General features: G+C 33.8%; 1 protein-coding gene across 1 annotated transcript; it reads right to left on the bottom strand.

Moving 5' to 3' along the window:
- Positions 1–74,379: 74,379 nt before the first annotated feature.
- LOC306664557 (cadherin-10) lies at positions 74,380–245,720 on the bottom strand. Its single transcript, XM_079145500.1, has 12 exons — positions 245,400–245,720; positions 188,185–188,538; positions 125,783–126,077; positions 123,332–123,451; positions 122,784–122,951; positions 99,842–100,029; positions 97,951–98,204; positions 94,061–94,197; positions 87,797–87,918; positions 82,945–83,053; positions 79,240–79,491; positions 74,380–75,426 (listed from the first exon to the last, which is right to left on the bottom strand). The coding sequence occupies exons 2-12, from the start codon at positions 188,413–188,415 to the stop codon at positions 74,936–74,938; spliced, it is 2,367 nt and encodes a 788-aa protein (XP_079001626.1). The 5' UTR covers positions 188,416–188,538; positions 245,400–245,720; the 3' UTR covers positions 74,380–74,935.
- Between the last annotated feature and the right edge of the window lie 42,638 nt (positions 245,721–288,358).

Raw genomic sequence — 288,358 nt, 5'->3', positions numbered from 1 at the left:
CATTTCAGCTTCTTGCATTGTCTCACACATGGGCTTTCAGCAACACCTTGTATCTAAACTATAACGTTTCTGTGGTCATGTTTTATGTTTCCTCTGTAGAAATTCAACTTATTTATATATATTGGATACCAGTCTAGGCTGAGATCTGTGTTATGCACATGCCTTATTTAAATACTGCCAGATGACTTTCTGATTCATTAACAAATTATACCCCCACCAGAGAAATAGGATGCTTTCTGCTTTCCAAAATTCTCATCACAGTTTGGTGTTACTTAACTTTTAATTTTTAACCAATTTGTTCAGCATGAAGTTTTTTTTTTTTATTGAATTATGCTGATTAATTACAAGTTTAAGCAATTTTTGTATTTTCTTTGTAAATGATGTGATCACATCTAGTGATCCAACTTACCAGTGATGATGTACAAATTAAAAATCTGTCAATTAAATAATGTTACACAAGAAATATAAACTATATCCAATTTCAAATATTAAAAATTTGAAAATAATTTTAGATTTTTTGTTTTTTTGTTTTGTTTTGTGTGTGTGTGTGTGTGTGTGTGTGTGGTGCTAGGGACTAAACCCAGGGCCTTTTGCTTGACAGGCAAGCACTCTATGAACTGAGCTATATCGCAGTCCTAATTTTAGTTTTTTAATGGATGATATGTAGTACTAATAAATTATATGTTTTGACACCTATGAATTCTAATTATATCGCATATATGCATATAATATATATGGATATATATTATATGCACTCATATGTCTACTAGTTCAGTTTACATTCTTGAATTTTAATTTACATTTGAGAATCTAAATTGCATGACTTTGACAGGAAAATAACAATTATAAAATTAATTATAGTTATTAATTATAAAATAATAAAAACTAAAACTAATGGCTTATATTTAGTTTACTATATTCTAGATATTGTTCAAACTTACTTTCTGTTAGTAACGTAATAAATCTTCATAAAAATGTTATGATCAAAGTAGCTCTAGAAAAAAAATAGTGATGCATGACATTCAAGAAATACTCCAAGAACATAAAAATAACAGACTGTGAGCCAAAGTTTGAATGTTGGCAATCTGATGCAAGTCTGTGCCCTCAGGTCCTGTATTAGTTATTCTAAAGCATCATATTGATGATGTCTGTTATGTTTTAGATATGAGGCATCCCCCAAAAGCACCAGTGTGAGACAGTGCAAGAAATTTTAGAGATGAATGATTGATTTATCAGAGACTTAACCTAATTAGTGCATTAATCCACCCAATCCACCCGGTGGTAACTGTGGACAGGTAAGATATGACTGAAAGAGGCAGGCCACTGTGGGCATTCCTTTGGATATATATTTTGCCCCTGGTGAGCAAATCTCCCTCTAATTCCTGATTGCCATCTTCTGAGTAGCTGTCCACTCTGAACACCACTCTGCCAAGAAGTTCTGCCTCACCTTAGGCCCAGAACAATAGGTCAGTAATCTATGGACTAAGACCTCTAAAATTATGAACACCAAATAAACTCATCCTCTTCTAAAATTGTTAGGTCCTTTGGTCACAGCAACAAAAAAGCTTACTAAAACACTAACAATATTATATATGTATATATATAATATATAAAAATATATATAAGACATATAATATATATAATTATAGCTCAGTTAACAATAGCACAAATCATTCTGGATGGCATCAAGTTGAGATACTTTTGCACAGCAAAGGAAGCAACAATATAAAGAGAGAGACCATAAAATTGGAGAAAATCTTTGCCAGCTACTCCTCCAACAGATGATTAATACCCAAAATCTATAGAGACCTCAACACACACACACAAAAAGAATAAGTAATCCAAGCAATAAATGGGAAAATGAAATACTCTGAAAAGAAGTAAAAATGAACAAAAATTATGTGAAAAAATGTTCAGATTTTTTTGTCATCAGTGAAAAGCAAATGAAAACTATATTGAGATTCCATCTCATTCTAGTAAGAATAATAGTCATTAATCACAAAAATGCTAGCGAGAACATGGGGAAAAGGGGCCCTGCTTATACTTTATTGGTAAGAATGTAAATTAGTACAGTCACTATGGAAATCAGAATGAAGGTTCTTCAAAAAACTAAAATTGGAAAAACCATCTGATCCAGCTATATCATTCCTTGTTACTTATTCAAAAGAATTAAGGACAGTATACTTTAGAGATACATGAATACCTTTATAGTGACATAACTGACAATAGCCAAGTTATGGAACCATTCTAGCTGTCCATCAACAGATGAATGGATAAAGAAAATGTAGTAAATATACATAATCAAGTGTTTATTCAACCACAAAGAAAAATGAAACTATTTCATTTGCAGGAAAATGGGTGGAAATGAAAAACCTCATGTTAGCAAAATAAGCCAGAGTCAGAAAGACGAGAGTCTCTCAGATGTGGAATCTGGAGAGGAAAAGAATGAAAAAGTGCTCGAATGAAAATAGAACATGAACCATTAGGATAGAGGAATTGGGTGGGGGTGGAGGAAGGGAAGCATAATGAGAGGGATTGGGACTGAAATTAATCAAATTATTTTATGTGCACTTGTGACTATGCCACAAGAAGAAATACTATACTGTATAATATGGTTTGAAGAAAAGATTTTTAAATTATACATACATATCTTCATTTGTAATATATTATAATACATATATAATTATATATATAATGTATATAACATATATAATTTAATTTTTAATTTGCTCTTCATAAGTTAGTGATCGGTTTTTCAAAAACTTATAAATGTGCATATTTAATATTTTCTCTTGAAGTTATTTTCTCTTGGAATAATTTTTTTCTATTACTAAGTGGGTAGAGGAATAAGAAACTTTACAATAGTAAGGTATTTATCCCATGAATTGGTTTATATCATTTATTGGCATAGTTTTTTTTACTCAATGTTTTGTGCTTTCTTTATATAGTAATCCTTAGATAAGTTGGGATTTATTTCCAGTAATATTGCTCTTGTTTTTACTTTTGAGTGTTATTCTATATGACAATTCTTAAATTTATGAGTTCATATTACATTTGGCATTTATATTTGATGTCACAATTTTTAACATTAGGTTTTTTTTTAAAATGTGGGCATTGAACATTTTGGATCATGCCCTCTAAGGTCAGCCAAGACCCAGAGAATGATAGAACTCCTTTCTGGGCTCTGCAGCTCTGGTGAGTCCCCCATTTTGGTGATCTGGGAGATAGAGAGGACCAAAGAGAACAGGAAGCTAAACAGTGCATTCTGCAAGAAGGAGGATCATTGGAGAGAGAAATTTCCCTGATTCTACCAAGACAGGTTACATATAGTCGGCAACACTGGCCCATCCTGGCAGGTGGCACCACTGGTAGAAGAAAGCTAATGGAGCCAGGAGGCTTTGTGTACATCCCCAAGGGTGTTTGCTGAGGAATCTCAGTTGACTCTTATGAGTAGATAGGAAAAAGTTCGGTTTTGACCACCTTCTTCTTAAACACCTGCTAGAAGAGTACAGTCAAAACATAGTCCTACAGAGCTAAAACATAGTCCTACATGAGAGAGTATAGTCAAAACATAGTCCTACATGAACATTTAAAAAGAAAAATCAATAGTTTTTGGAAATGTAACTTAAAATGTATTCTTGGTGCAGCCCTACCAAAAGTAAGTAAAGCTGGAGGCTCTAAAGGAAGAGTTCTTATGTGGGAGTGCCTAGTAATGATCACAAAGAACTCTAGAGCTGCAAGTTTGCCCTGAGTTAATTTGAACCTGATCTCTTAGACCTACAAATGTTCCTAACCTCCTATACTGTTAAACTTGATCTGTTTCACTGATATGATTATAAGTTACTGTCTTGTTGGTTTTCAGACACCGGTTGAAAAACTAATTGTTTTTTGTGCTAATCGTTTACAAAAAAAGTAATGCTTTGCTATCTTTATTGTTGTCTTAGCATGATCCCTGCCCTATGTATGCCTTGTCCAGTCACATTCCATCTACCACTGTGGACCTCTGGACTGCTCTGATGCTGAATACCCTTAACTGTCCATGCTCCATTTAATACAGAACAAGGACTTTGGGTTATTAAAAGCACTCAGAAAATCACCCCAGACACAGGAACTCACATGAGAGATTTTAATAAGCAGAAAAACAGAGGGTTTGCCTTTGGGGTGAACAAGAGAGAAAGAGAGCAAATGGCAGGGGAACTACCCTTAAGTAGTGGAAGCCACGGGCTAATTGGACCAACGACTGATGAGGGAGTTACAATCTAGATTGTAAAATGGTGTGTGTCAGGGGGGAGGGCAGAATCAGGGGAGAAATGGCTGCAGCCTTGGTCCTTTCATTCCCCCATTTTTGTTTTTATAAAAAGATATGAGTGAAAATCCATCTTCAATGACTGCTTCCTGCTAGACATGGGCATCGAACTCTTTCAGGGGAGTAGTAGGTGGGGGTTGGAGACTAGATAATTCCCCTGGGGAGTGCATCTGTAGCCAGGCTCCAATTCATCCCTTATGAGGTTCTGATAATCCTGTAATACAAGCTGATTAATAGAAGGAAATGGAGGTGGTTAGGATATCTCTTCCCAGGAGGGAAATGGGACACATAAGAATTATCAAAAAGGAATGGGTAAAGCAGATTTGTCTAATATGGCAACTTTTTGGAGGGGTTTGTAGGGGGTGGTATGGTTTTCCCTCTACCCCAACAACAGAGTATTTGGCAGGGGAAGTGGGTCCCCAAAACTCCTGCAGCACTGAAAATGTAACTCCCATATCTATAAGGAAAGGGAGCTGCCTGCCTGCCACCATAAGGGTCACCCAGGGCTCTATGTGATGATGGTCATCAGGTATAGAAGACCTGGGCCCATTCAGTCATCCATTGTAAATCCCAGTAAGTCACTGGGGAAATGGAGTCAGGGTGATTTCGCACTTCTCTGAGCACCAGGGCAATCCACTGCCCAATGTCCTGGATGGTGGCATTTTGGACAAGGACCTGGGGACTGCTGGGGGTTGGGGCAGGCTCATGTCTAGTGGTCCTCTTTTGAAGCATGGACCTGGAGGTTTCTGGGGAGCTAGGGTGTCCCTAGTAGTGGCTGACTGGGCAGGTCTAGCTGGCTGAAAGTCTTTGGCCAGCATTAGGTATTTTAGTTTTTTATTTTTTCTTCCCTTCTGTTATATACCCTGAATGCCACCACTAGAACCTCTGGCTGTGAGGTAAGGGATTCCCTGACCAACTGCCTCAATTTAGCCTTTATGTTTATGTACCTTTGGGAAAAAAAATAACTCAAGAGTAGCTGTTGTCCCTCAGGAGTTTCAGGGTCCTTGTTAGTATATTTGAGCATGGCCTCTGAGAGGTGACTCAGAAAGGTGGATGGGTTTTCAGTTTTGTCCTGTATTACTTCCTGAAGTTTATCATAATTGATGGGTTTAATGGCAGCCTCTTAGAGACCTGCAAGGATGCAGGTTTGGAACTCATCCCACCGCAGATGCCTGATCCCCATGTTATAGTCCCATTGGGGCTCCCTATCTGGTACTGCTACAGACCCAATGGGATATGTTGGGGTTTGGTGAACCTCATCTGCATAATTGCACACCTGTTCCCAGATTCTCCTGTCTTCTTCAGGGGTCAAGATATTGAACATGATCATATAAATATCATGCCAGGCAAGATCATAAGACTGAATAAGATATTGAAATTTCTTAATGAAGTTTGCAGAGTTGGAGGTGAAGAAGCCTAGCCACTTCTCAATCTGTGAAAGACTGAAGAGCGAGAAAGGAACATGGACTCTGATCACTTCCTCCACGCTGGCCACCTCCCGTAAGGAGACTAGAACATGTATGTGCACAGGACAATGTGATGAGAGGACTGGGTAGCCTGGGTAGGGGGGGTGGTAGAGGCAGAAACAGAGCAGGGCAAAGGAGATGGTAGAGTAGGGGCTGAAGGGGTCTCTACCACAGGAGACCAGTATGGGGGTGGTTCGTTAGCAGGGTCAAAATCAGAGGAGGAGGAAGGATTAGGAGTGGGAGAAGAAGCCAAAAGGAGGTGTTTGGGTTTGCAGGAAGATCAAAGATCAGGTTTAGTGCACAAGAAAGAGAAAGCTTGAAGGTAGAGAAATCTCTTTCCACTTGTCTTGCTCACAGAAGTTGTGTAAGTCCCGTAAAACATTGGAGTCCAGGGTGCCATTAATTGGCCATTTTGAATTGATTATCTAAAGGATACTATGGCCAATTATCATTATACTAGTGAATAAGTTTTGGTGACTTTAGGCCAGGGATCAGGTGAAAGGGTTTAAGATTTTTCTAATAGACATCCCAAGGGTGAATCTGCCAAAATGGAGGACCTGGATCCCATGGTGGAGACATACAGCTGAGTCAGCACAACGCCCAGGCAAAAGCCAAGATAGTTGAGGACCTGACATCAGGATTTTCAAGAGAAAAAGTGAAGATGAGCTTCAACCCAGAGAGGGCATCTCCACCATAAAGACTGGGTACCCACCCATTAGATAAAGTCAGCTCGGGCATCAAATGGGATTCCATTCACCTTAGTGGTGGTAGAAGAGTCCATCCAAGTCATGGCACCAATGAAAGCACCCAGAAAATCACTCCAGATGTTGGAACTCACACAAGAGATTTTAATAGGCAGACAACAGATCGTCTACACTTGAGGGCGAAAGAGAGAGAAAGAGAGCAAATGGCAGAGGAACCACCCTTAAGTAATGGAAGCCCACGGGTTAATCAGACCAATGACTAATGAGGAAGTTAAGAATCTGGTGTGTGTGGGGAGGAAGCAGAATTGGGGAGAAATGGCTACAGCCTTGTTCCCCTCAGTTACTTCCCCCTACTTCTTCTTTCAGCAAGAAGCAGCTTGGAAATGTCGTCACTCACTTTTCCATAGAAACGGAAGGTAGAAATTGACAGTTGGAAAATGTAGCAGTGGTCTACTTTATGCCTTTGCTGCTTTGCCACTGCAACTTATTTTTTAAATGGATGTGTTTCTTTCTTTTCTTTCCCTGCTCCTCCCTAATCTCTCCCCACTAAGCTTTCCCCCTCCCTAATCTCAGGGGAAACAGGATTACCTCTCTTCCCCATTTTAGTCAGATTTATCTGTCCTTGAGTCCACACCCTCCATAGGAACAAAGTAATCCAGACTTTGGGGATGGGACCAGAAATGACTATGTCCCAAATTACAACTCCAACAGAGAACACTGGGAATACATCCTTTGAATTCCAAATAGTTCTCTTTTTTCCTCCAAAAGTGGAAATCTGCTATAACTTAGACATTTCAAATCTTTAGGGTAAATATTAGATTTCCAATAATTGATATTAATGGAATTGAAACAATATGAAAAATTAAACTTATATTAACTTTTATGATAGAAGCTCACAGAAATCAAAAAGTTGATCATGAAAAGCAAAAAAAAGTATTAGAAGAAATTAGCAAAAAAAAAGTATTAGAAGAAATTAGTGTTGCTATAGATGAGAAAGATTTTACAAACAATGCCCCCAAATATTGTCAATATTAAAAATAGCATTCCAGAACAAAGAATATGTACAATGGTTAAAAATAGATATTGGGAGAAATTATTTGTTTTAAATTTAATAATAGCAAAGGATTACTATTTAGAACAAAGGGAAAAAAATGTGCAATGAGTGATTATTAGTAAATATATAACCAGTATTAAAGTCCCTCAAATGATAGATTATTAAAATATTGGATAAACTAAGTTACTTAGAAAAATTAAAAAATGCTTTAAACATATAAAAAAGAGCCAAATTATAAGAAACCAAAGAAGAAAAATAGCATTTAAAATTATTTAAATGTGATCCCTATGTAGTATTTGTAAGGTTCCATATGCAGTCCGATCCACACCAAAGATGGCCCCTGAGCGGCTTCTTCTTCCCATAAGTCTCGGCTTCCCGCCACCTATTTTCCCGCCGGCGGCAAGCTGGACCAATCAGAAACCCACACGTCACTTTCTCCCTTAACCCGGAAGCCCCAAGAGTATATATGTAAGCCTCATCTTGTAATAAAGCGGACTTCTCTGGTGACTTGCCAACCGTCTCCATCTTTTATTGGTGCCGAAACCCGGGACGGAGTTAGCCTTCAACGGCACTCCGTTCCTCTGTTGGCAGGCCACCCTCGTCCTCTTGCTCCGGCGCTGGCTCTCGACACTCAACACCGGCTTCGAAAATTCGTAAGTTTCCCCTTGGAGGAGCACACCTTACCTCAGCTATATGCGGGAGTACTAGCCGTGACCGTCCCGTAGCCTCCCGACGCTGAGTTAAGGGGGGACAACCTCCCACCACGACCTTCATGGTCACAGTGGACCCCTGTGCACTTCCGTCAGAACACAAAAGAGGCCAATAGAAGACACTTTATGAGGAGTGAGGAGCTTAATCTACCCCTGGGGAACCCCAGTCACCTTTCCTCTCCAACTGCCTAAATCCAGTACTGGTAACCTTGTGGCCATCCGGGTTCCTTACCCCTTTGGGAATAGCGATCGAGGTGACGATCTCCATCGCGCTTTCCCTTCTGTTCCGTTTCCGGAACCTCCGGATCCTTCTCAAGGCATTGGGGACGCCCTTTACCTTGTAGATTGATCCCCCTCCGGGTCTCTCTCGAGGCATTGGGGACGCCCTTTACCTCGCAGACTGCTCCCTCCTCGCCCAAGGTCTTCCGCTCCCTACACCCTTCTTCCCTCTAACCATGGGGACCTCCCCATCTTCCCCGGTGGCAGACACGCCCCTCCAGTGTCTCCTCAAAAATCTAGGACCTCTTTCCCTTAAGCCTGACATCAAACCTAAATTATTGACAAAATTCTGCACTCAGGATTGGCCCCATTAACAAATGGCCCCCTGAAGGCTCTTTAGATCCAAATCTTTTAAGGGACCTTTTCAACTATTGCCAGCGCCTGAACAAGTGGAAGGAGATCCCTTATAGGGCCCCTCCTCTCAACCCTATACTCCCGGAGCCACCTTCCTCCCCTCCCTCCCCCCCCCCCGCCGCCTTGGCTCCCGCGCCCACAGCTCCTACACCCACCGCTCCACCTATTTCCTGCCTATTTCCTTCAGCCCGCCGCTCACGTGCTCCCATGGACCCCCTCCGGCCCCTCCCACTTTTATGGCCCCATTAAGGGAGGTAGCTGGAGCTGAAGGTATTGTCCGTGTCCACGTCCCCTTCTCCCTGGCTGATTTATCTCAGATGGAGCGCAAACTGGGCTCCTATTCCTCCGATCCTACCACTTACATAAAGGAACCTGACTTATCCTGACCAATCTAGTTAAAACCCTTTCAGCTGCAGGAAAAAAACCCACCAGGAAGTGACTCAACAATAAGAATTCCAATGGATTTTACAAGCCTACAGCTTAACTTTTAAAGATATATTTATGCTCCTTGCCAACACCCTCCTGACCGAGGAACGGCAATGAGTTTGGGATGCAGCTCAAACTCATGCGAATGAAACACATCGCATAGACCCTACTTTCCCTCTAGGGCCTGAAGCGGTCCGAGAAATCGATCCACAATGGGACTACAATACAAATCAAGGCATACAAGCCCGAGATAGGTTTGCCTCTTGTCTCATTGTGGGCCTAAAGAAGGTGGCCCGCAAAGTAGTTAATTTTCAGAAGGTCCAGGAAATTATCCAAAAAAAGGATGAAACCCCCACTGAGTTTCTAGAGAGGCTTACTCAGGCCCTCAGGCAATATACCACACTGGACCCGGACACAGATGAGGGCCGTTATATCCTTATGACCAGTTTCCTAGCTCAGTCCTACCCCGACATTAAGGCCAAATTAAAAAAATTGGAACATGGACCGGCAACTCCTCAAAGTGAGATTCTGTCGCTGGCCTTTAAGGTTTTCCATGGATGAGATGACGAAAAAGAACACCTAAGGCATAAGGCCAGGCAAACTGATTTACTAATGGTTGCTCAAATGATCAGGGGGACTCCTCATCCTGTTCCCCATTCACAGAAATTCCCGATCCCTACAAGGGCCCCTCCTGCAGCTTGCTTTAAATGTGGAAAAGAGGGTCATTGGTCATGCTCCTGTCCTCAGCCACGGCCCCCCAATAAAAACAAACAGGACATTGGGGCTCCGATTGCCCCTTCTCCCGAAGGGGTGAAGGGCCAATCGCTAGAATGCCCCCCTCTTGTCCTCCGATAGTGGGATTGGCTGAAGAGGACTGACGGAGCCCTGGGCCACACCCGACCCTCAATATCACCACTCGCGAGCCTGGGGTAACCCTTGTAGTGGATGGCCGGTCTGTCACCTTTTTATTAGATACAGGAGCAACCTTCTCACTTTTGACAGAGTTCCATGGCGCCACCACTTCTAGTTCCACTCCTATTGTCGGGGTAGGAGGGAAACGCATATATCCACTCAGAACTCCCCCACTTCTGTGTCGCCTTAAGAATTCCTCTTCACATTTTATCCACTCCTTTTTAGTCATGCCTCAATGCCCAATTCCCTTGTTGGGACGGGACATTCTTTCCCAATTCAAGGCGTCTATTTCCTTCCCACTTTTTGATGCCTCTACTTCCTTTTTTATGGCCCTATTGCAGGATCCTACCTCCTCACATCCACGTATCTCCCACCCTGTTAACTCCTCAGTTTGGGACACGGACAATCCCTCTATAGCTCAGTGCCCCCCAGTCTCCATCCAATTACGGGACCCTACCAAATTTATTCATCAGCCTCAGTATCCCTTAACCACCTCTACCCTTCTCGGACTTTCTCCCATTATTTCTGACCTTCTTCGCAAAGGATATCTACGTCCCACTCAGTCCCCCTATAACACCCCCATTCTGGGTATAAAAAATCCAATGGTTCCTACCGTTTGGTACAGGACCTCCGCTCCATAAATGCCGCTGTCATACCCATCCACCCTCTTGTTCCCAATCCCTACACTCTACTCTCTCTCATCCCAGCTTCTTCCACTCACTTCTCAGTTCTGGACTTGAAGGATGCCTTCTTTTCCGTACCTCTAGACCCTTCCTCACAGGACCTTTTTGCCTTCACATGGACTGACCCCCACACACGACACTCCGAACAGCTCACTTGGACGGTTCTTCCTCAGGGTTTTAGGGACAGCCCACATCTATTTGGACAGACCCTCTCCCATGACCTCAAAAATTTCTACCCCACTTGTCCTCTTTCCACACTTTTGCAGTATGTTGATGATCTCCTTCTCTGTAGCCCTTCTTGGGATATCTCTCAACGGGACACGGCTGCCTTGCTTAACTTTTTGGCCCAACATGGATACAAAGTGACACCTTTTAAAGCTCAAATCTCAGCCTCCCAAGTCACTTAATCCATTACAACTGACAGGAAACAAGCCCTTTCGTCCTGGCCCGTACCTAAAACCAAGGCTGAAATTCTCTCTTTTTTGGGCTTAGCAGGGTATTTCCGTGCTTAGATTCCTAACTTTTCTCTTTTAGCCCAACCCCTTTACGATCTCTCTAAAGGAGACCCAAATGAACCACTCCCCTCCTCCCCTAAAATGCCTTTTAATAACCTACATCTCAAACTCCTATCCGCCCCTGCATTACACTTACCAGATTTAACAAGGTCCTTTCTTCTCTATGTTCATGAAAATCAGGGACAGGCCCTAGGGGTACTGGGACAAATGCAGGGCCCCACATTTGCCCCAGTAGCCTATTTATCAAAACAACTTGACCCCACAGTAAGGGGATGGGCCCCTTGTCTCAGGGTCCTTGCAGCTGCCCAAAAACTACAGCAGGAAACTTTTAAACTTACTTTTGGCCCTTAACTATATGCTCTCCACACCATCTAAAGGATCTCCTAGCTTACAAGTCCCTGCATACTTTACCCCCCTCACGAGTTTTAGCCCTAATTACTTCCTTTTTAGAAAACCCTTCTATATCCTTTCAATCCTGTTCTCCTCTCAACCCAGCCACTCTTCTTCCTGTTCACCCTACCCCAGAGCCTCCACTTCACAACTGTCTAGAAACATTACAATCCTTACCCCATGCGGATCACAATTGGTTCACAGATGGATCCTCATATAGAAGTCCAACAGCCCCCAAAGCTGGTTATGCCATAGTCTCCCTAACAGCCACTATAGAAGCCCAACCTCTCCCTCCGGGTACCACCAATCAGCAAGCTGAACTTATCGCGGCAACTCGAGCATGCATTCTGGCCGAAGGGAAAACCCTAAACTTATACACCGACTCTAAATATGTGTTCCACACACTCCTCTCCCATTCGGCAATATGGAAAGAGAGAGGATTTATGACAACTCGTGGGAACACCATTACCAATTCTGACCTAATTCACAAGCTATTACAAGCGTCCCAACTACCCACGCGGCTCGGATGCCCAAGAACCAACCCTAACACCACTACAGTTCCTTACCCATATCCCTCACATCAAGCCCGCGGTTCCATTCCGGCGGCAGACTGGCAAGTTGATTTCACACACATGCCTCCTGTTCGCCGACACTGGTACCTCCTAGTTTTCCTAGATACCTTTAGTGGCTGTATTGAGGCATTTCCTACTACCAACAAAAGGGCCTCCACTGTCGCCAACCACCTCCTTACCTCCATCATCCCACGCTTTGGGATGCCTACCTCCCTTCAATCGGACAACGGACCGGAATTCACAGCTCAAGTAATCCAATCTCTCAATCTCTAGCCTTACCCTGGCATCTACACTGCCCATATCGTCCCCAGGCCTCAGGTAAGGTTGAAAGAGCAAATCGGTCCATAAAGGAGACTCTCACCAAACTTTCCCTAGAACTCCACTTAGACTGGATTCGCCTTCTCCTACTGGTTACTTCCCCGTCCTCTTGCAACCTCCCCTCCTCCCTCCTTGAACCCAGGGGATCTTGCCTATTATACTCCACCAACCACACCTGAACCTTTATCTCCTAAATGGCTGGGACCATACCCAGTAATCCTTAGTACCCCCACCGCAGCTAAACTCATCCTACCTAATATCAAGACCACTCCTTGGATCCATATTTCCAGGTTAAAACCCTGCCCGGCTGACCAAGGAGACTCACCCCCTACTCCTCTGGATCCTGACCCTATAAATATGGGCAAGCCGAACATCTACACCAGTTCCGTGGATCCCTCTAATCCTTTGAAACTCCGTCTCTCGCGCCTCTCACCCATTCAGGAGGAATGATAACTTCCTACCTTTCTGCTTTTTTCCCCTTCTTTTCCCTGACCCTAGTTGGATTTGGTCCACCTGTCAACAAACTGGAACCACCACAGGGAAAAATTATGTAGTTGCCTCCCTCTATTAGGTCCACTTATTGGAGTTCTTTGCATCATTTTCTTCCTCCCCTGTCTCATAAGGTTCGTTAGAGACCAAGTACAAAAAATTTCTAACCAAGCCTTTAACCAGCTTCTCCTCAGGAACTATCAACTGCTACCTACTGGGAACAACGCCTGGTGACATCCTGCTATGATGGACTTCCCCCAACTTCTTCCAAGGCTAATATCCTTTCTACAGACCTTGGACACTGATGCATGGCTCCTCCACCCGACTAATGACTACAATGAATTCCTAGACCAAATTGAGGACTTATGGCTCCAAGGGAGTTTTATGGACTTTATGGGGGACGAAGTAATCTGATATAATAGCCAACGCTTTGTTCTCCCCTCACAACCAACCCCCCCTGCCCTGGGCCCCTTGACGACGCCCCTGATCAGCAGGAAGCAGCCAGATTGAAAATCAACGTCCCGAATACCCATAAACCAAAGAGGGGGGAATGTAAGGTTCCATATGCAGTCCGATCCACACCAAAGATGGCCCCTGAGCGGCTTCTTCTTCCCATAAGTCTCGGCTTCCCGCCACCTATTTTCCCGCCAGCGGCAAGCTGGACCAATCAGAAACCCACACGTCACTTTCTCCCTTAACCCGGGAGCCCCAAGAGTATATATGTAAGCCTCATCTTGTAATAAAGCGGACTTCTCTGGTGACTTGCCAACCGTCTCCATCTTTTAGTATTAAATTTAAAATTTAGAAACTTATTGAATTTTAATCAACAAATTCAACATGTTGAAAAGTAGGAAGACCTGAAGCTATGATGCATATTATACTACAGAGAGAAGGAAAAAAATTAACAGCATATAATGAATCCATATGGTTAATTGGGCATTGGAATTAACAAGGAAGGGAATGAAAAGAATAAGGAGTAGTAGCACTAAACATAGTTTACCTGTTCACAGAGCATAATACCAGCCAATTGGGTATAATAAGTAAACTACATAATAAAACCAAAGAGCTATATGTAAGAAAAACCATTGTGTCCCTGTGTATTAGCAACACACAACTGAAATGTGTACTGAAAAAACCACTTAGATGAGTGGTTTTTCCTATGTTATCTCACCAACAAATGGTAGATTAGTTTGTTGGTGAGATAATATAGGAAGACCAGATAAAAATTTCTATAATTAGAAAAAGTTAAAGGCAGCCTGAAGCACTTTTCATGTAGTTATCAAGAAAAAATAATGTGTGATCAAGATGTATGCATACTGGAGAAATACAATTAGTTCAATAAAGGGTAAATTGTAGGGATGAGAAAATAGGAATATAGATGGGAGTCAGGTTTTGAGTAGTTTATTTTATCACATTATAGAAATACATTAGTCTCCTGTCAATGCTGAATTAATGAAATTTGGAAAACTGAAAAAATAACACAAGCAAAGTTATATTTCAGGAAGAAGCATATGCTAGTGGATGGACTGAATCAGATTCTAAAAACAGGGGACCCATTCAAGCATATCTTCAATGTATCATTTTATATTTAATAGATATTAAAGCTTTCCACTAAAATTACTTCTGTAATCCATAACCATTTAAGCAAGGCTGCTCTTAGAATATGCATCCTGACAGTGTTTTCCTTTAGCATATTTATTATTAGTGTAGCCTATAAAGTTCTTCATACATCTTAAAATGGCAATAACTACTACAAAAATTCTCTGCATATCTTATTAATATTGCAATAACCATTAAGACTGTGCAACATATATCTGAGTAATATGGCAATAACTGTTAACTTATTTTAATGCTAATAAAATATATAAACATGTCACTGTAATATACATTACCAAGTTCATGTACCTTCATTGGCTGATGACTTTAATAGTGTAATGGAGAAGGAGATAAGTGGTAGAGTGGAAAGACATAGTCAGAACTTAATTCCTGTCTCTTCAATTTTCTAATTGGAAACCTGAGTGAGATATTTCTCCTCCCTTGAATTTAGTTTTCTTCTCTTTATAAATATGGATGGTGGTCCCAACCATACAGTGTACTCAGGGATCATGTGCAATGACTTATGTGAGATTCCTAGCCCAGTGATCAGCCTATTATAGGTCTCAAATGATATGAGTTACCACCTAGTTTTCCTTAACACCACATAGTACAATGGAAAGAGAAGAACTTATGATAGATATGGCTCTGCTTCTGTCTATGTGTGGCAGGGGTAGTTCTGCAGGCTGAATAATGAAAAATATTAAAATGAGAAATGAAAAAATTAATTATTCATGTCTAATATATTTAAATAATTGAAAGCATACCAATGACTGACTAAAGCTTTTAGCAGTTATTATAAGTCATCCCTAATATCATGGCAAGTTAAATGAAATCCCTAAAAATAAAACCTATAAAATGGTACAAACATCAAGAGAAATTATAATTATTCATGTCTGTATTACTCACATAATATGTAATCAATAAAGTATAAACTCAGCTTCGTATAAAATTTGAATTTTACATTAATCCACTATTTATATTGGGAATTACCTTTGAATTTCATAGAAACTATAACAGCATATAATACAATGACTTTTAAAAGAAGACGTTTTGGGGTTTTTAAGTCAGGTTAGGCTTCTTCATTTACTGAAGGTACTGAATTGACTGGCATGTGTGTATATGTGTGTGTATGTGTGTGTGTGTGTACACATTTCCATTCTTAAGCTAAGAAGAATGCAATCAGAGAACAAGAAAACCACTACTACTAATGGTAGTCTGGAGTAGAAACAATAAAAATGATAATAATTGACACAGTACTGATTTGTGCTCTAAACACAGGCTCAGAATAAGGGGACCAATGTGAGATGAAATCCAGTCCTCTGCTCACCAAGTCCATGCTCTTAGAGTAACTGCTGCAGTCTGGAACAAGTTTATATTCTCACAGGCATTTACAGGCCAGGAAGTTCTCTAATACTCTTTTGAAAATTGCAGGCCAGACATTATTATTAAGGTAATTGTTACATTGCATTAGTTGGGCTTCTGAAGAGGTCTCCAAGAAAAGATGTGACATTCAGGAGATTTGTTGTAAGAGGGGTGCGAAAGGGAACAGGCAGTTGTGGAAGGTAACCCAGCTGGCCTACCATCCTCCTCTGCTTCTCTAAACTTTCATCTGACTTCTTTCTTGCTCTAGGCTGTTGGCCGTGACAGAATCCAGATATTCTACCACAGAGTTTTCTCTCATCCCTTTCCTTAGAGCATTTACTTCAGAAAATATAATAGGTTATGATGATTTTTTCTCCACCCCTTTGAGATGTAAATTGTTTAAATAATCTTTTGTCAGTTTTATCGCCCAGGACATTTTTCTAAAGGACCTGGAAGTCTATCACTTTGTCTGCTTGTCTAGGTGGCAGGGTAAGAATAAGAATTACAAAAGAAAAACACACATACAGTATATTTATGACCTTCAAAGCCACCAATAGAAAGCAAAAGTAATGGCCTTTTGAATATGACTATAAGGAGAAGTTTATTTTAAATATTTCAAGAATTCCCTTTCAACCCAAAATGCCCTTATTCATAATAGTTATTTGGGAAAAATAAGGTGATCGGAGCTAAGCACCTACTTTTGTGCCACAACATTTGTCAAAGACCAAAGAAGTGCAGACCTCTACTTTCGTAGTAAAGTGAGGGATGTCCTCTCTATTTAAGAAAAAAAGAAAGAAAGAAAGAAAAAAGAGGAAGAAACTTCAGATAAGATTAAGCCGTGTTCATTTTCTCAGATTGTTGCAAATCTTGTGTTATCACCTAACATCTTGAAATTAGTCTTCCTGTGTAGTAACTGGGGAAGCAATCTCAGTGTTGATCAAATCAAGTATTATATGTCAATTAAAAATGAAATTTAAAGCTGGGCATGGTGGTGCACACATGTATTCCCAGGGGATCAGGAGTATGAAGCAGGAGGATTGAGAGTTCAAAGCCAGCCTTAGCAAAGGTGAGGCGCTAAGCAACTCAGTCTCTAAATAAAATAAAAAATAGGGCTGGGGATGTAGCTCAGTGGACAAGTGCCCTGAGTTCAATCCCCAGTACCCACCAAATAAATAAATAAATAAATAAACAAATAAATAAATAAATAAATAAATAAGTAGATAAATAAATAAATAAATAAATAAATGAAATAAAATTGAAAGTATCTGTAGTTGAGTATTGGTCATTACCCTCTCCTTTGTCCCCAGCCACATTCATCAGGAGGAATGCCCTAATCAGGAAAGCATTCTTCCCTGAAGAAATTGGGAGTACAGTTGTTAGATGTTAGCTGTGATTTCTTATTTTGGCAACGTGCGCAATAAGAAACTCAACTGTCTGTGCTTTTTCAGAATGTGGGCTTTATTTATAACTCCTATTGCCATATTTTCAGGGCTAGGGGAAGTTCCTCATGTACCACATTCCTCATAAACTTTCCATGACCAAATGAAATTCTGCACTATTACTTCTGACTTTTTCTTTTGTCTTGCTGCCCTTCTTTGTTCTGCTTTAACTGTCAAAAGAAAGTGCAGATGCTTTAAACAAGGAGTCACATATGCAATGTAAAGACTAGTAAATCCCTTTCAACGCCGAAATGCTCTACAATTTACAATGAGCAGCAGTTTGCATCTTATACATAGTAGTCATAGAACTTAGTGCTTTTCTTTGTTTATATATCACATTGTTCTGTCTCCTCTGTGCATCTGCTCTGTCTTTAGTGTCATTCATATTTATGGACCTCATTGTATTATGAGTATATTTCTTTATGATCATGATCCTCTTTCTTAATTGTCTCATATAATTAAATAATCAAATTACTGCCCTGTAATTTATCTTCACACATTAATCTTACTTCAGTCCAAGATCCAAGTTTTCGATTTTCCTAAACATATTATATATATAGTAGTCATCAACTCATTTTTCTATAGTGAGCCTAAGTGAGAATTCTGTGAATTTCTAAATCTTTTAAAACTTATATTAAGTATTTAAATTTATTTCTCTTTCTTAGATATACTCGTTTCGTTTTAAACCAAAATAAAGTAAATGTCAGACTCTGGATTTGATTTAACTTTACACCAAGCTCTTTCATTTCAAATGCACACATCTCATATGTGACCGCTTACCACAGAGATGACTGAAGGCAATTGCTTTAAGTGCCTAATTCAATATATCTACATCCAACTGCAGAACTTTGGTGCCACCCTCATATATATCACCATGCTCCATGCTTCTGTGATTCTCTTGATGGAGAATATAAGTCTCATAAGACATGCACTTGGCATTGGTCTTGAATCACTTTATTAACCTAACCTTGCTGCCATTCCTGTATAAGATTGGATGAAGAAATTATAGTCCAGTGTCAAAAATTTAAAACATGGGATAATTACTGAAATACTCATATTTTGTTGTATGAATAAAAACTAATGTATACTTCTGAAGAAAAGATATTTGATAAGTTTATTCCCCATTGTATTAAAATGTTTTTCTCTTTCTATTAATTACCTTTTCCTCAACCACAACTGATCTAACACAACTTACACCATTAATTTCTGTCTATGAAAATATAAGGACAGAATGAGCAGAATAAACAATAATCAAAATTCTTTTAAAATAAAAAATCATTCTCAACACAAATGGGAATATCAGAAATGGTTCTCACCTTAATAATATTAAGAATCAATGTCATCACAGCAATCTGGCTGTACGTCTGTCTAAAGTAACTACAGAAAAGTTAAACTTTTCAAATACATCCCTACGTATGAAAATTTTCAATGAAATTTTGCTGTTCTTTTATAGGATTACAAATTCTTATTCAAACTAGCAATAAGCAAATCGATTTTTTTCCTTTAATTATACTTGTTTGTTTCCTCAATCGATTTCAGTACTATTCAATAAAAAACAATTGCTCAATTGTCTAAAAAGACAATTATGTTGGTAGAATATCACTATCATCTGTTAGGTTAATAGAATAGTCAAATGCTAATTAATTTCAAATTTAGAGTTTACTCTCATAAACTTCTTACCTTAAAGTTATTTCCATATGACTGAATTCATTTTAAACATGTATAAATCCCTTCCATGTAAGGTGCAATTTACTGCAGTATTCCATGTAGAGCTACTTCCAAACATGATCTATTACCTAACTATATTCAAACCATGTACAGGCACTTATGTTTTAGTTTAATATATCAATATTTAAGTAATATTTCAATTGTTATGAGACATAATAATACTTTTTGTGATTTGCTGCAGATCCATAGGATATAGGGTGTTGATGGGAATTGACATAAACCCAGTTATCAAAATAATTAAGTATCATTTAGACTTGGAACATATGTTAAGATGTGGAAAGTCAAATAGTGCTTTAATTAGTTGTTTAATAATAAAATATTCAAAGTTTATTTTATTTTCTATGTCCTTAAGTTTTATATCATATTGAACTTCTTTGCTGCATTTGTGTGTGTGTGTGTGTGTGTGCGTGTGTGTGTGTGTGTGTGTAGTGTTGGAATTGAACCCAGAACTCCACACATGTCAGACAAGTGCTTGGCAACTGAGCTATACTACTAGCACTTGCTCTGATTTTTAATATTATGAATTGCACTGATGATATACTGGATCTAAGACTAGGTGTATTAAATCTTTTAGGTTTTAAAACAATAGTATTGTCACCACATTTTAAATGAATAGTTTTCAGTCTGAACCAAATAGGCCTTCATTTTTTTTTCCACACAATCATAAAAAGGACAATTCAAGAGATATATTAATTTTAAATATATAATAACAGTACTTAGATTCAGTAATATGATAATATCAAATATCATGACCATATAAGTTATTAAGTGGCATAAAAAGGAAAATAACCTAATCTATAATAGTAGTAGGAGGCATTAATCCTCATTAACTCATAAAGTAAGCAGAGAAAAATAACCATTGTTTCGAATATTTGAACAATATTAGTAAATTTTAGCTACTTTTCTAATATAAAACACTGTGCAAAACAGGATATAATGCACATTACTTTCTTGTCAAAATGAAATATTTAACAAATGGTCATATGATAGATTAACTAACATTTTATGTAGTTCAAAATGTAAGTCACTTGGCAAACATTACCTAAACACTACAAATTTAATTATTACTTGATTTTTTTGTTTGAAAATAAAAGTGAATCAGTTCTAAATAATTGTCAGGTCAAAGAATAAATCATGAAAGAAATTTAAAAATAATTTCAATGATAGGATCATAACTGCATGGCATAACAGAATTTAAGGATGCAGTTAGAGCGGTGCTCATGTGAAAGATTATAGTTATAAAGGAATATATTAAAAAGGTGGAAAGATTAAAAATCAATGAACTAATATTCCTTTTCATAAAAGTAGAATAAGTAAATCTAATCTGAAACAGTATATATAAGAACTTAATAAAATTAGAAGAAAACAGATGTACAGTAGAGAAACATAAAAACCAAAAATTCATTTTTTGAGAATATCAATGAACAATGAACTTTATATATCCCATATACAGCTGTAGGCAGTATCTTCTAAAGTTGAGCATACCAATCCAGCAATTCCAGTTCAAAGTTTGGAAACATGCTGATCCACAGTGGTGGGGAGGGGATGGTAGGGAAGTATGAGGAACTTTGGATTGTGCAGAGGGGAGTGAATGGAAGTTGGGGTGGGAAGGACAGTAGAATGAGAGACATTATTACCCTATGTACCTGCATACATGACTGGTGTGACTCTGCACCCTGTATGTACAGCCAAAGGAATGAGAAGTTATGCTCCATTTGTGTACAATGTGTCAAAATGCATTCTACTGTCATGTATAACTAATTAGAACAAAATTTTTAAAAAATTCTAAATATGCCTGTTTTATCTTTTGAGTTAGAAGTGTTGATTTCATAGTCAAAACAAATTGAATATTTGACACATTACAAAGATTGTAGCATGCTTCCATGTGTACAGCACAATTCTTCCTTAAACATTAGTGAAATCCTTTAATAGAAAGCTTGTAACAGGGCAGGGCCAGGCATAGGGGCACTGAGTCAGGGGGATCAAGAGTTTAAAGGCAGCCTCAACAAAAGTGAGGTGCTAAGCAACTCAGTGAGACCCTGTCTCTAAATAAAATACAAAATAGGGCTGGAGATGTGGCTCAATGGTTGAGTTCCACTGAGTTCAATTGCTGGTACTCCCCCAAAAAAAGAAAGAAAGAAAGCATGTAACAGCTAATTTGGTTTAGATAGATTATTGAGGAAAAAATAAGTAAAAGATTATTATGTTAAAAATTTGTTTCAGGGCTGGGGCTATAACTCAGTGGTAGAGCACTTGCCTAGCACTTGTGAGGCACTGGGTTCAATCCTCAGCACCACATAAAATTAATAAATACAACAAAGTTATTGGTCCATCTATAACTAAAAATATTTTTAAAAATTTGTTTCAAAGAGAAAAACTTTTATTGTGAATTCTTTATTCATCTTGCTCTGTTGATATGGGCACCTCCCCTCAAGCAAACATTGGGCTAAATTTTTAGCACTGCTGAATTTATCATGCAAAATATTAATTCAATAGGGTTTATATTTGAGGATATATGTTTCAACAGTGTGAGATATAAAGAAAATTCAAACATGGAAATGATACCTTTTTAAAACAAGGGAGAACAACTCTGACTCTTTGAAATGGAACTGTTCCTTACAAGGATAGGTTTGCACATCCTTCCTACAGGACCTCAAGTGGCCACATTGCCTGGGGGCTAAGAAAATGCCTGATCTCCACTCAAGCAACTCCATGTATAGGAATCTGACTTGAGGAATCTCTTCCAAGCAAAGGAACTAAGGAGTAACCTCCACTGGTGAATGCAAACAATATAGGCAGCAGCCTTCCTCACAGGCAATTGAGCAGCCTTCTAAAGGCACAGCTGGAGTTCCAGACTATGAAAAGATGTGGCACCATCCTTTAAGATGTAGTCGAATTGTTAAATTGCAGAATTTCATATGTCACTGTGGCACCTTTAGGAAGAACACATGGTACCTAGAAACAAAAGATACATATAGCTACTGTTGGGGTCCTCTCTGCCACGTCCCACGTGGAGGAGGAAAGGGTTGATAACCTGAGGAGGATGTTGGCAGTTTTCCTGTCTATTACCCAAAAAACTTATCTACTCAATAAACACACAAGAGTCAATACTCTTTATGAGACACAGGGTGTGACGGGTGTAGTCATACAAGCTCCTGCCTCTTACAACAACAACTACCCCAACTCTCCTTCAATTAGGGGGCAAGGACAAGGAGGAGCTTCTCCTGTGATGGACAGGACAGGGTGGAGTTAGGGGAGCCATCCTTTTAGGAGGAAAATTCCAGAAGGAGACAGGGAACCACTCTCATGCAGTGCCACATACTTCTCAGCAGTTCCTAGAAGCCAGGCCTCTGTGTCACATAGCTCAACCTAGTCTGATTCTGCTAAATAAGGATGGCTTCCCACAAGCAGTGGTTTTGTTGACTATAAATCTAATCGATTCTTGGGGGTATTTTGTGTTTTTCACATCTGTACTTTGATCCTACAAAATTAGAGACCCAGGTCTTCAAAGGGGAAAATATTAACAAGGGGAACAGCAAGGATTCCATTAAATTACAAACAGTAGTTTCCTTTTTTTTTTTCTTCTTTTTTTTTATTGTAAACAAATGGGATACATGTTGTTTCTCTGTTTGTACATGGAGGAAAGGCATACCATTTGTGTAATCATAAATTTACATACAGTAATGTTGTTTGATTCATTCTGTTATATTTTCCCTTCCCCCCACCCCTCCCACCCCTCTTTACCCTCTATACAGTCCTTCCTTCCTCCATTCTTGCCCCCCTCCCTAACCCTAACGCTAACCCTAACACTAACCCTTCCCTCCCCCCATTATGTGTCATCATCCACTTATTAGCGATATCATTTGTCCTTTGGCTTTTTGAGATTGGCTTATCTCACTTAGCATGATATTCTCCAATTTCATCCATTTTCCTGCAAATGCCATAATTTTATCATTCTTTATGGCTGAGTTATATTCCATTGTATATATATACTACAGTTTCTTTATCCATTCATCAATTGAAGGACATCTAGGTTGGCTCCACAGTCTGGCTATTGTGAATTGAGCAGCTATGAACATTGATGTGGCTGTATCTCTGTAGTATACTGATTTTAAGTCCTTTGGGTATAGGCCAAGAAGTGGGATAGCTGGGTCAAATGGTGGTTCCATTCCAAGTTTTCTAAGGAATCTCCACACTGCTTTCCAGAGTGGCTGCACTAATTTGCAGCCCCACCAGCAATGTATGAGTGGACCTTTCTCCCCACATCCTCGCCAACACCTGTGTTGCTTGTATTCTTGATAATCGCCATTCTAATTGTGGTGAGATGGAATCTTAGGGTAGTTTTGATTTGCATTTCTCTTATTACTAGAGATGTTGAACATTTTTCCATATGTTTGTTGATTGCTTGTAGATCTTCTTCTGTGAAGTGTCTATTCATTTCCTTAGCCCATTTGTCGATTGGATTGTTTGTATTCTTGGTGTAGAGTTTTTTGAGTTCTTTATAGATTCTGGAGATTAGTGCTCTATCTGAAGTATGAGTGGCAAAGATTTTCTCCCACTCTGTAGGCTCTTTCTTCGCATTGCTGATAGTTTCCTTTGCTGAGAGAAAGCTTTTTAGTTTGAATCTATCCCAGTTATTGATTCTTGCTTTTATTTCTTGTGCTATGGGAGTCCTGTTAAGGAAGTCTGGTCCTAAGCCGACATGTTGAAGATCTGGACCTACTTTTTCTTCTATAATCTGCAGGGTCTCTGGTCTGATTCCGAGATCCTTAATCCATTTTGAGTTTAGTTTCGTGCATGGTGAGAGATATGGGTTTAGTTTCATTCTGTTGCATATGGATTTCCAATTCTCCCAGCACCATTTGTTGAAGAGGCTATCTTTTCTCCATTTCATATTTTTGGCCCCTTTGTCTAGTATGAGAAAAGTGTATTTATTTGGGTTTGTTTCTGTGTCCTCTATTCTGTACCATTGATCTACCTTTCTATTTTGGTACCAATACCATGCCATTTTTGTTACTATTGCTTTGTAATAGAGTTGAAGATCTGGTATTGCAATACGCCCTGTTTCACTCTTCCTGCTAAGGATTGCTTTAGCTATTCTGGGTTTCTTATTCTTCCAGATGAATTTCATAATTGCTTGCTCTATTTCTGTAAGGTACGTCATTGGGATTTTAATTGGAATTGTATTGGATTTGTATAACACTTTAGGTAGTATGGCCATTTTGACAATATTAATTCTTCCTATCCATGAACATGGGAGATCTTTCCATCTTCTAAGGTTTTCTTTAATTTCTTTCTCTAGTGTTCTGTAGTTCTCATTGTAGAGGTCTTTCACCTCTTTCGTGAGATTGATTCCCAAGTATTATATTTTTTTCAATGTTATTGTGAATGGGGTAGTTTTCCTAATTTCTCTTTCTGAAGATTCATCACTTACGTATAAAAATGCATTGGATTTATGAGCATTGATCTTGTAACATGCTACTTAACTGAATTCACTTATGAGTTCTAAGAGTTTTCTGGTGGAATTTCCAGGTTCCTCTAAATATATAATCATGTCAGCAGCAAACAGGGATAGTTTGAGTTCTTCTTTTCCAATTCGTATCCCTTTAATTTCTTTGGTTTGTCTAATTGCTCTGGCCAGAGTCTCAAGAACGATGTTGAATAGAAGTGGTGAAAGAGGGCATCCCTGCCTTGTTGCAGTTTTTAGGGGGAATGCTTTCAGTTTTTCACCATTTAGAATGATATTGGCCATGGGCTTAGCGTAGATGGCCTTCACAATGTTAAGGAATGTTCCCACTACCCCAATTTTTTCTAGTGTTTTGAGCATGAAGGGATGCTGTATTTTATCGAATGCTTTTTCTGCATCTATTGAAATAATCATGTGATTCTTAACTTTTAGTCTGTTGATATGGTGAATGACATGTATTGATTTCTGGATGTTGAACCACCCTTGCAACCCTGGGATAAAACCAACTTGATCGTGGTGCACTATCTTTTTAATATATTTTTGTATGCAATTTGCTAAAATTTGTTGAGAATTTTTGCGTCAATGTTCATTAAGGATATTGGTCTGAAATTTTCTTTCCTCCATGTGTCTCTGTCTGGTTTAGGTATCAGGGTGATATTGGCTTCATAGAATGAGTTTGAGAGGATTCTCTCCTCTTCTATTTTATGGAATACTTTGAAAAGTATTGCAATGAGCTCTTCTTTAAAGGTTTTGTAGAACTGGGCTGAGAACCCATCTGGTCCTGGACTTTTCTTTGTTGGTAGGCTTTTGATGACTTCTTCTATTTCATTCTTTGAAATTGATTTATTTAAGTTGTGTATGTCCTCCTCGTTCAGTGTAGGTAATTCATATGTCTCTAGAAACTTGTTGATGTCTTCAAGATTTTCTGTTTTGTTGGAGTAGAGATGTTCATAATAGCTTCTAATTATGTTTTATATTTCACTCGTGTCTGTTGTGATATTTCCTTGTTCATTCCGAATTTTAGTAATTTTTCTCCCTCTTTCTCTTTGTTAGTGTGGTTAAGGGTTTATCAATTTTGTTTATTTTTTCAAAGAACCAACTATTTATTTTGTTAATTTTTCCGATTATTTCTTTTGTTTCAATTTTGTTGATTTCAGCTCTGATTTTAACCTTTTCCTATCTTCTACTACTTTTGGTGTTGGTCTGCTCTTCTTTTTCTAGGGCTTTGAGCTGTAGTGTTAAGTCGTTTATTTATTGATTTCTACTTCTTTTGTTGAATGCGCCCCATGAAATAAATCTTCCTCTAAGTACTGCTTTCATAGTGTCCCAGAGATTTTGATATGATGTGTTTGTTCTCGTTTACTTCTAAGAATTTTTAAATTTCCCTCCTAATGTCTTCTGTTATCCATTCATCATATAATAGTGTATTATTTAATCTCCAAGTATTGGAGAAGTTTCTGTTTTTTATTCTGTCATTTATTTCTAATTTCAATCCATTATGATCTGATAGAGTACAAGGTAGTTTCTCTATCTTCTTGTATTTGCTAACAATAGATTGTGGCATAACACATGGTCTATTTTAGAGAAGGATCCATGTGCTGCTGAGAAGAAAGTGTATTCCTTCTTTGTTGGATGGTATATTCTATATAAGTCAGTTAGGTCTAAATTGTTGATTGTGTTATTGAGATCTACCTATGGTTTCTTTATTCAATTTTTGTTTGGATGATGTATCTAGCGGTGAGAGAGGTGTGTTAAAATCGCCTAGTATTATTGTGTTGTGGTCTATTTGATTTCTGGAATTGAGAAGGATTTGTTTGACGTATATGGATGAGCCAATGTTCGGGGCATAGATATTTATAATTGTTATGTCTTGTTGATTTATGCTTCCCTTAAGCAGTATGTAATGTCCTTCTTTATCCTTTCTGACTAGTTTTGGCTTGAAGTCCACATTATCTGAAATGAGGATGGATACTCCAGCTTTTTTGCTGTGTCTGTGTGCATGGTATGTTTTTTCCCATCCTTTCACCTTTAGTCTACGGGTATCTCTTTCTATGAGATGAGTCTCTTGCACGCAGCATATTGTTGGATTTTTCTTTTTAATCCAATCTGCCAGTCTATGTCTTTTGATTGATGAGTTCAGGCCATTAACAGTCAGGGTTATTATTGTGATATGATTTGTATTCCCAGTCATTTGACTCATTTTTGTTTTTTGACATGATTTGGTTTCTCCTTTATTTGGCTATTCCTTTAGGCTAGTTCCTCCCATTGCTGATTTGCATCGTTGTTTTTCATCTCTTCCTCATGGAATATTTTGCTGAGAATGTGCTGTAATGCCAGCTTTCTTTTTGTAAATTCCTTTAGCTTCTGTTTATCATGGAAGGATCTTATCTCATCGTCAATTCTGAAAGTAAGTTTTGCTGGGTATAAGATTCTTGGTTGGCATCTGTTTTCTTTCAGTGCTTGGTAAATGTTGTTCCAGGCCCTTCTAGCTTTTAGGGTCTGGATTGAAAAATCTGCTGATATTCTTATTGGTTTCCCCCTGAATGTAATCTGATTCTTTTCTCTTGTGGCCTTTCAAATTCTGTCTTTATTTTGTATGTTAGGTATTTTCATAATAATGTGCCTTGGTGTGGGTCTGTTGTCATTTTGTATATTTGGAGTACTATAAGCCTCTTGTACTTGGTTTTCCTTTTCATTTTTCAGATTTGGGGAATTTTCTGATATTATTTCATTGAATAGATTGTTCATTCCTTTGGTTTGTTTCTCTAAGCCTTCCTCAATCCCAATAATTCTTAAATTTGGTCTCTTCATGATATCCCATAATTCTTGTAGATTCTGTTCATGATTTCTTACCATCTTTTCTATTTGGTCAACCTTGTTTTCAAAATTAAATATTTTGTCTTCAATATCTGAGGTTTTGTCTTCCAGGTGGTCTATCCTATTGAGTATGCTTTCTATGGAGTTTTTAACTTGGTTTTTTGTTTCTTTCATTTCAAGGATTTCTGATTGTTTTTTTTTCAGTATCTCTAACTCATTATTGAAATGCTCTTTTGCTTCCCGTATTTGCTCTTTTAACTGTTGATTGGTGCGATCATTTAATGCTTGCATTTGCTCTTTCATCTCCTCGTTTGCTTCCCTGATTGTTTTAAGCATGTATATTCTGAACTCCCTTTCTGACATTTCTTCTGCTGTGCTGTCATTGGGTTTTATTGATATAGTATCTAGGTTTGTTTGGGACATTTTCTTCCCTTGTTTTCTCATATTGGTCAGATGTCAGTGTCTGTGATATTGCAGATTTCCTCTATTGGCTTATATTGTCCCTGTAGATTTCCAGTGTATCACCTCCCAGCCTTCAGTAGCCTGAAGTCTTTGAGTAGCTTGATAATGCAGTGCTTCCAAAGAACGCTGCCCCTAGCCCTCTACTGGTTCCAGGGAGAGAGATGTGGAGAGGTCTCTGGCTGCCCTACCCTGGTCATAGAGGTTGTTTGCGGGTCGGAGCTCTCTGCTGGCTTGGGGACTTGTAGCTGGCTCTGTGTAGAAAGGCTCTCACTGGGCAGTCTGCTCCGAGAAGCTAGCCTAGAAAGGCGCTTCCTGCCGGAGGGAGCCGGGCTGCTTGGGGATGTCCCTGGCTGCCCTGTGCTGGTCTCTGAAGCAACCTGCGGGTGGGCAGGAGTTGGCTGTGGGGTGGGCTGGAGCTGGCCGTGCGCTGGTTCTGTGCAGAAAGGCTCTCACTAGGGGGCCTGCTCCGCGAAGCTGGAGAATCTAGCCCTGTGGGAGGAGCTCACAGACAGAGTGCTCAGGGCTGCCTGGGGGAGACTCTATCTGCCCTATCCTACTCTAATAAGCCTCCCGAATCTGGGCCTGCTGCCCAGCTGAGCTTCACTGGGTGGGGGAGACTCACCCCGTGGTTCTATTTTAGTCCGAGTCTCTCAATGCCTCCCCTTCTTGAATCCTGGGTTCTGGAGTGACTGGAAATGCAGTCACCCTCTAGTCCGCCATCTTGGATCGCCCCGTGGAGAAAGCCTGCAGCTGGAGGGGGGGCAAGGCCGCCTGGAGAGGTCTCTGGCTGCCCAGCCCTGGTCCCAGAAGCTGCTTGCGGGTCAGAGGTCTCCACTGGCTTGGGGACTTGTGGCTGGCTCTGTGTAGAAAGGCTCTCACTGGGCGGTCTGCTCTGAGAAGCTAGCCTAGAAAGACGCTTCCCGCTGGAGGGAGCTGGGCTGCTTGGGGAAGTCCCTGGCTGCCCTGTGCTGGTCCTGTATTATTTTCTTATACCATCCAATTTTAATGTTGAAATGAACAAAGACAACCCATATGACAGAAGTAGAAGCTATTTATTCAAAATAAGTCAGCCCTCATCACTTATGCTTGGCAGAGGTTTAAAGGCAGGCAGGTGAGTAGGAAAGGTTTATAACAATAATAACGAATAATCGGGTAGGGCTTCAGGGGTGCTCTAGAAGAAGGCTGTTATTGAGAAGTTGAAGGAAGGTTAACCTGAGATGGCATCCTTTATGATTGGTTTGAAAAGCATATTTGATTTTCTCTGGTTGGTTGCATTAGAAACAGGAGGGAAAAAGGGGACAGCTACTGACCAAGTCCTGACCTTTCCTGGCCAGTTGCTTTAGATTTAGTTGGATTGGCGTCTGGTCTGATCGCTGCACTGTTTGTGGCTCAGAATTCTATTTTCATATAATGAAACTGCTCACTTTTAATTCAGTATTTCCTTAGATACTTAATAAGTTCACTCCTCTAATGGCAAAGATTCTCAAAAGGGAAGGAGGGAGGGAAAAGGAAGGGGCACAGGGAAGATGCACCCTTTCAGGGCACGCCACCCAGTGAGTACCTCTTTTAGCCATCCCTTACCTACCTACAGTTACCATCCAGTTAGTCCATTAAAACTAAGATGGACTAACTAGGTTATGGTTCTTCTAATCTAATCATTTCACCTGGAAATATTTCTTCATTAACACAGGAGCTTTTGGGGGAAACCTCAATCCAAAATACAACCCAATCTATTATTTTAACTTTTGTTATAGCTATATGGTGGATGACCACAGCAAGAAGAGATACACAAATACTTGAAGACTGTTCCCAGAGACTATAGCTAGTGCTACAACGACATGTGTTTGACAGAACACTTTGTGTTCAGGATCACGAAAAATACAGAAAGACCGAGATATGTCCCAAATCTGAGTTTTCTCAGGAAATATGAAAACACAGTACTATATGGCATATTGGATCACATACTAGAACTATAAAATAGGACATTAGGTCTGGAGAGGTGGTACACGCTTGTAATTCCAGCAGATCTGGAGGCTGAGGCAGGAGGTCATGAGTTCAAATGCAGCCTGCAGAAGTAAGGTGCTAAGCAACTCAGTGAGACCCTGTCGCTAAATAAAATACAAAATTAGGGCTAGGGATGTGGTTCAGTGACAGAGTGCCCCTGAGTTCATTCCCTGTACCCACAAAATGAATAAATAAAATTTAAAAGATAAATAAAATAAAATAAATTAGGACATTAGTTTAAAAACTGATGAAATGTGAATGAAGTTTATGATTTAGCTGATTCTATCATACTAAAATGAATTACATAGTTTTTTTTTTTTTGGTTTTTTATTTGCTCTAATTTGTTTCAAATGGTGCTGGGAGAAATGGAAAGCCACATGTAATGAAATGAAATTAAACCTTTATCTCTCATCCTTCAGAAAACTCAAGTCACAGTAGATCAAAGGCTTAGGCACTAAAACAGAGATCCTGCCACTACCAGAAGAAAAAGTAGACCCTAATCTTCACCATATCAGCCTAGGATCTGACTTCCTTAACAAGATCCCTAAATTGCAAGAAGTTAAATCAAGAATCAATAAATGGGATGGACTCAAACTAAAAAGCTTCTTCTCAGGAAAAGAAATAATAATGTGAAGAAAGAGCTTATAGATAGGGAGAAAATCAAACACGTGCACCTCAGATAAAGACATAATCTCTAGGATATATAAAGAACTTGAAAAACTTAACACCAAAAAAAAACAAAACCAAAAAAACACAAAAATAACCGAATCAATAAATGGGCTAAGGAACTGAACAGACACTTCACAGAAGAAGAGATACAATCTATCAACAAATATATGGAATTGCATAGTTTAGACCAATATGCCATTCTTAGGTAAGATGCTGCAATTTTACAAAACAGGGTGAGGCATTTACAGGAATTCTGCATACCCTTTATAACTTTCACATGAATATAATTCATTTCAAATTAAAAGCTTTAAAAGTAAAGAATCACATTCCACCACTTTATTGAATACTGAAAAATTCTGAGTAGGGGATTCTTTTTTTCCTAAATGAACCATTCTTCTTTAACTTCCCTCCTTGCTCTTTGGCCAATGCCAAGTTACAATTTGGAATTTTTTAATTTCTTTTTTAGTTGAAATAATGACTATCATGAAATATAAATGGAACTATCTGGAAAAAGCAAGAATGTCACAAATTTGTGATAAGCTGATACTTCCTGTCCGGCTTCCTGCAGTTGAAAGAGCAATTACCTCGGGATCTGAAGTCTTAAATCTGAACTCATCTAGAACACTAACAAGCATGAGATAAGGATGAAATTATTTAACATTTTCTGAACTTAAATTCCTTTCCTGAATATTCAGCTATGCTTATTTAAAGGACAGACTTTTTGCATTGATAATTTTAAAAATTAACTGAATAAGAAAGAGTCAATGATTTTTCAAGGTTTATGGGTATGAATAAGTATTGAAAAGAAATAAAAAACATTATTATGCAGCAGCATAAAATTATATAATGTTGTTTAAAATACCATTTATAATATCAACAAAAAGAATAAAAATATGAAATGTCTCCATAGTAACATTTACTATGAAGAATCAGTCAATCGGCATATTTTGTGATGAGATTATATAAAGCAAAGAATAAAAACTAATTTGCTCAATTTTCATAACAAGAAGTAGGTGAATGAATTTTCCCTGCTAGATCACCAGAATTATTATGTAACTATAGAACTCAAATATATGGGTAATAAAGCAAGAAAGGTAAATAGACCAAGCGTACAAAGAGAAGTTCAAGAAAAATATCAGTTTCTGAAAAACTTGATTTATAATTTGTTGCTTTCATACTAAATGTAAAATGGTGGGCTCTAAAGTAATAAAAAATAGGATAATTGATTATTCAAATGGACAAAGTATAATTAATCGCTACCATACATCACATACCAAAATTAATTGCAGAAAGATTAATGCCAAAAAATGAAAAGCAAAAAATCGAATTATTTAGAAGGAAATATAAGAGGACATTTTTATGTCTTTAATAAGAAAATATTTTAAAAATATAATATGAATGTATTCTCAAGCTAAGACTCTTTGACCAAACAATATAAGTAAAATGAAAATTCGAACGGTAAATAGAAGAATTAGTATGGCCATTTTGACAATATTAATTCTTCCTATCCATGAACATTGGAGATCTTTCCATCTTCTAAGGCATTTTTTAATTTCTTTCTATAGTGTTCTGTAGTTCTCATTGTAGAGGTCTTTCACCTCTTTCGTGAGATTGATTCCCAAGTATTATATTTTTTTCAATGTTATTGTGAATGGGGTAGTTTTCCTAATTTCTCTTTCTGAAGATTCATCACTTACGTATAAAAATGCATTGGATTTATGAGCATTGATCTTGTAACATGCTACTTAACTGAATTCACTTATGAGTTCTAAGAGTTTTCTGGTGGAATTTCCAGGTTCCTCTAAATATATAATCATGTCAGCAGCAAACAGGGATAGTTTGAGTTCTTCTTTTCCAATTCGTATCCCTTTAATTTCTTTGGTTTGTCTAATTGCTCTGGCCAGAGTCTCAAGAACGATGTTGAATAGAAGTGGTGAAAGAGGGCATCCCTGCCTTGTTGCAGTTTTTAGGGGGAATGCTTTCAGTTTTTCACCATTTATAATGATATTGGCCATGGGCTTAGCGTAGATGGCCTTCACAATGTTAAGGAATGTTCCCACTACCCCAATTTTTTCTAGTGTTTTGAGCATGAAGGGATGCTGTATTTTATCGAATGCTTTTTCTGCATCTATTGAAATAATCATGTGATTCTTAACTTTTAGTCTGTTGATATGGTGAATGACATGTATTGATTTCTGGATGTTGAACCACCCTTGCAACCCTGGGATAAAACCAACTTGATCGTGGTGCACTATCTTTTTAATATATTTTTGTATGCAATTTGCTAAAATTTGTTGAGAATTTTTGCGTCAATGTTCATTAAGGATATTGGTCTGAAATTTTCTTTCCTTGATGAGTCTCTGTCTGGTTTAGGTATCAGGGTGATATTGGCTTCATAGAATGAGTTTGGGAGGGTTCCCTCCTCTTCTATTTTATGGAATACTTTGAGAAGTATTGGAATGAGCTCTTCTTTAAAGGTTTTGTAGAACTCAGCTAAGAACCCATCTGGTCCTGGACTTTTCTTTGTTGGTAGGCTTTTGATGACTTCTTCTATTTCAGTACTTGAAATTGGTCTATTTAAATTGTGTATGTCCTCCTCGTTCAGTTTAGGCAATATGTCTCTAGAAACCTGTTGATGTCTTCAAAATTTTCTGTTTTGTTTGAGTATAGATTTTCAAAATAGCTCCTAATTATGTTTTGTATTTCAATCGAGTCTGTTGTGATATTTCCTTGTTCATTCTGAATTTTAGTGATTTGGGTTTTCTCTCGTCTTCTCTTTGTTAGTGTGGCTAAAGGTTTATCAATTTTGTTTATTTTTTCGAAGAACCAACTAATTATTTTGTCAATTTTTTTGTATTGTTTCTTTTGTTTCAATTTCATTGATTTCAGCTCTGAGTTTAACTATTTCCTGTCTTCTACTACTTTTGGTGCTGTTCTGTTCTTCTTTTTCTAGGGCTTTGAGCTGTAGTGTTAGGTCCTTTATTTGTTGAGTTTTACTTCCTTTATTAAATGTGCTCCATGAAATAAATTTCCCTCTAAGTACTGCTTTCATAGTGTCCCAGAGATTTTGATATGCTGTTTCTTTGTTCTCATTTATCTCTAAGAATTTTTTAATTTCCTTCCTAATATCTTCTGTTATCCATTCATCATATAATAGCATATTGTTTAATCTCCAGGTGTTGGAGTACCTTCTGTTTTTTACTCTTTCATTTATTTCTAACTTCAATCCATTATGATCTGATAGACAATCCATTATAATCTGATAGAATACAAGGTAGTGTCTCTATCCTCTTGTATTTGCTAACATTAGCTTTGTGGCATAATATATGGTCTATTTTAGAGAAGGATCCGTGTGCTGCTGAGAAGAAAGTGTATTTGCTCTTGATTGGATGGTATATTCTATAAATGTCCGTTAAGTCTAAATTATTGACTGTGTTATTGAGATCTATGGTTTCTTTGTTCAATTTTTGTTTGGAGGATCTGTCCAGTGGTGAGAGGTGTGTTAAAATCACCTAGTATTATTGTGTTATGGTCTATTTTGTTTCTGAAATTGAGAAGGATTTGTTTGACATACATGGATGAGCCACTGTTTGGGGCATAGATGTTTACGATTGTTATATCTTGATGATTTATGCTTCCCTTAAGCAGTACGAAATGTCCTTCTTTATCCCTTCTGACTAACTTTGGCTTGAAGTCCACATTATCTGAAATGAGGATGGATACTCCAGCTTTTTTGCTGAGTCCATGTGCATGGTATGTTTTTCCCCATCCTTTCACCTTTAGTCTATGGTATCTTTTTCTATGAGGTGACTCTCTTGTAGGCAACATATTGTTGGATCTTTCTTTTTAATCCAATCTGCCAGTCTATGCCTTTTGATTGATGAATTCAGGCCATTAATATTCAGGGTTATTATTGAGATATGATTTGGTTTCCCGGTCATTTGGTTCATTTTTTAAATTTTATTTATTTATTTATTTATTTATTTGACACGACTTGGTTCCTCCTTTATTTGACAATTCCTTTAGGATAATTCCTCCCTTTGCTGATTTGCTTCTTTGTTTTTCATCTCTTCCTCATGGAATATTTTGCTGAGAATGTTCTGTAGTGCTGGCTTTCTTTTTGTAAATTCTTTTAGCTTTTGTTTATCATGGAAGGATTTTATTTCATCATCAAATTTGAAGGTAAGTTTTGCTGGGTATAAGATTCTTGGTTGGCATCCATTTTCTTTCAGGGCTTGAAAAATGTTCTTCCAGGCCCTTCTAGCTTTTAGAGTCCGGATTGAAAAATCTGCTGATATCCGTATTGGTTTCCCCCTGAATGTAATTTGATTCTTTTCTCTTGCAGCCTTTAAAATTCTGTCTTTATTTTGTATGTTAGGTATTTTCATTATAATGTGCCTTGGTGTCGGTCTGTTGTAATTTTGTATATTTGGAGTCCTATAAGCCCCTTGTACTTGATCTTCCATTTCATTCTTCAGATTTGGGAAATTTTCTGATAGTATTTCATTGAATAGATTGTTCATTCCTTTGGTCTGTTTCTCTAAGCCTTCCTCAATTCCAATGATTCTTAAATTTGGCCTTTTCATGATATCCCACAGTTCTTGTAGATTCTGTTCATGATTTCTTACCATCTTCTCTGTTTGATCCACTTTGTTTTCAAGGTTAAATATTTTGTCTTCAATATCTGAGGTTCTGTCTTTGAGGTGTTCTATCCTATTGGTTATACTTTCTATGGAGTTCTTAATTTGGTTTATTGTTTCCTTCATGTCAAGGATTTCTGTTTGTTTTTTTTTCAATATCTCTAACTCTTTATTGAAATGATCTTTTGCTTCCTGTATTTGCTCTTTTAATTGTCGATTGGTGCGATCATTCAATGCCTGCATTTGCTCTTTCATCTCATCATTCAGTGCTTTACTCTTTCATCTCATCGTTTGCTTCCCTGATCATTTTAATTATGTACATTCTGAACTCCTTTTCTGTCATTTCTTCTGCCATGCTTCATTGGGTTTTATTGATGTAACATCTAGATTTGTTTGCAGCATTTTCTTTCCTTGTTTTCTCATATTGTTCAGGTATCAGTGGACAGCTGAGATATTGCAGATTTCCTCCACCGACTTACAGTGTCCCTGAAGATTTCTATATATATCCCCTCTTACCCTTCAGTAGGCTGAAGTCTTGGAGGAAGTTGATAATGCGGTGCTCCACAAGGAAGCTGCCTCTCTAGGAGTGGTAGCCTTCAGGTGTGGTATATTCCCTGCTAGTGAGCAGAGGTGTCTCCACTTGTTGACCAATGGTCATCCAAAGAGGAACTAGGCTGTGGGGTGAGGCAAGGCCTGTTTGGGCCTGTGTCTCTGGTTTTACTGTCCTTGTGGGGAAACCTCACCCAGCAGGGGAGACTCACACTGTGGGGAGGTCTCGCTGGTCAGTTCCCCTCCTAGAGGTTCCCCTCAATTTACAGCTACCACCTGGGCTGGGCTGCCTTCCTCTGCAAAGTTCCCAGGGGCCCGGCCCTACCTCCTGGGCCTGGGAGCCTCACCCTTCGCAGATAATCTCCTTAGGCTGCCCCTCCTCAGAGAATCTGCCCGCAGTCCTGGAACCTTCACTCCGCCCCTAAGCATGTCTCTGTGCGGTTCTTCCACCAAGAAGCCTCCTAGGTCCTGGGACCCTGCTCTGCACTTAATCGCCTGGCCATGGGGCCCCTCCTCTGAGCAGCTACCTGGAGCCCCGTACAATCGCTCTGAGTCCCAGAGACCCGCCACAGGCCTCTTCCTCCAGACATCTGCCCGGTGTTCCGGTGCGGTCACTAGGAGTCCAAGCAACCCACTGCGTGCCTCCTCCTCCCGCCAACCGCCAGTAGCCCTGGGCAGTCACTCAGAGTTGAAGTGACCCACCCCATTCCTCCTCCTCCTCCAGGTAACCCCCCGGGTGTTATGGAGCAGTCACTCTGAGTCACTCCGAATCCACGCGACCCGCTGCACGCCTCCCCCGGGCAGCCGCCCGGAGCCCTGGTGCGGCCACCCGAGACCAAGTAACCCACTGCGCCTCTCCTCCAGTTAGCCCCCCGGTGTTCAGGAGCGGTTGCCTTGAGTCCAAACAACTCACCAGTCGCCTCCTCCTCTGTGCAGCCACCTGGAGCTCCAATGCAGTCACTGCGAGTCAAATGACTCAACACGCTCCTCCTCCTTCTCCTCCTCCTCCTCTGAGCAGACCCCGGTGTTCAGAAGCGGTCGCTCTGAGTCCATACAGCTCACCACGCAGCTCGTCCTCTGGCAACCGCCTGTAGCTCTGGTGCAGTCACTCTGAATCCAAGGGGCTGTGCTCCTCCTCCTCCTCCTCCTCCTCAGGGCAGGCCCTGGTGTTCAGAAGCAGCTGCTCTGAGTACAAACAGCTCGCCGCGCCACCCCTCCTCTGGCAACCGCCTGCAGCTCTGGTATAGTCACTCCGAATCCAAGCGGCCACACTCCTCCTCCCCCTCCTCCGGGCAGGTCCCCGGTGTTCAGGAGTGGTCGCTCTGAGTCCAAACAGCTCTCCTCGCCGCTCCTCCTCTGGGCAGCCGCCCAGAGCCCCAGTGGTTGCTCCAAGTCCCAGCACTGTGCTGAGCGGCCTCCTCTACAACGCTCCCAGTTGTCCGAGTTCACTGCTCCAGCGGGGGGAGGGATGTCTCGCCAGGCAGCTCTACTTCACAAAGTTCCCTGCGTTCCGGGACTATCGCCCCGTCCGGGATGCCTCCCCAACGGGTGAGACTCACCTGGCTGCTTTGAGTTGGTCCCACGTCTCTCAATATCTCCTCTTTTGAATCCTGAGTCCTGGAGCAACATGAAATGCAGCCACCCTCTAGGCCGCCATCTTGAAACCTCCTTGAGATATTTTCTTTTTAATCACTACTTCCCTAATCGTAGATAGTAAATAGAAAATGGTCAACTCTTTTCCAGCCACATGGTGGGGAGAGATGCTGTGTCTTGAACTTGGTTGTGTCTCTCTTGCTTGGGGAGCTGTCCCTGAAGATGGCCTAGCCCAGTCCTTCTGGGGACACTTCCAAGAGCCGATGGCATCAGGTCTAAACAGTAGTTTCTGACAATGAACTTTGGAATCCTTATGATGAGGGACCAACAGGCAAAAACAGGAGTCATTATCATGTCATCAATACCTGATTTTGATAAAAAGAGAATGTGCAGCTAGCTGCATTTATCTAATGGGGCAAGAAGCAATACATGCACCACTCAGATGATCTACATGAATTCCTCATACTAATTCTGTCTTGTTATAGTGACAGATGGACATGTGTATTAATCCTGGTCTGCAAAGAGTGTGATTGTTAACCTTCAGAAGTGAAGCCTTTGGTTATACCCCCAGGTAATTCATCCAGACCTGGGGAGGTAAGAGCTTCAGTTTAGGAGGATCTGAAAGAATACAGGAAGGTCAGGATACTTACCAGTGATGAGTAAATGCCAATTGTACAATTGGGGAGAGAGTTCAGTGTAATTCCTCTTCCTCTGCTAAATTTCCTCTCCAGAAAATAAAAATTAAAAAAATACAGGCCCACAGGAACCACAAAGGAGGTGCTTCCTGAACTTGCATAGAGACGTGAATGGTATGAACTCTGGAGATCATGATAAATGCTCTGCACACCTCTCCCAGTCTGGGATTTTTCATAATTGCTGACCCTCCATTAGGTATCTGTTTGGGCCATGGTCCATGATCATATTGTAGACTGTCTATAACTGAGAATGCCAAGAGAAATTAGGAAAGCTCATTACCAAGAGAGAAGCAGGGTTTCTCTTAGGGACAACAAAGGCAGAAGATCATGGTCATCTATGTTTGTTAATTGATCTATGGAAAGGTAAAGTAAGGAGTAGGAGGTAGTTTTGGATCAAGCACTCACTAGAAGTTAGGTTGCAAGAACTTATCATTAAACATGGGAGACCTGTGAAGTGAGTCTTCTACAGTTTCACAGATTCTGATAGAGAACATAAGACTCTGGGTCACAGAGAAAGGATTTTATTACTTATAGAACAGTAGGTAGCATGATTTTATATCCACAATCCCACTGGGGTGATGGGGAAACAGGCTTAGTGGATGTGCACATACTGCGTTTGCAAAACTGCTGAGGGGCTCTAAGCTAAGGAGACAACTGTGTTGCGAAGAGTTGCAGCAAAGCTGCCCACGTTTTGTACTGGCCAGGGGGGAGGGGGGCGAGGATTGTCTTTGTTATACTCTTTGGGAAACCTGTCTACTCGCTGTCTCCCCAAAAATGACACTCTTTTTAGCAAGGCTTTTTGCTATACAGAGAATGTCACAAGACAGGTAAAAATACATTTCAAAAACAAACATATGTCAACATTTTGAGAATCAACTAAGATAAAAAAAAAGCAGAAATAAAATTGATATGCTAAATAAAAATATGAAATCAAATCGTGTAGGGAAGGACGACACATGGTAGTTAATGTCTTCTGCATAGCAGATTTCTTCCTATAATGTGCTTGTTTCTTACAAAAGTACTCTTGCTTCTGTGGCAGGGTGTCTGAGGATGTTTTTCTGCACTATTGACTTTATTTATCAATCACGTGTTCCATAGGTAGCACTTATTACCACTGGAATACTTCATGACAACTATATGCAAACTAATGGTGCATATATTATAATCTAAGGAAACACTATCCATTGCTTTTCAATGGTCTTTTATTTTCCTTAAAGAAACAGAACACAGCTGCAGTAAGATACACATACCCATTAAAGGATACACAGAATAAAATGGATGGCAAATACAAGAAATGCTACGGAAAGTAAGGTTTCATTGAATCACACATTTCATCACTTTTCCGAAAGACTTTACCTTTTACAAAAATCCCAAACAAGCTTCTGTTTGTTTGTTTTACAATCACAGACATTACCTATTTTTATTGGCTTGAGCTGACTACAAATTTGCAGCCTCAAACAAAATATATGTTCTGTTTAACCTTCATCAGTCTTATAGTAACTTTTCCCATGGTGCCCCAAAATAGATTTTCTGAAATTTATAGCCACTATATTCTTGCTATATAGGAACTGAGGCAGTGTACAATATCTCAAACAGTATTTCCCGGTCACCTAAAAGTGCAAATCTAAAGTGAAATGAATCTGTTGTCCCAATCATGCAAGACCTCTAAGGCAGTTCATGACTAATTGAAAGTTCCTCGTGCTAAATGTTTCTCCCCTCCATAGCCAGTATTTTACAATCATAGTCTGCTCACTTTTAAAAAAAATGGACTCCATAGTCAGGAAAAAGCTAAGGTGTCCTTTATATTCTTTAATAGGTTCTGATGGAGAACAGAGGACATTACATTCATTTTAACATTTGTACTTTTGGCCTTAAGTAAAAATTTATCACAGTCAATAGATTCTACTATTCACTAATATTACTATAAGCATTCTTAGTTATTTCTTTCTGTTAGTAATTAATTGGTCCTTACTTTTTCTTCTTTGCTCTCTTGACTCTCATGAAGATAGTTGAAGACAAAGTATTTTGTTTCAATTCTGAAAATAAACATTGGTATAATTAATTTTCACTTGATTGACTTCTTTATCAGTAAAATAGCTAATTATACCATCCACATGGTATACATTTGTAAGATATTAGATCATTGAATTTCTGCAGTCTCAATTTGATTTTGAGTATTTCTCAAAAAACTTTATCAATAACCTTTAAGAACTAATTAGAGATCACTAAATATCTAATTTATGCAGAACAAACAAAATAACACAAAGCACTGTTCTAGATGAGTCAAAGACAAAAAAGAAAAGAAAATATACCAGCTCATTAGTTCAATAATTCTTTTATAAAATAACATCACCAATCTTGATATTTTCTTTCTCGTCTTTTCATTCAATTTTGGTTGTTTGTTTTCCAAAAAAAATTAATTTAAAAATATTTTTAACTACCCCAATGTATTAGAAAATTAGTATCATAAGGAGGATTCAGTCTGGTAAAGAGAAAAAAGATCATTTGCTCCTTTAAATTTGCACCCAAGAAGACAAAACAGATAATGTCTTAAGAATAATCTAAGAAAATGGGGTAAAATGTGCTAACTTTTGTTCAATAAGAAACTGATGTTTCTTTGACACATCAGGATGGAACCTGAAGACTGAAGAGTAAATGCCCAGGCTCATCCCCTTTTTATCTTTGTCTTCATGTAATCTTCCGATTTTACTGTTCATCACTGTCAACATAATAACACATATTTGTCTTTATGATGCAATCAGGAGTTTACCATCACTTTAATTTCATCTAAATCTATGTGCGTGTTACCCATGCTTCATTCCACAATTCAACTTCTGAAACTTTCAGCAACAGAATCAGATATGTGATTCTTACTGTGATTGCTTTAAAAATAGTATTTCTATTAAAAACAGAAAAATACTAACAGAAAAAAATAGTAATACAAATATTATATTGAACTTTCACCTTGTTTTTTATGGTAGCATTGGTTGATAAGGACATCACAAACATTCAGTGTTATGTACCTAAGTGGAAGTAGCTACACACACAAGCAATGCCCAGTGGTCCCTAATTTATGGCCCACAGGAATGCTTTAATACCAACATCAGCTGAAACTGGCTTTGCTTTTGATAAATGTCACACAGAAGTAATGCCTTTCTCTACATATTTTATTTTTCCAAATGACTTTTTCCTTATTATACAAGTATTAGATGCACATTGTAAAGACTTTGAATGAAGAGAGAATTTAAAATAAAACCTAAGCATACAAAAATATACTTCCCAGAAAGAATTTTGACATTTGAAACTACATGTACTTTATATTGCACTATGTGTATGTATATACATGTGTATGTGTGTGTGTGTGCGTGTGTATAATATATATATGTAATTTTATATGTATTCATGTACCCCTTTTCATGAAGTTTTTCCATGATTTGATTTAATAGTTACATAGTATTCCACTTATAGAGTTTTCCACAAAATTCTTTGACTCTTCAAATACTATTATTTCTAATTTTTCTATTAAAATATTTCCAAAATAAATATTTTGTTGATTAAATACATAAAACCATGCAAATAATTCATATTAATGGGTAACATTTAATGTTTCAGGACATACATATATTGCATAATATTTAAGTGAGATTAAACACATTTCTCTTCAAACGTTTATCATTTCTTTATGGTGAAAACTTACAAAACCTTTCTGCTAGCTTTTTCAAATGCAGAATTCATTGTTCTTATCGATAACATCCTTACTGTGAAATAACATAGCAAAAAGTTCTTACATTTATCTAAATGTAATTTAGTATCCACTTATCAACCTTTCTCTGTTTCTCCCTTCCCCTTAAACTCCTGGCCTGTGCTAAACACTACTGTATTCTTTTATGAGATTATTGTTTTCAATATCACAAAGGTGATAGTATGTAGTACTTGTCTTTCTTTGGTTAATTTCACTTAATGTGATGGTCTCTATTTCCATACATGCTGTCCCAAGTGACTGGATTGCAATATTTTTCAGGGCTGAATAGTATCCCATTGTGTGTACATACCACATTTAAAAAAATATTTTTAATTGGACATGTACACAATACCTTTATTTTATGTATTTACTTTTATGCAGTGCTGAAGGTAGAACCCAATGCCTCATACAGCCTAGGTAGGCACTCTACCACTGACCCACAATCCCTACTCAGACATTTTCTTTACCCATATATAAGTTGATAAACACTTAGGCTGTTTCCATTTCTTGTTTGTTGTATGTTGTGGAAAGTGCTGCCATGAACATAGGAATACATATGTGTCTTTGTTATACTCCATGTATATATAAAATGTCAAAATACACTCTATTGCCATGTATATCTAAAAGGAACAAATTAAAACAGATGTGGAAGCAGATGTCTCTTTCACACACTGATTTTTTGTTTCTTCGGATATATAACTAGTAGTGGAATTGCTGGATCATATTGATTTTTGAAGACCATATAATTTTCCATAAAGACTGCACTAACTTAAATTTGCACAAATATACCAGTCCTTTCCAGCTCTTGTTAACTTTCTTTTTTTCCCCTTTTTTGTTTTTAGTAGCCATTCTTACTAGAGTAAATATAAGCAGTAAATGTAAGCAGTAAATATATTTTTAACTTTAATCTTTCTTTAAATTTGTTATCACTAAATGAAACAGTAGAAAACAACTTAAGACTCTTAAATCTTTCAGCAAAAGTTTTAAAGGTTCCTCTTTGCCCAGCATAGTGGTGCATACCTGTAAACCCAGCAACTCAGGAGGCTGAGGCAGGCAGATTGCGAGGTCAAAGGAAGCCTCAGCAATTTAGTGAGCCCTATGCAACTTAGCAGAGTCCCTGTCTCTAAATAAAATATAAAAAAGGGCTGGGGATGTGTCTCAGGGTTAAGTACCATGGGTTCAATCTCTAGTACAAAAATTTTTAAAAATCCACTTTTATGCTCATTTTATTAGTTTGCTTTACTTAGGTATTTAAATGAACACAAATAATCTTTTTGCTGGTGAGGTAGAATAGTAAGGTAGAATGGTGAATAAGCCCAGTTAAGAGGAACAACATTAACTGTTATACAATAACCCTGGGTAAAGATCCTAGGAAGTATAAAAGATTCTCAGAGTGCTTTTTTGTTTGTTGATTTATGCTGCAGTGTTGAGGATAGAACCCAGAGTCTCTGCATGCTAGGAAAGGTCTTTACCACTGAACTATGCCCTCAACACAGAACCCTCAGTTTTGATGTCAGAAATGGAATAAAGATTCTGAATCCTAGATTCCTGCTTCTTCAAATCACCCAGCTGAAAACAGCCCTTCACCTCCAGGATGTGCTTGTGGTTACACAGTGATAATCACACCGAGGTTCTGCAGTCCTCACTCCCAACACACCCTTCACCAGCTGCAGGCATCCCAAGAAAGATGGTTGCACTCTTTCTAAGAAAAACTTTCCTAAAGAGCAGGTCTAGGGAAAAGGCCAATTACTTGAAGGTACTACTTGTTTTCTTCTCTCATATTCATAAAACAGGTCTTCTGTTAAACAGGGTCATAAAAATCTGATTGAAAAGATCTGGATAAATCTTTCTCCACATCTTTGTTCTTCATCTGTATTCAAGAATCATATTGGACGTCAAACTTATTGCCATCTTTTGTCTCTGAAGTTGGAAAGAAAGCTCAATTCAGACCTTGCTTTCCCTAAGAAAAAGGGCTTGCATTCACTATTTTGAGTAGTGATACCTTATCAGAAATACTGGAAAATTTCCTGGTTCAGCCTCTACTTCCTGCAGAATCTTTTAATGATGTTTCATTAAGACAACACATCTAAGAAATTTATATTTTTTTCCTTTTCCAACAAAAATATTCTCTCCTCCAAACCTAGTCTTGATACTTTCCTGAAAATCTAGCAGGTTATGTTCTTCCAAGCCCAAGTTAAGGGAGTCATTTCCTGGGAATATTCACCAAATGCTATATATTCCTGAATTTTCATCATTAGTGTTTCACTTTATACTCTGGAATAATATGATTTTGTAAGACCTATAAATATTAATGTTGATAACATTAACCACACTAATGTGTTTTCAAAGTACTTTCATAGGATTGATAGAGTTGATACTCATGTAAGCTCTGAGAGTTTGAAAATCTCATTCTCATTTTACAGATAGAAAATAGAGATACAGAAACCAGATGTCCTCTGTTATAGAAATTCTAAAGAAAAGAAACTGGAAGCTGGACTCTTTATTAACACTTAGGGAAAAAAGAACATTTTCCTGCCAGTACTCCATAGAGCTTCCTTTATCAATCAGTCCTCAAATTTATATTTTGACTAATTAGTGCTTAAAAATATTAGCAGTTTATTTGCCTTCAACCCTCAAACTGTTACATACATTCATGCAAAAAAATCTTGTTTTTCATATATAAAAGCTTCTAATTTGTACCACATGGATAAATAAGCAAGGTTATGAGATTCCGCATGCTGATAGTCTGCTTATTAATGACCTGTATTTCATACTTTCTTCTATAATTATTACAGAGTTCCTGCTTTTGCACAAATCCATTTTCATTCTTTGAAATAATGAAGAATACATACAGCAGTTCATTAGTATCAAAATTTCATGCTTATGTAATATCATTGAGCCACGGTAATTAATGGGATACTTGTTTTTGCCTGAAGTGAGAAATTTTCATTTTTCTTCCTTTTTTGACTCTAGGTTAGAGATATAAAACTAAGGGGAAATTTGTATAATTATGCAGTGAATTTTAAGGGTTTCAAAATGTCTATTGAATTTAAGGTGTAAAAGAGTGTTTTCTTTTTCTTTTATTTTTATGAAAATATAAAGCCCTTAGGGGCTGTAATCAATCTGATCAAGATATTACATTTTATATCTTTTTGCTTAACCTACAATTTGTTATCAACAGTGTTAGCTTATATACTATAAAATAATTAAGTATTTATTTTAAAAAATAAAAAAATATTGATACCATCATCTCTCATTTTGTTCATGTATTCTTCAATCAACTAATTATTTTTGTGTCAGATATTCAGCTAGATAACTGAGTGAAAGGGTAAATAGGATATGTCCTTGTTTTGACTTTGTTTAATACAGATTTGGATAAAGAGGCAAAAATATTCATACTTCGGTAATGCAGAAGAGAACCATTCTCTCTTCAGGTGGACTGCCTGTCGGGAGGTTGCTTTTCAGCAGGATCCTACAGTGTTTCAAACTGTTTGCCAGATTACTAGGTAGAAGAAATAAGGACAGGAAGGATCAGACACACACAAACAGATATGAAAAGATGTAAATTATTCAAGAAAAAAGATACATATACACTGTGAGAAAAAGGAAAGTGTGCAGGTCAGACAGCACAGGTGAGGAACAATTTTTAAATGCTGTGTTTGAAAGCAGCATTGAAGAGTAAGTGAATGAAGGAAGTAAGCCACAATTTGGCTGAAATTCGGCTTCTGCTCTGTGATAACTCTTTGGCTTTGCACAAAATATCGGAAAGGCTTTGGTTCTTGTTTTGAAATATTAAGATAAATAAATATATATCCCGCGTTCATTTCACAGGCTTAAATAAAAGAGCTAAATTTATGTGATGGTCAGCCTGCCTCATTCCACTCAAATTTCAGTAGTCCCTGGCAGGATTGTTACTATTGTTCTTACTATTTGAGGGCTTTATTTCATAGGAAGGTCATTTATGTAAAGATTTATTGGAAAGATGCTGCAGTTCAGAGACTTTCTTAATGGGAAATTATACCCATTCATTCTGTATATCAAAGGTAGTGGAATAATATTAATAATAAATCAAAAACATCATATCAATATATTTTGTGTCCTTTACCATAGTTAATAGAATGCTTTTTATATATATTCTATTTATTTTCTCTCTCTCTCCCTCAGACATATCCAGGCAACACCATCATGGCAAAATCTAAGGTTTAACACAACAACTAGGTTAGCCAAGTTGACCAATATTATGATGAAAGAGATTGGGTATGATTAACTGATAATATGTGAAATGCTAGAGAGGCAGTGGAAAAGAGAGCCTGTATCCAAGCACCTGGGTGTGTGACTCCATACTCAATGGTCACCCATGTGCTGGTCCACCTTCCGCCAGAAGCAGATGTAGAGAGGAAAGAACCCATGGGAGAGTTATGTCTGTGTGTGAAAAATGGGAAAGAAGTGGGCCGTGAAGTTGCTTGCCGTGGTGTTTTCTGAGTGGGTAGACGGCAGAAAGTTTTGAATTTGTTTAGTTTTAGTACCACAGGACATGAAGCAAAGATCAACATGTTGCTTCCTGAAGTAAAAATCTTTGATGAAAAAAAAAAAAATCTTCACTGCTTCTTGCTTACTTGCTTTGCAAGTGTCATCCCTGGTGCCTGAAATATCTTTCCACATTTATCCACTTGCAAAGCCCAACTCTTTCTGCAAGTTTCAGATAGACAAGTGACTTCTTTTGAAAGGCAGATTCTCTGACTTTTGTTGGTCACTCAGCTGTATTTTCCTGTGATTTTATAGGACACGCTCTGTTAATTGTGTTCCACCACACAGTGAACCATGTCTTAGTTGGGCTCTTGTGCTCAAGGTAACGGAGTTCCTACTCCCCAGCACTCGGCAAGAAGTTATTACTGTAAATAAAAATGAGTCCTCTCATTTTATTAGTAAGAATAATGTGCATATGACTGGCTAGGAGTATAAAATATTATAGTAGATTTATGAATCCTCTTAAATATCAAGATTGAGGATGAAATAATGAGGTGAACCTCTTTCAGTTTCTGTCCTGTTCAATACAATTGTCTTTATAAAATGTTCCTGTCCCTGGGGTCAGTCCTATCTCTTTCTAACTGCCTTGACTCAATGTTGACTCTGAATGCATATGTATTCACGTGGTTAGATAGACTAAAGAAATATGGCAACGATACATGATAGTGATTATAGGGTAACCTGAACCAAAGTAAACAACTAAAAGAAGGGAAAATGGTACGTAGTACATTGCTAAATAAAAGACTCTTTTGTAACAACAACAACAACAACAACAAACTAACTTTATTTTCTCTCATATTGAAATAAGCAAAGCAATTAGCCTTTTAAATTTCCCTTTCTTTGGCATCTGATCCAGGTGTCCTTTCAGTTTATTTCTTTATTCCAGGAAAAGCACATGACTTCCTAGTATCATTTTGACATGGTTATATTTTGTTATAATATAATGTGTTATAAAAGAAAAATGATACTAATTACAATCATTAAAATGGAATGATGATTCTAATTAATCTAAAACATACAAGAATTTACATATTATTTTGAAAGAAAATCAATTCCTCATAGAAGTTGATTTATATATTCACTTTCGAGGTTCAGAAATTTCATCTGCCTTTGTAACTCCAGGTCACATCCCAACCAGATCATATTCTTTCAGGGTTACATAGGCATCCTGTAAAATTGTGGAGGCAGTTTGCATACCTGGTACACACCTGTGTGACAGGACACAAAGTCTCGCCTTAGAGCTGCTTTTGTAATTGTGTTTGTGTCTGCATGAGATTTCTTTAGTTCAAAAATCAACATCTGAATGGGGAGCCAGAGTAATGAAAACACATTGGTTTCATATATAGGATTATCTTCTACAAAGAACTTTAATCTGAAAACTGTCATCATGCATAATCCAAGAAAGAAAAAGTTCTCACTAAATTTATTTAAAAAATTATTCTGCTGTAAATCAAAAAACACACAGATAAATTTGCAATGCTCACCTTAAAAGAAGCATATAATACAAGCGTGCTTCATTTAGATGAAAAGGGGTTTTACATTTAAAATAGTGTGGAACTAATTCTAATGTTGAAACCATTATTGATCTAGTTAAATTTGACCTAATCTAATCCAGGAGAAATGTATATTTCTTTATTTATCTTTCCCTTTAACTATCCTCTGTGCCCTATGAGTATTCTTGATTTTGTCTCTAAAAACAAACAAGTTGTTAACTCTGTAACAATATATGAAATCTAAAATACATTTATCCACATCAAAACCTCACATTTTGTTTTATATTTTTCATAAATTTTGTGAATATATTACAAATTACAATTGTATTATTTTCTAATTTAATGCTATTGGTAACTTTTATTAAGTTATTCTTTTCTTAAAATGTATGGTGCATATACCAAATCTCCTCTTAGTTTTAAACATTCGGGAAGGTTGTATAAGCCTCTACGGGAATGTTTTTAAAGTGTGTCCTGGAAGATTTTAAGATGCCAGCCTTTCTTGCCGACTTAGCCATAATTTCAGGCAGTGTAAGATGCTTCATGTACTGTGATAACACTGACCTCCTTTTCTTCTCTTTCTTTGTATATAATTTAACAAGCATTTAGCGAGTGCCCACTAGGTGTCAGACAATCTCTTAACAATTTCAGAACAATCTGAAACTTTCATTCATGTGTTAGAAATTGAACAAAAAATAATACAGTATGAGAAACAGATTAATTTTTTTTCTATGAATCTTAAGAAGTTTGAAGTAGCCAGCACTCTGAAAACTTTCTGATTGGAGCTAATTTTACATTGTTTTGGTTATAACACTCTTTTAAAAAGTGCCTTCCAGGTTTTTTGATTGATTATTTGTTTTGTCCTGGGAATTGAACCCAGGACTACAAGCATTCTGGGTAAGCAAACTTCGAATGAGCCACACCTCCAGGCCCCATTAATTGCTGTCTTAAGACTCATTTCTAGAACATGTTGTATTTTGCTTACTGAAGGAAATATTTTACATAAGCTTTTAAGCAACCATTGTTTATTCATTTCTAAGACATTGCCTGAATATCTATTATATGGTAGTTATCATACACCTTTCTGTGAATAAAACAAAAATGAGATGTGGTGTGTGTTCTAGAGGAAATTTCATGAGCTTTTCAAGAGAGAAATTAATCTCAGGAATTCAAGCTGAATGTAAAGGCTACATACTCAATCTTTAAAGAAAAAATCTGAAGTGCTAATATAAAACTTAATATTCCTTTCTTATATCTTTGGGAATATTCACATAAAAATGAACTACAAGATTTTTCCTGTTTTTACAAAGTGTATATAGTCTTAAACATTCCTAAATTCAAGAAAATTCTGTTGAGAGTCTTGATATAGTAAGGATGACCATATTCATGACTTGCATCATTAAAATTATTTTGAAAACACATAGGCACACTCTTCTCAGAAAAAAAATCACTAAGAAGCTATGAAGTAAAAATAAGTACTTTATAATGCAATTTACTAATTTTCTCTGCTAAAAGATATTTCTTTTAAATTTAAGCAATATCATAGTCATAATGAAAATTTCCATAACATTGGAAATAAAATTTAATCTCCAAGTTTATTGGTTGACTCTTTATGCATTCAATATCCAAGGACAATGAAGATTTTTATTATTTATTCAAAAATCCACTATTTGATGTCTTGCTTCTATTTAATTCTGTTGGTTTGTTGGCTCACTCACATTGTAAACATTTTCAGTAATTTTGGTGATTTTTAAAATTTTCTATTATTATCATTTGGAATCCTATTCCAGTTCCAATTTGTCTTGTTATGGTCTATTCCCAAATATTGTAGAAAATGGTCAGTATGTACTGCTGAGAGTAGTTTCTTCTGGGGATGAGATGTTCCCTCCCTCCTTGGAACAACTAGCTCTAAAGAACATTTCTCTATCTCCTCATTCCCAAGGCTGCTACTTCTCCACCTAAGATTGAATGCTGCTACTGGTGGTTTGAGCATAAATGGGAAGAACTCAAGTGGTCTAGCTATTCCAATTTATTTCCTCCATTATTCAACTTGACAACAAATGTTTCCAAGTTCATCGCTCCATCTTGCATCCCTGGACTCACTCAATCTGACATTCTCTGGTGCTGTTACTTCTTTTGCAGTAATGATTTTCTCTATGTCTTCTCTGAACTGGTTTCTTCTGACTTGTGGTTTGAACTGTTTGCTATCCAAATTCTCAGGTTGCCCTTAATGTCTCTCACCAGAGACTTCACTTTCATTGCATGTGTGTACATGTGCATGTGTTTATGTGTGTGTGTGTGTGTGTGTGTGTGTGTGTGTGTGATGTGTTTGCGTGTATTATTGTCATTTTTTTAAAAAAAAATCTTTGTATTCCATTTGTTAGTGAGAAGTAGACCATATGCATTCACACTTTAGTAATTTTTTCCAATTTCCGTAGTCCATGCTGTGAACACATATTAATCTTTGAGTACCATGCACATCACATTCTTATTTTGCTTAAATTCCAATTAAATAAAATAAATTACTTTAATTTGAAAATTTTTTTTCTTGAATCTTTGTTTCATTTCCTCAAGGAATGGCAACACATATTCCTCAAATGTTTTCATGTAACACTTGGTAATCTTTATTATTCTTTTTCCTCTACTTCTCAAGGTAGGTTGAACTATCCATTAAAAATTTTATCTGTTTTGATATTTTTTTAAGTAAAGATAGCATAGTGTCCTCCATGCTACAAAAAGTCTTGGAGATTCCTCAGAAAACTAGGATTGGAGCTACCATGATCAGCTATCCCTTTCCTTGATATATATTCAAAAGATCTAAAATCAGCATATTATAGGAATGTTGTTCTGTCAATGTTTATTTCAGTGCAATTCACAATAGTCAAGCTATGGAACCAATCTACATACCCATCAACAGACAAACAGATAAAGAAAATGTGGTATATAAACACAGTGCAATTTTACTCAGCCATAAGGAAGAATGAAATTATGTCATTGCTAGTAAATGGATAGAACTAAAGAGCATCATGCTAAATGAAGTAAACCAGACCCAGAAAGAAAAAGGTCAACGTTTTCTCTCATATGCAGACGCTGGACCAAAATAAAGGGGGAACAAAGTTTTAAATATTTTTTTTAAATATGTGAAAAAGACCGAAAATGAGAACAAATTTAGGGAAAGAAGGTGAAGTGTCCTTCCAATGGTAGACTCACCTAGAAAAGGCTGTGAAACATTGGGTGTGGTGGTGCACACCTGCAATCCCAGTGGCTTAGGAGGCTGAGGCAGGAGAATAGCAAGTTTAAAACCAGCCTGAGCAACAGAGGGAGGCCCAAAGCAACTTAGCAAGACCCCATCTCAAAAAATAAAAATGTGCTTCTGGACTCAATCCTTGCTACAATTTATGGAAAAAAAAAAAAAAGAAAGAAAAAAGAAAAGAAAAGAAAAAGGATGTAGTATAAGACAGTGACTCAAATCAAATACTAGACCAGGGTTATTGAGGAAACATGTTACAGGGCCGAAAAAAGTGGATATTTCTGGTGTCTCTTGGTACTCTACCACACTAATCTATGACTGTATAGCAACGAACCAAAGTTACAGATTGTTTACAGCTTCCAGTGTGGGAGTCCTCCTCAACCTAGTCATGAAGCTCTTATCTGATTGCCATACCGGAAAGAGAGACTTCTTCCTCTCAACACTGAAATATTATTTGTCAGATAGAAACCTGAAGAGGACCCCAACACACAGTGCGTCCTGTTGTGCACAGGACTAAAACTATTGTAGAAATCAGCCAGGAGGCAGGTCTTCGACCAAAGGAAAAGGGTTGCTGGCTACACATTTATATTCTTTGAAACCATAACCTCTGAACAAAATTCTTAAGGAAATTGAAACCAGCACATATTAATGACCAGAAATCAGCTGATGGGGGTGTAGAATTATTCAAGAAGGGGAATTAGTAGAGGATTAAAACCCCAAATAAGCACAATGCCTGTGCATTGTGACCATGGTTAATAAAATAAGCATGGAAGAAGATATGCTAATTATTAGGATAATTGCTGTTTTATCTACTAAGACATCGTTTTAAACTTGAAGATCAAGTGAAATAATGTAGATTATTGTACCCTGAAATAACATGCTGTACAAAAGACTACATCATCATTCATCTTAGAATTCAGTATCTTCTAAATGTACTTTAAAAAATCAAAAGAAATGCATTTTAACTCAGTTAATGCTGCATGTTGGAAGATTTTGATATAAGGAAAAGCCCCAATAAAATTTTACTTACTATGTGAATTCAAATGTAGTCTTTCACTGTAATTTTACATTTCCTGCATCATTCAGATATTTTTGGACATTAATATTGTCAAAGGAATATTGTGTTCTCATACTGCTGTTGATAACTGGTCTGAGGGAATGGAGGATTCAATGAAAATCTTCAAGAGGGCTAACTTGTTTCAAGAGGGCTAACAATATTTCAAAGAATATTCAATAAATATTCTTTATTTTTTAACTTTCCACTCTGAAAAACAAATTATAATTAAATTTAAAAGTATATTTGCATGTTTAGGTGCTTGACAAGTTAACAGTAAGACTTCAATTATTATTGGTTTTTTTTTTTTTTTTTTTTTTTTCTTTTTTAACCCAATGAAATTGACAGGAAAAAGGTTCTTTATCAAGAAGATCCATTTTTCATTTCTGTTTTAGAAAGTAAGAGATTTTAGACACCTTGGTTTTCATAGATTCAAATTTATGAGAAAATTTGGAGTTTGGCCTTTATAATACTGTAATATTACTTTAGAATTTCAAAATATTTAGATAAGTTTATTTGAAATGTAAATCTGAATTATATTGATTTTATACCATTTAAATAATTATATATACACATGTGTAGCTTAATTCAAAAGATTATTGTTAAATATAGTAGGTAATAGCACAAATTCAGGTGTTAAACTTTCGGTAGCAAATCTTATTTTGACAAATTCTTATCTGTGTGACCTTGGGTAAATGAATCATACTTCTCTCCCTGAGATGTTGCGGGAATTGAATAAATTCACATTTGTAGATTACTTAAAACAGTGTATTTAACTTTCAAAAATAATAAGTACAATTCTCTGCTTTAACTAAATAATGGATACAATCCACATAATCATCTTTATAAATGTGGAAATAATGTTCTACAAAATTCAAAACCTACTTATGAAGTAGGTATTAAAAGAAATACCTTTGATATTATGAATGACATTCTCAAAAAAGCATAGCTTGCATTACAGTTAGTTAACCATGAATTCCCAAATATGTGCAATGAAATCTGCTCTCACTACTTCTTTTTAACATTGCAAAAGAGAAAAAAATGCATTCAGATAAGAATGAAAGACAATTATTCCTTTTGAATAAAGCATTAGTTCTTATGATCAAACAGAAGTTTCTAAGAGAGCAAACCTAAAGATACTAGCTAATGAATTTAACAAGATAATAGATTCAAACCAATATAAATATTAGTCACATTTTAGCATTCTACCAATCAATAATTTAATATAACCATTTTTAAAATAATACTCTATTATTTTACCATTTGTTTTAATAATCTTTTTTTGCTGTTGTGGTCAAGAGACAAGAACAAATTTAGAGGAGGAAAAAATTATTTGTGGTTCACCATTTCAGAGGTCACAGTCCATATAGTTGGCTCCATTCCTTGGCATCTGAGGTGAGGCAGAACATCATAGCAAAGTGTGTGGTGGATCAGGCACAGTAGTGTACACCTGGAAAACCAGCAGCTCGAGAGGCTGAGGCAGGAAGATTGTAAGTTCAAAGCCAGCCTCAGCAACAATGAGGCACTGAGCAACTGAGTAAGACCCTGTCTAAATAAAATACAACATAGGTTTGGAGATGTGGTTCAATGGCTGAGTATCCCTGAGTTCAATACCTGGTACCCACCAACCCCGGAAAAAAAATGTGTATGGTAAAGGAAAGCAGCTGAGAACATGGAACCCAGGAAGCACAGAGTTCTGCCAACCACGAACAAATTATGTACACCAAAGGCATGGTCCCCCAATGACTCAATTCCTCCAACCACACCCTACCTTTCTATAGTTACCACGCAGCTAATACCTATCATGGAATTAATGCACTGATTACGCTAAGGCTCTCATAACACTCATTTCACCTCTAAACTTTCTTGCATTGGCTCACACATGAGCTTTTGAGTTTAATCTCTAAACCATCACACCACTGGCATCAAACATAAATACATATTTATAATAAGAATGGTGTGTTCACTTTAATGAAAATCATAAAACAAAGTAAAGAATGAAAGAAGATATAAATAAATTGAGATCATGTCAGAGATTTAAGATTTTAGTACGATAAATATCTAAAATCTTCCCCCAATAAGATACGAATTCATGATTGTCATTGTTTCTTAAAGTGATCGACTAGTTGATCCTCAAATGCACATGCAAATGTAAAGAACCAAGACAGCAGACTTACACTACTTGATTTTAATATTTTAATACTATAGTTTTATAAATCAATGGTAAGAGGATAGGAGTACATGAGTAGACAAGGCAGAATGTGGGGTATGGAAACAGACATAAACATATGTGATCAAATAATTTTTGATACAAATATGAAGAAAATTGGGGAAAAGCCTTATTTGCCCAACAAATGTTGCTTGAACAGTTGACTATCTCTTTGGGGGAAAGCATATATATATCCTTATTTCAAGTGATTCACAAAAATTAAACTGATACAGATAAAAGAACTGAACATAAATTTTCTACTAAGAAGTATTTTTTAAATTAGAATATCTTAGGATTCCCAAATAGGTAAATATTTCCTAGGTAAGACATCAAAATCATCAAATATGAAAGAAGAATTAAAAAAATAGACTTCATAAGTATTGTGCATTTCTGCTTCTCAAAATATATCATAAAGAAAAAAAAAAAGAGCAAGTTACACATCAGCAGAAAACACTCACTGGATATACACCTGTCCAAGTACTTGTAGTCACAATGTGGGTGTGTATGTGGTATCTGTATTGTACTATACAGTAAGAAGGAGAGCACAATTTATAAAATGTGAAAAGACTTCTGAATCACATCAAAGAATGGTCATAATCATTCATCATCAGAAAAACACTAATTAAAACTACTGAGAAATGTTACTTTATATTCCCTTTAATAATTAAAATTAAATTGTTAGTATTAAATATTAGCCAGCATGTGGAACAACTGTAGCTCATATACATTCCTACTGAGAGTGTAAAATATTGCAATCACTTCAGAACACAGACTGTTAGTTTCTTATAAAATTTTAAGCAGGACCTATGTCATGACTCATCAATTCTAATCTGAAGAAAATATGACTCAGTGACTACGCCTAAAGAATATCCACAGATTTTTTTTACTTACTAAGCAAAAGAGAAAAATGGCATTATGTCATTATGACAAAATGTCCATTAACAAATAACAGATGAATTTTTCATATGTATAATTTATATTTGGGGTAAAAGGAACAAATAAATAACTTGTGCTTGCAATAATATGAATGGATTTCAAAGACTTTGTGGTACATGAAAGAAGCCAGCTACAAGATAGCATGTATTTCATGGTTCAATTTTTATTAATTGCTAGACAGGCAGAACTAATTGATGGTGATAGAAAAAAGAAATGTGTTTTGAACCAGGGACTGCAGAATATGAAATGAGATACTACGAATATTCTGCAGTGAAAGGGTAACTGAAGTTGGAGTTATATCTTGCACATATTTCTCAAAACCCAAATGATTCCATACTTAAATTATAGTTTAAAATATATTCTACTCCAAAGTAAAATAATGAATTCAATCTATGCACACTATAACAAAAAAAAACTGTAAATATTATCTGTAAAACCATGTAATAGTTTTACATGTACATAAAATGGCATTTTAAATGTATGTGTGTATATGTGTATATTTGTGTGAATATGCATATATAGTCACATAAATTTTTGTTGATATGTAAATTTATGAGATACCTTATCCTCTAAGGATATACAAATTACTGTTAAAAAATATAACATTATTTATATTTTAAGGCCTGGACATTCTTCCATTATTTAACCTCGTGTGAAAAGTTTATTTACATATTTAAATATTATACCTAGATCAGTTCTGTCTAATTATATAACTGTATATACATAATTTTGAGATTTATTATGCTTAAGAATGTTATTTTGTAGACATTTCCTTTTTGCTTTTAATTATAATAGTAGTAGACTTGAGAATATTTCCTTCCTTGTTTGATGATCCTAAAATGTTCTTAGTAATCATAGTTTAATCATAAGCCTATTTTAAAAATTTGTTCTATAGGTACATCTTTGCTTGTTTTTAATCTTTTTACAAAACAAATATTAACCCATTTTTCCTTTCATCATTTTCTTTTTCTATAATTTCAAATCCAGTTTTGTTAAATGAATGAGATGCTTGAGTCAAGACCTAAGATTATAGAACTCTAAAGACTTGAACATTCAAGCTTTTGATCAAATGACAAACACATATCAGTTCCCAGAGGCCACCATGAACCTAGAAGAGAAAGAGTGGGATTGAAGGAACACATTTTAGCAAATACTAATGAATAGTGAAATATATATTGGAATGTACTGCATGGGGGACTCTGCAGGGGGAAAAGGGGGAATGGGACTCAAAATTGCAGAATTAATGCTTACAGTGCAATAATGAGAAAGCACATATTAGCAATAAAAAACAGGTGGAAAAATTATATTATTTGTGCCATGTTCCTTTGCAGATTGACCAGATATGGCCTTTGCCTCCTTGTTGGCTCACTGAGGACCAGGTAGCATAGCTGATATTGTTGAGAACAGGGTGATATCTGTGCAGCTAACTGTCTTAATCACCAGGATGCAGGCAGTTGCGACTGCACCCTCAAAAGCCAATACAAAACAAACAGGACTTCTGGGCCCCCGTGCTTATCGAGGTTGTTAAGAAATATTTGTCTGAGGAATGTGCAGCTGCCTAGAAACCTTATCTATCAAGGACAGGGGGGCCTAATTCCCACTCATCTCCTGCATAGTTCACCCCTTCCCTCCTCTCTTCTTCCTCTAGGACCATTCAGTTCTAGTGGGACCCAATGAGAATCAAATAGATTGGCAGGACCCAACCAGAGGAGGACTAATGTTTAGCTGTTCAAATGTTAACCAATTAAAAAGAACACTGTAAAACTGTTTGCTTTTCATTATAAAAAGGCCTGTTGAACAAAGGCTCAGGGCCTCAGCGTCACCAGTTGAGTGTGCGGAGGACCAGGCTTGAGCTGCTAATAAATGACTCTTTGTTACTTGCATTGATTGTGGTCTCTGGTGGTCTTTGTGGGGTCTCGAGCCGCTGGGCACAACAATATCATTTAGTAAAGAAAACCAGAGAGGAATGGAGGTCATACGGGTAAGCAGGAATCCACAATGTGTAAAGGAAGGCACTTTACTGTGTTCCCTCTGATTACTGCTCATCTCTCTCCTAGCACCATGTACGGGACACTTGTCAATTATGATGGACAATAGCAGGCTGAAGACTTTGTAATGCCTTTGTAAAGACACCGAGAAGTCATTTTGAGTTATTGGAAAACCCGGGCAAGTAAAATCAGTGAAATCATGCTCTTCTTCCATACCAAATAAATAAATAATAAATAACATATAAAAGCGTTTTCAGTCTGCTGCACATAGCTCATTTAAAGGTCAAAAAACACTTTATGGGTCATGATGAGCACGTTTCAATGAAACGAAAGTAAATTGAAAACATCATGGCGTATGAGTGGTGGTGATGGCATGTATTTTTAAATGAAATCTTTGTAAGCTAAGCTTTTCAGATAGACATATAAGTACTTAATGTGAAACATTAACTCCTTGAGGATGTAGATGTTGGTAGGTTTTGCTCTCTGAGACTCAGAGAGTTATATGGCAGCTAGCATATTATGGGTGTCCAATAAACATTTTTAAAATTAATATACATACTTGCTACTTTATTAAAATACATATAGAAAATATATATTCCATAATTTTTCAATATGTTTTAAGAACTTTGAAAGCAATGCAGTAAATTTATCTAAAAGTGCAAAAGATGAAACTTCCACTTCCACCCCTCCTTGTGACCTAATTAGATATTATTAGCTAGAACAAGTAAAACCCATGAGCCTGGAAAATGAGCACATGGAATATGAGGAAGAAAATCACACTGAAAGACCTTAAGAAATCTAAACCACCTATGAAAGAGATTCAGAACTAATCTGTGAGTGAATATGTGTTTGTGTGTATTCATGTGTGTGTGCATATGTGTGTGGAATAATGGAAAGAAAAGGACATTTGGAACGTGAGCCAAGAATAAAAATTGGTTTTAGAAATAAAGTAATTGACAATATTAGGAACAAAGGGGCAATTGCTCAAATAGAGTTCATGTAGTTCAAAGTTATGCTACTTGAAGAGCAAATTGAGACTGGCAACTAAGAAAGAAATAATTATTTCATGTTTCTGCACGTTATTTTCTTTAATAAATGAAAACATGAATTTCTGTATAACATATTTTGCTTTGCCGTTTGACTGGTTCTGATATATTCTCAGAGAAATTTGGTTTAGTTCCAAAGACGTACATTTTTGTTTCTCTGAAGTCTATTTTAATTTTAGGTAGTCTTCGGTATTGACAAATACCTAAAAGTAGAAGAAATACACAGTTTCTGTAGTAGGCATTGTCACTTAGAAGACATTAGACACCCCATTTATTCATCTTTATTGTTGCATTGTATTATGAAGCAAAGAAACTAATGGCAAATAGACTTCATCAGAAAGATTGTCAGTTTTTTTAATTGTAAAGAATAATGCGTATGTGAGTTTAAAGGATAATATTTTATTTTCTTGAATGATTTGCTCTACATATATGCCTCCATATCATAAGGTCAAGGAGTATTACAAGACATGGGCACACACACATACACACACATACAAATTTTATATTTCATCTCTACTAGAAAACAAAATATCTTTAAGATGTTTTAATTATACATATAGATATAGACACCACCTTTTAATAGTGTTGATATGCTTCTGAAAACCTGTGGATTCAAACAGCAAAGGTAGATGTGTGGAGAAACAATACTTAAGAGAATCCTTAGGGCAGATGGTGGGGGATGGGGAAGCAGGAGTAAAGGAGAATTTTAAAAAGTTATAAACTAAATTTCCATTGTACTTTCAGCTATAGTAATTTCAGTGCAAAATTTCAAAATACTGAATACTTACCCAGAATTTGGTAGTTCACAGATGCAAACACAGGAAGGCAGCTTTAAAGAGAACAGGACCAGAATTGAGAGACATAAGGGAAACATTTCTCTGAAGAATGTGCTAGTCAGTTTGCAATTGCTGTGACCAAAATACTCCACAAGAGCAACTTAGAGGAGAAGAGAAAACAATTTATTTTGGCTCAGGTTTCAAAGTTTCGGCTCATGATTGGCCAACTTCATTGCTCTGAGTTAAAGATGAACAGAGCATCTCAACAAAAGGGCACTGTGGGGAAAAGCTATTCAGCTCATAGGAAGCAAGGGGAAGGGGATATAGGGAAGACAAGCCATTCCAGTGTATGCTTGCAGCGTCTCACCTTCTCCAGCCATACATCAGCTGCCTACATTACCAGTCAGTCCATTCAAACTAGGAAGGAATGATTAGATTGATTAGATTATGAAATCTAATCCTTTCATCTCAGAATATTCCTCCATTAACATAAGACTTTTGCAGGAGGGACATCTCATATCCAAAAACAGCAAAAAAATCTGAAAAGTAAACAAGGGAAAAAAGAAATAAAGAAGTAAAGGATTAAACATCCTGCAGAAAAAAGTAAAACAAGATTCACTAACCCCTCAGTTTCACCCACTGCAGCAAATATCAACAAAATCATCCATTAAATAATATAAAAATCACTCAAGTGATAAAAGTGGATGTGTTTGGACTTGGATACCTGAGAAGGCAGAATAATGGAACTGAAAGATATTAACATGCTACTTTCTGAAAATTATGCAGTTTCCTTATATGATTAAAAGAGAGTCAAGGATGCAAATGGATTAAGGGTTGCAAGTCAGCAGACCTAAATGTAGAGATTCTGCCAGTCTTTCACATAGGTCCATTGTGATCCTGAGGGTATTTTGAAATGTAAGAAGGAAGCAGAAGAGGAAGTATCAGGGATGATGTAAGGCAGACTCAATGCACCACAGATGGATTTGTAGATATAATAGGGAGAAATGACTAAAGAATGCAAATAGAGGGCAAAGTATGAGGTATGATGTAAGGCAGACTCAGTGCACCACAGATGGACTTGAAGGTATAGTACAGAGTAATTACTAAAGAATGCAAATGGAATACAGAAACAGAACAAGGCATGGCAACAGATTCTCCCCTGAAGCTGCCAAAAAGTAATTTAGCTGGAGTTCACCTTGATTTTACTCAGTGAGAGCTGTGTCAGACGTCTGAACTACTGAACTGTAAGAAAATATGCTTTTGCTATTTTAAGTTAAGGAATTTGTAGTAAATTTCAGCAATAGGCACAGAAAACTAATAAAATTCTTCACTTGTAATGCCTAAGGTTAGAAAATATACAACCAAACTCTACATAGACCTCTGACAAAAAAGAAATATTACTGCCAATAATTATATGGCAAAGCCACAAACACATACATAAAAAGTAAATTTTATTGATACTACTTGAAGTAAATATTGAAGATAAACAGTTGAAGATATTAAAAAGTAATGCTTTTTTTAATGTCAGATATCCAGAAAATAGGAATAAATATCTAAAATAGGAATAAATGCAAATAGATATGATTGGACTCAGGTAAATGAAGAAAAAAAAAGAAAATATCAGAAATAAACAATACAACATAAAATTGCTAAGTGAAAAAATTAGATTTAAATCTGATAAGAAAGATTCACTCAATAAAACTAAATGACAAAGGAAAACAAAATTATATAAATAAGGAGAATCAAAAAAACCAAAGAAAAAGAAAATATATAAAACTGTCAGGTAGAAATTTTTAGAAATAATTTTCAAATATTAAAAAAGTTATTTCCCACCATATACCTTGAGAAAAATCAGACTATATGAGACATATTTTAATTAAAGTTATAGAATTTGAGACAAAGAAAAAAAATTCTGGGAACTTTAAGCAAAAAATCAAATTATTTCAGTTTTTAAAAATAAGCCAGAATAAGATTTGTTAAATGTTATATACAAAACTGAGAAATGGGGCAATTTTTTTTTTTAAATTCAGGAAATAGTGGATGCCAAAGTTTTATATTTAACAGTATTTTCAATTAAGTCTGAAAGTTTCAAAAATACAATTTGAAAAGGGAAAAACAGATACTTCCTGTGATTGTGTCTTTATTATTATAGTAAAGTAGAAGATTCAATCAAACATGAGCTAAGAGGCAAAAGTTGAAAAAAATTTTAAGAAGAATTAGAATATTTAATAGTGTAACTGGGAATAGAACAAGGATGCACTGCCCAGAATTCTCTATCTCTGCTTGTCTCTCTCTCTCTGTCTCTCTGTCTGTGTCTCTCTGTGGAGAAACTAAAATACAAAAGAGGCAGAGATACTGAGATTTATTATGAAAACAGCCTCATATAATTACAGAGGCTGGGAATTCCCACCATGTACCTTCTGCAAAAGGGGACCCCAATACTATTGGTGCAATTTAGCTTGAATCTGAAGGTCTGAGAAATAAGAGAAACAATATCTGAGGACAAGAGAAAGATGGATATACCAACTCAAATAGGAAGAAATCATCCTTTCTCTGACTTTTTCTCTGAGGTCCCCAGTGAGTTTCATGATGCTCACCCACACTGGGGAGAGAGATTTTCTTCACTCATCCTACCCATCCAAATGCGTACTCCTTTAAAAACTACCTCAAAGAGGCACCCACACACAGCCTTTACCAGGCTCTGTGCATCCCTTCGCCCAGTCAGGTTGATACATAAAGTCAACAACCACAGCAAATGCACATTGTATTTTTATGACAAAATAGAAAACATGGAAGTAAGTTGTGGGAGAAGGGGAACAAAAGAGGAAGTGAATTAGTTTTCTATATGTAGTAGGTGAGGGTCCAAGGATAACTACTGAAGTCAATATCCCAAAAAGTAAAGTGCTTTATAAAATATACAAAGATATTCAGTATAACAAAATAATAAATGCTTCTAAATGCTAAATGTATTTTAAATAGAAAACAATGCACTGCATGTGAAGATTGAAACAGATGCTTTCTATAAACATGGTAACATCATACATGCAGCACACATCCATTTATACATATATTATACACACACTGTGATATTTATAGAAATACACATATATTTGTAAACATAATGTGAACAGAGACTAAAGAAATGCTTCTTATTAATAAATGTGAATGGGTCTATTTGGTTCAAAATAAATTCACAATTCTTTTGTTTCATTAATACAATGATAATTATTTTCATTGAGGGAAGAATTAATTACAAGACTCAAAAAGTTTATAGTCATAAAACAATTTCATTACAAGCAAAGTGTGCACCACAACACAGATCTCAAGTACAAGGTGTTTTAGTTCACAAATCTTTGAGAAGCTCATTACATTCATGCCCAAAACAACTGCTTCCATGATACAAAGTTCCTGAGCAGGGGGCAGGTCACTTTCTCATGAGGGAGGTTTCTAATGGTGAACTGTTCATGGGCACACTTTAATTCTGCAAATAGTTTTGATCACTACATCCACCCCCAAAATGACATAGCCTCTTGAACTTGGTACAAACCAAGAATCTAATTATTTTTCTTTAAAAAAGATTGATACATCCTTCTATGAAACAACTTCCTAGCCCCAACATTAGCAATTCTGCACATAAAAGACACACTAAACCAAGGTGAGAAGGGCTACCAACAAAGGCCTAGGAAAAATAGCCCTTCAAGTGAATATGGTAAGAAATAAGTTGCCAACTTGATAATAGGCAAACCTTAGCTAGAAATTAAGTGAAAAAAGAAGTAATATAATACTAAAAGGATTTACACTGAAAATATATCAGCTATGATTGTCTATATACAAAAGAAAAGAGTAATTGCTTAATGAAAAAAGTATAGGAAATGCCAAGAAAAAATAAGTAAATACACAATACTGATAGAAGACTCTTTTCAATTTTTATTTATTTTTAGTAAGTACACAATTTCATTTGGGGACAAGAAAAATGTGAACATTTCAGAGTAATCTTAGTAAATTAGTATGAGGTACTGAAAATTTTTTTAATTATCTTTTTTTGGACAGTGATAAACATTTAAATTTTTTTTTTCATACATGTATATAGGGTAATAATGTCTGTCTCATTCTACTGTCCTTCACATCCACCCCCCCCCACTCCACCTAGTCACTCACCCCTCTGCACAATCCAAAGTTCCTTCATTCCTCCCTACCCACGCCCCCACTATGGATCCACATCAGCCTATCAGAGTAAACATTCAGCCTTTGTTTTTTGAGGATTGGTTTATTTCACTTAGCATTATATTCCCTAGTTTCATCCATTTACCTGCAAATGCCATAATTTCATTCGTCTTTAAGACTGAATAATATTCCATTATGTATATGTACCACATTTTTCTTTATTCATTCATCTGTTGAAGGGCATCTAGGTTGGTTCCATAGTTTAGCTATTGTGAATTGAGCTGCTCCTAATATTGATGTGGTTAAGTCATGTTAGTATGCTGATTTTAAGTCCTTTGGCTATAAATTGAGGAGTGGGATAGCTGGGTCAAATGATGGTTCCATTCCAATTTTTCTTAGGAATCTCCATACTGCTTTCCAAAGTGATTGCACCAATATGCAGTCCCACCAACAATGTATGAGTGTATCTTTTTTTTCCATATCCTTGACAACACTTATTATTGCTTGTATTTTTGATAATTGCCATTCTGACTGGAGTGAGATGAAATCTTAGTTTTGATTTGCATTTCTTGAGTTGCAAGAAATGATGAAATCAATACTCATAAATCAAATGTATTTCTATACATAAGCAATGAAACCACTACAAGAGAAATTAGGAAAACTACCCTATTCACAATAGCCTCAAAAAAAGTAAAATACTTGGGAATCAATTCAACAAAAGAGGTGAAAGACCTTTACAATGAAAACTACAGAACTCTAAAGAAAGAAATTGAAGAAGAACTTAGAAGATGGAAAGATCTCCCATGCTCTTGGATAGGCAGAATTAATATTGTCAAAATGGTCATACTACCAAAAGCGTTATACAGATTCAATGTAATTCCTATTAAAATCCCAATGACTTTCATCATAGAAATAGAAAAATCAATCATGAAATTCATTTGGAAAAACAAGGCTCAGAATAGCTAAGGTAATCCTTAGCAAGAAGAGTAAAGCAGGAGGCATCACAGTATCAGACCTTAAGCTATACTACAGAGCAATAGGAAGAAAAACAGCATGGTATTGGAAAGAAAATGGACATGTAGACCAATGGTACAAAATAGAAGACACATAGACAAAACCCTCATAAATAAGGTTATCTCATACTAGACAAAGGTGCCAAAAATATACATTGGAGAAAAGATAGCCTATTCAACAAATGGTGCTGGGAAAACCAGAAAGCCATATGTAACAAAATGAAGTTAAACCTCTATCTGTCACCCTGCACAAAAATCAACTCAAAGTGGATCAAAGACTCAGACACTAAAACAGAGACCCTACACCTAATAGAAAAAGGAGGCCCAAATCTTCATCTTGTGGGCTTAGAACCTGACTTCTTTAGCAAGATTCCTAAAGTGCAAGAAGTAAAATGAAGAATCAATAAATGAGATGGATTCAAACTAAAAAGCTTCTTCTCAGCAAAGGAAACAATCAATAATGTGAAGAGAGAGCCTGCAGAATGGGAAAAAATCTTTACCACACGCACCTCAGATATAGCACTAATTTCCAGGATATATAAAGAATTCATAAAACTTAATACAAAAAAAAAAAAAAAAACCCAATCAATAAACGGGCTAAGGAACTGAACAGACACTTCACAGAAGAAGAAATACAATCGATCAACAAACATGAAAAAATGTTCATCATCTCTTGCGATTAGAGAAAGCAAATCAAAACTGCTCTAAGATAGAAGACTTTTATATACCAATAATATACAAGTTTTAATGATAACAGAGTTCAAATGCACTAAAATTAAAAATGTATATCATAGATGGAAAAAACAAAATTTGTAAAAATATTAAACTTCAGTGTCTATAAAAGATACACAGGAAACAAATATTATTCTAACAGTGTAATTTTGACATTTCAATGTAAGAACTATAAATCAAAAATTATAGATTAAAAGCAGAACTATAGATTCATAAGAGTAATTTTAATAGTTATATTATTGAAACATGGAATTCTTTCTTATGTAGCATTATTATTGGGAAATCATGACTAATACTGCCCCTAAAGTTTGATACACACTGTGAGAGGTAGCTTGAAAAGCTAAACATGAACAGAAAATCAATCACCATCTGGACAAAATATGAGCCCAGAGCAGTCCGAATACTGTTCCAAGTAATAAGATAAAACAGAAACTGCTCATCACATTTTTGGGCCTCAGGATCGAATTTGCTACTATGAAATTATTATATTATCGTGTATATTAAAATTCTAAGATACACTCTGGGAAGGGGATGCTTAATTGGTGATGTTAAAATGTTAACTGCTTAAATGAAACAAGTAATGGAAATAAAATATTGTCAGTATTTTTTCTCATTAGTACATAATTACTTCTACTTCATCCTGCAAAATGTTTCTAAATTTATCCATACTCATTATGACTTTTACTTTTTCCAACGTGATGCAATTTAAAACTATATTTGGAAAATCACATTTATTCTAATTATATTTATCAGTGTGTATTTATTGAAATTCTTTCAGAGTGAAAAGTGAAATTGTCTAATAGAATTCTTAAAGCCAGGTTATGTTTGCTAAATTATAAGGATATTGGCTCTAGGTATGATTGAAATTCTAACTTCTTTTAACCAAAAAGTTCATTTTCTGTATTAACACTGTTGATATAAATGTGTTCACTCTCTTTACTACCCTGAGATATCTAGATTATTTTTTTATTCTTCCAATAGAAATTGTGGGTATAAGAGTTTTAACCTTGGAACTAAGACTATTGTTTCCCAGCTTCATTTTAAACTAGGAGTAGAACTTTCGGCCATTTTATTTAACCTGAGTGCTCTTGGATTTTCCCCACATATAAAATGGAGAGAACAGTAGAGATTACCTCACAGAGTCATTTATGACAATTATATGCATTAGTATATGTACTACAATTAGTAATCCTGGCATATAACTGGCAAATAAAAGTTATTATCAATACCATCATTCTTATCTTCTTCTTCTTCTTTTTTTTTTGGTGCTGGGGATTGAACTCAGGGGCACCCAACCACTGAGCCACATCCCCAGCCCTATTTTGTATTTTCCTTAGAGACAGGGTTTCTCTGAGTTGCTTAGCATCTCACATTTGCTGAGGCTGGCTTTGAACTCATGATCCTCCTGACTCAGCCTCCTGAGCCACTGGGATTACAGGTGTGCACCACCATGCCTGGCCATATCTTCTTAATTTTTTCTATTGTCTTAAAAAAGGCAATCATAAAGTTCTATGCATTAGGGCTGAGATGTAGCTCAGTGGCAAAGCATCTGCCTTGCATTCACAAAGCCCTGGGTTTGACCCCCGGTTCCAAAAAAGACAAAAGTAAAAGAACCCACCAAGTTCTATCCATCAGTTTCCCAAGTACACACATAAACAACATTGCTTTTGATTGATGTTTTAAATATTTCATTCTACCACAACGAATATGCTTTGTTGTTTTTTAAGTGATTTGGAGAATATCCTTTGTGTTTGTCTGTATTTTTCTTGTGTTTTCAACAAAAATGAAGAATTTATGCTAAAGAATGTGTCAAAATTAGTTGTGCTAAATATTCTATATGTATAGGGACTTCAATTTCTTACAAGAGCGAAGACAAAAAAATATTTCTCTTAAAATAAGTTATCCAGTTTTCAACTAAAAATACTCCCAAATGAAATTTAACTTTTTCTATTCCCATCTCAAAAGTAAAGTATATTAAAGAGTACATCAAGTTTGTGTTTCCATCCATGCAATCCTCTCCATGCTGTCTGCTCAGGCTACCACTTTTGGGAAAATGATGTAAGAAAGTTTCAATCTATAGCTGGCATAATTGTGCATAGTTGCTGTCAAGAATTCCTAGTAGAGACTGTCATCCTAAAAGGTTACTGTGACATTTCTAGAATATGGTTTTTCAAATATGAATGAAACATGCTGCCTTTTTGGTTGAAGGTGGGGAAGGTATGGAACCTGACATTTTCCACACTGCCAAAATTAGAAAACAATGTATTGGAATGCCAACATTAATCAATCACTCAACAAGAATTTATGTAACATCTATTAGATGCCCAATGCACTGTTGGATCCAGCATTTTATCAAGTTTAAGCACTTAACCAAATGTAACCTAAAAATCAAAGAATTACCTAAATCTAAATTATATAGACCCATCAACAGAGTGTATCACTCATATATTGGAACTACTGACACTACTCACGTCACTGAAGCCTTTGAATGCTCACGGTAACTACATATGCAGCCAAGTTATGACTAAAAAAAACGTAAATGTAGCTCCTTGAGGTATTAGAAATATGAAATTAATTTTGTACTCAAATGATAATAATTTCTCACACATGAATTTACTGTGCTAAAAATTTACTCTTCTAAAAGAAATGTAGAGCATTCCAGAAATAGAAGCAATCATTGAATTTGGCTATTTTTTTTTTTTTTTAACAAAGATGCATTGATATTAACAAAAATCACTAAGGAGGAATTTCTGTAAGCTGAATCAGTGTTTATCAAAATAAAGACAAACTGTAACATCATGGCACAGATTGTACATATTGAGGAAAAAAACTCGTTTACAATCCTTTTGATTGTAAAAGAAGAGAAACAAAGATCATAGCAAGAGGCTTCGGCCTGCTTCTAATTATTTCACATTGTGTAGGAGGTTTACTCAGATAAATTTGGGAATGAAGTTGCTGTGCTATCCTTCCTGTGGAGTTGTAAATGTCAGGTTCCCAATTCAGGATAATTCCGCAGCTGGAAAAAAAAATTTTCACAAATGGTCTGTCACTTCTGTTATGCTCTTGTTAATCTTTAATCCTTTCCTATATAAATTCTTTAATTTAATAAAAAAAGAATTAATTTATGTATGTAGCCTTTAAAATATTTCCTTGTATAATGAGAGGAAAATAAGGTGGTGCAGATAATTTTTGTTTGTCCCTTTTAGGTTTCCATTGTTGTTGTTCTTATTTATCAGATTTGTGAAAAATGATTTTTTTTTCCATCTTCATTTGATCCATCATTAATGAAATATGAAAATAAAACAGACAATTTGGCATGGATGTAAGTACTATATACTTAGACTTGAAGAATTAATGAGATTTTTCAGGAGAACAAATTGTAATATGCATAACAAAATTTTGAGTACTATGTAATAAACAAATGCAATCTTGTCAGAATTTATATCATTCACATAAAATTTTCCTTACTCAACAGAAGCTTAGATTTAAAATATATTTTTTCATTTTATTTTTATTTTTAAACCAGCAGCATGTCTTCTGGCTCTCAGCATACTTGCTCATTCTTATCAATTGTCTCACTTCACTTCCTTGGTTTTGCTGAGCATTCATGAATCAAGTTAGTCTCCCAGGTTTGTGGCTCATGAGTTTGAGAGCTGTCTTTGGATATCAACACTTGGTACAACTTGGCAATATCAGAAAGTGAAACTTATTTTAAAAATTTAAAAGTGCAAATTTAACCCTTATGGCCTAAAAGAAATAAGCAAGAGAACTATACAAAAAGAAAATAATCTCAAATAGAAAAATTTTCTCTAGAGAACAGTTTTCCTTAGGACTCTGGTCTTTGTTCCACTTCAATGCTATCTGACATCATGATATCATGATCTTTTTCAAAACTTTCTCTAAATAAAAGTCCCTGTCTACACAGTCTTTCCACAGTATTGACAATTGAGTTCCCCCAAACTGTGACCCAGACTCCAACCTATCAGAACAGAATCTGAAAAGAATGACATTATCTAATTTATAGCACATATTTTAGCTTATTTGAATTCCTATTTCCATAGTCAGTGGCACTTCACAAATATTCCAAACATGTTTGTAATAAAATTTCATTGAAAACAGTATTTTGCCTTTCTCAGATTTTTATTCCCTTAAAGATTTATTTCTAACTTCCTAACTTAATTAATCAAAATTCTTATTTCCTGACAATTAATCATTCTTGAAATGGTGACCCAACACTGCTAGGTTTCCGGAAGAAAAATCTTTATCAAAAAATAAACCAAGAAATCCTTAAAGCACCTCCTACAACTTTTAGTAGTTCACTGAGTCAAAATATAATAAGCATATAATATGTATACACATACTTAAAAATAAATATAGCGAGTTAATGAGTAAAATTAAATATGAGTGATGAATCCCATAGTACATTTGTTTTAATTTGTCCAACAAATGTTTATTGAGCACCTAGTCAGAGATAAGTGTATGTGCTGGGACAATATAACGAAGAAACCAGAGATAGTCAGGCTATCAAGAATTTTACCATTTTGTTTAAGGGAGACAGAAAATATCAGAGCAAACAGTAAGTTATTAAAATGTTAAGAATGTTGAAGTATTAGGAAGAAAACAAATGCATGTTTACACAGACTGGGGAAACACTATAATTTTAATTTGAAATAAGGTGGATAAGGTGATCTCAAATAAAAGCAAACATTTGATCAAGAACTTAATCAAGGCAAGAAAATAAGAGGAAGAAAAAGGAGCTGTCAGTGTAAACACAGAGGTACCAAGAAATAATAGTGAGCTGCTGGATGGAGCAAATGGGAGAAGAGTAGAAACAGTTATAGGGAGGAATGGAGGCCATTGTTAGAATTCTATACTGATTCTGACTAAGAAGGCAACAACCACTGAGGAAATTCACTATGAACAAGTCTTCTGACCTCATTTCTGACAGCAGCGTGTACCTGGAGCAAAATAGGAAGAGAGCCTTCTTAGGGAAGGTGTTTGCTTTGAGAATCAGAGAACAGAGTTGTTGCCTTGGACCAGGGAATGGAAACTATGAGATGTTGCAAGATCCTGTGTATATTTTTTTGACTTTTTAAAATTTATTTATTTATTTTACCAATGTGACTAAAAGCCCTGACAAGAACAATGTAGAAGAGGAAAAGTTTATGTTGGGTCACAGTTTCAGTCCACACGCCCAAGGAAGTGAGGCAGAACTGCACAGCCAAAGGGCATGGCAGAGGAAAGCAGTTCACAACATGGTGACCTGGAAGCACAGAGAGTGTTGAATTCCCTTCACCAGGGACAAAATATGGCCTACAGTTACCATGCTGTTAATCCACCTCTGAAATCTAATCATTTAACATTGTTTCACACATGAGTTTTGGGCAACACCGCCTATCTATAAACTTTAACAGTGTATTTTAAAAATAAATCAAATCCAACTACTTGAATGTGAGATTTGTAAGAAAAGGTAGATCCAGGATTACACCAAGAACTAGGACTGAGCATTTTACTGGAGAAACAACATTGTCAATCAGAGGTGAAGCAGAAAGCATGTAGAGAAGGTTTGGTGTGTATTTGGGGGGAATTAGATGGCTCATCTCTAAATATTTTAAGTATTAGATTCACCTATTTGAAGTTCCCAGAAAACTTCAGACTTGTAAATTAGGTGATCATGAGAATTAAAATAATAATTATAATAAAAATAGTAATGGAAAAAAAAAACTGGTAATTTTGAGGTCCAAGTATTTCAGTTGGGTGAAGTTATTAATTATTAATAGGAATTCAGAATTAAACTTCTAGGTAAGAAGGCTTCAGTGAAGTCTTTGAGAGATAGAACAATACAACTTTTTTTCAGAATGATCACTGATTTCTTTTTTATGAGACTGATTGGATTGCTAGGCAAAACTGTATTTGAAGGAGGGCGAGAAATTTGGAGCATGTTACCTTGACAATTGTACAAGTGTATAATATAAAGGCTCAATGGCAAGAAGGGCACCTCCCCATATAGCAATATTTAGCCAATTTATTAATTTATTCCAAAGGAATACTATGGATATATTAACACTGGAGAATATTTTGTAATGATTAATCTCTTTTACGTGTACAGCAAAACCTGTCAAGAGTGCTGTTTAAGGATGGTAACCGGGAAAATTAAAAAAAAAAAATGATAACAGACAAGTGCATTTACATTTTAAGAGTCTACAATAAAAGAACTATGGACACAAGTAAGGACGATGATTGGATTAAATAAGCAAGGTCACAATTCTACCTTGAACAACTATAATGGATGAGATACTTTGTGCCTAGTTATTCACTAAATGAATAACTACCATGTACTACAGTACTCAGTGCCGTGTACTGAGAGAAGAGTGGAGGGAAAGACAGGCACCACGCTTACGCTGGAGGACCTTGCAATGTATTTATTCATTTTATTTCTTACTTATCATTCTGCATATTGTTTCTTATTAGGGAACATATGTAACATTGGTTATACTCTCTTGCCTAGGGGAAAGGTCCATAATTCAGTCATTTGTCCTATCAAAAATTTTTGAAAATTCATTAGCTTTATCTCATTTTATTCTTCAAATAAACTTATGAGGTAAGTATTGATCATGATTAATAAAAGAGTTCTGCATTACTGCAGGCATCACTCCATCTTACCATCCCTTTATGCATCTATTTGATCAAAAGACCTGTAGTAGATTAGAAGTGACTCATTTTCTTATAAATATATTTAGTGAAAATTATTTAATAGGGATCTGAGTTTACAAGTTTGGGTATTTGTAAACTTTACAATGGGAATGAATTTCTTGGATATTTTATGGAATTAATTTTATCACATTCATAGTCTGTATGTACATGCCTGTGAATACACTGTTGATTATACAGACACTTCAATACATACATTGATACCTAAACTGAGATATGAAGATATCTTTAATCCTCAATCCAAAATCTTAAGTTATTTTATTTTAGAAATACATACCAAATAGATTCTTGTATATAGAGAGAAATAGATATCTCAATCTAAGACTGTGAATATAAAATTATATAATTATTTGGTAATTTGTTGACAGTAGAAACAAAGAGAACTTAGTTAACATTAATAGTAACCAAAAGATTTATAAGTCTTTTTTCCCTTATCTGAATATTATATCATGAAAAAGAATAAAATGATTTATTATGTGCCTAGAAATTTTAATTGTAGTAAAATCTAGGTATCTTGTTATAAATTCAGTTTTTCAATAACTATATTACCATATTTTCATTTTCATTCATAGAAGAATTACACAATTATATACAAGAATTATATATGATTTATTTTTACATATCTAGGGGTTAAAACATTCTTTCATCTTGTAATAGATAGATGCTCAATAAATATTTGATGAATGAGAGTATAAATGGATGAATAAATGAGAATCACACATTGGTTCAGTGAAATCAATGTATGTGATACTGAAAGACAGTTGCCCTAATCCTCACACAAAACAAAATTTGGACACAGAATAAGTTATAACATGTGTGTTCCTTTGGGACCACATAATTCCAGGAGAATGTTTACGAGAAATTAAACAGAATTTGTACAGTTATAGGCATACAGTTTGAATTTCAGGGTTACCAAGAAATCACACCTTTAACATACCACCTTCAGTGCCAACAAATATTAGAATATCTGTTACTGAAAAAATTATATATGATATAGGCCTTATGTGCACAATCTCTTTGGGGAGTACTTTTGGAAACTTGGTTTGAATCATTGTCACAATCCTTGAATTCTTAAAAATAATGTGTAACAAAATAAATGACAGCAAGTTAATGTTGCTTTTAAATTATTTCAACATAATCAAAACCTTTAATTAAGAAACTAAGTTACCAATATCTAGTATTGATAAAAACAATTAATAATGGAAACATTAAAACTAACGTTTAACCAAAATTGTAATTTGAATCATAATATAAATTGCTCATGAGCTACACATCCTTTTATATTTTCATTTGTTAATCAATTTTATTTTTAATTAATTCCCTTTGCATGGGAGTTCGAGAATTTTTCCTCCTTTCAGTTCATCATTTAAAACATTTTTTTGTTTGTTTCTTAAACTTAATGTTTTTGATAGCCAACCTTCAGTATATCATTAATGGGCTCTTAAACTGGAGGCAGCCTGCCAAATTAGATCTTACTATACAGTCTGATGTTTATTTGGTCTTACATGTGACTGTAATTTTAATTAGACCCCCTGGGTTGTTTTCTTTCATAATCAGCCTACTATGCAAACCTGTATATGTGGTCAGAGGGATGTGGGGCAACCTGGAAGTTAGAAAAACATTACTGTTCAAGAAGAGTAAAATAACTAATTCTGCATTAAGTATGTGTCAATATGTTGTACACTGACTTACTCCAAAAGCATAGCATTTTCACTAATTAGCACACAAATCTTTGGTATTGTTTATAGTATACTCAACAGGGAACATGACTTTGCTTAGATCCAACAAAATATTGCACTTATAAATAAATCATGCTGTGGAGCTTGAGAAACAAAGAATTAGTTAGTTGCACCTAACCTCCATGATTCTCAGGAACTTTGGATAACTAACTGCCAGTATATTTATTTAAAAAGTTTTTAAACCCCCCCCCCTTCCCTTGCTATTGAATCATTCATTGACAGAAAAACAGACTTTGTTACACATAAATGGGTAATGCATTTTTGGAAAATTGACATAATTGCAACGATGTATCTTAATGGAACATTCAGCATTATTACTGTCATTACTAGCCATTTTCAAAGTCACCATGGGAGGTAAATATATTTTCCATTAAAACATTATTTCAGTCTGAGATCTGTCTGAACTATTATTGCCTATAAACCTCAATAGCACAAATGTCATATAAAAATGAGAAAAATGTTTTATTCCTTTCTATATTATTTTAGGGAATATGAACAAAATGAAATTTTTGCATTGCTTGGTGTCTTTAGCACAAGGATGACAATGTTTTAAAGTTGCTTGAATGGTACACTGAAATAATATATAAATTAAAATTTTAATATTAAGATTTTTTTCACATATTACAATACAAGACTCATTGGAAAAGCTAAGTCTTACCTAAGTTATATTAATTTGGTTAGCATTTTCAATATTAATTAAAATGACTGTCTTCTTACCTGTATTGAATGTAATTTTCAACCAATATATTTAGTTTATGGAGAACATTTTTTCTTCCTAGGAAAAAAAGAAACTGGAGACAAAGTAGTTGTAAAAACTGGTTTATTTTTTTAAAAATAAATACAAAAATATAAATATAAAACATTAGCAGATAGAATTTGATGAAATGAAATTGCACAAACGTTTGTATACCAGGTTGCATATCACACCTACTAACACCACATGTACATTTTTTTTTTAATTTAATGTACAGAACAGGATATATCTTAAAATCTTTCTGCACCTTTTTAAAAGCTTCATTTGCAAGGGCAGAACATGTATCTAACAGAAGCGGCTCGTTTGTGAGGTTGCTTAGGGGAGAACTATCCTGTTCATGTTTCTGAAATTATCTTTTATTTACTAAGATGGACAACACTGAATTTCCATAGCTTTGGCTCTTGGAAGTGATTAAATAAAATGTCGCATATATCCCATGAGACATCCTACAGGAAAGAATTAATGCAATTAATGAACAAATTAAGAAATAAATGGGAAAGAATTGTGCTGAGTGGCAGGAAACTTCTCCTGATTATCCAATACTGTGAAGTGGAGACAGTGTCCCTCAGGTCGCTTGCTCCTGTTGAACAGAACAGAAATGCAGGTTAGGAGTCTTTGTCACTGTCCCCACCGCCATACATCTCGGCCAGCTTGTTAAACCGCGGACCCCACTCCCGGAGGTAGTCGTAGTTCTGGTCCCCTTCGGTGGTGCCCGACTCCAGCGAGCTCAGCGACTCGGCCACCGAGTCGTTGCCCTCGTAGGCGTAGGTGGCCAGGGAGTCGTAGGGCGGCGCGGTGGGGTCCAGGTCGTGCTCCTTGAGCCTCTCGGCGATGAAATCCCGCACGTCCGTGTTGTCGGGCGCCGTGGGAGTCCTGCGGGGGATAAAGAGCGCTTCTGGCATGATGTCTCGTCGCAGCTTCTTCTCCTCCATGGCTGCAGGATTCCTCAGCGTGCCGATATCGAAGGCCTGGGTGTCCTCCTCGCCGCCCCCCTCGTCGTTGTAGCTCACGATGTTGTCTCTGATGTCCTCCTTGGATAAGATCAGGGGCTCCTTCTTCCGCTGTCTCTTCAGGGCTGCGAACAGTACTACTATAACTTGAAAAAAGACAAGGAGAGACGTTAGGGGCCCACTCAGAACGCCGTCGAGAACGTGGGCGCATGGAAAGGGTCTGCGACTTCGGTAGGTGTTTGATTGACAGTTTAGAATTGGAGACTGATTTAGTACTTTCCCATTTTTTTTTTTTTTTTTTTTTTTTTGGTTGAGGGGAAGCATAAGAGGGTTGAGCCAAGGTGGGTGGTGTCCAAGGGCGGAGTTTCAGATTTTATTGTTAAGACACTGGAATCTTTCTCAAGTTTGATGACTTATAGTTTATCTATTTTTCTAAGAACTGTTAAAGTTAGTTTTTGACTGTTCAGAATATATTGGTCTTGTGTAATAAATAGTGAGCTAGGCATTGCATAAAAATTTGACAAATTGCACTAAGCTTCAAATAAGATCCAAAGGGCTAAAATATGCCTGCATTTTTCACATCCTTATACAATATTGAAAAGCACCATTCTTAACAAGATAGAGTATTGATTTCTGTTAAATAACTATGTTGATGGATTTACATAACTTTTTTTCATGCTTTATTAAAAGAAGGCCTTCATTATTGGAAATAAGACCCAGATATTTAGACATGACTTGGGTTTAGAGATTTATGATATTTTCCTTGCAAACATATACCTTGTAAGAGAACTCCCCAAAATGGTTAGATGACAGCATAACAAGTATATTAAACAACTACATTGAATTAACTTCAAAAACACATACAAGCCTTGGCCAGTTGCACTTTAAACAAGTGTACATAAATAAGTTGAAATGTGTATTGCTCACAAAGGACAGTTCTCCACTTTCATGAGACAGTAAGTATAAAAACAATAATGTTGATAATCAAAATAATGTTAATAATATAAACTATAGGAGGAAGTTAATATCAAACTTTCTGATTGCATTGAAGTTTCCCACTCTTATCTGCTCTCCTGAAATATTTAGGTTCTGGTCCATTAAAATGATTTGGGGAAACAAATGAAAATTCAATTACATGAGAAAAGAGGGGGAGAAATCTTTCTATCTTATGTATCCGTAGTTAGCCTCTTTTAGAAGAAATGTCTAAAGGATAGGTGAATTACGATATTTTTATATGAAGACATACTAAGATCTGTTTCCTTTTTTATTACCATGGAATGCTCAGACTATTTGTCTTCAAATTTGATGACAGGGCAAAAAAGGAACTTTTTTGATTCTACCAAAATGAGTTTTAATTCACTGTTAAGTTACCTTGACCTCGAAATGATTAAAAAGTAAACAGGCCTTGATGAAGACAGAAAGCTGTTTATTATTCGGGTCTTTGAGAAAAATTAATTTTATTTTGCTTAAACTCATGTATTCATGCACCCATAAAATGTGTGAGGTAGTTCTAAAACTTGGACTGTTTATTATGAACCAAATGATTTTACTGAGTTAAAAAACTTATAAATATGAAAATAATGAAAACTTACTAAGATTGGCTCTAAGTCCAAGTTTATTTCCTTGCTTCTTGGAATGACCAATATAGCGTTTTTCAATTAGGGTCAGAGGGATACCCAAAACAATAGTTTAAAGCTAATGCATCTGGAGAGTAAATTTAATCTCATTCTTAACTCAAAAGCAGTTAAAAAGCAATTTACTCTAGGTTATAAAATCAAGAATCATTATTTCGGAGTCAAGTAAATCAAATAAAGGACGAGTTTGAACATTTTTTTTCAGTGAACACATAAGATAGGGAGGCCTTTACTGAGCCATTATGAGAAAAGACATGGAAGTAAACTCCAGATTTCACCGGGAAATTGCATATACAGTGACCAACAAGCGAGGTGCTTTGGTCAACCTCTCAGAAAGTTGTGCGGCCTTGGAGAATGCTTTAAATATTTCGTTCATCTTTATTATGTATAAAGTGAAGATTTTTGTTTCATCAAATGAAAAAAATCAAAGTTTAAAAAAATTAATTGCTAATTATACTTTTTGACACAATAAACTTAATAAAAGTTTTCTACTATTAATGCCATTTTTACTGGAGATTTTATATTTAATGCATTTTTCAGCAGATGACTGAATGTAATTTATATATAAATTATAAAATCTCCAAATAATTATATTATTCATATCTGAACTTTTTGATTCAATTACTATAAAGTTTGCATCTTAACTTTCCTTAATATGTTTATTTTAATAATGGGAAGTCAACTTATAAAAATAAATTATCAATTTTCACATTTTATTAAGTGAAATCAAGCTTATTATTTTTGTTATGATGAAATGCCTTGTTCTGCCTCATATTTCATAACTGAATATATAATACTTTTTTTGGCATTGCAGATTGAACCTAGGGGTGCTTTACCACTGAGTTACATCCCCAGTCCTTTTCATTTTCTATTTTGAGACAGGCTGCCATTAAGTTGCTAAGGGTCTCCCTAAATTGCTGACAATGACCTTAAATTTGTGATCCTCCTGCTTAGTTTCTGAATTGCTGGGATTACAGGTGTGCACTACCATGCCAGGCAGTCATATATATTTTTAAATGTGCACATTCTTATTTCCTGAACTACATGAAAAATCGAACATAAAGTGTGATGTGGTAGCACACACTTGTAATTCCTGCTACTTAGGAGGTTGAGGTAGGAGGGTCACAAGTTTGAGACCACTGTCAGCAATTGAGAAAAAGGTCCTCAGAGACTTAGAGAAAACCTTACTAGAAAAAAAAAAGAAAGAAAAAATGGGGATGTAGCTCACTGTTAGAGCACTCCTGGGTTCAATCACCAGTAGTACTGCAAAAAACTAAAATTAAAAAAAAAATCCAAGGTAGAATGGATCATTTCATCAATTTAATGATTTATTTCATATTTGTAATTTACCTTTCAGATATTTAATTACAGAACTAGAATGTATATATGCTGTGATAAAAATAGAAAAATTGAATCTCCTGTAGACGATTAACTATATCCAAGTTTATTGTAGAATGAACAAATATATTTAATATTTTTTATTGTTGCAATGTTTTTGTTGTGGTCCTAATTTTACATAAAATGTGTTGTCTTTTTATAATAGTAAATTTTTGTAAATATATATTTGTAAAGATTATTTTAGAATTTGAAATGAAAGCTAAATTATTAATTTAACTTCATTTTATAAGTATGAAAAATTGACATATGTATAGTTATGTTGGTGAGAAGTCCTATGTGGATCAAGTTTGTGAATTGCTTTTCTGACAAAATATATCCACTTTGTTGGTTTAATCTTCCTGAGATCTGCTGATGTCTAACTTTCACAGTTGGGGTTAAAAACTTATTATACTCCTCCAGCTCTTTCAGCTTCTACTGTGCTCCTGAATTAGTGTTTGGCAGATGATCCAAAAATAAATAATACCAACAGAGTCAGTTACTATGCTGCTCACGACAGCAGTGATGGGTCAGCTACAAAGTAATTGGGGGTACTAGTCATTGATTTTTTTTTTTTTCCCTTCATTTGCTCACTGGGCTTCAGAGAATGTTCAAGTCCATCACAACACTCAGCCTGGCTGGCAAGAAGGGCAACCGCCTATCTCTCAACTTTCCAAAGTCTAAGGAAAGCCATTCTGCACTCAACCCTCTTGATTTTCCACTATTTATTTCATACATTGTAATGACAGATAAAGGGCTTTTTTTTTTTCTTCTTCTTCTTCTTCTTTAATTGTGATTCACATCTGAATGATAAAAAGTCTTCTGAGGATATCCTAAAGCTTTGGTGTTAGTTTGGGGTCGAGGGACGATTTTGATAGCAATACTTCTTGTTTCAAAGCATACTACAGTACGCATCCTAGAAGATACTCAATGTCCTTAAAAGTTTCTTACCCAGCAGAATAACGATGCAGAGGAGAATGGCGATCAGAGCCCCCGTGCTGAGGCCAGCAGGGAGGAGCTGGGCTTCCGCGCTGCAGGACTGCATGTTGCCTTGGCTGTCACAGGCACACACTCGGATGGTCAGCGTGCCTGTGCTGCTCTGAATTGGGTAATCATTGTCTGATATCACCACAGGCAAGAGATAGGTACTTATTTCATGTCTATTGAAGCCATTTTTTCGAGTTAAAATTCTGGCAGTGTTATCTAAAATAAATTTTAAAGTATTACAAATGTTTGTTTCGGACAGTACATTTGTCTCATGCTGAAAAACAGGTTTGGACTTATAAATAAAATTCTGTGCATAAAAAATACAAAATCATTATAAAGTTTCCTGTTAAATATGTACAATGCAATTAAATAAGACAAGACAATTCAAAGAATCTAATTCTATGGATTGATTACTTACTAGGTTTTCAAAAATTATGCCATAATGTTTTCAAAATGGCGAATCTGTATAAGTAAACGGTAAGTTTACATAGATGAGATTTTTGTTTGTTTTCTGAAAATCTACTTCGTAGACTAAGAGAAAATCTTATTTTTTTATCATTTATTCATTAACATACATGCATCATACCTAAATTCAATATTCATGAAGAAAATGTGAGTGGGTACATTGTAAGCATTGTTGCATTGCCTTAAATCAATAAAATAGTCGAAATTCATGAAGAATCCCATATACCCAGTAGCAAGCAAATTATTTAACATTTCTGAGCATTGATTTCTATTAATTTGAGCACACACATAACTTAAAGTATGCATATAACTGAAAGTATTAATGGAAGACCTGACCTAATTCTTTGAAGTACCTAATAAAGTTCTAGATAGATGTAAATATTTAATAAAGACTAACATTCAAGTACCTAGTATAGACTTTTTCTTTACCTGGTAATTCACCTAGTATTCTTATATGGAACTTGTGGGGCTAAAAGAAAAAAAGTCTTCTATTCCAAAGCAAGTAGTATTTAAACAATAATTTATATGATAGTTTCTATCATTTGCCCAAAGAAGTGACTTTTGTTTAGTAGCCCTGCAGATTTGTTTAAAATGCCAATATAGGGAAGGGCACCAGTCAGCTGCTAAATCAAACAAACAGCACAGAAAAAAATAGTGATAATCGGTTGCAGGTATAGTGGTTGAATACAAAGCAATCTATTACTTATTATGATTGGGAAGTTAACAATATAAGTTAACTAACAAAAAAAACTGCATATAAAAATATCTGAAATTTCTTTCAAGACCTACTTTTTAAAGTTCTGAAATATACACTAAGGTATATACAAGCATACTTGTGGGTACTTTAAGAATTTTGCTTGCCTGAGTTTTAAAATTTCTCAAAAACATTTGCATCTTAATTTTGTAAGAGTTTTGACAGGTTGAAGGACAAAATGAAGTTTTACTCATTTGAAATTATTTTATGAAATATTTAGAAATTCATAATATAATTTTTGACTCATGAAAGAATAAATAAAATTAATTTTATAAAGGAACAAAAAAAGAAATTTAAGGCAAATATTGATAAATACAAGGCTAGAAAATTAACACCAAGGTGATATATATGTCATTGTAATTCTTTTAAAACTTCATGCAGCATCACTAATTTTGAAAGAGTAGGTCAAATATTATGGTTTATATTCATGTGGGTTTAGTCCTTGCTTTGAGTACTGTATATAGACTCAAGAACTCTTCCTAGTAAAACAAAATGGTTGTATTTGTCAAAAATTAATTAAGGTTGGTCTTGAGTGGTTTCCCCAGTAACTTTGAAATGCTGTGCTAAGACAATACTATTTCACATCTATATCACTTTTTAATAACCAGTGCTCGATTTCACAGGAGCATGGAGAAAATTAAAATACAACTAGAAGCAGGTACTGCCAATTCAATACTGTAAATTCAGTACTAAGGACAGCTCCAGTCTAAATTCAATGTTTGTTTACTGTCATGTACAACTTAAAAAAAACAAAACAAAAACAAACACACTTCAATGGGTTGCCACGCTCAGCAAATCAAAATGCAGGATGTTACTTATCTGTAATTCAGGTTTAATCTCTAATTCATATTTCATATGAATGTCTAATTCATATTTAGAGATCAAATATGAGCATTCTGCATTCTGACTGCCACCTTATGTTAATTGTTCCAGTCTTAATAACTTTAGGTGTCTGGAGTGATAGATAACATGGGCATTTCAAGAAATTCAAATTTAATAAAAACAGGTGTTGACCATAGATAGCTTCCTATCAACTTAATTGTGCTAAGATTCTACCAGATGAAATATCTTGAATAACAGTTGACATAAGGTAAAATGATCCATTATCTTAAACTATTTGCTGGTACTTTGAAAATCACCTAGATTCTGGCTCTGCCAACAGACATCATGCATTATGAAAAAAGCACTATATATATGCCAGTGTGGTTATTAGGCTTATTTAAAAATACACAAATCTGCAGTCACTCTAAACCTCATGCCTTTTAACAGACAAGCGAGTATAGTTAGTTTAACATAGCATACAATAAGTAGAGATCTGATAACATAATTTTGTTTACACTAGAATAATTCCAATAACACATACTTATCAAGGAACAGAGCCATTCAACTTTTAAACAATCACAACTATTCTCTAAAATGTGTTTGACTTTTATAAGACTATGAGAAAAATAATTTCCGAGAAATAAAATCTGTGTACTATCAGGACAACAGCATTTCTTGCAGTGCCTTGGCACTATATTCACTCAGAGGCTAGTGAGGCTACTTCACATTCCTCTCACTCTTTTTATGCCTTCCTAGCTTCAATGAAGGTGCTGCTATTCAATCTTTTCAGAATTTGCATAACAGTCTCACTGAGCCATTCATTTCTCTGTTCATATTTCCCATAAGTTTTGTTATGCAAAGTCATTATTTCCAGCCTTTCTGAAGCCAGAATTAAAGACAGGCAGTTAGTATAGGATAGGTAATAGGGTTGGATGGAGAAAATAGAGACCAGTTTGGATCCTGGAAGTTGGAATCTGCCCCTGGGAGATTGGAATGCTAATGTCTCCAGAGCCCTTTGATCACGGGAGGGCTCTACTACCCCTCCCAAAAGGATATAGGACAGAGAATTGCTAATTAATGCCTCCTGGGCGGCTACCTGCCTGGCTCACTCATTTGGCCCTTTGCCCTGTCCATGTGCTTCCCAATTTTTGGCCTCCCACCAGCATCTCCTGGGCCTAGTCACATAAGCCAGAAGGAGAAAGATAAGGGCGGGTGAGAGCAGAAGAAAAAGGAGACTTTAGTCTAATAAAAGGGGCAAAGTGTTGTCACTTCTTGGGATATCAGAATACCAGTCATTGCCCCCTCCTCCCTTAAAGCACGCTTCTCTAATGTTCAAACTTCAACATTTGAGGAAGCAGAATTTGTCACTGATAACCAGCTAATCGTTTCAATATCAATCTCTGTGTTAATCGCCTACCCAGAGACTTCTCTCATGTATATTATTAAGTGGAAGAGAGTCAACATTTTCAAAGGACATTATCATGATATACCATTAACTATCAGATGAAAACAAAAGTTCACAATGCAGATCACTATATTGAAAGATCATGGGTATTAAAATAGTTACTGTAGAAGAAATTTCCTGTCAATGTCTCCTTAAGTCATAATAAACAAGTTATCAAATTTACCTTCATTATCCTGTACTGTGAAGTTTGGATTGACAGCAGCTAAACTGAAGAAAAATTTCTGTCCACCTAAAGGGTCATCTTTGTCTACTGCACTTATGGTCTGTATTAGCTGTAGAAGAGAGAATATTGTATAGTTATCAAACTTTCACATCTGCTTTTGTAATATATAATTTAAAGAACTTAGCTTGTCTAAAACTTAAAAAAGACAATTGACTTTGTTCATGGTGAATAAATCATAATGATAATTTTCCTTTTAATGATATTTCTCTATCACTCAGTCCCTCTTATTTCTCTCTCATAAATATTGCTTATCCTTCAAAAAAGTAAATTACAAGGTATATTTCTGGGGGTTTGGTATAATTAAATGTAGCCCCTGATGAAAGTAGTTGTTTCACATAAATCTAAACATTGATTGGGAAGAGTTAATCTGATGTTGGAAAAATTCAGGAAATAAGACAGTATGGCTTTGCTCCTCCTCAAAGTTAGGTGAAAGATAATAAAAGAAAATAGATATGTTATACATAATGGTGAGTACAACTTTTACAAAGAAAGGTTTACACATTATTTTCTACTTTAACAGCAATAGTTTGCATCATTTGTACTTTCAATACAATTACATATTTTGAAATTCAAGATATGTACAATATGGAGGAACATTTATATGAACCAAATGATGAACTCAATTGGTTTTAGGAAAAGATACAACAAAAGATGCTCTCTGATAACAAAGTGGAAAATTCAACAGTTTATACTTAATCATTTCATTGCTTTGGACTTAGTATTGATTGATATTGTATAAATATATATTATATATGAAAGATATATTTTGGTGGGTATATAATTTCTTTATTCTTTAAGTTACATATATGATAAATTTTTTGGTTTTTTTAACTATTTAAATTTTATGAGGACTTCAAAAGTTGCTTCTTATGCATACTGATGTCTATTGATGCCTTAACTAAAAGGAATACGCTTTTTAAACCTTAATTTAACTTTGTGTGGATAATTGGTAGAAATATTTGTTGCTAAGGTTTTCTTGCTTTAATTAGGGCTTTCAAGTTTAAAACAGTAAATAAACTAAGAAATACGTGAAGAAATCATTATAACCATTCTTACTTTTCTTTCAATGTTTGCTATATCAACAGAAATGTGATAAACTACAGGTATTAGCTTCTTAAATTATAATTGTAATCATTATTAAAAATTATATAAGAAATTAAGACATGCAAAGATATGTTTATTTTCTAGAAATGATCAGCTAGAAAAATCACTTCAAACTGAATAATTTTAAAACAGTTTAAAAAAATATTTGACTAAATTGTAATTGTAATAAGATTAAATAGAAGCCAGATTTGTGAAATATAAAATATGACATAATATATAAATGAATTACAGATAAAAATGTAAAAATGTGTTAATACTACTGAAGTTATTAATTCATTTATCAAAGCATTTCTTAACTGATTTGTATCTATCAAATATACTTAAAAATTTATTTTTATATTTGATCTATGAGTATATTGAAGAGAAATAAATGAAATAACACATTTTGAAAGATAGTAGACTAGTTCAAATTTGTAGTCACAAAGATTTCTATATTAATACACACATACACACGAAAGAGCTAATGTCTTTAGAATAAAAATTATGTCTGAAATTAAATATACATTTGTAACTGTGACTACAAACTACAATTTCAATTCATTTTTATTCTCAAAAATAATACAATAATACATTTCTGAGGACATATGTCCACATCTTCCTATATAGGTAAACCATAAAACTTTACAGAATATGCTCAATGAAGTGTAATATTTTAATAAAAAAATTGTTGCATCATTGATTTAAAAGTCAGTGGTTAATTGATATACTTTGTTATAAAAGAAGTAATTCCAATTTCTATTAGAGTTACAAAAAACAAAATCACATTTTGCCGAATCCCTATCACTTTAAAATACAGTTTTATGATTCTAAAACTTCTCTCTTGCAAATAGAGGCACTGCCTTCATAAGATGATTTTTTTTGAGACATTCTTGACTTTTAGTGTCTAACCTCTTCATATTCAAAATTTACCTTTCAATTTAATCTCATTCTGTATTCTAATCATACATTCAAAATTACAAAACTTTTGTGTTGATAAGTGTGGCTGTAAAGAGTTGCAATGGATATCAGAATCTGACAATAAGTAGATAAAACCTTTTCTACTGACTCTCTATATGAATGCTTAGTATTTTATTTTACTGGAGACAAGTTTATTTTAATCCAGTTGCAATGAAACAATTTATCACACTTAGGAAAGAAACAAACACAAGCTGGTGCTATACAACATTCATTCTGAGCGTATGGAGAAGAGATATAGGTACCTTCCTTAGCTTTCCTTCTTGGAAATAATATAGTTGATTTATATTATTATTATATTTTTACATTTGATATAAACATTAGGAATGCTCAGTGATCATACTATTACTGAATGTGGATGATAAGTGAATGATAAGTGGACATTGATGTATTTAAAATTAGACAATGAATTAATATGTTTTAATGTTTTAACATAATTCGTAGAGAGACTAGGAGTTTTTGATGATGAAAAACTTCCCTTTATTCTGGTCAAATTCACTCTTTCAGCTGTTAGGAAGTAACTAAATATCATCCTATGGAGAATATGTGGAACGATTTTTGGTGTGATGAGGTCTTGCTTGCTATCTGGTTTGATATTTGCTGTTAGTTGGTATTTGCTTTAATAAGGTACTTAGTGAACAGTAAATATAAACAGCAATCCTCCCTAGAGAGATTCCTTGGGAAATGTTTTTTTGAGATAAACATGATATTTTCTTCTCCTAGACTTGAAAAAAGTATTAAACATATTTTACTGACTGAAGGAGTGGACATAAATGAGGGACACAGAAGGGAAGAAAAAGACCTATCTCTCCCTTCTCCAGGGTCCCCTGTCTCTCTGAGGTAGTAAGGTGAGAATTTAAGTAGCCCCTGCAGGCAGGAGAAGACTGACTTCATCAGTTGCAAGTTGCATCCTATCAAAGAGAGTCTTCTATGCTTAGACCAAGGAACAGCCAAGGCCAGGAAATAAGGAGGAGGAGGAGGAGACAATTATTTTATTTCTGTCTTATCAATTTATTGCACACCAAATGAATGGAATTATTCCCCACATTGTTTTTCTAAGTGCTACTAAAGAGCACTTAATTTGCAGGAGTATTGGGTGGACTGAGATTCTCTAAAAATAACTGAAGCATTCCCAGAAGTCCTAACCTGCTCCTCCTTTCCTAGGAGGAAGGGAGGCCAAGCTAAGGAGTGATTATCATGAAAACCTCAGTGAAGAAGTTTATCAAATAATTACTTCAAGTCTGCCTGCCTGGATGTCACAACCTCAAATTCTGTCATTTAATATAACAATTTTGTATAAGAGAAGCAGTTTTCATCCAACGAGTGACGTCTCACAAACTGGTCTTACTAACCTTATTAACAATAACTAGTGTGGGAGACTTGTACATGCAGTCAACTAGACAAGAATTATTAATCACGTCCTTTCTATCAGGATGGCCAAGATAGGCTAACTGCTTTTTATTAAAATCATCTTTCATTTGATTATTTTCCTTCCAGTTTTTACATGTACAGAAAGTCTGGAGGCATTACTGAACTTACTATAGTTAAAAAGAGAAAAGGTATGGGAAAATAAACACAATTCTTTATTTTGTATATTTTGAATACATTTGTAAGTCTGTATTTATAATAATTGAAATGCTCTGAAAAGATATCTCTTGAAAATCAAATAGAATAATCATAGAGAATGCAGTAGTAGCAAAATGGGTAATTTATCTCTTAGAGAAAAGATTTTAACTTATCTCATGCTGAGCCTGCCAAGCAGAAGACTACTCCGAATGGCATTTTAGGGTGGACACTGTTTCATTAAGAATAAGTTGGAAGTAGCTAAGTCATTTAAATATTCCCAATTAAACATTTCCATAATATTTTCAAGTTAAAAAAAAGAATCCAATTGCAGCAATTTTACCATTTCAAATAATAGACAGGCTATTGAATTCTTGTTAGAATCTTCCAAAGAAAGTACTCGAGTTATTCCACAATATAATTTGCATAAAAATGTAACAACAACAGTGATGTTTATAAAAGCATCAAATGATGTCAAAACACAATACGGTTTCACGATGGCTTCTCTTTCTCTAATAAAAAACATTTGATTCCCAATTATTATTTATAATATGCAGCTTCCTTCTGTGAAGATAGCACTCAAAGCAATTAAGAGCATTTCTTTCAGCAGTATATTCTGGAGCTTTTTAAACAACAAAATGAGTCCACTGAGGAAAAGATTTAAATAATTATAAACAAAGCTGATGTAGGGAGAATGCTTTAAAGGACTAAAACTGAGTCATTAAGCACTTTATGTGTTGGTGTAATGATGAAAAGCAATGGATAAGCAAATTCTGCTGCCCTACTTCGAAATGTATTTGCATATATCCGAATATTGATAGAATGTTTCAAAGATTCCATCCCTCTGTCTCTGGGTTTCTCCCAACTTTCCTTCCCATTTCTCTAGCAATTTCAATATTTACCTAATGGTACAGCCGAAGGCTCCAGTTTGCTCACATTTTGAAAAGTTTAAAAAGCAGAAGTTGTTTCTCACTAGAACTGTACAAATGAAATAAGAACCTGGTACACTGCCATTTTAAATATTCTCGACTTCAAAGACATGTCCTCTTTTGAAAATATTCCAGGGAGTATGTGTGAGAGTTCCTATTCCCTTTCATTCATTCCTGTCAAGTTTGTGAAAAGAAAGTATTTAACGTGGAACTGCCATGTTCTCAATCTTAGAGTTGCTTACCTGTCCTGGTCTGGCCTTTTCACATACAAAGGTGTCATAGAACACAGCAAATTGTGGGGCGTTGTCATTAACGTCCAAAATTCTCACAAAAACAGCTACCCGAGTCATCTCTTTGGGATTGTCTAGAAAAAGGAAAGGAGAATTTAGTTTAGGAAGGCATGCTTGTGCACCCGATTTCATTTATATAGGCATCTTATAGATATTATGTGCTCACCAATAAACATTTCATTCATTCTCCTAACATAACGAGCAAATGCAATAAAGAAAATTACTGCAGAGCCTAATTAAGTAGTCATGAATTCAGTTAGTATTGAGCACAAGGGGATTATTTTGATTTTGGAAAAAATTTTAAAGTACAACCTTGGATAACTGAGCTCATATTATATCTGTGTCTTTATTGTCCAGATATATAAGATAGGAATATTTACTAAATAATTTTATATATGTTATTTAATCATCACCTTCTTTTTGAGATGAAGAACTATTTTTAAATTAAATTGGTTACTTATCCAAGATCAGTAAATCCAAAGTCATTCTTATTATATTAAAATCTTTCCCTTTGACTATGATAATTAAAATGTATTCTAACAGCTACATTCAAATTGCTTCTTGGAAATTATAATATATGGCTATTAGTTCTACAAAGTGATAGAAAATTTACACTGGAATATAAAGTTTCAAACATTCTATTTATATACTCATTAATGATACTATTTCAACAACCATGGCTTGATTTTGCATAACAGTTTACTGTTTCTAAATTAGTTCTGCAACAACAAATAGCATTGCTAATAATAATGTCTTTACTACTAATGCTAAAAATAAAGAACATCAAAGTTTCCAAATAAAATGATGCAGTTGAAATGTTTTGGTTTATCAGCAAATTCTAAAAGTCTCTTTGTTTACCTTAGCTTGAGTAATAAACTTATAATTGTCACAATTGCATCAATTTCATTGTGAATTTTTCTAAGCAGTTTTACTGATATTTTAGAGTGTTTTGACATTTTAAAATCATGCTATAGTTATTCAGACTTTCAAATGTAAATATCTCAGTCTTTAGATAAAATCAAACTTTTTGGGAACTTTGGCAAAGTCAAGATAGAAATGTTGAAGAAACTTCTGCAATTCCATGTTCATTGCAGCACTACTGAAAATAGTAAAGAAATGGATACAACCTAAGTGTCCATCAACTGATGAACAGATGAAGAAAATGTGGTACATATACACAATGGAATACTATTTGGTCATGAAAAGGAATCACATCCTGTCTTTGGCAACAAACTGGATGGAACTGGAGATCAATATGTTTAGTGAAACAAGCCAGACACAAAAAGACAAGTACTTCACGATTTCACTCATATGTGAAATCTCAAAAACTAGAACTTATAAAAGTTGAGAATAGAAAGGTGATTACCAGAGGCTGAGAGAAATAGATGAATGAGGAAAGATAAGACAAGGTTGATCATGGGTACAAATTATAGTTATAGAGTAATAAGTTCTGGTGTGCTATTATTGCTCAGTAGGGGCAATATAAATAACAATAAAGTACTATATATTTTTAAAACCAAGAAAGGCTTTTGAAAATTTTTTACCATAAAGAAATAATAAATGTTTGAGGAGAAACACATGCTTAACCTGATTTAAACAATATGCCACATATACAAATATATATATTTTGTGTATATCATAACATTAAGTGGAATCCCACTAATATGCACATTTTTCATTTTATTTATCAGTTAAAGCTAACTTTAAAAGAAGAAAAAGTGGAAAATTAGCTTTAACAAAACCCAAATAGGATATGTAGCCATCTTATTAAGTAGTCTAAACCAAAATGAATTATGGATATTATCATTTGCATGTACAAAATTTATGACTTATTAATTTTAACTAAATAATTTTCAGATACAAAAATATTGTCATGTGCAAATACATTGTACATTACTGCTCAAAAGGATTTCTCTCCAGCTACATGTAATTGTATTGTTACTAAGATAATTATTTCAGCACTTTTTAAAAATAATGTGTAAGAGCTGATTTCTCTGCAGGCTTATTTACGAGGCTGAAGTAGTATAAAGGAAGGCAAATAGGATTCTAAATCTATTTGAAGTATATTCACCTTCTGTTCCTCTTTCCAAGAGGGAATTTAAAATGCATCTCCTCAACACTCCTCTTAAGTCTTGCCTCTGACTTCTTAATCCACATCTATTCCATTGACAGATTCTAATTTCCTGTTTGGAATGTATGGCTGCATGCCCTCCACCTGCTCCTGCATCAGATGCCTGAGAGTTCATACCCTGGAGTTAAACTGAGCTTCTTTCATATCCAAGTCCACAGCTCATGTTCACTCACTGTGACTTTGCCCAATGCCTATTACACAGTATGTGTAAAAGCAGGGTTTCTAATCTCACAGGGTTATTTGGAAAATTAGGTGTGATAAAGCTGGAAATGTTTTTATCAGAGAATCAGTTTGATGATTAGTATTTAAAACATGGTGAATGTTATGAACATCACCTTTATTACCAATTTCATATCTTCATTACTACTTTAGAGTTTATACGCTCTTTCTCCACATAATGCATTCATACAATAAAAACCTTAGCCAGCTTTCCCATAATTCACATGGGTCTGAAGAGGTGCCCATTGGGAAGAAGAAGAGTGAGGAGGAAAGAAAAGACAAAAATATTTTCCATAATACCCACATTTTTCTTTGTCCCAGACTATTGATAAGATCTAGAGGTAGAGTTCTCACCAAAAATGGACCTGACTACTAGTTACCCATTGCTATGAAAAAGAGTGGGAATGTACACTTCTTCCATTTTTCTAGAACACGTTCTTTATCCTACTGATACAGTAATTGGACATAAACAAAATGTTTATTTTCAATATAAAGTCTGACATAAAACTAACCCTTGTTGGTAGCATATCAGGCCCTAGCTATGCCACAAAATAACGAGAACGAGAAGTTTCATGCCTGAAAAATAGCTTTGTCAGACTTTGCCCTAACACAATAGGAACATCCTTCAGCCTCTTTCCAAAGAGCTCGGGGCTCTTCAGATCAAAAGCTCAAGTCACAGGGATGAATGTCCTTTGTAAAGCATCAGGCCTGGAGTCACCGACTGAAAAAGCAATGCTTAAACTTTTCTTTTTTTTTTTTTTTTGGCTGGCAAATGCCATGGCTTATGTATAAATAAACGTACAAAGCACTCTGAGGAAGAAACATACGGGAGAGCAGCTGGCATATATTTACCACCTGAGTCTCCCTGAGAGTCCTTCAAGGAAGCGGGAGAGCAGTACAATGTGCCAGCAACAAAGGATCTTAAAATGCATGTCCTGAGGTGAGGCTATGCCTACACTTTCACAGGTTTTTGGAAACCTCCAAATAGAGGAAGGCTTCAATTATTCTCTAGATACCCCAGGTTTTCAGAAGATGGAACTGTTGTACAGGTTTAGGACAAGACTGTTTTTTACCAATACATAACTAGGTATAGATAACGAGTCCTTCCTTCCTGTACCATGCTCTATTGTCCTCAGAGTGCAATGCAATGAATGATTATAGTTAAATTTTCTCAAAGGAACTCTTTGGTTGCTACAATCAATATATCCTAAAATTTGAAGTTTATTATTAAGTCACTGATTGTGACCTTAATTTTAGATTTTTTTCCCTCCTTTACATGGCATTTTAAAATATTTTTTAAAGACGAAAAAGGGAAATAAAACATGGAATAATGCACTAAATAATTCCCTGCAGTCAATGGCACTTGCCCCATGATGTGATATATTGCACTGGAATATAGAATTAAATTGTTAGAGGCAGGGTCTGGAAACACATTGGTGAGAAGTGCATTTGTATGTCATTCTGTCCTGCTCAGGGTGAGGTGTGTGACATGCTTAGCATAAAACCAGTGTTTAAAGTTTCGTGAAAACAATTCCCTATATGCAGTTTCCCTTTCACCCTCATTGCTTAATTTAACTCCCAGAAAAAGCATAATGGGACCCTGACTGGTGGTGGTTTGGCAGGTAGGCATTTCCAGCAATCGCGCCACAGATTGATTTCATTTAGGGGCAAAAAATAGGTTCAGTGCTTAAGAAGAGGTAATTGGCGTAGCTTTTTACCGAATCATAATTACTTCAACTAGCTTTAGAAGTTAAATTTCTCAAAGTATCTGAAATGGAAAGTGCAATTCCAAGCTCCTTGGACTTGAGAAGGGATCTTGAAATGAGCAGAGCACAGTCCTTCTTTTGGAATGACCAGAATGAATTGTGTTGGGCACAATCAACTCCTAGGATGGAGACAGATACAGAAATGACAGTTTTTCTAAAGGAAAAATCCAACAATTAGCCTTAACAGGTACCACCATTTATATCTCACAGTAATGAAACTGGCTCTTTTGGGGTTAGTCTGTATTTCAGAGCCAAATTGGAAGGAAAAACTAAATCTAATATTTTAGCTTGAAGCTTTGAATGGATTGCTGATGATTCTCCTAGCCTAGTTACTTTCTTCAGAGGCACTTGGTGATTCACACCTGACGTTTTGCCTTCCAAAGTCTGGAATGGTTACTTCAAATAACTTGACTTTGATCCCTCGTCGCAGATTCAGTTTAGTACTTCTGATGTGGAATTTATGGGCTTGTTTTTTCACCATGACTCAACTCCTAATGAATATTTCTTTTTTATAATCATAAAATTAAGAGATTACACTCCATTTGTGTATGATCTATCAAAATGTAAACATGCATTCTACTGTGATGTCCGACAAATTAGAACAAATTTAAAAAATATTTATATGTATTAAAAATCAATTTGACTTGCTCTGCTTCATGTATGTCATCAGAAATGGAGCCTGTTTGCCAAAGCATGAACATGTAATTTCACCTGTTGACCTGGTCCTCCTAAATTAAAGGACCCCACACTAGACTGAAGACTTGCTGTTTAATTTATTAATACTTTTTGAATGATCCACCTGATATTTTAACTTGAAAATGAGTTCCATGAATGATGAAGGAAATCCTGTGTGTAGGCAAGACCTTTATAACTAAAGAAAGAGGGGTTTTGAATGCTTGATCTCTGTTTCTAGTTTGAAGAAATTTTGTAAATCATGTAGAATTATTAGCGCTAGAAATGGAATAACCTGTTTTAACTCTCAATGTACCACCTCTAGCATTATTTCAGCAAGTTGCAAAAAAAACTTCAGAGTTTTAGTTTCTTCTCATTTAAATGAGGTTAATTCAAATATTATCAATAGAAAATGTAATTTAAAATTCTGAGAATTATACCTGGTACACCTACTTTATTATAGGTTCTGATTAAGAGTGTTGATGAAACATTTAACATCTCAAATTTTTCCTCAAAAGAGAAATTTTTTAGTGTCCATTCTAACTTTGTTTTATTAGTTAATAATAAATGAAGACTTACAGATACTTTAGAGCAGCAGAATATGCTAACCAAAACATACCATTCTGTCATAAGGATTACATCATTGAGCTCAGGACATTTAAAAAAAAAAAAGAAAAAGAAAAATCAGGGTTGGGAATGTAGCTCAGTGGTAGAGCACTTGCCTAGCATGTGCAAGGCCCTGAGTTCAGTCCCCATCGCTGTAAAATAAGATAGCATAAAATAAAATAGAATAAGCAGCAAGTACAAGAAGGATACTCTGACATTTCCCCTTTTCTTCCTGAAAGAAAAAAAAATGTGGAAAATATTCCTTCATATCATGAAGAGAGTCACATTCTTAAGATTGAGGAGGATGGGTCATTCATTGAAACCAAGAAAATTCTGTACGAAAACAAAAAAAATTTCTGTAAATATTTAGTTGATTTTCCCATATTGTCTTTTTTTGTTCATCCTAGTACAAAAGTGTTCAGGCTTTGAAACTTTTTTGGATTTCATTTCCTTAAGAATGCTCCCTGCTGTTACATAAATCTTCAACAAATTCATATGCCGTTCTCCTACTAATCTACCGTAATATTAATTTAATTCTCAGACCTAGTAAAAATTTCTAAGATAGAATAGATGTAATTTTCTTTCTCCTACAACACCTATTGTCATCCCTTTATAGCTAAAGAAAATAGTGGAAAAAGTTACAGGTGTTTGAGAAATCAATTTAAAATTTCAATTAAAATAATAATTTGTGTAGACAATGAGAACGAATTATTTTAATATGAAATGAAACCTATAATTATGTGTTAAATATATGAAACTAAAATATGCAAATAGAAACATAAACATATATAAATATATATTATAACATAAAAGTCATCTTACTGGTTTCAGCAGCTATAACAGTAAGATTGTGCCATTGAGATAATTCACGATCAAGTGGCTTTGATGTATAAAGTGATCCATTTCCAGAATGTATATTAAAGATCCGATCAAGGTCAGTATGGCGATCCAAAGAAAATCTGAACAGACAGAGCAAAACACATTAGCATTATTATTGATGATTTATAGGAGAAAACGGTGAAATACAAAGACACACATATTACGAAAAATTATAGGAAGAAATGGTACTGATCTAGAATGTGGAGTTTCTTCAGTTATTCACAGAAATACACTCATCCTCTCCAAAGCCTGAATTGGAGACTTGGTTCTGCATTCAAATAGTGGTCTTCTAAAATCTTTGTTCTTAAAATCGTATGAACCAACTTTGATGTATTTGACAACAAAATGTTACATATTACATGCAGTTACGTTATTTGTGGTACATTTTTTATTTGTTAACTAAGAGTTCTGGTGAAGAATTACTGCAGGAATCCATTGCAAAAGATCAATCCCAGAAGCTCTATTTTTCTTAGTAACAAAATTGGAGACAACAGTTAGTTCATCAAACTGGTTAGGGCATCAACTAATGGTGTTTTATAGCTTCAAGGTATGATATATCCATAGCTTCAGTTTCTTAACATGTGTATTATAAAATGTACAACTTCTAACCAGAGATTGCTTAAAAATAGTACAGTTCAGGATGAGAAGTCTTCACACATCTCTGTAAAAGGCCATATGTGTTATAAAATAGGCAGAGGCTGGGATTGTGGCTCAGTGGTAGAGCACTTGCCTAGCATGTGTGAGGCACTGGGTTCAATTCTCAGCACTGCATATAAATAAATGAATAAAATAAAAGTTATCAACAACCAAAAAATTTTTTTTAAAAAATAGGCAGCAAATTGATTATTATGCCATTATATTGTTTACTATTCTGAAACCTAACACTAGGTTTATCAATCTGATGGATGCCATTGGGATAAATTCCATTTTCTTTATCAAACTACATGTTTTAGCATTCATAAATAAAGCAAATCATTTTATCCCTATATCTAGAATAATTACCAAATTCCACCCCAGATTGACAAAATTAGTTTACTACTGAAAGACTCAACATAAATTTTATCTCCTCAGTATAGTCTTCCATGGTCACCTGAAGTTGATGCCATCTGCCTGCTTTCTACTGAAAACAAATGTACAACTCATATCTATCATGTATCACATTGTACTTGAAATTTGTTTCATCCCAAATCTAAAACAGGAAATAAAACCTGAAAACCACATGCCTACTGCTCCTTATCATAATATATCTACTACTGTAACTCTAGCATGTGCTCAGTGAATATTAATTGATTCTTATATTCTTCCCTAATAGAATGAAAACTCTGAGTAACATGTTAATATCTGATATGGTGATCTACAAATATTTATCCAATGTAAGAAAGAATGACTGTCTGAATTACTGGGAATTTTGGCAAATAAACCTTCAGTTATTTAGACAGAAATGTGATACTGAAGTTGCAATACATAAAATAATAGAAAGCCTGTGTTATCATGTACCTGATTTTGCCAAAACCAGTTTGTGTGTTTTTTCTAAATTATATTTTTGTAGTTCAGTTTAAAGATGTGATAGCAAAATTTAGAGTACAAGGTGATGTTATCTCAAAGATGCAGAGAAACCACAGCCCTTCCTTTCCTAATATGATTCACAGTATAATTTTACTTTCTGATTCTCAATCACCAATTTTGTGTTAACTTTCATTTTCCTTTTTAAATCATTTCCAGGATACATGTTTTCAGTAAAACTTTTTGATTACTGCATTAGCATTAACAGTATACGACATAATTTATAACATGTTCAGGATGCTACATACAGTCAATACACGGCCCTTGCAAGGTTATTTTATTTCTTTGAATATATAAAATTGTCCCTTTATATTCACTGGGAATTGGAACCTCGGCATCTTCTTCTTTAAATATTTTCTAGATTGTTTATAATGCCTAACATAAGGAAAACACCCTATCTTACACAAGTAATTGTTATACTACACTATTGAGGAAATAATGACAAAAAATTTCTTCATGCATTCAGTATGAACAATATTTTCCCCCAAATTTTCCATTGATTTTGGTTGAATTGGCAGATGCAGAACCTGTAAAATATATGTATTTATTATATATATATGCACATATATACACACTATTTATTTCTGAGTATATAGATATAGTAGAACACATATATATTTTGTTTGTGTTTGTTCTACAAGATCATATAAGACTATTCCTTCCTACTTTCTGCAACAAGGTGATATTAAGCCATAATATACCACAACCTTCATGACATACCCACTGACATTAAAAAGTAATAAAGTAGTTAATTCTGTTGTGCTATACATGAATGAACCCTTCCTGGTCCTTTGACTTGCATTCTCAATGACCATTTATTTTATTTATTGCATTTTTAAGTATCTACAGATAGATTTTCATATAAAATAACCATCAATCTGTGAGAGGATGGAATATGTATTTCACTTTGTGGAGGAATATCTTGATATTCGGACTTAATACCAGTCCACTTAATTTTATTTCATCAAAACTTTGATATGCCATTTTTTGAAAAGGCCATTTTGAAATCAGGGACCCAGAACACAGACTACTAAAGTTAGTTAGGATTTCTGCCAAGGAAATATTTATTAAGAATTTAATGGGTAAAATTAAACATGTATATTAGTTATTTTAAAGTGTAAAGAAAAATTCAGGGAATGCAGCACTCAGATGAAGAAAAATGTACCGGAGGCGTGACAGTCATAGGCAAGTCCTGCTGGCAGATGGGAGCACTATGTGAATACCATGTACAATTTTCTTCTGCAACATTTAAACCATGATGCTGTGCATGACTCCAAGAAAAGGTAGTTATGTAGTTATGTGATTACATAAAACATATACATACATATAGCACTCTCTACATAGAATGACTTCACTTGAAGTTTGGCAGATTTTATAGAATTTTTAAAGTAAATTTGACTGGAATCTCCTGGCACATAAAATTGAAGGCTGTATACATTATGGGGCTGCATGAGTCATGAGTACACTAAGAAATTGCCTAGCAAACATTTAAACTCATACCTTACTAGTCCATGTGAAAGCAAAATCAGCCTGTTGAGAATTAAGGAAAAAATGAAATCCAAAACACACGATCGACTAACAGATTAAGCATTCATTTTGATGCTAAATATTACATATAACTGTGTTTCCCTAATATATCAGTGCAAATGTCAATGGAAACTTTGAGTCTTTCTCATTATTATGTGTCTATCATATCTCAGGTGTTTTGACTGCCATAATAAAGAAAAATATTGAATGACTGATCTTTCTGGAATGTTCTAATATTTTTGAAACAGCTCAACAACAGCAAAGTCAAAAACCAAGACCAACACAAAAGTCCCCTTCTTTGGTGACGAGAGTATAAGTAAAGTTTGTAAACATCATAACTTAACTGCATTATAGCATTGTAGTTATATTATTTTTAACTGTTTATATTTATCTCACATACAAATATGGTAACTTGATCATATTGTGAATATACATCTAAAAACCTGTCCTTGATAGGTATCAGGGGCCGGAACAACAAACACTTTAAGGAGGCAAACAGATGATACAAGCCAGACTTCAGTCTAGAGGATGTGATAAGAATAAGCAAACCATAATCCTTGTGCATTCCTGCCCCCAAATATTTAAAGTCAATTTACCTTAAATACTGTGCTCACCAAATTTATGTATAACTTATACAAAAGCTCCTGTAATATTTTGTTGCATTAAATGCTTTACATAGAGTTTCATGATCTCTTTATGGATTTCAGTTCCTTCCTTTTCATCTCAAATGCACACATACTTACCTAATGGGGCTGGAAGCAGCGTCTGGGTCCCTTGCCATTACAGTCCCTATGATTGTGCCCACTTCAATATCTTCATGAACCTCAAAGAGGTAAGAGGATCTGCTGAACACAGGAGGCTCATCTACATCCTCTATAGAGATTTTCACAATTGTGGTATCTTTGAATGGTCCTAGATAATAAAAACGTGGATCCACGTGGGTGTTTTCTGCTTCAACCTTCAGAGTGTACAGTCTTCTGCTTTCGTAGTCAAGTGGCTGTAAAAAGACACATGTCATTCGATTAAAGTGAGGGGAACTGTAAGGCATGCTCCCTTCAAGTTACAGCATGATTTTTAAAATCCTGGTTGAATTCATTTGAGTTGTTTTTCATTCGTAAGTTTAGAAAGTAGCACCAATAATTATATGATTTTTACATATAATTTAGGATTCAATTATTACTTTTTATGTTCTCAATAGGTAATGATTTGGAACTTCGGAAAAAGAGACTTTAATCCTTGCAAAAAATTGAGATAGATGTTAAAACTGAAAATTGAGATAGATGTTAAAACCTATCTTATAGGTGGTGATTCTGTACAAAATGGACTGATGGATTATGTGTGTGTTGGTGTGTGTACAGGTGTGTGCTGAGGTGTTAGGTACTATTAAATTTTTCCAAGCAAAAAAAGTCAAAAGAAGGTTATTTTTAAAAATTTCAGTTTTTTTTTAAATTATGTTATGTGTTTATTCAATGCAATGGGCTCATGATACTATATTCAACTTTATGAAATTTTGGCAGTAAGCTTCCTATACTTGCGTGAAACATTCAAAATAAAAAAACCTAAGGAATAAGAAAAAATAACATCACGTATAACCACAAGAATGGGAAGTTATACTCCAGGAATGTATAATAACATGTCAAAAGACGTTCTATTGTCATGTTTTACTAAAAAGAGCACATTAAAAAAGAAAACAGTTTTTAAACCAAGGGTGTCAATTAGGGTGTAGTAAGAAACAAAAAGGGGACTTTAAACATCAATAGAGTTTAACTGTCACAAATAAAGAACTATGTCCCTCAACTCACACTCTCAAAGATAAGTTGTATTAACAGAGAAAACGCTGCTGATAATCACACTTCCTCCATGTTCTTTTCAATTCTGAGATGCAGCAGATTCTATTTGCATGACTGCTATCCTGGTCTTGGAAAATAAGAAAGCTGCTTTCCCCTTTGCTGGTTACTGTTTAATGATGGTTGTGGACCTCCTGCCTTGTCATGCACTTCAGGATAGTTTTCTCATTAGCCAGTGCCTCAGTGGTTACTTTATGCTTGGCATTTCATTAGGATTTTAATGCACCTTACATTTCCTTATAACATGGCACTGATCCTTCAATAAAATAACTGGTTACCTTTAAATTGTATCACTGAACATATGTTAGCAGAAAAGTTTAATTTACATAGCAGAAGGGGAAATGTGAACAATTAAATTATGTTCCAATTCATTCTGTCTCTTTTTATTAGCAACTCTATGGCTTCATACATCTGGATAGCATACTATTTTTTATGCTTCCAACTATGATGATATATTGCCCTGATTAGCTATTAAGTATTTTCTTAAGAAAATAATGTTATTATGGTGGCCTTTAAATAACATGACTCAGAAATATAATTACATATATATTAACTTGCCTTTTAAATTCTGTAAAATCTCAAGATTCATGTTTCAATCAACAGAAACACATAGTCAAAATGTCTAAGGAGCTTCTGGCTTCATATCCTTCTTACTTATGTAAAATATGAATTACATTCAAGCATGGAAGTGATATTTCTTTTAATGGATAATGCATGAGTGAATAGTACATAATGAAATCTCAACTCTCTGAACACACAGATGCTTATTTATGCTGAAATAGTGCACCTTTTTCACAGTTATGATGCCTTCCTGTGTGTCCTTCTCAGTTATAATGTCAAACATATCAGTCCCGTCGCCATCAATAATTCGGTATTCTACTTCAGCATTTTTCCCAGTATCAGCATCAGTTGCTTTCACACTTCCAACAGCTGTGCCGACTGGGGAGGATTCAAGAACCCGAAGATGGATGGTGTCTGCAGAGAATAAGAAGAGATGATTAGAGAGATTTCTGAACAGGATTTTCAGAAGTAAAATGTATATGGAAATCCTGTTAATCTTAAATTCTACGTTAGATGTTGACTAATATTTCAAGCATACCAATTATGGTTAACATTCTATTAAAGTCTAGGAGTAGAAAAAAATGAAATGTTGGGGGTTTTGACTTGTGCCTGTTAAAATGAATAGCAAGTACCAACTTCTAATAGTATCAGGAGTTCTGGTTTTGAAAATAAGCAAGTCGTCTTTTCTTCTTTTGCATAGATTTGCTTTGAATGTAGTTATATATCTATGTGTTTTTATATGATCACAACAAATCACAGGATATACAGTGACTATTTCTATTTAATTGATTTTACTGTGCTGCATTTGGTTATTTTCTTCTCTTACTTTAGCTGCAGAACAGAACATCCCAAAGTTCCAATGAAATCAGCTTTAATATGTAGGAATCTTATTTCTGTTTGTGACAACAAAAGCAACGTCTATGGCAGAAATATAAAGATGCTCTTCTTAGTATCAGAGAAAAAACACTAAATTCTGACAAACTCTCCTTCCTTCCAGAGTAAAATAAGAATTTATCTAAGCCCTTGGTGTACCTGGATGTACTTCCAGCATGAACAACCTCTACTGCTAATGAGATTTATGTTTAGCACCTGATCATAAACTACCTATTTCTGACGGGTTAATCGACTGGAAGCACAGTTCTGATTATTGCGCCTTCCTGCTCATAAACCTTAAGTAATTCTCCTTAATATACATAATAAAGTTCAGACCTCTTGTCTAGCCATGTTATTGCCTATGTATATCTTTCATAACATATTTGGCTTTTTTTCACTTTCATGAAAGATTTGCATCAAATTGGACCTTTTAAATTTTTCTGATCCCCAAATCACATTCCTACATCATTCTATGTATTTTTCTCATGCTACTTTTCTCATATAAAATCCTCTCCCATTTACCCAAATATAATTAAAATGCAGTTTGTCAGGAGAAAATAGCATTTTCATGGGCTAAGTGCTTCAGGAGTGGTACTATGCCAAGGGTTCGGGGGTAGGCTCAGAAGAAATGAACCTGCTGACAACATGATCTTAGAAGTCCAGCCTCTAGAATGGCCAAACAATAAATTTCCATTTATTTAGGCCACCCAGACTAGGAAAACATTGTTAAAAAACCGTCAGTTTTCATCACATACCAGTCCGTCTCAGATGGTATTTTCCTATATTTTTCTCGGTCTGTCTCTGGTATCGAGCCATGGAAAGCAACTCAACTCATTCCTTGCCTTCTGTCCTACTGCCTCTCCTGGCCTTTTCCATGGTTTTCCTTTGGAACACCTAAGCCCTGGGTATTCAGATGGCTCCCTTGATCACTTTCTTCAAGTACTGGCACAACTATGACCTTCTCAGAAACATTCCACCAGTAATCTAATTGAAAATAAACTGATCAGAAACAGTAATCCCAGTCATGCTTCTTACCTTTCACCATTGTGAGGCATTATTACCTATGTACTTACTGGTGTGTACCACGAGGACATAAAACAGCATTTGTTCACCAATGTTTTCCCTCTGTGTACTGTAGGCACTCTATAACTATTTGCATATTGTTTATGGATAGAAGCTTTCTGACTAGTTCACTAACTCCTATGGTTGGACAAATCCAACCAATTCTTAGATATTTTCAGTCCATAGTGCATTCATATCACCCCATTTGAAAAACATTCATCCTATCAATAATTATGATTTAAAATTGACTGCTCCCCTTCTACTTAAGGTAAAATAAAAGATCCCTAGGCTGACTTTCCATAATTTAGCTCCTCTGTCATTCTCTTCCTTAATTTATACTTACCAGTAATACTGTCTCCTTGAGGTTTTCCCACATGCTTCTTTTACTTCAGTTTAACACATTTTCCCTCTTCATAAAAAACTTCCCACTTAACTCTATAGGAACTGCATACTCTTCCTCTGATATATGCCTATATCACCATTCTTCTACTGCAGAACCTCTTCAACTCTACACTTCCCACTTCAAGAACTATCTTTAAAAAAATCTCATAGAATCAGTACCTCTACGAATTGCTCTATTACAATACAGAAAATGTAACCTGTCTAAAATGCAAAAATGATATCACTACAATACTGAAAGAACTCACTGATGTCAACTGTTTCATTTGGTTTACAAAGTCCTATGAATCTGATCTTTGCTAAAAACCGTAGTATCTTTATTATGTATTTTCAAATCTATAGGAAGAAATGCAGCCAAGCTAATGTGTTTCCAACTAATTATCAATTAACCATACCAAAAATTACACATAAATAAAATGTTCTGCAAAACAAATACAAATAGTATGAGTGATTTGATTTATATATATGTGCATAAAACTGATGGCACCATCTTGAGAATACATACTGTTTTTAAGCAGACATGTATTTATCGCAGTCTGATCAAGGACTAGTTTATTAGGCAAGTTTGAGTAAATTTTTATAAACAAATATCATTAAACTCTTTGGCTATGCTACAAGGTAGACATTAGCACAAAACAGATAAATTCAAATCTTTTTATTCTTGAAAAAACTTGAAAAGAAAAAAATCAACTTTTCCATGGTTCAAATTAAAAAATTAAAAAGTTTGAAGAGAAAAAATCCTACAATTGAAGAACTAATGAAATAAAATGTGGTGCAGAGAAAATAGTACTGAGAAGATAATTTATCAATTTATGTACTTATATAATAATGAAGACAAGCTGAAATTAAATTAATAAGTTAAGCACCAAACATAAGAAAATGACATAAACACCCAGCTAAAAAAATAGGAGATAGTAAAGAAATATAGAAACAAATGAAGGTGATAAATCTAAAAGAAAGGATAAAAATACCAAACATTGTTTCTTATTTTAAAGAACTTACAAAACAAATATCTGGCAGCCTTCCTTATGAAAAGGGAAGAAAAGGCAAAAAGTATTAATAAAAATGTAACAGAAAAAGAATTCAACTGCAGATGATATCAAGATTGGAAAATCAGAAAATATTAGCAGTGCTGATATGTTGACAAATGCCTACAAATAATTTAAAATATACCAAACTACTAATGAAGAAGTAAAGAATGATTTTAAAATTATCTATCCTTCCTGACACAAATTGCTCAAACAGTTTTCAAAGAGCCTTCATGGAGCTGAAAATTCTAGTTTTGTGCAAAATCTTCCAGGGAACAGAAAGTAAACACTGTTTCTTAACTCATTTGGGATTGGTATAACCCTGGTACAGAAACCAGAAGAGAGGTGTCCAGGGGGGTCATATAGTATGGGTCAAAATTCCAAGTCTACCACATGCAAATACGTAGTCCATTTTATATAGTTCATAATCACAATTGTGAAGTTCAGTTTATGCCAAATATGTTTCTAATCACTTTTCTATCAAATTTCTTACTTCTTGAATTTCATCATCTTTTCCTTTCATCTTTAGGAGATCTCATTTTGCTTTTGGCTGTCATGTCTCCTTACTGTCCTCCAATGTGTGAGAGTTCAGTCTTTGTTTTCATGCCCTTGACACTTTAGAGGAAGACTAGTCAGTTTTTCAGAGTATATTTCAATTAGGGTTTGTCTGATATTTTCTCATGAGTAAGATTAAGGCTATGCACCTTTGTGAGATATACCACAGAAGTGGTGCGTTCTCTGTATGTTCCATCTTGTCAGGGAGTACATGCTGTCAATTTTTCTTAGGACTGATGACGTTAACCTTGATCACCTGGTTAATGTGTTTCTACCGGTTTTCTTCATTTTTACTATTTTTATTCTTTGTAATTGATACGTATCTTGGGGAAACACTTTGAGTTTATACATGGAACTTATATCTTCTCAAAACATCCTTACCCTATGTACATGCATGATTACACAATCATACATGATTGTACATAATCATACATATGAATCTACATCGTGCACAACCATAGAAATGAAAAGATGTACCCTATTTGTGTACAAGGAATCAAAATGCAGTCTGTAAAAATTTAAAAAAAGTCCAAAACAAAATAATAGTTAAAACAAACAAAGAAACCTTTTTTTTTAATCAATCAATGATTTTGTCTGCAATAACACATGTTGTCATTTAATCATGGTAATCTTCTGTTTTCTGCAATTGGGTTCACATTTATTATTTGGAATTCTTCTGTTAAGAATCCCCACTTATTTTTATTTATTTTATGATTATTAATATGAGTATGAACTAAGGACATTTTTCTATGTTGTATAATCCAATCATATGGCTATTTATTATTTTCTGCAAATTCTTCCAGCTGTGGTCATTCCAGATAGGCCATGAGAATGATGTTGACTTTGATGACATTTAAAATACCCCTAGCATTCTTGTGGCATACTTCCTGGATTCCTGGCTTGCTAAGACGTTCTATGTTCTACTTATATGTTCCCTCCCCAGGACTTGAAATTTACCAGGTCTCCAAGTAAGTTTGAATGATTTTGCTGGAAAAAGACCATAAATATTAGCATATAGTACAATATTTCAGAATCAATGAAAATATCATGCCTGCTTTACAATGTGTAAATATATCAAACAAAGGGATGATGACTATTTGTATTTGCAATAAAAAGGAAATCTATATTTTAATACAAAAATTTTAACAATATTAAATTATTGTTTTTTGGAATGTTAACTTTTTAGCAATCATATATTTGCATTCTTTAAAAAGAATCTTCAGTGCTATGATTTATACTATCAATGTTTAAGACTTTTCAGATTAAAAGAAAATCCTGAACATTAAGAGAATAAAAGTACTGAAGTAGTAATACTGTGACAGTAGAACTGACCGCACATGCCTTTATTTATATGTACATTCTTGCAAAATAGTTGCATGGCTTGGTTTCAAATTTTGTTGCGGAAATAGGCCTAGGATTCTGTTCCATTGGCCTGGAACATAATCCCAGTGCCTGAACACTGGTCACTAATACCAGTGTTTTTCCACTCCTGTGAACTAAGTCATTTTGGAGATTTGCAGTTTCTAAATCTGAGGCATCAAAAGAAAATGAGCCTAGGATTTTTCCTGAGACAGAAAGAGATGTCAAATATTAATTGGATCATAGAAAAGTAGAAGGAAACCAATCAACTTGTTTCTACCAGCCAATATTTGAAGAATTTGATCACTGAAAAGAAAATACTAATTTCATTGATTAAAAGTGCATTAAGTTTCTGACAATGCAAACTAGATGATTTAGTCCAATATTTTAGCTGAAAAACAATTATGTCTGTGGATTACAGAAACAGAGAAGCATTTTACATAAAGTAGGAAAAATGATGTGCTTCTCAAATTGAAGGGAAACGAGAACCTAGAGAAGTGGAAGCCTGCTTTAGTCTAAGGATATGTGTCATTTTCACAAAATTGATCTTTATTTTATGGTTCCATGAAGCACTGAAGAACATAGGCCAAGTCCAGATTGTCCTCAGGGTAATTCTTCAAGCAGCAAATAGTCTTCACAATAATGGGACCAAAAGGCCTTGCACTCAGAGAGAAGGGAACTAGACACAAGCCACTGCTGACAACATTTTAGATTCATGGTATGGGCCCAGATAACCCTGGCCATCTGTAGCTTTACAGATAATGACAGCTTCATTTGCTAGGGAAGAAGGATGGCACTGTGGTATCCACAACACCCTTCAAAAAGAATTCCTGCAGGCACAAGACAGGCACTACAATCCTTCTAGCCTGGAGGATGCTCCATGACAATTCCTTGTATCTTCCTCTTTTAACTGCCTTGTAACAAAGTAGGTGGCATTGATAGTTCTGAACACTGTGGTATAGCCCAATGGAAAATATAGTTGGAAAGGCTTAGTCCATACATCCACAAATGAAGGAAAATGATGGAGGCAGTAATTTTAAGAAATAGAATATGTCAAACGCTTGTGGGAGAGGTGTGTGTGTATGTGTATTTGCATGTGCCTGTGTAGATAGATGATCTCATGCACACATAATTTTAGTTAACAATTTTGATTCTTTGTATTTTTTTTTGGTGGTTATCTATAATTCTAAACATGTTTCCAAAACACTATTTTAATGATCTTCAGTTATCAAAAGATCTCTAAAATAAAACATAAAATAAAAAAAAGATGGATACATTATTCTAGACTCAAAAACTTCTAAAAATAAAAGACAATGCATAGGAAGTAACACTTGTTACAAATGAAGAGAAGGGAATTTCTGCACTCATATTAACAATGTTGTGTGTCTAATGATGCCTAACAAACATCACACAACCTGGTAGAAAAATGTGGTTGAGCATAGAAAACAATTTACAATGGAGTAAATCAGAATGATAAATAAACAGGAAAAAAATGTTGAATCCTAAACATCAAAATACATATTAAGGTCATGACGTGGTACTTTTTAAATTTCGTTTGAGTTAACAAAAATTAATCTGACAAAAGCAAGTGTTATGTGGCATAATAGAAAAAAGACCCGAAGACCCAATGGATGTTAAATTTGGTACAGTGATTTGGGGAATATATTTGTTTATTTTAATGCTGCTGTAAAAATGTACGAAAACCTAGATGACCCATTATATCAGAAATTTATGGTCTCACATTTCAGGAGGCCAGTAGTCCCACAAAGCCACGTCTTCCTTCATTCTACTAATGGAGAATCTTTCCTTTACTCTTCTAACTTCTGGAGTTGTCTGCCAGTCCTTGGTGTTCTTTGGCCTGAAGAAGCGCCAATCTAGTTACATGTTCATCCTCTCCCTGTGTGTTCACATGACCTTCCCTCTGTGGATGTCTGTGTCTGTCCCAACTGCCCCTTTCTACAAAGATACTGTGATTATCATCTTAAAAGTGATGATCTCATTTGAACTCCTTTACTATGTAAAAACCCTATTTCCAAATTAGTTAAATTCTGAGTTATTGGGAATTAGAACTTCTATGTGTGTAGGTATGTTTAAGGGATAAAATTCAACCTTATGATAGAAAACAGTATGAAATTATATATTGTGAAGTTAATTGTTTTAATCATCTTTTTTGCTGCTATGCCTAAAAGACTTGACCAGAACAATTGAAGGGGAGGAAAGTTTAGTTGGGAGCTCATGGTTTCAGAGGTCTCAATCCATAGGTAGCAGGCTCTGTTCCTCAGGGCTCGAGGAGAGGTTGAGCATCATGGCAGAAGAGGGTGGCAGAGGAAGCAGGTCACATGATGATGAGGAAGCACAGACATACTCAACTCACCAGATGCAAAATATATACCCCAAAGCCACACCCCCAATACCCACCTCCACCAGCCACAACCTACAGGCCTTTAGTTACCACTCAATTAATCTCCATCAGGGAAGTAATGCACTGATTGGCTCTAATAACCCCATCATTTCACCTCTGAATGTTCTTGCATTGTCCCACAAATGAGCTTTTGGGGGACACCTCATATCCAAACCATAACATTAATTACTAGCATTACCAATAAACATCAATTGTACAAGTAATCAAATGCAAAAATGCCACATAGAATTTTTTTTTCAGTATTTTTTTTATGGTACATGATTCATGTATATGATTTATAGCTGAATGCAATATTCAGGACTACTAGTATTTAATTTCTAGTAATACTAGAACTTCATTTTTTTATACATTCAATTATTTTTAACTCTACTGAATTATGTCCTTATAGTAAAGTTTTGATTTTTTGCTCTTCCTCTCTTTGTATCATTTTTTTTATTAAAAATCATAAATTTACATAGGGCAATGTTGTTTGATTCATTGTTATTTTTTCCCTTCCCCCCACTCCTCCCACCCCTCTTTTCCCTCTATACAGTCCTTCCTTCCTCCATTCTTACCACCCTCCTTATCCCTAACCCTAAACCTAACCCTAACCCTAACGCTAACCCCTCCTACCCCCTATTATATGTCCTCATCCGCTTATCAGCGAGATCATTCCTCCTTTAGGTTTTTGAGATTGGCTTATCTCACTTAGCATGATATCCTCCAATTTCATCCATTTGCCTGCAGAATTTTTGTTTGCATAAAAAGCAACAGGAAAAAAATGAATCCAAATATCAAAAGCATACAAACAAATAATAAACTGGTATGTAAACACATATCCCAATATAATTCAAAATTAAAAACTGAATTATAGTTATGTGCCAAAATATAGATAAGTTGGTGATATAGCTCAGCAATAGAGCACTTGACTTGCCTGAATGAAGCCCTGGGTGCAATCCTAGCACAGCAAATAACAGAACTAAAGAAACACACACACACACACAGGCACACACACACACACACACAGATTCCATATATGACTCTTAGGTGCATCACATTAAGCAGAAAAGGCAAGTTTCAGAAAATGATATATCTCTCTGTCTCTCTCTCTCTATGTATATATAATATACATATGTACACATCCATTCCACATATATATTATGCATCTATTATGTTAAACATTGAAACATTGAGTGTGTGTTTGTGTGTGTGTGTATTTAAAAGTGGTTGGGCATGTTTGGTATAAAGTTAGATACAGTAATGATATTAAAAAATCAATAAAGTTAAAAAATATTTAAAGGGTTAAGCAGAAGATAAGCTTTATCCAGACAGAGAACTGGTGAGGTCTATGATAAATGGAAAAAAATATTCATATTTAAAAACTAAAATGTAGTTTTGAGTGTTAATAACAAGGGCATGGACTAAAGCATCAATATATCTTTCAATAGCAACCCTTTGATCATAGAAATTTATCAATCAATGTCATCAAATTTGATGATAAAATTAGTTTGAACCATGATTGCTTACTCCAGATACCATATTCATTAATTAGATGGCCCAACAAAGATCGTTTTAGATTGAGCCAATTACTTTGGGTCCTTTTCAAAGAAGAAGTATTCCAGGAAAAGAAGGGTCTACATCAGGACAGAGATGTACCTGGGTACATAAGATCCATAATGATATGCATCCAAAGCATGAATATAATAAATAAAAATTAAAAAGAAAGAAAAAGAAAACAGAGAGAAAAAGAACAAAGAAAGTGAGAAAATGAAAATTGTGATGGCAGGTTTCCCTGACTAGAGATTATCCAGCCTGTGCTGGAACATTATCACTGAGGACTGCAGAACAGCAACCCTGTGTGTCTACCTGGAAATGGAGCAAGACTGCTCCCTAATAAATTGTGAGTAGCTATACACACGGCATATAAAAATATCTCAACAAACAGCAAAACTATTATCTTTCAAAGAATTGTAGCTTAGAACTAGGCAAGCTAAGAAAGAATAACACTTTGTTACTCTTTTTGTTTTCTGTTTTCTTGTTTCTGTGCTTCTTTTCTGTTTGGAATTGAGCTGAGACTCAGGAAAAATGAGAAAGTTTGCATGTATTATATATTATACATATATCTGTGTATTTAATACTGTATTGAATATAATTTTCAAGTACTAAATTAAAAAATTTTCTTCATGTTATTTAAAAAACTGTTATAGTAAAAAAATCATTGCAGAATATCAATATAGAAAGAGAGAAAGAAGTATTTTTTTTGTTTCATTAATTTTACTGTCACATATATATTTTATAGTGAATATTGTCTCTGGGAATTTTTTTCTTCTTTTTATTTTAGCTTGGACTTCTTTGTGTTCTTAGGCACATACTTAGATTCTGAAAGTCTGTCTGCTTTGAACTTGCTATTACTGTTCTGTTCAAGTATCAAAAATTATTTATCATTTCAGTTCATTTCTTGATTTGTACAGAGACAATATCCATTACAGTGTTTATATCATTTTGATTAAAATTAGTGTTATTCATATTAATTTCTAGTATCTTCTGAGACTTAAACAGGATATTGTACATGCTCCATTTTTTCAAACTATAAGGAACCTAAATTTTAGAAACATTATTATAAATGCACTGATTATCTACCAGTTTTCTTCCCCAGTAATTTGTTGGAAAGTGTGTATGTAGATAAATGTGTGTACACATATACAAATACATATACTTATTTTTTCCTAAGATATTAGTTAAAATGTTTTCAATGTGTTCTTCACTTTTTTTGAAAAACTAAATTGAGATGGAGCCTTCGTCAAAATACAAACTTTGGTCTTCTGTCAAATAATCCAAATAGCTTTATTAAAAATACACATGTTGCTGGTTGCAGTGGCACATGCCTATAATCCTAGCAGCTCAGGAGGCTGAGGCAGAAGGATCACAAGTTCGAAGCCAGCCACAGCAACTTAGCAAGTCCCTAGGAACTTAATGACACTCTGTCTCAAAATGGAAAATAAAAAGAGTTGGGGATGTAGCTCAGTGGTTTAATGCTCCTGGGTTCAATCCCTGGAACCAAAAATCATACAAACAAACAAACAAACACAACTCAATTGTAGGTTTCACACACATCACAACTGGTTTTATGTTATGTCAATTTCAGTAGTTAATTCATTCAAAACACCTTATTCAGTGCCTTACATGTATACTTTAATAATTTTTTTTTTCAGAATTACATTTTTCACTCAGTAGCCATTTTTAGGGCAAGATTTATTGGGTCTATTTCAAAATTAAAAAGTGTGTCTCTAAAATTTAAATGCATGGAAGACTGATGTATTCACACTTTATTTATTTGCATGTCCTATGTGTAGAATACAAGTATCTCAGTTTGTTGAGCTCACTGAAATTGCTTTAATTGAGAGTCAGCCTGTTTTCCCTACAAGGGCATTTACCATGTAGGGCATGTAGCAGATGAGAACTGGAAAGGGGGCAAAGATTGCTACTTACACACTGACTAAGGCAAAGGAGCACCTGTCACCCATCTCAAGTTTAATTTCTCTTTAAAGACATCTATTTGCATGCTCCTTATTTTTTATCTTATAGTTGATGGATCTTTAATTATGTGGTATGCTTTCCTATCAATTCCAATTTATATTTGTTTTAAACTCATTCTCAGGTGTCATATTGAATCATCTGCTTCTCTTTTAAAGCGGAGGACAGATAAATAATTCTTCCTGGTGAATATGCTCTGGCCAAGGCAAGAATGTGAGGAGACAGGTAATTGCCATTTCTGTATAGCATACGAAGAATTGTAGTAAGCAAGTAAAAATCTAGACAGAACTATGGTAAAGAAGGCTTCCTGAGAATTGAACAAAATCTTTGGCTACTTAAATAAACGTTATTTTGCCCACCACCTGAATTGTCATTATTAAATTTCAAAAGGTTTTGATGTATTTCTAGGGTTTTTTTTTTCCCTAGTATTTGAGACTGATATTTCAAGTCACTTGTTCTACCATACACTTGATCAATAGGACTTTTCACTAGAATATTAAAAATACTGCAGATTTTCACACCAGACTTGGACTGCTTAATGCGACTAAGAAACTTTAGAGGACAGATCTAAGACAGGCAAAGTAAGAAAAGTGACCGAGAGCCTTCTTAAGAACCACCGAAGAAATGCCAGAAATCAGCTAGGAGAGAAGCCAGGCAAATTATCACTTCCAGGTTTTGAACCTCGTAGCAAAAAATAGCTACTATTTTTATTTTGTTGATTAAAAAACAATGAGGTACAAAGAGCTGTAATTTGTCTTTATCCTTTGTTCCCTGCCCTTGTTGCTATTCACATTTACATAAGAGTGCTCTGCTTTTCCAGAGTTGAGATAAAAAAGCACCACATATGTGAATCAACAAAATAATTTAACATTAGTTTAATTTTTTATTTGCTTTGTGTGCAATCTTATTGTAACATCTCTGTGCTGCATAATAATCTCAAACAATACTAGCTTTAAGAAAAACGACACAATTATGCATGTTTATAAACCATTCCATTGTATAATGTTTAAAAGATGTTTTTTAATGAGCTTAACAGGAAGAAATTAAAAACAAGATAAAGCTCCTTGGAGTCTACTGCAGAGTAGTTAAGGAAATGACGCGATGCTAAATGGGCATTTAGGAGAAAGCAGAGGAGAGTTGAAAGTCACACTGGAGACTGAGGAACTGCTAAGACTTTGGAATTAAAGACGCTCATCAGAGGAAAGAGAGGATCCTGAATCTGTGAACACAGGAGACCTAATCACAAACTTAGCTTTGGGCATTTAAGTTAAATTAGAGCAAAAAAGAGATTCCACACAATATCTTAGTTTCCTGTTTATGCCATTGAGTAAAGCAGCATGACAAAGCTTTTGGATAGGCTGCCATTGATCCCCATAGTCTTTAGAATCTATCTTGATACATTTATTTGAAATTGTCTCCCAGTTAATTGGCATCAACAGTTATACAGAATCGCAATGTGGAGAAACATAAAAAGGATATAGGTTTGCGGGAGGTTATGATAAACCTTAAGTTAATCACTCATAAATATATTAACAATTCAGTCTTTTGACTATGTGTCTCACCTGAAATATTAAGTGTGTTAAAAACTCTTTAACAACAGCCCAATTGATCTAAACATTTGCATGCCTCGCTTTTTAAATCTATATTTCTGTGTACCTATGTCTACCTTGGGGAACTGTCCAAGTTTGTTCCAGAGAGTATCACAATACAGAGGGACATTGAATCCCATTACACAACATGCTGAGTTGATTAGTCTAGGTCGTTTCCACTGGAATAACTGGAGCATTCCAAGTGGGTTTTTGCATGATTTCTATATACATGATTTCTCTTACACTCATATGATTCCATCACACATGGAAAACAGTGCATTTCCCCCAGTTCTGTCACCCTAAACCTTTAGCCAAGATTGTTCACATCTGTGTTCACTTACGTGTCACGTACATGGCTCAGATGGGCATTTTTCACTAGCTATAGATATTTACAACCCACTGTCTTTCTTTAGTTCTCTCAATTCAAAATGTTCAAATTGAGTTGAAATCTCTGTTTTTCTCTTCAAACAAACTCTTCTGGTAGAGAGCTTGAAAGTATCTTTTTATTGATATTTTTACCTTTTATCCCACAAATCTTTTATCGACCTGGTTTCTAAGTCCTGTGGATCGCTTCCTTAAATACACTGTAATCTCAAATCCCTCCTCTCCGCAGCCTTATAGTTCAGACCTCATCAATTCTTGCCTTCTTATCCAAGTAGCATGCTTCACTGCTACCAGAACAATTAGTCAAAATGAAGAACTGTGCCTGATGCTCTGAAAGAATAAAGATCTCTTAGATAATGTATGCAGCACTTGGTCTTCATATTCAGCCCCCCTCACGATGCTAACATTGCAAGCACTTCTCTTCTTTCACAATCCCTACTTTGAACCCTGGGGTCCAGTCATGCTAAATCACACACCTTTCACTGAATGCCGACTTTGTTCATTCTGTTCTAACAACAAAACAAAAATGCTCAGTGCCACTTGCTCTTCTGTCTGAAAAGCTTTTGTATATTTTAGAGGGGGTTTTAAATAATTTTCTCTTTACTGATGATTTTATATCTGAAAGGGTACATCATTTTGTGGTAAAGTAGTCTTTGACAGCTGTAGCAGTGACCTTTTAAATTAATCTCTACTTACATGTTTATACATGTTTTATATATACATAAGATATACACTTGTATTTACACATTTATATATGATACATACATATATACACAATGCATGTATGCAAAAAACATCAAGAATGTAAGATAAACTACAAAGTAACATCATCAAATTTGTGCATGTGTGTGAGAGAATCTCTATACCCTATGAAAATGCAGATTACTGTGAGTCTACCCTGTTTCTTATTTCTTGCTTTATGATTATTACAAATTATTATTATTTCCTAGCATAGTTCTTGACACACACTAGGAATTTCATCAATGTTTATTAAATCAACAAATGTTTAATAATATTATTTCTGTATAATTCTTATAAACTGCAGGCAATGGGGCCAAGAGGGAAAAATACAATAAATATTTGACATTATTTTCATAGTCATAGTAAAAAATCACACTTTATCTAACCAAATAAATTATAGAATAGTACTGTGAAATGTTAAGTGTATATATATATATATATATATATATATATATATAAATATATATATATTTTTTAGATAATAAGAAGGGGAAAAGAGACATTTTAAATTTCATTTTCTTCCTTTTCAAGCTGAAGCATCTTCCTTGGGACATATCTGACAGTTACTCTAGTTGGAAAGTGTTTGATAACTTTAAAATATGCAGATCAGCCTGGGGCCTACATTATCTTTGGATCCCCAGTAGAGGGGAGGTTGACTCTATTTACAAAGAGAAAATCAGCAGTTATTAAATCAAATCTCTTTTGTACCAGGCAGGGATTGTGGTAGTCTCATAACTCCCTGAATGTACATGTCTTAAATTCCTATGTATATTATATAAATTTTCCTTGAAAGAACTTGTCTAGTGAAAAGTTTTTCATTTATCTTCTCAAGCAGTATAGGGAACTCAGGAAAAGGGTCAGTCATGTTCGATCCTTAAATATCACAATAGCACCAACCACTGAAGGTATGATTTCCTGCTCTCAAATCAAAATGCTTAGGTGTTAAAGAAGTTAGTGTATCCTGCCTGAAGTTGACCTGATAATCCGTATGTGAGAAGTGAATCATGTAGTTAACTAAAAGTGGGATGCAAGATGGAAGATAGAATTTTTGATGTGCCAGTTTCTTTATGTATTTCTTAGAAGCACAGAATTGAGAGCTAAATTATATCCATCTTCAACCTGTCCCTTATATCTTTATGGCATAATTATGAAAAAAATGACATCAATTTACAAATTTCAGTTGTTTTAACTAATAAAAGGAGGGAGACAATTATAATAGACTACCTCATACAGATGTTGTGAAGATTAAATGAGATATTTGTGTTATATTTTATACTATGTAGTAGATGTTATAAAAGTGCCTATTATTATTTTATAATATTCTATTTTATTTATTTTGAACAAAACATGTAATCCACACTTACAAAATTAATGGATGATGTAAGTAGTTAATTAAGAACATTCATATTATACCAAAGGGATTCCTCTAAAATCAAGAATAAGACAAGACAGTCCCTTCTCATCACTCTTATTCAACATAGATTAGCCAGGGCATTCAGGCAAGAAAATGAAATAATAGGGATACAAATAAGAAAGAAGAAGTCAAACTTTGTGTTTGTCAATGATATGATTCTATACCTCGAAGACCAAAAAACTCCACCAGTTGACTTCTAGAGTTTATAAATGAGTTGAGCAAAGTAGCAGGATATAAGATCAACACCCACAAATCAGTAGCTCTCCTATACTCCAACAGTGACAGAGTTGAGGAAAGGACTCAGGAAAACCATCCCTTTTACAATAACCTAAACAAATAGTTAAATACTTGGGCATTAATCTAACCAAAAAGATAAAGGGATTTACAATGGAAATTATAGAACACTGAATAAGGAAAATGAAGAAGACCCTAGAAGAGAAAAGATGTCCCATGTTTTTGAATAGGCAGAATCTATATTGTCAAAATGACCACACTACCAAAAGCATTATACAGATTTAATGCAATCCCCATCAAAATACCACTATCATTCTTCACAGAATTATAAAAAAGAGCAATTTTTAAATTCAATTGGAAGAATAAGAGACCCAGAATAGTCAAAGCAATACTAAACAGGGAAAGGGAAGCAGAAGGAATCACAGTATCTGATCTGTAATTATATTACAGAGAGGTAGTAACAAAAACAGCATGCTCTTGACCTCAAAATAAACATGAAGACCAACGGAATAGAACAGAAGATGCAGAGACAAATCCACATACAGTCAGCCATCTAATATTTGATCAAGTTGCCAAAAATGCACGTTAGAGAAAAGACAGTCTTTTTAACAAATGGTGCAACGAAAACTGGATAGCTATATGCAGAAAAATGAAATTAGATGCCTACCTCTCACTCTGCAGAAAACTCAAATGGAAATGAATGAGATTTAGAAAATCGACCAGAAATTTTACAACTACTAGAAGAAAACACAGGGGTCAACACTCCACCATGTAGGTGCTGGTGCCTCTCCCCGAAGTGCAAGAAAAAAAAAAAAAAAAAAACAGGAATCAATAAGTGGGATGTCTCAAACTAAAGAGCTTTTGCACAGCAAAGGAAACAATTAAGAGCATGAAGAGGGAGCCTACAGAATGGGAGAAAATCTTGGCCAGCTACTCCTTCAGTAGGGGATTAATATCCAGAATATATAAAGAACTAACAAAAACTTAACACTAAAAACCCAAATAACCTGTCACTAAGTAGGCATAAGAACTAAACAGAAACTTCTCAAAAGAAGAAGTACAAATAACCAACAAATAAATGAAAAATTCATTAGCATCTCTAGCAATCAGGGAAATGCAAATCAAAACTACACTAACATTTCATCTCACTCTAGACAGAATGGCAATGATCAAGACTACAAAGAATAATAAATGCTGGTGACGTTGTGCGGAAAAAAGTACACTTGTACATTTTGGGTGGGACTGCAGATTGGTACAACCACTCTGGAAAGCAGCATGGACATACCTTAAAATATTAGCTATGGAACCACCATATGATCCAGCTATCCCACTCCTTGGTACTTCCCCAAAAGATCTAAAATTGGCATAGTGCAGCAAAACAGTCACCTCAATATTTATAGCAGCAAAATTTATAATAGCTAAATTATGGAATCAACCCAGATGCCCATCAGTAGATGAACAGATTAAGAAATTGTATATATATACAATGGGGTTCTACTCAACCATAGAAAAGAATAAAATTATGGCATTTGCCAGTAAATGGAAGGAAATGGAGAATATCAGGGTAAGTGAAAAAAGTCAAAATCCAAAACACAAAAGTTGAATATTTTCTGTCATATGCGGAAGCTAGAGTAAATTAAAGGAAAGGGGGAGGGAAGGATAGGATAATATAAAGAACCAATCAAATACAAATTAATAGACAAGCAAAAGGAAATCAGGTAAAAGGAGGAGAATGGGAGGGGAGGATGGGAAGGAAACAGATGAGGAAAAAAGGGGTGGGATCATGAACTGAAACTGATTTCCATGCATTTATAATTTTGTCAGGATAAACCCACCTACTATGTATAATTATAAAGCTCTAATAAAAAAAAAAAGAACATCCAAATAAAAAGAACAAAAGGCATATGTAAGTACAAAATTGTTTTCAGACCTCACTGATTCTGATTGTTTTACTCTTCCTTCTAAATTGGTTATAGTTGTGTGTAATCTTTAGAGATAATTTAAAGGGAAATATGAAGAGAGAGGTTTTTTGGTTGTTGGTGGTTTTGCTTTTGTTTTTTTGGTACCAGTATTGAACCCAGTCACTCAACCACTGAACCACATCTGCAGCCCTTTTTATTTTTTCTTTTGAGACAGTATCTCACTAAGTCGCTTAGGGCCTCACTAAATGGCTGAGGCTGGCTTTGAACTTGAACTCCTCCTGCCTCAGCCTGCAGAACCACTGGGATTACAGGCATGCCACTGTGCCTGGCTAAGAGATGGTTTTGAAATACTCAGGAGATGAGTCTTGTTAAATTCATGTGCAATTCCAAAGCTCATCCATCACCTATAATTTATTTTAACAAAAACTTTCCTGTAAATGAGAAATTTTGCATTAGTTCTCAGAACAATCATTAACAAATGGTGAACAACTAATTTTTGTTACTATTCTCAATAGTTCACGGGAAAAAAAAGTATAACAGACAACAATAAATTCACTATTTTGAATGCACTTGGCATACATCTGGATGCTTATATAATAAATATCATATCAGATTCTCATTAATTTGACATTGATTATATACCTAATATACCACAAAGGAGGGTTTCTTAATCATTCAGTGCATAATCTTTTGTTTATAATTTAAAAATTTTCCCCTTCATAAAGTCTCTGCTAACCTGACATTACGTAAATTTACTTGATAATGGTTGATGATTTCTTAACCTAAGTTGTGTGAAAAAAAAAAAGGTAATCAAGTCAGTGCTAAATAAACGAGTGCATGCTTACATGAGGGTCAGCTTTCCTTGGACAGCACACCCGTCCTTAACTAGAATGTAATATAGTCTGTTCCCTTTGTATTTTGTCTCAGAATGAATTGCTGTGGCCTCTGGAACTGTTCAAGGGTTTGCAACCCATTTGTGGGTCAGGTCTGTATATGTTGCCTGAGTCTCAGATGCAAGTCTCAGATGCCAAGTCTTGTCTCTTGAGTCTTATTGCTATCCTGATACTTGCATTTCATTCAAAACCTAGAGCCAAGTCCTAGACATTAATTAGGTGGATAGAAACCTGATCACCAGCTTAACTACTTTTGCAAACTTTTTTTCTCTAGAAATGGGCCTTCCTTTCTGGTGTTTTTTTTTTTTTTTTTTTTTTTTTTTTTTTGCTTGAAAGGATTTGAGAGTTGAGTCCTACAGCTATTCTCTGCAGCATTAAAGCAGGGATGCTGGGGACTAGCCTGTTCTCTATGGATGAGATAGCCCTTACACCTTGACTCTCGACTCAATAGTATATTATTTTCCAGATATGTTTTTTATTAAAAAAATAAATAAAAGTCCATTTGGAAACAAATCCTGTTGTCTCAGTTGCTTTTGCCAAAATACAATGATCTGGTTACAATCATTTAATCTTTTCTTACACTATTTCCATAAAGTCAATTCTGTTTTTATGATTTTAGGAAATTCATATAGGAAATGAACAAAATAGGGTGGGTAGGCCTAAAATATTCAAATGGGGATGCCATACAGGTATACTCAAGGTATGGACATATAAAATTGTTCTAACTTTAGCACAATGAAACAGCAAAACTCATGGAACATTGAACATTTGACTAATTTGCCCTGTAGTCCTCATTAAAGATAGTGTTAACTGGTTATTTATGAGACAAGTGCACTTAATTTATTGTGAACCTCATGGTTATGTATCTCTCCAGGTTCAAGGTGCTTTTATTTAATATTTGACCATAAGTGAATGGCAGTTTGTCATTAGAACAAGGAAAAATTAGAAAAAAACATTAGAAAAAAATAGAAAAAAAAAAAAAACGGAAATTTGAGATGTAATCCTTGAGAGGGAAAAGGGAAAAGAGGAAATCCATGTATTGAGATCCTGTTATATGCTACAAGAACTACTGAAGTCATTTTATTCATGTGACTTTATTGATTATTTGCAACACTATGAGTAATAAGTAATTTATATATAGGAGGTTCAGGGAAATAGAATTGCCTAATTTTATGCATTTTCAGTTTTTTTGAAATTATTCAGGCAACCTTAGAAAAAATGACACATGAATTTGTGATTTCACTTTTTCTTCATTTAACTTATTTAAATTTTTCAAACTATACATTATTATGTTGGCTTAAATAATTGTCTTTTTTATTGTATTCTTAGCAGCATCCCCAGCAACCATCCACTAGATGTCAGTAGGACCCACCAGGTAACACAAAAAATGTGTCAAGACATTGCCAATTGACATCTGGCAGGCAAAATCGACCTTAACTGAGAACCACTGTTAAAAATCCACACCATAACATAATCAAGAAAACAAGTCAGGACATCTAAGCTTGAACGTGTCCCTGTCCCCTCCAAATGACAGAAGTGAGATATGCAGCATATTGGGAAATATTAAATTTGGATAATTCAACTTTATTAAAAGCTTAAGTTCTAAATCTACTTTTATAATATTTAATGATCATGATAATAATAGAGCAGCGCTTGCACAAATCAACATTACTGGACACATAAATAAACTAAGTGCTAGTAAATGAGTCAGGGCTTCAGAGAAATTTAGTTAGTTGTACATCAGGCCACAAAGTATATACACTGTGTCCAGTGTTACTCATACTCATGACACAAAAATAGAAAGGTCAGTTTATTTGATCAAGGTGAAAATGCTCCTAGAAGTATGAGATCACTGAGTCTCATGCAGGTTGACCACAGAGTGCTCCTGAGCTGTCCAATAAGGCAGGTTATAACCAAGTCACTCAACCGCCTGTGCTATGCATTGAAAATGCAGCTCATCTGAATTGAAATTTGATGATGGAATATATTTGATCCAAGTGTAAGACTTGGAGGAAAAAAAGAATGAAAAAATATCTGATTATATTCTATATTGATGACATAAAAGGATAATATTGGGTTAAGAAAATATACAATTAAAATGAATGCCTCCTGTCTTTCTTAATTTTTTAATACAGCTGATAGAAAATTTTAATTTATACATGTGGCAAACATTTTTAATTTGCATTATATTTCTCATAGACAGCATTGGTTTTCTCTCTTTATCATACTTACCCTTAGTTTCCAAGTTCGTGTGAGATTTCTATGATATGTTACATGTGAAAGACTACATAAACAGAACTCACCTTGTGTATCTAATAAAATGATATTTTAAATTAAAAACAAGTCTCTTGAATGTTAGATGACTTAGGCTATAAAACGACATTCTAATTGCCATGACTGAGTGTTCCCAACAGTCAGATATGGTTGCAAATATTCATAATATAAAAGATAATTTAGGAAATAAAAAAATTATTAAATTATGTTTCTATCCAAAATTAAAATAATAAATCAGGATACAGGAGGTGCTAAAATCCCTTTAAATGTATTGTGCTGTGCATCTCGAATTGGATGTCAACACATCTCTGCCATAACTGGCATTTTGGCCATAACATCTTTAACTATTCATTGTTTCCTCATTTGTATAATGGAGACCATAACACCTATCTGAATGAGTTGTTCTGATTAAATAAAGTCAGCCAATAAATAATGTGGCACAGTGTCTTGTAAAAATGCCACTCAGAAAATACAAAAGTTACGCTGCAGTTTATTCCTTTCATTATTATTAGCCTCATAATGATTATTATTGCCACTATTATTGTACCAGGGTTTGTATAATGTACCTAAGAGATGACAATCAAAAATTTCTAGTTAATAAAAGGAAATACTTATTTAAATGAATGAATAAAGGAGTCATAGCAAATGAAAATGTAATATATATAAGGTGAATTTTCATTGAGCATTATTGCCTAAAAAATGTCTAGTTTTCTTCATTTAAATAGAATCTATTAATTTGCTTATCAAATGTGCCATTAGTGAATGAACTGCCTTTTAGACTACTGGGAATTTAAGATATAGTACTAATCCAAATGGTTATTAACTACTGATAAAATACTTTTTTCAACAATATTTTGCTCATCGTAGATTGTGCAATTAATTAGTTATGGTTTATTCTCCTCAATTTGCATGTTCATTCTCCTGGTAAAAGGCTCAGGATAAGAGGTGGTTAGGAATACATATGTAATCTGAAATTTGTTTTATTTATTTTTTAATTGGTGCATATTAATTATACAGACTGGTGGGTTTCAATATGGCATGTTCATTTATATATTAAAACAGAATTCAATCAATTTCACTCCCCAATACCTTCCTCATGCTCCCCTCCTCCCTCCCTCAGTCCCCCTTTCTCCACCTTAATGGTCTTCCTTGTATATTTATGGTGCTCCTTTTATTCCTGTTATGAAATTTCTTTTAAATAGTTTATATTTTTAAACCTGTTTCACAGAACTATATGTGTTTATTATTGGTTTGCTTTTCCTTGGTCATTGGCAAAGAAAACATGGAGCTGAAACCTGATTTTTGAAGAGTTAGATGGATGGCTTTCTCATTGTTCTGGGCTCACCCCTGGGTGTGATGGCATTGTACACCAAACACCCAGCAAGCAATCACCATGGGTACACAGGCTTGTGACCTGTTTGCTTCAGAAGGTTCTGTCTGAACTTTGCATTTCTTCACATAAATAATTGTACGCAATATAATATGAAAATACGCTAACAATCAAATTTAGATTAAAAAAAAAAAAAACAGAGAAAAATAATAAAATACTTTTAAATAGCCAAAACAACACAGTGAATTCTTAGGTTATAATTCATTCCAAGTAATAGTCTTCAAAGATTTCACATAAAAGCTACTGTATTTTACATTTTAATATTTTATTATGAAAACATTTAAACCAAACCCTAACTAAAATTGGGGATCAATTCAACAAAAGATGAGGAAATAGATCATACCTGAATTTTCTTTTTATGCTTCATTCCTAACAATATTAAATTCCATCGTGAAATACAGTATCTTTTAGAATAGAAGAAAATTGGTTTAGTCTTGGGGGTGTCTATTGAGATTCAATATCATTCTTTCTATATTCAACTAGACATGCAGTCACACAAATTTGTATAAGAATAAATGTATGTATTATAAGGGCAGAAGGTAATTATTGCTAATATATTCTGAAGCTATTTTGAGAATTTGAAGTTAATTCCTATATATATATATATATATATATATGGAGAGAAAGAAAAGAATGTTTTAGTCTGGTTGCCATTATATACACAGTAATAGAAAATATTTCTTATGAGTTTGTAAGATTTTTCTATACAGCCCTTTCTGGTAAAGCTTTTATAATTTGTCAAATTATATTTTGCATCATAAAAATTTACCTTTAAGTTAGGTTTCTTTTATTAAATTCTAAAAAGAGACAAGTGAATTAATTATGACAGGGTATTTTACAATAAAATATTAAACTAAAAGAATACATATGAAGAAGTTTGGTAATCACAGATCCTGTCTGAATGAAATATGCCTGAAATATTTCATTTTAGTTTTAATAATAGTGATCTCAACATATAAAATTTTAGTTCACTTGTGCAGCACATTTTAATGTGTTTCAAATTAAATTGACAATTTCTTTTTTCTTTCTTCTTCTTCCTCTATTTCATTTTATTTTCATTTTTCTAAAACTTTGGCACTGTAGAATGAACATAAATGACGATTAAAGGCCACTTACTCTGGGGGAAGCGAGGTGGATTGTCATTGACGTCCGTCAGTGTGATGTTCACTGTGGTGGTCCCAGACAAACCTCCCATCTGGCCACCCATGTCTTTGGCTTGGATGACCACCTGGTATTGTTCCCTGTTCTCTCTGTTCATGTTTGGTAAAGCAGTTCTGATGATACCTTGAAAAAGAATACAAATGCTTTCATTATTCTCACTGAATTGTCAGTTGTTATGTGATGAAGCCCACAAGTAATATTTTTAAACTAGTGAATTTTTAAAAGATTTATTTTTGATATTGATTTCTGATCATTGTAAAAATGATTCCATATAAATATTTTCTAGCAATTCCCTATGTACCCTAGAGTGATCTGATCCCATGTGTAAAAACACCAAAACAATTGTATTTCCATTAGCACATTTGATAACTTTAAGTTTTGTCATCTTTAAGTGTGGCATCCTCACTCTGAGTATTAATGCTTTGTGCTTATTCTCCCCTCTTTCTACTAATAAAGATCAGAAAGATGGTTAAATTAACGAACACCAATTCATTATTCCTGACCTGTTTCCGGCTCCACAGAGAAATAGGGCTGCCCTTGAAGTATGCTGTAAATGACTCTGGCGCTGTTCCCATAGGAAGGGTCATCGGCATCTGTAGCTGTGACTTGCACCACAGAAGTACCTGAAGTATCCAAACTCAGCTTAGTTCTGCACAGTACCAGAAGGAGGGGCAAAAGCACTGGTTCATTGAAGACTTCAATGATTTTTGGCTTTAATAATGACCTCTTAATGAAATTTTTACATACAATTTGGATGAAATTAAATATGTGTGTGCATGTGTGTGCGTGTGCGTGCATGTGTGTGTGTATTTCATGAACTAAGACAAAGTTCATATTCATTAGAGCTTTATAGTAAGGTGATCAATGTATATATATTTGATTTTTATATCTATTGGTGTTACTTCAGTTCAACTTTGTTCATCTACATAATATTTATTTAACCAACATAATTTTTTAATGCATGCAATAGATAATGAAGCAATGTTTCCAAATATTATAAATATGGTCACTTCACAAATGCTCAGGTTTGATATTTAAATTCATTTTCATGTAATAGATTTGTGTAAAGGGCATATCTAATCACAAAGGAATAAGTATGTTCTTCCCCCACGATGCACTAATTAACTCTAAAATCATTAACATCTGATCTAGAATATAACTTTATGAATAGATTGAATTCTAAACTTAGAAACAATCTAAGATGATCCTAATTTTCATGAACTACTAAAATCTAATGAAGTTCATGATATGGGCTTTATGGTAAGATGATTGTCCCAAGTCCTTGGGATTTGGTAAGTAAAAATTAAATAATAATCCCAGAACAAATCTTTTGAGAAATTCAGTTTGAAAATTTGCTATTTACATTGTTATAAGTAAACAAAACAAAACATTAGAGTGGTTCCATCAGTTTAAAAAATTCACAAACATTTAAAAAGTGTACATTTGTATTAGATCCAAATGTATATCTCTCTAAAAGTATTACCAGAATTTCTTGGTGCTTTTAATTCTTTGTCATCCTCTATCAAACTTAAAAAAATGACAGTATTAGCATTATTTTCCTACAAATGTATTTATTTTTATTTATATTGAAAAGGGAAACTTCATTTTCTTGAATATTATACTTTTTATGATTTCTGTTTGGTTAGTTTGACAATTCAACCTTGTAATTCTATACCAGTAAATGATTAACTGTGGGTTTTCAACTGGCTTATTTCAATTTGAGATTTATACAAGCAGTTTAAAATATATACATATATATTATATTTTATGTATATACAAACACATATGTGTGGTTATAAGTAATGAGTATCTTAATACATAGTAAATAAATCAGGGGGCTGGGGTTGTGGCTCAGTGGTACAGCACTTGCCTAGCATGTGTGAGGCACTGGGTCCAATTCTCAGCACCACATATAAATAAATGAATTAAAAAAAAAGGTCTATTAATATCTAAAAAATTTTTTTTTAAATAAATAAAAGAAATAAATTAGTAATTGCATTCCATCATTTACAGATAATCTAAACAAAACCTTTTGGTAAATCCTAACTAAAATACATGGGTAAAATTCTACATTGCATCAATAATAATCATTTTTTTTTTTTTTTTTGCCCCCTGTGGTACTGGGATTAAATCCTTGCACATGCTAGCTAAGTGCTCTTCTACAGAGCACTTTATTCTGAGACAGGTTCTCAGTAAGTTGCCCACGCTGGCACCAAGATTAGAATCCTCTTCCTCCACCTCTCCAGTGACTGGCTTTACATGTGTGAACCACTGCACCTGGCACAGTATTCATGACATCATTGGCCACCTATATCTGCAGGGTCTTTACTTCAGGACTCAATTATCCTGGGTTCAAAAAATATTTTTTTAAAGATGTGCATGAGTGGAAATTTTTCCTGTACTACTCTCTATACAATGTGGTATAAATAGTAATTCCATAGCATTTTCATTGCATTAGGTATTATAAATAACAGAAATGATTTAAAAAACATATGTGGATGGGCATTCATTGTATGCAAATACCGTGCAGTTTCATATGAGGGAAATTGAGCGTATAAGAATTGGGGTATCTGCGGGCAGCCCTGAATCAGTCCTTTGTGAAAAGCAAAGGACAACTATAATTACAATATATTTGGGAACAGAATCTTACATAATTGTTATCCAAATCCATGTGTCAAAAAATTTCAATTTTCTATTGAAGATCAATATTTTTTCTTGGTTTTTATTAAAAAGAACTATCTACATACATATATACAGCAAAGATTTACAACTCCACAAGAACCGTGAGATGCTTTAATCTTTTTTCCTGACTTACTTCCTCACTAAAATAATATTAATATGTAACCTTGATAAGGAGTATAAAAGATGATTCTAATTAATTATCTAATTTTTTAAAGCATTTCTTGAAATTTTTCATGTTTTGAATATCTTCATAAAGTTGTAAATGAACTTACCTACAACAGACATTTCAGGAACACTAGCTGTGTAAATTTCTTCTGGAAATGTTGGTTCATTGTCATTGATATCGTGGATTTTAATCACAAATTCAGACTCTGGCTCTACTGGCCGCAGAGTTCTTCTGTTAATCGCTTGTGCACGTAGAGTATAAAAGGCCTTTTCCTCCCTATCAATTCTTCTTGTGGCGTGAATATCACCTGTTTTTTCATCAATAATAAAAAGAGTTCCAGCTCCATCTCCAGATAAAATATATTTGAGTGATCCATCTCCTTTATCTTGGTCTGAATGAAGCTAAGGGAAATAAAAATGAGCATATCCATGATAACGTCTAAAGGTGCAAAATGCTGAAAGAATTCAAAGAAGGTCCTTCAAATTCCATCACTGAATAATGGGGTCAGTAATCGCCGTTCTGGAAATGAGAGTTGAATAGGTTTGATCACACTCATTTATATGCCTTAAGCACTAGGAATAGTCTTTTATGTATCATTGTGATTTTTTTTCTAAATGAGAAAAAGTAATAAAATAAACCAAACGCCTTCTTCCTTTTACTTGGTAAATAACCATTTTCGTGGGCAAATAAATCTGATACAGACAGCAGCCATCAGTCTTGATATGTTGTAATCATAGTTCTCTCATCTTTCACTGTATGGAAAAGTCTTTAACTCTCAGATTTTGCAGGAATTTCACCTTCTACAAATTTATTATTAGTTATTGTACTTCTGTTGGGGAATAAGTAATATTTTAGGATTTGTAGGAGAGACAAAACTGAAAAAGTGTAGTGTCTACTTTAGGAACAACATATATTATTTTTTGGTTCAAACAAAAAACAGTAACTACCTCACAAATGTTTGTAAGTCTCTTAGCAAGAGTTCAGATAGACATTTGCATAAAACATGCAATATATATAAGTCAAATGAAAAATTATTTAATCCTTAGAACTGCAAAAATATAAGAAACTATAAAATAAAATATGTTCTAGCCTATTACCTTGTCAAATCTATCTTCTTAAAATCCTTAAAGGACAAGACAATGCAGGGCAAGTCTTTTTCTTACTCCCTGTCCTGTGTCCAAACACGGACACACTAAACCTTTCAGAATTAATTCATCGCATCGAAGAACTTTGCATGTGTCCACATGGACATCTCAGTCCAGTGCACACGCCATCACAGTGAGTAGAAATGCTAACCCAGGGGTCAGTGTGTTATGGGAAAGTTCCATGTATTCTGTTTTTCAACAGATGCCCACCCATAAGGTCAGCACGTGGGACTTAGGGATGCAGGTACCCGTGAGTGAATTTAGTCTTTGGGAGGAGACCTGGAGAGAAGATGCCCCTAGGACCTGAAGGAGGCTCACAAATGTTCGAGCAGGCAGTAATGTGTCCCTAGTGCTTTTGGATATTATAGAAAGGGGCAGGGGTTATTGATAGGCATATCTCTTGCCTACCATTGTACTTGTGTTCTTAAGGCAGGAAGATGCCATAGGAAGGATGGAGTTGGCTTTGAAAAACACAGGATTCTATTTTTCTTCAGTTGTAATACTAAACCAATAAACTATTTTATGTTAGGATAAGAGTTTTATTATTTGTAACAAAATACTACAGTTCAAATTTTTACTATTTATGTTAAGAAGTATTTAATAAATTGCATATTTTTAAAATTTCTCATGAAAGTTATCACTGTCAACAATAGCAGTTTAATTCTTAATGATTATCAGTAATTTGCATTTATCTATCAACTCTGGAAAAATATCTATTTCTCTTATTTCAGAAGAGATAACTCATTATTACAAATATAATGCATGGAAGAAAACCCAAAATGCTTCCACTTTAGACAAAAAGATACAGAAGTCAGAGAACAAAATTTTAAATACATTTTTAGCTTTTCATAAACAGTTAAGTAGGAGTGGAAAACTCAGGAAATATCTACTTTTAACTGAAAAGCTCTCAGAAGTAACATATGATTGTGTTGTCCAGGGAACCACTCTCAAAAAGTCACAAGATTGATGCTTTTTAGTAATTGAAAATGCACATAGTTGCTGGGAAACTTTCCAATTATATGCATGTGCAACACAGTGGCAATTTTCCAAATGGCAGATCTAAGCATTGCATATTTCTTTTTCTGTCAGGGAATCAAAATAATTCAAGAAAGGAGCATTGGTAATATCAATCATTTGAACAGATAACTTTATGGTTTGCAGTAGATAGTTCTGATGTTTATTTTTATTCATTCATTAATTTTAATTGAGAAATATTTGTTTATTATCAGAATGGTCAGGTACATCTAAAAGCAAATCAATAATTTCATTCTAGTTCAATGAAAGATTCAAGCAAAGTGTTTAATGGATATTCACAGGATAGTCACTAAACTAGCCTATAGGAATAGTGGAGGATTTGTTAAGTATACAATACCCAAACTACCCAATAAAGAACAAGCAGAGTTTTGAACTGGGCACAATTTTTACATTTTACAAGTTTTACATCTTAGAACAGTGGATGAATATAGAACATAGATTTTGGTAGAGAAGGATATAAAGCAAGATGGAGATCATTAAAATCAGTTCAACTCTTCTAATCAGTTTAACATGTTAAAAAACTGCTCATACGGTAAGATTAATTTTTATAATCCTGAATTTCAGGATATAAATCACAGCAGGATTTTTACCTTCACTTATACTACAGAGAGTGAAAAATAGATCTTGTAATTCGATCACATACTGTGCGAGTTTCTGTTGGATTAGAAAATTGTAAATGGTAGCAGGGAATCAAAGAGATGCGTATTATAAGTCAGACTGTGACATTAAAAATTGGGAAATGAAAGATTGTCTACTTTCTCAAACATTAATATAATTAGGAGAAACAAATAGTTACTTATAATTGTAACTACTTTACTCTTCCCTATGTATTTATGTTTTGTTGTTAAGAAGCTAGATTTATAATAAATTCTCTGAACTATTAGATCTTGAAATAATGACAATTTGCATTTAAGGAAAACTTTGCTTACAGAGGGGCCCAAGTAAACTCTAATACACAAGTTAAGAGTAAATCAAGAAGCTGGATGTAGTGGTGCACGGCTGTAATCCCAGCTACTGGGGAGGTCAAGGCAGGAAGATTTGCAATTTGAGGCTACATTCATCGATTCAGCTAGACCCTGTCTCAAAAAAAATTTTTTTTAAAGCGCTGGGAATGTACATCAGTGGAAGAGTGTCTCTGTATTAAATTTCCAGTACCACCAAAAAAGAAAAGGAAAAAAAAAAGAAAACAAGGATTTGGGCGGAAGGTTTAGCTCAGTGGTAGAGCACTTGCTTGGAAGGTGTATGGCACTGGACTTGATCCTCACCACCACATAAAAATAAAATAAAATAAAGGTATTGAGTCCATCTACAACTAAAAACATTTAAAGAAAACAGAAATCAAGGATTAAAATGACCATATTTACAGTCTTGTATTAGATTATATTTAATGAAAGAATGATTTCAAAAAATTGAGAAATGGATACATAAAAAACTAAGACTGACCTCTGCTACTAAACTAGTCAGAGAGATGCATTTCTATACTCCCAAGGTTTGAGGAAATGCCTCTTCTCAAGGATGAATCCCATGGGTTGCAAAAGGCAACTTTTTGCATGTGGACTAGTTGCTGATGCTTTCCTAGCAGCTGCAGGAAGAGGAAAATGGGCAGTTCTCCCCTATTCTTTTACCTGTCTCCTTAGTTTTTCATTCGTCTTTTCTGAGCATACACTCTCCACACATGCCTTGGCATCATCTCCTTCCTTCATTCCTTGTATGTGTGATTCACTTTAATTTCCCATTCTACCTCAGTTACTAAACTCAGACAACAGTTAGTTCTTATAATTATAACCTTATTACTCTTCCCCCCCCCTTTTTTTTTTGGATATTAGGTCTCAATGCTTGAATTTATTGAACATTTAATTGAATAAGATCACTTATTTTTGTTGCCGAGAAGTGGCATCAATGGATCATGTGTCAAAAAACTTAGAGCATCTACTTTTAGAAAAAGAACTTTTAAAAGAACTTGTGCTATTTTATTATATGAGGCTAAGTTTTCCTTAAACATGGAAAAAAATATTAGATTATTGTGGCTTTAGTTTCTTAGTAACACCTGTTTTCCGGTGTGAAACATTTGTGCCACAAATCTTTAAGAAGAATTTTATGTTAATACTGACCTTTTCTTTCCTTGAGGAAAGCCTATTAAAAATTCACGACCTGCTGTGTTCCTTGTAAATTCACAAGCAGATAAAGGACATGGCAAGATACGTGACAACTAATGAAAATAGAACAACTGGTACTGTACTGCATATTTAAAAGTCATTTTCCTATTCCTTAACTTTACTCAGATATGTTTAATTATAACATCATTATGTTTGTTTATATTGAGTATCTGTAATACTTAAAAATAAGCAATCCATTAATAATGAAGAATTAGTTGAAATATAAATGATTAATAAATGCCTGGTGATTTGAAATGTGGTACATTTCTGATATTTTTATAACATTTCTTATTATGAAGCAGACATTTTGGGATATTTGCAAAATATAAAGTTTGTAAGCTAAGAGGAATTCTGTTGATGGCACAGTTTAGGAACCAGAGTCAATCAATTGTTTATTGCACAGAAGTTAAATTGAGCGCCCTTCAGGATAGGTCCATGTTGCTGGACCCTCGTTTCACTGTGTCCAGTCTACTAGAATTAAGCTCCACAGACACATAGTTTCTGTACAAGAGAAACTTACATTCACAGGTCTGGAGGTTGAAAGTCCAAGACAAATGCGTCAGCAAATTCAGGGTCTGGTGATGACCCACTGTGATACATAGACGATGTCTTCTGGCCGTGCCCTCACATGACAGAAGGGACAAGGGGTCTGCCTGGGGCCTCTTTTATAAGGGCATTCTTGAAGGTTTCTCCACCTGCACGTCCTAACCACCTCCCAAAGGCCCGCCACCTCATATCATCACCTTGGAGGTTAGGGATTCAAAATGTGAATTTAGGGTAAAACAAATATTCAGACCTTAGCAAGTCTTTGATATCAGTTCATTTAAAAAATTTTTCCAGTCACTCATAAAATATGGAAATCTTACAAAAATAATAAAAGCATCTATCTTCAGAGTATGTGGAATTTAATCTGTTACCACAAGAACAAAAGAATAGGAGGCTGTAAGCAACCTAGTTAGACCTTGTCTCCACCCTGTCTCAAAATAAAAGGGGCTAGGGATGTGGTTCAGTGGTTAAGTGCCCTTGGTTTCAATCTCTAGTTAAAAAATGAAAGAAAGAAAAGAAACATCAGTACTGCTAGAAAGAGTCAGATGAGTGGTTCTGAGAAACTTCTTATATTGTTTATGTTGTGAAATTCTTTCTGATTCAGAATATTAATGCCATTTTAGATATTAGTAATTGTAGGTATGTGGCTCCAGTTCCCAAACTGAAAAATGCTTGTACAGATAATTAGAATCATATTTGTAATGGTTAAACTAATTCTTTGGAAGATGAATTTTGATGAAAGAATCAAGAGAACTCTACCACACACTCTCTGAATTTAAAAATTTGTTTATTTTTAATGTTCATTATTATAAAAATATCAGAAATTGTTGAATAGAATTTGACATACAATGATCATTTTATGCTTGATTTTCCTTTAAATAGTTCAGACATTTTATAGTTGTTGAAAATAAATCAAGAATGTGGCAGATATCCTATGTTATTCTGGTGGCATCACATTAGCATACGGCTCTAATTGCTTCAGTGAATTACATCTTATCTAATGAAAAATAAGGCATTGACAAGAATAAACAAATTTGCATTAAAAAAATACCAGTGAAGGTAGCCTAGCATTAATGCACATTAATGCCAGCAAACACAATCTGGTCAGAAATAAATAAGTAGTTATTCATGTTGTTTGGGCTTGGAAGTAATAAATGGGACAAGGGTGGTTGGTCTTGTGATTATGAGCTCCTGTTGGTGACTCCAATCTGGATGGTCATGGTGGTTTGGGACTCTCTCTGAAGACATTAAGAATTCCTCAAGACCCTTGAGACCAGGTTTCTTATCAGTGAGTGCTATAAAATCCTAGAAGGCATCACCTTTGAGAAAACTAGTAAACCAGCAGGGGCGATGGCACGTGCTTGTGATCCCAGCAACTTGGGAGGCTAAGGGAGGAGTATCAAAACTTCAAGGTCAGCCTTAGCAACTTAGCAAGGCCCTAAGCAACATAGTAAGACCCTCTCTCAAAATAAAAAAATTGAAAGGGCTGGAATGTGGCTCAGTGGTTAAATGTTCCTGAGTTAAATCCCCAGTATCAAAGAAAAGAAAATTATTTTAGTTAACTCACATCTTGAAGAGGCTCAGTTAAGGGATATTCTTTTTCTAAGTGCTGAAAGACACCAAGACTGAGAAATGCTTGTACAGAAAATTAGAATCATATTTGTAATGGCTAAACTAGTTCTCTGGAAGATGAATTTTGATGAAAGAATCAAGAGAACTCTATCATACATTCTCTGAATTTAAAAATTTCTGTTTATTTTTCATGTTATTATTATAAAAATATCAGAAATTGTTGAATAGAGTATCCTTCTTCTTACAGTTTTAAAAATGGGTGAAATAAGAAAACTATTCCCTTATAGCCTGAAAATTCAGGTAAGCATAGAGATACCTTATTTTCCCACAGTTTAGTGAAGTGTTAACCATTGTGGATTTACTATACATACATTTTTTATATTTAAGTATATGTATAGATATAGAATATCTATATATATGTATATATAAATATTTACAATACATGTTATGTATATCATGTTTAACCTATATATTATATATATAGAATACATATGTATTATAAATATATATTTCTAGATTTTTTTTTTTTTTTGCACTGAGGATTTCAGCAGAGGCACTTTACCACTGAGTTACATGCCCAGTCTTTTTTACTTTCCCTGATTTTGAGACAGGTCTCACTAAGTTATCCAGGTCCTCACTAAGTTGCTGAGGCTGTCCTGAAAACTGGGATCCTCCTCTTTCAGTCTCCTCTCATGTCACTGGGATTACAGGTGTGCACAACCATGCCAGGCTTCATTTTTTTTTTTTAATCAATTATGTGAAAAGAGATTAAAGAGTAATTCGTAAAAGAAGACCATGCCAATTCTATGGGTTATGAAAGCAACTGAGAATTTTTCTGTCTATCTTTTCACCAAGAAACTCATGATAACAGAAGCTACGAAAGGTAAGTGAGGGCTAGGAATGGATACTCTTGGGAGGAGTTTATTTAAATATTTCTTGAACTGGAAGGTATTACACTAAATTGAAGATAACAATGGAAATTCTGTGAATGGTACTTTATGACTTTAAGAGTTTTGGAGATTCGAAGGGGTTGCTACAGCCCATAGAGGTCTTTATCTAGGGAGGGGAACTATAAAGAGGGGTTTGGATGCTTACATTCATATTTTAAACAATCATTGAAATGAGAATTGTTTTAAAAAGCAATAAAGGCTATTGTAGGAAAAATTAATTATCTGTATGTGGTGTGTGTGTAAAATATAAAAACAATACTGAATGCAGTATGCATCAGTGCTCAGATCCTCTGAAATATAACCATAGGCCACTACATCAAAGAAGGAAAAACTTATTCTAGGTTCTTTCTGCATTTTCCTAATCAAAAAATAGAGAGATCAAGATAAGAGGCTGTCATCAAGAAGCAGGCTACTTCTCTCTTGCTGAGACATCTGTTCCTTTATCAGATAGGAAAACAAGCTCCCCAGAACTACTAGACATCATGCCTCCATAACGTCTCCATTTACCCACTGTCTAAATTCTTACTCGGCCTTCAAGGTCGTAATTGTGATCCTACACAAACTGATTTTTAGAGGACATTTTAAAATTGTATTGATCTCTTTCCTTTTGGCCTGAATTATGATTTTTATTAATACGTGTGTGTGTGTGTGTATATACACATATATATGAATTCTTCATATTTTATACATATATAAATTATGTGTATACATGTATATTGTTATGATTTGGTTATGAAGTATCCCCTAAAAGCTCACATGTGAGACAATGCAAGAAGGTTTAGAGGAGAAATGATTGAGTTGTGAAAGTTTTAACCCAATCAATGAGTTGATCACCTGATTGATTAATTGAGAGGTAACTGAAGTCATAGAGTTTGGCTAGAGGAGATGGGAATTGGCTTTGGTGTATACATTTGTATCCGGCAAGTGAATAACTCTCTGTTCCTGCTTCCTGATCACCATGTGAGCTGCTTGTCTCTGCCACGCTCTTTCACCATGATGTTCTGCTTCACCTCCAACACTGAGGAATGGCGCCAGCCTTCTGTGGTCTAAGATCTCTGAAACTATGAGCCCTTAAATAAACTTTTCTTCCATAAAATTGTTCTGGTCAGATCTTTTAGTCATAGTAGCAAAAAAGCTGACTAAAATATGTGTATATAAACATATGCATAGACTTTCAAAACACATGCGACAATTTTGAAATATTATTTCTGTAAGTCATCCTGAAAGAAAACATAGGTTTATTTTTAGGACAGGACCACGCCTTCTATTCTTTTGGACTCTGAATAATTACAGTATACTGTACACCATTACTTATTACTAGAAGGAAACAAACATTGCAGTCGAATGCCACGCAATTTTTTTTTTTTTTTTTTTAACTATGAAGGCCCATTTTGTGTGGGGTTTCTTTGTTTGTTTTTGTTGTACTTGGGATTAAACTCTGAACTTTACCACTGAATTTTATCTCCAGTCCTTTTATTTTTTATTTTGAAGCAGAGTCTCACTAGGTTGCTTAGGATCTTGCTAAATGGCTGAGGCTGGCCTTGAACTTGTGATTCTCCTGCCTCAGGCTCCTTTGCCACTGGAATTAGAAGTGTGCCCCCACTACACCTGCCCAATTTGTGCTATTTCTTGAAAATCTTGATATTTTGAATAAAGTGGAAAAGTTAAGATTACACAATGAAAAGTGGGGATCAACAACTGCTTTACTCCAAAAGTGGACATACACATTAAGAAAATCTTATTCTTCATATTGAAGAATATTGAGGTTATAAATTAGACTGAAGTCCAAATCAATGATGAATATAGATCAATGAAAATATAATAGATATGTGAATTACCAGGAAACACATTTAACTGTAGTAGGAATAAGAATGCAAATCTAAATTTTCTCTGAAACTCTTGGGGCATCATGCACATCTGTAATTTTTCTTAAGAGTAGCATTACTCAGGTTAGTAATAACGGACTCACTTTCCCATGGCACCATGTGCAATAGTCAGATAGATTAAAATAGCAATCATATTGCCATAGCCCCATCATAGTACAAAGAAAGAACTGGAACCTAAGCAGGGAGAACTGTGCAGAGGAGACTTCATTCATTAGTGACTGGCACCAGCCCTCCCTGGGAAAATTGGCCATTCTTGCTGTAGGTTTGAAGGTGAGGACCTGTGGTTGACCTGAGTAGGGGGAATTTCTGGGGATGAGAGACCCAGAGCTCACACCGTACCAGAGGACAAACACTGGTGAAGCGAGGGACTTCAAATGCGTTACCATTCCTTCCCAAAAGATTTAAGATTTGTTGAATTATGAGCCTGGAGGGAGGCTTAAGGATCAGGCTGAAAGCTTCTGAAACCAGAACACAACTGACCACTTTGCTAGAGACTAATGGATCTTAGGTTCAAAACAAAACAAAACAAGCAAAATAGTAGGGAATAGGTAAAAGCAGAGAGCTCTCCAAGGAATGGTAAATTGAACCTGAGGATTTATGTGCTTTTCATCTTTTCATCTAGAGGTGTTCAACAATCTCAATGCTTCATGGCATTTAAAAATGTACTTGGTCCCTTGGCACATGTGCACTGCCAGGAAGAGAAAGCAGGAGATACATTACTCTTCATGTAAAACTGAAATGACAAAACAGACAGCCAGCCTCCTTCTGGAGAATTTGTTAATTGTTGATGCAGCATAAACCAAGAGACAATGAGACAGAGACAGAGAGAGAGAGAGAGAGAGAGAAAGGAATTGGTTCCTGTAAGTGTGGGGACAGGCAAGTCTGAGATCTGTAAGAAAGGATGGAGTTTTTTAAATTCCAGTAAGAGATGATATTGAATCTTAAGTCAGAAATCCACAGGATAGGGTAAGAGGGTAGAAACTCAAGCGGCACTTCTGTTAGAATTTTGAGCAGAAGTCTTCTTTGGGATCCCTCTGTCTTTGATTTTAAGATCTTACACTGATTGGATGAGGCCCAGCCACATAATGGAGGTTAATCTTTTTTTTTTTTTTTTTTTTTTTTAGTGCTGGGGATCGAACCCAGGGTCTTGTGCTTGCAAGGCAAGCACTCTACCAAGCTATCTCCCGAGCCCTAGGTTGATCTTTATGTAAAGTTTACTTGTAAAAACATTAATCCTATTGAAAAATATATTTACAGCAATATCAAGACTAATATTTGACCACCACACAATTGGGCACCATATCTTCATCAAGTTTTCACATAAAATTAATGATCACAGGTGATAAGCAAGTAAACTGAGAAAAGGAAGCCTTTCTAGCAATAGAACTAACACTTGCCCTAAACCAAGTGAATCATTTCCATTCTCCCCACAAACTGTGGCTCTCCAATTCAGTAAAATGTGATTATCAAGCCACTTGTTCAAACTAAAATCCTAGGAGTTTGACTCTTCCCCTGTGCTCTACCCATTTATTCCATAAGCAAATCCTTTATGGCTTCCAGATGTATCTTTGATTGCATCTCATAATATCCACTGTTGCTATTTGAATGCCAGTCACCGTAATATGCCACTGAAGCTTGTAGCTGGTCCCTCTGATTCTGTTTTGATCCTTCTAGGGTTACTCTTTAACCCCAACCAGAGAGACCATCTTTCAATATAAAACAGTGCATTCTACTACTCTGCTCAAAACCCATCCATGGCTTCCCAGCATATTTACAACATTATCTAAAACCCACAGCTTAATCTATAATTAATTATAATTAATTTGTTATAATTAATCCATAATGATGTAGCCTCTGCCTGTCACTTTGACTTCCTATGATTCATATTCCCTTCAACCAATTAAACCCATACTGGCCTGTGTCTTAAACATGCCCTTGCTATTTTTATGAATGAGATCACTCCTTCACTTATTTTTTTGTACAATATTCAATTTTCCTCTATTGTGCATTCATATCTTTATTCCCTCTCTGTTCCTCTTGATCTGCTTGACATATTCTTCTCTATTTTTAAGGGATTCTTTATATATTCTGATTTAACAATTTATAGTTATGGCATTAGAAATGACTTCTTCAAGTTTGAGACTTTTATTTTAACATCGATAATAGTTTCCTTTGTCCTAGTGAAATGTTTAATTTTAATACAGTCAAAAGTATCAATCATTCATTCTATGATTATTCTTCTTTATATCTCTTTAAAGAAATATTTTCCTAACTCAAAAATCATACATATTGTCATATAATTCCCTCTTTTAATATTTTATAAGTTTTCCCTTTGACATTGGATTCACTTTTACCATCTGAGTGTGTGTGTTTGTGTGTGTGCACTTGTACTTAGTATGCTGCACATACCACAAAAAACTATTTGTTTTTCTAATCAGTATTCAAAAACATTTTTCTTAAGCCATTAATTTTTAATTGTAACTAGATCATCAATGTATTTTGTACCCAGTTGCAGTTCTAGATCCTTCCGTTCTGCTCCATTTGTTCATTGGTACTGCCATGATTTGAATATGCTCCCCAGCACCACTCCAGTAAGCATTTGTTAAGAGTTGAGAGTTGAATCACCAATGCAGCCTTGGGACTAATGAGGGCAGATTAGGACATCAGAGCTCTGCCCTTGTGAGCAAGTTAATGCCATTGTCACCAGGAGTGGCTTCTTTATTAGGGAAATAGGTTTATATAAAAGGACAAGTTTGGTACACTCTTGCTCTCTCATCCTCTTACCTTCCACCATGAGCTAATGCAGCAAAATTGTACTTGTTAGACGCCAACATTTTGATACTAACCCATGGAATTCTTCAGATATATGAGAAATATTTTTTCCTTACTCAGTTTCTGGAATTTTGACAAAGCAGCACAAAACAAACTAAATTATGACAGGCATGATTATTGCCTTAAAAACACTCTCAATTTATTACAATAATTATTGATATTTGTTCAAATAAATACCAATTACTATCTTTTTTTTTTTAAATGTCTTGGCATTCATGGTCTTTACCATATAGATTTTTAAATTAGTATGTTATTTTCTGTTCAAAAAGCAAAACGATCACTGTAGAACAGAATCCTTGCTTACAATTTGAAAAGATTGCAATTAATTTACAGATTAAATTCTGGAGAATATCATTTTGAATATATGGACACTCCCTAACTCTTTAGCTCACTTTTACCACCTGAATTTGTGAGGCTCCATTAGTTCTGTAGAACTGTGCTAATATGAGTAGAAACTTTTCACATAGTCTTTTTATTAATTACGGTCCCTTCTAGTGTGCAAAACAATCATGCTAGTGAATTGAAGAAAAATCATAAAATATGTATATTAACATCAATATAATTAAGAAAATAAATACTTCCCAAAAAACACTGTTAAACAATTTCTTGAGTTTTTCTTACAATCTCACAGAAATACCTTTAGAAATTCTTTTGTTTATTATCATATCATTAATCATCCCGCTTCATATTAGTGTTGATATTATATTATACTGACATTAACCTTTGTTTTTTAGTATAACTATAGTTGACTCAAATACATAGAGATGATTCAGATTCTATTACTCTATTCCCACAATGATTAATTTTCCCTTCCAACACAATATCTTAATCACTAATATTACTTTCCTCTATTTTCATAACTACTAATTCTCTCAATTCTTAGTTTTCTGTGTTCTTTTTTTATTAACTTTTAAACTCAATCACAGGTTCTTCCATAACTGCCTACATTATTTTCCTAGACTTGAGGCTAACCAGGTTTCATATTTCTGGAGACAAATCCCTCAGAGCCTCATGATCCAAAAGGGACTTTGTGAGATTCGAATTGTGTTCATCTCTGACACCCCGTGTTAGCTCTTGGGCAGTGTCTTGTGTCTTTTCAACTCCAGTATGTTATACTCTTATTTTTGTTTGCTTATTTGATTTTGATGTGACAGATACCGGGCATATGTGTACTCATTCTCTTGGGAAGAAAAGTGAAGACTAGATATTTTTTTTTTCTTGAGAATTAAATGAACAACTTCATTATCTTCATTCATATTACAGTTAAAAAACGCTTGGGGCTGGGGTTGTGGCTCAGCAGCAGAGCAGTTGCCTAGCACACATGAGGCACTGGGTTCAATCCTCAGCACCACAGAAAAATAAAAAATAAATAAAATGTCCACCTTTAAAAAAAAGATAGTCATTCTGATTTCTGATCTTTGTATAAAACTCATGGATTTATTTTCTTCTACGAGTTTGCAGAAATTTTTGTTTGTCCAGATTTCTGAAAATTTTTGGTATTAAGATTGCAAGATGCTTACCACGTCCTTTCAGTCTGCAACCTCATACCATTGAGTTCTGGGTCATTCTAGTAATATTTTAATCAGTGCCTCTCTCCTCCATTTTCACATTCAGTCTTCTGGATACCCTTTTTATTCAGATATCAATCCTCACCATTTTTTCTTTAATCCCATTATCCCTTAGCTTCTATTTTTCTCTTTGTCTTCATGTTTTACTTCCTTGTTTGTGTTTCTTACATTTCTCTATGCTATATATTGAGATTTTTATTTCCAATTATCTATGATAATTCATTTTTAATTACATATATGTATATATTTATATATACACACACACACACACACACACAGTATTTTCCATAGAAGGATGCAACAATCTTTTCCATCCTATACCCTCTTTTAATAACATGTCACTCCCTAATCAAGAGGAAGAATTTGATATCCTTTCTATTGATTCCACATCAAGAGTATAATTCCTCTCTCTCTGAATTATAATGAACAGAATGTATCAAAGGTGGTGCTGCAAGACTTTTCATGCTGAATGAGAACTGGATTTCTTGCACTATTGCACTGAGGAGTTATTATGTGATCAGATGAGTTGCTCTGAGGCTGTCTGCTGTGAGGAGAACCAACCAACTCTTCGTGATTCTCACAGGGAGTGAGAGCAAGAAGGAGAGGGAGAGCCAGAAAGAAAAGGAGCCCTCAGGTACTCCAGCTCCTCAGTCAACATTTGAGAAATTTCATGAGAAACTCATCTGGAAGCACTCAGCCAAGTTCTTCCTGGTGCCCTGAGCCATAGGCATCATGAAAGCTATTAAAATGACTGCTATTACTCGAAATCATTGCATTTAGTGGAGTTAGGCAACAAATACACATACACACTTACATTGAATATTTCCAAACCTGTGGAATCTAATTTTTTATTTTTTTCTTTGCTTATTCTCTAATTCCTTCAAATTATTTTTCTCCCTATTTTTTTCATTTCTTTGACTTTTTTTAGCAACGGTTTTCCTCAGAAATATTTGGTTGCAAATTTCATCAAGATATACAATGTAATGTTCTAAATATTATCTCACAAAATTTTAGAAATTGCAGTAATTTATTCATGTACCCAATTTTTCTGTTGAAAAAAATCTAGTTAAAATATGATTTTTGTGGGGCACACCTGTAATCCCAGGGGCTTGGGAGGCTGAGGTAGGAGCATCATGAGTTCAGAGCCAGCTTCAGCAAAAAAGCAAGGTGCTAAGCTAAGAAACTCAGTGAGACCCTGTCTCTAAATAAAATACAAAATAGGACTGGGGATGGTGTTCAGTAATTGAGTGCCCCTGAGTTCAACTCCTGGTGCCCCCCCCTCAAATTTTATATTTATATATATATATATATATATATATATATATATAAACAACATATACGATTATATACATATGTATATATATGATTTTAATTTAATTGTACTAATATAGTCCATTTTGAGAATATTAAGAGTGAAGATCTTGTCTCATGATAAGAGTGAAGATCTAAAACTAGTGAAAATAAATCTAGAAATTGTTTCCTCACTTTATTTATTTATTGTTACTTTTTATTAAGTCCTTTCAGCCATTGACATCTTTCCACAACTTTGGAAGCAGTGTTATTTAATATTTTATTATTCCTGCATTTTCTGATTTTCTGTTTTTCAAGTTTCTCTTCTTCCTCCTTCTCCCTTTCCTTATATCTATTTTCTTCTTTTGTATAAAAATTTATCATTGCATTTTCTGAATCTCTTTTAGGATTTTCTTAGGTTGTTTATTATTTAAAATAGAGTTTCTGGTTGCTTCAAATGATTGTTTTTGAAGACTCTCTCACATTTTCCCACTCATTAGAGGATATGATTTAATTATAGTAAAGTTTTTTACTCTTCTTCAAGTTTCTTTATCCCCCTTCCCCCTGAGAGAGTGATACTCAAGTATTAAGCAAGTGTGTGTGTGTGCATGTGCGCTGCTGGATTTTCTAAAGTATCAGTGACATTTCATTATTCTGTCGCATTATTGTAGAAGGTTCATTAGAGCTTTATTTGGCTTTCCTCCTGCATTACAAGCCTGACTTCTGTAGGACTGATTAGCAGTCAAGCAATTCCTAAACCATGTCATGGTATGGCTACTAAGGTGGCTTGCCACACTTTTAAAGATTGGCCACTAAAGACACACTGAACCCAAGTAGCTTTACATAGTTTATCACTCTATCAACAGACAAGGCTGCATAACCTTCATGTCTGCATTGTTTGCCCTGGCCCCCAAGTCTCAGGAGAGTCGTGCAGCGTCACAGATCCAGTGAACACGTAACGGCCGGGACACGGCTGACCAACACAGAGCCCAGTGGATGCTCTGAAGAAATACTGGCATTACCTACATTTCCCTTGAATGTAAGATTTTCACTGGGAGTAAGAAAGTTTTATTTTCTGTTCTCAAATATCACTGGAGAGGAAGTTATTTCATATTAATTGGTAAATTGGTTGTTAATACCTACAAGTGAAGAAATATGAGAGACTGAGAAGCTGTCTTCTAGCGAGGTTACCAAATGGGTCGTGATTGGAGAACTTGAGTGTAAACCGTTCAAATGGGAAACATGAGATGAGGAGCTCTCACGCTCCACAAAGATTAGGCTCAACACTGGGGAGTCACACCCAATATATTACCTCCAGGAAGATATATAGTTGGCTGTTTTGCTTATGTCATTAGTAGATTTGGGAAGCTGGGGAGATAGGAATGAAAACCCAATCAATACTGTTGATTACTGTGGAGAAAGTAAATTAAATAAACAGTGAGTTCAAATTAAAGGTGAAAATAATGCCCACTTCAACCAGTGCATTTTCTGTAAAACTCTCATCACTGTGTGCTGCCCCTGCAGTGATTGATGTCACTAGCTTGGTGACCCTATATTAATTCCCAATAAATTATTCATAACGTTTTGTCTGATATCAGTATGTTCCTTGTGCTTCTAATCTATATCTGTTTATTTTCTTCGTTTTCTCAAATAGGAGAGGAAATAGTTAACTAATTAGCAACCATGTTAAAACTTACCCTTTTGAGCAAAAGTCTTGCAATTTCTTTGTTAAATTGAATTGTAGTCGCTAATTGCTCAAAAAATAATTGTGCTTTCATTTACATTATTAATGTGTAACTGTATGTTAATTTTTATATTTCACTGTAGAAACTCCAAAATCTATAAAATATAGTTATTTTACATATTAGTTCCATAATCCTTCTTTGTAAGACTTAATTAAATCAACATTATAGTCTTAAGTTCTGTCCTTACTGAAAAATACATTAAATATCCTTTTACTACCACTAACAGACAAAATTTTTGATTGAACTAACCATTAAATGTAATTACTTGGAAGTTTTTGTAAAAAATTTAGTGACTAGAAAATTACAAGAATTAATACAATTTAATTAAATATTTAACATAACTATTAAAAATTAGTCCATGCCTTTCTTATGCCTGGCATTCTATAATAGAGAAAATTAGTTGAGCATAATTTATTTATAATACTGTGGTGACTATTACATATTCACTTAGGCTCTAGAGTTGTTCAAAAATATTCTTACATATACTGCCAATCAATTGAAATAATTCAAACCAAATAAATTGTATTCTGAAGATTATTTTCATACTTTTTATTTGAAAAGTACTGAGAAAAATGCATTTGAAGGCATTCTTCTCTTCAAGTTTTCCTAAACCATCTTACTTCATCTGTCTAAATTCTATGAAAAATGCTGATTTATTTGTGGTGAGGGGTACTGGTTGATCGCTCTCTGTTTAGCATTCTGTAACTTTGAAGAAGTCAAAACAATGATTAAAATCAATTTCCTTTTTTATTTTGCATTTACTTCAAATCCTTTAATTTAGACACTTTCTGTTTACATCTGACATTACTATAAAATTTTTCAGTTGAAATTTTCTGGGTTTTATTTGCATTACTCATAATTTACTTTTTTGCCAATTAAGAAAGTTGTATTGTTTTTCTTTATTCTATTTTCATGTGCTTAATTTAAATAATCATTGTTCTTCCCACTTATCTCATTTTCCTTTGTTTCTAGTACAAGAACCAATTGCTGTCTGAAAAAACAGACAGAGTTCAATATATTTCCATATAATTTCATGCTTAATTTGATTGGTGATCCCCAGCCTCTTGCACATAAAAATAAAGACAACACACCATTAAAACTGCATAGCTTAATTTCATTTTTCAGCTAAATTGTTTGGTTGTATCCTTTAGTCATATCAAGGGAAAAGAAAATGAGATGAATTCATAGTGCTTATTTCCAGTCATTAAAAAAAAAAAAAAAGGCCTGAGGTTACCAATAAATATTTCTGTCTAATATTAGAACAAATACTTTAGCATCTGTGCAACCAATACAGTTCCAGTGAAATCCTCCCTGATGAATTTAACAATTATTTAAAAATTGGTATAGTCACTTAACAAAATAAGATGAATGGAATGGATTAAAGATGCAAGTAATGGTGCATAGCAAGTCTCTCAAGCAAGAAGTAAATTTAATTGTTTTTAATCCCTTTGAGAAATCACTCTAACAATTTTATATTTTGCACAAAACTTTTAACTGCCCCTGGAATTCAAGATTTTTGAAATGAGAGACCAAGTAAAAACAAAGTAAAACTTTTTCTGTGTCTGCTATAAATTTATGTGGCAGTAAGCAAAATAGAAATAGTAAAAAGAGGAAAAAGGTGAACTCTTTTTAAACTGAATGTAACCCAAAGTAAGTATAATGAGCACAAAATATCTTTAAATGCTGAAAACCTGTAGAACTCTCAGTAGCTAGTGTTAAAAATTATTTTATTTCTGGGCAAACTTTCTGTAACTGAGGGTGTTTAATACAATCACTATATTTTTAATTTCAGGATGTTTAAAAAATATTTAATAGGCCAGTATTAGAAACTCTGATCCAGATTCTCAATTTTCTCAGACATTCATAAATTCAAATATTCTCCCAATCTATTGTTTAGGTTTAAGAAGCAATCCCATGAATGCAAAGAATTTATAAAAAATTAAACTAATAATATCTGTGGGGTTGGAATTACTAAAAATAACTATTTATTAAGTTATTATAATTAGTTATTTTAGAAAACAAGTTTTATTTAGGTGACCATACTTTATATACAACATTTTGTTAAATTGTCAGTGGGGGTATTTATATACTTAAAAGAAAAATATTCATGACTGATCTCAAGCAAATAAAAAATGTCAGTGCTAGGAAAAGGAAATGTCTGCCTAAAAATCAAAAGAGAAAAAGAAACACAGAAGGACAGGTAAAAAAGAATATATATATATATATATTATATATATATATATTATATATATATATATAAAGAAGATCCATATAGATTATTACAATATATATGAGTTTTGTTCAACTGAAACAAGATCGTCAGCTAAGTGAGAATCAGCATATTCCACATTGTGAAGTCTCACTGTCTGTTTCACATTGACTGCCAACATGAACTTTGGCATCTACTATCACAACTTTAATGTGTTTCATGACCCAGATTATTTTCTCAAGAGGCTTACCCAATCCCATTCATTTTATGATTTTTATATTTTTAGTGACCTTCAAAATCTTATCCTTAAAACCAAACATTTTTCTTTGGGTGACGTGATGGTGGGTGGGTGTGTAGTTTGAATTGTTTATTTGAATGTATCTCTTTAGTAGTATAATTCTTATAAAAATGTGCCCTAGATTCTTCATGTTTTAAATTAGCAACACAAATAAATACACTATTCAGAAGCAGATACCGTAGGAATTAAAAGGATGCTAATGTTTTATTCTTCTAGGGAATCATCCCATCATCTTTCTTTTTAGTTGATATGCAACAGCCAATGTCAGCCACGTTGAAATTTTAGCATATATTCAAATTTAATACTTGGTTCTGACATTAAATCTATGTAAACAATGTATGTCTAGACACATGGAGAAACATTCCTAATTAATTAACATGGTCTTTATCAAATGAAAATGTAGTTACAAATGCATAAGTTGACCTTAGATCAATGTCTGTCAAGAGCACTACATTCAGATACTTCACTATTGCACTCATTCACTTGGCAGGACACTTTTCATCTTGAGAAATCTTTATTTGAAAAGAAAACTCAAAAAAGTTTTCTAATCACTTGAAAATATATCATGAGCAGGAAAGAGAAAAACAGGGTGTTCCAACACAGTGACGTTTTGGTCAAAATATTATTACCCAAAGTACCCAGGCACAGCCCTCAACTATGATCACATGGATTGGGGAGGCCGAGGAAGGAGAATTCCCATTTTGAAGCTAGCCTGGGTAATTTAGTGAGACCCTGTCTCAAAATAAAATAAAAAACACATAGCTCAGTAGTAAAGTATACCCTGGGTTCAATCTCTAGCACCATCAAAAATAATAATAATAAAAAGAAGAATTACCCAAACTATGCACTTTTGTGACAATGAAAAAGGTGACATCAGTAACTGACAGGTGTTTCACAAAAACAAGAGTTTACAAAATTGATATTTTAAAATCAAATTCTAGATATCATAAGAAAGGAATGTTACAGTCTAGTTCAAAATCCCTATTCAAAAAATGGTAAATGAGCGTTTTCATTTGGAAATGTTTAATGGATTAAAATGCCAAGAAAAGAAAATAATCAGTTTATTTCACAGGCCAGATTACAGTTGGTATGTGTTTCTACTGATTAGAAAACAAATTAAATGTGTGGTCATATTTTTTGTGCTTCACAGTGTCACTCTTTAATATTTGCTACATTTATATCACTGCCTTTGAGTGACTTGTCAGTTTTCAGTCTTTCATCTCTAAATCTATGAATATCTCATTATTTTTGTCTTACCTGTAACTTCAAATATTTTTGGTGACATTTCTTTACTTTTGGTTGATTAAATTAAAATGAACTAATGATATTATGTTCAGAAATGTTCCAATTCCTTGCACGTGTATGTGTGTTTCAATATTCTACACATTTCCTTCAGTTTGCATATTTCTGGCATATTAAAGATGCTGGCAGGAAAAATATGCTTGGGAAGGATCTCAGCCACCAACAGAATACATGCCCAACATATAATTATTACTAATGCTGCCACTTCCATTTCTATTTTTTTTAAGATTCTTCTTTTCATTTATATAATTAAAATTGCATTTAATTAAATATGCTCTTGGATAATAATTATTGTATTTTCTCATGGAAGTTTTAATAAGGCTGAGCATTCAGATAGGGCTTGGTAGATTCTAAAGAGTTTGCATATTTATCACTAATTTTGATTTCTGAAATTATGATCTGCATGAATGGAGGCCATTATTTCATTTATAAATATGGAAACTGAGACTCTGGGAGATTAGGTTATGTTTTCAAGGAATTGCATGCTGGAGTTAAAATTCCAGGGTTATTTTCTCTATAAATGACTGGTGGTGTATTTTTTTAGTAAAACAATTTCAGTCTGAGAATTTGGTGCCAATGGATTTATGCACTCAATTAGAACACTGCCCACAAAAACAAAACAAAATAATGCAGTAACTGTGATGTTTTGCACATAAGTATTAATATTCTCACACTCTACCATGATATATATAATACAGGTTTCTAAGTTATGTAGTTATAGAATTGATTCCTAGCTGTTTATTTATTAACTATGGCTAGATATGATAGCTGACTTTCTTAAGTTACAGTTTCCTCTTGTAGGAATGACACTATTTATCTTTGCAATAGCTTTGAGAAGATTAAAACAGCACCTAAAGTATCCAACAATAACTGGCACAGATGATGCCCTCAATATGTGGTTGGTCCCTAGTATTATTCTAATTATATTTGAAAATATTACATATTTTAAGCATAATGCTCATATATCAACGTATATTACATATGCAAAATATGTGAATGGTACAGAACATGTGTGAGGTTTGAAAACAGTAATGTATAGATTAGCAGAAATTTCATATTCTTTGTTAATTACTGCAGAAATATATTTGGTATGAATTTTAAAATATTTCATAATCAAGAAAAACTTAAAAATTAAAAATAATCTCATGAAAATACCATGATACACATTTCTAACAGTTTTACAGTTAAACTACTCTGAACTTGATCTAAGGGTAATTCTCCTTGTTATTAGCCCACAATGAGCCATCAAGTGTGACCCTTTTGCATTTATCTACTCCTTTATCCTTCTGTGGGGTAACTCTTCCAAGTCTTGTCCAAACTTCTAATAATACCCAATTCCCCACAGTTAGGTGAACATTAAAGATTATGCCTATGCTCCTAAAGAAAAATTTCCTTGTACCATACTAGAACAGAATCCATAAAGTGTCTGAAAAATAACCATATTTTAAGATTAAATGCAGATTATTTGGAATGATGATAATTTAAATAAAAATGAAAAATACAGCATAAAGTCATTGTAAAGTCAGCTCATTTCCAGGGCATTCTGAAAAACCTAAAGCTTGGAGCAAAACTCACAATTTTATAAAGGAGTCATGAGACAATGATCCTTGTGATTAATTAGAATCAGGAATTCATAAGGTTAGTTGAGGTCAGACTCCTATTTCTATTCTTATCATGCGCAGGAACTAAATTATAAGAAAAACAAAACAAAACAAAACAAAAAAACAACAAATGGAAATCCATCTGGCTCTGACCCTGGTCTAGAACATCAGAATCTTTTTAAGTAGGGCCAATGAATATTTTTTATTTAAATTGGCGATGCATATAATGAAATATTGTGCAACAGTTAAATGCAACATTATAGACATAAATTATGATATTACAAGTTAAAATGGGGGTTTTAGTGCCAGTCCTAATCCAATGTTATAAGAAGACAAGATGAGAAACAGAACCTCCACAAAGGATCTTGTAAGGACATGACAAAAAGCAGCTATCTGTAAGCCAAAGAGAGATCACAGAAGAAACCGACTCTTCTGACGGCCATCTTGATCTTGGATTTGTAGTCACGAGAACTGGGAGGAATAAAGTTCTGTTGTGTAAGCCATCCCATCTGTGGTATTTTGTTATGGCAGCTCTAGAAAACTCATACAATGGGGAATACAATTCACTATAAAATCCAATGACCCAGGAGTGATTAAATTCATCCTTAGGGAATATTTGATGGCTTTGTGACAGATCTCAAGCCAACTTATCTCAGTTACTAAAAAAAAAAATAATTCGTAATAAGTATCACTAAAGTTTAATCTCATCCCAAGTCTTCCATAGTGCCAATGGGAATGCACTGCTGAAAGCTTTTTCCTTTGCTAGAGTAATCACCAAGATTTGTTGCCATTCTGCATTTTCCAACAGAATATTTTCAGGACCATATGCTAGAATGGTCATATCCCAGGACTCCAGTGTAGATGGAAGTTAAACTTAAATACCAATACTTTCCTCAAAATTTCTTTCAAAAGTGATGTTTTTGGCGTCCTTTTAATTCTAATCAACCTGGAATCAATTACTACTGTCGGTCTCTGAGGACACCATGCTGCTTCATGCCTCCATACCTGAGTATGAGCTATCACCTTCTGATCATCTGGAAAACTCCTAATAATCCTTCAAAAATCAGAAGAAACTTTACCCCCTCCATAAAGTCTTTAGAAAACCATTTTCACCCCTAAATGTTGACTGACTACTCATTGCTGTAGTTATTTGTGAAAGAATCTGTATCCTTTGTAGATTGTAATGTTCTGATATTAGATTTATACTCATATTTGAATTGCATATGCCCTTGCAAAGCCCCCAGTATATGATACTTGTAAATGTACACTTAATAAAGGAATGCCACAACATATCCATGTGGCATGAATCAGGTTATTACTCTGGGTCACTTCTTAGAACTGTACTAAAATAATCAGTGCTCCCCAACAATTTGAATGTATTTCACAGACAGTACATTTACATGCATGAATATATAACAACAAATTTCACCATTGTGTAAAACTATAATGTACCAATAAAAATGGAAAAAAATGAAATTAGACTATAAATTTATAATATAGTTGATTAAAAAGAAGAGCAAGAGCAATGAAAACTTAGAGAAAAGAGAAAAAAACAGAAAATACCATTCATAAATATGCTTACCAAACTATATTCACAAATTTTATATAACCATGATAAACACAAATTATTACTCCATAATTTGAAAACAATTCTCTTTAGATATTGATTTACAAAATTTAAATAGAGATACATTATCATTCAGTCCTACAGTAATTTTCTTTTAATATGGTTTATCTTTTTCCTTCTTTATTTTCGTCAGCTGTGTTAATATCGTTTTGGAAGAGGACCACCATTTGAACCAGTTATCCCACTCCTCAGTATATATATACCCAAAGGACTTAAATGACATAGTACAGCATACTACAATGACATAGCCACATCAATGTTTATAGCAGAACAATTCACAACTGCTAAGCTATGGAACCAACCTAGGTTGGTTCAATAGATGAATGGATAAAGAAATTGTGTTCTTATAAAAAATGAAATATTACTCATCCATAAAAAAAAGAATGACTTCATGACATTTGCTGATAAAAGGATGGGTATGGGAACTATCATGCTAATGAAATAAGCCAATCTCAAAAAACCAAAGACCAAATGTTCTCTCTGATATGTAGATGCTAAATCCAATAAAGTCAGGGAGAAAAATAATAGAAGTTCAGGGAATTAGACAAGATGAAGGAAGGAAAGGAAATGAGATAGGAATAGGAAAGACAGTGCAATGAATCTGACATAACTTTCTTATGTACAAATATAAATATAGCACAGTAAATCTCCATGTTTTGTACAACCACAAGAATGGAATCCTGATTGGAATAAGTTATACTCCATATATATGTCAAAATACATTCTACTGTCATATATCTAAAAAGAACAAAAAAAAAAAAGAAAAAAATGAAAGAAATAATGATGTCCTTAACCTTATCTAAATGCTCGATTTTATTCATGATCAGATCGGACACCCAAGAAATTAAATGATTTGCCCATTACCATACTGATAATTGGTGGCAGAGAATTGCAGTCAACAAGTGTCATCATATAACTTACAAAAGAAAAAGTATCCACAAGGTGGATAAATATACTTTGTATATTTATAAGCAACTTTAAAACATGAGTTTGCATTTATTATATAAAGATTTCTGTAGTTGACATCATATATGATGTAGGAAGACCAAAGAGGTTTCCACCAAACTCAAACAAGACAAACTCATCCATCTCACCATTCCCTTTAACATAGTACCCCAAATCCTAATACTTTCAGTGAGTTTGTACAAATACATTAAGAAAGTGTACTAAGTGAAAAGGAAAAAAGAAAATCTTTGAAAAAATGTTTGAAAGTTTTAGGATTACTATAAGATGTTGGAATAAAGTATGAACATATTTTATCCTTAACCATTTCCTCTCAAATCACTTGCCATTTATTTGGTATGTTTGATAGGACCTTTGAGGCTGGAACTGTTTGTCAATATTCCTCAATGAAGATTTAGACAATGGTAGTAATTACAGATGAACTGAACTCCAGGATCTGCCTCAAATTTAGTTCTGTTATTTCCTTATAGTAAAATATGTGGTAGGTATTTTGATGGGATTATCACAAAAGTGGTGCCATGTTCTTTTCTCACCTTGACAATAAGCACACAGTTTTATTTTCTGTCTTTACCTATTATATTCATTTCATTCAACATGTCTTCTCCACTGAAAAGGTTTGTTTTCGCCTTGTAATTAATACAAGTTTTAATAGGAAATAAACAATGCAAGCATTACATTTCTTATCAAATTTTTTATTCCATCAAGAAATTAATATATTATTTTCATGAATTATTTCTTATCTTCCTCAATGGATTATGATTCATGACTAATATTATTTATTTTGATATTTGAACACTATCAGGTTAGTTTTGAGTACAAAAGTTGCCTTCATTATTTGAGCACCTCCTTGTTTTCTGGTAAAAGATTAATCAGATTTGTCTTGTACACACTTGTGAACTCGCCCTCAAAGATCAAACTACGAGTGGCAATCATTAAAGATCAAGGTACTAGTTTAACTCATTAGTGTCAGGATATTGCTTTCCCCAAGCACTCTCATTGGATAGAACTAAATTTTATTTTTATTCACATATACCATACATGGATACTATATATGTATATATATGTATCTTTATAAATATATTAAAATGAATTCACTTTAATACCTCTAATTCTTATTCAATTACACAAAGTTTTATTCTTTTCCTTACTTATAACTTCCTTCTATGACAGAAAGAATATTTGCTGAAATGATCCTTAGTGTATTTACTTATTTGTTTCATCCTCCTTCCTATAAAAAATCTCCCCTACGTGCCCCCAGCACCTCTCTTTCAAGTGACCTCATCTACTTCCCCTGCTTCAGTACCTCATACTGAGACCCCCTGTGCATGAATTCCCTCCTCATTCTGTTTACACTCACTCTTACACTGACTGCACTTTGCATATGATCGTCTTCTGCCACATCTTACTTGCCCATAGAAATCGCACTCTCTACTCTATAACTTCCTATACCATGCTCCATCTTTGAAATGCCACATCTGGCCACCATCTCTAAAGAGACTACTTACCCAGATTTGGTTCTGAAACCTTATTCTATGCCAGGGAGCTTCTTTCAGTCCTGAAAAGATATGTCTAGCTTAATTTGCCCTTCATAGACTTAGAAATATATTGTTCAGGAAAGAAAGGAGAAGAGAAGAGAAGGGATTGAGAAATTATTCAGACAACATGATTACCTATGTAGAAAAAAAAGTCTAAATTTTAAAGATTATAAATGATATAATCAATGTCACATTATGCAAGGTCAAAGCATAATTTGTCTAAGCATAAATACAAAATAATTTGTATTTCCATGAACTAGCACCACACACTTGAAAAATGGACTCTAAAATATTAAACCTTTTACTATAGCACTAATAACACAAAATACTTAGAGGAAACTATAATGAGGTACATGTAAGATCCTTACACTAAAATCTGTAAAATATTGTTAAGTGAACATCTAAACAGATGGAAAGATATAATATGCTCAGAGATTGGAAAACTCAATGTTAAGATGGACTTAACACATATGTCCGCTCCACAAAAGCGTATGTTGAGGACCTAGATGCATTTGGAGATGGGCCTCTAAGGAAGTAATTGAAGGCCAAATGAGACCATAAGTGTGGGATCCTATAGGATTTATGTCATTATAAGCATTTCTCTCTCAGTTCTCCACCCTTTTATTCCTTCACTTACACCAAACAAAAGACTTATACATACTTGTTTGCAAGTGAGGAAGAGAGCCTTCACCAGAAACCAACCTGGTATGCCTCATTAGGACTTCCAGTTTTCAGAACAATGAGAATATAAATTTCTATTCTTTAAACAACTTAATCCATAATAGTTTAATTGTGGGAGTCCAAGCAGAGTAACTGAATATGATAATTTAATAGTTCTCTCTGATTTCACTTATAGAGTTAATAAAAGTCAAATAATATCCCAATGTGTTTTAATGTTTATATATATATATATATATATGTATGTAAATTTAAAATGCATATAAAGTTGCAAAGAACATAGAATAATGAAAAGAAATTCAGGGGAAAATTACATTCAGTGTACTCATCTGGATTTCAAAACTTAGTTTGAAGCTATATTTAAAAAGGTAATCTGATATTGGCATAACAATATATAAATAAATCGATGAAACAGAATCTATCATTCATAATTAGACCCCAGTGTACCTGGTCAATGGACTTTTGGCTGAAGCATGACAACTTTTCAATATTAACAGGAAAGATATTTTTCACCAATTACGCTAGAACAGCTGATTCTCTATACAGAAAAATATTCACATATTATACACAAAAATATTAAAAATCTAGGTGGGAAATTTAAAACTATAAATTTTCTAGATGCAAATATAGGTAATTATAGATTTGTAAGATACCCCTCCAAAAGGCAAAAATGCACTAATCATAAAAATAAAAAATGCAATGAACTTTATTGAAATTAATACCTTTTCCTTCAACATAAAGAAAATGGATATGCCAGTGAAACCCTAAGCCAAAAAGCCACTAACAATACCTGTAAATCTGACACAGATTTTTATATCCAGAATACACAAATTCCTCTGATTCAGTTATAAAACTCCTGCAACACAGCACGTTATTAAGCCTGTCCTCAGAAACACCTTGCATGAAAGGACATATACAGCTGGGAGCAGTGGCACATGCCTGTAATCCCAGGGCTAGGGAGGCTGAGGCAGGAGGGTCATGAGTTCAAAGCCAGACCCAGCAACTTAGTGAGGCCCTAAGCAACTCAGTGAGACCTTGTCTCTAAATAAAATACAATAAGAGGGCTGAGGATGTGGCTCAGTGGTAGAGCACCCCTGGGTTTAATCCCTAGTCCAATATAAAAAAAGATATATATATATATATATATCTTAATATTATATATAGTATATGTATATATCTTAATATTATATATATATATATATAGTTGGTCATTAAACCATTTTCTTGAGCCATATATAGGATTCTGAACATCTTTATTTATAAAAGAAGTGCAAATAAAACACCATACCATCACACACCTTTTGAATCAACACATTCTAAATTCCCTAAAAACACCTGTGAGTTCTCTGCTTCCTGATGGCCATGTCTTGAGCTGTTTTCTTCTACTATTCCCTACCACCATGATGTTCTGCCTCATTTCAGGCCCAGAGTAATGAGGTCAGCTGGCTATAGACTGAGCCCTCCAAAGCCACAATCTCAGCAGCCCTGCCTCCTTAAGCACTGTCTCTTCTTTAGGATCCAGGCAAGAGCACACGCTCACAGGAAAGGAAATCACGCTGCAGAAACACCTGCATTCCCATGTTCGTTGTTGCAACTCTTCGGTGCCCATGTTATGAACTCATCTACGTGTCCATCATGGATGAGTGTATGAAGGAAATGTACTATGCACAATGAACTATTATTCAGACATAAAAAGATGAAATCCTGTCATTTGTGACAACATGGGTGAAACTTGAGAACTTCAAGTTAAGTGACATTAGCCCGGCACAGGACGACTAAATGCCACATTATCCCACTCAGGTGTAAACTTTTCAAAAAACTGATCTCAGAAATAGAGAGTAGAATAGTAGTCACTTGAGGAGGGCAGGAAGAAGGTGAGGATGGGGAGAGTTCGATCATGAGGTGCAGTGTTAAAATTGGAGGAATAATTTCTGGTGTTCTATGGCAGAACAGGATGGCTATACTTAACAATAAAAGTTCATGTATTTCAGTACAGCAGGGAGAGAGGATTTTGAAAGTTTTCTCACAAAGAGATGATAAATGTGTGAGGTGACAGATATGCTAAAGCCCCTGATTTGATCATTACATAAATGGATCCATGTATGGAATCATTATATTGAAACCCATAAATTTGTATAATTATTATGTGGCAATTAAAAATAACAAGCATTTAAAAATTTTTTAAAAATCAGTGAAATTCAGTACATTAAGATAGGCATTCTTATACATTAATAATGATTGTGTAAAATTTTACATGCATCTATTTCAGAAAATTGGAATTTTCTCCTTAAGTTAAATATATACTTAGTCCAAGATTCAAAATTTGACTTCTAGTAATTTGGAGGGAAATGAAAATACATGGACACAAAAGAACATAAAATGCACATCAAATGGAGTTGGGATAAACAAATAGTGGTAAATTAATACAGTGTAGTGGCTCTTAGCGAGAAATAGGAATGACCACTGACAAATGTAATAACACATAACATCCTCAAAACATATGATGCTGAGAAAAAGAAGTCACATACAAAATAGTAGGTGCTCCATAAGTCCTTTTATATGAAATTCTAAAGATAGACTATTAATTTTTGTTGAGAGAAATCAGAGAAATTGCCATTGAGATAGGAAAAGTGCAGAGAAATTTCCATGTATCACAAATGTTCTCTATTTTCATATAATAACAAGGGTATATGCATTTTTTGAAACTCATCCAACGATACTCAAAAATCACTGATTTTGCTACATAAAAACAAAAAATTTAGAAGAGCTTCTCATGAGGATTACAAATGACGTGTAAGTAAGCCAATAAGTAGTAGCCCTGTTGTGTTATTATGTGTGAATTTTTCTTTCTATCCTTTTGTTAGTAGTATTCACACAGGATCAAATAATGTATTTTTATACAATGTTTACCATATATCCTCACACATTTCTTTTTGTGCTGTGTTGCAGAAACTGTACGTATGTTAACATACCTATGTGAATAAAATATAATGTATTCATTTATTACAGAAGGTGTCAAAGTATACATAGTTATGGATGTCTCAATTTTAATCTCACTCAACTACTCCATTTTAAATAATGATCAAACCAGAAACCTTCCACAGTTAATTTTTTTCCCTAATCCATTCAAAAGCAGCAAGACAAAAAATTGAAAAAAACCTGGTGATCCACACTTCAGAAAATTATCAATGAGATATTGACATAATTGAATTTTTATGTTTAGATTTAATAGAAGTAACTTTGAAACTGTTTCAAGGTAAGGTTTTATAAGTATAGTAAAAAACATATACCAAAAATCAGAGGGCAATTGTTAATATTGTGGATATAGTGCCTCCATAAAGAAATGTTGGGCATAGAGAACATGTTCTTAAATCACATTATTTTTTTAAAAAATCATTCAAAATGAAATAATTTTAACTAAGGAGCCCAATTAAGAACTGACCTAAGGACTTCAATACACATTTCTCTAAAGTAAGCATTCAAAGATGAATAAATACATAAAAAAAATAGCATCATAAGTAGTCAGTAGAAAAATACATATTGAACCACAAAGATGTCTTGCTTTGTTCCAGATTAGGTTGACTGTTTTCAATACTGAAGAAAACAAAAAACAAAACTAGTATTGGTGAGGACGTGGTGACACTGAACCTTGTGTACACTGCCGCTGGGAATGTAGAAGGGAACAAACACTGCCCTACAGGGTGTGATGGTTCTGCAGGAAATTCAGTGTGGAATGGACTTACAACCTAGGGCTTCCAGTTACAGGTGAATTGAAAGCAGGAACTTGAACAGGTTTGTTTGTATTCCAATGTTCATAGCAGCATTATTCAGAAAGACCAAAGGGTAGAAATAATGCAAATGCTCATCTACATAGGAATAAATAAACAAAATATAGCATATGTGCAAAAGAGATATTACTCAATCTTAAAAACAGAATAGAATTCTGAGACCTGCTATAAAGTGAATAATCCCTGAAAGAAATACACCAAGAAAAACAGGAGGGACACAATTGAACAAATAGTGTATCATTTCTTTTATATGTGACACCCAGAAGTGGTAAATTCATACAGACAGATTATAAGCATACTGATTACAAAAGAATGGGTGTGGGACTATTTGGAGTCATTGTTTAATGGGAACAACTTATGATGGGAATGGTGAAATGTTATGGAGATGGACATTGATGTTTGTACAAGTCTGTGAATCCAATTGATGTCACTGAATTGCACACTTAAAAATGGTTAAAATGATGTAACTTTATATTTTACAACAAAAATAAAAGAATTTTAGGAATTTTATCATTGTACTAATTTCAAAATAACTTCATATAATAATGGCTTTTATTTGAATAATAAAGTAATAGTATGCATATATGCCTTATTGGGATATTTTGAGAATAACTTTTGTCAAAAAATAGGTTTTCCTCAAAATCATTAAAGTAATTATAAAATAATCTATGCAAAATTGTTATTTAAAATTACTCCATACTTCTTTATTCAAATAATTTATGTTTTACAAAAACTTTAGAAGGTTTGATATGCTTATGTCAAACATACACATATTTTTCCAAATCTTTATTATCATTGGGAGACTCATTGTCTTCACTGTGCATGTTTATATGAGCGAGTGAAAGTTTTTTGTGAGATTTATTTTTGTCTGAAATTGTTACAGTTACCTCTTCTTCTGGGCATATTCTCTTAGCAACATTGATTTGTAGAAGGTTTTACATAGAATTTTAACATTAATGAAGTATTTCTATTCAATTGAAAATAATAGGCTAACATATTATTCTGGGGTTTATGCAGAGTTGATAGCCCCACTTCTGCATTGAAGGATTGAATTTTGCTCTGGTTGTATAAAATCACTTTAAAATATTGTCTTGGTTTCAGAGAGCTTCTTGGTCCCAGGTCACCATCTCAGAGGACACCAGCACCCAGACTCGGACAGTTGTAGAAGTGTGAAGTCCTGCCTTTGAGTTACATAAAGGCACTTACTTCATTGAGGTTATATAACCTACAGAGACCCCAGGAGGTGGGTGGATGCTGTGGGTACTGTGTCACTTCTCTCTCTCTCTGCCTGATTCTATTCTTTACATTACCTTTTCATAGATGTCTACAGCAAGACACTCCTTAATGGATATTTCAAAAGGCTTCACTGTAAGATACAACTTGAACACTACTTAATTGTTATTTGATTACTGCAAAAAATTTATACTAGTCAAATGTCCCCTACCTTTCTGTCCAGTCAGATTTCATTAAAAAAAAAAAAAAGAATCTCTGTAGAATATGTAGAAAATGCTTAAGACAGTTCACTGATTCCTATTTCTAACCTAGTTTGCTCTGCATCATTTACATTTTAGCACTTAGTATTAAGCTCTTTTTGTGAATGATTTGAAATCATTTTTGTCCTTTTTCCAAAGGAATTTACATGCTGGCTAGACGGGTGATCATGTGTAGTGTGAATGCGTTATCGCCTCTGGATTTGAAATCCTGCTGGCTTATTATTTTAATAAGACTTGTCTCTGATGGCCTGTTTAGGATTTAATCTGAATGAAGAAGAGAAACAATGTCCATTGACTCACTGCTTTGCTTGAAGGTTGCATATTAAAATGGAGTTTTGTATCAGGAAAAATATAGTTGAAGAGATTTAAGCAAAATAGTTCTTTTTCAAATTATTATGGAATTCATTATAATCAGCATCTTTGCAGTCAGTTGTGAACTATATACGTATGAGGTAAATGTATGAATAATTGGTATGCTGCAGGGAATTCTAATATTTAGATTCATGACAAGTCCTGAAGATATTAGAGAAAAAGGGAAATAACTTTTAAGAATTTTGGGGAAAAAAAGAGTATAAAGAATAGGAACAGGTGCATTTAAGCCAAGTAGGGATTGATTAATACTAAAAGTCACAGGGGTCAGGAGTAAGAAAATGACTTAGAGAAAGGAATAACTGATGTGTTATATGACTGGAAAATAAATTAATTTACATCAGAAGCCAAGAAAGCGTTATTATCCATTTTTTGATTCAAGGTCAGTGTAAGAACAACCAAATAATTCAGAAGACATTCCAATTTGGCCTCAAGACCTGTACTAAAGACAATGATTAGACCAGAGAAGCAACGAGCAGGAAGTATAGAAGGCTTATATATAATATGCCAGGCAACACATACTATAGTCCCCAAAGTATATTCAATTCTAACATTAGTTCTGAAAAATAAATTAAAGATGATATTATATGGTGCTGTGCTAGAAAATCTTTGACAAATAACTTTCTAGAGACAGGAGGCCTGATTTGTAATGTTCTCCAGTATCTGTGGTATAAAACCATACTCAATTAAAAGTACCCCATGGCATCAGCTAGCATGAACACATTCTGAAAAATTAACAAAGTGGTCATGAGCTGACTCAAGCAGAGCACTGCTATGTATATTTTACAAGTGAACATACTTATGGATCATAAATCCACAAAAGGTGAACTCAATTTTATTTTAAAAATTTCCTTGTTCAAAAATCCATATTCTATACAATCATAGTCTTCATGAAATAACCAGATGACACCCCACAAAAAAATTAAAAATTATCTACATAGCTATGGTAAAATCAATATCATGTTGAAATACAAACTGGACATAAAATCAAAGTTGGAGCTTAAAAGGCCCTGAGAAACCCAAAGGGCAGAACTATAGGAATGAAGTCAACCATTCTGTGCGCATACAATATGGTACCTTTGAAACATTCCAAGTTCCTGTACAGAGGACACTATAAAGTTTCTCCAAAAACTGTAAATGAAACCACCATGTGTTCCAGCATTTCTGGTTCTCAATATGTATCCAAATAAATAAAATCAGGACACCAAAAAGATTGGTGCATGTCCTTATTTAGTGTAACACTATTCACAATACTTTAGAACTGAAATCAACCTAGGTGCCTTTTGAGAGATTAAACAGGTGAAGAAAATATCATACATACACAGTGGAAGATTATTCAGGCAGGAAAAATAATCAAATCCTGTCATTTGCAGAGAAAATGAATGGAACTGGAGGACATTGTGTTAAGTGAATTAAGTCAGACACACAAAGAAAAGTCGCATATATTCTTTTATATATGGAAGCTAAAAAAATTGTCCTTAGTGTAATAGTGTTTATTAGAAGTTGGAAAGGCTGAGCATGGTGGATAAAGGGAGACTAGGTTTGGTTAGTGTATATTATGTGCATGTGTTGAAATATCACACTGCACCCCATTAAAATGTGTAATTAGGGCTAGTGTTGTAACTCAGTGGTACAGGGCTTGCCTAGCACATGTGAGGCACTGGACTCAATCCTCAGCACCATGTAAAAATAAATAAGTAAAATAAAGGAATTAAAAAGTGTAATTAATACATATTAAATAAATTGAAATAAAATATAAAATAAAAAATAGTGAGAGTTTCCAACCTCATCTTCTTTAAAAGACTTAGAATGAATATGAAAGATTAGAAGGAGTGATACCAGATCCCTTATTAAAGAAACTATGCAATACTCTAAGGTTATGCACTTGATGTGAATTTTTATTTATCAGGGAGAAAAGGAAGGAGGAGGGTTAAATAGAGCTGAGAAACTAATGAAAAGCTGGCAGAGTTCAATCTGACCATAGGACAATATAGGTTTGAAATAGGTAGAACCACATATATGTGTATTTTTCTTTTGGAGAGTTGCAACAATTTGAAAGAACCAACACAAACACTGTGTAGCCTAGAAATACTGAAAAAAATAAGATAAGGTTAACTATAACATGAATACATAAGTTATATGTAGAAAATAGTCTATCATTCCTACCACAAAATATGTATATCTATGATAAAAATTTTAATTTATCAAAATTTATGCAAAGACATTCTGTAGATGGACCATTGATAATTTAGATAATGCAAACAAATGTAAAGATGCAGATTAAGTTATAATTCTCATAAAAACAACATATTTGTACTATTGTGGTAGCTACCTCCTGTACTAGAGTTGTGAGCTCAAGTGTTATAAGTATCTCCTTAAAATGACTTGTGATGCTAATCATCTGCATGAACAGTTCAGTTCTTCTCTCTAATAAACTTGGTGTCACAATAAAAAGTGATCTCTCACATTTGTCATATTTTTTCACCTTATATGATGTATGTAATCTAAAATATGAGTTTGTTGACTTCGTATGGTCAGTAATAGTTCCTAACAACAACAGTCTACTAGTAGTCAAATTTTTGGTGAATCAAAAGTTACTCATCTATTTTCAGCTGCTCAGATTGGTTCCCCCAACCCTCACATTGCTTAAGGATTTAGTAAAATTGGTCTTAAAGGGCAAGAAAAAAAATAATTACTATGCTATTTAGGAAAAAAAAAATGAATGGTTATGATTGGTAGAAGCATAGGGGATCAGTTTGGGTACAAAAATTTTAGAGTAAAATGAATCAAAGAGAAGTGTTCATTTGCAGGAAGTTGTACATGTACAAGACTGAAAGATGACACACATTCCACACTTTGAACAGTCCATGAGAACCAATTTTAATGACTCTAAAGAAATAACAGCCAACATACACAAGTCTCGTGTCTGACTCACATCATATTCACTTATATAAAGTTCTTGCGTTCTTTCCTGTTTCACACAATACCTACCTGTAAACAGTAGTACCTAGACAAAACTTAATTCATTCAACAATGAGAAAAAAATATCAGCTAAGATCCTATAAAATTTACTAGAAGAAGAAGAAGACTGGGACAAAAGAACAGTAATAGAAAGGTATAAAAATAAATAAGTAAGTAAATAAATAAATATCACCAAGAATTATGAAGAAAATATGTTTCTGTGCAAAAAGATTTTAAAAGTTGACATAAAAATTGACAGAAGATATTTTAATTAAATAAATTACAAATAAAGAGAGCTCAAGGAAAAAAGTGTGAAGAGTTAAATAAAATAGTGACAAAAAATGAAGGAAACAGAAAAAAATTTTTTTAAATACAATAGAAGTTGCTCTGAAATTAAAGAACATTCAAGACCAAAAATAAAAAAAAATAAAAATATAAGTGAAGGTATGTAGAAAGACAGACTTAGCATTTTATATTCCATACATGTGTGATTATGTCAAGATGAATCACAATATTAAGTAAAACTATAATGCAACAACAAAAACATTATAAACAAAATATTTAGAGACAAAAGAATGAAGAGAGCTGACTCCAAGAAGTGAATCAGAAAAACGGAGGAAGGAACTTAGAAGAGAAAAACAAATAAATAATTTGATTTCATAAAAATAATCTTATATGCTTAAGAATATATATGTAAATGATTAAAATACAATGTATATTGAAAATATGTTTGCAACTCCTATCATAACTCTTAGGGACAGTCTATCCTTTTCAAACATGGGGAGAGAAGTTATTTGGGAAAAAAATTCTGTTAAAACCAAAAATTCTGGAAAGAATATAAAATAATAGTTCCATAAAATAAATCAAAGAAAAAAATGCAAAACAAAACCTAAGCACAAGTAAAAACCTATGTAATTAAATGAAACAAAAGATGACAACATTGCTTTTTCGATGAGATTATATGAGTAACGGGAAAACTTGTTTTTTAGCTTTGTGGTACTCTGGAGGCAAGAGCTACATAATCTAAATGGAAGAGATAGGCAAGGAAGTCAGTTCCTGTGCTGATATGTTGACATATTGGGTCTGTATTTTCTTCTAGTATGTGCAGGGTTAGGAACCGACTTATTGAAGAAGACTCCTAAAGCACAAGAAATAAAATTAAAAACTAGCAAATGGTATGGCACCAAACTAAAAAGCTTCTTGAGAGAAAAAGAAACAATCAAGGGCATGAAGAGAATCTACAGAATAGGAGAAAATGTTTGCCATCTGCACCTCAGATAGGACATTAATTTCTAAGATATACAAATAACTCAAAAAGCTTAACACCAAAAAATCAAATAACCCAATCAATAAATGGGCAAAGGAAATGAACAGACCCTTCTCACAAGAAGAAATATGAATGATCAACAAATATATGAAAAATGTTAAAGATCTCTAGTAATTAGAGAAACGCAAAATTACACTGATATTTTTTCTCACTCCTGTCAGAATGGCAAGAACACAAATTATAAACGTTGGTGAGGATGTGGGTGTACAGTCATACATTGTTGGTGGGACTGCAAATTGGTTCAACTCCTCTGGAAAGTAATATGGAGATTTCTCAAAAAACTAGGAATGGAACCACCATTTGATCCAGTTATCCCACTCCATGGCATACATGCAAAGGACTTAAAATCAGCATACTAGTGTGACACAGTCATACCAATGTTTATAGCAGCACAATTCACATTAGCTGAGTTATGGAACCAACCCAGATGCCCATCAACAGATGAATGGATAAAGAAATTGTGGTATGAATGCACAATGGAAAATTACTCAGCCACAAAGAAGAATGAAATTATGGCATTTGCCAGTAAATGGATGGAAAGTGAGACTATCATGCCACGTGAAATCAGTCCCACAAAAACAAAGGTCAAATATTGTTTCTGATATGTGATAGCTAAACCACAATAAAGGGGGGAGGGAAAAAGAGAATTTCAGTAGATTAGTCAAAGGAGAACGAAAGGAAGGGAGAGGGATAGGAATACAAAAGACAATGGAATAAATCTAGCATAACTTGCCTATGTACATGAAAAAAATACCTACGTGAATCCCAGCATCCTGCCCACCCACGAGAAGGGTGTCCTAATTAGAATAAGATATATTCCATGCTTGTATAATTTTATCAAAATTGATTCTACTGTCATGTATAATTAAGAAAAAGCAACAGAAAACAAAGGTAGACCAAATGTGCAGTGATTAAATAGTTAAAACTACCTACTTAACCAACTTAACCTATGTAAATGAAATAAAGCCAGAGGAATGAAGGAAAGAAGATGCATAAGGAACCACAAGCAAAATAACAATATTGCTCCTGTGCAGCTATGACCACAGTGAGTCTCTCACCAATAACTCTAGGTGGATTTAAATGTGTAAATATGACAGAGGACCTTAAGTATAAAACTTTTTTTCCTTTTTTTTTTTTTATTTTTTTTTATTGTAAACAAATGGGATACATGTTGTTTCTCTGTTTGTACATGGCGTAGAGGCATGCCATTTGTGTAATCATAAATTTACATAGAGTAATGTTGTTTGATTCATTCTGTTATTTTTTTCCCTTCCCCCACCCCTCCCACCCCTCTTTACCCTCTATACAGTAGTTCCTTCCTCCATACTTGCCCCCCTCCCTAACCCTAACTCTAACCCTAACACTTAAAAGCAGTTTAAAAAAAAAGCAAGTGGTGTTTGGTAGAGAAGCAAATCACCAGCTAATTTTTCAAAAACCAGAATCCAATAATAATAAAGGAGAGAGAAATGTTAATTGAAATATCTGTCATCCTCAATGTCTACACCCACAAAAATCAACATTGTCACATAAAGACAAAAATCTCTTCAGATAAACAATATCCAATGCTATCATCAATTGCAAGTATATATTTTTTAAAATTTCCTAACAAATGCAAATGATTTCTGACAGAACATGAGATGTAAGAAACAATTGTGATGAGAATAAAAAAAATGTGTGATTCTAAACATAGAAAGAACACATGAGACAATGATAATGCAATTGAGGTGGGAGATAAACAGCAGTAATGTATTCTGTGTTACCTTTACAGTCCAGTATCCGAGTTAACACTAAAGCTGGGCTAACGCTGGATTGAAATAAACTAATGTACAATGTGCTTTGTAAGGTAAACCATAAATAACGAGTAGAAACTAAACTCATACTAGCTAAAATAAATTAGTAGGTGGGTAGCATAGAAAACTAAGTAACAAAAACTTCAATTTAAAGAGAAATTAGGGGTTTTTTTTAACCTTCTTTGTTTGAGTTTGGGTAATTTCTTTTGCTTTACTTTCAAGTTCCTTATTCTTTATTTCTGCAATATCTACCCTACCTGTATACATCTTCTGTGTTTTCCATTTTATACATTTCAGTTTAAAACTAAAGATTATTGAATTATGCATATTTTATATATACAATGACTCCACTTCTTATTGCATCACAAGGAATATATGTATTATAAGTATTTCATATCTTTGCTAATTATAACATGTTTAATTTCTGGGTCAAGTTGGATTGATTGATTTTTCTGTTTATTAGTGTTCACTTTCCTGCTTCTTGCTTCTTTGCACAACTTATAATTTTTCATTCAATATACATAAGAATTTATTTTGGGACTCTGTATTTTTAATAGACTATTCTGGAACTGTTTTGCTTTGAGTATTAATTTTTAAGAGTATTGTTATTTTTTCCTAAATGAAGAATTGCATTAGCTCTTGGGTTAATTATTTTCTACCACTGAGTCAAGTAGTCACGTGGAATAAATAACCCACAGCTCTTTTGCTTTTTCCCTGTCTTGCTGATAAGAGTGTTGCTATTCTTAGCTCTCTGTGAGCAGGGGACACTGTTTCTTCTAATGTCTGTAGGTGGTTCTTTCCCTAGCCTCAGGTAGTTTTCACACATTATGAATAATTGAGGGGTGTACTATTAATATTTATGGAATTCTCTCACTGCATAGCTTTCTCATCTCTGGTACTCTGTCCTGTGTTATTGAGACATGTGATCATGGGCCAACTCAGTTTTCCTAGAATCTCAATACTTCATCATCAGGTTCAACCTGGCTTTTTCTATTCATTTGTGTCTCAAGGCAGTGAGCTGAGAAAAATAGAGTTTTTATTCTAATTTGCTTTCTGTCTCTCAGGAAACACTACTATTTTACCCAAAGGGAAGACATAGAAAAATGTCAAAGTTTTGCTTGATGCATATTGTGATACAATATTTTTGAAAATTTTGATAACTGATTATGAAGCCCTCATTTTTCAAGTTCTTTGTGAATGGGTTTCAGTTAGTATAGGTTAATTAAATGGCACTAGTCACCCAAAAACACATTTCAATTTTTTATTATCACAATTTATTAACTGAGGAAATGCATAAAATATAAACTTTGCTGTTATTTTTACAGTCCACAGATCACTACATAAGTAACTATGATCATGATTAATGAAAAGTTTTGACACTTATCTCAAAGTCTGTTAGTGATTAATGACTGTGTCTGTCTATTACTGACTTCATGTACAGATACCAAAATGCACAGTTGTTTTGCCCTGCTGGCTCTCAGTGATTAACTCACATGATATCCCCGCCCCCCCCCCAAAAAAAAATCTAGATAGTTGTAACGGAATATTAGACAACAAGGATGAAAGTCTAGTAAACAAACAAAAATACTCACTTAAAACAATAACCATGACAGTTGAAAGAATTTGAATCAAAGTAAAATGCATCTGTAAAGTTTCATCAGTAACCAAGAGTACGTTGGCCCCGCCACCTTTCAAAGAGACTGAATTTGGAACCAATAAAACAGTGGAGAAAATTCATTGCCACACAAAGAGAAAAAAGATTATGAAGTAAAGGACATAATGTCACTGTGAAATGATACTGAGATATATTTCACAAGGAACAAATAAGGAGAATGGTAATTGGCTAAGGCATAAACCAAGATGCTCATTCTGTATTGTGTTCTATGGTAAGAAGATAAGCACAGCTTACATTGTTCCTAACATATCCTTAGCAAAAGCCTTTAATTCTCAGTGTTTCTAATGTTTTCAATCACAAAATATTTGCCTACTATTTTTTACGTTTGCTACTCATTTATATAAAAACAAGTGAAGAGTTTTAAAGTATTGACAAACATATGTTAAGGTAGTGGAGCTGTGAAGGTCACTGACATTTTTGAGGGCTTCACACTACCATACAGAAAGAGGATTTTCCATAAAACAATTTCCAAAGAAACCATTAAAACGGGGTCTTCTTTTTTTTGTAAAGAAAGAGATAAGAGATAGTAAATATTTTATTTTGGATGGTCATTTTTAACCTCTACATGATCTTCTTTACTTTTCTTTCCTTTCTTTATTAAAGCTACCTTTAAAAAATGCAAAAAAAAAAAAAAATCCTTCTTAGATCATAGGCTGAGTTACTGCTTTCTGGATTTAGCTACTACCCACAGTGTACCAAATCCTACACTAAGACAGCAAAATGAAGAGTTAGAGCTAATATGCAGGGAAAAAAAATAAAAACTGGCATGAGTTACAACCAAAATCAGCTACTTCAAAAGACAATAGGAAAAGAGAAAAGAAAAAGGCAACCAAAGCACATGGCACAAGTAGGGAACAAAGAACAAGATGATGGGTTTAAACCCCAACAAACCTGTATATTAAATATACATGACTCACCACCAGAAAACTCTTAGAACTCATAAGTGAATTCAGTAAAGTAGCAGGTTACAAGATCTATGCTCATAAATCCAATGCATTTTTATACATAAGTGATGAATCTTCAGAAAGAGAAATTAGGAAAACTACCCCGTTCACAATAGCAGCGAAAAAAATAAAATACTTGGGAATCAATCTCACAAAAGAGGTGAAAGACCTCTACAATGAGAACTACAGAATACTAAAGAAATAAATTAAAGAAAACTTTAGAAGATGGAAAGATCTCCCAGGTTCTTGGATAGGCAGAATTAATATTGTCAAAATGGCCGTACTACCAAAAGTGCTATACAGATTCAATGCAATTCCAATTAAAATCCCAATGATGTATCTTACTGAAATAGAGCAAGCAATTATGAAATTCATCTGGAAGAATAAGAAACCCAGAATAGCTAAAGCAATGCTTCACAGGAAAAATGAAGCAGGGGGTATCACAATACCAGATCTTCAACTCTACTACAAAGCAATAGTAACAAAAACAGCATGGTATTGGTACCAAAATAGGTAGATCAATGGTACAGAATAGAGGACATGGACACAAACCCAAATAAATACAATTTTCTCATACTAGACAAAGGTGCCAAAAATATGCAATGGAGAAAACATAGCCTCTTCAACAAATGGTGCTGGGAAAACTGGAAAACCATATGCAACAGAATGAAATTAAACCCCTATCTCTCACCCTGCACAAAACTCAACTCAAAATGGATCAGGGACCTCAGAATCAGACCAGAGACCGTGCATCTTATAGAAGAAAAAGTAGGTCCAAATCTTCAACTTGTTGGCTTAGGATCAGACTTCCTTAACAGGACTCCCATAGCACAAGAAATAAAAGCAAGAATCAAAAACTGGGATAGATTCAAACTAAAAAGCTTTCTCTCAGCAAAGAAAACTATTAGTAATGTGAAGAGAGAGCCTACAGAGTGGGAGAATATCTTTGCCACTCATACTTCAGATAGAGCACTAATCTCCAGAATATATAAAGAACTCAAAAAACTCTACACCAAGAATACAAATAATCCAATCAACAAATTGGCTAAGGAAATGAACAGACACTTCACAGAAGAAGATGTATAAGCAATCAACAGATATATGAAAAAATGTTCAACATCTCTAGTAATAAGAGAAATGCAAATCAAAACTACCCTAAGATTCCATCTCACCCCAATTAGGATGGCAATTATCAAGAACTCAAGCAACGATAGGTGTTGGCGAGGATGTGGGGAAAAAGGTACACTCATACATTGCTGGTGGGGTTGCAAATTAGTGCAGCCACTCTGGAAAGCAGTATGGAGATTCCTCAGAAAGCCTGGAATGGAACCACCATTTGACCCAGCTATCGCACTACTTGGCCTATACCCAAAGGACTTAAAATCAGCATACTACAGAGATACAGCCACATCAATGTTCATTGCTGCTCAATTCACCATAGCCAGATTGTGGAACCAACCTAGATGTCCTTCAGTTGATGAATGGATAAAGAAACTGTGGCATATATATACAATGGAATATTACTCCACCATAAAGAATGATAAAATTATGGCATTTGCAGGCAAATGGATGAAATTGGAGGATATCATGCTAAGTGAGATAAGCCAATCTCAAAAAACTAAAGGACGAATGATCTCGCTGATAAGTGGATGAGGACATATAATGGGGGGTGGGAGGGGTTAGCGTTAGGGTTAGGGTTAGGTTTAGGGTTAGGGATAAGGAGGGTGGTAAGAATGGAGGGAGGAAGGACTGCATAGAGGGGAAAGAGGGGTGGGAGGGGTGGGGGAGGGAAAAAATAACAGAATGAATCAAACAACATTGCCCCATGTAAATTTATGATTACACAAATGGTATGCCTTGACTCCATGTACAAATAGAGAAACAACATGTATCCCATTTGTTTACAATAAAAAAAATATATATATACATGACTCAAATACCTCAGTATATGAGTCAGGAATGAAGTTATTAATTATTACAGAAGAGTTTATTTTCAAGTGAATTTTTCATAGTTTATTCAAACCTTTCTCAGAGGAGAAAGCTGACCTTGCCTTCCAAATGTCTCCTGAGTCCTTTTCTAAAATTTTAGTGTATTGTCTTCAATATTTTATGAATAAAGATATTTAATACTCAAAATAATTTAATGGTGGCTGGATCCTATTTATATTTTTGAATGATTTTGAGTTTTTGTCAAAATACAAGTTTTAAAATTTGTTTTAAACCTTTAGCTTCTAATGCATTGTAGGTATCCAAACAATTATTGAATGACTGACAAATGAATATAAATGAACAAACATGTGCATCCACTTAATTCACTTCATGTAGATACATACTTTTTATTTTGTATCCCTTTTATCCCCAGTAATGGAGATGTTCCTTTTAATAATATTTCCATAAGTTTTCATGGACCGTATATTTAAGATCTGTGTGAGTTTACTTTGCAAAACATCTTGATTATTTAACCATTATCCTATTATTGGAAATTTGAATAGGTTTTGTTATTGCTTTATAAATGGCATTTCTATTAACATTTCTTTTTTTGGGGTTAATAACTTCTATATTTTTCAATGTGGAATTATGATATAAAATATGAAAACCTAATTATTTCATTGTGTCTGAAAATATTGATTCCTGATCATTGAATCAAATTATAAAACTACTAGTCATATGAATTAGTTTCTGACTCCCTGGCAATAACTTTTTTGCTCATTTTTTGTAGCTCTGGTTATGTATTTTGACTCTTTGATTTTTCTATGTGATAACTGGCCATCAGAATTTCCTCAGTATAAATTGAAATTTGATCTCCTAGATTGTTAACCAGTAGGTACAAAGCAATTACATGTGGGTGACTTTTGTTTTCCTGATATTTATTACTTTGAAGTTTCCTAATAGCCTACATTATCTTTCAGTATTTACTTATTTATTTGTTTATTTATTTATTTTGTGGTGCAGGGGATCTAACCCAGGGCCTTGTGCTTGACAGGCAAGCACCCTAACAACTGAGCTATCTCCCCCAACCCCATCTTTCAGTATTTAATTTATTAGATGTTTAAATATTTGTTTCAAATCAGGGCTATGTGCTTTTCTGCATTATGACATAAGATGACTTGAATTTTGGAAAGTTAAATGTCCACATATCTCTCTCTATTTGAAATAAGTCTTGTTTGTGAAATGTCTTATCCTAGTACTGAGCTGGCAACTATGCAGGATAAGACTTGGACATCTTGTAATGCCAGGAAGTAAGAAAGTGCTCAGAGAATAAAATAATTGGCTAGACTTTCCAATGGTCAAAGTTGGATCAATTTAAGCAATAAAGTAAGTCAAGTAATTTACAATCAAAAGTGAAAAAAAAAGAGTAACTAAATAATTGCATAGAAGAGAAAAGTCTCCTCTGTGAAAAATTTAAAATAACTTTGTAAATACTACCCATAACAGAGTTGGAGAATAACTGCCAATGCCTTCATGGTTTGTTATGCTCAGTGACTAAGTTCTAAAAAGCACTGTAAGGAAATTAGCATTGCTTTAGAAACCTTGGCCAGAATTGAAAGTCATCATTATCAGTGATAAATAATGCTGAAGTCATGTGCCCATGGCATGGTATAATGTGTCAACAATGGAATTTCACCTGTATGCTTATCCCCCAAAAGCTTAGAACTATAATGCATCCATGAGAAAAGATATCAGAAAAAAAAAAAATCAGACAGGTGCTGCAAAATAGCTCATGTGTATATCTCAACAATATCAAAGTAATCAAAACCAAAAAAATTTGCAAATCTTCCTGAGCTCAAAGAAGTCTAAGGATGCATGAGAACTAATGGCAATGTGGGCTCCTGATTGGGTCCTAGAAGTGAAAAAGTTTAAGGGATGACATGGAACCTGAGCAATGTACAGGGTTTTGTCAATAAAGTATACATCCTGGTTCATTACTTATGACAAACGCACTAAGGTAATCAATGTTGACAGTATGGAAACTGAGTGTGAGTTTTACAGGTATTTTTTGTATTACTCTCTTAAGTTTTATACTAAAATAAACATTTTTTAAAATGAAAAGATTCATGTGCAGAAATCTCTGGGATTCTTTTATGAGCAATTATTTTGTGTTTTACAATAAAAATTTGATAAACAAAGAGCAGTTTACGTCAAAGAGGAAAAATAATTGTTATCCCTATTACCATTAAATAAAATAAATCAATAGTTCAAATTTCCTTACAATAAAACCATGGTATCTTTTATAAATTCTGTTCAATATTCACGAAAAAAATTCATTTTGTGCAAATTATTTAGGAAAATAGATAATGTGGTAATACTGCCTAGCTCTTTTACATGACAAGTAGAAAGTTCATATCTAAATCCAACAGGAATATTTTAGAAAACTTAGTTTACAGGGTAATATCTTACATAAATGATTGTGTGGGAACCTTAGCCTTACATCACCTTACAACATCAGTAATAAGTAGTGTTAAAGCCATGTGCCCATGGCATCACATGATGTGTTGACATCAGCACTATACCTCTGTGGTCTTCCCCCATAAGAACCCCAAACCAGGGCTGGGGATATAGCTTAGTTGGTAGAGTGCTTGCCTCTCAAACACAAGGCCCTGGGTTCAATCCCCAGCACTGCAAAAAAAAAAAAAAAAAAAAAAAAAACCCAAACCATACTCTATCCATGAGAAAATATCAGAAAATCCCAAATTGAGAGATGAATCAAAACATTTTTTAAAAATTAACAAAATAATAAGATCAAAAACATTAAAATATTTAAAATTATGAGTAAATGGGTTAAAATATATAAAGAATTATAAATGTTGACCTTTTCCAGAATTTCAAAGTTTAGCTCAGATAAGAAAAATTATTTAAAGCATCTCTCAAATTAATTGAGAAAAAGGGGGAAGTAAACAATATTCAATGGGAACATAAGTATATTGGGAACTATTTCACAGATCTTTATGAATAAAAATTCATTAGATATGAGAATTAAAAGTTAATTCCTTATTCTGAAAAAAAGAGGTTTTAAAACAGCCTTAAGAAAGTTTGGAATTAATGGTAAAATGCTAAACATTTTCTCTGAAAATAAGAAAAATAAGAATTCTTTCCATGATATAGTCTATGCATTATTGTATTGAAGTTTTTAATCAATAAAGAAAGATTAAAAAAAAAACAAGGGTTTTCTCCCGATTGCAACAATGGGATTCTAACAATCCCATCATCTGCAGTATTGCTGCAGTGACGGGCTCATCTCAGGCAAGACACTCAGAAGTCTGCCACATTTGTTTCTCTAATTTCTGAATTCCCTTTTAAATGCACTGCAGTAAGAATTCTGCACACATCAGATCCTTGAAATTATAAATACCCAGTTCTACTATCTCTACAAAAACAAAGCTAACATTCAACTCAAAATTCTCATGGTATTTAGCATCAGTTTTTGAGAAAGCTGACACTCTCCGCTCCTTACGCTGTCTGCATCTGTCTTCTTAGACACCCAGGTTCTTAGATTTCCATGCAGTTACACAAATATTTATCATATTCATTCGACGCTTTCTTCTTTCTCTCCATACCTCCTTCACACACTTAACCTGTCTTAATGTGGGTTTACCATTAAAAATAGTCCTACATCTCCTTCTCTCACTACACTCACTTTTTCTGATATCATTTAATCCCATGATATTAAATATCACCTATAGGCTGATACAGCTATGAGATCTCAGATTAGAAATCCAAAGTCCTTTTGTATTACTATATACAAAGTTGAAATTTGATTCTTTTGCCTAATGTTCTACACTGCAAATAAAATAAATGTCTTCTTCCAGTTGCTCAGGCAAACTTTTTACAGTCATTTGAAACAACTTTTCTAAACTCTACATTGTATTAGGTGTAAAGCCAGAAGCCAGAGTGAAATGTTTTAACAAAGTAAGTATGCTAGTCTTCTACTAATATTGCTTTAATATTTTCACATTTACTTAGAGGAAAACACAGAATTCATACAAGATTTCATGTTAGTTTCCTATTGCTACCGTAACACACTATCACGAACAATGAATTAAAACAATACAAGTTTTTTTTTTTTTTTTTTTTTTTTTTTTAACAGTTCTGGAAGTCAGAAGTTTAAAATCCAAATATTTGTAGCAAGATTCAAGAGAGACTGCTCCCTCGAGTTTTGCAGCTTTCTGTCTAGCTTGACTTGCAGATGTTCAGAAGTATCACTCCAATCTCCAGCTCCACCATTACCACATCTCCGTTTTCTGAATTTGACCCTTTGCTTCACTCTTATAGGGACTTTGGCATCACATTGGGATCATCTGCGTCCTACAGGAAAATTTCTCCATATCCAGTCTTAATTTTATCATATTTGCCTAGCTGTTTTGCTATTTAAATTGAAGATTCTCAATTTGGGGTTAGGACATAGACATCTTTGAGAGTCATGACCTATTTAAAATACCTTAAAGGGTTCAAATCTCCAATTATTTCTCTTTGTCCTCATTTCCTACCACCAACCCTTTGCTCCAACCACACTGACCTGCTTACTTTCTTCCAGTACTCATCAGACAAATGTGAAGTATTCGCAATAGCAATTTCTTTTTCATGCAAAAAGTGTTCCATGCTTGGTTATCTCACTCACATTCATCTCTCATTCATATTTACCAAGTCCTTTATTCAAATATCACCTTTTCAGAATAGAAGTATTGACCATTACTACCTGCTTTATCCTACCCAAACCAAATATTTCTTAAATTGCTTTATCTATTTTGTGATATAATTTATCATCTTCTCACATACCATAAGATGGGCATGTTCATAGTGTTCATTTTGAATTTCCTGATTCTGCAGTATTTTATGAGGACTGAATGTGCTATTTTCCTTTCAATGATGTGACCTAATAGTATAGTTTTGATCTGGAATCAAAAGTCTTATGTTAAAAATATGGACGTCAATTTAGCAAGATTCAGAGGTGGGATAATTACTGCATCTTGAGGGTTTTGACTTCATCATTCATTAATCCATTGATAGATACATGAACTACTGGGAGATGGGACCTAACTGAAGGAATTACACCACTGAGGTATTTGCCTGGAAGAGTTTATCTTCTTCCCATCCCGTTCCCCCACTTCTCTCTCCCTCTTTCTTTCTCTCTCTCTCTCTCTCTCTTTCTCTCTCTCTCTCTCTCTTTCTCTTTCTCTCTCTCTCTCTCTCTCTCTCTCTCTCTCTCTCTTTCTCTCTCTCTCTTTCTCTCTCTCTCTCTCTCTCTCTCTTTCTCTCTCTCCCCACCCCCCCGCCCCCGTGCTTCTGGTTGCTATGAACTGCACTGCTTTCCTCCACACACCTCAGGACCAGAGCAATGGATTTAACTGACCATGAACTGAATCCTTAGAAACAAGGCACCCAAATAAATTTCCCCCCTAAGTTGTATCTGTGCAGTATTTTAGTCACAGAGACAAAAAACTGACTAATGCATCTAGTGACCAAGAGAGATCCTGAAAAGCAATGAGCACTCCCTACTTGTTACAGGTTGAGAATGAAGCAATCCAAGAGAAAAATCAGATGATCTGAAGAAACAATAGGCAAAACTCTTGAAAATTTTCTTTATAAAGATGAATACATTGTTATTTAGGCAAACTCAAACTAAAAACATAATAGATAAAAAAATTTGAGTGTTGACATAGAATAACAGAAACTCATATACTTCGGATAGGCGTTTACTGATTATAACTATGGAAACAAAGGACAACTATAAAAATTCAAGTTAAGTACACACTATAAATCCAGTTTACTCCAAAGTACACATCTTAAAGTTGCTCAATGTATGCATATTTCACATATACAAAAATGTTCACAGAAGCACTGCTGAGAATAGAAAAAGTTAGGGGAAAGGCAACATTACATATGCATTATTGACAGGATGTATAACTAAATGCAACATATTCAGATAAAGAGATGCAGCAACAGGAAAAGAGAAAAGAATGTGTGAACTATGATTATACACCTGAATTTCAGAAACAGTCAGAGCTCTTCTATATGTAGGAAAAACTACATAGAATATAAAAGTAAAAAAAAAAAAAAAGTAGACCACAAAAAGGAATTAAGAGTCTAGCTAGTTCACATTTTCTAAACTGGGTGGTGGTCATTCCACTTGATTTATACTGATTCATTAAAAAACACATGTGTGTATAATATATGCATGTGTATATAATGTTTTATATACACGGTGTTTGATATATACATTTTATATATACATTACATATAAGAATGAAAAAGTAATTAAAGATAAATTAATAAGAACTTTGGCATCCAAAGAGAAAAACAAAACTATCATGTCAATAGAAAAATTGGCTAAGGACAAAAAACTTAAATATGCAAAATGCTTTCAACCTATGAATGGCTGTTCATGCTTATAACTAAAGATGTTGCTTTTCTTTCTCAATTTTGTTCTTTATATCTGGAAATATACAGACTTTTCTTCATTTTAAATTTCAATTAGAATTACTAAAACCCATACTACATACATGATTAGCAACATGGTAATAAAAATGATGATGTCAATTATAAAACTAAAATATTAAGGTTGAATAATATTTTTTAATAAAGTGGATATAGAAATTTAACTCTGAGCTGGCTCTCCAGTCTTCCTTCATTCTCATCCAAATTGATTTTTCTTATTTTGTGATTTTGAGATATTCATTGATGTCAACCACTACGCTTGGTATATTCTTCATTGTCTTCTTTATTTAACTGAATTATAAAACATTTTTTTAAAGTTCAATTTAAGGAAAAAGTTTGTATGGGCTTATGTTCCTGTGTGTGTGTTATAAATAGACACAGCAAAATAAAGTGACTTCAAATTGCAAAAAAAAAAAAGAAAGAAAGAAAGAAAGAAAGAAAGAAAAAGAAAGAAATTTAACTGAGTAAATATTTAAGAATTCACTTTAGGATATTTTTAATGTCATAATATTAATGCTTTCATATGAAGCATCTGAGAACCTGAATCTATGAACATATAACATGAACACTTACAAGCAAACACAATTACATACATCCTTTTTGCATTTCCTTTTCTAAAAAGAACATCATTAAGTACAACAGGGACATAATTTAGTGAAGTATAAAATTTTATATTGTCTCCAAGAAAGAAGAGACTCTAATAGGCATACATATATAATAATATCATTTTTCAGGCTTTAAGGCCACTATGTATGCACCTGTTATTAATAAATTATATTGTGATATCTTATTAAAAACAAATTTAATTGAAATTTCATTTTTCATTTACTGAAATGGTTGTCAAATTTCTTCAAAAAGTCTTTGAACATATTTTCACATAATCTTCATTCTTAAGTGTTTACATTTTTATAAAGTTCACTAATTGAAAATTATTAAATGACAGAGTTGATGTTAGAAAAATGTTTTATTTGAATTTGTATATTTTCAGATGGTAAACTTTTCTAAAACCTATGTTGACACCAAAAAGTTTCTTCAAGTCATTTTTATTGCTAGTGAACTCCCCCACTTAACTACTTCCAATTATCAACAGACCTGTGGGACCATTGGCCTAAAACCACAGAAGCAGTCCTTGTTCAGAAAACAAATCCATAATTATCTCTCACTTAAAACATATTCTGAAAACAATGTAAATTCAAAGGACAGGAAATCGAGAAGTGACTTTTAAATGGTGTTATGTGGGTAACTGAAGAAATGAAAAAAACAAGATTTTTAGTATACGAGTTATGAATGTAGTGAATTAGAGGAGGAATGTATAAAATAAGATTGGTAAGAAAGGAAAATGGCAAAACTCACAGCACTTCTGGATCCATAACTCAAGGGGGATAAAGAAGAATGGAGCAAGGTAGATCTCTCACTAGTTCTTTTTCTTTTCCTTCTTCTTACAACATTTTTAAACTGCTGCATTATAGTTGCACATATGGATGGGATAGTTTGTTATATATTCGTACATGCACACACTATAACAATATAATCCACAGTCTAGGCCAAGTGGAGGGAAGAGAATTTTTGTTGGAAGTATGCATTAGAGTTTTCTGAAAGCTGTAAATTTAAATTTAAAAACATATGTCTGAATATAATCAATGACCCAACAACATGATAGATACAACTTAATGAAAGAGTGCATCAAATATATGTAACCATTACTATAACTGAGAACTTAGGAGATGTTTGTGATTGCTGTTTATATGAGCATCCCATACTTAATGTCATTTGTTTTTAATATTTATTTTCAAACGACAAAAGATAATTGTGTAGGGACTGGCATTGTGGTTCAGTGGTAGAGTGCTCACCTAACACATATGAGGCACTGGGTTCAATCCTCAGCACCACATAAAAATAAATAATTAAAATAAAGATATGAAAAAGAAAGACAATTGTGTGTCTATATAAAGTACATTGTGTTGTTCTGATATATGTTTATGTGTGGAATGCATTCATCAGACTAATTAACCAACATTGTTGGTGGTAAAAATATTTATATGCTTATAGCAATTCTGAAACATTAGGGATTATTATTTATCATAATAACTGTTCTATGCAATACATCACTAAGGTTTATTTCTCCTGTCTAACTGAAATTTTGTCAACCCCTTTTTTATTAGTCTTAGGAAAACAGCATTCTACTATTGACTTCTACGAACTTAACATCTTTTGTTTCATTTGGTTTTGTTTTTATTCCACATATGAATCCAATCATGCAGTATTTATCTTTCTGTGCCTGCATTATTTCAGTTAGCATTAAGTTTTCCAGTTCTATTCATATTATCACAAATGACAATATATTCCTATATTTTATGGGCTGAATAATAGTCCATTGTGCATATATACTTCATTCTTTTTCTGGTCCTTCAATAATGAATGGTTAGATTTCCCTATGGTGGATGTATCTTACCTATGGTCGATAACACTGCAGTGAACATGGGTGAAGATTTCTCTTTTGGATACTGAATTCAGGTTCTCTGCCTATATCCCAATTAGTTATACCTTTTTAGATTTCTGCTAAATTTCCATAATATTTTCAATAATGGCTATATTAGTTTATATTCCTACAAACAGTGCACTTAGAGATCCTTTTTTCTCTATGTCCTTGCTAACACCTATTGTCTTTTGTCATTTTGGTAGTAGCCAATCTCACCGCTGTGAGATATCTTACTGTGCTTTAATTTGTATTTATGTTCAGTGTTAATGAGCATTTTTTTTTCATTTACATGTGGGCCATTTGTATGTCTTCTTATGAGAATGTTCACTGAGGTCCTTTGCCCATTTTCTGACTGGATCATTTCCCCACCTTTGCTATTGAATTGTTTGAGTTCTGTATATATTTTGGATATTACTACCTTATCAGAAAGCCTGATTGGCAAATCAGGCTCTGCCTTCTTTCTATTAATTGCTTCCTTCACTGTACAGATATGTTTTAGTTTGATGTGATCACATTAGTTTACTTCTTTTGTTGCTCTGGGGGTCATATTTAAGAAATCTTAGCCCAGACCAACATTGTGGAGAATTTCTCCGGGTTTTCTTCTAGTAGTCTTATAATTTCAGGTATTGCATTTAAATTATTAATATATTTTGAGTTGATCTTTTGGACGTGGTGTGAGATAAGGGTCTAATTTCGTTGCTCTACATGTGCATATCAGTTTTCCCAACATTTAGCAAGAAGATTGTACTTTCTTCATTATGCACTCTTAGCACTTGTGTGTCCACAATCAATGGACCATAAATTTCATTGTGAATTTCTGGTTTTTCTATCCTCTTCCAGTGGGACCTATTTTATGCCAGCATCATGCTGCTTTGGTTACTGTAGCTTTGTAATAGACTTTAAATAAGTGTGATGCCTCCTGATTTGTCCTTTTTTGCCAAAGATTACTTTGGCTATTCAAGGTCTTTTGTAGTCCTATATAAATTTTAGGTTTTTAGATTTTTAAATCTTTCCATGGAAAGATTTGTATTGATAAGGTTTGCACTGAAACTGCACATTGCTATTGGTAGATAGTATGACCTTGTATACAATATTAATTCTTCCAGTTCATGAAAATGGGTTACATTTCCATTTATTTTTGTCATCTAAAATTTATTTCATCAGTGTTTCATAGTTTTTGGAATATAAAACCTTCATATGTTTGGATAAATTTTCTTGAAATAGTTTTTTAAAAGTGAACCAAAGGTTCAAATATTTTCCCTGATAAGTAGATGATGCATAATGAGGGTGGGGGTTGGGGGATAAGAGAAGAATGGAGGAAGTTTAGATTACATAGAGGGAAATGAGAGGGGACAGGGGCGGGGGTATGAAAGATGGTGGAATGAGATAGACATCATTACCCTATGTACATGTTTGATTACATGAATGGTGTGAATCTATATTGTGTACAACCATAGAGATGAAAAGTTGTACCCCATTTGTGTACAATGACTCAAAATGCAGTCTGTAAAAATAAAAAACAAAAAAGTGATTATAAGTGAGATTTCTTAATTCTTCTTTAGATACTTTATTATTAATATTAAGAAAATCTGATAATTATGTTTTGATTTTATGGCCTACTACAAAATTTATTGACTCTAGCTGCTCTTTGATGTGTTCTTTAGGGTTTTCTTTCCATAAGATAATGCTATCAGTAAGAAGACAAAACGTCATTCTTCCTAGTCTATTTAAGTGTATTTATTTACTTTTCTCATTTAATTATTCCGGCTACAACTATCAGTGCCATGTTAAGGAGAAGGTATGAGAATCTTTGGTTCTTGATTTTAGATGAAAATCTTTCAACTTTTTTCCAGTGGAATGCTAACCATGGAATTTTCATATATGATCCTTAGTGTGTTGAGATCATTTCTTCTATGCCACATTTACTGAGAGATTTTAACCATGAAACACTGTTGAATTTTGTCCAATGCTTATTATGCATCTACTTAAATAATCATGTGATTTTGTCTTTTCGATCAATATAGTATAAACACATTTATTGATTTTTATATGTTTGAGCCCTCCTTGTAGCTAAAAGGTAAAACTAATTTGATCATGGTGAATTATAATTTCTGTATTAAGTGTGGTTTGTGAGTATTGTGTTGAGGATTTTGGCATCCATGTTCTTCAAAAATATTTACTGTTCAGTAAGTTTCTTTATTTTTTTCTGTCTCTTTCTTTCGTATCTGTCTGGATTTTTTAGTAGGCTAACACTGGCTTCATAAAATTAAATTGGAAATATTTGCTCCGTGTAAATTTTTTGGAAGACTTGAAAAAGATTAGTATTAATTCCTTAAACAAAGAATTCCACTGTGAAGACATCTGATACTAGACTTTATTTGATGGAATTTTTATGGATTTAATCTTATTATTCACTACTAGTCAGTTCAGATTTTTTTCTTCTTGATTTAACTTCAGTATGTCATCCATTTTTATGAAATCCTTTTAGGTTATCCAATTTGTTGTGGAATAGATTCTCATAGTAATTAATTTTGATCCTTCATATTTCTGTAATATTAGTTGTAGTATCTTCATTTTTGTCTACAACTTATTTGAGTCTTCTCCCTTACTCAGGTTAAAAAGTTGTCAAGTTTTTTTAACATTTCAAAGAATCAGCTCTTGATTTTCCTACATTTTCTGTTGTCTTCTTTATTTATTTCTTCTCTGATATGTTTTTTAAATTTTATTTTCTTCCCTGTATTGATTTTTGGCTTAGTTTGCTCTTATTTTTCTAAATGACTGAATTGTAATGCTGTTTATTTGAGTTATTTCTTTTTATTGGTGTAGGCATTTATTGCTATAAACTGGCCTCTTTGAACTATTATTGCATTCCATAACTTTTGGTATGTTGTGTGTTCATTTTCATTAATTTCAAGACATTTTATAATTTCCCTTTAAATATCTTGTTGAGTCAATAGGTTATTCAAAAACACATTGTTTCCAGGTACTTGAAAGTTTTCTAAAATTTCTACAGTTATCAATTTTTAGTTTAATTCCACTATAGCCAGAAAAGATACTGGATATTATTATAACCACCTTAACTTTGTTAAACCTTGTTCCTGGCCTGACTTGATCTATCCTTGGGAATCCTTCATATGTGCTTAGAAGATGTGTGTTCTGCTGGTATTGGACACAATGTTCAATATGTCTATTAGGTCCATTTCAACTAAAATGTTGTTCAAGTCTGCTATTTCCCAATTGATTTTATGCCTGAATATTTTTCTTTTTCACATTTAACATTTGACATTTGATATTTTGCTTGAAATGCTAACAAAGAGTCTATTCCCAATTATTTTAAATGAAAGAAGGTAAAATGCTTTACATAAAACCAAAATTCAAAGTCGATTTCTTAAAATGTCACTAAATTATAATAAAACTTCTATATAGGATAATGTGTAAATATGTAAAATGGTGAAACTAGTTTTTCTGAATGACTTCAAAGTTAAAATCAATCTCCATGTCTTCTGTATGTGTTTACAAAATCTTAGCTGCACATTCTTTTTGATATCCTTTGTAATCTTAACAATTATTGAGGTTTCAAGCTCTGACAAATGTATCTGGAGTGCAAATCAAGATCCTCCTGAATACTTATTTCTTTGTTGAAATGTTATAGTGAGATTTGTGATTGCAAGATGCTTTCCCTATATAATTTCTGATTAAAATATCATTAATCTGATATATATCAATTATAATATATATACCAAATTTATACATTATTTTATATAAATTATATGCATATCAATTATTTTATGTTAAAAACCAATAGCTGGTTTGCTTGGAAAACATTGGATTCGATTCTGCAGGGCATGCCTCTTAAAATACTTTTATTGCTTTCAGTTTGATTATTAGTTTATAAGTCACAAGAAAATCTATAGCATATTCACTTTTGGTATTATCTTTACATGTCAGGGAAACAATGTCTCTTTTTCATCCAAATATGCAAATGCCCACACCTCAGAAAGAAATTTAAAATCACTTAATCTAAAGGAGTCTTGTCAATGATATCACATAATGATTTCTTTCTAGAACTTTTTTCACTAAATTTTTCTACTCTATTTACCTTTTTTTTTTTTTTTTACTCCATCTATTTTGTATCTGTATTTGGTAGTGTTCAAATAGAAAAATAACTATATTCCAACACCCCCCCCAACTCCCATCCCTACCCTATCAATAGTCTATAGTTGTGATCATTTTATTTTTTTATGTAGGTCTTATTTCAATAATTGAATCTTTTTACTTTCCAAACTTCCATATAATATGAAATTTTTTAAATTGCCCATTTTAGACTTGCTTCACTTTGAGTTCTAAACACTCCTTTCAGAGATGACCACAATTATGCTCATATAATTAAAAGTAACAGCAACATAGTTCAATGTAGTAGCCATGATAGGTATTTCTGAACTTTAGTAATATTTAAAGTTGAGTTTGTCTTTCATGGATCATCTTTAAGGTTTCCAGGAAGAAAAAAAAAAAAAAAAAAGTTACTGGGAGATACTTCTTCCTCTAGAAATCCTCAGTGATCATTTCATTATGAGGCTTTGTGCATCAGAAGACTTTCAAAAACAGAAAAGATAAATAAAAAAGCAGGTTCTTTGACTCTCCAAACTTAACATTTAATATCATTAATTTATGAAGCACAAATTCCAAAACTTTTATTTCTACTTTATTTTCAAGTATTGCAGAAATGAAATATGCTGATATTTTGTACCTATTGTTCTGTTCTTGGCTGTACCTGAGAGAAAAAAATAAAAGCCTCATAATCTCCTTATCTCCTTATATATTATTTGTTTCCTCTCTAAACATAGCCAGTCAGGGAGCAGAGAAATTGCATTATCAACCTCATATGCTTAATAGGTAGCACCTGGGAGGTCTTCTAGATATTCATTGACATAATGAATAATTACTTCATTTGTAGTGGTATGTTGTGCCCACAATTCTACAGAGAAGGATGACTGGCAAGCTGGAGCCAGCTACATGCCTTAAGACAGGAGTTCAGTACTGGTAGATATTCAAGCTGGGGGAAACAGTATGAATGGCAACTCTGAAGGGAAGATATATGGTTGTAATTATAGTAAATTCAGAAGTAAGAACTCTTGAAGAATTTAAAATTAATATTGAACCATTTAAGAAAAGAAAAGAAAAAACCCTCTGGCAAACTAGGAAAGGGTTTCTCAGTTTTAGCATTACTGACACTGACAACTGTAAACTCCTTCAGGGTCGGTTCTGTGCATTGTGAATGTTTAGGAGCAGTCAGACCTAAAGAGCCAGCCAGACCTAAGGAGCACATCCCACGCACATGACAAGTTGTAAAAATCAAAAATGCCTCCCTACACATATAAATGTCTCAGGGGAGGCAAAATCACTCCTATTCAGAACCACTAATCTAGGGTAATTTGAGCTCATCACAGTCATTCAGGCCAAGTACGCAAAAAAGAAAATACTGAAAACACGGAGTTGAGAAAAACTTAGAGAATACATGACTTATTCATTTTTGATCATGGTAGAGTTTAGAGTCAGAAAATGTAAACTAAAATAATGAAATGTCAAATTACCATCAAGAGGCTTGGGCAAACAAAAGCAGCTGTTTCCAAACTGAAACAAAAGAAACATGTTAGGAACAGTGTTTCCATTGACTTGTCCAAAAGGGAGAACTGAGCATTCATCTTTGTTTATACAGCATAAAAGCAGTAGCAATGCTTTAAGGAGGTGAAGTGTCTTGTGATTGCAGGGGAATCTCGAGCAATTATCAGAAGGAGTTAGAGTTTCAACTACATTCTTAATCTCCTGAAATGGAAAGCAGGCATTATTGCTCAACCCTCCAAGGGTAACAATGTTTAAGAGCAGAGGAATATGAATTTAAGAAATAGTTGAACATAGTTTCTGTTTTTCAAGAATGCTCAACAATTAAGATCTTAAGAATTACCAACAATGATGGAAGCTTATGTGCTAAATGCATTCTGTATTTAGGATAAATACAGGATATTTATATGCAGGATATATAAAAAGGATATTAATAATATAATTCAGAAAAGCTAGGAGCACCCCTAATCTTTTATGACTCTAAATGGTGTACGATTTTATTATAGTAAGAGGTTAGACAGTTACCCTGTGCTCTGATTATATAAATATACAGACATACATGATCATATACAAATGTCACATTGTTAAGTGAAATATTTTCTTATACGGATTCAGAATCAAATACATGATTATACTTTTGTATAATTATACTTTTGTATTATTAATTTTGTGTGGTTTGGGATTTGTCTCAATATCTGATTTTGACTAAAATCTATTTTAACATGCTTTTCATCACTTGAGATAATTATATAAAACACAAAGTTTAGACAGTAAATAAAATCAGTATTTGCTTAGAATTGTCTGTTATAGCCAAAATTAAATTCAAGAATACAAGTTTTAATTTTATTATTTATTTTATATTTGAAGAAAGGAAGCTAAGAAATTGGAAATCATCTATTCAGGCAACAGGATTCTGTGACTAGAAACTACATGTAAAAAGGATATTATGTTAATAAAAAGTTCAAAATGACTCAAATAGAGCATTAATCTCCAGGATATATAAAGAACTCAAAAAACTTAACACCAAAAAAGCAAATAACCCAATCAGTTAATGGGTTAAGGAACTAAACAAACACTTCACAGAAGAAGAAGTGCAATTGATCAACAAATATACGAAAAGATGTTCAACATCTGTAGCAATCAGTGAAATGCAAATCAAAACTAATCTAAGATTTCATCTCCCTCCAGTCAGAATGGCAATTATCAAGAATACAAGCAACAAGAAATGTTGGCAAGGATGTGGGGGAAAGGTTCACTCGTACATTGCTGGTGGGTACACATTGCAAATTGGTGCAACCACTATGGAAAGCAGTATGGAGATTCCTCAGAAAACTTGGAATGGAATCACCATTTGATCCAGATATCCCACTCCTCAGTTTATACCCAAAGGACTTAACATCAGCATACTACAGTGACACAGCACCATGAATGTTTATAGTGGTACACTCACAATAAACTAAACTATGGAACCAACCTAGGTGCTCTTCAACAGATGAATGGATAACGAAAATGTGGTATATATACACAATAGAGTATTACTTATCCTTAATGAAGAATGAAATTATGGCATTTGCCTGTAAATGGATGGAGCTAGAGAATAGCACACTAAGTGAAATACTTAAATCCCAACAAACCTAAGACTGAATGTTTTTTCTAATATGCAGATGGTGATTCACAATAACTAGGGAAGTATAGAGGTACTTTGGACTAGGCAGAGTGGAGTGAAAGGAGAGAAGAGGATAAAGGGGTAGGATGGACAGTAGAATGAATCAGACGTTATTACCCTATGTGTGTATGTGACTACATGACTGGTGGGATTCTACATCCTGTACAGTCAGAAGAATGAGAAGTTATATTCCATTTATGTATGATGTGACAAAATGCATTCTACTGTCATGTATAACTAATTATAACAAATTAAAAAATTAAAAAAGTGTAGCAACGTGAAAAAAAGCCTCAAATCACAATGTTTCTCAAATCAAATTAGGAAATTTAAAAATAGTTATAGGTTTGCAATATGAAGGCTACACAGTTTAAAGCAGATTCCTTGAAGCTCAACTCTTGCAGACTTTACTTTCAAAGTTGAAGAAATGGGACCCTGTACATAGAAAATTCCTACAAAATACTATCGATTTCTGTATGTAGGAAATATCTTAAAAGTTGGTGTTCTTATTAGCCCATGGAAGAAAAGGGATTTATGGTAGATATATTTTAGCTTTTACATCCATTGGATTGAATGATTTATTAGAAAATCCTTAGTTATTGAAAACTGAGCAAAAAATGTTTTAAGTTCATTACGATTGACTTCATTTCTTAATAATGTAAGAGCCATGGTAGTGACAATTCAACCACTGGCTTCTCTCTCTCTCTCTCTCTCATCCTCTCTTTCTTTATTCTTTTCTCTTTTCTAAATAGATTTTAAAATATACTTTACATTAATAATATCATAGTACTTAAAAATTAATGTACATATATGTTCACAGTTGTAATCATTCTTTTGGGTTTCATAGATGAGAAAACAAAGGCCAAGAGAATGTAATTAAACATTGAAAGAGAAATGGTGGCAGAAAAAAACATTATATGCCACGTGTTCTGTGGCCAACTGTATGCTTTTCCTGCAATTCCCTCAACTTTAGCACTATAACCAACAATTTTTATCTGATGAATTATATGCACCCATTCTTGCTAGGACTTGGTATTAAAAATTTTTCTCCCTCTGCATTCTAGTGCTCATCACACATGACTATTTCAAGGAAGTAAAAACTACAGAGGAAATTTCCATGACTGTAATAAATGTATTACAATATTAGTGAGAACATGTAGGAAACTTTAAGTTTTCATACTTCATGAAGAAATTATATTTCATTCTGAATTTACATTCATCATAAGGCACATTTACTAAATTATTGTATGTTTAACATTGCCTTTTTGGCATATACAAATCTGTATGTTTCCATGTAAAATCAGATTTTAAATTATATAAGCAATGAATACAATATAAAAAATTAGCACAATACTGTAATATGGGCAAAACTAATAAAATACCTATTTCACAGATTATGAAATAAATAATCCACAGAAACTACAACCCAGACTTGAAGCATAAAGCATAAAATGGACACCGTGGCTGTCATCCAGAGAGTCTACTTGTGTCTGAGAGGTACAGCATTTACTATATTTCTGTTCATCCAGTAGCTCTGCACATAGATTACAGAAAGAAACTACCATAAATTCTCTGTGCACATCCCATTAAAGAATTTTCTGATTTGCTTTCATAGAGCAGAGTAGAAAGAATGTAATTTGACTGTATATCAAGATGCATATGTCTTGAGTGGTTACTAACTTTAATTGTCCTCAGTGATTTAAAATTCTAGACAAGTTTTATCTGCTGAAGAGCCAAGTGGTACCAGATGGCTGTGGGAATTCAATTCAATAAGGCTCCAGTTAATTCAATCAGCTAAGTAGTTATTAAGCTCTATTCCAAGAACTATAGACAGAGATATGAAGTACATTTCTTAATTTCAAAGTATTGACATTCTATAAGAGATTAAAAAACACAAAGAAAATAAGTAGTATCTTGACTATCATGAGAATATATAATGTAATAATTCAATTTCCCAACACTTATTATATCCTCATTAAGAACTAGATGAAGGAAAATAGATGCCACATGATTCCTATGTCCAGGAAGAACCAAACAAAACTATTTATAGTTTTTATATGCAAGATTAGTGTTATCACATTTTTATATGATTGATTTCATATCCTAAAAGTTTTCTGTAGTGATATCCATAAAAATTACTTTCACACTGTGCTCTCAAGCATATGACCACTGGGCCTGCAACAAGTCTGGTAATATTTGCTTTTTGCTAAGATTGCTTAGGTTGCTGTTTTTTTTCCTTCTCAGTATGACATTTCACCTCTAATATCATCTTTCCCATATTATCAGATGGTTAAGGACTGATATAATTGAATATGACAAAACATAGCAACATTTTTAAATGAATGAATATGTATTCTATCAAAAAGTTTTACTTAGAAAACATAAACTTAACACAAGTTTAATAGAAGACTTATTTTTCCACCTCATAAAGCAATAAGTAAATTTCTTGTACCTGCTAGTCTTCTTACAAGTTTTTCTCTTACAAAAATGCTCTCGTATTTTGATTTAAGAAAAATAAAGAACACAAATATCTGGAATAAATTTTCTTACAAAAAAGCAGTATCTTTGCCCTCCGGTCATATTTTTAACATTGGTTTTCTCATTCTGTAGAGGACTAAATATCTTTTATGTATGTCCTTTCTCATTAAAGTTAAGACCAATGTCATATATATATATAAATGTGTAAATATAAATATATATACATGCACACACTCATGTGCACATTTATATAGTCATTTAAATAACCATATTAACATATACCTTTCTTTACTTTTTAACTACAAGTTATAAAACTGAATTTTATAACATCTTTAGTCCGTAAGTTGGTGAGTAAAATTAATTCAAGTAAATGAATTTCTACATTAATTAATTTCCTGGTTTTTCAAAATAGAATTTTATTTCATAAATAAAGCTATTGGTATTTTGGAGAATCAAATTTATACAAATCGTGATCTCTAAGATGTTTTATTTTCCATAGTAAAACATGTAAATTAAGAAGGTAAATATTTGCCATTTCAGTATGAACTTACCTTGCCTACATATTGATAATCAGATCCTGTATATTCCTCCAGTAAGAAAAACTGATTCCACATCCAACCACGTTTTTGACGATGCAGAATTTTGCCATCACTTCTTGACACTCGTGCACCTAAAATCCTTTGCTGAGGCACAGAAGTCCTTCTGAATGTTATCTCTGGAGAACAGAAATGTGGCAGGCATACCCAGAGTAGAATCAGTCTCAAAAACTGGTGTATTGTCATAGTTCACTTCTTGACAAATCCCAACGTGGATGAAGAGAAAGTAGTCCTATTTTACTGGATTGGATTTTACTGCATTTCAACTGGTTTCCAACATTTCATTAATGTTTTGTACGTTTCCAAAATCTTCAAATAAACAAATAAAAAAAGTCAGTTGATAGCATTATGACTGTTACTAGTCATTTTAAATTTAAAATTACAAAACTGTATTAATAATTCCAACTGAAACATTTAGTGTGTCTTTTTTTCATAAAATAGTGATTGATATTGGGAAGCACTGTCTCATAAAATGTCTGCAATTTAAAAAAATAGAATTGGGGGTGTCTTCTTTCAAACAAAGTATAAAGAAGGAACATCATTAAGCTCTCTTTAGGCACTTTAATAATTTTTAGAGTTTATAATTCCTAGAGATTGGGGGTGTATTTCATTTTGCTTATCAATTTTTCTGGAATAAATTTAACATAAAGTATACTTTGAAAAAATAGTGACTTAAATAAACTACAGGAATCACGCATTACATATTTAAATATTAAATATTTTTTGAAAGTACACAATTTCTTCCAATTTAAGAGATGCAGAAGTTAAGACAAAAGCAAGCAAGCAAAGAAACAAACAAAATAGGGTTGCATTTAGTTAAAAATCTTTCCTCTTTTTCCTCTTGGGTATGTGAAACATCTGGATTTTCCCAAATGCAGGGAAAAAAAAATTCCCCACTACAGAAAATCAATTTTGTAAAACAATTAACACCAGTGGGTGAGAGGATATAATGATGTCACAGCTATACTCTGGGCTACATTTACCCAATCTATACAGTCCTCATGTCCGTGGTGCCACCATCTTTGTCTCCAATTACACGGCATCTCTGCTGGACTGTGACAATACAATAGTCTACTCCCCACTCTGAGTGACCTAGCTGTCAATATTTTCTCAACAAAATCTCCAATGTTGCTCCATTAAAAAGGAAGTTAGATCATTTCACTTTTTTGCACAGAACAATCCACTGGCTTCTCATCTAACTTTAAATAAAAACTAAAATCTATGCCACATTACCACTGTATCCACTTTCATCACTGTCACCCTCTGACCTGTTTCACTTCAACCTTCCACCTCACCTCCTGATTGGCCCCTTTCCAGCCACAAGCCTTTCTTCTTGGCCCTGCAACACTGTTCACCTGCTTCTTTCCTCAAGCTTCTCTGCTTGTTCCCAGTGTCTGGAATGCTTTTCCTGAAGAGAGCAACTTACATAGGTCCCTTGGTTCCTTCAGGTCTTGCTTTGAAATCTCCTCTAACATTTCACATATTCCAATACATGACATGCATTTTATTTATTTATCATGCATAAATTCTGCCAACCAACTACAACCTCTTTGAATGAGGAAGTAAGGAATTTTTCTTTGCATTCTTTACTGTTTTATTAACAATACCTAGAACAGGATCTTGCATATAGTAGGTGCTGAATAAACAGTTTGAATGAATTAAATGCATAAATTGTAGGTTACTGTAAACATCTGAATACCACTCATTACCTGCTGTTTGTTGTTATTCTAAAGTATTCATTTATGGAAATGCATATTTTAAAATAATATTCTTATTCCTATTTATCTTACTATCTTTATCGTATTAATTAGAATATTATTTTTATTTTAAAATTTTGCATGAATTTTTAAATTTTTCTAATAGGAATCGATTATATTTCAGGAACGGTAAGACATTTGTTAGGAAAAGTGACTTGGAGAATGAATGGATTAAGTTCCACTTCTCTTATAGAGCATGCATTCTAAGTAGTCTGGTATTTACATTCATGTGTTCATACATAATTATTTGGTAGCAATCTGTTCACTTTTTGTTTTGTTATTAAAATATTTACAGGCCAATGTAAATGTGCTTTAGAAATAATACTAATGGTGAAGCAGTCTTTTGAGTGTACTAAATGTCACTGAACCCTCCATAGTGTGTGAAGTCATACAACATGATAGATACAAACTACTAAAATATTTTATGTAATACTGTACTTGGTATTTAGTGATTATCTGATGTACAAAATAGTTGTACATCCTAAAGCACCTACTTTACAGAAACTCATATTGATTTGATTCTAAGTAGTAGGAACATGTACTAAAATGATGTTTGCCTTTTTGTGTCTCATGATGTGCTCAATGGTATTGTCCAAAAAAATTACTTTTCCTAAGGGCAGGGAAAGTTTGTATAATTCAGGGTTTCTGCCCTTTCCACCAAATTTTAAAATTTTATTGAAGCAACAGTCATTCTCAGTTCATCTATATTTCAGCACATTTTACACAATGACCATTGGAAAAACCATTTCAATGACAAGAATACATGAAAATAGAAAATTTTATTAAACCATCATTTAATTTTTCCTCTATGTGGTAAAAAGCCTATATATAGACTTTTCAAAGCATTACTCATTTATTATACATACCACAGTAATTGTTTTTCCAGTAATCTGTCTAAACTTATAGAATATCTTTGACTTTATACTTAACCAAATAGACTTTCAATATGGAAAGTAAATATATTTCATTGTTTTATTTAGTTTTTAATGACCCACAACTGTATTGTGCCCAGTTTTCTATGGGCCCTACCCAACATTAAATGATCATTTCATGAATAAGAGCTTACCTTATTCATATCTACAAACAGGTTTTCTAAACCTCAACCTTTCTTATTTAAAATTTATCCTATAGGGTGTTAGCTAAATTAATTTTCCAAAACCCACTTCACCAAGAATCAAATCAATTAAAATTTTTGAGCACATCTCCTACTGGGAAGATAACATCTGAACTTCATATTTATTTCAATATCTGAAACCAGATAATTTAATTTTTTTTATTTCACACTATTTCCAATTGTTTTTCATTTCACCTTTGATATGGAACTTCTTATGTGTATAAACAATTTCCCCATGAATACATAAATCAGAGTATGGTTCAGGTGATAATACTGTATTGAATTTTCCTCACTGGTAAACAGAATTTTGTTAGCTATCTGTAGGTATATCAGCAAATATTTCTAGAATAAAGTAAGTTATGTTTTTCAAAGGCTCTTTCTGAATGAGTTGGTCTACTTGTTATGAAAAATAAAAGTTAAATTTTAGAATATGAAAATATACAGGGGAACTACTGAACCTGTTTGAATTAGAAAATCATAAAATTAAAGAGTCAAGAGAATTAAGGCAAATGTAAAATACTTAAATTAATGGAATTCTATAATGTGATTTCCAATTAATAAATATAATTTTTGAGTAATCCACTCAATATCATATTTCCTTATTTTTAATCTTAAAACTGACATAAAGATCACATGCAGATTAAGAAGTAGTAAACTATCTTTTAGCATGTGCATTCCCATATTCCATTAGATTAGTGCTTTCCAATTTTGACATACATTCAGAATTCCTGGGACATTTGGTGACTGTCTGTGTTCTCACTCAGCAGGTCTGGGGTAGCATGCATGATTCTGCATTTCTAACTAGCTCCCATATCATGCCAACACAGCTTGTTCCTGTGCTTTGAACAGCAAATCTGTACACCTACCTCAAATCTAAAATCACCTCCAAAACATTATTATGACTTTTTTCCATTTAGTGCTTCAGATACCAGACACACATACTACTACAATGATGGGAAAACAAAATATAAAGTGACTTCTCTGGGAAGATTAGAACATTGTTTCTCAATATTCCAAGGCTTTTCTGGCCATTTTTTTTTAACCAGAAAACTTTGACTCAAGATAGCACACACTATAACAATTTCTCTCCTGATCAGGAACATACACATATATATTATGTTTTCACATAAAAGCACATTTTGGATAATTTGTCTCACTTGTTTTCTTTCATTTTTATAATCACAGGATTTTCTCTTTTTTTCATTATTTTCTGGAAATACTTATGATACACATTACTTCCTCTAAAATCTTTAAATTTTATTATAAAAACAGTCAAAAAAAACCAGATCACAGAATATAATAATTGCTAATTATGCCTTCATACATCACAGATGATCACTTAAGCTACTATCCATCTTTAGCTAATAAAAAGAATTAATCATTCTTCATCAATTGGCTATGTTGATTACAATCCTAAAGTATTTTTTTAATCACCATTTATAAAAGTAACAAAAATGCTAAAGATTAATGAGACCAAATTGAAGTCTGTATAGTTGTACAATTTTAATGCTTTTAGTATTTCCTATAACTAATACAGTCTACTGAACTATCAAAACTGAGAAATAAAGGAACACTTCTCTGGTGTGTTGACACAATTAAAATGAGTTAGTGCATGCTAAATACTTGCTTTTTATTCAAATGATGCCATTTTATGCATCTAGTATGAAGCACAATGTGAGATAATTGAATCAAAGCATTACACAAAGGAAACAAATAAAATGAGTCCATATGCTTGATCATATTTCCAAGACTTCATTATACATTACTTAATGTGCTCTAATGCCTTAGAAAATATATAGTTCTATATTGAATATTTATCACTCTATTTTAAATATTCTGCATATGTATTTCTGTTTAAACTGTAGAGTCTTATACCTTGGATGCAAAGTTAGTCATATAATGTTCAATAAATTTTATTAAAATGGATTGAATATTGTTATTCTGTCTAAAATATTTCAGTAAGAAAAAAACTTGGCTCCTTTCCCTAAGACAAAACAAAACAAAAACATGTCAAGGACCATTTTTAAGTTTTCTGTATAATTCTGTTTATATGTAACATGAGAGAACTCACATAAGACATTATTCAAACTGTTGATCAGTACATCTTTGTTGAGTAAAATATGCAATACAAGGCTTCTTAGTCTCAGATAAGTTATCAAACATTTTTGATTGCTAGGTTAGCTATCAATGCAGAAAGAATTCTAAAAAGCTCTGGTTCTTGCTATTCTTCTCAGTTTAAAATTTCCCTTGAAGCAAAACTGTTTGAAATTAGTTTTATTCTCTGGGAATGTGACCTGCACACAAACTGGCAACACACTTCTCCAGCTGTACTATGCAGTAACATCTTCATATTGTAATTTTCAAGCCAGATACAACCCACATAAATTTGTAGCTGTGAGTAGATAGAGCATATGGCAGGGGTAAAGAGAAGCCTTGGTGAATTAAGCATATAACGTGGTATGGTCATTATCTCTAAGATTCCTACTAATAGGCTTAAAAACATCATCCAAAAAGTTCTTCCTGCTCTCTCCACAACCTTTTTAACTCAGCAGCAAATGTGACAGTCCCAGATGTAACTTGATCCACGACCAAGTTAGCAGTGCCAATACAGCTGTGACATTATACCTGCTCCTTTCGGGAAGTCTCATTTCACTGTAGCTGGGATTTATTTCATTACATGGAAATTGGTAGCAAGAATGCTCTCAGGGTAACTTAAAGATGCTCAGATAAAAGCCATCTGGTATCCAATTTTCTTTGATCCAGGACTTGAATTGATTGTGTAAAACAATGAATGAAGAGATGGAGAGAATTTCAAAGTTCTATTTGGAATTCCCACCCAGAATGAATTATGTCTTTAAAGCATTAATATTAGACCATCAAGGAAAAGATAAACATAGTTGGAAGACTCCATTAATGATCCTTTCTAAGTCACTTCTGTGAAGACCTTCTGTGCATGTACTAATGAATAGTGTATAAACTAAACCATTGTATAATTTAGCATGCTCTACTATGGGAATGTATAGTATATGCACTGTATTTGGATTAACAGTATTTTAAAATATGTTTTTACTGTTACAGCCAAAAGTGCAAAATACTTTGAAACTAATTTGTGAAAATAAGTAAAAAAACAAATATATGAAGATATACAAATGTCCTTTAAAATTCCACTTAAATTAAAAACTTGGGTAGCTATTGACATGAGGATAAACAGTAATCATCAGACAGACCTTGTGGCATGGATTTGTGATAACAATTGGGTTTAAGCAAAAGAAACAGAAAAATATACTAGCACTAATTTTTAATTCTAATTATGCTTTAATATATGCACAATACTAAACTGCTCATTAGTAAATAGCCTGTCCTTTCCCTATATGGAGGTCCATTCCATAGAAAAGGGTTATATCCTAAATTACATATCTGTAGTTGAATAATAAAATTGGAATAACATTGTGTCAGATAAATTTCATTTTCTTGATTGAAGACAAGGATTAGATTATAAAGTACTTCCTATTTACTATAATGCTTTATCAAGGCTAAATTATAATTTCATCATTTTCAACAAAACAAAAAAATGCAAGACTTATTTCCCTATTTAAATATTCATTCATTTATTTATTTAATTCCTAAAGGTATCAATGCCTAAGTATTGACACTAGACTCTGAAAGCTGTTATAAATAACCTAAATACTTGAAATACGTTGTACATTTCAATGAAATCAGTTATTTAGTAAGTCATTTTTTTTTCTTGTTCTTTGCATTTTACTGGGATGAGTTCAGAATTTTCATTCTATAAATGCATCATTGATACTCAGTATTGTTCTTTCAGCAATGTCCATAGAGTACTATCTCTTGTACCATAAAATCTGCCTTGTGGGAGCTGACCAATGTAAATGAAACTGAAATGGTTTTTACCTCCTAAGAGTTAACAATGCAAATACATGAAGGAGCATCTACTTTAAACATGGGTGGTCTAAGGAATCATTATGATTGAAATTATGTCCGAGATGATCGAAAGGAAATAAAAAATAGAGTGTCGATGTGCTTGTGTTGTATGTGCTTGTATACATGCACATTTGCCAAAGACTGTTAAGAATTAAATTCAGCCATGGCAACACAATGGAGTGGAATTGGTTTTCATGAATGGAATAATGTGGTATGAGTATGTAAAGACACATGAATAGAGGAAGGAAGTTACTGGGCGTCAAGAAGAAAATGTAGACTGTGAGCTAGTTTAATGAAATTCACTTTTCTATGATGACTAAGCTCAAATGTAAATTTAGGTCCAGGTCTATAACAATGTGGAGTCCAAATCTGATAATAATTCAGGCAAAAATTTTCTGTCTCTTAATTGTGTTATAGTTTTCATGGATACTAGATAGTTAGCTTTTGTGAGCTTTAAATAAAAAGCAACTATTCATATAAAGACATTAATAGATATATATGTATAGTCATATATTTTATATATATTCATATGCTTTTATTTACTTAGAAGTTTGCTTTGTTCTTGGGTTTTAAAAGAAATTAAAACATTTCAAAGGTTCCTAAAAGTATTGCAAGTACACAGCTCTATGCCTATTAGGTCAAATGAGGAATTTGACCCTGATTTTAGTAGCAAACATGATCATGGGTTTTGAGCAGGGCTACAAAAGAGTATAAGGTATGGTTCTTCTGTGGGTTAATCTGAAGGGTATGGAACATTTCAAGAGTCATGATATATGAGATGCTCAATCTCATACAGTTATTGTTATAACCAGAAATATAAATTGGATCACCAAATTCATCATTCTTCTGAAATGATCTACATAATTTAGTAATGAACAGATGTTATTATGATTAAAAACTTACACTTTAAAGCTTTTATCTAGAAGATACTCCAGCCAGCTTCCATTTGGCTGAACATGAGAAACATGAATCAATTGGGAGAGGAAGATTTCGAATGTGATTGGAAGCATATGAACTACTGACTGTGGAAGGACATATTTTAATAAGAGTATGATTCTGGGTCTAGAATATTTTGTCAAAATATCAAAAAACATTTTTGCATATCTAATTCCATAGATTGATTTTGATTTGAAATATATTGACATGTCAATTTTAAGTATATATTTGTCTTAAGTACTCTTGAGAACAAAGATTCAATAGCCAATTTTTTCTTTTTTAAGAATAGTTTCAGCAAAAAGTTTGAATGAATTGAGGTTGTAACTTGCTTAATAAAAAGAATTGTTTTAAACTTCCTTTAAATTGTGGATATATTTAGTGGTTTCTGGCTCTTGCCCTGCTTAGCTGTATAGTCTGATCTTCACCCTATCATTACCAATTCCCAGTTCCCCCTCTTGGAATTCCATCTGATACACAGCTTACAGTCTTTCATGTGATGAGGTTCTTGACCAACTATTTTAACAATCTTTCCTTTTATACAGATATGTCTAATTTTTATTTTATTTATTTATTTTTTGCTGTATATTATTTGTTGTTTTTGGTAGCAAAAACATCAATGGGAAAATCATTACTTTTAATTATTAAATAGCAGAAAGTATTAGGATTTAAAATTTTGATTCAGGGACTCATTTTGTACCTGAATCCAGTATAATACCAATTATTACAATTAAAATCTAAACTTATCAAAGGCAGTGAAATTTGTAGTCTTTTAGACACTAAAATAGATTATGCATTGGCCCATGCGGCAATTATATACTTGACCTATATTCAGTCACAGTTGCTCTGGGAACCAGAGAGACTCATCATTTCAGTAAAACTTTAGAAGGCTAAAACCAGTGCCAGAAACAAAACAGTACATCTAAATTCTGGACTATTAAGCCACAATCTATAAAGTGCCATTCGGTCACTTAATCACAAGTTACTGTTTCAGGCAGAGAGCTGTCCAGCACTTCCTCTCTCTCCTGGATGGTTGATATGCCTTATATGTTCACTTCTTCCTATGTTCAAATGATATTTTATGAATTTTTGCTTATTTCACTGTCATATACCTTTCTTTAAACTTATTCAACGGAGTAGATCTTCTGCATCTTGGGGAAATATATCACTTTATGGAGGTGAGAGGGCACACACCCTTAATGACCTTGCATGGACTGAGCATACCAAAGAAAATATTTCATCTCAAAGTCATTTTGATTTATTTTCCTGCCATTCACCACAACCCAGGAACATGTAGTAGTAGATACAAAAACATATGGAAAAAAGTTTATAGCCTATTTAGAATGAGTTTTGTCATTTTCTTATAAATTAGGTTGGAATGAGAAAAAATAGTAGAAACATAAGGATCTATCTCAAGGTCAATATTCTAGAAAGAGGGCTACCTGCATCCTTTCAATAGCTTATTTTTCTTGATTTTCTTTTGCAAACATGTATCTTCATCATTTTCAGCATATTCTGTTGATGATTATCAGCATTTACATTGGATCACAGCAGTTTTATCTGATAATGAAACTTTAAAATACAGAATCTTTTAATTTTCTGAATGAAAGGGAAGGTATGAAAATGACCATGGAAGAAACATATCATCTGTGGCATATGAAGAGGAGCAGAAAACACAAAAATGAAGAAAGTGAGGGCTTTGTCTAGCTGAAGGTGTCAGTCTGCCTTCCCTAGCTGTACTTGTGACCACTCAATTCAACTGGTGCATTTTTACCTTTGGATTCTGACACAAAGCATGCAGGCCTTCTGTATAGTGAGAACATGTGGAGAACACTCCCTAACTCCATTTATGAAGGCATCATTACTCTGACACTGAAACAGTAAAACATCATTACAAGAGAGGCGAGAAACAAAACCGATGACCAATACTCTCTGTGAAGATATGTAGACAAATTCTCATGAAATATAGGTAAACAGAACACAGAAATGTGTAAAATGTATAGCACAGCATGACTTTATCTCAGTTCAATGCTCAAAAGTCAATCATTTTAATTGTGTTAGCATAGCTGGTGGAGTTGCAAATTGGTGCAACCACTCTGGAAAACAGTATGGAAAATCCTAAGAAAACTTGGAATGGACCCACCTTTTGACCCAGTTATCCCACTCCTCGGTTTGTACCCAAAGGACCTAAAATCAGCAAACTACAGTAACACAGCCACATTAACGTTTATAGTAGCTCAGTTCACAATAGCTAGATTGTGGAACCAACCTAGATGCCCTTCAACAGATGAATGGATAAAGAAACTCCGGTATATATACACAATGGAATAATATTCAGCCATAAAGAAGAATAATATTATGGCATTTACAAATAAATGGATGGAATTGGAGAATATCATGCTAAGTGAAATAAGCTAAGCCCAAAAAACTAAAGGCCGAACGTTTTCCCTGATAAGTGGAGGATGATAGATAATGGGGGTGGGGATGGAGAATGAGAGAATAATGGGGGAACTTTAGAATATACCGAAGAAAATGAGAGGGAGGGGGGTATAAAAAATGGTGGAATGAGACAGACATCATTGCCCTCTGTACATGTATGATTACACGAATGGTATGAATCTGCATTGTGTACAACCATAGAAATGAAAATATGTACCCCATTTGTGTACAATGAATCAAAATGCAGTCTGTAAAAAATTAAAAGCTAAATAAAAATAATTTAAAAAAAAAGAAAAAGTCTGACCACTTCAGGAGGTGAAGAAAAGATGCTTGATAAAATTCAACATCCTTCATAGTAAAAACTCTCAACACAGTAGCTCTCTCAGTCTTGTAGAGAGCACTTACGGAACCCCACAGCTAGCACACTAAATGGTGAGAACCTACAAGTTTCCCTCCAGATGATGAGGAACCAGGTACAGGCTTCATGTCTAACAACTTGTATTCAGCTTTAAACTGATGTTCCTCCACAAAGCAGTAAGTCAAGAGGAAAAGTAATAAAAATCTTGCATAGAGAAAAAAGGAAACAGTTTCTTTTTTATTTTAAACATAGGAAATCCCAGAGAATTTGCTTTAAAAACTACTAGACTGAATCAATGGATTGAACAAGTTGATGGGACTACAAGATCAAACAAAAAACATCAATTATAGTTTCAAGTAATAAGAAATGGCAATTGTAAATTGAAATAAGAATAAAAATATAATTTACCCGAATTCAAAAAACATGAATATTTAAGTTGGAATACAACAAATATATGCAAGATCTTTATGCTGAAATTTTCGAAGTCCTACAGGATAAATAAAAAATTAACAAGGAGATGTTTTAATTATAAAATAGTTATAATTGGGATAGCTTAATATGTCACTTTCTAAAGATTAAAGAAAAATTCAAACTTTAATAATTTTAGGAAAAACTCATAAGCAGAACATGTTTGTTTTTAAATTGGTAAAAGTTTCTTAGCCATGATACTTAAACAATATTTCTAAAATAAAAAAATTGACAAATTTGACTATTAAAGTTAAAAGCTAAATGCCTTTAAAATGCATTAATAAAATGAGAAAACAACTCAAACTTGTAGAAAGCAATTGCAAAACGCGTATCTGTTAAAGCATTTATCCACATGGCATATGGAAAATATAAAAGCTGGTAAAAAAATGAAAAACATGCAAAAAAAGACTTGAACAGACATTTCAGCAAAAAAGATAATGTAGATGACAAATAACCACATAAGTAGATGCTCAACAGCATTCATCAATGTGAGATAAAATTTTGAAAATTGAAAGCACAATATATACCACTGCACTCAATTAAATTATCTAAAGCAAAAATTTAAAAAAAAAACATTATTAAGTATTGTTAAAACATAGAGCAATTGAAACTACTATACCTTGCCAGTAGGAATACAATATATAATAGCAACTTTTGAAAATAAATTTGCTATGTCTTAAAATGTTACACATGTACCAATCATTCAATGTTATTGGAGTAGGTATTTAAAAAAAAAAAGAATTATTAATATAAAACTCTATGCAACTAAAGTGTACCTACTTTAGTTGGTACACTCAAAATACCAGAAGGGAATTTGGAGAGGGATATGGAAATATTCTCTTTCTCAACTTTAGTCATACTTAGAAGACAATAGGAATTTGTCAAAACTCATAGAACTTTACCTTAGAAAGGATGCATTATATTCTATTTAATTTTTATAACCATATGAATGGCCACCAGGTGTACGAAATGATTCTCAATATCAAGAAACATCAGGGAAATTAAATCTAAACCCCAATGAGGCATCATCTCCCATCTGTTAGGATGGCTATTCTATAAAAGGATGAATAAAAATTTTAAAAAATGAATTTACCTTCAATGCACTTTCCTATACCAAATATTGAATATTTTAATGATTTAAAACTTTTAAGACTATGCAAGTTGATAAATTATACAGAACACAAGACCTGCTACATATTAATTATATCTCTAAATAAGCAGTATCCAGGAAAAGTAGTCATTTAAAATTTTTATTTTGATCAATGGTTCCTTTATTCTACTCTGAGAAACTGGTGTTCAAAAGAAAACATAAATTGCCTTAAATTTATACTCTGTCTTGTTTCTTGTGATTCTTCGATTCTAGTTAGTTATCACTTGTCAAAATAATGGACTAAACTTAACACCTAACAGCATGCCAAATATCTTGTTTAAAAAAACAATTTCCATAACCTCATTAGAACTTTATATCCTTAGCTAGGCCTGAACACCCTGAGCTTCAGCAAACAGGGAGTCAGTGCAGTAGTGCATAAAATATTAGGCTCTGAAAGCCCATGCCTGCTTAGGGAAGTGTGTAATTTAATAAAGTGTTCATTGATGTCAGCACACTGGCTCATCAGACTTGTGTTGATGTCAATGCCTGCAGCACAGAGACTCCTACTCCTAATTAGATAACTGAAGTAAGATTACATTCTCCCTTGGAGACAGACACAGGATGGGAGAGTTATTCTCAAAGGGCCTTAGATTTACAAGTATCTGATGGAACAAACAAAAATAGGAAAAGGCAAGCCAACTAGGGAAATGAACTTGACAGGGTTGCATTATTTATAAAAAAAGAAAGTTATGAAAGATACCACCAGGCTTCTATTGTTCCTACTTAATTCACATACAAATTTTCTAGCATATATTATAAATAAGGAATAATATTTTATGACTTATCAACTTAGTTTTCTAGCAATCATCTGGAAATCCCAAAGAAATTTAAGGAATATGAATAAGAATTCCATGCAGAATAATTTTAGCTTTATTGTCTAGGGATGGCCATTAGTTGTTCTTTTTTAGATTGTTCTGATAGTTGTTCTTTTTAGATTGATTTGAAAAGGTGAAATGAATGATTTCTCAAGAGAACCTGAATAATATATCATTCAAAAAGGACTTTTCATCTGAGACTACACAAATTAAAGTTTTTTTCACATTAAAGAAAAAGTCAATATTCTATAATCCCCTTAAAATAATTGCATTAATACTTTGAATCTTTTATATCCTAGTCTAAACTAAATATTAAAGATTATTGGGTGATAAATAGTTATTAATTCTGTATTATTCTAAAGATAATTTTATATTTTAAAATGAGCCCTCTGTTATTTTTATTTGATAGTATCAAGTCTGACTGAATTGCCTGAATCCTTTACAGTTTGCTATTGAAATACCTTTGATAAGAAATCTACTATTAGGAGAAAAATCACTAAAGTGCATATAAGATAATATTTTGTATTTTTAATAGTAGTGTAGCCATATTCTTATGAGACAAAATAGATTGCTAAGAGAATTGTCCTATTTCAAAACCAATGGCAATAAGAAACACTATGTTGGAGAAATGGGTTCTGTTAGCAAACTGACGTACTCTGTTAACACAATATGTACTGTCCCCTCAGTGTCTTGATTTACTGGTGGTCTCAATATTTTAAGAAAATATCTCAAAATAGGACTGTGGTGTATCACAAAAAATTCAAAATATAAACTAGTAGTAAAAACTATGTCATCCCAAAAGCTCAATAAAATAGGTATAAATTTCACCACTCTGTGACTTAATTCATTCACTAAACAACAATTTATTTTTTTATGTAAACCAGTTACTGAAATGTGTGATGAGGATATAATGGGGCAGCAGCATTTTCAAAAATAAGCATAACATCCAATAGGGAAAAATACACATAAATCATTATATACTGAACAACTGGCATTTTTATAATTATTAATGACAATTAATGGTATTCTCTGTGACATTTTCAGAAATGCACATATGAATGCATTGACCATGTCCATCTACCCTTCTTCTACCCACAATGCACCCTTCTAGTCCCTAGTAATCAATCACTCTTCTACACTCAGATTGACTTTTTCCTTCTTTTTTTTTTTTTTTTTTTTGTTTTGTGGCGACATACAAGAGAAACTGAGATGTTCTCCACATATCCATTTTGTTGAAAATGGCAGAAGTCAGTGCTTTCTTTTTTTTCACAAGTTCATTCTTCTTTGTGGCTGTATAATACCTTATTGTGATTACATTGTGTTTTCTTTATCCTTTCATCTCTTGACTAGAAACTAGGTTGATTCCATATCCTAGCTGTTAATGAATAGTGCTATAACAAACACAGATATGCAGTGTCTCTTTTGTATGCTGATTTCATTTCCTTTGGTTATTTACCCAGTATCGGGGTTGTGGTGTTATATGGTAGTTCTATTTTCAGGTTTTTGAGGCACCTCCATACTGTTTTTAGTGGGGGCTTGTATTAATTTACATTCCCACAACACTTTCTTTTTCTTCAAATTTTAGCCAGCATTTATGTATTTACTTTTGCTTTTTTGATAAAAGCCATTCTAACTGGGGTAGGATGGTATCTTATCAATGTTTTGATTGTCAATTCCCTAATTGCTAATTATATTGAACACTTTTTCACATACCTATTGCTCATATGTATTTCTTCTTTTGAGATGAATCTCTTCAAATTCTTTGAGTAATTTTAAATAGGATTATTTTTTGTTTTTGTTAAGTTTTTGAGATCTTAAAATGTTTTAGGTATTAACTGTCAGTCAGATAAAAACTGGCAAATATCTTCTCCCATTCTGTAGATTGTTTCTTTACTCTTGTTTTCTTCACTGTGCAGAAGCTTTGAAGTTTGATATATCCCATATCTCAATTGTTGCTTTTGTTTTCTGTGCTTTTGGAAGAAAATCATTGCCTGTGCCAATATCTTGAAGTGTTCCCTTCTTTCTAGTAGTTTCAAAGTTCCAGGTCTTAAATTAAGGCCTTTGATATGTTTTGAATTGATTTTTCTACAGAGTAAGAGAAAGTGGCCAAGTTTCAATCTCCTCAGTGTGAATATCCTGTTTCCCCAGAACCATTTGTTAAACAGATTGCTTTCTCCAATGTGTGTTTTTGATTCATTTGTTAGAACCAGTTGGCTGTAGATGCATGGGTTTATTTCTGGATTCTTTATTCTGGTCCATTGGTCTATGTGTCTGCTTCTATGTAAATGCCATGCTTTTTTTGGTTACAATGGCTATATAGAATGTCTTGAAGCCAAGTATTATGATGCCTCCATCTTTGCTCTTTATGTTCAAAATTGCTTTGTCTGTTTGGATTTTTTGTGCTTCCTTATGAATTTTAAGATTTTTTTTTTTCCTGTTCTGTGAAGAATGTCATGAGAGTCTAATGAGGACTGCATCGGGTCTGTAGATAACATGGGAGAGTATGGACATTTTAAGAATATTAAATCTTACTGTCTGTGAACAAAGGAGAGCTTTCCAACTTTGAATTTCTTCTTGAATATCTTTCTTCAGTGTTCATAATTTTCATTGCAAAAATATTTTACTACCTTAATTAAGTTGATTCCAAACTATTTTGGTTGTGGATTTATTTATTTATTTTTCTATCTGTTATAAATGGGAAGACTTTGTGATTTCTTTCTCAGCAAATTCATGATGGACATATAGAAAATTGCTCATTTCCTAGAAGGGATTTTCTATCCTGCTGCTATACTGAATTTATTTGTCTGTTGTAATGTTGTTTTGGCAGAGTCCTTAGATATTTCTATGTATAGAATCATATCATCTTAAATAATAACTTGATTTCCTTCTTTTCTATTTGTACGCCTTTTTTATCTTTCTCTTGCCTAATTGCTCAGACTAAAATTTCTATTACTATGTTGAATAACACCAGTGAGAGTAGATACCCTGCTCTTATTCCTTTCTTAAGTAATACTTCATGGGAATCTTTCATATTTTCATCATTCAGTATGATATTGTTTGAGTTTGTCATATATAGACTTTATTGTGTTGAGGTATTGTATTTTTATAATTAATTGGTTCATAGATTTCATCACGAAATGTTGAGTTTTATCAAATTGTAACAAGGCATCTATTTAGATGATCATATGATTTCTATACTTTATTCATGTCATGCATTACATTTATTGATTTGAATGTTAAACAAATCTTGCATCTCTGGAATGAAACCAGCTTAATCATGGTATATGATCTTTTGGATGTACAACATTTTAAAAAGTTCTTAAATTTTTTGCATTTAAAAACTTTCCATCATGTATGGGTGGCTACATCACAATTGTGCCAACATTATATTTTTGGTGGGAGGCTTTGGGTGAGAGGTTCCAAGCGTGTGGATATAATAAAGGGTGAGGGCATGACTCTGAGTTTCAACTTGTATTTCCTTCAGCTTATTTGTAGAATAAATGCCTTGAATGTCAGTAATTATTGAATTCGTAAAGTTTTACTAAAAACTTTGGTGACAAAGAACTGAGGACAAAAGGTAGGAAAATTCCCTTCTGCTGTGAAGAAAAAGAAAAAAAAAAACTATAGATGCTGAAGAATCATCTTCAAGAAAAGAAATAGTATGCAGATGATTCAACAGTGTTGGACTACTGAGTCTTGACTGTTTATTATGCCTCTGTTTCTCTAATCAGCTTCCCTGAGGTTTGGTTAAAGGGTGGAAAGAGAAAAATGCTCAGATTGGGTGGCAGATAGGAAGTGATCAATGCAGGTGTCCAAGTGGATGATTTGAAGGGCAGCCTCAAGAGTGCTATGTTACCTTTTCATCCCGACAAGAAGAAGAAAGAATCCTTTTCAGCCAGCTCCATTCCTCTGGGATTGAGGTGGGACAGAAAATCATGTCAGAATGATGTGGTACAGGACAGCCGTTAAGCTCATAGAATCCAGGAAGCAGTGAGAGAGCAAGACAGAGAAGCAGAGAACAGGGTTGGAAGGAAGACAAACCCTTCCAGGGCACGCCCCAATAACCTACTTCCTCCAACAAGGTTTCATCTCCTAGGAGATCATTGAGCTATCAGTGGGACTAAAGAATGGGACATGATATGGACTTCTTGATGAAGCCAGAGCCCTTGTCATCTAGTACTTTTACTTCTGAACATTGCTGCATCTACTAACACAAGAGACATTCCAGATCCAAATCATTATAAGTCCTGTGCAACCCAGCGTGTGCTGAATAAGTATGTCATGATCTAGAACAAAAATTGGAAGGGAGGGACATGAAGACAGGACAGTAGTGACGACGTACTTCAACTTCAGATGATGACAGGATATCTCTGGAACATATTGAGTCCATCAAACTGCATCAAAAGCCAACACAACTCTGAAGGCATTTGTCAAAATGTTCACCCCAAAATAATTATAGTACAAATGTATAAATAGATGAGCTACTATGAAGCAGGGACCAACAGGAACCGAAGAGACCATGTGCCACCACGGCAAAGCTAATTAATTTTTCTTTAATGTTTCGATTTCTGTTTTTCCCCATTAGACTTCTCCCTGAACACACATTTCTCATCCTGGTTTCAGTCATTCTCACTATGATTGAAAATCTCTTAATTCTCTTGTCAGGTGAATTTGCCTCAATGTTCAGAAGCCCATCAGAATTACTGATACTGATTAAGGGGGTCCTGGAGGCAGAAATGTTCCATATTATCACAGATACACTGGAGACTTTCTGCTAGTCAATCCTTTTTTGGAGGGCTTAATTTTATTTTGAGACAGTTTTAGAAAATAAAATTTCATATATGGGTAATTATTACATGTCAATCATTGAGCCAAGAATGTTCAAAAATGCTATATTAATTCTTAGATATATGTGAAGTAGATTATTAACTACATGTAAAAGGGAAAGTAAGGCAAAGAATTCTAACTATTCACAGGGTGAACTATAGCAAAGAATATCATATTAAATAGCTTCTTAAATATAAATTGAATTTTTAAATCTTAATTTCAATAAACAGTAGTTTTAGAGTCCATTTGAAAATTGTATTGACTAAGATCATCTGTATTTTTGCTTTCATTATGCTAATTATATTTGATTAAATTTGGAGACAGATATTTAAATATTAATATGGGATTTTTTTTCATATTATAAATATGAATGTTTGGCCTCTATTTCAAAAAACACATGAATAAAACATCAGGTTTCCTATGAATGGCAATGTTAAACAGCTCTACCAAATGGAATTATGATCCCTGAATAAAGAGATTATGTATTGATTTAATATTTCTAGTGAAATTTTTTAATAACATCAATAAATATTTTTCTGGAAATGTTCTCATGCTGGGTTTTATTTTCCTCAGTCCGAACATTCAAGAAGATTTTAAGAGTCTGTACTTATGCACATTTTGGGGTTTGGGGAAACTGTTTCAAAATCTGAAAGATGTAGAGAAATGAAAACTAACAGGTTATTCTGCTGAAGAAAAAAACCTGCACCTTTAATTCTTTTTCTCTTAAGACTATAAGAACTGATGTGGAGAAGGTAGGCGATGTTGTGAGACTCAGAAATTAGAATTTAGAAAAGGAAAATTTAATAAAGAGCAAAATCCTTTTTTAGATATCAGTTGCTGAGTACTTATTACAGACAGGTATATTTCATCTTTTAATACTTAATCTCTGAGACAGGTCTATTTATTCCCCAGTTTTTTAATCCTAATGTTCTAATGTGGATTCTTGTATAGATAGTTGCTCAATAAATTCCTGAAAAGTTTTATATATATGTGTTCATATATTTATATATATGTGCATATATAAAATTATTATTCACATATATTATGTGCACACACACATATATACATATATATATAATTATTATTTCCCCAAAAGGGTGCCCATAACCAGACAATATTAATTTCACTTAATTGACTAGCCAAACAGGGTTAACCAAACAAAAATTAAATAACATGTAATATATAATTCAGCAGGTAAATGGCTATACTGGGATTTTAAAAGTTTTCTCTTTCTTCATTACACTATATTCAAACAGTAGACAGTTCATAAGTTAAAACCAAGAAACATAAAAGCAAGAATAAAACAGCTTCACTAGAAAGCTTGTTAAAGAATCCCTGCCTTGTATTTTTCAAAGTAGATTTTTACTAATAATTTTCTTTTAATAGGGTCTCCAAATATCCCTTCCTCCTAGTTTGCACACCCTATGTAATCCTGTCTTCTTTAAAGTGCGATGGTCTATGACTTGCCTCTAACTAATAGAATATAGCAAAGGTGAAAATCTATAACTTCCATGATTAAACTACGAAAGATTGCTACTTACATCTGACTAACAGATCCCTCTCCTGCCTTCTTGGCTTGCAAGCTTGGATGACTTAGCTGCCCTGTTGGAGAGGATTGTGGGAAAGGAATGACTGTGGCCCATCTGGCACTGTAGTGCGAGCACACCTGTAATTCCAGCAAATTGGGAGGCTCAGAAGGTGGAGGAGGGGGGTGTCGCATATTCTAGACCAGTCTGGGCAACACAGGGAGATTTGTCTCAAGGTAAAAAAAAAAAAAAATGAATGCCTGGGGATATAGCTCAGTGGTAGAGCACCCCTATATTAAAGAAAAAAAAAAAAAAAAAAAAAAACTTACTGTGGACAAAGCCCAAGAGCCAGCAAGAATCTCAAGACTTCAACCCAACTGGAACTCAATACTGTCACGACCACCTCCTCAGTTAAGGCCTGGATTCCTGACCCACATAAACTGACATAGCAAATGTTGTTTTAAATAGCTACATTTTGTGGAAATGTGTTACATATCAGTAGATATATAATGTAATAATAAATTTGATTTAATTTTTTAAAAGTGTTATATATTTTCTATAAAATTATTAGTTACTTATGATTATACAAATACATGTAGGAAAGGAACAGAATATTCTAGTGGATCACTGGAAAAAAAGAATAGTTCCTTAAATTATAATAAATGACATAACTAGTGTGATTCCAATTGTAATAAGATATCCTAAAAAGAAATTCTTAAAAATTTTACATTTTGTTGACAATCCCATTGGCAATCTTCTCTTACCTCCATAACACACTTTTTTAATATATTACCATCTGTGAATAAAGAAAGTTTCTTCCAGTTGAAAGAAAAGTAGAATTGGAATTGGTTTACTCTACATATCATAAAAAATTAACTGTGCTTATATAACAGATAAACTACAAAAGTAATTGGTAAATATGTTAATAGTATAAATTTTTAATGGCATTTTTGTTTTCTTTATTATTTGGGGAAATTTTTTTTAAGTCTACATGTACACACTGGCCCTTAGAAATTCAGAAGGCAACTAAGATAGTATAGCGCTTTCAGGTTTATACATGTGTTTTATAAAGCAGTTTTAGAGTTATTTTTTCATTCAATTAAATTTATCAGGGGTCCCTAATAATGAATACAGTGAAACTGCTATGCTGAATTTGGGGAATGTAATGTAATTATTTAATCTATTATAAAATGCATGTGGAAATCATAGCATCTAACATAACATTACTATTAAATACTTAAAATTTAGTTATATTTTAACTTATTTAGTAAGATCGTATGGCATCTTATTTGCAAAAGCCGAGGACATGGTCTTATAAGAGGTGTAACCCACATCTGTGTCTCTGAGACAAATTACCAATAATTGATGTGTGATATCATTATCAATATCTAGAGTAATCTAAGAGCATATCTGTATAGAAAAAGAAAATTAAAGAATGCAATGCAGTGGTTTCCTTTACATGCATCCTGGAGTTGCCTGTTTCCTACAACTGAAAGTAGATGACTGAGGTACAAATGGGAAGTCCAGACTGTGTGGAATTGGCTTATTTATCACCATGGAAGTGCCACATTTTCACTTTTTATCCCGCTAATCTGAAGTGAGCAAAAGTATCTTTCAAAAACACTCAGGAGAAACAATGTATTTGTGTTCCCTGCAGTTAATATGCCCATCAGCAAATATTTTCATAGCAATATGATTCACTTCTATAGCCATTCTAGCAAACTAAGATTAAATTATCTTTATTTTATGTCTTCTCTTTCTTGTTAATGGCACTTTTACAATTTTTCTTCATTGTTTCCCTTGTATTCTTGCTGTACTATTTGGTTCACAAATATCCTCTCTATTGAATGAATGATCAAACAAATGAATGACAGCTTTCATTTACCATGAAAAGGAAAGAATGTCCTTAGAGGTACTGGGGGCAGCTGGTGAAGGCATTCTCCTTAGGTGTTAAGTAGGGACAGTGTTGCTACCAGGGACTTGGCCACAATTATCCCAATTTTAAACAAAATTTAGGGCACATGCTTTCTTGACTATCAAAAAATATGTTTCACTGAGATACATACAATACATAGATAAAGAGAAAATTCACTATTTATTAAGTAGAAGAACTTTCACAAACAGGCCTGTTTTATAACTAGACGACCACATTTTCTCCATATCAACCCACTGAAGACACCTTGAATGAACTATTTAATAACTAAATTTTTATTGAAAGGGGCATTTAAGATTAAAAACAAATTACAAATTCAGCTTTGAATTCGAAGAATTATCTATTTGGAATTACAAACTATTTTGTGAAGCATTTTGACAAGTGTGTATTCTGGTCCTATTGCATAGTAAGTGTTTTTATATATTTATACTATGAACATGGTGGATTAAAAAATGTTAAGAAACAATTATACTAAATGATTGGCTGAGCTCTGTGGAAATCCAAAGATAGGCCATATCCTTGTGATAAGAGTTTATGAAGTAGGAAAATGCAAAAAAAAAAAAAGTGTGGATTGAAGGCATATTTGGAAGGCAGGCTCTGTGGTAATGAGGCATGCAATATGTCCTCTTATTACTCCTAAAGATACAGATACATAGAGAAAGATATCGTCATCATAAAAATAATTCTAGATTTACACCGTAGTAACCAAACTTCCTCCTGATCCTAAATAAGGAATTTTGATGAAAGTATTGGGTATAGAAAAAGTATGAGTCAAGAAATACTTGTTGGTAATCTCATTATACTTGAAGATGCAGAAATCAAAAGTTTAAATTCTAAATAACAGCCATCTAATATACATTAAGTATTTGGCAAAAATGACTATCACAACATTGGAAAAAAATTGAAATGGGATCAAGGAACTTTCTCACCGTGTTTTCTATGGTACTGATTTTCACAACATTATAATTGTGCTCACCATCTGAATAAACTTGATTTAGTTTATGTTTTCAGGGCAAGCACAGACAGAATTAGGCACCTCGCTTAGGCTACTGGAACCTGCAGTAATTCTTTCTGCCAACTACATCAAAATTGATATTTGGAGGCAAAACCTGTGTACTTGTTTAAGTTTACATAGGCTCTCGTTCTTCATTTTGGCACAAGCTCATTCTGTGAAAATCCAAAAGGACCTATCCAAATATTTAAGAACTTTTCCCTGCATTCCTCTTGCCTCTATACCAAGCTGATGAAGCTGTACAAGCTGGCCTCAGCTGTCATGTCATCTCCAACTGGAAGAGCTCGAAGAAGTGTGGCCATCTTCCCCACATTTTTGCATAAACTCAGCCCTGTTTTCTTCTCCTTAACCAAGTGACACACGCATGACACTGTTGCTATCAATTTCTCTACACTCCTCTCTCATCCGTTTCTCCTGATCAATGCTTTTCTGGCACCATGACATCTATTCATTTCCACCAATAGATCCAGTCAACTTCCACACCGGGAACTGTGTGCTTGTTCTTCCTCCTACACAGAAAGCTCTTTCCCTATATCTAATATATATTTATTTATTAAATATCTCTCCACATTGCTTCAGTCTCAACTCAAATGTCATCTCCTTATCACCTTGTGACTATCCTACTTAAAACTCTCCCTCAAAGACATCTTCATTCACTTCACCTGATTTTTTTCACATTATGAATTTTATCGCAATGTGATGTGATTATTGATTTTACATATTGTTACTGTTTATCATCAGTTGCTAAAATACACTCTACGTATGTAGGATACTAGTTCTTATTTTTCTCTTGTAAAGCTACTAAGCATAAGGCATAGTGTGACATACGATAAGTATGCAAAAAATGGAAGGCAATATTGAATAAATGAGTAACTTACATTCTAAGAATAAAGAGAATCTCTAAAACCTCCTATGTTTTTCAGGACAGAATTTTCTCTCTGAAACCTCAATTTCTGGGGAATGTATTGTCTTAACTAACAGAGAGAGGACTCTTTCATTTAATTTCTAGGTACCTTTGGACTCTTACTGTCAACTTACCCATTAAAATGGCCCAGTTTGTGTAAATTAATTTATATAAATTCAGCACAGTTATTATTTGACCTTCTTAGTAACTCCATATTATATCAGTGTGAGCTAATCTCTTTGCAGGCAATATTGTCATTATATTTTTGTTTATGCTCTTTCAAGAAAAAAGGTATATGTCCCACTCTGCTGCATAAATTTAATTCTTCTCTGCAAGTCACATTTTTAAAAAAGAAGAGGGTGTTTATGTAGTAATGTTTAGGAGATGATACCTATGTTTGGCAAACAGAGTAGACTTCAGTTATCTCAGTTTTCTGTTGCAAGAGTCATATAATACTTAAACTTTCCTACTTAAGACACTAAATGAATACTTTTTTTTTGTTTTCTACAACTATGAGAATCAGAAGTTTCTTCAATGAAATAAATTTGTATTACAGTAAGCATTATGATTTTTAAGACTTTTCCATTTTAAGGAAGAAAACTAAACATGGGTTCTATACTTAGGGAGGCTGTCTGTATTTTTGGTATGGGGGATTGAACCCAGAGGTGCTTAAACACTGAACCACATCCCTAGCTCTTTTTATGTTTTCTTGAACGACAGGGTCTTGCTGAGTTGCTTAGGGCCTTGCTAAATTGCTGAAGCTGGCTTTGAACTTGTGATCCTCTTGCCTCAGCCTCCCAAGCTGCTGGTATCACAGGTATGCGCCACTGTGCCTGGCTACATAGGGAGTTTTTTAAAAGACAAAAAAGGAAAGAATAAAGTATAAAGTACATAGAAAAAAAAATGGTAGAGGTGATAAATGTGAATAACTCATGTCCGGTAGGTGCTATCACTAGGTTAAAAATACTTTGAAAAATCTGGGTATACCTAATATTTTCCATGTTCTAAAAAAGTATTCTGTCATCAGTTGTTACTATTCTGTAAAGACTTAGATGTGGAACAAAAGTTAAGCTTATTTGCCAAAGGCTTTGGTAGGCCTTCAAATGCTTTCATTGTTTCCAGATGGACAGGAATGTCAAATTCATATTAGACCACTGGACTGGGGCCAAGTGTTGTGTTTATCAATTTGCAAGAGAGCTCACCTCACTTGGTGGTATGGCCATGAACTGCATTGGTTCTCAAAGTGCATACACTATTTTTCCTCTTAAATAAGCCATCTTATATGTCATTTTATTTAAGGATACCTAGGCATAATAGTCATTTTAGAAAAGCACAAATATCTCATTATTATGATTCTATAGATTTTAATATCTCATTCCTTTAAAATACATATCTCTTTAAATAAAAAAGTCTTTATGTCAATTATTACTGAAAAAGATAGGTTAATCCAATCCCTTGACAATTTATAACATTCTAATTAGGAAGGGTTTATATAAGTTTTTCAACAGTAGCATTTCCCATATTTTGTGGGGCTTCGTGGTTTATCATTTGGTAAGGTGCGCAATCCTGTGCATTATTCATCCAATGTCAATATCAATGTTCTGCCTGCCCCTAACTCCAGATCATGGCAAACAAAAATGTCTGCAATATTGCTAAATGTTATCTTGGAGAAGAGGAATGAAATTTCCCTTAATTGAGACCCACAGAGTTAGAACATCACCTAGAATATTCATATTTAGATGAATTAGTTAATTAAGCCCTACAAGAAAACTCTAAACAAAATATGAAACTTTTAAGAAAAGAAATAAGACTTAAATTACAGTGTGGCCAAAATCCTGAAAAGAAGTGAGCGATCTGTTAGCCAATTAATCTCTATGCAAACATACAATGTAGGCCAAGTTTTTAGAAGATACTATTTCGTTTTTTCACTTCAAAGCTATTTTTATAAAACTTAAAGTTTAAAGTGACCTCATAGTCAATATCACTCAAATGAGTAATTGTATAAATTCAAAATATCAGTTTTCATAATAGTAAATTACTTTCTCAAAGGTTCTTACTAACATAGCCAATCCTAAAGTCCAAAATTCCAGAACCCTGTCTCACATCAAATTCCCTGAAACATTCTGTACACTTTCAAGTGGCTCTCTTCCACTGCATTTTAGTGAACTAAAATTCAGGAACAGATCAAAATGTTTATTTGCACCAACATGCGGACTTTATTGATGAAGCTTAGTATGTCCCATTCTGCAATAATTGACCAAGAGACTAGCTGGAAAGATGGGTCCTCAAGGAATGTGGGAGAAGGTCCAGAAAGACTGCTTAGGTTAAGAGGAGCTCAGCCACTCTGAAAAAGCAACATTACCCACGTATACACTATGGCACTCGTTCAGACATCCTATCCAAAATGTTTCACCTTACTTTTCATTAAAATGAGTTAACTGAATGGTCTGAAAGGATGCTTTCATTTTTGTCTTTGGCAAATAATGACAATAAAATTACATCTGTGGTATTTTGACAACTTAGTAATCTTTGGTTACATGATATTTTCCAACATTCACAATACTTTCTCTTATCAAAAAAAAAAAAGAGAAAGAAAGAAACCATTGCCACTAATTTATAGGATGAAAATTTAATTTCCAAGTTAATATTTTCTGATATAAGTTTTTAATAAATGAATTGATTTTGGGAATAGAATTAGATCCTCATAGCCTAAGCATAACAACAGAAATTCTAAAAAGTTTAATGAGTAAGTACAACACTCAAGTTATTTTTAAAAGCTCTAAGAAAATGTTGGGTTTTTTTTAGGTCTAAAAATGACAATAAAGCGAAAAATTATGTATCCACAAATTAATGGCAGATATAAAAAAGACATGATTTTTAAAGCCTAGTTTAAAGCTTCACTCGCTCCCTTTGTTGGGATTACGATTACATATCATGTCTTTTCCATGTCCCACTCCAAAGCCGCCTTGTAGAATGGGCAACACCCACATGCTCACCTCAAAGCACTTGGTCCTGGCTATGTGACCTGGCCAGGACAGCAGGTCAGCAGGCACAGGAACAAAGAAGAACTAAAATTTTATTCTGTTTTGTTTTCTTTTAGTTTATACAACAATATCAATTAATTAGCTGACCAATACAAATTTTGATGACGTTATTTCCAAATAGACATCAATTTCATATCAGTGGGAAAAAGACAATTTCAATAAGCTCAGAAAGGCATTTGAAGAAAATAATAACAAAGCAAAATTTGGGATCGAACAGAATATAATTAAAAAGACCAAGATATAATTAGAAAATATATAACATGCACCATTATAGTTATGACAGTTTCAAAAGTCTTTAAATTTTTTAATACACTTAATAAAAAGAAGGCAGAAATCAGAGGAGTAGAGGAAAGAGACTGAGGGGGAGAGAGGAAGGATGGGAAAAGGGAAGAATGGAGAAATGAATTCCTATATACATATATGACTATAAAGGAACAAGGAAAGGGAGGAGGGAAGGAAAAAGGGAAGTGCTAGGGAGCCAATAATTTTCCATGCTTGAATGATTATGTCAGAATTGACCCCAATATTCCATATATCCATGATGAACTAATAAACTTCTCAAAATGAAAAAGATAATACATCTAAAAGTTATAATACAATAACAAACCTACAGATTTTAAAGATGTATACCTATTTGGAAATGAATGCATGTGACATTTGAAAAGAATTTAATACTTCTAAGGGATAGAGTGCTTTGATAATTTAATAAGAAAAAATGATGCTCAATGAAAAAATATGAAATAGACTATATCCAAAGGAAAGTCAAGAATTGCTATATTATATACTTATCATTATTCTTCTGTCAAGTCTATTTGAAATATTTTCTTAGTGCCTACTGAATGTCCTGCTTCATAATTCATAATTATTAAGGAAGAATTCCGAAGAATAGCTTTCTTTAGTTCCTTTGCAGTTAGGAACTGCATATGTGAATTTGGTACCACAAACTTGAGGCACCAAAATTCTGAATCATACAGAAATTGGTGGAAGAGTTATAGGCAATAAAATCTCAGAGCACTAGAAGAAATGATGTTTATTATCAGGCTAGGTACAGCTAAGACTCCCTTCTCTCCCATAAAAGTTTATCTGAATTAAAAGTAAGATACCACCCCTTCGTTTGCAGTATGGCAATACAGTTCTACCAAATTATGACCTACAGCACAATGTTCTCTGAGCACTAAGACTTTGAAGGATCTGGCAATTGTTCCAAGACAATAAAATAAAAGGTGTACAGAAGTATGTACTGTGAGTTGAGTGGGTTGTTGCAAACTGAACAGATGTCTTGCAGGAAAAGAAAAATAAGCACAAATGCCTAAAATCTTGGCCCAAGTCTCAAAGGGGAATTTTATAACTCAGCATTTCAAGGTTATTTGTGTGTAAAGCCTTATCAAACCTCAGTATGAAAGCTAGTGAGCTGATTAAGAAAATGTAAGAATCTGAAAATTGAAGCAAGAACCACATGGCCCAACACATTCAACCTTCCAAATGTCTCAGGGTGTATCATTAGCAGGAAGAAGCGGCCCTTCCTCACATATTCAATGACAGGCTTTTTTCTCTTGCTTAAAACCATTAACAACCTCATCTTGTTGACCTTACCAGGGAAAACCATCCCCCATCATTTCTAATTATCTCCAGTTCTAAATTAGAAACACAATTCAACATGCCCTAGGGAGATCATTACAAACTCAAACCCTAAAAGAGATTAAACATGCAAACTTTGCTGAAATTTTAGGATTTGTAACAGTAATGATCTAGAAAACATTTGTAGGAATAAATTCTGAAAGTACTAAACACAAGGTTACAAAGTATAATTTTATAACCTATCTATAATTATCAGTATCATTCCCAGAGTTAAAATTAATGTTCAGATCTGAACACATTAGAGAGTGGTTTGCTCTACTGGTGGTTAGCTAACCCAAATAAAGTTCTTAATGAAATCTGAGATGACTAATACATTGTTTATAAAAAATTCATTAGTTAAATGAGAATAATAGAGCGATTTTATCATGTGTGATTTATTCAACCTACTCCATGCATCTCTCTCTCTCTTTTTTTTTTTATTGGTGTATGTTAGTTATATAGAATGGTGATTTCTTTGTGGCATATTCATGAATACATAAAAACATAATTTGATCAATTTCAGGGTAAACAAAGTTTTTATCCTTTAAGAAATACATGTATGGTAAAACATCAGTATTTGAAGAGTACCATATAGTTTATCTTTTAGTTGGTAGTGTTAGTTGGAGATGTTGCAGCTGAAATAGGTTTCCTTATTTCCCTAGGCATGATGGCATTCCTAGGTCCTGAGACCAAACAATATCAATGAGCCATAAGATGTGAGGTGTAATTTGTGCAATTAATAGTGATGCTGCAGGTGAGTATTTTCCAGTGGCAAATTGATCACAGAGTCTCTGGACCTGAAATAGAAACACAATGATCTGTGGACTACAGTCAACTGAAAAATAGAAAAACCCATCTGTTACTCAATTAAAGATATATGGCTCTTGAGCAAAATTCCAGAAATGAGTCACTTCAAGATTAAGAGTCCATTGAAAGATGAAGTATCTGGGTACCCCTGAGGAATGACCCTAAAAACCATTTAAATATCTTTTCACAAAGAAATCTTGTACATTTTCTAGGCTACCTAAACTATAGCGAGTAAAATACCCAGAGATACTGAGAATTGCTGAAAAAAATCTTCAATCTACTGAAAATATTAAGGGACTGAATTGATTTTATGATCCACTACACAGAAGGGGGGCAATGTGTATTAAAGTGAACTTTTTGTTGTGATTTTATCTCATGATGAAGTCAATGAAGGCACAAACCTGTAAAATAAGAATTTTTAGAGTTCTAAATGTATCAGTGGAATACATAGGCTAGGAATATACTATCTAACTAGTATTGCTTCCTTCATTCTCTTTCCTAAATGATCTAAAGATCTCACACTGCACACTCACCTTTTAGGAAAGATAAACTATATCCAGTTTTGCAAATTCTAGTGATATTTTTTCAGTACTTGGGATTGAACCCAAGGGTGCTTTACCAAAGTTCTTCATCCCCAGCTCTTTTCATTTTTTTGAGACAGGGTCTTGCCAAGTTGCCCACATTGAATTCAAACTTGCCATCCTCTTGCCTCAGTCTCCCGAATTTCTGGGATTACGAGCATGCACCATCAGGGTCAACAAACTCCAGCAACTTCAACCCTTTTATCCCTGATTAATTCAGGATAGGATTTCCTAAGTCCTTCCCCATGATACCTCTGTTTTGTTTTTTCCCTCTTTCCTTTGCAGTGGCTAGTCATAGACAAAAAGCAGGAAAACTAGATCTCGATTTTACAACCCTGATTAGTCAAAGTCAAAACTGTGAATTGGCAAGGAAAAAAAAAACAAAGGAGAGTGGATCATTCCATATAACAAAATACTTTCCATATTCTAATGTAATTTTACCCATGCAGAATGTATATGTTCTGACATACATGGTAATACCAACTTAATTTTATTTACTCTTAAAGGCATGCAGCAAGATGTAATTCTCAAATCTGTGGAAGATTTTTGCTTGTGAAGAATCCTTAATTCTTCAAAATAGTATTCTAGCAAATTTTCTGAGAGGTATGGGGTTAAAATAATCAACAATAGAAAATTATATACTTTCCATCTGGAGAAATTTATTTGCAATCAAATATATTCAGTCTTTATATGTAGAAGAAAGTAAAAATGCCAAAGCTGTGTTAAACATATATGAAAATTGTTCTAAACTATATGCAAATGCCCCTATGTAGTACATTCTTTTCTTTTTTTTTTTAAGGAGTCAATTCTAACGTTCAGTGAGATGAGACAATCAATGCATAATTATTTCTGTCTTATGTGGTGGTAGGTATAGAGGTGGATTAAAAAATAAGAAATAACAATGAGTTTATAATCTAAATAGGAATTTTTAAAACCAAATACAGAGGCTGGGGGTGTACGTCAATTATAGAGCCCTTTGCAATGCATGTTGAAGAGACAATCCCCAGCACTGAAAAATAAATAAAAGATAAAGAAAAGTATGCATACATGATTACATAAAAATTATACAGTGGAGTAGAAAATGTATGCCTAAATTCTCAAGAAAGTTTAGGACCTTTTGAGAATTTCTTAAGTCACTGCATTATTTTATCATCATCAATGTGTATAAATCCAGTTGGACACCTTATATGGGGGTTGTTGATTACAGAACTATACAGGTTTAAAATTACCAGGACTCTAAGAAGTTTGCTTACCCCATCTTACATACTGGTGTTGGAAATATTTTATGATTTTATCTGTAGCACATACACTTGTTAAAAGGACGGATTACACCTCTGATTCACTACTGCATAATCTCAATGTTTGTTAGAGGTTTCTTTTTGAATTTGGAATTTTCTCCTATTATAAATAAAACATAAGGTGGTTTCTCATCTATTTGTACAAGAAGCCATCTCAGAGAAATGTACTATAATTGCAAGCATAATTATGGATAAAAATAATTCAGCATGGAGAGGATGGTGATAATTTCTAGGTGTCTGGAAACTGTATTTTCCCATATGTGACTGAAGGCTGATGGGATATGAAGCACAAGACAAACCCAGGTTAGCAGGAAATTGCTCTTGAAAATCAAACCATGTGAAGGTGGTTGCAAGTGCTTCATTACCATTCATTTTATTAAATGTTTTTACTTAACAAGATATTTACTTAATAATTTAGATATCACTATTAAATCTCATATTAAACTAATTTTTGTATTAATATTATGTGGACAAACATTAAACTTTTTTCTTTGCTATATTTTATATTTTTGTTGCAGTTCTAATTTTATATTATTTGTTTTATATTGTAGCTTCTTTATTTCATTTTAAATAGTGATTTCAAGAAGTTACTGGTTACATTTAACTCCTAATTATGTAACTGATCCAATACGTGATTCATTAACTACTTCTGGCCACTTTATGGAATCATGGAAAAGAAAAAAGTTTTATTGCATAATTATCTAAACAATGCTTAAGCTCACTAATCAAATGTTTATTCATGACCATGATATTCCATATTTACAGGAACACTTACTTTTCTTTAATTTGACTTCTCTTTATTTGAGGAGGTTATTTTATTCTGGATTAAGTAATATAGTAGAAGCACTGAGAGATAGTGTTGAGTGTCAGTGATAAATTTTGCATCTTGCTAATGATCTTCAATAAATATTTTATGATATTTACTTGATTATTTAATTTTGAGTGTTTATAAGCATGAAAGTTCTCTATCACTTTATTTTTTAATTGTCATTTTTAGTATTTTAGTGTGTTCTATAGGATTGTTGAGTAATATGCTAAAGAGTTAAAGCTGAAAACATGAGCTTGTGAATTAGTCAGATCAATCATACACAGTAATGATATGAATTTTCTAACCCTGAACTACTTTATGTAATTAACTATGAACAGTGATTAGAATAGTCACTGGAGCCTTACTGTAGCCCGAGAGAGCCAAAGGTGAGTGATCCAGAAGCAGTCACCCTGGAGCCAAGACCACTGCAGAGATCTACCACAGGGCAGGATTCCCAAAGCGATGGGGCGAGTCTACCACTCTGGTGCCTCTGGAAGGAGGATCTACTGCCCTGGCAGGCCTGAAGGACAGAACATGGAGCCAAAAGGTCCATTCTAGCCCCTGAGGGACCTGCCATTCTCTTTTTCTTTCTTATTTCCCCATTTAGGAATTAAATATTTACTTCATGCCTCTTACAACATTGTACTTTGGGAGTTCAGGATGCATTTGATTTCACAGCTGGATGGCAATTTACTTCAAGATGAATTGCTGAGTTTCACCTATATCAAATACAGATGTTACTGAGATGAAACTTCGGACTTAGATTTTAAAGTCAATGTTGGAACAAATTAAGATTTTGGAGAATACTGAAACAGAAAAAAAAAAAAAGGTTTTGCATGCAACAAAGACATAATTTTGGAGTACCAAGGATCGAATGTTATAATCTGCATATTTCTCTATAAAATTCAAAACTGGAATCTTAACCTTCAAGATGATAGAATTAGGAGGGGAAGCCTTGAAAAGGTGATTACATCATGATTGGGATTACTATCCACCGTTATGACTGAGATTAGTATCCTTACAAGACTCCCCTGTGACACTCCACCATGTGAGGACACAGTGAGAAGGTAAAACCTTGGAACCAGAATGTGATCCTCACCAGACAGCGAATCTGTGAGCACCTTGTTCTTGAATTTCCCAACCTTCAGAACTGTGAGAGATAAAGTTCTAATGTGTATAAGCACCTGATCTATGCCATTTGGGACTAGCTGCCAGCACAGACTAAGACAGTCACCACTGGAGTGTGCTCATAACAAGGAATACTTTGCAGCAGTAAAATGTAGGATACACAGTTACATGTGTCAGTATTTGTACCTCTCAAAACATCTCCCCTAACCTTCCTTGCAAATCTAACTTTAAAGGCTTCAGATCACAAAACTCCTAACTTTTGGCACAGTCGTGATGTTTTTAGCACAGTAGACATAGCCGTAGCTTTTCTGGTGCAACCTACTTAGATTACTCCCTCATATGCTTAAGTAATAGTACTTATTTTTATCTATTGTATTTTGAAACAATCCATACCCTTTTTAAGATGTACACAGTCACCTTCAATAGCCAAGAGTCTAAATAGACTGAGAAAGAAGGTTATTGAAAAGCAAAGTTCTTGATTTTGTTGAAAACAAACCAGCCTTATTAGTATGTAAGGTACATACATGTGATTGCTTCCCTCTCCTTTTTCAAAATGTGGCCACGGAATAAAGAAAGACAAATAAAAACGAAGACACAGATTAACACTGCATTTGATTTAAAATCATATAAGTCCAACTACTCTTCCAGGAATGTAGTAAGGACAGGGCATATGCTTATTAAGGTTGTACTTTCTGACCTTTACATATTTTTCAGAATCATGCTAGGCAATCAACTCTGAATGTCAGTTATATATTACTATCATTATGGGACAGAATAGGGGTTTTTTCTTCTTTTCTCATTGCCACTGTTTTGTAAGTGAGGTCTGTACCCGTCAGTATTCATACTAGACATAAAGAATATTGACAGAGGAGGAACAGACAAAATATACAAATTCCATAAAGCAGTAATCAATTTAGTTGACTGACTAGCTCTGGGCAGTTTGTTTCAACTTTTGAAGGTTTATGGAAAACTCTTTTTAGTTTCATCTTATCATCAAGGTCTAACTGCCAGAATAATATACAAGGCACCTGGACCCATCAGCATTTGACTTAATATTTTGAGATTGAAACTGGGACATATCTGCCAGGAAACAGCAAATACTACTAAGTCTGAAGTGGTTTAATTCAGGAGGGAGCTTCCACCAGCTCTCTCCTCAAGGGTGACCAGAAGTGCCAGGTCATAAGACCTCTTGGAGTGTCCACACATTCCCTTGCCCTGCACACACAGTACTGATGAGAGTCTCTGCAGTAGTGGAGGAAAGAAGAATCAAGAAGAAATCTAGTCTTGCTGAAATCTCTAAGGTTGGATACTATCCAGAAATCCAAAGGAATTCTCCTATCCATGGTTTATTCATGCATTTAAACAATTCATCAATTGAGAGGACACAGACTCAAACAAATGAAAGTCTGCTCAGCCAGCACCAATTTTAAATTTTAGTGGAAAGATGTAGCCAAAAAATACAGTAAATAGGACATACACCAGAAACAAAATTAGCAAGACCTTTATCTACAAGTTCATTTCATTGGATGAATATCAAGAATAAACAAGGGCAATAAGTAAAAATCTATAATATGCTGCATGTGATAAGTATTTGCAAAACAACCAAACAGGAAAACGGCATACGGAGTATTAGTGTACTTCAATTTTAAATAGTGAAGTAAAGGAAGTCTTTCTGAAGGAATCATTCTGACTGAAGTGACCTGAAAACAGTGTGTAACTTAGGGTGTGTATGTGTGTATGTATGTGTGCATAGGCACAAATATGTAGATTCATATATATATATATATATATATGTATACATATATATATAGTGTACATACACACACACACACACACACACACACACACAGAGATGAGTGAATGAAAAGGAAAATGTTTCCAGGTAAAAGTGACAACCCAATTCCAAAGCCCCACCCAAGGCAAGAGCATGATTATATGATCAGATAAACATGGATGATTGGATTGCTGTGAACTCTGGGAGGACAAAAGAATATGAGGTTAGAGAGGAATGCAGAACTAAACACAAAGTCATCTTACCAGTTCTTACTATTCCTTTGGTTCTCACTCCAAGTGAGATTTTTTTTTTTTTTTTTTTTTTTTTTTACAAATAGTGGCATAATCTTGCTAACTTGGGTTGAGAGAGATGGAGTTAGGGCCAGTGCAGAAACAAGGAACCCCACTTGAAGCCTACTCAATTCATTCGGGATGAATTTTCCTGAAAATATCAAAAAAATTCAAATTCACTGGAGTTGACTTTTGAAAAATCATATTAATGTGATAAAGTGAATGACTGTTGACCATATTGTTCATCTTATAAAAGTGTGGGAAAGTACACATTACACATAAAGAATTGATTTCATGGATTGGGAGGTGGCATACAATGGTAGAGTGCTTGCCTACCCTGTGCATAGCCTTGGATTTGATCCTAGTTACACACACACACACACAAACACACACATAAACACACATAATCACAACTGGGTTGTGAGAATTTGCAAAGAAGGTGAAGGGTCCTGAGGAAGAAGAAAATTTTCCTAGCCAGTCATAATAGACTCACTCCATGGATATGGAAAGATCTGTGCTTGCAGGCTGCAGAATTTGGAATGCAGTAGGATGCATAAGAATTAGCAGGAACAGATACGTGCTTTAGCTGAACCATCACAACTTCTGATTGGAGAATTTCTCACAATTCTAAAACCCTGTCCATCTTGACAGTGTTAATCATGATGCACTTTAAATGTGCTAACAGAAACTTTTGAATATGGACTATGTCTAACTCCTCATCAGGTCCCTAGGACTCCATAAAATTTGGAGAGAGAGGAGGTATTTATTGGTGGTGGTAGTAAAGTGGCTTTCAGTGTTCATGGATTCATGCGTTTTAACTGCAAACAAATAAAACCATAGGTAATTAAGGGGGGTAATCAACCTCTAATGTTACAGATTTCCAAATCTATGTATTTTTAATAAAATATATACCTAGAACCATTCCACTTTGTAAAAGAGATTAAAATGTTAGAAATCATACTACACACATTCTTTCATTTCCAAAAGGTGATTCTGAGACCAAATAGTTATGTGAATTGCATATTTAACCTTAGTTCTGGCACATTCTAGGACACCGAAATGTGAGGTTGCTTCAAAGAATGCTGTGCTTAAAATGTAACATAGATGGGAAAGGAAAAAAAGTGGTATGCTTCTGCCATAAATTGTATTAGTTCACCTTTCCTCTCTGCCCCTCTGAAGGCAGAAGATTGGAAAGTGGAGTTACTGTATCATGCAGTCTGGTGGTGTTCTTTCTGCAGCCAGTTTTAAGCCAGGAGTCCTAGAGAGGCAGAGAAACTAGTCAGGCACATTCTTTGTAGGGGAACAAGTTTAATTTAACAGTCCTGAACCCCTGAAAAGCACAAAGTTAATGACCACTTAAGCATGAAAATGTCTGATGGTTGCAAATAAAATATGACATGTTATGAGAAGAAAAGGTAACAATACATAAATGTGCGCTGACAGATCGCAACATGCAAACTGCATGACAATTTTTAAAAAAGAACTGTCACTGTAACGTGCAGTCTCAGAGTGGAGTATTTCTTCCCAATCAGAAACCATTTAAATAATCAGATAAATTCTCTACTTTCAATCACCTCAGCATATGTGAATGGAAAATAATGCAAACTTAACAACAGAAAAATAAGAAAAATGCCGAACAGAGAGATTGTTAGGTTTGGCAGGAGATTTTCAATTGCAGTTAAGCATCATGTGAATAAAAATATTTATGAATCAAAATAACCCTGTGGTCAGAGTATCTCTTACCTTGCAGAAAAGGAAAGCTATCAGAATCAAAGCAAGCAGAAAGCAATTCTGAATTCCAAATGCAACTGCAGGGTGAGCTGTGCTTTTAAATAACCACATATGTGTTTTTTAGGGATTTGTCTCACAGCATGTCTTTTGTTTTTTTCCTCTACAGAACTGTCAACTATATCAGTGATGAAAATGAAAAATGTATCACTCGAAACTATTTCTTTTTGCATTTTCTGAACTGTACCTTTCCTAGTAAGAAATGAAAGTTCTCTTTCTTTTTTTCCCCTAAGAAATACATCTCTGTTACATTTCCACACTATCAAAGCATAACACCAGGTGGAAGGAAAAAACAGGACATAGGCAGATACCCACATAGCAATTTTTTAAAGCTTTTATATGTGCTCTGAGGTACAGTAGGGAAAAAGGCTCTACCATCAAGAAGCAGTGTCCTATTATGAGGAAAAAAGCAACTTTACAAACCAGTGCTATCGGGATTCTTTGCTTTGCTTCCTTCATAGTACTTATTACAATCAGTCATAACAAATAGTTTTGCTAAATTTTATTTTCTGTTTCTCATCCCAGAATACAAACTCCTTGAGGTCATAGGTATTAGGCTACTTTATGAATTTTTCCCCCAATACCTTAATCAACTTTTAAATTCCTCAAAAAAAAAAAAAGCCACAAATATTGCTATGAATTGTACAAACTATGGGTAAGCAATACAAACAGAGAGGAAAGCGTACTTGCTACTGAGACACTTAGAGAAAGCCATGATGGAGTGGCACAGGTTGGATATGGTGATCACCACTTGCCAAGGTTTCCATGTTAGTATGCGAAATGGCAAGGCCACTTCCATATTTGTTAGTATACAAGTGAAGTCTAAGTCACTTCATTTTGTTCCTTTTTCTGATTAACCTCTTCTAAAGTACTTTTTTTGTGCTCTTATTTTTTAAAATTCTCTCTTTTTTCTATTGATTCTTTTAGTTATACATAACATTAGGATTCATTTTGACATAATTATAAATGCAGGGAATTTAATTTCCTCTAATTGAGTTCCCAGAACTTCCCCTTTCTCTTTCCTTCTCCCTCCCCTGGTCCCTTCCCTCTACTCTATGGATCTTTCTGCTGTTTACGAATAGATTTTTTTTTTTTTTTAATAATTAGTGTCTTGTAGATAGATGTACCTGATGGTGTGATTCACTGTGGTATATTCGTATACATACAAAGGAAAGTTAGGTTGTTTTTCCACTGTTTTTAAAAAGAATTATAATTTTGTTTTTGAGATTCTAGATTCAGTATGGAACTTAGGAACTTATTTAAAATGCCCAAGTTTAATGAACAAGAACTAAAATATCAAGAGGTATTAAGGTACAGGCTAAAAGTCCCTTGACAGGTGTAAAAGACAGGATAGCAACCCACATGCTGAAATGTTTTCCTATTATTGACTTCTATGAACCACGCTCATGACAAAATGCTCTAACACAAGCCAAAAGCGTTACTTCAAAGAAATATAATAGAACTAGAAAATGCTCACAGAAAGACAACCACACTATCATTAAAGGAACAGAGTCACTTGGTATAGGAAGACCTTAAAGATTAGGATCTTCAATCTAGAAACTCTGACATCTATTAAATCATGAAGAAGGTGGACAGCATGAAAGCCGAGCTCTCCACAAACCTCAATTATACAAGGTCTAAGGGCACCCTGTGAAGTTTAAAAGAGATAAATTTAGGACAAATAATGGGAAGTGCCATACTGCTTTATTTATTAGGTAGAGTGCTTGTGGAAGTTACACAGGCTGAAAATATAATAGGTTCATAAAAGGTTTAGATAAAAAACATACAATAAATCAATTCTAGACTATTAAAGGGAATTGGTTCAATATACCATTAATACTGCTTTTATCTTTGTCAAAGTACAGAGCTTTCCTTGCTCTTTAGTTATATCTTAAGAGACCAAGCTTGAACAATTTTACACTGATATAAAAAAACAAAACAAAACAAAACAAAAAAACAGGTGTCTCAGAAACATGGACCAAACGGCAGGAATTGGTGTGGTATGTTACTCAATAGCCAGTTGTTGAATGAGTTGATTTTTGGCAGCCAAGGTGAAATTCCCAAATGACCATTATTTAAATATGATTTCATATATTGAACCCTCTCTGAGGGTGCATTCTCCTTAAGTGTATAAATTAAATCTTAACATTTAGAGGTAAGATCTGACTGGAATATATCCACAAATATACATAAATGCATAAATTGATAAAGATAAAAACAAACCAAAGGCCACTTCCCTACTAGATATGCACTTTAGATTTGGTGCACAGAAAGCATTATTTTGAAGTATCTTAGGTTCCTGGTGTTGAGGATATATAAAATTTGCTTATATCAAGGGGTTTGTCACATTTTGAAATGTTAATCCTTGCTGCAGAACAAAATATGTTCTTTCTATATTACTCTCTCTCTTTGTAATTATGATTTGTAACATTTTTATTTAACATTGAGAGAAATAACTTTAGATTTATCTTGAGTCTTTATGGCAAATTGTTGTTTTCTCATAACACTTGCTGTTACATTGATGTGAATTATTTGCAGAATAATGTTACTAGAACTTGAATCCTAAGCATGAGAACTTATGAGCATTTTTAGCAAATGATAAAAAAAAAAAAAACTGCTTACAAAACTTAAAATGTCCTTGGACAGAGGTAAAAATAATTACAAACAAGAATCACAGAACCATTCTTTTTTGAAAAAAATAAAAGAATGTGTATTAGAAATCTATATGTAAACTCTGCATACTTCCATTAGATTAAATTTACTGTGTAGTTAAATCTTTTTCACCCTGACTAAATTTTTATCTACCTAAGCTATTAATTATTGAGCGTGTTTTATGATAATTTTATATTATGGTTAAGCACTTATAAAGTTTCTCCAAGAATTTGTTAATTTTTGCATCACATACTTTAGGTATATGTTATTAACTATATGCAAGTTCAGAATTATATCTCTCAGGCTACATCTTCCTTGTTAATGTCTATTGTATTTTATTTCTAATAAAGTGTTTTGCCTAAAAAACAAAATCATAGAACCACTAGGCATTCAAATTAAAATTAATCTCATGATCTCATGGAGCGGAATCTTTTGATATATGGCACTGAGAGATATTATGGAGATTCTTCAAAGATTTAAAAGTATTAACAAAGTAAACTCATTATCCACTTTTCTCTATATGGAAAAACATTTATATAATTCACATAATTTTCCATGATATAATTTGAAGTTTATTTGACAAAATTCCACAAAATATTTAATGTCTGCCTTGGTTCCTGTTTCAGAAACCCACAAATAGGCATGAAAGACAATGATCACAATAGAAAGAGTGAGTCCTGAAATAGCATGAGTAATTTATTATAAGATAGTCATCACTTTCACAGATATGTTTATATTAACAAAAAGCCCACAAGTTGCCAAATCCATATCACCTGAATCAGGTTTGAAAAACACTAGCTTACATTACAACTTCACTGTGTTTTTTTTAAATGCATACTTTTATAAAAATATAAAATCCTTTTTAAGTTTAGATCCACAAGAGAAAGAAATGTTATTCAAGTTTTCCTGGTAATAACCAGTTTGCTAAAACTCAAGGCAGTGTGTGTGCATGGGAGTGTACATGTGTAGGCTTAGATAGAGACAGTGAGTGGGTCATTTAGAGATGTAGAGTGAAATCTTTCAGTTTTTCATGCACAATAGCTTCATGACAATTAATAGGCTTTTTTGAAAATTAACTAACTTCATACAAAAGTTAATCCATATTCATAACATATCATTGTGGTTCTTTTTCTATATACTTCGAAAATATTCTGTGTTAAAATTAAAAATACTGTATATGTCTTACTTGCCCAAGTGAAAACATTTAAATAAACTATAATGCTAAGGACAACATGAAGTTCACTAAGGAATTTATGGCTATTTTTGGTAAATTGCTTGTTTTAGTGATGCATTTCTCACCCAAATGCTTATTTTCTCACTCATTACTGTTCATAATTTTGACAACTCTATTTTACATACTGATAAAACAAAGAATTTTAAAATATAGTACATTTGGTATGCTTTTAAAGCTTATATTCTATTAGATTTGAGTACTACTTTCTCTCATTGGAAAAGAATAACAAACTTAAATCTCTGGTAAATAGAAATTTTATGAAAAAAGAATATAAGACTGAACAAACTGAATAATTCTCTCAGGAATACAAGCATAAATACAAACAGGAAAGAGGTTAAGAATAGAGGAACAGGGTGCTATGTGGAAACTAACCAAAATAAGGAAAAAAAGAAAAAGAAAAATGGGGGGGGGATTCCATGAAAATAGAACAGGGCTCAGTGGGACAGAGGGAGGGAATTGAGAGGGAGGGAGGAGAAACGGGGAGAGGGAGGGACAGTGGAATGAATCTGACCAAGCTTTCCTATGTACATATCTGGATATAGCATGGTATATTTATTTATAAAGTGCTAATTTTAAAAACTATAAACAAATAGCATAAAGCTCATTTCTCAAAGGAAATGGGGAGGAAGAATGAGAGGGGAAAATGTACTGGGGACTGAACTGGAGCAAATTATATTCTATGATCATATAATTATGTCAAAATGAACCCTAATGTATAACAAACAAACTAATTTAAAAAAGTTCAAAAACACCCCTAAAGAATAGAGGAGCAGGGGTCATATTAGAATATAATTTGACCGTTGTCACGTAACAGCTTTTTGATTCGTGAAAGTTATCTAACCTCTCTTTTCTTCAGTTTTCTCATTTTTAAAATGATAATAATAATATTGCCTGCCTTCTTTAAGGAGATGATAAAAAGAAATAACAGATGCAAATCAATCAATATAGTATCTACCATATAGAAACTGGTCAGTAAGTGATCGCTGTAATTATTATGCGTATTAACAATATTTAATCAGTTGTTTCAAGACTGTTTAATAATAGAGCTAGTAGCTCCTACCTATAATCAGTATTAGGCAAACAAAATGGTAGCTTTAATTACATAATGTTATTTAGTGTACAAAACACAATGAAAAATGTATACAAGTATTATATACTGTATATTATATGTTAGGATATTATATGAATTATCTCAATCAATTATAAAAACAAACTCATTATGTAGATATTGTCCAAGTTTTGTTTTATATTGAGGACTAATTTGCCTTCTTTTGTAACATGGAGGCAATAAAATAGGAATGGAAGTTTCATGTCTACATAGTATTCTACCAATGGCTAGCTATGAATTTAAAAGCAATTTTTTAAATAAAACAGATTTAAATAAATTACCCCTGTCCTGGTCACAGAGACAAATCTAAAATGAAGAAGGATTTAAACAAAATAATCTGATACATCAAAGATGCCGCCTCATATTAGCATTAGTAGTTTTATGGGGTCTGGAATGCCAAAACACCATCAGCAAACACTAACTAAAGAAATTATGCTTCCATCAATAAGATAGGATTCTACACAACAATCAAGATGTCAGGAGCTACTGGGTGCAATGGCACACACCTGTAATCCCAGCAGCTAGGGAGGCTAAGGCAGGAGGATTGTGAGTTCAAAGTCAGCCTCTGTAAAAGCAAAGTGCTAAGCAACTCAGTGAGACATTATCTCTAAATAAATATACAAAAAAAATGGGGATGTGGTTCAGTGGTCAGGTGTCCTGAGTTCAATCCCTAGTAACCACCCCCGCCTTCAAAAATGTCAGGAGCTGGACACAGAGTCAAGGAACACCACAAACACCAAAATGATAGTTCAGAACGTGTGTGGGAAAATTTCTAGAGGTAGAGAATGGGTAGACAAGCAGATATTTATGATTTATTGGTATAATTCTGTTGCCACTTCCAGGTTAGCTTACATAAATCAATATTAGTTCAGGTTTGAATTGGAAAGTATTTGTATATTATTTCTACCAGTGAATGCATAGCAATGCCAAATATAGTATTTGATTATTTTATTACCTTTGTTCTTTTAATAAGAATTTTCAAAATAGTAATTTTGAACTTTTTAATCATGAATTTTATGAACTTTTTAATCGTTTCAAAATCCCTCAACCTAGTACTGAAGTGTCCTAATGAATGTAGTTTTCTCAGCACCGACCTAGCTGGGTTCCTGAAAAACCAAGCGACCTCCACATTCATTCCTACCTTTGCTCACAGGGATACATATTCTAGAATGCCTGTTCCCTCCTTGCCTTCTCTACATTCTCCAAGCCAAGGTCCATTAAGACTACCATCTCTCCTAGTACTTCAGCTTTCTGACTAATACTGATGATTCCCCATACATAACTGGTTTATTATAGTCATTTTGGTGCCTAGTTTTATAGCAATAAGTATTTCTATGTACTATTTTGATTCTCAAAGTGTCCCTTACTATTTAAATTATATTCATTTTTGTGTGTAATGTAAAGCTCTTCATAGAGTATGCATCTAAAACAATAAATGGACTGAGACCTCAGAAATCCTGAGAAAAAATAAATCTTTTATCCCCTAAGTTGTCAGGTATTTTGGTCACAGTGATCAAAAGTTGACTAACATACAATAATTAATCTGTTGTGTACATTCAGATTAGCCAAATATATGTAGCCACATAAAAAAAAAATTCTGACTCAGTATTTCTATAATGAGACTTTGTATGGATATTAAATGAATAACAAAGAAAGAAATAAAAACAAAGTTATCAAGTGGGGGGAAAAACACTTTGATTTTCTCCTTTGGGGAAAAAAAAAAAAAGTTGTCTTAGCTGGGCACAGTGGTGCATATGCCTATAATCCTAGTGGCTTAGAGGCTGAGGCAGGAGGATCATGAGTTCAAAGTCAGCTTCAGCAAAAGTGAGACCCTAAGCAACTCAGTGAGACCCTGTCTCTAACTGAAATACAAAACAGGGCTGGGGATGTGGCTCACTGGTCAAGTGCCCCTGAGTTCAATCCCCGGTACCCCCCAAATTGCTTTAGATTAAAGGAGATAGGGTATATGGTCCGGTATAACAACAACAAAATTAAAACAGCTTCTTTGTGTTTCATTAGTCATGTAATCCTTAAATTACTCAATGATATCATATCTATTTGTAATACAAAGCTTCATGTATTTTCTATTTATATGATGAATTTTCTTATTACACATTTGCTGATACATGGGAGATTATGAGCTAAGTGTTTGAGTTACAGATAAATACTAGAATGATCTTGTTTTTCAGAGCACAATAATATGTAAAAGAAATAAGACATGGTGACATATGTAAAGGAGGTTATAAATATATAGTTACAAGTTTTCCAAAGCTAGAAAGACATTATCTGGAGAGCTCAGAGAATGTCTTGTGAAAATAGCATTTAAGGCCTACCTGAATTAAGTATGAGTTTTAGCAGGCAGAGCCTGGGGGCAGAGTGACCGAAATAAACACAACTAGAGAGATTAAAATAATAACAGTAAGATAATAAATTAAATAAGGTGAATCCTCCAAGAACTGAGAATGGTCAATTTTTCTGCAATATGAGTTGAATTACAGCAGAGCCAGAGGGCCTAACATTTAAATTTTACCTAGTAAGTAGTAATGATGCTGGTAAGATCCATCAGAGTTTCATAACTGCAAAAACAAACAAAAACCCTGAGTTCTTCACAAATACACCTTCATGTAATTCTTATAGCAAAACAGTTAGGAGGCAGCCATTTTATTATCTGATCTAGACACTAAAACAGGGTTGGTTAAGCTACAACCTCCACACTGCTGACTTGGTGGCAGAGCTAGAACGCTATAGACATGACCACCTCTGGGGTGGGAGCAGCTGACTACCCTGCAGTATTGACTCTCAAGTGAATTTCTATAGAAGAAATGTTAATTTAGTGAGTGGATAAACTATCACATCCTTAAGGACTTAGCTTAAGCTCATCCCTCAAAGAAGACTTTCCTAAATCCTAACACTGGCAAATACTGCATCTTTAACTCTCCTGCTATCCTGGGCTTATATTATTCTATGAAATTAACAGTCTGTCTTGTCATGTCTTTTATTGTCTTTTGGAAAAGAGCAAAAGTCATTTGAGACTGGGAAGTTTAAATATGGTTAACTTCCATCACATCATCTGCCTAATTAACATGTTGCTGTCTTCATACTTAAAATCAATATATATATATATATATTACTTAATGGTTAATTATAGTAGCAATAGATTAAGAAAAACATATTTAGAAAGGCTTAGAGAGGAAAGAGATACAAACATGAAGGTCAGCCAGGAGCTAACTCTATCTGCTAGGTCATCCTTCTTTCTCATCATTTTAACTTTAATAACCAATGAAGGAGTTTGCACCTCTCAGTCCCTTCTCTGCTGCCCTAGGCTTAAATGACCATGTTCCCTCTTCCACAGTCCCCTGAAACGTCATTCAAATCACAAGCAAACCACTAAATGACTTTCAATGTATGGGCTTCTATGTCATCTAATTGAGGAAAATTTAACATTTCACCCAAACCCATTTCCCAAGCTCCTCATAAATTTGATAATATATACTGAGAATTCTAAAGTGTGGCTGAATTGCAAAGAAACACGTTCTCTGAACCTTTTCTATAGTGTGGAATTAGAATCAAAAAGAAAGTATCATTCTTTTTAATGAAAGAACTAAAATGATTAATTGAATAATCACATTTGAAGAGGCAAGAGTTAAAATCTAGAGTCAGTGCATTTTTAGCTGTAAGTTGTGCTGAAAAAGCAGTAAAAGGTAAGCCAAAAAATGATCTCAGATATAGGTGAGTATGAAAATTTCTTATCACTTGAGAATAATTATCTTGGATAAACAAGCATGTTATAATTTAGACAAAAATTAAGAAGAAAGTAGAAGTTTCTAGCTCAAGTATTTTGAGTGGTTTCTTGATTTTTGCTCATTTCTGGACATGTTCTCATATTTGTGTATTGTATTCATGATTATCCATTTTCTATTTATTTTTTAAAATTTCTTTGTTTCCACCAATTGCACTAAATGTGAATATGGCATCATCAAAAGTTTGAATCTGAATTTTGAACATCTAAACTCTTAAATATATCATTTCTATTTCTGTCTTGTTTTTGTAGCTGAAATACTTTATATGTTCACTTGAAATCATACCTGGTGTGCAGCATTGCAAAAAAAAAAAAAAATCTAGCTGTCTTTTGAGAATAAAAGCAAATCAATAGTAATATCTCTTAGAATAGAAGCACTTTTGTTGACAGAAAGAGTATGGTTTAATGGGAAGCAAAGTAATCTGTGCTTTCAGTCAGGCTATTGGGATGTGCATGAGAAACGACATGCTCTGACCACTTGTTTTACATTAGAAGGCGGTCTAGCTTGCTCCAAGTAGTGAGAGAAAACATCAATGAAAAGTCTGGGGCTTTAGTACATAAAGTGTATATAATCTAAAGAGTTTATGTTAAATCTTGAGTGCTTATTGAGTTCTATTCTGTTAATTAAACCAAATCATCCCTGTGTCCCCCCAAACAGGAAATATGAACTGTTTCATTGCAGCCTGTGTGATTAAGCTAGTCCATGTCCCATCTTGGAATTGAAATTCTGCTCAGGCTTTTTGATGATGATGATGATGATGATGATGATGATGATGATAATGACAATGATGGCATTGACAATGATAAGAAATACTTTAGGATGTAGCATAAGTGTGTTTAAATATAGCTATGAATAGAGACATAAATAAAAGAAGGAAAATTTTTATGTTCACTATTGCTATAGATGAGATAAAATAAAAATTCTTTTCCCATAAAATTTCTACATTTTACTTTTAGAAAATTAGGTAAATAAGGAGGGGTAAGGCCCTATAAGTAATCAGTGATTTTTTTATACATTTAAATATCTAGGTCAGTACTTATTTCCAGTTTCTAGAAAGTACTTTATTCCTTTATTAAAAAAAAAAAAAAATGTAGCACTTATTTGTAAAATTACAAAGAACACTACAAATTTAACTCAAATGAAAAGAAAGTGAAAGATGCTTTATATTTAGTGATGCTTTATATTTTGTACAGTACCCTAAGTAAATATCAATTATTTTAGCACTTATTGAAAACCAAACACACATTTCTCTCTCTGAATTTCCAATGAGTCCACTGTAAAACATTCAATGACCATAATTTGCTGGTATTAGATCTTGCCTTTCAAGTTATACGAAATGCAGAATAACCACACCAGGGAATGCTGGAAGGGAGTTTTCCTTGGAAAAGTTAAATATTTAAGCAATCTTTTTAGTTTGTTTGCACCTGGATGGTAAAAATTGTATCCTGCCTCAAAAAGTTGTTTAAAATATTTTAGATTTTTATAGTGCAATATTTAATTCACATAAATAACTAGTAAGTAATAAACTGGTATTCATCTATGATCCATTTTTAATGTGATTTTTTAATGCAGTTCAAAGTTTTCAAGGACAATGTTCACTTGGAAAAGAACCTGAATCCAGAGAACATTCTCTAATTACAATGACAAGGCCACAAGGTGGCTCCAAACACCGAATTATGTTAACTTCCCTCTGGGCAAGTGAATGTTGCCAGAAATATTAGCAGCAATTTTCCCTATAAATGGGTCAACACTTCAGAAACATAAGTTCATCTCAATCCTCTGATGAACTTTGAAGTCTAACATGTCATTTTTAAACTGAAAACATTCAAAACAACACATAAAGGTTGAAAATCTTTAAAAATTTGAAGAATTTTTAAAGGAAAGGATTATTTTAGTAATCTACACAATAATTCAATAATGTATTTTCTCAGATTTTAAAATGAATTTTCCACTGATTTTATGCAATTTTATTCTCACTTCATTTCCAAACAAATGAAAGAAAAATAAATGCAAGCGAATGATCTTTGTCCTTAGTATGATAAAAGAATTTTAAAACCAAACAAAAAGTATGTCTAATTCTTTACCCCTTGAAATCCCTAAAAATAAGGTAGACACAGATAATAAAATATACTAAATTTTAAAATGTATTAAATTTTAATAGAATATGTTAAACTAGTTTTCCTTATCAATCAGCTATAAATGTAAAACACTTAGTCAAATATTACAGTGAGTCTGTGAAGAAAAGCATGCTACTAAACAGCCACTGCATTTAAAAAAGATGACAAAAAGGACTATAATTTTGATGAACAGATAATACATGATTAAATAGGTAATAAATGTTAATACATAGCATGATCAAAAAAAATCCTCTTTACTATATTCAGAAATTTATTTGTTGGTTAGGTTTAGTGTTCTCTACTATGGTGATCTCACCTTTACAAGTTGGTGGATAAGATAAAGTACCAAGTATGTCCTTTAAATATATAAACTTCCAAAACAAATATATTAATTTGTCCTGAGTTATAAATAAAATTGAAAGATAAAAACACTGATATTATTCTGAATCTTTAAAATTAAGTTTTATAAAGATACTTATGTGTATTTTGTAACTTCAATGTGTTGGTCTCTTTATATAATCTGTAAAAATCATTCCAGATATGTTTTAATTACCATGTGGAGTCAAAAAGGGAAGAAAAAAAATACAGAAACAGTGATTTTAAATTGATTTTCTCACCACCTTGAATGTGAAGTATGAAAAGAATGAATTATCTAAATAAAACCTGTTAAACTTTCCACATTTTGCAGGTGGTTCTATGTCTTCATCAGACAGTTTCAGGCACCTTGTCTAAGAAATCGGTAGTCCACTGACCTTTCAGCTTATAATAGAGACTGTGGAATTTGATACCTACAGATTTATAGGTATCAAAACGTTAATGGGATTATTTCTGTAATGTTCTGCCTCTGCTCATCATTCTTTTTCTAATTCTCATTACTCTGACCTCAAGAAGGAGAATTCGTGAATGAATGATTATTACAGTATATTCAGAAATGGCTCAAGTTTCACCCGAGTGAGTTCATGTAGCTTATGGAACTCACAACAGTTAGTCTCTATCTTTCTGATCCTTTTTTCTCCTCTGTGCCGTATCATTTTCAAAATTCATGCCCATTTTCAAAAAGGCCCGAGTTCATGTAAAGGCCTTTTGAGAATGCATTTTAAGTTTTCTGTTCGCATTCAACGCTATTTCAAAATCATTAGGGAATTAATATAGCTTAACTATTAAACACAAAGATCTTTCCAATTACAATAAGACTATATCAGAATTTTCTAATTGTATTTATAGATAAATGGACTGTGTCCTTGGAAATTTTTGACTCGAATTCCCTTCCCCCCACCAAAAAAAAAAAAAAAAAAGAAAAAAAGAAAAATGAAGAATTTATGATGTTCCCAGTAGAAGTGGTGAGAGCATCAGACTTGAAACACCAAGAGCTTACCAACATGGGACAACTTAAAATAATCAACAAGTGTAAAGCTGTATCCCAAGTCATATCATATGATATGGTTGAAAGAAAACAAAATCAATATTCAATAAAATAACATAGGTAACACGAATTTATATAAATTAATAATTATATCAATGAATTTAACAGCAATAGGCAATACTAGGATACCAGTTTTGTGTTAGACATTGTTAGGCACTGGTGTTAGACTTTTTAGTAACTGCTTCTTTTAATCATGACAATTGCCCTATTATGTAAGTACTATCATTAATCCCATTTAACAGATAAGAAAACCAGCAGTGGTATTAAATATTAAATAAATGGTAAGTGGCACAGCTAGGGTTTTAATCAGACAGACTGGTGCCATGGTTCATGCTTTTATCCATTAAAGGTCCTTATGAGAGCACTTAGGTTAGGGTCATTACATTTTCTAAGAAAAGTAATTTCAGTGTTTCTGGAATGCAGCTTTATCACTGTACAGTCTCCTTCTTAAAGATAATAAAATAAAAGACTCTTCTTTCACAGAATGACTAAGTTTGAAATTCAGGGGCTTCTATGGAGTGCAGATTTTCATTACTTCAGATGAGGAAGCTCCTATTCATAAGTTTTTAGTAGTAGAATTTTGGAAAATACTTGGCCTTCTGATATGTATTTTCTGTATACTTCATATCTTGGATGGGCATATTAGTCTTAAATTTTGGAACTTCTTTAATTCTATATAGTTGGCTGCACCTGTAAGATGAAAATTGTCTATTGTAAAATTGAAGTGCGGCAAAGATCAACAACCAAGAGGCAGCTCTTACCAAAGCAGCAATTCACTGCCCATCTTGAGGTTACATTGAATGGATCTGAAGGTACACACAAAAAAATCATGAACCAAAGAGTTAACTCACTTTGATATTTTCTTGAAAGATGTCAGTTTTCTTTGAATATATCAGTGTAACTTAAAGTATAGCTAAGTTAGATCTTTGTATTATGCACTTTAAAAAACATTGTACTATCATTACATGTATCAAAACTGAAATATAAGTCATGTGACTATTTATTTAATACCTCATTGGAGAGTAAGTTTCAGTTTTTTAAACTGTTCTCTCTCTCTCTCACACACACACACACTCACACGTGTGTGTGTGTGTGTATTTCTAGTTATCTAAACAGTGCCTGACATATGATATTTAAAGAATACATGGCAAAAGAAAGAAAGAATGGATGAATGGAACAATATGCTAAGAGGGTTCTTCAATAGTATATTCAACAGATGGACAAAACTGAAGACTGTTGGATGGAGGAATAAGTGCTCCATCATGTTCTGCTGTCTAATTTTACTATCTTGAGAAAATAGAAACAAAACATAACTAATGATATTTGTATTATAAATCATAAAGAATTAATTGTGAATATCTCACATTAGAATCTTCCTCTCTTCAAGGACAAAATTTGTATTGAATTGTTCCTTAAATTTCTGGGTGTGACAGAAAGGGAGTGGTCAAGGTTACTTTCCTCAAAATGAAGGAAATTAATTAGGAACTAAAGAAAAATTGATCAAGCTACCAAGATGCCATTTATGTATATAATAGAAAATGCAAGAGAAAAACTCTAATATGCACATAAGAATGAAAAGAAATATATGATAGACTAAAATTAAAATACAATTAACTTAATGAGTATAGATTTTACTTTATCATAGTACTGAACCTCTTTGTACTACTAAAAATAGTAAATTTCCATACAGAGTTTTTGGGAACAGTGGTTTATATGTAAAGTCTTCATTACTTTACTTCAATGAAGTAGAAGTCTTCTTCTTTCATTCATTCTTTTTTCTTCCTGGACCTACCTAGATAGAGGCTTGATCTATCCTCTATACACAAAGTGAAGTAAATTAATGCCTTTACTGTGTTCATCACTGGGCTTAATTTGAGATTCAATTCCATGATAGTAAATAATCTAGCTACAAAAAATAAAAGAATATTAATGAAAGTATCTCTTAATGTAGATTTTAAAAATATTTCATTTCATTACAGATATATATTTGAAAATTATAATACAGACCTGAATTTGTTTTCAATACTAATAGTGTACTGAAAGAAGTGAGTGAAGATTTATAAGTTAATAAAAATGATGTGGAATTATCTAGTTATTAACTGTTGAAAAATTAATATGTACACTATAAAAGGCATAAATACCAGAAGAGATTCTTAGAAAATAGTTCTCACTTTTTACTGTATCCAGTACAAAAAGCTTCATCTCAGCATGGAGGGTGGTCTCTTATTTAGTGCAGAAATTCTATAGGAAATCTACATTTCTCATTCAGAAGTGAAAAGAAAAGAAAAATGAAGATAGACGGAAGAGCATTTCTAAGTACATATCTATAAGCATGATTCAATTTTTAATTAACCTCTAAAAGAATAATAAGCCTTGGTTGAGGGGGAGATAAAATAATAAAGAGTTGCTGTAAGTTCCTGTTGCTGAAGAAGTACTTAAATTGAGTAGGCTACACAGAAATTCAGGAGACTATACAGAGACAGATGACATCTGAATATTAGTAATTTCCACTCTACAGTGATTATATATTTAAAAATCCCTCTGATGAACATATATGGTTGAAGCCAACAGAGCAGGAAAAGCCCTCAACTTAGACTTTAGAAAACAGTAAAAAAATTATATATATATGTACATATATATAAACTTTATATTCGACTAAGGTAATGGTTAATCATTGTTTATTCAGTTCTCTTATTTGATGAATAAACTGACATACTTTTAATTTTACCCCCAAAAGTTTCTTTCCTTTTTTGTCATTAATAAAGTAGATAAATGCAACAATGCTGGCTTTAAAAGCATTCAATTTATATTCTTAATTTTATTAGCAATTGATTTTAACCAAGTGAGTTAGAGGTAGCAAAACTATGTTTTTGTTTGTTTAAAGAAAATGTAAAGAAAAAAAAAAAAAGAAAATGTTTTAGGGGCTGGGGTTGTGGCTCAGTGGTAGAGTGCTTGCCCAGCTCTTTTCAGGCACTGGATTCAATCCTCAGCACCACATTAAATAAATAAATAAGCAAAATAAAGTTATAAAAAAAGAAAATGTTTTAATAAAATATTTTAAGAATATAATTTATGGGTTGAGATTTACATGTCATAAACAAGCAAATTCAATATTTTCAAATCTACTCAAATGTAAGCATTTTAACTTGAAGTTTATCTTTAGAAATTCAATCACCTTGGAAACATTATGATTCCTCATTTGAACTTGAAATTCCATTCAAGAATTATGAAAATATTTATTATTTCTAAAAATCCCAGAAGTTACAAATGTTTCAAAGGAAGTTTAACTGATTTTATTTGGAGTGGAGCTATATAAAAAAGGGAGTTGTTTACTTTTTAAGAGCTATATTAGTATTATAAACAGAAAATTACTCAAAATTTTCTGATTACCTGGGCAAATATATTGATTGGTTTTGATCTATTTGGATAACTCTCTGAATCTGAACTTTAATTCTTATATTTACACATCCTGTAGTAAAACTGTAGAGAATTACCTAAATAATTCAAGTTAAAATATTTACTTTATTCAGCTTGTTGATTATTTTAATTTACAATGTATTCTACTTAACCTGATTATAGCTCCAACTCATTTCCCACATTTTTAATTGGAAATCAGAAGCAATGGTAGTTCTTTACTCCACAATATTGAGAGTAGATACTATTTCCCTACATATCAGTTGTTTTTCTTAGATTAAAAATTGATGTATTTCTTTTTTACAATAAAGAAAAATCAACATGTCTAATGAAACACCACTTTCTGGAAATATGAAATTTATAACTGATTCATTTTAAAAATCAAACTACTTTAATACTTTCTCTTACAGTAAATCAACACAGATCCACAATCAATAACTGATGCACTGAGTATAATAATTCATGCCTATGCAGTCTGCAGTCTGATTATTTGCAGAAGTAATTCCATTAATAAATGCTGAATTCCCACACTTTCCTTGCTAGTGCAATAAACTATATTGGTGCCAATTTCAACTCCTCAGAAGCCTCAGTGTTATGATAAGAATTGCTTTCATTTTAAAGGACATGCTCTAGCCAACTGAACTGTCAAATACTTTATGCTATGATGCAAAGAATAATGCAATAAATCCAGTGTATAATGTGGCAGATGTTAGAATACTGGTCATAAAAACACAAGATTTACAGAAATAGTATTTGATATAGGACAATATAAAAAAGCACATGGAAAATTTATTCAAGTACTTTTGTAATTGTCAAGAATGAGGAAGCAGAGGAAAGAGGGAGAAAGAGAGAGGAAAGGGAGAGGGGAGAGAGAAAAAAAATTACTTGAAATTTATGAGGATAAATAAGATTCTGAAGTGTTTAGACATGTCATTTAATGCTGAATTTCCTGTTGTGAGACATTGTTGTATTCTATCTTATGGCCTATTGCTTAATCTTGTCCTGAAGCTTGAAATGTCATTTAACTTTAATTTATATAACTGCAGCATATAGAGTTTGTAGAATCAAGCCTGCTTTCTAAAAAAATAAATAAATAAATAAGGCATTGAAAATTGAGATCATGTGATTTGGTAAAGTGCTTTAAAATGTACTGATAAACTCTTGAAGGATATGGATCTCTTTGCTGCAAGGGATTTTTACATGAAGGCATTTCAACCTCCCACATGCAAGCATTTTCAAGGAAACTTACAAGCTAAAATGATGTAAAATGCAATTTTATTTTACCCATGCTTATTCAACTAGCAGTTTTCTCTCTCTTTTTTTAATTCTACTTCCAATATGGTTATGTTTAACAAATGTTTCTTAGTCATATGGCAGTAGAGAGGATAAGATACCACACTGCAACAAAGAAATAGAACAAAAATATAAAGAAATTGGCTTAAAAAAAACATTTTATTCTTTCAAAAAATTTACAAAGTTACTTTTTGCAAGAAGTCACATTGATACTAAAGTGTTAAGCAAAAGTTGTCTCCAAAAAAATGTTTAAAAACTTGACCTTTCAGATTATTTTAATTGATCAGGGTTAATATTCCATTCAGGATCATACATTACCAGAAATCTACAACTTTAATGTGATTGATCTGATCATTTTACAACGCTCATCTCTTAAGTTGGATTGGGAGGTGAGCAGGAAGGTATGGAAAAAGCAAAATGGCCTTACATACTCTAGCACTATCCAGTTAAACAAGACAACACAACTAGATTGTAAAGGGCTCTAGGGCTCACACTAAAATGTCAAGTGAGTAAGGTTGCAGCAGAGTCAGAAAAGAAGAGGACAGAGGTGACCCTGAACTGATATTATATTAGAAAACAAGCATTGCTTCTTGTTTGAAAATTTTCTTGTTATATGCATGAAAGAAATCTCTAATTTTGTGTGTTGAATTCACTGGATTAAAAGCAAAAAGTACTATATGAATGCTCTATGAACATGATCTAAATATTTTAAGTAGAAGAAAAAAAGGCAGATTTAAAAGCTTTCACTTTAGGACTTTTTTCTATACGTTTTTCAGATTACTATGAGTATGACAAAACAAATTTTTCTAGATGAACCCATTGGTCTAAATAAGAATTATCAAAATAAAACCAAATTTTTGTATGCTAAATTTTATTTTTCAACTATGTGTTTATAACTTTATTCTTTGGAATTTGGTTTCTTCCTCCAAATATTCATAATAAGTATCATATATTATAATTATAGCAATGCTTAATCAATTTTACATTTGTTCAGTATAAATCTAACAAGAATGAGGGAGTGTCTTTCTTGGTACTTGATTTTTCATTTCAGTCTCTTTCAGACAGGACTATTAAATATAATGTAGTTAGTAAATTGACTCTTCTAAAACCCCGTTCCAAAAAGCATTTTGGGTTAATCAATGGTAACGTTCAAAATATGCACCTGAAACTCAGAGATCAAATATCTGAATTTAATTAATTTTGGTTGGCATAAATAATTTTTATATTTCTCTCTACAGACTTTGTTTCAGTAATTTACAAGCACTTCTAATGTGGCAACAGTATTAGAACGCAATTTACCTAGCAAAAACCAGAATACATTCTGGTTAATATTTTTTAAGCCCAAGAGCTAGACTATAGTTGAATTAAACCCCTGATTTGTATTAATTGCTTACTGTGCAACATTGTTACTGATAATAACACTTAACAAAAATATGCTTCACTTTGCTGCTGAATCAGCATCACCAGAGCCACTGCTGTTCCTGTGCTGCAGCCTAGTGGAATGATTTGGTATAAAAATGACATATTCCAGGAGGACATGGTGCTATCAGTTGCTGCAAAGTAGGTTAAGAAACATAGGAAATAAGTCATATGGCAAGAAATCCCCTAGATAATATATACTTTGCTTTAGTTATTTGTTTCAATGAGAAATTAAGTGAAGGTCAAGACCGTCACCCTATATTTTCATCAGGGTTCACATATTTTGCAAATTACCTTTCCATTTCAAATATTTTAATTTTAACATTAAAAAATCATTCTTTTCTGTTTTACGTGAACTGTCTTAATAATGTGCCAGAAATGTGTATCTTCCTAGACAGAAATTCATTCATTTATTTTTTGTAAAGAAAACCTCAGTGTAGGCAAAAACCTAACAGTAAAATATTAAACTGAAACCTGTGTACTACTATTTTTCATAATAAACAGTTGTTTTTTTAATATACAAATATCAAAGAATATCACCTGGAGGCTTAATCAGGTATCTGGTAAATTAACCATTACCCTCACATATATACACACGTACATGGGTTCTCATACAGTTTACATTGTTTTCCCATTTCCTTGGTTTTCCCCTCTAACATCAAGTGAATGGAATTCTATTATTTGACGGGAGTCAGGGAAGGCAAAGGCATTCACCAGGGAAGTCAATTTGTTAGCAGCAAGTATTTGAAACCAAGAAGTATCTGATTTAATGAAAGCAGACATTGACTCATACTTTAAAAACACAGCCAAGAAGAAGAAGAAAAAAAAAGGGGGATAGCAAATGAAAGGAGCATTTCTTTATATTTTTATCATCAGGGTGGCTTTGCATTTGATGTGTCCCTCAACCAGACACAGGCTGTTTATATTTGTTCACTTACCCATCCCTTCACTCCTCCCTTCCCACATAAGCCCCTATTTCCTTATGTATTGCACATTGAATACATATGTGCCATTTACTACACTGGGGGCAAAGGGGCACAGATTATCCTGCAACTTATTTACCCATTTTTCTAGGCTATAACCTCTTCCTTTTTTCTTCACCACCTTAACTAAAAATGAACATGCAGCTCTGTCAATGACATAATGTTTTCATGAAAGTTCTACTAATTAAAAATCCTCACCATACCAGACCTAAAAAATGAGCACACTCTTGCCAAGTGTTATTCACCACAGAGAAGCTCTTGTAGCTACGTTTAAAGAAATATAGAGAGGGGGATGGTGTGAAGGGAGAAAGTCTACTAACATATGCATTGAAGTATAACAGCTGTCAGCATCAGAGGGACAGATTATTTTTAATATAGATCCTTCAGGAGAAAAAAATAAGAAAAAATAATGCATCTCCAAAAACCTGAGAAGTAATGGATGTGCAGATTTGGATAATAAAAGCTTTTACTGAAATGAAGGACCACAATTATAGGAAACAGATCTGCTTTTCTGAAAGCAAAAGATGATAGGTTGGTTTTTAAATGATGTTTGTCTTTGAGTGTACCTATAGACTCCCCTTTTTTAATGATAAAGAGATAGCAGGTTTTTATGGTGGTGGCATAAAAACACTTGCAGACTACTGTTTCTACCCATACTTACAATGCTATCAATAGTTACTTGTTGGGGACAGGCATTTAGACTTACAATATGCTGCATTAATTTAACACCACATAAAATATGGATTTTATTGCAGCAGAGACAATAAATGCTGCAACTGCTGACTACATGCATTTAATCTCCCCCACTTAATCTAGCCCCCCTCATACTTCCCACTCAGATGTAAAATGTGAATATAGGCATTATGCCTATTTTATTTCTGATGAATGTCAATCTACTGTATATGTAGATGCTTAGTGACCATTGACAGCTTCAAGGAATCTCTCTTCTGCCTGTCATCTCTCTTTATATTGAAGATACAATGAACTATAACTATGAATAAGTGCAGAGTGAATCCATTCATATGGAATGCAAAGTAATGTTAGGTGATGTTAGAGTTCACAGCAGCAATGTTCTTTCTTACACTGATTTTTAAAATAAGCAAATATGAGCATGACAAATTATACTCCACGATATTTTTTAGCATTTGTTCAGAGTGAATGAATTTGCAAACTCTAATAGCATGATCTACTGTTGAGCATAATATATAATTTATCCAGCTTTGCAATACCTGTACAGACATTCCAAACAGCTTTTCTGGAATCTACTATAAAGAGTTGTATTGCTATTTGTTTATTAAAGATAATTATTTTGAAATAATTGTTAAATACAACTTAAAAACAAACATATGTCCCCCGAGGGAAGAAAAGAAAAAGACCTTAAGGGAGTTAAAGAAAAGAGGTGAAGTCTTCCTACCTTTTTTATCAGCTTCTGGATAGCGGAAGTTGGTTCCAGCAAAAATAACCCTGGAGAAATTGTCACTATGTCCCCTTTTTGTTTGTTTTCTGCTATTATTTTCTGTCACTGATTCTACTTCAATCTAACTCAAGCTTTCTCTCAGCATCACTTTTAACTCTGGACGGCAGGGAACCGAAGAAAACGGGGGCGAGCTCTCTCTCTGATTGGCTTTCATTCAGTGCTTCTGATTAAAGGGGGAAAAAAAAAGAAGAAGAAAAAGAAGAAAGAAAGAAAAGGAAAGGGGGGGAAAGCCCTTGCTCACACGGAGAGAAAGGTTCTGCTGATAGAGCTGCAGCACTCGCCATGGGAAGGTTAGGACTGGGGAAGTGCTTGCTTCTGTGAGCACACAGCGATTTGCAAGTGAATGCAAGGGGAGGGCGCATCCGAGAGGAGGGCTTTGCTTGAAAGGCGTCCCCTCCCCCGCAGGGCAGAAAGACTCTCTGTTTCAAGCTAAGGTAATCAGCCCAATCTAATCCGCCTGTATCCATAATACAATCCCAGGAACTGGATTCTGCAATTGCTTTTCTTGCAATTTTTTTTTTTTTTAAATAGATACTTCCTTTTTTCCTTCTGGCATATATTTTTCTGTAACATCCTGACACCACACTCCCAAGTATTAGCCCGAGTGCCAAGTCAAACTGCCATCAGACCTGATATGTTACCAGAGTGATAGTTTTTGCAGTTTCAAATGTTTATTTATTTGTTTGTTCTAGTGAACTTTCTCTCCTTGATTCTCCAATTACGTTTCTGTTGTTGTTTATTGTCACAAGGAGAAAATACCTTGCTCATAATTTGCAAGTCTTATCTGATTAGTCTTACCAGTTTTGTATTTCAATATTTTATAGATAAAATGTTTTATTACTAATTTAATATGTAATTAGTATAATTAAAATATTTTCATTTGGACTTGATCTCTTTTTTTCTTTTATTTCTCAGAAATATGAATTTCATATCCAAATTAGTCTATGGACAGATTTAAATAGATTTGAAGAGTTCTATCTACTTATCAACCATGTAATTGTTCAACTCCCTATTTATCTATTACCATATTAAATTATAACCAACCAAAACCTCACCAAAGGATGTCAGTATAGCTCTACTTAATAATTAACACTTACACATTTTTCTGGCTACACATAGATTTCTTTTTAAAGTGCCATCCACTAAAAAAATGATATATATACTATACATAATTCAATACAGTCATAAAAAAATAACTTACAATATGAAATTACATAGAGAGAATAGAGAAATTATGAAGATCATCTTGTCTAACTATGATACTTTAAAGCAGATAATAAAGCTCAGCCAGATGCAGTGGAGCATGCCTATAATCAATCCCAAGGGCTTGGGAAGTTGAGGCAGGAGGATCCTAAGTTCAAGTCCAGCCTTAGCGAATTAGTGAGGTCAAGACCCTGTCTCAAAATTTTAAAAACCTTTAAAAAGGAGGGGACCTGGGAGTATGACTCAGTGGTAGAGTGTTCCTGGGTTCTATCCCCAGTACTAACACTACTACTACTACTACTACTTATAATAATAATAACACTCAAAATGATAAATGTTTTGCTAACTAGTGGCAGGATCAAAACTAAAATATTCATATCCCTACTTCCAGTCTACCACTCTTTGGGGGATGACATACTCCCTCTTCAGTACCTATTTGATCATTCTATCCATCAGGAGGTTCCTTACATAATCAGCATAATGAAAAAGGAAGGAAATTCAAATCTGGGTTTGGTGGCGAGAGTGAGAGAGATTCTAAATTGAATTTCAAAGAAGGTTCAATGAATCACAAAGTTATTATATGACCAATGTTGGGACCTAGTATTATATTTGAGCATATCAAACATTTCCCTCAGGTAAATGATACTTATTATAGTTAGAATTTTAAAATTCTTTGAAATTTTAAATGAGGACATAAGGATCTGTAAAATTGTAATGACATTGTTAAAGTTTAGTCATAATAGCTCTAGAATTCTGACAGTTATCTGAATCATTTGCCCAAATATTTTCCAACAAGGTTCTTTTATTTCAGAGCCCATATATGTCAATAGGGTGTGTCTGTGTCCCATATAATAGTAGTATTCATATATTAAAGTTGGGTTCCAAGAGACATTTCAAAATCTCAGACATTATTGGTAAATTACATAGCATTTAATTAAATGCAGTGGATGAGGTGTACACACAAACATTGTTCTATTAACTATTTTTGTACATTTGTTGGTAATTTTAGAATAAATGGATATATAAAATGAAAAATTTGGAGTATATTTAAATGACTCTAATTAAGATAGTAATCAAACCCTGAGATCTAAAGAAAATTCAATTTTCTTAATTAGAATACATAGAGCGATGATGTATTATCAAAGCAAATTTCTTAACACACATTTCTGAGTTTCTATGATTGCTCTGCCTTACATAGTCATCAGAAACTTAGGTTCTTTGTCTGGATGCTCAGTGTTTTTAAAGAGTTGAACTCATTTATATGCTATGAGAGAAATCACTCCACAAGCTATATTCTGAAAGAGGAATAAAATGGAGAAGAATGCTTCCTTCCATTGAAAGATGAGAACCAGGTATACACATCATTTTTATGATTGCATTGGCTGGGAATGAGACCCTTGGTAACATATTGTTGCTAGGGAGGCTTGGAGAAGTAGTATTTACTCTGAACAAATATTTGCCCCCATAACTTCACTGGTGCTCCTAGAGAAAGCAGTGACAGAATTGGATACAAATAAAGAGTTATTGTTGTATCTGTGTATCATATGGTAGTGCATTATATATAATACTCTTTTGTAGAGAAATATAAACTTTTGTTCTTGTTTAAAATTAAAATTTTGTCAGCAATTAATATACATGTAAAAATAATTATAATGAAATTTTAAAACTTTGAAATGCAAAAAATAATTTGCCAATTTTTGCATTATCTTTTATGATTAGATATGACATATTTAACAAATGGTAAGCAAAACAAATGTATTCCAATTTTTAGAAAATATATAGATATAAGAGAGATATTTAGGCAGAGCATTTGAAAAATGAATATTAATACTCATCACAACTTCCTGAGTGACTTCCTTGTAATAGTTCTTCATAGTCTATATCTGAGAATCATATGTCATCCTGTTGAATGTATGCCTTATAAATCAAGACTGAAATAAAGAGAAAACAGGACATTGGTTAGAAATTAAACCCTTGAGAATGGATTTTGTTTTACTAAACAATATTATTTTTCAATTCTTTCTATATCTTACCCTACCAATGAGTTAACTTGGGATTCTGCAAGTTTCCTTATCTCTTTTGAGTTTTGATTGCAAATCATATGTAAAATAGTCTTGTGAACTAGATAAATCTTCCCCATAGTCATCAATGTTAGGAAATGGTAAGGCATGAAAATTGAAATGATTGAATGAAAGTGTAAAAACTGTAGGAAACTATGACTGGATTGAATAGGTCAGTACCTCAAAAAAGGTCCTTTTATGTGAAGAAAAACTACATTCCAATAAAAGCAAATGAATTTTGGTAAAAACTTTTGAAATTATATTTCAGTATATGATTTTTAAGTCTACATGTAAATTACACAAAAATTATCTTCTAGTTATCATAAAACATTAAAGATTGAAGAGCATACTTTCATTACTATAATAACAGTACCTATAAAGATGGACCTCCCTACAAAATACCAAATTTGATTAAAATCAATTAAATATGTCTAAATGTTGTCAAGCAGTTACCAAACAATAAACATAACTCTGTAAAGTATAACTTGCTAAAAATTTATTTTTAAAAAATAAGTGCTCAGAGAAATACAAATGGCCAACAAATATGTGAAAAAATGTTCAACATTTCTAGAAATCAGGGGAAAGCAAATCAAAACTGGGTTGAGATTTCATCTCACTTTAATCAAAATGACAATCATCAAGAATACAAATAATAAAAACTGGTGAAGATGTGGGGTAAAAGTACACACATATATTGTTGGTAGGACTGAAAATTAGTACAAATACTTTGGAAGGCAATGTGTAGATTCTTCAAAAGATGAGGAGTAGAATCACTATATGACCCAGCTATGCCACTGCTTAGTTTTTATCCAAAAGAACTAAAATCAGCATATGACAGTGATACAGGCACATAAATATTTATAACAGCACAATTCACAATAGCCAAGTTATGGAACCAGTCCAGATGCCCAGTTCCCAGATGCCTGTTGACAGATGAATGGGTAAATATATACATATACATATATATATATATAAATATAAAAAATAAAAAAATATATATATATATATGTGTATATATAGAGAGAGAGAGAGAGAGAGATTTACTCAGATATAAAGAATGAAATTATGGCACTTGCTAGTAAATGGATGGAATCATGCTAAGTGAAATAAGCCGCACTCCAAAGTCAAGGGTCTAATGGTTTTAGAAGCTTAAACAAAGTAAGTTGGGCAAAAGAGCATGGGGCAGTTGGAAACCATAAAAATGGAGGGAAGAACAGTGGAATGGGAAGGGTTCTCCTTCCATGAGTATGAGATAAAATTTGAAAATGTCCACAGTGCTTCAATCTCCATAAATATGAAGATAGAAAGCATAATTTACATTGATTTGTTTGACCCAGCCATCTTTTTTTTTTAATTCCTAATCTCTTTCTTATCTACATTATGCTAGAGTTTTGGAAAATTAAAAATTACATTTCCATTGTCACTAGTGATCAGGTTGGGAGTAGGAGGTGATAAAAAATCATTTTTCTTTTTCAGTTGCCCTCATCATGGTTAATTATAAACTGAACTAAGCAAGGAGAAAGCCAAGATGCAAGACACTTAGTTTGCTCCACAGACAAACTGAGAAAACTGTGATTTTGAAGTCCATGTTACTTGAGGCAATGGTGGAAGCATCTGGGACAACAGCAATGGAGATATCATTCTGGGGACTAGAAATGCTCCTCATAGTGGCCTATTTCTTATCTTTCTATTTATGCTGTAAAACATCTACCTTTCAAAATGATATTATTATTTTTTTTCCCTAAGGAAGCGAGAGTGCTTCCTATTATGTAAAATTGACCTGTTACTGATATTTCTACTAATTAACTACATCTCAACATTTCTTAGCTCCAGAAAATTAGAAGTGGGAAGAGAAAGGATGAAATCAGGGGAAAAATGAGGTTGAATAAATTCAATTAGTCAGTGATGTTTCAAAAAATACATTTATTTTGCAAAACAATCAAGAGTTAAAGAAAATGTGATCTTCAGTTTATTCATTTTTTTTCTCTTGCTCCCTTCCAGTTGTATACCATCATGCTCTGTGCACTTAAGGTATAAGGTTGCTGTGTGTTTTCTTAACTTTTTTAGATCAAACCTGAATTACATTGCTTGATCTTTTTTCCTACCATTTTTAATGTAAAAAGTTTTGGTTATATATGAAAAGGTTTACAAGGAAATTGATACCTATCTTCATAGCAAAATAGAAAAAATAGATTGAATAATTCTCACGTTGATTGAAAACTAAATTCTTACTCAAACAGACTGTTTCCATCCATACCTGAATAAGGGTAGTGACCTATTTTAAATTTTGAGACACTGGAGAACTGAAAATATAAAATGAATTTTATATTGTCTAGTTAAGGCTTATCTTTATGCTTGAGGAAGTAAATGAAAGAAATATCTTTGGAATTAAAAAGAATGGTGGAAAAAAAACAAATCATGAATCTAATGTGTTTGCAATTGTATTTAATGAGCATAAATATAATTTTTTATTTTAATGTTGTATTTTGGGTTGCAGTTTTAATGCAGAGACTAGGTCCGATAGCTAAAAGCAGCTTTCAAATCAATATTGTCTTTTTGAAAAGGCATTCTAAGAATTCTTAGAAGCTTTTTAAGAAAACAGCAATATTTTAAAAGGAGTTATCTATTTATTATTTTAAAAAAATAGACAAACCACAAATAGTGTTTTTATTTCTGCACTTTGCAAATATTATTTCTTTCTTCCTACTTTCCTTCCTTTATTATTATTAGAGCAGTTAATTGTATGATATCTACCCTAACATATTAGTTTTGGCAGCTTCATGGACACTGTCAGAAAACGCAAGACTCTTGATTCAGAGACAAAAGGGAAAGGAAGCAACATGACTGCTTTAGTCCGCCTTTTCACCGCTGGGACCTAAAAGAGCTGACAAGAACAATTAGAGGGGGAAACTTTTATTTTGGGGTTCACAGTTTCAGAGGTCTCAATCTATAGACATCCAACTCTACTCTTTGGAGCCCAGTGTAAGCCTCAATGTCATGGCAGAGTGTGTGGTGGAGGAAACCAGCTCAGGACATAGCACCATGAAGCACAGAGAGAGAGAGAGAACCCTCAGGAGAAAACATATGTCCTTATCAAAGACAAAATACATGCCTCAAAGGCATGCCCCAATGACCCACCTCCTCCAGTCACACCAGACCTACAGTTACCATCCAGTTAATCCCTCTCCAGGGATAAATGCACTGAGTAGGTTTAGAATCTCATAACCCTGTCATTTGACCTCTAACCCTTCTTGCATGAACTTTTGGGGGACATCTAATATTGAAAACATAACAATAACCACGTTTGGCTCACTTTTCTTTGTTCCCCTGTAACTCCTCAGGGTAATAGCTGAAATGAACACAAGTGAACGCTGCATATGCCACAAATTTTCATCTCAGCTGAAGGACCCCAACCTTAGGAAAATTACTGCTTTTTGTTTTAATGGCCTATGAGAAAAACTACCTCAATTTTGCTCCAAAGGGAAATACTTTTTATTATGTAATGTGTTCTCTACTCTGGTAGTACACTATGTCTCTTACCAAAGTTTTAACCTTAACAGATAGGCCAGAAAATAATGAAATCAGCAGAGAAACATGAGACAACTAGAAAATGGTCTCTCAAGACTACTATTTACAAATCCAATGATTTTTAGGTAAATTAATTTCAATCAAATGTAAGTGAGTAGCTAATGCAGTGATGATTCATATCTTTTGCCATAATACTTTATAAGTACAGATGATGTTTGTTTTAGAATATTAGCACAGCTATCACTTACATAATTTAATTAGACCATGAACTTGAGTTACTCAGTGGAAACTGTCAACCTCCCCACCACATTTTAGGTGATGTAGGATCCAGCTGCCTAATAAGAAAGTGTATGTCTCTCTTCTTGTGACTGTATCTCATACACTCATATCATGGAAACTTAATATTTCATCTTTCCTCCAACCAGATATTGACCCTGAATGAACTAAACATAGCGGAAGTTACTGTAGTGCCTGGCTTATTTCACTTAGTATAGTTTCCTCCCTGTCATCACAAATGTTGCTCTTTTCTTGGTTTTAAAGACTGAATAGTATTCCACTGAATATTTTATCCATGTTTTTAAATCCATTTGATTGTTGATGGACACATAAATTGATTTCAAATGTTAGCTAGTGCGAATAATGCTAAAATAAGCATGGACGTACAAATATCCCTTCAACACACTGATTTCAACCCTTTGAGGTATATGACAAGCAGTCAGACTGGTGGATTACATTATAATTCTATTCTTAGTGTTTTTTTGGGGGGATTGGGGGATTCCATATTAAGAATCTTTTCACTGATAATATGTGTTCTCATGTATACGTGGAGCCCAAAAAGTCAATTTCATAAAAGAAAGTAGAAAAGTAGTTACCAGAGGCTGAACAGGGGTTGGGTGGTGAACCAGGAAGGGATGGGAGAGGGAATATGCTGATCAAAGGAAACAGACTCAAGAAGATAAGAGGAGTAAGTTTTGGTGACCTATTGCATTGGGCCGCAACCATAGTTCATAATAAAAATTTGTAAAAGGTTAGATTTTTTTAATATTCTTACCACAAAAAAATGAAGGAAGGATACATTGAAGAGTGATATGTATGTTAATTAGGTTGATTTGATCATTCAACAATGTATACACAGATCAAATATCACACCATGCTCCACAAATATATGGAATTGTTATCTGTTGATAAAAAAAAAAAAAGCCACTACTTTTTTCAAGTCATTATATTCACATCTATTACCACAACTACATATGGCTATGGAGGCTCCAGATCCAAGACAGCCATGCAGCACAAAGGTGAAAATATGCATAATAAGCTTGGTTTTCAGAATATCTATGAAGTTAGCCTATCAGAACAGTCTATGAAAAAAATTTAATTCAGCTAATTTAATGTAATAATTCTCATGATTTTATTTCCTCAATTCATTTTGACCCAGCAGAAAGGTACCAAACAGGGTCATTCTTTTTATAATTGTATGTTTGCACAAAGACATTAAATATGTTAAGGTGCTGTCCCTTAGTGCTTCTACTCTTAAAGCTACTTCATTCTATGTTCTGATCACTATTCTGATTCAAATGGTGAGAAAAAAGGAAAGATGAAATTTTGTTTTACAAAGTTATAAAGTCTGATCTCTTTTTGATTCTTCCTACCCTTTTCACTCTCTTTCCCCTTTCTAAAAGCGTGTAACAGCCCTCACACTCAGTCCGAGCTCTGTCAGAAATATCCCAGGAAGTCTGTGCTAGCTCAAGTTGGAATGACACCAACTTTTCCAGCTCTACAACCTTCTGAATGTGTCCACTGGGGAGTTCACCTACACCAACCACATGTCTACCCTGTCTCTTAGGAGAACTTTGCAGATGAGTAGACTTTCTATCTCCATAACCTGTATTACGACTCAAAATACAGTCTAGCCACCCATAGCGTCAGCTTAAAAATTCTAAGGTCTCATCTCAGACCTACTAAGTCACAAACTATGGGAGTGTTGTCATCATTTTGTTTTCAAAAGTATCAAGGAGGTTCTGAGAGTTAACATTGGAAAATCTTTTTCCCACAATTTCTTTAAGCAATGGAAAAAAAAAAAAAAAAAACCTGAATGAAAACTCATGATTTATAAATGAGAAATTTGTTTATGCATCACTTATTATCTTAACAACTATATATCATATGCAGAATCATTTTAAAACATTATGCTATTTATGAGATTGTGAAGAAGAGCTATAATCATATTTCTGTCTAAATAAGAATTTAACCGTCTAATGAGAGGAACAGAAATTAAGACAAATGATACACAGAAGTAAGTGAAAGGGAAGAAAGGAAGAAATTTTGCCAAGTAAGTGATGAATGTAGAAGTAGTGACTCTTGAGGTTCCAAAACAGAGTGTTACAACTCCGACGAATGTCAGCTTTGGTTTTCATTTCAGCAGTCAACATGCTAGGGGAAAAATGACAATAAAAATTCCAGAGATGTGATGCTCCATGCTCTATTTGAACAGCATGCTGATAAGACAAACCTACCAGAGTTTCAGAACAAACAGACCAGAAAGAGGAGGGGCTCTTAATTCCTTTCTTTTGATGTCCAGTGATGATGGTTGCTTGTTTCCCATACAAATATGTCTATTCTCCAGTTCCTCTAGTGACAATACTTGCTCAGAGTGTGATATTATGGAAGAGAAAGAGGAGGGAATGAGAAGACAAGAAGAAACGAGAATTTTGTTATAATTGTAAAAATAAAATAAACCCAGAGTCTTATCCCTCACCCATACAGAGAGCCTTATGAGTATCTATTCCATGTAGATGCATAGGGTCACCTCTTGGTTTACTTCCATTGTATACTTGAATTTCATAGTAATATTTTTGAACGAAGGGCTTCACATTTCCATTTAGCATTGCAACACACACTTTTGTAGATGAACTACTTATTGACTCATGATAATGTTGAGAAAGTATGATAGAACCTGTGGATTAAAGAGGTCTTGTCACTGGTTAATGTTTGAACAGTAATCAATACTGACATTTATCAGACAAACATTGATAAATCTGCTAGCATTAGTAAATAAGAATGATAACTTACAATTGAGTTCTATTCTGGGAGACCCAGTTTTCTGTAACACTTGATTTCTAATGGCAAGTCACTGGTGGCTTCCGTGAAATCAGAAGGTAAAATTTCATAATTCCTTATACTTAGTTCCTCATTCCCCAGCTATGTATGGAGCAGTTAAAATGTGCCTAATGTTTCACTTAGTGCTGGGTATGTGATGAGAATCAGTAGCTCACTGAATTCTCAATTTCATGAAACTCATGCTCTAGTGGGGCAAATAGTGATTATTTGGTTATGTAAATGATTTTACCAATATGTATGGTGATAAATGCTCCTAAAGATGACTATTGATTCTATTGCTGCTCATAAAGGTCTTGATTTAACTGGGGAAATACAGAGGTATGGACCTGAGAAGAGGATCAGAGACATCTCCTTGATGCAGTGAGGTTTTGAGTGAAATTAGAAGTGTGGTGGAATGCCGCCTATCCCAGGGATTTATACAAGCAATGAATTTGTGTTTTGCCTGGTAACACTTGCATCCTACCCCTCTTGGCCAAGAAGATCCACCGCCGAAAATACCTGGAACATAATCACAGTGGATAGATAACAAATTTATCAGACATATTATGTATATAGTGTTTTAGTTATCCTTTACCTCTAACTCATGCTGTATATAAATGGAATAAAGAAAAGCAGAATTCAATTATTACTACTATGTGTCAAATGTCAGATCTGTCAAGCCCCTGGGAAAATACTTAATCTTTGCCAGTTTTTCAGCACTAGCAAAATGAAATAAAAACTAAACCAAAAGAACTGTTGAATCATTCATTAATTATATGGTATCAGATCATATTTCAGGAAAACCATAGGAGAAAGATCTGTGTTGGAACAATTTATTTATACAGTGAGATATGCCAGTTTTTTTTTTTTTTGTAAAGTTCTGTTCTTTATTATTATTATTATATATTCACTTAACATATACTTCTTTTTTAATTTAAATTTATTTCTAATTAATACATAAAAACATTAAAGTGCACATATTTATGAGGTAACTTGTGGCATTCCAATATGTTTATGTTCTGAAATGTTCCAACCAGTTTAATCATATCAAACTTCTTGATCATGTATAATTTGTTTTTGATAAAAGGATTCAAAATCCAAGGCTTTTGGAATATATACTACATGATCATCATTAATAGTTATCATACTGTGCAATCACACATCAAAAACAGAACTTCCTACTCCTATCTATAAGTAGTAACCATTGACCAATCTTTCCCCAGCCACTGGTAACCAACAGTGTGCACTCAACTTCTATGAGATCATCTTTTCTAGACTATACATGACTCAGATCCTGTATTTATCTTTATGGCCTGGCTTACTTCACTTAACATAATGATCACAGATTCCATTTGAGTTATCACAAATGATAGTGTTTCACATTCTTTAAAGGTCGAATAGTATATACAACATGGTATTATATGTATTAAATGTATTTTTTATTGACTTGCTTGTTAACAGACACACGCTCAAATTATTTCCATTTCTTGACTATTGTAAATCATGTTGAAATTAATATAGGCATTCAGATGTCTCTTCTACATACTGATTTGACTTCCTTTGGATGTGCAAACAGGAGAAGGATTCATGGATCATGTAAGAGTTGTCTTTCTAATTTTCAGAGATCTTCATATTGTTTTCCACAATGGCTATACTAATTTACATTGCTACCAAAAGTGTACAAGTGTCCCTTTTCTCCACATCCTCACTAGCACTTGTATTTTTCATCTTTCTTATTATGCACATTCTAGTAGGTGTGAGATGATGGATCATGGTTGTTTTGCCTTGTTTCCCCCCGATGATTAGCAATTTTCAGTAGCTTTTCATATACCTGCTGACTATTTTCATGTCTTCTCTTGAGAAATGTCTATTAGGGTTTATTGTCCATTTATTAATCTGGTTATTTGTTTTCCTATTTTTGCTATTGAATATTTGGGGTTCTTTACATATTCCAGATATTAACTTCTTATCAGAAGTAGGTTTGAAAATACATCTGCCATTCTGTATGCTGATTCTTCTCTCTGTTGATTACTTCTTGTTCTGTGCAGAAGCAATTTTGATTAGTGGAATCCTGTTTGTTTACTTTTGCTTTTCTTTTCTGTAGTTTAGTGGTCTTATCCCAAAAGATCCTCACATATTCCAATGTCCTGAAACATTTCTTCTATATGTTATTCTTGTAGTTTTATATGTTCAGTTCTCACATTTAATTTGTAAATCCATTTTGAGTTGATTTTTATACCTGGTGAGAGTAAGGGGTCTTTTTCATTCTTTTGTGTGAATATCCAATTTTCCCAGCACTAGTTTTTTTGAAAAGAATGCTTTTCTCCATTGCATGTTCTTAGCACAGAATATTGAAAATTGAGTGGCTGCAGATTTGTGGGTTTCTACATTCTACATTAGTCTCTGTGTCTGTTTTTATTCCAGTACCATGATGTTTTGATTACTACAACTTTGTAGCATATGATGAAATCAGGTAGGGTCATACTTCCTTCTTGTCCTTTTTGGCCCTGCTATTACTGTATTTGAGTCCATTTCTCCCTTTAGGTCTGTTAATATTTGCTTTATATGTTTGGGTGCAAAATATTTGGCACTCATATAGTCTAGCCTTGTTATTTCCTCTGGCTGAATTGACTTCTTTAACATTATATTATGATTTTCCTTTTCTCTTTTGATTGGTTCTTTTTTTTATTGTAAACAAATGGGATACATGTTGTTTCTCTGTTTGTACATGGAGTCAAGGCATACCATTTGTGTAATCATAAATTTACATAGGGCAATGTTGTTTGATTCATTCTGTTATTTTTTTCCTTCCCCCCACCCTTCCCACCCCTCTTTTCCCTCTATACAGTCCTTCCTTCCTCCATTCTTGCCCGCCTCCTTAACCCTAACCCTAAACCTAACACTAACCCTAATGCTAACTCCTCCCACCCCCCATTATATGTCCTCATCCGCTTATCAGCGAGATCATTCATCCTTTAGATTTTTGAGATTGGCTTATCTCACTTAGCATGATATTCTCCAATTTCATCCATTTGCCTGCAAATGCCATAATTTTATCATTATTCATGGCAGAGTAATATTCCATTGTATATATATGCCACAGTTTCTTTATCCATTCACCAACTGAAGGGCATCTAGATTGGTTCCACAATCTGGCTATGGTGAATTGAGCAGCTATGAACATTGATGTGGCTGTATCTCTGTAGTATGCTGATTTTAAGTCCTTTGGGTATAGGCCAAGGAGGGGGATAGCTGGGTCAAATGGTGGTTTCATTCCAAGCTTTCTGAGGAATCTCCATACTGCTTTCCAGAGTGGCTGCACTAATTTGCAACCCCACCAGCAATGTATGAGTGTACCTTATTCCTCACATCCTCGCCAACACCTATTGTTGCTTGTGTTCTTAATAATCGCCATTCTAATTGGGGTGAGATGGAATCTTAGGGTTTTGATTTGCATTTCTCTTATTACTAGAGATGTTGAACATTTTTTCATATATCTGTTGATTGCTTGTACATCTTCTTCTGTGAAGTGTCTGTTCATTTCCTTAGCCCATTTGTTGATTGGATTAGTTGTATTCTTGGTGTATAATTTTTTGAGTTCTTTATAGATTCTGGAAATTAGCTCTCTATCTGAAGTATGAGTGGCAAAGATATTCTCCCACTCTGTAGGCTCTCTCTTCACATTACTGATAGTTTTCTTTGCTGAGAGAAAGCTTTTTAGTTTGAATCTATCCCAGTTGTTGATTCTTGCTTTTATTTCTTGTGCTATGGGAGTCCTGTTGAGGAAGTCTGATCCTAAGCCAACAAGTTGAAGATTTGGACCTACTTTTTCTTCTATAAGATGCAGGGTCTCTGGTCTGATTCCGAGGTCCCTGATCCATTTTGAGTTGAGTTTTGTGCAGGGTGAGAGTTGATTGGTTCTTTTAACTGACATAAAAATAGCTACTCCAGCTTTCCTTTGGGTTCCATTTGCATGAAGCATCTTCTTTCATCCTTCTGCCATACTCTATCCAAGCCCTTGGAGGTGACTTGAGTTTCTCATAAGCATCACAGGGTTGATTTTTAATTTGTATCCCTTCAGTCATTTTATGTATAATTGGAGAATTTATTTCCTTTGCCTTTAATATGAACATGTCTTATGAAAAAATATTTTAATCATAATATCCTACTTTAAAGTTTTAGCAAATGCCATGATTATAAAAAGATTAAGAAAAGAGAAAATAAACTAATAAAACTCTATACTTTCATGTCTTTTCTCCCTGCCATTTGAATTTTTGATGTGATATTTTAAATCTTTTTTATATTGTCAAACTTTTGACATGACAATAATCTATTTTCTATTTTTTGTTCATTCATATTCAAGATATGAAAGGTTTACCTATTATATTCACAATATTGTAGCATTCTAAGTTTATCTGTGTAATTATTCTTACCAAGTAATTTATACCTTCTTCCTAACATCTTTGTTTTACAATTTCAGGGACTCCCTTCAATGTTTCTTGTAAGAATGGCCTATTGGAGATATATTCTATCACATTTTATTTGTCTGGGAGAGTATTTATCTCTCTACATTTCTAAAGGTAATTTTGATGGACATGATATGCAGTGCTGCAAATCAACCTGGTGCCTCACACATGCTAAGCAAGCACTCTCCCATTGAGCCACAACCCCAGTCCTGGATATAGTAAGTTTGGCAACTTAAAACATATCTTTTTCCCTTTAATGCTATGAAAATCTCATGCCAAAAGTCTTCTGAGAGGTGAATTGCTGTACTTCTCTGTGTTATTTATTTTCACTTTCTGCCTTGAGAATCTTTTCTTTATCTCTTACCTTTAAGAGATTGATTTAAGGACCCTGTCAGGGTAGACTTGATTCAGTTAAATATCACTGGTAACCTTGGACCTTCCTGTAGCTGGATGATTGTATCCTTTTCTGGGTTTTGGAATATCACTGTTATTAATTTTTTAATAAGCTTGCTACCCTTTTGGCATTCTAAAGTACCTCTTAAAACCCAATAATCTGAATATTTACTGTTTTAATACTTTCAAAGGTCCTGTAAGTTGTTCTTATTCTTCATTCTCTTTACTTTTTTCTTTTCCTTTTGTGCATTTTGAAATGGCCTATTTTTGAGCACACTAATTCTTTCTTCTGTTTGATGTATTCTCTATTAATTCTTCTAATGTGTTTTTAGTTTTGATTTAGATATTTCTCAGCTCAATGATTTATGTTTGTTTTTTATTTATTACATCGCTCTGTTAATTCCCTCTGTTGTAGTGCTGAATCTTCACTGTATTCTCTTCAATCTCATTGAATTTCCTTAAAATTTTTTTATTTTTTTATCTGAGAGTGTCCGCATATTGGTTATTATCTGGTTAATTTTGAACACCTTTTTTTTTAACAGTTATGAGCGGTCACGTTTCCTTGAAAGCTCTTCACACTTGGCATATGAATACTCTGGTTATTGAATGATTACCTATATATTCTAGTCTTTATAACTGACTCTTTTTGTACCTATCTTTCCAGGAATTCAAGTATGCGTCTTATTTTCTGAGTCTTTGGTCACTTCACTATGTCAGCACCAGATGGCACTGAAAGTCCAGACTTGATGTGAATCCACTCAGTGTATTGTCATTGTTTCAACACTAAAGGATAATCCAAACCCAGATTTGTCTCAAATCTGTCTTGTTTTGTTCAGTATAAATTTGGAAAGCATCTGAAAAGTCTTCTAAAGCTCGTCCTTGTGTTCTGGGTAATCCCAAATGCCTCACCCATGGTCACTATCCTTTGATTTGACCCTGCAGGATCCTAACTAGTTCTGTACAGAATCACTGTGGAAGGATCAGCTCTAGGCTCATGTGCCACACGTGTAGCCATGAACACTACAACACTGTCAAACCTTGAGTTCACAATCCACTGAGATGAGCACTAGAGAGTACCAAAGACCATAATGCTATTGGCTGCCTATTGCTGAAGAAGACTCATGGACCAAGATTTCAACAACCAGCCATACATGTTGCTGGTTAGAATAGAAGTCCGATAGACTGGGGCAAAGGTCATGGGGTTCTAATCAGTACTGGGTTTCACCATCATAGGCCTGATACTAGGTTTTAAGCCTAAAGTCTGAACTGGGTACCTCTCCTTCCCCAAAGCAGGAGAATTCACTATCCACACTGCTTGGAGTTGGGGGAATGATGATATGGGACAATGTTGCCTTCTTGACCCAGTTTTAAATGTAACTTTTCTTATTATATGATAACCAATGAATATGACCTGTTCCCTGGCTTGCTTAGATTTGTGAAGGCAATTTAATATACTAGTGACTATTCATTTGGTGTGTGGGGACAGAGAGGACTGTTGCAAGGTCTTAGTTGCCATTTTGCTCTACCTCCATTCTCCCCATTTTGATCTGGGTCCCTACAAGCATTCTTCCTGCTCCAGACAAATATTTATTTAGTGCTTTCTAGATTTCAGGTATGATTCTACGCCTGGGGGATAGAGCAGTAAACAAAATATGCAAAGACTATTATTTAAAAACATGTCTTCAATTAAAAGAGAGACAGAAAATAAGCAGATGGTGATAAGTCCTATAAATAAACATGGAGCAGGATAAGGTAGGCAAAATAATTGCTACTAAATATGTCCACACCCTTATCCTTGAAACCTGTGACTATAGTAACAGACATAGCAAAAGTGGCTTTACAGACGTGATTAAGTTAAGGACCCTGGGTCGGGGAGTTTATTCCACATCTCATCATTCACAGTACAATCCCTTGAGTTCTTAAAAACAAAGAACATCTGTTAGCTCAGAAAGAGAAGTGAAGGCAGAAGCTAACTAGTTGGATGACAGCAAGAGAAGGATTTGACCCAGTGATGCCAGCTTCAAAGATTATGGTCATTCTTAAAGAGCTGGGAAAACCAGGAACAGGTTCTTCCTAGAGCCCTCCAAAATGAAAGCAGTACTACTAACACTGACATTATCCTGGTAAGTTCTGTGTAGGACTCATGGCCCACAGAACTGTAGAAAATAATTTGTATTGTTTATGCCACCGAATTTAACATGTTTGTTACAGCAGCGATAGGAAATAATACCAGAGTTCATGGAGACTGAAAAATATGTTCCTTTTTATAAAACTTGATCAGGGTGGGAGTCCTTGATGGGATGATGCTAGAATAAGTGGAATGGAATGACAAAGTCTGCTCTCTGTACACATAGGGATGGTTCTCCGGGCAGAGGGAAGAGCAAGTGTAAGCATCTTAAGTCAGAAAAATTCATAATCCTTAATCCTTCGAGGCATAGTAAGGAGACCATAGTGGCTGAAAATTAGTAAATCCAGGACAGATGATAAGGATACGAGGTGAGTTGCTGTCAAGGAGCCAGACATGCTGGGACCTGTTAAGTCATGTAGTTTTATTCTGACTGAGATAGGGAACTCTTGGCAATTTGGGGAAGAGGAAAAACATCATCTCAGATTTGGAAAGGAACATTTCTCTTACCTAGTGGCAACCACACTGCAGAAAGAACAGGGGTTCTGAGACCAATCAAGAGCTTTGTCCAAGTAGAATGTAATGGGGTGTTGGATAAGTTGAAGAGAAATACTCAGATTTGGGATTCATTTTGAAGTTAAATATGATAGGATTTGATAATGGATTAAATATTAGTGTTGGGATAAAGTGGGCTGAGAAATGAGTCCAGCTGCAAATTGGAGTTGTGCTACTGAGATAAGAACTGAGGAACCAATGGGTTAGAGATGACCCAGCCACTAGCAAGTTGTTTCATGATTTTAAACATTTCTTACTTTTCCACACCTCACATAAATAGTTTTTATCTACCTTGTACCTTCCCTTCAACATCACATATGAGTATTGTTAATAGCATTAATTCAAAAATTTCAAATAAATACTTTAGAAGAGGTCATCCAGATTTCCATGCTTGAGTCACCACTATGCTGCTCACTCAGGAGTTGCTACTTCACTGTTTTCTACTTAACCACCCTGCAAACTACACATTTTCCACTTGAGTAGCTTCTGGCCAATGCTTTTTTCAGCTAAAACCTAATTTGAAAATCTAAATAAGAATGATATTTGAAGGTATATGCGAGTTCATTGAGATGAGAAGTTCTGCTTTTGGATTTCCTTATCAAGAGCAGTTGATTCTTATGACACAGTAGGTGGGAATGAACAATTTTGACCATTTAGGTGGTAAGGTTCAAACATTAAATATAACTAATATTTTGTTTTCATTAACTCAAAAATGCTGGTATTATATATTGCAAAACAAAACAGTAGGATTAAGAAAGCCTGCATTGCATGCTTATGATTAAAAAATAAATTTAAATAAAAGTAAAGGTGGCTTTATTTAATTAAAATATTTATAGGAATTGCCATCTAGTTAACAAAGTAAATTTCAGTAATAAACTATCTTTAAACCCATATGAAGTATCTAAACATAAACATACATTTTAAAATTATATTTAAAACAATTAGGTTAATGTCACTTATATGTGTATATCTCATATTTTACCAGAGTAGAGTAATATTTTAAACATTTATGTAAATCCCATTAAGTCATCTGCTGCGAAAATAATTTCAATGGCTATCATAAAATTATTTTGATTATATATTCTGTGGACTATTGCCAAACATCTGAAGCATTACCAAGAAGTTAGAAAACCTTTAAAAAGTGTTCTTCCCTGTCTGGGCATGTGAGATCTCTGCAAATTAATTGATGTTCCTACAAGATTCATCATGCTCTTGTTGACCTTTGTTTCTGTCATATAAGTATACATATCTAGGTGAATTATTTTAAGTACATAAAATGAAGATCATCACATAGGTGGAAAAATATAATGCCCTGGTAAATAGTTAATAAATATTAGTAGCATTATAGCCACAACTCACATATAGAATTAGTAATATAATAATTATATATGCTTACTAATTGTTTAAGCATAAAAAGTCATTTATACCAAAAATATGCTGTGTTTTGTTTTATAATAAAAAGTGGAGATGCTAAAATATTTTGAATTTGAATACTAGTATTAAATACTATCTGTTAATGTGTGGAAATCATCTAAAATTTGTTCATGTAGATAAGTTCTCTTACTGTCATTGTTTTTAAAAATTAAGATGAGATATCAATAGCCATACCAGAGAGAGCACAATGTTATCATCTTAAGATAGTCGTTAATCAATATTTTTTATTGCTTATCTAGTACATGACATTTAAAGATGTTAAAATAAAAATATTTGATTTTGCTTCCCAAATATTTAGTTGATATAATAATTTAATTCTAAAAGGTAGGTTCATTTTTCTCACCAAATCAAATTAGTATATTATTCATTTTAATTAATTCCACACGATGCATGTCATTTATAGGTTAAGACATCAGGTTATATTTATTTATTTATTTATTTATTTATTTTTGGTACTACGGGTTGAACTCAGGGGCGCTCATCCACTGAGCCACATCCCCAGTCGAATTTTGTATTTTATGTAGAGACAGTGTCTCACTTCATTGCTTAGTACCTTGCTTTTGCTGAAGCTACCTTTGAACTCATGATCATGCTGTCTCAGCCTAACGAGCCACTAAATTCATCAGGTTTTATATTTAGGTTTTTGTCCCTTGTTTTAGTTCAACATTTTTCTGATGTATAACAATCATTTGTGAAAACCCTAATTGTGGTGTTCAATGCTGTTCTCTGGTTATGCTTCATAATCTTTTCTTCTAATTTTTAGTCTGTGACTACATAAGGTGACATTTGTAACATATTGATTGTTAACTAACTCATTGGATCATACTCTCTTAGGTCTGGTTGGAAATTTAGGAGTAAACCTCTCCAAAGTCATTGTTTAAGAGTTTAGTAAACTGAGTCAGTATAACATTATTCCTCACTCAACATCCAAATGCAGATTTTCAGCAAAATTGGGACTTGCAAAACAACTGGATACTCATCACTGATTAATTTTTGTGCATGCTTTAACAGATTTAGAAGTACACAAAACCCTGTTTCCTTTGGTGTCTAAGGCACTTCCTTATAGGAGTTGTATGTTTAAAGTAGAAGGTTAACTAGTTGAAAGTACCTCTGTATACATATAGTGCACATTTATGTAGAATCCTTTGGTTGACACTCCTTGTCAATGCCGACTTATAGAACTTGCTGTTTGATTTCTTTTCTATTATTATTACTAAATGAACATCTTTTAGTTAGCCTTTTTGCTAACTAAAAGTACCAAAGGATCTGACAAGGACAACAGAGAGGAGGTAAAGGTGTTTTGGAGCTCACAGTCTCAGAGGTCTCAGTTGATGAATGGCTGACTCCATTGCTCTGTGCCCAAGATGAGGCAGAATATCATGCTGGTGGGTGTGAAAGAGAAATCGGCTCAGTATATGGCAATCAGGAAACCAAGGGAGAGCTCTACTCACCAAGGACAAAATATAAACCCCAAAGACATACCCTAGTGACCTACCTCCTCCAGGCACACCCTACGTGCCTACAATTACCCCCCAATGAATTAATCCAGTGAGTAGGTTACAACTCTTATAATTAATTAGTTTATCCTTGAATATTCTTGCATTGTCTCTCACATGAGCTTTTGGGGGACATCTAATTTCCAAACCATAACACAAAGCTTGGTTATTTATTTCCATATTTCTATTTACACTCTCTTATTGCCTGTTCTAAATTTAAGAAAAAATATTTACATTTTCAAAATCACTTTTTAAGGTTAAGATAGCAATCTATGGTTGATGGAATGGATTAAGGGTACAGTGGAAAATAAACCAATGACCTTAGCCATTTTGTTTTGATTTACTATGACCTTGTTGATTGAGGAACTGGTTTTTATGTACGGTGCAGAATTATTGTGCCTCTGTAGACTATAACTTATTTGACAAAGGTTAAGGCACATGGGTCAGTATAGACTGGAAAGAAGCTTTTACCATGATAATTTTTCCCTGAAATAGAGTTCTGAAATATTATCATTTTTGATCCAGCATGTTTCAATTCCCCAAAGAAATTTTTATCTCCTTATCTACCAAAAGCACTGTAGAGCACAGAATAATAAGTCCATAAAGATGCTAAAATAATAGAGTTTTAGCTTAAGCTAATGTATATACTGTTTTTTTCAAAAAAATGAATACACACAAAACAACAAAAGTGAATTAAGATTTTAAGAGGCCAGTGGCCTTTATTTTTCATCTATAATCTGGAAAGAAGCAGAGGGACTTAATTCTACTTCCTTTAGTTTCATGAATTCCCAAGAAAACATGCACTAGCTGTTTCGAATCTGAGTTCTCAAAATTTCTACCATGTGATTTTGAATAAAGTTAGGAAACACAATGAAAGCCCATGGGAGATTATTAACCCAAGCTTTAAAGTTTCAGATATGCTTATTTTTGTTTGTTTGTGTATGTTGCCTATGCTTCCAACTTAAAAAGTCACAGTTAACAATTAAATAGGTATGTGAGGGAAACACTGATTCAGTATCTCTTTCTCATAGCAGAACCAAATTTAAGCACAGAAATATTTCAAGACAGTTTGCCTACTCAATGTTTTAGCATAATAGAAGTATATATCAATCTTCTGAAGGGTTAATGTTAGTAGAATTTTAAAAATTATTTGTTTTCAATAAAATTCTAATATAGGCAGTTCGTATAAATCTCCATATGCATGCCTTCAGGAAGACTTTCTCATAAGACAATTTCTTCCAAATATTGCTTCAATTATAGAACATTACATGGCACAATTCTATAAATTGATCACCATCTGACAATATCTTGCATTTTTTCTGTCATTTTCATTTTCATTACTGGCCAATTATAAATGTAAAACTTTCAATTATTCACACACTCAATGACACTTCTAGGGAACTGAAAGGAAATACATACAATAACTCAGTATGCATAAAATGTTATGCAACATAAAGCTATGTTTTGCTACTTTAAAATATGTCTGCTTTGTGCTTTCTCGTTATATCAACAAAACAACTACTTGAATTTAAAAAAAATGCTTTCAACTTGTTTTCAAAATGCTGAATAATATCTTTTGACAGCTTTTGGAAAAGTTCCACTGATTTTCACTCCTGATTTAAGCCAATATTGATTAATGAAGACACTGACTGGGGCTATTCAGAGAAATCGGCATGGTTTCCTGTAGAAAGGTATATTCTAACTGAAGTATGTATGTGTCTTTGGTACTTAGTTGATAGTGTACAAATTGAGATATATTTGTTTATAAGGTGCTGTATTAGTGTCATACTCAGAGCTAAATCAGTATAGCCCTATATGTTATATTTTTCATATCTATTTTTTATTTGTTGAGATCAATAACAGTGATATAATGACAGTGATTAGAATTTATTTCACTGATATGAAATCAGGTAAATATTTCATCATATTTTGCATTAGAGAATGTGTGCAGTTGGTCTTGTGTTAGCCATATTGCTCTGTCTTTTAGTGGCAAAGTGACATTGTGCAAGAAACTAAGACTCTTGTATTTCTGTGTTTTCTCATCTATAAAATACAGAAAAAACTACCCTATCTCTTTCCACATTACTTTCTGTGGTTATTTCAACACTTTAAAATTAAAACAACATGAAAATTTATTTGAAATTTTTAAGTTTTATAGGGCTGACCCAGGTTATCTTCTTTATTAATGCAAAAACAATGTTGCTTTCAAAATATATGTGCTAATCTTCAACTCATTTAATGAAATATTGCAAAACCTTGTCATTATTATTATGGCTTACTTTAAAAATTGTTCTTTTCATTTCAAAATATATTGAAAATAAAAGTCAGCTTCTTATCATCTTTGAAAATACATATATCTATCATTTGTGATTTAAAAAATGAATATATGAATATTTACTATCAGTAACACAAACAACTTTAGTCAATTCAAAGTGAGATATCATTAGTTTTTGAAAAGCAGTTTTTTAAATTTAAATATCTTTTAAAATATACTATTTGTCTTTTTCTCATCTTCAATAATTTTTCCCTATTTTTTTGTTGGTGCATTATAATTATAGACAATAGTGTGATTCATTATTTCATATTGATAGATGCACAAAATATAGTAACAAAATTCATCTAATGTTGTTCCCCAATAGTCTGCCTTTGCCTACCCTCCCCCATCACCTTTCTTCTACGCTGTTGATCTCCCTTTGAATTTTTATAATTTTTATAAGATACCCCCACCTTTCTTTTTCTTTTTCCTCTCTAACTTCTACATATGTAAAAAATACATGACTTGACTTTCTGAGTTTGGCTTATTTTGCTTGACATAATATTCTTCAGTTCCATTCTTTTGCCTGTAAATGACATAAGTTCATTCTAATTTATGGCTGAATAAAACTCCATTGTGTGAATGTTTTTTAATCCATTTATCTATTAATGGACACCTAGGTTGGTTCCATAGTTTGGGTATTTTGAATTTTGCTGATATAAACATATTTATGTGTGCATTGTTGTAGTATGGGAACTTTGATTCTTTAAATCAATACTGAGGAATTTATTTATTTATTCTTTCTTTCTTTATTTATTTATTTATTCTTTCTTTAATATTTATTTATTCTTTAAATAAATACTGAGGAATGTTTTAACTGTGTCATATGGTAGTTCCTTTCCAATCTTTTCAGGAAACTTCATACCAATTTTCATAGTGGTTATACTAGTATACAATACCACCCAAAGTATAAAAATTTTAAAAGAACCAATTATAAAAAGAAGAATGGCATCAATAATAAATGCTGGAGGTGATGTGGAGGAAAATCATTTTAGGTTTGCTTTTGATTTATGAAGAATATATACATTGATTTGTATGGCTAAGCATTTCATTTCAAAATAATCAACATTTAGAAAAGGTATCTAAACATATAACTGTTTCTTAGAGTTATCAGAGGAAAAAGTCTTTAAATATCCATAATTAAATTATTATACCTAGTAAAATATATGTTTTCTTACAAATCAATATTTAGATATATATTTATTTATGTATTCAAGTTATGATTATATAGTAATAAGTCCAAAAGTAATTTTTAAAGAGCTTATGGGCTGGGGATAACTCAGTGGTAGAATAATTAAGTAGCATATTGAGGCTGTAGGTTCAATACCCAGGACTATGAAAATAAAATAAAATAAAATAATAGTTTACAATGTACTTTCTTCCAAAGAAGCAGGTAATTTCATTAGATGGTTTCATAAAAAACCTCTAATCTAGGGCTTTGAATGTTGCATAGAACTGAGAAAGTTGAGCATGTGCTAACTTGCTCTACCTAAAAAATATATGAGGAGTAGGGTCATTTAACTCTCTGGGGAATTTCCTAGACTGAACTACCTCAAGTACGCCTAATAGGAATTTTGATGGACGATGCATCTTTTTCTTCCATTCCATTCAGCTGCCCTCAGACTTTATATGTACCTTATGTGTCATAATTAGTCCCTTGGTTCACCTCTACCCAATAATACTGTCCCAAAACTTTATCTAAGTATATTGATAATATAGTCTTTCTTTCTTTCACCTTCTTTAGGAGGTAAACTGCATATTTTTTCATCTTAATCTGGGTTATTACATGTTAAAAAACATACCCATATATCTGTCTACACAAGTGGCTAGCAATTGGGGCCAAATTTATACCTTAAAAAAGAATCAGATTATCAGTCTTTATTTTCCTTTGATCAATTCAGCATCTAAGAAGTCCCTCAGGGCCCAATGAGGCAGGAAAACAGGATATTCAGCAACACCCACATCATGGTCATCTCAGTGCTTAGCTACTTGGCTGTCCATGCTCAGCAACCTGTGCATTTTTGAAGCTGCTTTTCTATGAAAGGTCCAAAAACTATTAGTAAGTTTAGTGAAGTGCATGAAAACATAAATCATGCAGCCAAAATTCCAGACTCCAAACATAGACTTTGTCACCAACTAGGTTTGAAGTACTAGGAACGTTGTTTTTTCTTTTTGAAACTCACTTTTATTATCTGTAAAATGGGGAAAATGTGCTTTCTCGATTCACAGCTGTGTTTTAAGTATTAAGTAACTTAATTTATAATCAGAAATGAGATAGTTAATTGAAATGAGGGGAGTATGTTACTCCATTTTCACCACACATAAAATGTGAAATTTACTTGCATTACAGAATCAAATATTAAAACCCAGCATATGTACAATGAAATTTAAATCATTATAATTTCTTATTTTTATTAATAATACGAGTGACTTTTTTATTCTTTTTCTTTTTCAGATGTAAGTTCAGCTATCTGTTCTCCATAAAGCAATATAGTTAAAGGGAAAATGAACTTTTATTTACTTTCATATTTTCAGAGATAGAACATAAGATTATGTATTATTCCTCAAATAACCTCACTAATACAAATCATGTTTATTATCATCATCCTTAGAGAAACAATGGAATATGAGTTTAGAGGAAAGAATAATGAGAAAAAATATAAGAAGAAAAAGTCCAGTCTATATTTTATGGTCATTAGCAAAATATAATTTTTCTCCATGAAATTGAAAAGGAAATCAAGAGAATATTTATATTTAGCAACTTCAAATGAAAACTGACCCTAACTCTCTCACTTACACCCAACATATTTTTACAGCAACTAAAAACACAGTGAAGATCAGAACCTGATGTATCTCCCTGACATTTTCATTTAGTTATATTCTGGATCTCTGAAAGTCCCCGTGTTTGACTTAAAATTTCGTAGATTTAAAAATGCACTAATCTGAAAAATGCAATTTTAGTATTCCAATATAACAAGCACAAACATATCTACCAAAAATGTCTTTCTTTCTGTAATTCTCAAGACAGGGCCTATACATTTTTCCAGATTTGTTTTTACCTAATAAAGATTGAAAAATGGCTACAATGAGCAGAAAGCTATGTTAAAGTATAGGAGTTAATGAAAACAACTAAGTCAAATGAATGGTTTCAACTTATCTAAATCACAGGTCTAACTTAATATGGTGTTTGTACAAATTATTTCACACTCTTATAAATGCTGGGAAATTCAGTGTATTAAAATAAAATATATGGTATGTAAGCTTATTTGTTATACAAGACTAAATAAAGCACTATCCCTTTTCTCTCTGATCACAATCTAATCATCAAAATGCAAAAGTTTATTCTTTGAACTTCTTTCAATAATTTAAAAAATTTTCCATCTAACCTTTCTGTTTATTAAAAAATGGACATTTCATCTATATAATTAAGACAAAGCACAAAACTTATAAAGCACTTATAAAACAGATATCTTCTCAAACCAAACGTAAAGTTTTAGAACTAGTTTTTCATCACTCTATTCATTTTACATTATAATTTTTCAGCAACAGTGGTGTATCCAATCTGGTATACTGTGCATATCCTAAAATATCAATGGAATCTTCAATGTTTATATTATGATTTTATCATTTGGGATTAGTATTCAAGAGCATTAAAATTGGTTGTTTAAGGTGCTGAAATTAATAAAAGAACACAGATCAAATTCATTTTTAATACACACAGGACACTGGGGAAAGAAGATAATAGAGTTATCACTCATTTAGTAGTGATTATTGAAAACATTACATTCAAGACATTGGTATGATCCAAGAAATAATAATAACACAAAATAGACTAGCTTATAATCTACAAAACCTGCTGGAATACAGTTTTTCTGAGGACAAAATGAGATCAGATTAGAAAATGTATCTAAATCACACATTAGGCCAGAAGTATAACACATCTATTTAAGTGTAGATCTTAAGCTCTTTCCCTTCCACTATGAACAGTTTAAAAAAATAGCATTACATTTTGTAGTTATCCTAAAGAATTTTGCTCTTAAGTTGAGGTGGTATGAGTAATATATATGACTCAAAAAGCGAGAAAGCAAAGTAAGTATGAAAGTAGTGCTAAATCCTGTTTTAAATATCAGTGAGTGTTAACGGTTATAGAATTCTTTATTTGGAAGATAGAAATTTAATTAGGTCTTACAGGAATAAATGATTTGGGTAATTTAGGATTCATGATTAGTAAAGACTATCATTATTTTAAATAATGGAAATTAAAGAACCTTATGATACCTTACTTCCAGTGCAGTTTTAACAAATTCCATTTCTCCTAAAACTGTGTGTATGTTTCCTTGTGTTTGTGTTTATATATATGCATGTATGTAAACATTGAAATTTGTGAGTATAACATGAAGATTAAGTAAATTTCCAAATTTTGGACAAATTATGATCAAATTACAATTATTATTATTTGGGTGATCTAACTGTTTTGTTAATAAATTCAATAAAATGTCATTGGGAAGTCTTGTTTCATTATAGCAACACTGCTTATTATCAGCTGGCATGAAACACATCTTACAGAGAAATTATAAATTATAGACAAAATGTAAAATCAAAGAAATGAAAAAACAGTGAAATATTTGAGGGGCAAGGAAGTTTACTGGAAAGAATGCACTTGAAAGAAAAAAACAGAAAAATTCAGTGAATGTCCGCTTTGAAACAAGGGGAATGATACTAGATGAAATTCCTTGCAATAATTATTAATCTGATCAAAATCTCCAGTAGATGGGGCATAAGTTGCTAGAAATGAAGCAGAAAGGTACTGCTTTATTAATTTGTTTTGTTGGAAGACAGGGTCCTGGTTTGCCAAAGGAGCTGGAAATTGAAGAAGGAAGTCCTGTGGAGAAGAAAGTTACCTCTAGGGGCAAGTTCTAAAACTTGCATACAATACTCCATCATATACATACTGGCACTAACTTCTTCAACAACACCCCAAAAGTTCAAGAAACAAAACTAAGAATCTATAAGTGGGATGCCATCAAATTAAAAAGCTTCTGCACAGCAAAGGAAATAATTAAAAGAACAAAGAGAAAGAGAGTGCATGGAATGAAAGAAAATCTTTGCCAGCTACTCCTCTGATAGGGGATTAATATCCAGAATATATAAAGAACTTAAAAAACTCAATGTCGCTAAACCAAATAGACCAACAAATAAATGGGCAAAGGACTAAACAAAAACTTCTCAAAAGAAGAAACTTAAATGACCAAGAAATATATGAAAAAACATTCAGTCTCTCATAATTAGGGAAATGCAAATCAAAACTACACTAAGATTTCATCTCAGTCCAGACAGAATGACAATTATCAAGAACAAGAATAGTAATATATGTTGGTGAGGATGTGATGATAAAGGTACATTCTTACATTGTTGGCTGAATTGTAAATTTGTACTACCACTCTGGAAAGCAGTATGGAGATTTCTCAAAAAACAGGAATAGAACATCCTATAGCCCAGCTCTCCCAAGCAACTATTGGAAGGCAAAAAGAGCTGAGCTGTAGGAGAGTCCAGGAGAGATGGAATATGGAGTTTCAGTTCCAAACCTTGAGAAGTCGTGTGGTAAGAAGCTGACATGGCTTTTCCCATGTACATATATATAAACAATACAGTGAATTCCACCACCATGTACATCCATAAGAATGGGACTCTAACTAGAATAAGATATATTCCATGCTTGTATAATTATGTCAAAATGGATTCTGCTGTCATATAAAACTGAAAAGAACCAATAAAAGTTTAAAAAAAAGAACATCATAGATGTCATAGTAGAAATCAAGTTAAAAAGGAAAGGTCAAGTCACTTGGTAAACTTTTGGAGTTTTATCATTTAAGACCTAGAGTAGCCACACCTTAAAATTATGACTACACTGGTGGACTTAAGGAATTGCCCAAAAAAGGAAAAAATGGATAACACAGAGCTTCCATACATTCAAAACGATTTCCAGTGATTCATTTTTTGATTCATTTTTATACTGGAGCAAAAATAAACATTTCTGATGCAGAAAACCATTCCAAATCTCTGTAATGTATCATTTACACACTGAATTTATAGTGAAAAGTAACCAGACTGAAGCAAAAGGAAATATCATGAACCAAGAGAAAAAGCAGGGGAAATTAGTTAAAATAGAGACAATATAGATGCTATAAAAAATGAAATAGACATGACGTGGTGTTAGAATGAACATAAAAGAACTTTAAAAAGTGTGGCATACACAAATCTAAAAAGACCTATCAAGATATTCTGTTTTAATTCCCAGGTTTATAATATAAAGAGATATCATACTAAGGATTGTTATGTAACATTGCAAAGAGATTTAACAAATACAATTCAAGCTCAAGATGTGGTGGTTAGTTTTCTACATCAAACTGAAGGATGTTTTTGGATGAGATTAAAATTTAAATGGATTAATTGAAAAAGTTGAATTCAGAAGTAAGATAATTACAATAGTATCAGATATTTATATAAGGAACCCAATTCTTCAAGATAAATTAGCAATTCTAAACATTTATGAAACAAAAAACAGAGCATCAAAATACATTCAAACTGATAAAACCGGCATATAGAAATAGACAGTCACTACTATAATAAGGAGCCTCAACAGATTTCTGTCAGTGTCTGGTAAAGTAGAGACAACATCAGTAAGGATACAGCTGATCTCAATAGCACTATCACTCAAAAGGACTTAATTGACATTTGTACAATACTTTGTCCTCAAACAGTAGGACACATGCTCTTCTAACAAATTATGGTATATCACTACAACGGAACAGTATTTGGTAATAAGAATTGAAGTATCAAGTCACAAAAAGACTTGGGTGAATCTTAACTAGCTATTGATAAATGGAAGAAGTCAGTCTTTGTTGTCAGAATCTGTTGTTGTCTGTATGATGACTATATGACATTCTGAAAAGTGCAAAATTACAGAGAATGTAAAATAGCAGTTGTTGCTAGGAGGGGAGTAGGTGGGTGGAATGGTGGGAAGAATAGTTGAAACTTGGGGACTTTGGAGAGTGGTGAAAATATGTGAGATGGCAGTGGTGATAAGACACTATGCACTTGCTAAAAGCCACAGGAATTTACAGCATTAAAAGTAAGATGTTGTAGAGATCTTTCACCTCTTTGGTTAGATTGATTCCCAAGTATTTTATTTTTTTGAGGCTATTGTGAGCAGAGTTGTTTTCCTCATTTCTCTTTCAGATGTTTCATCTCTTATGAATAAAAATGCTTTAGATTTATGTGTGTTGATTTTATATCCTGCTATTTTGCTGAATTCATTCATGACGTCTAGAAATTTTCTGGTGGAGTGTTTTGGATCCTCTAAATATAGAACAATAAAGAAAGAAATTGAAGAACACCTTAGACGATGGAAAGATCTCCCATGCTCTTGGATAGGCAGAATTAATATTATCAAAATGGCCATATTTCCAAAGGCACTATACAGATTTAACACAATTACAATTAACATTTCTCATAGAAAAAGAGAAAACAATCATGAAATTCATCTGGAAGAACAGAAGACCCAGAATAGCCAAAGCAATCCTGGGCAGGAAGAATGATGCAGGAGGTATCACTATACCAGACCTTAAACTCTACTATAGAGCAATAGTAACAAAAACAGCCTGATATTGGCATCGAAATAGACAGGTAGACCAATGGTACAGGATAGAAGACACGGAGGCATACCCATATAAATACGATTATCTCATACTAGACAAATTTGCCAAAAACTTACAACTTAGAAAAGATAGCCTCTTCAACAAATGGTGCTGGCAAAACTGGAAATCCATATACAGTAAAATGAAATTAAAAGCCTGTCTCTTACCCCGTACAAAACTCAACTCAAAATGGACCAAGGATTTAGAAATTAGATCCAAGACCCTTCACCAAATAGAAAAAAAGTAGGACCGAATCTCCATCACATTGGCTTAGGACCAGACTTCCTTAACAAGACCCCCATAGCACAAGAAATAAAAGCAAGAATCAATAAATGGGATAGCTTCAAACTAAGAAGATTTTTCTCAGCAGAGGAAACAAACGGTAATGTGAAGAGAGAGCCTACACAGTGGGAGAAAATCTTTTCCACATACACCTGAAAGCACTAATCTCCAAACTTTATAAAGAACTTAAAAAAATTTTACAGCAAAAATACAAAGAGTGCAATCAATAAATGGGCTAAGGAACTGGGCAGACACTTCACAGGAGAAGATATACAACAAATATATGAAAAAGTGCTCATCATCCCTAGTAAATTAAAATGCAAATTAAAGCCACCCTAAAATTTCATCTAAATCCAATTAGAATGGCTATTATCAAGAACATAAGCAATAATAAGTGTTGGTGTGGATGTGGGGAAAAAGGTACACTCATACATTGCTGGTAGGGTTGCAAATTGGTGCAGCCACTATGGAAAGAAGTGTGGAGATTCTTCAGAAAACTTGGAATGGACCCACCATTTGACCCAGCTATCCCACTTCTCAGCTTATACCCAAAGGACTTAAAATCAGCACACTATCGTGATGAAACCACATCAGTGTTCAAAGCAGCTCAATTCACAATAGCTAGACTGTGAAACCAAGCAAGATGCCCTTCAATTGATGAATGGATAAAGAAACTGTGGTCTATATATTCAATGGAATATTACTCAGTCATAAAGAAGAATAAAATTATGGCAATTGCCAGTAAATGGGTGAAGTTGGAAAATATCATGATAAGTGAAATAGGCCAAGCCCAAAAAACCAAAGTCTGAATGTTTTCTCTGATAAGTGGATGACGATGTGTAATTGGGGGTTGGCAGCGGGGGAAGAGAAGAATGAAAGAACTTTGGATGGTGTAGAGGAAAATGGGGTAGGAGGGGTTGGGGACAGAAAGGTAGTAGAATGAAACAGACAGTATTACCCTATGTATATGTATGATTACCTGAATGGTGTGAATCTACATTTTGTACCACCATAGAAATGAAAGTTGTACCCCATTTGTTTACAATAAATCAAAATGCAGTCTGTAAAAATAAAAAAGCATTTTTAATAAAAAGAAAAAAATTCTAAATCAGGAAAAAAATGCAAACTGTTTATATATGGAACTTCTAAATTCCTTTAGCAGGTCCAAGGATCTGAGAATAGAATCCAGTATGTGACCGAACAATCTAATTGTATTACCAGTGTATGAAACAACTTCACTGTAGGAAATGGGAATATAAATTCTCATTTAAGTAACTTTGGAAATCAGTGGAGTCTATATGACTAAGGAGAAAATGACTGTGTATAAACATTTTATTGTAGTAGATGAATTTATTTCCTGTGGGAATAAAGAATGATAAAGTTGATATTCCTCTACTTATGTACCACAATTGAATAAATGGATATGTTGTTGATGGATTGTGGAATCTCAGTTTCTTAATGATCAGGTAGGAAGTTCAACTTGAGAATGTTAAATGTGGTAGTGGATAGAGTAGAAAGCATCAATATTCACTCATGTTTAGCTTAATATAGGTACAGAAAACTGTATGTTGAAATCTCTCTCCCTCTGTGTGTGTGTGTGTGTGTGTGTGTACAGTGTGAATGTTCCCTCCAAATATTATGTTGACATTTAATTGCCATTCTAACAGTATTGAGAGATGAAGCTTTTAAGAGGTTATTATTTCATAGAACTCTGTACACAATGAGTGACTGTCATCATGGAAAGGGCATCCAATAAAAAGATATGCTTGCCGTATACTCTGTTTCACCAGTGGTGTGCTGTCCTTCCACCATGTTATGATATAACCTAAGGACCCTTGCCAAATACCATGCTGTTCTGGATTTCATAACTTCCAGAGCTGCGGGTCAAATAAACTACTATTGTATATAAATACCCAGTTTCTAGTGCTCTGTTATGCCAGGAGAAAATGAACTAAAGCATAGAAGTACATAGTTTGGCATATACACTAACTTTGTTTTGCTGTGTCAGTGAAAATGGCTTAGAAGTAGTGAAACTGTATTGGAAACAAGAATGTCCAACAGAGATTTTAGTTCCTAAAACCATTCTCCAAATGAAGCAATGTTTATTTGAGAAATGCCTGACTCTAGTATTGGGACAGGAAATATATACAGTGAGCATGAAGGATCCTGTATTGTGAGAAAGGAAGGAAGTGTTTAGATAGACAAGAAAGACACAAGAATCACATATACACATACTACATTAAAATTTGCTAAATATCCCTAATATTTGCTAAATATTATCCCTAAAATTTGCTAAATATTCCCTAATATGCTATTAGGGAATCGAAAACCAAAGCATCAATAAAATGCTAATACAAATCTGTTAGAGCAGCTGAAATCCAAGCCACAACATTAAGTGCTCACAAAGGTATGGAAATAAGGAGTTCTCCTTCATTGCTGATCAGAATGCAAAATTCCTATCACTTCAAGGCTCTTTACAGTTTCTCACAGGGCTAAACACAACAACACAATCTTAAGACCTGATTCAGCAATTGTTATTCTAGGTATTTACCCAAATGATTTGAAAATTTATGTCTATACAAAAAACCTACATGGAAATCCACAAAGTTATTTGATAATCATAACTGCCAAAATCTGAAACAACCGAAATATCTTTCAATTGGTGTAGGAATAAGATAATTATGGTATGCCCATACAGTTTAATGCTATTTAGTGATTAGAAATGAGTTATCAAGTCATAAAAAGTTATGGATGAAATGTAAATACATATTGCTAAATGGAACAGTCTGAAAAATCAATATGCCACATCATTTAAAATATATTCTGGAAAAGACAAAACTATATGGACTGGAGGAGAATCAGTGGTTTGCAGAGAGTCAAAGCAAATAGAGGGAAAGACAAATAGATGGAACACAGAGGATGTTTAGGACTGTGAAATTATTCTGTATGAGACTGTAATTACAGACACAGTACTTTAGTACTTATTAACAGCCAGGGACCTGCATTACGTAATGAATGGATTCTAATGTATGCTATGGACTTAGTGATAATACATCAGTACCTACTAATCAAATGTAACAGGTACACAAAACTAATGCAAAATGTTAATAATAGCACATTCTATATAGAAAGGTAAAGGAGAACTATGCGAAGTCTTTGTATGGGCTTCAGGATTTTTCTGCCAAATTGCTCCAAAAGTAAAGTCTATTTGTGATATGTTAATAAATAAGTCACACACACCAACTAAATAAGGGACTATGTCAAAGGAACACTTGGAGCCATCTGAAAGAATTCCCAATAGTCAGAGCTATATTTGAAGCAACAAATTACAAAAAATAGTACTGTTTTATAATCCAAAGTATTAACAATATGTCATGAGTCCATTATGATAAGCTATTGAACAAATAAATAATGTCAAAGAATTTCAAATAATTTGCATGTAATTGATTACCTCAGTCAGGCCCTGAAGGTCAATATCAAGGTCAATATCAAGTAGTAAGTCCTGATAAAGTATGTGCTCAATGATTTGATGAAAATGACAAATTGTCTCTATAGTTTTCCTTTCAGTCTAATCACCACAAAAATATTAAATACCATTTGGTGGACATTGCACAAAATCCTAGACCAGCATTTTAAAAACAGTCAAAGTCATGAAATATACCTATGTCTCTAGCACAACCAAGAGGAGTTTAAAGATATACAGCTACTAAAGACAATACGGTATCACTGATGTGATCCCAAAACAGAAAATTATATAAGGTGAGAAGAAAGGAAATCTGAAAAAAAGTGAACCTTAATTAAGAATAACTTATTTATATTGTTCTATTAGTTACAAAAAATAATAATACTGTTGTAACGTGATGATAATAGGGAAACTAAGTGTGAATTTTATGGGAACACTTGTACTATTGTTTCAATTTAATATATCCCAATATTTTTGTACAATAAAATCTTATTCGAGAAAATTATTTATTGCTTTTCAAAAGACTCCATTAAGTAAATGAACAAATATACCAAGATATATGCAATGTTACTTATATTCAAGATATGTAAAGATTTTCTATAAACCAGTAACAACAATGATAATAGTAACAACACACCATGAAGTTGGTCAAAAGTAGGAAACTGACAATTTTCCAAACGAGTATATAAGAGCCAATAAGCAACTGAATGAGTTCTCAAAATAATCAGACATCAGGAAAATGCAAATTAAGCTAACTCACAGCCAGTGAAAAGAGTAAATTTAAAAACACTCAACACCAAAGATTTTGAGGACTGGTGCTGTTGGATCTCACATGGGTTACTGAAGCATATGTAAAACATTGTGGCAACTTTAAAGAAGTGCTTGGCAATGCTTAATAAAATAAAATAAAATGTTAACCTACCTTATAATGAAGCAAACGTATCTACGAATTTAACCAAGTAAAAGCAGGTATCTACCAAAAAGACTTGTATATGAAAATACATGAGATTTATCAATAACAGACAAAAAATAAAAAACCCAAACTCAGTCAACAGGACAATGAATTAACTAGTTGTGGTGTATTCATTAACATTATTTACACAATGATATAATCCTTTGCAATGAAAAGGAATGGAACTCTGTACGCATATGCACAAGGTATTAATTTTAAAAAAATACTATGTTAGCAGAAAGATCATTAGAGCACAGAAAGGAAACAGCATAGAGAGTGATTCCATTTGTATGAAATTCAGGAGCAAGAAAATAATCTGTGGAGATAGAAATGAAAATAGGGTTGATTTAAAAGGATCCAGAACTGGTAAGAAGTGGATATGAGGGTTGGGGGTGTGGCTCAGTGGTAGAGCGCTTACCTGGCACGTGTATTGCACTAGGTTCCATTCTCAGCACGACATAAAAATAAATAAAAATAAAACAAAGGAATTGTGTCCACCTACAACTAAAAAAATAAAAATTAAAAAAAAAAAGTGGATATGATAAAGTCTTCTCCAGGGGTTGTTTTGTTTTTTAATTTTTTTTTTATTTGTTCAAATTAGTTGTACATGACAGTAGACTGCATTCATATATTTTTGTTATTCTACAGTATGTTTTGTTTTAATTATGGTAGTCCTTACAAGAATGTCTGCATTTATAGACATTTATCAAATTTAGATCGCTGCATTTTTACTGTATGTTAAATATATTTTAATGTAGCATTTGTCATGTTTAAAGTATGCATTATTTATAAACATCTGTGGCAAATTTTAGGAAACTATTTTTGCTATACTTTATTTGAGGTTCCCGAATGCTATGATGAGTTTCCTTTTTTTTTTTTTTTTTTAGTTTTGAAGGTGTAGCTTCCTCACTTTTGTAAATTACGCATGCAAAAGAATATAATTTAAAATACCTATATGCACATATATAATAGGTGTTGCCTTATTACTCTCTAAGTATGTAGCATCAGTAAATGAAAGGCACATGTTTTTCTTTTAAAAAAAAAAATCTTGTAATTTACACTGAGAAACTCAAGGCACAAGGAATTAATGGTTAAGGTGTTCTGTTTCCCATTCAGACTAGTGGAGGTTGTTTTTTCCAGGGGAAGAGATGTCAAAATATATATAATGGGGGAAAAGTGTATTAAAAATGAAGCACGGAATTGAGGGCAGCAAAAGGACAGAGGGTCTGGAATGACAACCACAATTTGTAGGTTGCTGTACAATTTCTACATTCATAGGCGCGTACCTGGGCGATACAGTAATGTCCCTCAGGCAAAAGCTCCTTATGGAGGGCAGATGGCGTGCTATTTTCCTGGTGTCAGAATCTAGGAATGTCTGTTTTACTCAGTTTATTTTAAATAAAATTTCTCCTTCTATTGAAATATTATACCATGCATTTCAGAAAGCAGAAGGCATGATGATACAGCATAAAAATTTGAAACAGTAATAAGAAGCCAGGGCAGCAGGTGCACTTGGCTAACGAATGAAAAAGGCACAGTGTGGCACCGACAGCAGGAGATTAGAAGAAATGTACAGGCAGTTTATAGGGAGAAAAAGTTGTTACCAAACAGATTTGAGAAGAGAAAACAACAATATGATTCTGGATTGAGTGCTGAGGAAAAAAAAAAAAATGTGTTTATGTAGAGTAGAAAGTTAAGCACTCAGAAACAAAAACAAAGCAAAAGGTGGAAGAGTTGGAGTTAGCCTCTCCTACTCTGCAGTCACAGATATCATGAAAACTACCAGCACTCTCTTGCAGAGGTCAGCAAAGCATGACCCACAGGACACATCTGGCTGATGATCTGAATGACTATAAAAAAGACCAACAGGCAGACCCACAAAGAACAAGATCCAAAGAACATGTCACCGAAACTGTGTGTGACTGAAAAGCCTAAAATATTTAAAGTCTAGTCTTTTATTTAGAAAGTTTTTCTCTCTCTACGTGGGTCAACTATTATATATTTATTTACTCTATTTGATTTTCTCCCTGTTTTCTTTGACTCATTAGTGAATACTTTTATTGTCTACATACCTTGTGCCAGATAAAAAGTCACATCCTAGAGTAATAGGAACCAGGATGGCAGTCTAGGATGCTGTCCTCCTGAGGCAAAGAGAGCCAAAGTCCACAAATGTTTAGAAAGCAAGTAATTAAAATATTGAAATATTTGAAAAGAAGCACATACATTTTCTTAAGGGAGCAATGTATCAATGGGTTTTCCCAAACCTAGGAAGTCATTGTTAAACTGAAGGCTGTCTGCTGAATATGAACTAGCCAGGATGAAGAGGGAAGAAGAAAGGGTAGCCTAGAGAGAGAGAATTGTATGTATTAAAGCTTTCAAGAGTGAACAAACACTGATGTATGTGAGGGGAAAAAATATGGGCAATTTACTTGGAAGACAAGAGATGAGGAACTGAAGAGGGAGGGATATGGGAAGTCATGTGAGAATAAACAGAGATGAGACTTTGTGGGACTGCAGAGGCTGAGTAGTTGGCAATATTTTTGTTGTCTTCCTAGTTTGTGGGTGGAGCTCAACTTTCCTCCTCTGTTGACCTTCAGCCCAAAGATCAGAAAGAGATCCAGGTTAGTAGTGCAGTGTTTGGCTCTGGGATACACACTTAAACTGCATTGACACTCTCTATTATCTCCTGGGGACATTTGATAGAATGGTGTATCAGGAAGCATGCTTACTTTTCCTGTGGAAACTGAAGATATAATGGCATCTAAGTTTGGAGATGCCACTGGACATCTTAAATTCATATGCAGAAGGTTGTCTGAGAGAGAAAAAGCCAGACCCCGAGGTCATGAAGAGAGGGCACCTACTCAGCCATAACTGAAGAATATATCATTTTTTTCAGATTTATGAAATAATAGTTTTGTTGTTATTTTAGTTTTTCAGTTGGATTTTTGTTAACAGCATCTAAAGTAATTCTTAAGCAATCTGAATTTTATAAACTCAGAAAGTTGGTTATTTTACCCTATGTTTCCTAAAACATTCTTCCTAATCTATTCCTTTTTTAGGTAAATGGAAAAAAAAAATTGAAAGAAAGTAGAAATCCATGTGAAAAATCCAATATCCTTAGAATGCTATGGTTTATCTTTTATGGAAGAAAAACCGAAAATATATTTAGGTGTATTTATTCACTCAATGTGCACTTATGATTCACCTATTATGTGACTGGTATTTTTCTGAGTGTGTAAAGACAAACAAAACAACAACAACAAGCCCTTGTCCTCACAAAACTACTGTTTTGCAAACTAAAACTTATTTTTTGAGAACATTTTAATTTAAAATGCAAAATAAGACATGACTCACACAGCATTTTCTTTATCAGCTGGATAGCAAACCATAATAATTTTCCAGCTTCACCTTCATAATTCCATTCCAATAACATCACAAGAACCTAGAAGGAAATGAGCCCAAACAAACGTGCTCTGGCTTTTGATAAAACCCCCTTTTGAAGACAGAAACACTGAGGTAGTCCTCATTCTCTAACTTTTAGAATCTTGAACTCCTATAGCTTATAAAATATTGTAAAACTCAAATGTATTGCTCTGATTCTCTTCACGTTAAAAAAAAAAAAAAGTATTAGTTGATCTGGCTGAGCCATCTGCCTCAGAGGAGTCACTAGCTTCTGTTCCATTAGAGACCTCCTTCCTAGAATGGTCTCTGCCCTGGTTGATAACACAGAAGTAAACTGTTGGGTCTCTTCTTTCTTTATTCACAGGATTCTTCACAGTGATCAGTGTGGAATCTCACTTCTTTCTGGGGAACTGGTGTTCCAATTCATGGCACTTGAGCAACTATGAAGGTTATGGAGAAAAATAAATCTAGATTGAAGAGATACTTAGGAGTCTGATATGTGGCTGTACACTGTGATTGATTGATCACACTTAGGCAACAAGAGAGAAAAGGTGAGCCTAAGCTTTGTGACCTATTTAATAGGCTACCTTTCAAAGAAAAAGTTCTGTGCCTGTTCACGGTAGAACACAGACTGATATCAAACTATTCATATATTTATAATGAGATATGAAATGAACTAGGAACAAGAGAATCCTCATTCTTTATTGTGTCTATTTTTGTTGTCTGACTTTGCCTTTATTCTCTACCTGCAACTCTCACCTTCAATAGGTTGTAAGTCCCAGGAGGGATGGGACTTGGATTTGTTCACTAAATCATATCTGTGTATCAAAAGTGTCAAAGTTAACAATGAATTTAATCCAAAATAAATACACTTTGAGATGTCAGTTGGGATATTCCTAGATTATCCGTGAAGTGTGTATGTTTCCAAGTAGAGCAGCAACAGAAGCAACAGTCTCAGTAGAGATTTGTCCTAGATCTTCCTCTGCTGATCCAGTAAATGATCCACAGCGTCAATGAGCACATGCACTAGAGGAATGGGTTGTCTTGGGAGTCAGGCCTGTGTTGAAAGCCTGTGTGTCATGCTCAGAATGGGCTGGGCATCCATAGGAACCACTGCCAGTGGCTAAGTTATCTTTCCATTTACTTCACATGAGCAATCTAATGATGTATTTAATGAATAAAGTATAAATGTAGGATGTAGTTTCCAAGAGATGATCATTGTCCTGCTTCAGGGTAAGCTGGAGCATATGTGCCCACTAATTTGAAATAATTTTGTTGCATTCTATGACTGTGCAAAAGAAGTTCAAATAAACAGATGCACATACAAAACCTAAAGTGATTTCAGCATAAGAGACTCAATGCAAAGACCACGCAACTCATGCTCTTGACATGCCTTCAAAACATCACTTGCTAGCACAACATGGACTGCAGAGTTCTTTTTCCCTCCAGAATTTATACTTTGTTCCCACACTAAGAATCATCACAGCACTGTTGGTTTTTTTTTAGCTCTTATTCTACCTCTCTCTTTTCCTTATGGTTTATCTCCTTCCATTTGTGAATATGATCCATTAAAGGGAAGAACGTAGGACCAGTGCCCTCCACAGTTAAAGAGGCTGAAAACTTATGCATTAAAAACAGCACAATTATTATGCAACTAACTTAAACATATGAAAAATATTCCTCTATCACAAAGATTAAATTAATAGTACCCAGCTTAAGTGTAATGTGACCCTTGTGCAATGCAAATAATATTACATAAGGGAAAATATCAGGTTTTGCCTTCTATTTCACTGCTAGTGAGAACAGACCAACTAGAAATAGGAACCAGTGAATATACTGTCTTGATATTCCAGGCTAAAGGATGTGTATGTGTATATATTTTTTTCTTGTATTAATTCAGCTGAACTTTCTGTTTCCTCCAGACACCCTGGTGACTTCCAACATATGCATGTGCAATTATGAGTGTGTGACCTTCCACTGTTTGCCACTTAAATATCTGCTCTCTTGCCTTTTGCCAGCTGTACTAAGTGATGTTCCCAGGTATATTTTTGGTCCTGTCAGCAATTGAAGGATCAGAAAAAACATAGCTGCGGGTTTCTCAAAAATTCTCTTTTCTGGTAGAGTTCCTCTCCCTATCCTGAGTATAATTGAATACAAATTTGATATATGATCTGATGTTTGTAATTTAAACATTTTTTTCAATTTAATTTCAGTATCTAAAATATATATCTTCCCAGGGGATATATGCATGCAAAGGAGAAGGAGAACTATGATCTACAATAAATATTTATAACAGAGTATTTTGAGATAGTCACTTGATTATTTCTATGCCTTTTTCCCCTAACTTCCTCCTCTTGCCCAACACCGCACAATCTGAATTGCCTATAATATTGGGGGAAGTAGAAACATTAATGGGAGTTTTTTTTCCTCTCAGAAGGACAGAAAGGAAAGTCAAAGGCTCTTATAATCCTAAGGACTGTCTTCTGTGAAACTGATTTCCTTGGGAATTTGTATTAAACTCCTCAGGCCACATGAGCGTTATTTATTTTTGGTTATTCTATCTTTATAAACATCCTTCCAGTGACCCTAAATAGTGATTAAAACTTTACAGTATGCCTAAATCATTAAAGTATAACAAAAGTAATTTAGATATGTGAAATATGTGGCTTGACAAATTACAACGAGCATTTTTTTTTTTTTTTTTTTTTTTCCTTTTGGATTGGACTTTTCTTTTTTTTCCAAAGTACATTTTCCTCTTCCTTGAACAGGATAAATTTCAACTGGCAGGGCCACTAATAGTCTCAGTTTCACTATCTAATGATAACTGTATTCAGATGCAATGGTCTTTGACAAATTGAATTCTAATGTCTAACATACTTGGAATCTGTTTGTTCTGAATGTGAGAAGATGGAATCCGCTGCTTGAAGCAGATAGCAGAACAGGTTGCAACAGCAATGACTGTATTTTCAGCATATCTTATGATATCTGATCTACTTCCACACTAAAGAAAAGAATTTAATGCTTGAGATACACGTCTGGTCTCAGTATTTTAATACTTATGGGACAATAATTTTAAAACTTCCTCATTGACTCAATCTAGAACTCATAAAATATGAGTGAATTCGAATGTTTCTTCAATTTGAAGACAGGTTTTCTGAATTCTAAAATTTTATAGTAATCTCTACCTAGATATTGCTACTCTCACTGTTCGGTCTTCTAAGTTCTTATCATATTTACCTTAGAGACCTCAATTTTCTTTTAAACACACACATTGCACAACCGCTCCAACTTCACCGCGGTTTTTGAATTCATTTAAAATGCGTGATATATTTGACATCTTTCATTTATTTGTTTTCATTAAACAATATTATTTTATTCATATTATGTTTTCTTGAGCTTATTCATGCATTTTGAAGATTGACAATTATACATTAATGAAAAAAATTGGTGTCATTCTAATTTTAATTTCATTGGAAGTAAACTATATTATTTAAAAGGTGTCCTTTCATTGCACATCATTTATGTGTTTCAGAATATGTGGCTGTGAGTCAGTTGGGGTGGCACATGCCTGTAATCCCAGCAGTCAGAGAGGACAAAGCATGAGGATTATGAGTTCAAAGCCAACCTCAGCAATTTAGAGAGGCTGTAAGTAACTTAGTGAGACCCTGTCTCAAAAAATAATGAAAATAAAAAGGGCTGAGGATGTTGCTCAGTGGTTATGTATCCCTGGTACATAAGTCCCTGGTACAAAAAAAAAATGTGGTTGTGTAGAGATGAACCAATTGTCCCTTTATCATCTCTGTTTCTTTGTGTTTTCCTATCTGTATCTAGAAATTTTGGCAATGACTTCAAGCAATGCACATTTATACCACTCCAAAATTGCCTTGGAAACTTTGTCACTTATGAATATTGTGTATCTGTAGTTTTTATTGATTATTTTTAGTTATACATGACAATTGGATTTGTTTTTACATAATTATAAAAGTATGGAATATAATTTGTTTTTATCCAATCCCGAATGCTTCCTCTTCCCATTCCTTCTCCCTCTCCTGTTTCCTTCCTTCTACTCTGCTGATCTTTCTGCTATTTACTTATAGCTTTTTTTTTTTTTTTTTTTCAAATTAGTGTCTTGTGAATGTACATGATGGGGGATACTCACTGGGGCATATTCACATATGTATATAGGGAAGTTTTGTTGGATTCATTCCACTGTCTTTCCCTATACTATTCCTCCTACCTTCCCTTCATTCCCCTTTGTCTACTCCATTGATCTTTCTTCTATTCTTTTTTTTATATCTCCTCCCCCACCTTATTTTGAGTTAGCTTCTGTATATCAGAGAAAACATTTCACCTTTATAAATATGTAGTTTTGATCACCAAGCCATCCTGGTGGTTTGTCTCAAGCTCCACCTTTCCCAAGACCCCCAAAT

This window comes from Sciurus vulgaris (assembly GCF_902686455.1).
Source record: "Sciurus vulgaris genome assembly, chromosome: 6".
NCBI lineage: Eukaryota > Metazoa > Chordata > Mammalia > Rodentia > Sciuridae > Sciurus > Sciurus vulgaris.
The sequence above is the reverse complement of the archived record's forward strand: the minus strand, read 5'-3'. Positions and strand labels throughout refer to the sequence as shown.

What these genes read in the sequence shown, in the direction of transcription:
- LOC306664557 (XM_079145500.1), bottom strand. Translation starts at nt 188,415, where the DNA reads ATGACAATACACCAGTTTTTGAGACTGATTCTACTCTGGGTATGCCTG. An exon ending in CTCTGTGGAGCCGGAAACAG is followed by an intron (nt 122,952 to 123,331) that starts GTCAGGAATAAT and finishes TTCTTTTTCAAG; the next exon opens with GTATCATCAGAACTGCTTTA. An exon ending in CACAGTACAGGATAATGAAG is followed by an intron (nt 79,492 to 82,944) that starts GTAAATTTGATA and finishes AATTTATTTTAG; the next exon opens with ATAACACTGCCAGAATTTTA.